Source organism: Astyanax mexicanus, chromosome 15 (genome assembly GCF_023375975.1).
Source record: "Astyanax mexicanus isolate ESR-SI-001 chromosome 15, AstMex3_surface, whole genome shotgun sequence".
Classification (NCBI taxonomy): Eukaryota; Metazoa; Chordata; class Actinopteri; order Characiformes; family Acestrorhamphidae; genus Astyanax; species Astyanax mexicanus.
Window position 1 is genome coordinate 26449627 of NC_064422.1, and position 235626 is coordinate 26685252.

The 235626-nt window shown below is 37.6% G+C and overlaps 9 protein-coding genes and 2 non-coding genes across 19 annotated transcripts in view; 6 read left to right on the plus strand and 5 right to left on the minus strand.

The window, feature by feature from the left end:
* The window catches only part of arhgap23b (Rho GTPase activating protein 23b), a 74452-nt gene extending 21853 nt beyond the window's left edge, over positions 1-52599 (minus strand). For 3 of the 7 annotated variants that reach the window (XM_049464303.1, XM_049464300.1, XM_049464305.1), the window contains exons 1-7: positions 13956-15117; positions 6655-6837; positions 4388-4412; positions 3331-3423; positions 3140-3218; positions 2473-2533; positions 708-2100 (exon numbers count right to left, since the gene is read on the minus strand). In XM_049464303.1, coding sequence (XP_049320260.1) covers positions 708-2100; positions 2473-2533; positions 3140-3218; positions 3331-3423; positions 4388-4412; positions 6655-6837; positions 13956-14186 — 2065 coding nt within the window. In that variant the 5' untranslated portion in view covers positions 14187-15117. Of the gene's footprint in view, positions 1-707; positions 2101-2472; positions 2534-3139; positions 3219-3330; positions 3424-4387; positions 4413-6654; positions 6838-13955; positions 15119-30463; positions 30771-52092 lie in introns of those variants that run through there. The other 4 variants (XM_007234077.4, XM_049464304.1, XM_049464302.1 and 1 more) reach the window with 4 other exon arrangements.
* Positions 52600-57744: 5145 nt separating this feature from the next.
* On the plus strand, positions 57745-69696 carry LOC103022594 (kelch domain-containing protein 1). The gene is made up of 13 exons (XM_007234080.4): positions 57745-58005; positions 59498-59568; positions 60004-60121; positions 61174-61286; positions 62068-62152; positions 62404-62502; positions 62628-62702; positions 63320-63378; positions 66175-66287; positions 66387-66459; positions 66572-66656; positions 67969-68048; positions 69255-69696. The coding sequence occupies exons 1-13, from the start codon at positions 57931-57933 to the stop codon at positions 69403-69405; spliced, it is 1197 nt and encodes a 398-aa protein (XP_007234142.3). The 5' UTR covers positions 57745-57930; the 3' UTR covers positions 69406-69696.
* A 961-nt stretch (positions 69697-70657) lies between these two features.
* LOC103022903 (LIM and SH3 domain protein 1) lies at positions 70658-99799 on the minus strand. The gene is made up of 7 exons (XM_007234081.3): positions 99438-99799; positions 92873-92967; positions 83516-83600; positions 76675-76782; positions 74213-74282; positions 73162-73247; positions 70658-71679 (listed from the first exon to the last, which is right to left on the minus strand). The coding sequence occupies exons 1-7, from the start codon at positions 99504-99506 to the stop codon at positions 71506-71508; spliced, it is 687 nt and encodes a 228-aa protein (XP_007234143.1). The 5' UTR covers positions 99507-99799; the 3' UTR covers positions 70658-71505.
* Positions 99800-100856: 1057 nt separating this feature from the next.
* Positions 100857-100928, plus strand: trnac-gca (transfer RNA cysteine (anticodon GCA)). The gene has a single exon. It is a non-coding gene; the product is annotated as a tRNA-Cys (tRNA).
* A 1970-nt stretch (positions 100929-102898) lies between these two features.
* Positions 102899-169205, minus strand: plxdc1 (plexin domain containing 1). Of its 3 annotated transcripts, none has more exons than XM_007234083.4 (15): positions 169100-169205; positions 148027-149765; positions 128268-128434; positions 119576-119719; positions 119281-119350; positions 118340-118462; positions 115314-115432; positions 110931-111030; positions 110729-110824; positions 110542-110623; positions 110381-110441; positions 108833-108950; positions 107692-107724; positions 106554-106714; positions 102899-103606 (listed from the first exon to the last, which is right to left on the minus strand). In XM_007234083.4, exons 2-15 carry the CDS (start codon positions 148100-148102, stop codon positions 103484-103486), a joined length of 1473 nt encoding a protein of 490 aa, XP_007234145.3. In that variant the 5' UTR covers positions 148103-149765; positions 169100-169205; the 3' UTR covers positions 102899-103483. The 3 variants fall into 3 exon arrangements, with proteins under 3 accessions (XP_007234145.3, XP_007234144.3, XP_007234146.3); XM_007234082.4 differs by having other exon boundaries at positions 110729-110827; XM_007234084.4 differs by lacking the exon at positions 107692-107724 and having other exon boundaries at positions 110729-110827.
* Positions 166667-169888, plus strand: LOC103026642 (dickkopf-related protein 3-like). Its single transcript, XM_007234094.4, has 4 exons — positions 166667-167353; positions 168696-168870; positions 169147-169348; positions 169736-169888. The coding sequence occupies exons 1-4, from the start codon at positions 167177-167179 to the stop codon at positions 169794-169796; spliced, it is 615 nt and encodes a 204-aa protein (XP_007234156.3). The 5' UTR covers positions 166667-167176; the 3' UTR covers positions 169797-169888.
* A 4450-nt stretch (positions 169889-174338) lies between these two features.
* Positions 174339-175635, minus strand: LOC125781288 (uncharacterized). Its single transcript, XM_049464902.1, has 2 exons — positions 175161-175635; positions 174339-174992 (listed from the first exon to the last, which is right to left on the minus strand). Exons 1-2 carry the CDS (start codon positions 175599-175601, stop codon positions 174357-174359), a joined length of 1077 nt encoding a protein of 358 aa, XP_049320859.1. The 5' UTR covers positions 175602-175635; the 3' UTR covers positions 174339-174356.
* Positions 175636-180164: 4529 nt separating this feature from the next.
* On the plus strand, positions 180165-182393 carry LOC103023950 (cytochrome c oxidase assembly protein COX19). The gene is made up of 3 exons (XM_007234085.4): positions 180165-180330; positions 180502-180613; positions 182204-182393. The coding sequence occupies exons 1-3, from the start codon at positions 180249-180251 to the stop codon at positions 182292-182294; spliced, it is 285 nt and encodes a 94-aa protein (XP_007234147.1). The 5' UTR covers positions 180165-180248; the 3' UTR covers positions 182295-182393.
* Positions 182394-183350: 957 nt separating this feature from the next.
* On the minus strand, positions 183351-187892 carry LOC103024569 (RNA-binding protein with serine-rich domain 1). The gene is made up of 7 exons (XM_007234088.4): positions 187812-187892; positions 186278-186427; positions 185972-186148; positions 185468-185570; positions 185186-185339; positions 184959-185100; positions 183351-184133 (listed from the first exon to the last, which is right to left on the minus strand). Coding segments are annotated over exons 1-7 (834 nt in total). The 5' UTR covers positions 187814-187892; the 3' UTR covers positions 183351-184027.
* A 1235-nt stretch (positions 187893-189127) lies between these two features.
* On the plus strand, positions 189128-189209 carry trnal-aag (transfer RNA leucine (anticodon AAG)). Its single transcript has one exon. It is a non-coding gene; the product is annotated as a tRNA-Leu (tRNA).
* Positions 189210-189434: 225 nt separating this feature from the next.
* Positions 189435-193990, plus strand: LOC103024268 (solute carrier family 2, facilitated glucose transporter member 11). Its single transcript, XM_049465070.1, has 2 exons — positions 189435-193113; positions 193250-193990. The coding sequence occupies exon 1, from the start codon at positions 189631-189633 to the stop codon at positions 191167-191169; it is 1539 nt and encodes a 512-aa protein (XP_049321027.1). The 5' UTR covers positions 189435-189630; the 3' UTR covers positions 191170-193113; positions 193250-193990.
* Positions 193991-235626: the final 41636 nt, after the last annotated feature.

Consider the following 235626-nt stretch of genomic DNA (forward strand, 5'->3'; position numbering starts at 1 on the left):
TTTGAAAGTACTTACTGCATCTTCAAAAAGACTTCACAGCACTCTTATAGTGCTTTTTTTCTCTGCACGGCACTCACCGTACACTGCTTGACTGCACTCAACTTTTTGGTTCCTGGACCTTTTAACATGCTCCATAGCCTGGCCTGTCACGATAATTATGTAAATTAATAAAATCAGACCACCAGAAACTAGCTATTTTGTTCAATTTCTTTTTAAAAGACAGTTTGCAGTAGATGATCCAGTGGATGTACCAACTGCATTTTAAAAAAAGACTCTCTTAAGGCACTTTTCCACTGCATAACATTTACACTACTTGACTTCACACAATTCTACTCCCTTTTTGGCACCAGGTTTCTGATTAGTTCTCCACTACTACGTTCCCCAACCCTCCACCCTCCAGTGATGATTCTCTCTGGCTTATCAGAACTCTGTAAGTTTTACAGGACTCTGCAGTCCCTCCTTGGCTTGAATTGGAACAACAAAAGCAAGAAAGTACCCGGTTCCAGGTACCAAGTACCAAATTTGTCTAAGGAAAGCTAGAAAAGCTGAGTAGAATCAAGTAGTGTAGGTTCATATTAAGTATGTTCATAGCATTCAATGTATCTATGACTTGAATGCAAGCGATTATTTCAGTATTCATTTCAAGGAACTATAAAGCAAAAGACAGACTCTTTATCTATGACTTGAGGGTTTTCCCACCGACTGACCTATAAAGGGAATAGACGCCAGGGAGTCCTGCTCCACAGGCAGGGCTTGCAGACTGCCGTTGGTTCGGCTTGCGGGTTCTCCTTGCCGCGCTGCAGGGGCTGAGGCTGCAGAATGCTCGGGGGAGTCCACAGGCAGAGAGTAATTGGGGTGGCGCATTGCGTGAGGTGCGCGCCTGCCAATGGGGGGCTTTTGTCTGAGGACGACCTCTTGTGTCTGAGCTTGAACAGGCTCCTCCACTGCCCCTCCAGCTCCCGAGCTTGTTTTTGAATCTTGTGTCTCAGCGGTGGACGCCACAGACAGAGGGGATGACTCTCTGCCCGAAGCTGCTGTGCTGGAGCTGTCTGGGGGGCTGCTTTTGGGTGTGGAAGTCCAGCTCAGGTGAGGTCCTGCATAGGAAGAATCCTTAAAGGAGTGTGCCTGCTGCATGAGGTGGCCTGCTTTGCGGCAGAAAGAGGGACTATAGCTACGGTAGCCCACGGTTTGGTCATCTACTGTCTGTGTGGGCACGCGTCTAGGCTGAGATTGAGAGGCAGTCTGCTGCTGGATATGGCTGGAGCCCCGACCTGAGGGGGGCACAGTTGCGGAAACAAGTGGCCGCTGACTGCCTGAGTTAGGCCGTTCCTCTGTCCTGATAGGCTGGCTGCTCTGCTGGTGTTGAGGCAAGGCTGACCTGTCGTAGCGAGGAGAGACCAGAGCGGCTGCCTGGTCCAGGGTCTCTAATGAACGTCCATAGCTTTGTTCGTACGCAGCATAAGCAGCGAGTAGGTTTTCTGAGCAGGAGCGGTTGGAGGCGGCAGGAGGCCCCCACCTGCTCAGCCAGTATGAGTCTGAGTGGTTGGCCCCCATGGCCGCTCCGTAGTGCAGAAGCAAAGTGTCTTGAGAGGCGCTGTGAGGCCAGCCTTCACGCCCACCTAGTGCCAGTCCCAGCTCGGCCAGCCTGTCCTGGGAGACACTGCGGTGTCGGGAGGACACAGGCAGCCCAGGGCGCTCAGCAGCTTGGCTGTAGTACCAGTCGCACAAGGCCTGGTGGCACAGGTCGCTGCGTGTCTGTGGCAGGCTGTTCTTCCGTGGGTGAGGCAACGAGGCAGAGGCAATGGCCGCATTGTGGTTGGCGAAGTGGAAGTCCAATGGGTTGATACCTACTGAGGATGAGGAGCGAGCTCGGTGGTGACCTAGAACGTGACGGACTGGCGCATCCGGGCGGTGTCCTGCACCCCCAGTGCCGTTGTCCAAGGGGACGGCCGGGCCAGTTGGTCTACAGTTGAGGTTGTCAGGCTGGCCGGCAGTAGCAGGTTTGCTGCGTGTGTAGCTTATTGGAGGAGGCTCTGGAAGGTTCCTGGCCCCTCCAGTGTACGGCTCGTTCCCTTTCAGATACGCATCCTGAGAGTACGCCTGTGAGAGACACAGAAAAAAATTATAAAACATGGAAAAATTAAAAGAGGATAGTAGAGTCCAGGGCAGAAGGGCAGAAAAAGGCAGACGTGAGAAAGAAAGGAAGTCAAAGGTGTTCTAGTTAAATAGCATTATATATTTTTTAAAAGGTTGGTTTTAAAACAGGTTATTTCAGGGCACAACTGAGTGCAACTTTCTGCCAACTGTCAGCATATTATAAATATAAACTCAAGGATAAAATATCGAGCTTCAAACTTTCTGCTAATCAATAAAGCGTTGACTCCATGCTGAGTGGAATTACAAATGAACGTGGTGGAAGCTTCTGAAAAGGAAAAGGGAGAGGAGGAAAAACAGCAGAAATGTTATACTCACACTTACCAACTGGAGCACATCCTCATCCTTTGGCATGATGGACAGCTCCAACACACTCTCACTGCAAACATATGTATTAAAAAAGACACTTTTGTTCAATAAATTAGTACTGCATGCTTCTTCTCCCCATGGTCCCTGTAGCCTGCGGCAGGTGGAATCATGTACAATATCCTAATAAGGTACAAAAGCCCTGCAATATATATGTTAAATCACTTTGGGTCACTTAAAACTTTGGTGGAGGTTCTCAGCAAATCAAGCTTTTCTTCTTTTTTGAACAGGCAGAAAAAAACAGTGGTGGAACATTCAAATTATTTTTTAAACATAAGTGTAAACTATGTAAAAAATATTTTTATTGAACAATTCACAAACTGAAATAAATACAATAAAGGGACTAATTTTGCTTAAAATGTACACCGTATATCCAAACTCTAATACCTCTTCTAATAAATGCGTTCCGCTACTTTGTATTTTTCTAATTGCTGACACAGATGTGCAAATGAACATACACAGCTTGTCTAGTCCATACAGGGAAGTGTTTCCAATAGTATAGAACTTTCAGGAGCAGATAATAAAGTAACAAAGTATTGATAATGTACATAATTTGCTTAAGATGCACTCTGTATTGTAATGTGATGTAATGTAATTTATGACAGCCCAATCCTCCTACCTGTTTTGGATCAGTGCTATAACCTGAGAGTACGTTTTCCCCAGAACACTCTCCCCATTCACTTTCACCAGTCGGTCACCTACACACAAACAAAAGAACACACACACATACATACACATAAAAACTTAATACATAAAACAGACTTCATCATGTAGTGTGATGGAACATCCAACACATCTGTTTTCTCCTACCTGTGCAAAGCCCAGCTTGGTGGGCAGGACCTTTCTCCCTCACATTCTTCACAAATATAGTGTCCATGGGCTCAAGACGCCCCCTCTGATTCCCTGAGCAAAACAGCATGAACACAGTCAGCACACAGACACAGTATCATACACATTAAAAGTGGGTGATATGGCAACAATGTGACATCGCTAAACAAATCGTGAAGGCATTTGACCGACAGTAAAGTTGAACAGGGAAATGTTGATGTATGAACTGATGAAAGAGAGTTTTTTTTCTTGTTTATCAGACCTATTTATTTTGCTTTGACCTATGTTGTGATTAATAAATCATGTTTAATGTGCGATAAAAGATAAAGAAAATTGTTGTAGGGTAATATTTATAGAAAATGTTGATACTAATATTGTTCTCAATTTTTGTGACATCTCTACCATATTTGGATCTGATATTCCTTATTTTATTGCAATTAAAGGACAAAATTCTGTATTTATAAATATTGCATAATATATATATATATATATATATATATATATATATATATATATTGCATAACAAAACAATCACAAAAAAAAACCCAGAAAAGTTTGGGAAACATTCAGAAAAAAAAGATTCACAATACTGATATAGCACCTTTAAATTTCCCAAAGCTATGAAAAATAAAGATTACAGTCAGGGGTGTGTTTAGAAAATCGATTTTTCGATGTAAATCAATCTTCATTTAAATGATATGATATCGATTTATAAAAACCCAAGATCGATCGTGGGGTGATCAGTTAAGCATGGCTTGAGCAAGATCTGTGTCACTGTTTATAAATGTAAATTATAGTTTGCTATCAGCATTTCAGTCCAGTGTCAAGATTCTTATATGCATGTAACATTATACATGTATACATATATATATATATATATATATATATATATATATATATATATATATATATATATAAATATATATAAATATATATAAATATATATAAATATATATATATAGTACGTTTGGCTGCCTCCAGAACATACTGCTGAAATGTTCTTGAGTTCCTAAGAAAATGTTGAAAAAGATGACCTTACCTTTCCCATTGCCATTCTCCTCGTCCTAAAGCAAAACAGAAAAAAGGAATTAGTCGTTTTTTTATGGTAATATGGCCTGTTTGCCACCAGAGGGAGCCACTGCTCTTATGATGACAAAGTGGACAGATTGAGCACTAGTCTACTTCACTGGACACATCAACTCTTGCACAAATGCACCCCCCTCCCCCCAAACCCACCAACACAAGGTGCACAGGAAAACACCATCAAAAATACTTCATCTTCATAACACACACAAACATTTACATATACACAGTCTCCTCATCCTGAACACATGGACACACGCGCGAGAGCTGAGTGGACAGTTTGGCGGTGGCCGGCCGCATGCAGGCTTTGGGGCTTCGCTGACACGGCTCATTCCTGACACGCGCAGACAAAAGCGGGGCTTTACAGGCAGAGAGAAAGCGCCTGTCTGCCCTGACCCCTCACCACCACCTGAGCTTGGGGACAGGAGTGCACGGCAGGACAGAGGTGTGCAGGCCACAGCTCATGGGGTGATTAGGGTTAAGGTTCCAGCGCTTCATATCTTAAAATGCGCTTTTAGCAGATTGCTGCGGCCCCCTGCTTACTGATCATATAAAAGTGAAGCCTATAACTGCTGAGAGTGAGGTCAGAGGTCAGCAGATTATCACTGCAGTGAGAGGGGGCACTCTGAAGGAGACTCTCTCTGTAGAATGACGATCATAGGCTAAGAGTGTCCTTGGCTGTGTAGTGAGACCACTCTACAGTTTCTGTATCAGTTTCTCTGATTTTTCTATTTATAGATATATGTTTATGTAAAATAAACATTGTTGTTTTATTCTATAAACTTTTTGCAGAAAATGAGAAATGGCTGAAATAACAAAAAAGATGCAGGGCTATCAGACAATATAAACAATGCAAATAATGCAAAGAAAACAAGATCATATTCATAAAGATTTAGGAGTTCAGAAATCAATATTTGGTGGAATGAACCTGGATTTAAATTACAGTTTTCATGCATCTTGGCTTGTTCTCTTCCACCAGTCTTACACACTGCTTTTGGATAACTTTATGCCACTCTTGGTGCAAAATTTAAGCAGTTCAGTTTGGTTTGATGGCTTGTAATCATCTATCTTCCTCTTGATTATATTACAGAGGTTTTTAATTTTGGGAAAATCAAAGAATTTTTTTTTCCAGAGCTGTATGTATCTCTCTTAGTTTGTACACTTATCGTTCATTACTGTTTCTCTGCATATGTAATTATCCTCCTTTCACCCCACAGGACCACCAGAGTGCAGATATCATTACATATATTTGGGTGGTTGGTCATTCTCACCACTGCAGTGATGTGCAGTGACAGGGTGGTGGTGTGTTAGTGTGTAGAGTTGTGATTGTGGCACATGCGGATCAGACACAGCAGTGTTTATGGAGTTTTTAAACACTGTGTCCACACAATGTCCTCTCTATTAAATACTTCTACCTAGCTGCTGCACTTTGTAAATGTAAATCATAGACATAATGCTCATCTGTTTCTTCATAGTTAGTGTAGATCATCCTCTGGTCCTTTGTCAGTAGTCACCACACAATGCTGTCCACAGGATACAGCTGGCTGGGTATTTCTGGTTGGTGAACTACTCTTAGAGCAGCAGTGATGGTTAGGTGTTTAATAACTCCAGCAGCACTGCCGGGTCTGATTGTACCACTCGTACCAGCATAACACAAACTAAAGCCCTATCTGGGACCTGGGGTATTTTTTTTTTGTTAAGGGGGTCCTCTGTGATTTTATTCCTGTCTGAAACAAACATGTATGTGTTTTTCTCAGACATCAACTCTATTTGTCCACTGCCACACACTGTAATTACATTTTGTGCGTGCGTTTCCACGGAGATCCACTTAAACACAACAGCAAGTGGAAATGGAGGAGCTACTGAACTCTATGTCATGTGACCGAGAAAGCCTAAAAACTTACTGTTCCACCTGTTTTTTCAACTGCAGTCCGAATGCAAGAGTTTTATCACTCAAGTGAAATTTTTTTACAGACATCCCCCTGAGAAACTAATCCTGTCCGATAGGGCTTAAAATACCACCACAATGTCAGTGTTCATTGCAGTGCTGAGAATCACTTACTTCCCAAATAATACCTGATCTTCAGCATATTGTTAAAACATATTGTCCAGGTAATTTTGGTCATTTCTATTGGTTAACTTGATATATACAGTGGTTTTAAAGTAGGATCTTCCAGACAAATTTACTCTTTATGAACCTTCTGTGGATTCAGTCCAGCTTACCTTCAGAGAGGTGTGAAGGGCGGATTCTGGCGGATACACTATGAAGTGGCGCAGTGTAAAGCCAAAGCCCTGAGAGTTCTTCTGCAGGACCACAGTACGAGGACCCTTCCACGCCACGCCCTCCCCAGACAGTGGACGAGCGTTCTCGTTGGACGATGGAACTCCATCTCTCCTCCCTTTTGCCTAAAACACAACATGGAAACCATTGTGTGAGACAACAGTGGTGAGGAACTTCCACAAGATGAGTCTAAGCTTCTCTAATCTCAGTTCCCATCTGTAAGATATCCTGTCTGTGTTGATGACTCAGTTAAGGCTCGCTCGCCTTGCCCATTCACAAAACGTGGTGTCTAGATTAGGTTTCTGGTTCAATAATACACTGCGCTTATTACAATAGTCTCCACCCTATAGAGGGGGGCAAAAGACCATCCCCCACCTCCTTCACACAGGAGCGAGGAATGTCTCGGGAATGCCTATTTTAAACATGGATGCTATAATCAACCACCACATGGGACTTACCAACAATGGCAGAGGGCAAAAGTAAATACAGTGGTTCCTGATATGGAACAACAGGAGTATTAAAACACCACACACTCGCACGCACTCTCATTCACACACAGACAAAAATGCTACATGTGTGAACAAAGGTCAGTCCTGAAGTCTAGGTCAAGTTGGAAGCAAGACGAAAACACTGGAACACTAAGAGCCCATTAACAACCCCAAAATATGTTACTCAGAGCAAGACAAGGATGCATTTGACAGATGGGTTATTGATTAAGTCTATTAATAGCTTTCATAATGGGTGTCCTGACTTCCAGTAGGTCTATCTAAGGCCTATTGTTAGAGTCTCTAAAGTTATAAAAAGATGGAAACTATCATAACGCATATCAAAACAATGGGAGGTACATTCTTATAAGAACTCTGACCAAAAGTTAAGAGTCAAAAGTTTAGCTAGGTATAGATTTTTTTAAATAGTGGTACTGCTATTATGATTAGATTAACATACGTCAGCTTTTTGAATTCCTTTATTTTTGCATATTTACCACACTAAAGGGTTTCAAATCAAAATGTACATACTTGTAATATAGGACAATGAGAACAAGAGGAAACACTTTTTTTACAGTTTTAAACAGTCATTCATACCTTTACCAATCCTTAACAACCACAACAACAACAACTGCAACCAAACAGTATATATAGCTGCAATATAGTCACATAACTATAGAGAAAAACAGGGCAATTCTTTCTTTTTTGTAGAATTGCTTTAACTCATCTCCACTTAAGGGCTTTTAAGCATGAACTGTCTGGTAAATTTCTGTCACAGACTGTGACAAGACTGTCAAAACCTTTCTCTTTTTCTTTTGAGCCATTCAGAGGTAAGCTTGGTCGTTTGTGTTTCCAACAATAATGACAAAAAATTAAAGGGCCAATACTATTAATATTGGAATACTACTCATTATGGTAGCAATTCAGGGGTTACGATTCAATATATTGCAATTGCTATTGTTTGAATAAAATTTTAGAAAAACGGTCATAGTATAAAAACACACTTTCATAAAGTCTGAATGAAAGTGTGTTTTTATACAGTTTTTCTTTCTTTTGAAAAGCGATACAGTATTGCAAAATAAATACATTAATATATCAATATTTTCTTACACCCCTAACTGCAACCATGTTTGACCTCTTGATATGACTTTAATGTTAAATGCAAAAGAAATGATAACTTCCAAAAACTTTCACTTTCCATAGACTACAGAACATTATTCTAAAAAGTTAATGGGTTCAGGGGTTTGTAAAGGTGTTTTGGCAAATGTCTATGAGACAATAGATGTTCCACCTGGTTAGTAGTGGGATTTGATTTGGTTCTCTCATAATAAGGCATTTTTGTCCATTTTCTTATGAGAAGGCCTGCAGTTCCTTAGATGACGTTCATGAGGATAACTTATAATGTCTGGAATGAGATGTTACAGGGCTCTTGGAGAACTTTTGGTAGGCTGTTCACTTCTAGAAATATTCACCACATGCAAGACTCTCATTCTTTCTCCTAACTGTGGAACAGTTTGCTACCTCTGAGCCCATGTCACATTGCTGGGAAGCTTTTATTCAAGTGATGTTTATATATAAAAAAAAACAGACAGACAAAAATAAAAACAGAGCAGCTTTGACATGTTTCAGAGAAACTACAGCAGGAAGAAGCCCTGGTTACAGAATAAGCACAGAAGGAAATGGTGAGACAAAAAGTTCTGGGAAGTGTTTTCATACGGAAATCATTTAGTCATCTAGTGTCTAGCTGAAGTGGTCTTGATGTCACTATATTTAGTAACTGGTTAAACTTCCATGCCTTCTCTTTGTTGAAATAAAAAGACAATTAAATAAATTATAAATTAAAGAGTATAAGCTTTGTGTTTACTAGGCTGTCTTAAACATAATAATTATAGGAATTTAAAATCAAGATAAGGGTGATTAAATGTGATTAGCTGGGAGAACTAGAACTGAGATAACATTTTGGGCATAAAGAATAGTGATAAGTTATATCATTTTAAGACCATATAATCCCACTTATACAGCTCTGGAAAAAATAAGAGACCACTTTATTTTCTAAATCAGTTTCTCTGATGTTGCTATTTATAGGTATGTGTTTGAGTAAAATGAACATTGTTGTTTTTCTATAAACTTATTTAGAGCATTTTTTTTTTGCAGAAAATGAGAAAACCCTGTTAACCCTGGATTTTAATCAGTTTTCATGTATCTTGGCATGTTCTCCACCACCAGTCTTGCACACTGATTTTGGATAACTTTTTGCCACTCCTGGTGCAAAAATTCAAGCAGTTCAGCTTAGTTTGATGGCTTGTGATACTTTTGATTATACTCCAGATGTTTTTAATTTGGTAAATCAAAGAAACTCAATTTCAAGTGATCTCTTATTTTTTTCTAGAGCTGTATAATGATAACGGTCATCTTATAATAATATACGTACACCTTTTTAAAGAGCAAGCAACTTTAGAATATTTAAACATTGAACACATGCATTTTTAAACAGTTGACATAACAGCTCATTCCTGTTAATAGGTTTTTCTATTGGGTAAACACAATATATGTAGGTAAGCAAAAATGATTGAGGTCATATCCATAGATTGTAAATGAACTCAATAATTAATTATTGTAACAGGCCTCAGGAGAAGCACCTCTGCAAATTGCTTTGCTTTGTGTTACTGGGGCAGCTTTAAAGAACATAGGAATACTGTACATACATATCTCCAGAAACTGTTTTGTTGAAAACAATAATTGCTTGACAAAAAGAACAAGAGATCAAATGAGCTTCTTTAAAGGTTTGGAGGAATGTGCAAGTCTCACATATTTGAGTGTAGATGGTATTGTGCGCATTTTGTATTTTTAAAAGAAAAACTGTCAATGTATTTTAGTACTCGGTGACAGTAGTAGGCCCTAGTCGACCTCATGGCTGGTGTTGGCTGAACTTTTTTCCTCGTGAAGCGCACTCACTCTCATCTGTCTCCCGCACCCACCCTCTTCCTGTTCCCCTGGGCTCCTGTCCACCAGCTCACGCCAGCATTCCATCACCTCGCACCCTGCACCGCGCTGCGCCGCCGGAAAACAACAACAGGAAGTGGAAACATTGAAGCAGGAAGTGCAGTACCTCCCTTAGCCAGCCATTAAGGGAATCCTCTACTCTCTAAAAATACTCCACAACTAGTATGGGAAGGCTCGACGCTTTCTACTACACGGCCAGTGAGTCTTGTGAAAACACTTCCCAGAAGTTTTGTCTCACGGCTTCCTTAAACTCTTCTGAGCATATTCTGTCTCCAAGCCTTCTTCCTGCTCTAGTTTCTCTGAAGTGTGTCAAAGCTCCTCTGTCCATCTGTGCCCCCAACAACCCCTCCCACCTCGGCCATATGGGACTTAACATAGCAGTTTACAAACTGTGAAGAGTTTACAGTACAATAAATGGGTCAGTAAAAGGAGTCAATCTCATTACAGTTACTGAAATAAGAATACAACTTTATTACATTTGTGGTTCTATTAAAAAGGTTTCTAACTAATTAGCGAATTGTGCAACTTTGATAACAAATCTCTACAACTATGATACACAATAACTAAAACACAATGAAAAAAAAAAACTTGGTTAGTAAGAATTTTTTTGATGGCAAAATCGATAATCGTGATCGTAATCTCTTATTGTGAGAGGCCTAGACATTAGGGGTGTGCCATATCATATCGTACACAATTATATCGCCAGCATTTTTAAATATCGTGAACGAAATTATACCCTAAAAATATCTGTCCAGTATAATTAATTTTACTTTAATCCTGGATATATGGAGATATTTAAAGTGCATTATTAGTATCATGATATTGTGGATCATTAACTTCTGTTACAAATTCTGTAGTGTATTCTTTAAATATATTGTGTCATATCGCTAAGATTATCGTTAAATATCGTGATTCTGATCATATCGCCCACCCCTACTAGACATTTCTGTAATGTTTATAGAAAAGCACTGTCAATTGAACTGCCAATGGAATTGTGTATCAAATGTGTACAGATGTTGGGCAGTGGTGGATCAGTGGGCACAGCACTGGGTTATTGATCAGAGGGTTGTGAATTTAATATCTAGGTTTGGCAAACTGTCACTGCTGTAAATGTAGCCCAGACATCACAGCAATGGCTGCCCACCCCTCAGGGCACGTGTGCTCACAATAACACTGTATGTGTGTTCACAACTGTGTGTGTATGTATGTATTTAAGGCAGTGACCACATTCCAGGTACGCATTACTATTGCTGATGTAGATGAATGCATTCAAACTTTCCTTTCATCCCTTTAAACTGTCTATTAATACCCTTAATTTCAATCAAAATGTTATATAAACAACTGTCTACATACTTGTGGACATATGTTTTGTTACTGCAGCAACAACAGAACTACAAAATATTGAAAAGAATAAAAAGCTATTATTGAAGAAGATTGAAAGGATATGAGAGTAGAGGGTAGGAATGTGTGCAATGCCCGTGCACTCGGGGCATGTTCAGACACCCGATGCTGGGACAATGGATGACACAGAGGCAGAAGAATGAGGAGTGAGGAGAGGGGAATCACGGGTCGGCAGAGAGAGAGATGATGATGATGGGTAAAAGCAGAGAGAGAGTGATGTAAGCGCTGTGTTGAAATGACAGGATTCTTCTCTGAATTCCACGGCCAGGCATGTCACACTCGGGTGAGGGGTAAACGTACACACATGAGTGCAAGATTCCAGGTCACAAGCACACTTACACACAATCCCAGGGATCACATCACACACACACACATACACACACTATAGTGAACTGTGAAGGCAAAAGTACAGTCATTTTAAAACTCACAAACATTCTACATAGACCACACCTCATATTGCTTACTGACCTTTTCAGTACTGGTATTTGGTAAAGGAGGAGCTTCCTAACCATTCGTTAAGTATTTCGTCATGTGTTGGGAATGTTCAGACTAGCCTAATATGGTCCAGCTGGTCTCCTGAAATTATTACTACTTAAGGTACCCTCTCATGCAGACCTACAGTACTTCTCAGAGTTAGGGTTATATTAGCATTTCTACTTAATTGTGTGAATTGTGTTTTCTTCTTATCTGATGTTTTATCGATTTATCCTAGTCTATGCAGACAGTCTACCACTGAATAGGAGGATGTTCTAGAGCATAATCCATCACTCACAATTTCTCGCACATATGTAACAAGCACACAAATACCGTATATAGTGCATCCACGGGAGCCGCTCGGATTTTCTTCCCCTCCACTGGTCATCAGTGCCCCCCCAAGCACTCGTTACGTAATGCAGTTGAGGTGTAGACATAACCCCAATAGAGCAAAGCACCAGGACAAACCAGCATGATACCCCAAGGCTAAATAACACCCACAGAGAGCCAAGCTTAAAATATCCCCATGAGTTTACAATGAGGGCAATGCGCAACTACAACACCATTCATAAATGAAGCACTCACTTAGTACTGATTGTAATGAACTGAAATGTGCATTTTAAGGGTACAACAAAAAGAAAAAACACCATAATACTTGATATACAAGGTATTTTTCACAATACATATAAAAAATATTTATGCCATATGTGAACACGCTAAGCATAACTATGCATTACTGCTTCATGATATTTAAAAATGCATGAATTTTGACCATAATAATATGAATGATAATATAAATAATACACTCTGTTTATAGAATATTTAGTCAATTAAAACATACTGGGCAGATATAATCAGCCTCTGATAGAAATCTAAATCTTTGTGTAAACTTTTGTATCACAAAGCCAAAAAGTTCCTGCACTTCCTGTGACGTGACTATTGTGCATGTGGACATTGCCATGGCGATGCTGCAACAATATATTGTGCAGCCCTCATTTAAGGCTAATGTACAAATAAATATGTAATATTTACAAGCCTTACCTACTCAAATTGAAAAGACTGAAATATCTGACATTCAGTTAAAATAAACAGCATAATCCATAGCAGTGGTTTATGCAGTTACTATACACTGGTTGCTCACAGACTTTTCATAACTGGACTAAATGTACTCAAAAGAACTGACAATACTTATAATGTTCATGTAAATTATGTAATAATTATAAATTATATATTACAGATCTACTAGGGGAGTAGCTTTACTACAGTTATTATCTTGATACTCCTAAATCCTCTACAGTTACCATAATATCAAACAAATTAAACAGCTTTCAGCTAAAGGTTTCTGGGTGACAGACATGCATGTCAAATTACCATATTTAACCTAATAGTGCATATTATTTCTCTGTACCTTGATGGTTTGATGTAGCACATGTATTGTTACACTCCTAGCATCTATAATGAATTATGCTCCATCATAAATTTAGCACTTTAAAAATGGAACAGTGTAAAAAATGGAAAGTGAAACAAAAACTGTCTAATGCACTTTCAACATTGGATATTGGTTTATCAGCAGTAAAACTCTTTATGAAAGTAACTCTCCTGATGAGAAGCCTAAAGAGCACAAAAACTTAAACTAACAGCCAACAGCAAGGCAGGAATCATTAGTTTCTTATTGTGAGGATTTGTTTAAATATCATTGTGAAAGTTTGAGATAAAAAAATGAAAAAGCAGAGGAACAAATCTTATCAGCTCTGTAAAATGCTGCTACACACTAGGTCCTAAAAAGGGTTTCTTAAAGAATCATCCACTCTAATCAGTTTCCTTTAGGACCGCAAAATTACTTCATCAATTCCATCATCCCAACAAACCATTTATCTTACCCTACGAAGACGCCAGTGCAGCATGTCCCTCCTGGGGACCCGAGAGCGGTTGGGCCGGACTTTGACGTTCCTTAAAACCGCCAGCCATATGCAGCGTGGCTCGGGGTCACTGCAGTCCACCCCCACCGGGAACTCAAAACACCACTCCTTCCCAGCCGGGGCTGGAACCCCTGACACGTATCGCTTCACAGCCAACATCCCACCACCAGGGGACACGCAGAGGTCAGTCATCCACAGGCGTCACGCCCACAAACGCACGCATGTACCCTCACCTTTCCTCAGACATGAGCGCCTGTACCCAAATGATGCATCCAGTCAACTGATCATCAAACCCCTCCCTCATTAGATTCTTTAGCATCGAGTTTTAAAAAGTTCTATCTTTAAAACTATCCAGTGATTAGAGTCAATCTTCAAAGTCATGTTTTACGAGTTCTGCTGATCCATCCTTGTTTAAATTACTTAAAAAATAGATGCTAACAGGCCTTGCCACCAATCTTTGATCTTCCAGAGTCATTTTTATGATGCTGTTTTTGATGGAGTCCAATGTTGCCATTTAGGATTGTGGGATGGATTCTTGGCCTGGTCCTTAAGCTGTAAGTCATTTAGTCCAGACCAGGAGGACCTGGTGTTCATTTAGTGCAGATCAGGTGTTAGTTTAGTCCAATCAAACGAGATTAAGTCTACAACAGGTTCCAGATTGTGGTTTGTGAGAAGTTACCATTGACCAAGGTCCACTCACTGCCTCTTGACTGTCTGAAATATGCTCATTTTTGTCCATTCAGTGCATTTTCCATCCAATTAGAAGCCTCAGTTGTCCTCTTACAACATTTCTTGTCCTGCTTCTGGTTGCTGGTGATGTCCACAGTCCCAGTAAGCCTTAGTGTACTGAACAGTAAACATACTGCAATTGACCACAGTAAATAAAGAAATGGACAATGACCTGTCCTGTATACACCTCTTGTCTTCTTCTCTAGTGTCCAGTCTTCCAATCTTCTTTCTCCAGGGCTCAGAATGAAAAGTCTCCATACAGCAGTAGTCCTCCTACTTGTCAACCTAGTGCAAACTCTGCCATTCAGGTGACCGGAGGGGGCTTTACTCTTTTTTTCTGGAGCCCTCCCTTTATCTCCATCCCAACCTATCCCTCTCTCCGCCTCTCTCTGCCACACTATTCTCTTTCTGCTACTCTTTCCCTCTGTCCAGCCCAGTTCAGCCTGCTGGTGGTGTGATGAGCTGCTCTTTTTGTCCACTAGTGCTGCTGTCCCTCTTTCTCTCGCTCTCTCACCCCCACTCGCTCTCTCACTCGTTCACTCGCTTTTTATCTCTGTCGACTCATTTTAGACTCAACGACCTGCCTGTCGCTGCTGGCTTCCTGATATAGTAGGCAGAGCGCACTCAGTCTCTGAATTTAGGGCCGAGAGTGAAAGTGTGTGCGGGGGTCTTGCATTGTCTTGCGTGTGTGTGCTACTTAAACAACAGCGAAGAGAAACTACGTTACAGCCATGAAAGGCCGTCTCTGAGTATGTGACACCTGTGTGTCACAAATGAGGTACAGGTTACGAAGTAGAGGAGCTCTTACTGTGTCAGCATGACCCTATAAAAAACAATGTTAGGAGAAGAAAAAAAATAAATAAAAGACTAAACTAGACACTGACCTGACTTGACAGCGCAGTCGACTGCCTAATAGAACAAAACCTTTTCATCCTTAAATCTGATACCAAATCCTAAAGCTGAGTCAAGCTTAAAGCACTGCTTTTAAGACATGCTCAAAGCTGTTTAATATTTTTAAAATAAGGGTTCAACAAATAAACTAATATACAGTCATTAATGCAGTTGAAGTCTGTGATAAACACAATTTTGCATCAATTTTATTATGACATAATACAAAACCTGTATGTATAAATTAAATATTGTCCTGTGGCATCATCTGATTTTTGTATTGATAAAGTGAATTATGCATTATGCACTATGGCATATTGTACTATTAAGTTTAGTCTTCACTTTAGAATTTATCTGTATTAATGCACTAAAACAGACATTATGGCACCATCTGCACTCTGTATTAATAAAGGGAATTCCATTTAATGACATTACCTCAATATTAAAACAATAAACTGAATGCTGTATTATCTGAATTTTGTACTAATAAAATGTATTTTATACTTTATACTATGACATCACTTTAATTATGTAACTAAACAAATACATAACATATTATAAAAACATATTATGCATAAACTGAATTCTGTTCAATGATATTACATGAATTCAGAGCCAATAAAGTTAAATCTATATAATACATACACTTCAATGCTGTATTAAAGATGAATTCCTTATGATGAAATCACCTGAATTCTGCATTAATATACTTTCATATCTTTCATGGTGACATCAACTGAATACTAAATGCTGTATTAAGACACTACCTAAATGCTATATGAATTTGATCTAATAATAAAAATAACACATAAATGAACTGAATTACATTTAACTAAGGCACAATGATATCACTAGAATTCTGTTTTTATTGACTTAAGCTTTGTTTTATATCACCTAAATTCTACATGAAAATGTAATTCCATATTATGACATCACCTAATTTTTGTATTTAAATATTGATTCTGTTTGATAACAGTTTACTCAAAAAGTAAAAAGTATTATCCACTGTCCTCACACCTATTAACTGTAGTAAAAAAAGACTTGCACAACTTCTCATGGCTTATTGGCCTATTGCCTCTTGTCTGTCTCTCACTCCTGGCATTACTATTTCTGAATGAACATAAAAGATAATGCTCACATATATGGGCAGATGCTACAGCGAACTGTCAGAAAAATCAGTGTCAAGGACTCAACGTGCTTACACACACGTATATGCATTTTCCTGTCGGCTACGTTTGTACCCTAAATGCGTGGCCTATTTCTCCACTGGAACATACACAGAGAAGAGAGAGATTCGAAATTGTGAGACTGAAACTTAAAGAGATATATTATAAATAATACGTTTTAAAACTAATCTCTGTATGCTGCACATTTCAGTAGTATATTCTGAGGGAGTATCAGTTCTTGGGATATTATGTTTGTGGTAATAGATATTAGAGACATCTTGAGAATAGTTAAAAAAAACGTAAAATATTCTTTTCAAACCACTGATTAGAAGAAGAAATGAAGGAGTGTGAGATGAGTGAATGGAAGACAGATGGTGACAGAGGACACAGGCCACAACAAAAACATGACCACTGTGACAATGCAGCCGCTGACAGAGAAGAACAATGAGAAATGTGGGGCCTATCATCATCTCACACAAACACACACACACACACACACACACACACACACACACACACACACACAATTAACAATAAAGATGTACTTTATCATTCAAAGACACCAGATTTGTGTGTAATATATTATTCTGATGTACTGAAGAAAAAAAAACAATCAGCAAAAAATTCAGCATCAATCTGCTCTGAGAGCAGGCATCCAATACATAGGTATTATGTCATTCAAAAGGGCTGACCTCTAGCAAATCCTGGCTAGACAGTCGCATGTAATAACAACACATGGCCACAGGAGGACATCAGCACACAGTCATCTTACTTACTGATCACAGATTGCTCCACAGAGATGTACAAAAATATTTATATATTAACAAGTTCATCCATTATTTCGGTATTTTATTATAAATTATCATTAAAATGCATACAAAAACACATTAAAATGTTTTAAAAGCAGATTTAGGACTTGGGTGCAGACATTATTAGTGTAAAACATATACTGGAGTTACATTTCCAGCAAAATACAAAATCATTTATTGTTCTTTAGCAGCTGACTGAACATACAGACATAAAAAGCATCAGGAAACCTTTCCTTTCCAGGAAAACTATCTACTAGACTTTGCTGTAAAACATTGCTGTGATTATTTGATTGCATTAAGAGACAAGAGCTTTAGTGAGGTCAGGATGTTGGATGATCACCACTCCACTTCATCTCCAAATCCCTAATTCATACCAAAAATACTAGATAAAGCACCAGTTCTCACCCATTCCAGAGAACACAGTTACACTAGGATTTTACTCACTCCAGCACACACTTGGCATTAGGCATGGTCTCTGGAGGTTTATGTTTATTTGAGTATTATTCTATTGGCAGACTCCCCACTCTATTTTCTATTAAGGTCTAGACAAGCTCTGTGTGTGTGTGTGTGTGTGTGTAGGCATTTGCACATCTGCATCAGCAATGGCTGCAACTTAAAGCTTAAAGCTGAACACATTCATTACAAGAGGCAGCAACAAACATTTGGACATATAGTGTATATGAATGTTAGGGTGTATGAAAAGATTGATGCAATTCAGTATTGTGATATTATGATTTGCATTAAATTGAATTGTATTGAATGCATTTTGTGCTGTCCTGTTGTAATGTCCTGTAAAGTTTTTTTTTAACCCCAGAAAGGTTATCCAATGTTTATTCGTGTTACATTGATTTTTACCAAACCCTGACTGTTCAATTAATTGTCAAAACAAGCATTAAGTAACTTGTTTGCTAGTATAATCAACCTGACAGCCCTACAAAAAATGGAAACATGGCAGTGTGGATGCCAAAGGCTGAGCCTAATCTTAGCATTGCTATAGGAACAATTCACATGGTTATGTCATGTGTAGTGATAATTGTGTCCCTCTCCTGGGACCCTTCACACTCTAGTGAAAAGACAGCACACACATCCACAGAAACAGACACACACACATGCATATACACTCTCCTGAATGGCAGGAAAGACTCCTAATTGACCTATATTTAGTCAACTGTGAAATTGTTCCAGGCTAAAAATACAGATTCATATTTCCAACTCTTAACCTCCTCTCCTGTTTTCCAACCAGGTTAAATAACTATGTAGATCATCAACCGCCTCCTCCTGCTAGAAGCCCCCTATGACCTTAGGAGACCAAGGCCCTTAAGGTGACATCATATGACTTCATAGAGAAACTAGCGAAAGCCAATACTGTATTAAGGCACTACCCAAACTCTAAAGGCGATTTTTTTCATTAAATAAGCAAATTCAGTATCACCTGAAACATGTACTAATACAAGGAATTCTGTATTATGACATAATCTGAACTCTGTATTGATAAAAGGAACTCTGTATTATGACATTACTTTAATTAATAAAAGGAATTCTGTATTATAACATCATCTGAACCAAGTATTAATAAAGGGAATTTTGTATTATTACATCACATTTTCTGTAATAATTGCACAAATTCTGTATTATGACATCACATAGACTCTGTATTAATAATGAGAATTCTGTACTATGACTAGGGGTGGGAATCGTTTACTATCTCACGATTCGATTCGATTCCGATTTTGGGGGCCACGATTCGATTCAAAATCGATTTTTGATTCAAAACGATTTGAATTATAAAAATTTCTGCTTCTGGCTTATGAATCTTATTGAAAAAAAACCCTCCATAATATACACTGGTCCTGGAGCAGGTAATGTGTTACAAAAACAATAAAATGTGCAGGAATGTGGGTCCTCAGTGACAGAGGAATCACTGGGATATCACAATGACGTTAATGAACAATAAATAAATAATAAATAACACTGCTTTATTACCAGGCTACTAGCGGTGGTGTGTAGGTGACGCTGCTGGGCTGATGTGATGATAGCAGTGGAGCGCTAAAGTTCAGGAGCAGCTGCTGATTAACTAGTTAATTTAAGGTCGTTGTATTTCTTCAGAAAGGGGGCAGGAGGTGGAGAAATTAATTCATATGGTCCATTCCTTAATTCCTCTGTGATGAGGAGCTGAAATTAGCTCTGATTAGCTTATTGTATTTTTCCGTTCCGCCTTAAATGCTGCAGCCCGCTGCCACCTGTAGCGTTATTTAAGGTGGAACTGGAAAGTTAGCTAGTTAGCTAGCTAACAGTTACTGAAACTAACTACTAGCGATCTTTTTTATGCTTGTTATGAAGCATTCTGCCATAAAACATTGAAACTACACGTTAATCTAATGTAATATAGTGCTTGTTCTGCCATCTTACCGGTGATTCTCAAACACCTACGCTCTGTGTGTGTCTGGAAGATCTCCGTTTGAAAGGACAAGCGCTATCCCCAGGGTTGCCAGGTCCAACAAAAATACCCAGCCCAAAATCAGTCTAAAACCCGCCCCTCAGAATCGATTTTGGGACATTTTAAATCGATTCTGAATCGTAGTAAATGAGAATCAAGATTCTTATGTGAATCGATTTTTTGGCACACCTCTAACTATGACATCACTTAAATTGTGCACTAATAAAATTAATTTTGTATTATCATAACATCTGAACCGAGTATTAATAATAATAATTTGGGATTATTACATCACGTTTTCTGTATTAATTATGCTAATTCTGTATGATAATATCACCTGAACTCTGTGTTAATATAAGGAATGGTAGGCAAGATGTTTGCAGGGTAAAACTGTTAATAAATACTTAGAAAAGTTCACTTGGTAAAAAATTGGGCAAAAAAATCTTTCTCATGCTTAAATCGCTCTCATTCTCCAGCACCTGTTACAGTTTAAATTCTATAAAAGCACACACACACACTCCCTCTCTCTCCTGTTCTCTCTCGCCTGCTCCCTTCACTTTCAGACCAAGCTAATGCAGCAGACTATACAGAAAAGCCTGGCCACATGTCTTTCTAAACCCACACAGCCCAGTTCTGGGGATGACGACACAGCTCAGCTATTCCTCCAGAACAGAAAAGAATAAATCCACTTCTCTTCTGTCTGTCCACCAAAGCCTCCTGCCATTCCAGTCACATTCCACATTCAGGATTCAGGAGGCTGCAACTGCACTGAAAAAGCAATCCAGGCAGTTGCAGAACAGTAGCAGAAGGCAAGGCGACTAGACCAAAACAAACTATGCATCTTGTACAAATGCTAAATTCCCCAATAAAATAATACTACTACAAGCGGTGTAGCAAACTGCAGAACATCAATACCGTTACAATTGCAGACTGGAGTTCAAAACCCCAGCCCTGCAAGCACACCATGCTAGCTTAACAGGAGTCCATGGGCAAGACTCCTAACACTACATTCTTCAACTCCTGATTCAAACCCACGTGGCTGTGAAGAGGGGGGGATCCATGCAGTCGTGGGGAGAACGGTCTCCACTTACACCACGGCATTAATAACATATCTTCTCAGCCTTGTGGCCTCACGACGCTGAGAGTCTGACATTAAGCAAAGTTTTAGGGTTAACTTTACCAAGCACTGTGCTATATCTTTATAACTGAGGATGTATCTCTAAAACATTTTGACCTGTAAAATATACTGTGAGGGAAGGCAGGTAGGCATTTTCTGCTGCAGTGCTGTTAGCCAATCAGGTGATATATTTGCATGTAAGAATATTCATTAGCAAGAGCCGAAAACCTGACTTTCTTCAGAAACCAGTAATTCAGTGATCTAAAGCAGGGCTAAATATAAAAATCTGAACACTTTTTTTCCACAAAAAATAGCTCACATGGCATTCATTCATTCTAGAGATCACAACTAGACATTTTAAAATAAATGAAAAAAAAACAACAACAATGGAACGAGACCTTTAAAATAACCAGATGTAGTACTTTTTCACTTAAAATCAGCCTTTAAGATCACGCTGTTGTTTCAGTGACTCTGTCTGAGAAAAAAGTACTGCATGATGGAACTTTGTTGGAACTGCTAATAACCTTTCACGAGAGCTCATTTATGTATGTTCATTTTTGTAAATAAAAACAGTGTACATCTGACATGCTGGAACAAGTATCTATGACAATTGGGTCATAGTTATGTAAAATCCTGTACCATAACACGGCTGCCTTAGTTCACATGCAACTTTTAATTCAGATGCTGCTTCTGATCTCCCAGCCTGTAAACATATATATATATATATATATATATATATATATATATATATACACATATATATTTCATTGGACTGCCTTTAGCTTTGATTGCAGCATGCATTCACTGTGTATTGTTTCAAAAAATCTTCTGCAATGTTACAAGATTTATTTCAATCCAATTTTGCATAAATTTTCACCAAAATCTGACCATGATGGTAGAGTCTGACTGCTGCACAAAGCCCTCTCCAGCACATCCCAAAGATTCTTAATGAGGTTAAGGTCTGGACTCTGTGGTGAACAATCCGTGTGTGAAAATCATGATCTCATGTTCCCCGAATCACTCTTTCACAATTCCAGCGCCATGAATCCTGGCATTGTCATTTTGGAATATGCCCGTGTCATCAGGAAAGAAAAAATTCCATTGATGGAATAACCTGTTCTATATTTAGTATATTCAGGTAGTCAGCTGACTCTGATTCTTTCAGCACATACTGTTGCTGAACCCAGACCTGACCAACCCCACATCATTTACTTAGTTAAATCCAGGTGGAGACTTTTTTTGGCCAGACAATATATGTATGTATTTAGTGACATACAAGATCCAAAGATCCAAAGACATTTGAGAACGGCCTCTTAAAGAATTAGCAAAATGCCAGAGCACAGCAAACTTTGAAAATATTGAATTTAAAGAAACAATTTTGTAAGCAATTACCCCGCAATAGATATGACCCTAATGGAAAAACTATAAATACATTGGCCCAGCTGGATGCACTACCATGCAGGGGCTGGGTAGAGGATGGTATAGGAGGCATTAATGTCATGCAATAAAAATACCCTCTATGCACAAAGCAGCAGCTGTACATACAGACGGAAACGCTTCACTATTACAGCTCTTTAGAGGGAGATGGGCAGATATAAAGCTGCCAACCTCAAAAATCCCTTACACACACAAACACACTGGCAGCATAGAGCTGCCATTACTGCACCTGATGCCCCTAACCCCACACACTTTTCCTCTCCGTCATCTTCTTATATTACCTTTCTTTAATCTTTACTCAAGCACTAGTCTGTGTTTCAGCTGAATTAAACATCAAACGTGTTTGCTCTGTTCTTCTGATATCTTTTTTTTTTCTTGAGTTCGTCTTTCCTAGCCTTCTTTGGTGTGCTTTCTAGCTCTAATCTCTTTCTTTCTGCATCGCTCCATACAGCTCGCATTCCTATACTAGCCCCCGGCTGGGCAGAGAATGTAGGCCTAGTGTTTTTCAGGCAGTAGCATTCTCTATCTCTCTCCTTCTGTTTCTTTCTCTCTCTATTTCTTCCCTTTCTCTTTCTCCTTCCTTTAAGCTCCCGTCAGTCTTCTTTAAAGACATAACTTACTGTTCCCATTCACCTCAATTCAAAAAGAGGTCCCGAACAGTTCCCTTTGACCTTTCGCCTCTGACCCACACCGGCCCCTCCTGTGACACATGTCCCACCCCACTCTGAGCCTGGCACAGACAGAAGCTCATTGTCATCGCTGCATTTCAAAGGCCAAAGCCAGCCTGCCTTGTACTTCCCACTCCCAGATATGAGCGAAGCCCATTCAGTAGCCCACTCTTGTTCTCTAGCTACGTCTCTCCCTCTATCGTTCTCTTTCTCTCTCTCTGTTTCCCTGTCTCTAATTCACTCGCTGTTTTCCCTTGAAAAGAAAAACTGTAAACTGGGCTAGTCTGGGTCAGCTTAATTTGCTCCCTGTCACTCCATACACTCGTGATCCGGGAGTTTGTATGGATCGGTTCCCATCTGCCAGCCCTCTTCACAAAAAAGGGTCAAAGGCTATGCGCATCCAAAGCTTCATCACAGCAGTGATGGGATAAAGAGCATGACAGGTTGCTTTAGCAGAATTATGGTGAAAATCAAATCTGCACAACTGTGACAAACAGCTTCTTTAGTTGTTCTGTGGATAAGGCTAAAGTATCTATCAAGCAATGAAAGCTTATAAGGCACAAATTAACATCGTGCTAACTAGCTACATACAAATTACAAAATTGGCTACAGCATTTGGTAAAACAAGATATAAACCAACTGATCTATTTTCATGTATTATATTTTCATATAACCTAATAGCAGCATTGAAAGGACCAATCAAATCAAAGAGAAGATTTCTGTATTTCTGACTGGCGTCACAAGTAATACAATAAAGTAAAGTCTACTATATTTCAAAGAGGATGTATCCAACATTACTCAACTATTTTATTTTAAGAAAGAAGAACTTGTCTGGTGATGTCATACTTTCAACTGGGATATTCTACAAGCTGAATCATCATATTGCTATTTAGTTGAGTCTGTCGCCACTGGAAACTGGCGAGACTGCCCAAGAAGACTTTTCCTGACCATTTTCACACACTGCTGATTTTAGTATTGATCAGTTCTTACTTATTAAACCTTATCAAATATGTCATTTTAATTAAATCCCATGGCTTAAAAAAAACATGTATAAAGTACAACACAGTAATTTTACTATTGGTCCTTGGTTCCATGTACTGGCATACTGAGACAGGATTTTCCATTGTTTTACTTTTAACCATATCTATGCTTTATTTCCCCTTAGGCTATCTCCACTTGGGAATGTGTTTCTATTCTACATTTTTTTGCTTAATTGCCTGGCCTCCTTTTTTCTGGCTATACTGTAAAAGCAAGTTACCATAAATCTTACTGAGTATGGTTCAACATTTGCTGGGCAATATAAGTTTAAACCATAAGCCTTTGATAGAATGATCCAGAGTAAAAAAATAATAAGTGTGCTATTACAAGAATATTAGGTTAAATCAGCACTATATCAACAAATCTTAATATGTTGAGCTGGGAATGAGATAGACAATTAGGTTTAACCATAATCAGAAAAGACCTACTTCCTAAAAAATGTGTTGCAAGGTGCTAGTGTTATATTTATACCTTGTTTTAACCAGTATCCCACTGAAATTAAGTATATTTTGGAAAAAATACTCAGTATTAGTATTATTAATCGAAAGAAAGATAATTATAATGCCCTACTCTACAGCAAATTGGCAAATTTAAGGTTTTCGAGTCTAGGGTTAACTTTTTGAATGTTGTTATTCTGGCTAGGGCTGCAACTAATGATTATTCTGCTAGTCGACTAATCTGATGATTATTTTTTTGATTAGTCCTACATCTCTAAAAACAACAGAAAAAGCTAAACATGAGATTTAAAATGCATTTAAAAGTCTTGATGTTGTTTAAATGTGGAAAGTGCTGATATTTAGTGAGTGAATATGAAATCTGTTGTGTTTAGGCCCTTTTGGAGACACAGAATACGTTGAGTGTAAACTCACTGCGCTTCTGTTTCCAGTAATTTGTGTACTGCAGTACTGTTACAAATTAACAATTAGTTGACGATGAAATTTGTAGTCGACAATTTTAAATAATTAACATTGTTGGTTATACTGACTAATCAGCCCTAAATCTGGCCAATGCCAAGTTATATTAAGCAAGAACAAACAATATGGTCACCTGACTTAATTCTACTGGCCTAATTTTTTGTACGTTAAAAGTGTACGTCATATACAATATGCTTTTCGACTCACATTCACATTAAATATGAGAATTCTTTAGAATATAGACCATCTTTTAGTCCACTGTGGCCTGGCTCTGGAAAAAATATAAAACAATATTTAATAAAAGCATATTTAACAAAAATAAGATTATGCCCAAACAAGCCATGACAGACTGAAAACTGAAAGTCCTCGCTAGGATTTGGCTTGGATTCTGAGAAGGTCATGACTGATCACTGTCAGTAAGTCAGTGATGAGCTTTGTAAAAGATCTCTCCCTAGAGCAGAGTGTATTCCTGGGAGGCCCATAGGAACACAGCCACAGGGCAAGGGCATCCCTCACTGCCACTTGGGGAGCTCACTGGATTAGCTTAATTGCAGCAAGAGCCTCTCTTGGCAAGCTTGAAGGACTGTCTGCTGCCTCTGATAGACACACACACACATACACACACAGGCCGCCATTGGCCAAGTTAATTTTTTGAGGAAAGTGTGTAATGTACACAGAGATAACTGACATCTCAAGGCCTTAAGCCCATGGGAAAAATGGGCTTCTAAGCTTCATGTCAACAGCTTCTCACCTTTGTCGTTGTTAAACGGGCTGTAATAGATTCATGCCTTTTGGCAACTGACCCTGTAATGTAGATGTAGGAACTCAAGACATTAAAAGAGGTTGTGTAATAAACAGCTGCATATAATGGCCAGTAAATGGGGATATGGTGATCGTAGACTTAAGCTGTCAAACTGGTTTCTAGTTTTAACTAGAGTGTAAAAGCTAATAATAATAATCATTCCCATAGTCATGGGAAAGCAGCTTTTAAATTGATCAAGAAGTGAGTGAAGTCCAACTTTATTGGGGGATTTTAACATACCTTCATCCACAGTATTACATTAATACTGAGAGTGAATCATAGAAGGCTTTCCCCATATCCACAATGTACAGAGCAGTAGGTGGTAATTAGGTGGTAATGTTAAATTGGTTAAACTGTTAATTATTAACATGTTTGACATCATCATGATTGTCACCAGTAGCCAGAGAGCTGCAATTCACCAATACTGACTGATATTACTGATTAACTGATTTACTGGTCACACACTCATTTTATTATTTATAGTCCTACCAAAAACATACTACCAATAATACCAAAAACAGTACAGAAATGTATGATCATATTATATTGTCTAAGGCAGGGGAATTAATAGAAAATGTTATTGAAACTGACACTTAGAACCAATAGCCAACGTAATCTTTAAATTTATTTTAAATATATCTTTCTGACTGTGTATGTTCATGTATTGTCCATTTAAAAATATACGTCACGTAACCACACTCTGACCAATAGGACCAACAGTCCCATAGAAGAAAAGTCAATACTGAACCAAGTCACTCACACAGCTTGAACCAAAGAAAAATTATGTTCATTATTCATTACAATAATCATTCATTCATTCAAATCAAGGTAAAACATTTAATTAATTAGGATATTGATTTGGTGTCATATAGCCCCAGTACTAGTATCCTCCTATACCTATTTCTATCTTTACTAATCAAAACATCAAAACAAACCCATGCTTCCTATTAGACAAAGCATGAAAATAATGGTTATTTAAAGTTTTAAATACAAATATGTCCTCAATTTCATTTCAAATCAGTTACTTTATCTTAGTGATGACCCCCTGTGCTCTCAATTATAAATTAAAGTTTATAATTGATCTATTATAATAAAAAAAACTGTTGAAAAGGAAAATCAGTTAGGTCTGTTTAATGTAATGAAATGTATTTAACTGCCAGTCACCTTTCTACTGAAGTCATGCATGATTTCAAATTATTTTAAAGTATTTTTCAAACAGCAGACCTCCACTGTGGCTAACTGAGAGTAAAAAACTCCTTTCTCATGTGGGCTCTAAACAACTTTATAAGTCTGCATCAGGTTCCAGGCAACCAGAAGTTATTTTAGAGAACAGTCTTTCCCACACTCTTTTAACAAACCTTGGCCTAACTGGAGGTTTTCAGCACCTAGCTCATGCAGTTCTGAGCAAACGCTTGGTGTAAAATACATTTAGCTCAAATCCCAGCATAGCTGAGAAAAACAGCTGTCTAATGATGCTGGGCCAAATGGCGACAATAAGCTTTAACCACAGCCCTGCTAAAGAGAGCAGGCTAAAAAGCTGCGGCTGGGATAAACCTTCCCAAGCCTTCTGAAGTAAACTTGTGAGCAGCATGTTCCCTCCTACATGCAGTAAAAAGTATTTCTGCTCCATGGAGAGAAATATGTAATTATACAGTAACTAATCCCGCCAGCAGAAAAAAAAGTCTAACATGGAATTTTCAACATAAGACTGCAGTGTGTGCCTTGACTCACTATTATCATTAGACAAAAGACTGCACTGCTATTGAATTATGCTTTTGAAGAAATGCACTAAAAGACAACACCACACATTTATAACCCCACCTGAAATGACCTAAAAGTGAAAAAGCAACCCGCAGACAAGCCCACAGCCGCCTTTGAGTTATCGCTCAAATATTCCACAGTGCTTTACCACTCTAACTTATGCAATACACCATCCCACATCATCCCACTTAATGCAAAATATAGTACACCACTATACATGGGCCTGTAAGGGGAGTTCCAGAGCTTGTTACCCAAGTTTCAAAGTATGAGAAGGATGCAGCTGGCCACAGCAAGTGCAAGCTCCACAGTACAGTGCAGAACAATAAGCATTGACACACATATCTCCCCCCCACTTCTCTATGGGGGCTTGACCAACGGCCACAATGTCCCCTCTGTCTGCCTCTGTGGGCTGACATATGGAAATTACACTACTGGGGTGCATGTTTCTCTTCCACTCCAACTTCTGATGGAGATTATTTGTACAGCTTTCATTACTGTTTACAAGACTGGTTGACAGCCCACATTCATTAAAGTGCATCCAATAAAAGACTCAGAAAATGAAGTTTATATGAAGTTCTCTGTCAAGTTCAGGGTGTCACACATCTGTCTATTCAACAAGGTGGACCTCCAAGAAGAGGCATTTAGCTACACTAAATGTAGTTGCGTTCCAAAGCCCAGGCTGCAGTCAAAGTAGGGCGGGTCCTAGGTAGGCCCGTCGTATGCAGTGTCATTTTCAGTAGCTTTTTGGTGATGTCATCAGAAAGGTACATTTGTTCATGTACATAAATTATAGAATTCTAAAAACTTTATAAACTACATATAACATACATTTAAAAAAATATCCTTTGCTCTGGATGCTTTGTTTTCTGCTATTTTCACCCAAATTATGTAGTGCTGTTTTTTCCTCTTTGTACTGTATGTGAGCAGAAGTTATCGGTAACCGAGGGCCGTGAAGGATACATCAGTTACGTCTTCTAAATCACTTTATACACAAAAGGGTCCATCACTTTGGAACAGGTTCCTATGACACAGCGGACAAGAAATGAAGCCAACCTCAGCTGTGACCTAAGCTTTGGGAAAGAATATGGCTACTTTAAATCTATTATAAAATATACATATATATAAAACAGAACTGGGACTAGAATAAAACATTCAGCATCCTATGAAATAAGCATCCCTTCGCCAAACATCAGCTATACTCTTACAAACGGGTGTGCTTCAAATGTTTCTTTGTGTCATGAGATAGAAGAAGAAACACTTTTATTTCCAAAAATAACTGTTTGTAAAAGAGATATGAGTGGCAGGTCTGTAGCAACTTTAAAGGTCTAAATATAATCTTACCTCAATGTAATACATCTCACATATCTCTTTTACACACAAACACACAGACACTCGTTCATAAAAGCAAACATGGTACGGTACTTGTATAGCTTCCCTGAGAGGGGCATTTAAAGCACTTATAAAATGAATATTGGCTGGAAATGCAGAAAAATAAAGGGCAGAAAAATCTACTCATATCTATTTACATCCCTGATTTTAGAAAAAAACAAGCTTTAGATGAGCAAGCGCCCATAAACTTTTGGACACATAAAAAAATATATTACACAGAAACACATGAAACACTTAAAGAACTGTAAAAGTAACCTATAATTCTGGGAGAGGGCCACACTGAACCCCCCCCCCCCCCCCCCCTGCAAAATGCGTATCAGTGTGTCACAACCTGAAAGTTAAAAATGAGTTCACCGTAACTCTGTTCAATATTTCAACTAAAATTGAATGTCTTCCTTAATTAATCTTTTAATTTTCAGTAAAGCATTTGTGTGTACAGATAGTATTGATGTTTTTTTTCATTGTAAATATAGTGGTAATACCAGTAATACTGGAGATATTAAAGCTATACAGAAAATCGTTGAATTATTTTGTAAGCAAAAAATGTTAAACCAGAATATGTTTTATACTTTAGATTGATTGATTTTAGATTAGATTTTGCGTTGATAACAGATTATTACTCTTTTGGTAGGAGGTAGAATCACCTGGAATCGTTTTCCCAATGTCTTTCAGGAGTTCCAGCAGATCTCAAATCACCATCTCAGTTGGGTTTAGGTCAGAGGATTGTGGAGGCCAAACACTTTTTTGTTGGTTTACTATAATTCCATATGTGTAGTTTAAATGTGTACATGCTATTATATATAAAGTATATACAGCTCCAGATAAAAATAAGAGACCACTTACAAATGATGAGTTTCATTGATTTTACCAAATTGAAAACCTCTGGAATATAATCAAGAGGAAGATGGATGATCACAAGCCATCAAACCAAACTGAACTGCGTGAATTTTTGCACCAGGAGTGGCATAAAGTTGTCCAAAAGCAGTGTGTGAGACTGGTGGAGGAGAACATGCCAAGATGGATGAAAACTGTGACTAAAAACCAGGGTTAATCCACAGAATCTTGATTTCTGAACTCTTAAAACTTTATGAATATGAACTTGTTTTCTTTGCATTATTTCATGTCTGAAAGCTCTGCATCAGCAATGTTCATTTTACTCAAACATATATCTATAAATAGCAAAATCAGATAAACTGATTCAGAAACTGAAGTGGTCTCTTCATTTTTTCTAGAGCTGTATTACTTCATTATGGTGCCAATAAAGCTAGTCTGAAAGTTTAATCTGGACAGTAGTGTAGAAGTTAGTGGACTTACTTCAGCTGGTGTGAGAGGGGGTATTCCAACAAGGCAGAAAGCGACTCCATGCATGACATTTGGGAGGCTGTAGGACCGCTCAGCTCGAATCTGACAGAGAGCCGGTTAATCACAGAACCGAGGCGCCGCGGTACCGATAACTCTCAGCTCCACACTGAACACAGACAGCTGCTCATATCTCCCGTAGGTCTGTAGTTAGTTTTCCCGTGAGTGAACAGCAGCAGCATTAGCTCTCACTATAAACCCTTCTGTTCTTTCTCTCTCTCTCTCTCTTTCTTTCTCTCTCTCTCACTCTCTCTCTCTCACTGAACGCGAACTCCACAAACATCCCGCCCTCCGCTCGGTGGGCGTGGCCGTCAACCGCTCAACAGCTCCGCTCAGCCAATGAGCGTTCAGGTTGGTGTTTACATACGGGGACATGAGCGCTCACTACACACGAGCGCTGAAAATAGCTCTGCCCAGACACAGAGGAAAATCACACACAGATGCTGAAAGAAAGTCTTAAATACACATTTAGAGCTGCCAATGAAACCCAGAACACTACTGCCAATATAAAAGTGAGGTCCTGGTGGAGGCCAGGGGCGTCAGAAGCATTTTTAATGTATTTTTTAATTTTATCTACAAAGATGACTTAATGTAGTGACTCCCTTGTCAGCAGCTCTAACTTATGTATACTAAGCATACTGTTAACAACATTTCAATACACAAGTAGCCACACATCATACCTTAGCCCTACTGAGTTGGCTAGCATGGTTGCTAAGCATTTGTTTACATGCCATTTCGGCTAGCTTCCAACAACAGAGCCTAAAGTTGTATTATGTTGACAAAATATATATTTACACACACACACAAACACACACACACACACAAAATGTACCTTATTAAAGATGCATTAAAGTGTCACACAGGTGATTTAACTGCCTCTCTCCCTCTCTCTCTTTCTGCTCTCTGCTGCTCCCAACAAAACTGCCAGCCTTTCCAATATTCAGGCTTTTGACTGAACCAATCTGTTGCAAGACATTGCAACAGAAATAAGTGAATAAAGGTGTGTGAGCACAAATAAACCATTATACGAATAAAATGATTTTCCTCTAAAACTCTATTTAAATAACAAGGAAAATCAAAAAGGCTACATAATGTAAAATTAATACATAATATTAAATTAAATGTATGTGTGTGTGTGGGGGGAGTAATTTCCTAATTATTAAAAATGATCACATTTATTTCACTATTATTCCAAACTAATAATTATGAAATTATATTTAACGGTGGCGACACAGATGGTGGAGGCCCACTGCATTGATGTAGCCTAACACAACCAATTTAACTATAATGGGAGTGTAATAATTTGATTAGTTGAACTAGCTGTTAAATTACATTAAATTACATTAATGTAGCGGATGCTTTTATCCAAAGCAACTTACAATAATGAGGTACATTAGCAATAGTGGACCTAAAAGTCCAATGCAAAACATTTTTGGCAGGGCCTGAAGGAAGCTGAAGAAGAATAGTGGGATAGAGGAGTAAAGAAGGAGGAGCAGAAAAAGAGGATGGAATAATTAGTTTGTCAGAGATGTTAGGAGAGTAGGTGCTCTTTGAAGAGCTTTGTTTTTAGGAGTTTCTTAAAGGTCGCAAAGGATGCTCCTGTTCTGGAAGTGGAAGTTTGTCCTACCACTAAAAAGTGCAGGACAGCAGTGGGCCTCCAGGACCAGAGTAGACAGCTAAATATGTTCCAAAGTGAAGGACACTTTACATACATTTAAAATAAGTGTGTCAGTATCCACAGAAGGGGAACTCAAAAAAACAAAAGCTTGAGGGGCATACGGGGATCTGAGCTAGGCTAAAATCTAAGGCTATGTGATCGGCTTTTACCAGCTCTTCTCTTCATTATCTGTTACCTCAAAAACAAAACCTCAGTTAACTAGCTAAAGCTAAACATGTCAAAATTTAAAAAACATGTTTTGTTTTACCAGTATGGTTTATAGCTTATAGACACATGCTCTACAGCTACAACATTAAATAAACAGATAGACTACATTACTCTGATTGGAAAGAATTCCACTTGTTACTTGATCCTTGTTTTTAAAGTTTTTTTGCTTGCATAAAGACCAAGTACATTCAAACCTCACTGACTGTATCTATTTACCCTTTTTACCTAATTTAGCTTTCTTTTTTTGGACACATTTTAGGAATCCTTAAAATCATTAGCCACTTTAGTAAACCACTGACCAGTAAATAACATCTTGTCACAATAGAACCTGCCAAGAGAATATACATGTAAGACAGTGAGTTAAGTTTAAATTGTCTTAAGCTACACTCCAATTGCATACCATGCACTGATACTATAGGAATAGACTGTGTACTAACCACTAATGTGGGTATGGCATGTTAGTATGTTATTAAGTACTGCCATTACATGCACAAAAAGTTTGTTTATAGTCAACTTTAATACTATCTAACTAAATACTTTATACTCAAAAATAGTATTAATATTACGTTTTAGTACACAATTGGGGCACACACTTGTCTTTGTTATGAGACCCCTAAAAATATTTTTAAAAAGAACCCCTACAGTACAATACGCATAAAAAAACAATAATGGAAGATTTAAGCCAATCTAGCCAATGCTTCACACTGAGCATGGTGAACTTCTGCTTCATTCTATTGCTAGTACTTTTCTATGCAGTACTTTAAAGCTGTGAGTATGCAACTAAACACCTGTCTAAGAAATAAGCTCACCTTAACATAGCTGAACTCATCAATTACAGGGAGGGTCCAGATACTTTTGAACAGCCAGTACAATGCTTTTATCTCCAGCTGGACTGTCAATATTAATTCCTTGGGCCCCTCAATGACACAGAATTTACCAGTTGCTGCTGTAGCTCAACAAAGCAGCAGGTGGGCATTGTGCACCAATGAATGATACAGTGCCCGTGACTTGCTGATTAACCTCTGACACACGCAAGTGCACATGAAAACAAATACACATTAACTGGTGTAAACTGCAGTGAAATACTGCTGTGTTAGCGCAGCCAAGGCCTGACTTAAGCCACAGCAACCAAAAGGAAATATTATTTTTTTCTTCTTTTTCTAATAAAAGCTGCTTTTTCTTGCAATAATGCATTTTTGTTTCTGGGAACCAGTTAAATTCCCACTACATCATCAACATTTTTATGTTTTCCATCATGCTGGGAATATTTGACTAATAAAAAGCTAAAAGCACACACACACAACGACACAAATGCACTCATTATACAGAGTATTAAAAAGAAATGCTGCCCAGTTTCATGTAACCATGCTGAAAACATGCAGACATCCAGACACTATTGTTTCTAAGTGATAATTCTTTAGACTGTCTATAGAAATTCTATAGGCTGTATTGAATTAATGAATTAAATGAATTAAATTCAATGAATTAAACTTTTTTTTCAATATAATATATATTATGGTATTTTTACAAGCCTAATTAATCAACTTAGAATTTTGCAAATATTGGGTTTAGCTATCTTCATGGTTCACAGCAATAAATTTGAGTAAACCATATCTATCCCTGAAACAGCACGCTTATGCACATTAATTGATGCATGCTACCTTAGTTTTTTGCTCTGATGCTGGTCTTGTGTCAAATTTCAAATCCCCACCTGAATTCGACTCCCATTAATCAATTTTCTGTTTGTTGTGATGGAGTTTTTTTTTTAATTATAAGTTATTCATGAACAGAAACTGCCAGAATCGCAAATGTAATGTCAGAATTGGCAGAGAGTCGGTATTCGATACAACACTGGTACTGGCTGACGATGGTAGCATATGCATACAGAAAAAACACATTCAATCCGATATGTTAACATTCATGTTGAATGTCTATGAATCAGATAAATCAGATTGAAGGCTACATATAAAAGTGCCCTTTCAAATTGAACTTGACATGTCCACATTGTTCTAAATAAAATCTGATCTATTTCATATAAAAATCTAATTTCACTCACTTCAGACTTGGAAGGTCCACATAGCGTGTTTATGCTTAAGAGTGTATCAGCACATGGCTGTTAGTACTCAAACAGCTTTTAGTGCTTTGCAGCAGTGACACTGCGTGTCCGTGTTTGGCAAGATACTAATTCACTTTTTTTACCCTAGTACCTTAATTCTCAACACTGCACTACACATTTCTGTGCATCATCCTTTTTTATGTTTGTGTTTATTTAAGGGTGTATGAAGATGAGTGCTTACATGCATAAAAAACACAGTATGCGAAAGAGATTCAGTGTATACGTGTACGTGTGTCCGTGTATCGGCCACGTACGTTTGCCCGTCCACGGTCGCGTCACTGTGGCCTGAGGCCGGGAGTGGAGCTCAATGAAGCGAGACTCCATTTTGAAGCTGACATCATGCGACAGCCTCCCAAGGGCAAAAGACACACACACACACACACTGAACATAATCACAGATACCTATTACATAACTAACACTGCATGAAAGCACAGTGGAAAAGAAAGGGGGAAAGCATTAATAGTTACTGAGTTTTATGCATCAGCTGATGTGATTCTAGATGAGTTCACAAACTACACGCATATATACAGTATACACACATATACATACTCAAGCATTTATTATTCATAAAAATCTATTAACAAAACTATTCTCTTTTATTAAATGATTAAAAGCATTATATCCAGTACCAGCGTGTCTAAAAACACCACCTCAAGATTAGACTGCTGTAATCAAGCTAAGCAGCATCTTTTTTTGCAGTGCCGAGGTTAACCACAAGATGTCAGTAGTGAAAACAAGCTGAGAAGCAACAAACTGGCCTCACTTTTTCCTGTGACCAATTTTATCAGTTTTAAAAAGAGTTGCCAGGTTCGCGATTGGTTGCCAGGTTCCCGCCAAATTGTGCTTGTTTGAAAATCCAGTCACGTTTTTTTTAGTTGATGTAGGATTGAAAAAAAAAATCCAATTCCACAGTCTAAAAATTCATTAAAAAATGATTTACTAAAAAAGAAATGCTTTTTAGAAGGTTATTACATTGTTATTGCATTGTTTTGCTATTATGTAATATTAGTGGTATGTGGTATAGTGCATATCATAATTAGTTCTGACACAGTATATAGTCTTAATTTTTTTTATTGCGACAGTGACCTAGGGCACATGGAAATTTACTTGACAGGAAAACAAAATGTCTATGAATGAATCTACTTTTTTCTGTCAGCTTTTATTAGAAGTAAACAATTTTTGGGGATTTGATTGTTTATTACGTGTTTTTAGATTTAACTTAAAGCCATAGTAGACACTTTTTGTTTAATAATTCTGTAATACTCTGATGCGGTGTAAAGGACAGCTGAAAGGCAAACTACAACAATAGAGATATAAGGTTTTGTTTCTGTAAGCGGTTGGCAGTTTTAATGAAATACAGTTTAGAATGGAAATGCTGGGGAACTCTCCTTTATTCTACAAATATTTCACGGTTCGTCTTCATGTATTTCAGCTCAGCCACAGAGCAGCAGACAAAGGAAAGCCATCCAGACATCTCAACAGTGGTTGTAAACCACAAAATGGGTATTGGGCAGCCCCCTAAAATCTGTACGTATTATCCTAACACCCCCCTGTCCCACAAAAACAGCCATGGGGGGGCGGGTGGTTTTAGTCTAGACACAGGGTTAGAAAGTGATGAGGAGGGAGGGAGGGGTTTGGAGGGAGTGGTGTGGGGTGGGGCTGGGGAAAGGGGGTCTTTTGGGACACTGAATTCCACAAGGCCTGCTGACCTTCATTCCAGAAGTACCATGTCACATAACTCCCATTACAACCACTTAGTGTGGGATGACATTACACCTCAAGGCCTGATTTTTGACCTGAGACAAATAATCACACCACCTTAACAATGTTAACCCCCCCCCCCCCCCCCCCCCAAGCCCAAGAAGAGTCTGTCAGCAGTCTCTATTACAGGCATTTCATTAGACTTAAAACATATACAGACCTCTTAGGTATTTTATGGGATATATGATGTGAAGCCACACATTCACTAAATAGTATGTTTTCTTTTTATTTGTGAGGTACTGTTTTGCCTTACCACACCCTGTATGCATGCAATAATTGGATATTATGAAATACATTACACATTTACCTTCTCTTGAACTAAGTACAGTTGTGTTGTGTACAGTGTATAAAAGTTAAATGTATTCATATTTATATCATATTATTTCATGTAATAGATCACTGTGCACTACCAGTAAAATGCCTTAAATGACCTAATTAAAACCTCTCACTTTTTTAACTTGTAAAATGTAATAAACCAGTAAAAAAGGACATTTTTTTTAACTTTCTGTATCCATTAAAATCTGAATTTTGCTGCATTAAAAATCAGTCTGTGTTACTAGGAGTCTGAAACACTCCTAATAACTTCATAATAAAGAAATGGGGGTAAGTTTCTATAGGCTGAAAAGGTAAATGTATACAAATATGTTGGGTTTAATGGCATCACAAAAACAATACGTTCCAATACATTTAAATTGAATTGATTTTGCAATTTAGGGCCTGTTTGTAGTTTGTGTTCTATGTGTCTTGATATATTTTAATCAGATTCTGTACAGATTATTTACAGTTGTCAGTAAAATGCATCTCCAGAGTGACCAGATTAAATCAGAGTTTAATTTTCCATTTAAAAAAGTACTTAACCACACACAATTTCAGTTTTACTTACTGCAAGCAATGTTTTTACATAAAATGGTTCTGATTCGGGAGACTGTTGACAGTTTAGAGGACAAAATAATTTGAAAATGAAATGTGATGTGAAGTTGATGTATGGTGTAAAAATACTCTTGTTCCCATCACCCCAATTTTAAGTAAAAATTAATTTGTTTGTTTAAATAATTAAAATTATAAATGATTTTCTACATTATTAAATATCTGTAAAATACCTCTTTAAATAATTATGAAAAAAAAAAGGTATTACATAATGTGACCTCAGACGTCTGAAGGTGTGTGCTTTAATACGCTGCAACAACACTTTATTTACTTAGAGCTATTGTTCAGTTTAAGTGGATGCAGTCAAGTACATGCTGTCATTTTAGGAAAATAAATTACCTCTCAATTTTGGCAGCCACTGAACATGGGGTTAGAATCAGCCTTAACAAACGTGAGATAAATGATGCATTAGGAACTCCAAAGGGAAACGAGCAAAGAGGAGAAAGACACACTGCGGCGCTGGAGAAGAGGAACATCTGCCCTGTTGAGGCGTGGCGAGGACAGTGAGGGGGCGTCCATCTGTCTATTTACAGAGTGCTGGGGAGATATCCCTAAATATATAATCCACTAATCCCGTCAGCATGCCATTGGTGTAGGCATACATGCACCACACAGTAGCCACAAGGGGGCCTCAGAAAACATGCTGAGGGACTCTGATAGGTGTACACCCTCTTACATTCTCAGAGAAAGAAGTGTTATAATGTGTCATAATGCTGTGGATCAATAATGGCAGAAAACAGGTGCTTTTGTGAAAAGTGTTTGACTGAGAATTTATTGTTGTGTACAACTAAAGAAAGAAAAATGATGAGAAAATAGAACAGATGCTTGTTAAATAATCGTGTTAAGCCACAATGATGACTCTGCCTCCTAATTAAGTCCATGTTTGCGTGTGTGTGTGTGTGTGTATGTGGTGTGGCTGATTTGAGGGAGTTCTAGTTGTGCAGTCAATCATACATGTTTATAGACAGAGAATAACTGATGTATGCAGGCAGACAGCTGCAGACACAACTCATACTTGTCTTTCAAAAAGGAACTAGTATCATGTCCCATAACTTTTGTCACTTCCAAAGAATAGACATAGACCAGGGGTCACCAACCTTTTTGAACCTGAGAGCTACTTCTTGGGTACCAATTAATGCGAAGGGCTACCAGTTTGATACACACTCATGAAATTACAAATTTTCTCAATTTACCTTTAATTATATGTTATTATTAATAATTAATGACATTCATCTATGTGAAGACACAGATATCAATAGGCAACACTATTATTATAAATCTCTGCAAGTGTTTACATTTTATATTATATTTTAATATAATATTACATATTATATTACATTATATTGTATAATAATATATAAACTATAGGCTATCTCTAAGCTAATATTAATGTAATATAATCTAAAATTACATCAATGCAACTGTGATTTAAAAAAAAAAGAATAGCAACAAAAATGCTATTTTTAGACCAGGCCTGCGGGCTACTCATAAGGTCCTTGCGGGCTACCTGGTGCCCGCGGGCACCATGTTGGTGACCCCTGACATAGACAATTCTAGCCAGATGCCACCAGTCACAATCATTCCCACCCATTGCACAGTCCACTGTGGGTTGTAATGCCTTCTGTGACATATTTCTGGTACGCACATTTTCAGGCCTCACTTAAACTCCACTATTTCACCTTGCCTTGCTATGAGCACGCTGGCCAGTGTTCAGCCTCACTTACAAGATAACAGATTTATACAGATGTGGGTGTTCCCAAGCTGAGGTAGCAGTTCATTATCAATTTACATACTGCTAAACAAAATCAGGTTGTAATCACTTCCATGGTCACAAGTGTAAAAAACCAAAGCAGGCAGACTGCTTCTACAAACATTAGTGAAAGAATGGGTCACACTCAGGAGCTCAGTGCAATCTGTGCAAAAAGTCCAGTTGTGAAATATTCTCACTATTAAATATTCCACGGTCAACTGTCAGTATTATTATAACAAAGTGGAAGCGACTGGGAGTGAAAGCAACTCACTCTCTCACTGTAAAAGTCACTTACTTTCTGCAGTCAATCGCTACAGACCTCCAAACTTCATGTGGTCTTCAGATTAGCTCAAGAAAAGAGTGTAGAGAGCTCCATGGAATGGGTTTCCATGGCATTTTTGGCACTATAGGGTATGTAAAGATGCTCTAGAAGGCGAAAATATATTTTATCTTTCTCTGTATCCATCAATACTGAAATTTACTGCATTGCAGAGGCCTGGGAGGTGGCAGAAAAGGCTAAGAAAGATGAGACAATCCGGGTAAAATCTCTTCTGATAGCTAGCTGAAAGCTGCGCTGAGAGGACCTAGAGAGAATAACAACACTATCCAGTACAAATTCGGGACAAATATTTAAATAATCTGTTCTTGCTGGAGTGCTAAGCTAGGCTAGGCTAGGCAATGTGGCTGTGGGCGAGCTCAGTGACATTAACCAGCCAATAAAAGAGATTTTTTGTCCTTTTCCCAAGCCCTCTTTAAAAAGATAATGTTTAATTTGTGTCTCATTCTAAGGCAAATTACCAGGATTGTAAATAGGCTTGTTAAACTGCATGTCTGCATTTTTCTACCGAATGCCTATGGAGCCTTGGAGTTACAGGGTCAACAGGTTAACAAATTAAAAAAAATGAATGCAAACAGTCTAACGTGCATTATTTAAAAATTATAAGTGCCAAAGAAACTTGATAAACTTTATTTTCTAAAGTTTGCAGCTTGTTTGGCATATTTTGATGAGGTTTTGAAGACACCTTCAGTGGAATTTGGTGGAATAATGTTTGCAGGACAAAATGTCATATGTTTGTGTTTGTGTTTTGGGTTTCATTTAGTCAGTTTTTTAAAAATCTATTCACTTGTGCCATTTAGAAATCCAAGACCTGCATAAATAACAATAACAGTAGGCAATACTGTAAATGTGATTTGAACCCCGATTGCGGTTTAGAATAATCCTGGACCTGGTCACAGCTGTGGTCCAGTTCAGTGCTGATGAAGGCTCTGCAGAAAAGTTAATGTATAATCAATATGAACATTAACGAGTTACGGGGGTTGTGGTGTCTGATGTAGCCCTGTTGCTTTTTTCTGCTCGCTGCTCGTGGCTCAGCACAGCTCCAGCTCATCAGATGCTCCTCACATACCCTCATCTGGTGACCCCAAGGCTCCACTGCCACGCCCATCCAGCTGATAATGCCCTGTTTACGCAATCCCCCGTTCTACATCCTTGCACTTTGATGAGAGTGTGAGATTTTGGAACAAAATGCTTGCTGGCGATGTGGAGCCCCAGCTAACACTAATCCCCTCCTACAGGGTGGATAACCCAAATTCTGACAATCTAGCAACAGCAAGACCACTGTTTTCCACCAAAACACAGCAACAAACCCAGTGAATACAACATGGGAAATACCCTGTTATATTACCACCAAACAAATAACAACTAATATAATAATACTACGGTAATAACATATCACGTAGGTCACAATGAATGGACCAATAGAAAAAAATATAAAAATCCAATCCAAATTCAAAATGATTTGGAATAAAATCTTTTTACATTGACTTTATTAAAGCTTTTTTTATATGTATTTTGTCCTTTTTGTGTAAAGTTCTTATTTTTAAAATAATAAAATCTACACTCCATAGTCAAATTTGTAAAGCAACAATAAATGATCCACAGCCCCAGTACATTTGTCCATATAAAGAGAGGTGAACTCTAAAAAGTGATTTTGTGTTTTAGTCAGGAGAACTCAAGTTAAGTGAATTTACCGGCCAGTACAACTCAATAAAATGAGTTCAGAGAACTTCAAACTGAAAACTTAAAAATGCTTGTTGAACCAATGAAAAAACACGATTTCAATCGACTTTTAGTATACTACATGTGTCAATGCTCTTTCTAAAGTGTTGGCTCATACAACCGTCCTATAGACTCCTGGCAGCATATATTTGCATTTGAGTTGGCCTCTCTCTTATTTAGCATCTTTGTGTTGTCTGTTGCCCAAAGCTACCTTAACCTAACTATGCATTAGTGTAATATATGTGTTAATTGCCAGGCCTCAGTGTTGTAGGCTGTATGGAGCAAGGCTTTATCCTGTGTTCTTAGTTATCACAGTATGTTGGCTTGAAGCTATAGAGTTCACTCTTATGCTGCTGTAGTATTATGCTGTCAGTATTGGCAGTTCTTTAAAAATACTTGAAAAAACAGTAGAGTTAATTAAACTATTGTGTGAACAAAACTCAGTTAAGTTAGCTTTGACTGAGTTAAGTTGAATAAACTTAAAATTCCATATACTTACAACTTATCTGAGTCAAGGCAAAATAATAAATTGACTGAGTTAAGTTAAGCCAATACATTTTTAATGCCATTGGTTTCAGAAGAAACAATAAATAAGCTTGTATATCTATATGTATCTACATTTTCAATTTGTATGTTGGTGAATAGTGCTTTTTAAATTGTATTGGTTTGCTCTTTGCTTAAATAATACATTAGTGAAATTACTTGTGACGCAGGACATTCGTCAGTGGTATCGTCACTGTACTATCCACCAGCTTGGTCTGGTGGAAATCAAGCAGGCAGAAGAGCAACAACACCACGTGTGTTTGAAGAGATTTCGCACACACTGTAAACCTCCCCATAGACCCGCAGTTGTTACACAACAGCCTTAATCTGCCATCCTTAAGCTGCCGCCCACAACTCCCACTACCCACTATTTCCCTGCTCCTAACAAACCACCCTCCCTCCACTGCTCTGTCCTGCCCTGCCAGTAATACCCCTCTCTAATACACATACACACCCACATTCACACACGCACGCACGTGCCCACACTGAACCAACGACCCTCCAGCCTGGCCCGCCTCTCCCTATGTCTGCAAAAGGGTAAAAATAAACACAATATGGTGAGCCATGTTTACTTCCTGGAAACACTCGCTTTGTTTTCTTGGAGGCCCTGATCATTTATTTCAAGGGGCCAGGGCCAAGTGTTCCTCCGCTAAGATTAAGCTTACATATTTCATTCTCCTCAATTCTGTGAAATTCCTGAACTCTCTCTTTCTATCGCCAGGTTTCATGTCTATCACTGTGTTGCAGTCAATGCCATGCACTTCACGCAGCTCAAATGAGGCTTACACTGTACACTATATATACTTCATCCACTCCACTGCACTTTTCAGGTTCACTTCACAAACCAATATTTACCCATCACCAGTTTTACTTCATTTGACAAGAAAAAATAATACAGCCCTTGTGATGCTCGCTCAATGTAAAGCAATAACTCAAGATATCAACACTTGAGTTGAGTACATCCAGATTGTCCAGTCCAGTTTTATCCTTTTTCCCCCTATAGGATCCAATAAATGTTTATATACACACCATCTTGGGCTACGTTCTCATTACCATTCTAAAGTGACTCAAATCAGATTTTTTGCTCAATGTGGCTCAGATCGTTTTTTTCATGCCTGTGTGAACGTGCCAAATCAGATTTTTTCAAATCAGATTTGAGTCACTTTCATATGTGGTCCTAAACAAGAAACACTCCCATTTGTTTTCAACAACACCATTAAAAAGTACCTATTCAAAACACAACTGGAGGCATTCAGTAAACATCTGGTGCTCCATAGCAACCAACCCCTTTAAATATCAATCACTTAGCAACACCTTAGCAACCAACAGTTATACTATAGCCACAACTTAGCAATCACGTAGAAATCCCTTAGAAACAACATTGGCTGCCACACCATTCTGTGTTTACTTAAGGAAATCCACTTTTTTTGGACCAGATGTTTTTGTTTCTAGCCAGAACTTTGAGTAAATGGTGTATTCCAGTCCAAAATGCTAATGCTGCTAACAGTAACACACAAACCATCCAAACAGTAATACGCATATAACATCTATCTAACCTAATTGGCTGCTCCTAATTTTTTATTTATTCTCATCCAGGAAAGTAAGTGGCCCAACGTTCTCTTTAAGCACATATACACATCATGCTTCATACAGTGGTAAGGCAGTTGGGGACTTGCACAAGCTGGCGCTAGGCTCTTCCAGCCCGAGGTGACACGGCACAGATGGAGCTCCATCACTTAAACATCAACTGCCCACAGCAGAGCATGCGGATGAAGTCACCGTGATCCCCTCTATCAGCCTAAAGCTTCCATCATTATACTGGCTCTTGTTTTGCCCAGAGACATGCCTCCTGTGAAGCTTGCTTTAATGCAATTAAGAGAATAGTTAGGCAAAAAAATCTCATTTGCATAGTTTTGTAGATAATCATCCAAGTCATGTTTAGTGTCTGAAGTCTGGAGCTACGATTTGTTGCCAGGGTAGTTCTGGGTATGTAGATAAATGTATGTAGTAAATCGCAAAATTTAACATTTATTTTATACAAAAAATATAAATGGAACTAGGTGAACAATAACAAATAATTTATAGATAACTTTAAATGCTTTTAATGTGATGTGATTTAGCATTGAGCTGAGTAACCACCCAGAGAAAGGCATAATTTTGTTCTCATTTAAGGATGGATTCTAGCATTGCCAGGGTCTCCTAATGATAGGGCGAACAGTTAAGCCTATTTACAGGTTTCAGGTTTAAATCTGAAATGCAAGTGTAAACACACCCCATACATTTTTTTTATCATTTCTGGCTAAACAATAAAATTCTATACAGAACTCACAATTAAATATAACAATCTTTCTTCCCTTTTTATTTATTTATTTTTGTCTATTTTTCTCACGTTTTTCTCCCAATTTAGTTGCCACAACACAAGGAGGGTGACCACTAGCACGTGCCAACTCTGATACATATGAACTCAGCCGAGTAGCATCACAGCGTGCTCGGAGGAAAGCGCAGCAACTCAGTTTTGATACATCAGCTCACAGACGCCTTGTGCTGAGCGACATCACCCTTTGGAATGATGAGGAGTAAGTCTACCCACCCAGAGAGAGCAAGGCCAATTGTGCTCTCTCAAGGCTCCGGCACCTGATGGCAAGCTGCAAGATTGGGATTTTAACCAGTGACCTAAGACAATGCTTAAGACAGCTGGACCACCCAGAGCCTCTTTCTTCACATTTCAGAGCAGAATGTTTATTTATATGCCGACGCATCAAGTAACATAATACAGGAAGATAATAATTCCTGTACCTAACAACTGGGGTTATACATAGGGCCCATTCCCGTCCTCTATACTCTACCAACTTACTCCAAGTCCCTGAAAGTCATTTTTAACTAAGCAACACAAGAAAACACCCCCAACTAACATTTATGACCAGATCGGCAACATTTAACACAAACACAAAACACATAACCTTAACTTAACAAATATACAAATTATCCACTATGCCACAAGCTCTTCACAGAGGTCATAAGGTAAGCACCTCCCTTCGTTAGTTTCTCACTGAATTAGGCCCACAACACCTACGAAAGGCTCAGCAGTGAATTCTGGCATCCTAAAGTCCCTATATAGGGCATTACAAGATTTTGCACAAGCTTTTGACTACTATTCCACCATCACATGCACCAAACTGCCTATGTCTACATTCCCAATAAATACAAAAAATAAGACAAATGTGTAATGGAATAAAAATAGCAATTTATTTGCAAACAAATACATGAATAAAACTGATAAAAAATATTTAATGTAATAAATACTGTCCCAACTGTGACAAGTCTATTTTAAACTACTTCTTAACATGGTTTAAAGCAGAGAGCCTATGTAACAATTATTGGTCACATAGATGGCGGATGCTAATAGCTCGAGTTCAAACCTATAGAAGCTTCAGACAGTAAACATGTCTGTCAACTAAACATTTGGTATGTAAATATAAATTAAAATCATTTCCTTGTAGGTCACACAATTCCTTTAAGAGTGCACTTGAGTCTAGATGCTGGATAGTATCCAAAAAGGTCAGAAATAAATACAGAGTTAGTGATGAGTGACAGTCAGGGTAGGCCTGCTTTAGAGCCAAGAGATGCGGCCAAATGCCAATACAGATCATTAAAATCTCATTAATGCGTTGCACAGATGCCTGCTGGGCACTCTAGACACTTCCAGAGTGAGAATAAAACACTAAAACCAAACAAGACATTCCTGAAGATATAAATACGCCAGTGTACCCCACCTCACCCACTGCAAACTCGTACAGGGGCAGGTCAATTAGCACGCAGAGCCCGTATCAGTTCCTGAGAAACTCACTTCCACAGAGAGCTGTTGCAGTACACTACACACTGAACTCTACAAGCCATGACTCAAGCCATTCAAATAGCTGTTTTTAGCATTTTGTAGTGCAAACACAAGAATAGTCTTTAAACTGCAGTATTTGGATCAGTGTGTGTGTCTGGGTGTATGAAGGCCCTTCTGAGGACGAGAAAGAGAAAGTTAGATATATAGAGGGACAGCTGTGGACCAAAAAGAGCAGCAGTATTTCTCAGCTCTCACTTGCCATTTGTTGATCTGTCAATCACTCTTTAGACAGTTATTCACAGGCTTCAGTGCTGCCGCTTTCAACCGGGGATCGGCTAGCATTATGACAGGAGTTGTAGACAGAACTGGAACAGAGCGACTGACTTTTTAAACAACCTCATTACAGTTCCACAGAGACTTCAGTTACAGTCCAGCCTGCAGCCCACAGATCATTACGATGGATAAACAAACAGAGATCCCACTCCTTTGGAAAGTAGTTAGAATGGAGGAAGAAAAATGTCTGTACTGAAAATGCCTATCCACATCAATCACCGCAATCTGGAAGCAAGATACTGGGATGCTCAGTTAATGGAAGTCTGCTGCATGATGTTGTACATGGTCTATTTTAAGTAATGAAAGATTTTGGAACTTTTTAGAGCATAGTAAAAAAGCTCTTTAAAGACTTTTTAAAAAATAATACAATCTGGAAGAGAAGCTTATTACCCAGGATTCCTCCTATGCTAAATGCAAAGGTTATGTCTAAAGTTTGCTTCTTCAGTTTGGCACTAAAGTTGCATGGCAACAGAATTGGGCAAAGTACTTTACAAAATGTAATGATGGCTAAATATACAAGGACATTCCAAATGCCATAGAATAGAGGTAGGCAACTTCTGATCATGACATGTTACTTCAGGGGTCTGGCTTGAAAACGCATACACCTGTGTAAGTGGTGAGATGTTATCTTGTATTTGAGTGAGGCCTGATAGTTGGTGCCACAGGGATGGCACATTCTATTTCTGATATTGTAAGCCCTTTACCATTCCTCAATCCACAGTATGTCATGTGTGACTACATTATAAAACACTGTACACTATAAGAGGCATTACCACACACAGTGGACAGTGCAGTGGGTGGTAATGATTGCGACTTCCATGGGGAAATTAGCGAAAGTCAGTGGACACAATACTAGTTCCCGTTCCATGTGACAGATTTTTGGCATGTCAGTTTTGTATGATGTTTAAAATATATGTACTTAATTCTGATGTGTATTCTCTAAAAATGTAATTTGTAAATGTATTCTACATTTTTTAAATGTATTCCTTTAAGATATTCCTTAAATTCTGTGTAATAATTTGTTGTATGTGTGGGAAAGGAAGCAGAGATAACCTAGAAAAGCCTCTAGGGTGTGCCTACCAGTTATGAAGATACACAGGATCTCAGCATGGTGGATCCTGACCCATTAGTGTAGCTTGTGTAGCTACGCTTTTGTAAACACACACACAAACACACAGAATACATGCACACATTTTTTATGAATCAAACAGAAAAGAGGATGCTTCATTCTGTTATTTGTGGTGTAACTATGTGTTACATTGTGTAACAATGTAATTAATCACATTGTAAAATATTATGTTTGAATTGTAGTTGTGGTTAAACAAAAGAAAAACCTCAGACAGAAAAATGATTCATTTTTCTTATGTTAAAAAAAAAGAGACAGGAACTGATGTAGATAATAAAGAATAAAGGAGAGAGTGAGGCATGCAGAGAGAGAGGTAGAAAGATAAAAAGAGAAAGAGAGAGAGAGATAGAGAGAAAAAGAGAGAGCGTAAGAGAGCTATAAAGACAGAAAGAGAGAGAAAGAGACATAATTGCCACAACAGTGGATCCGAGCGGCAGGATGAGTCGTTTTGGACCCTTAAGGCAGAGAGAGTGGACCTAACTCCAACTACACAGGACGACTAAACCTCCAAAGCATGCACGCACACACACACTCACACACACACACACACACTCTCTACTCACATAATCACCCTGCACTGAAGTACATCGCTTCCGATAGAGCACCCTCAGCTCTTTCAATCTATCTCTACATCTCTTTTCTCCTCCCTACTTCCTCTCCGCTCTGATTCCTTCAGCTCATGTCTCTGTCCCGCTCCCATACCGTCATTCCTCTTCCTCTAACAGTTCTTCAGTTCTCTCAGAACACACTCAGAGCCGCTGCTGTTTCACATGTTTAGAAAGAAAAGTGAGCTTCAAGCATTACAAAGTGCTTCACAGTCAGATGGGAACGACTCTGTCAGAATCACTTATTCTGATACTGTTGCTCTTTCCATTCTTTCAATGTTTGAAAACATTCCCTCGCCTCACAGTGTCTGACAGCCTCACAGTGACGTGACCTTTGCTCTGCCCTGTCTTAAGACAAAGCAACTCACAAGTTCAGTTCAGAATAGGTCATTTTCTGGAAGTTTAAAGTATGATTGGGTATCACTGACCATTCGTTTACTTTCATTTAGATGAAGAGAATATTTTTTTTTATTGTTTCTGAAGAAAAAAAACTTAGATCTTTTAAATTTTGATGACTTAGGTCTTTTTTTTTTTACAATGAAACAGAAAAAAACTTTTGAATTGCTTATCGCACAATGACGTAATACTATGAATACCTGTGGTAAATTGTATGTAAATGTTAAAAGCTTATTGCAGCACAGTGTGAAATAACACTGCCTTCCTTTTGGAAAACAAGGGCTTGATTTTCAATACCAATAACTGTTCTTAAGGCCTCAGCACACTTCCAGCAGTGCAAAAAGCTGAAAACACCATCACACACTTACAAACTTATGCACTTTCTGAGGTTATGCAACTGCAAATTAAATTTTTTTGAGTTTTTTTTATGTGAAGTCCCATGACGTCTGGAAAATTTAAAAGCTGCTACCCCATCGAAGGCTGTTCCAAAGTGATGGGTGCTTTGTATATGTATATAAGTATATTGAAGCAATTTAAAAGATGCAACAGATGTCAATTTTCTGGCCTTAGGTCACACACGGTACACTGTGTGTTACAGTGGGGATATGAATATTACAGCAATATCTAACTTTTTTTTTCTAATTTTTACAATTTTTTTTCCCCAATTTACGCAGCCAATTACCCAACCCACTCATTAGGACTCACCCTATCACAAATGATGCCCCAACACCAGGAGGGTGAAGACTAGCACATGCCACCTCCGACACATGTGAAGTCAGCCACCGCCTCTTTTAAAACTGCTGCTGATGCAGAATTGCCGAGTAGCATCACAGCGCACTCGGAGGAAAGCGCAGCGATACATCAGCTCACAGACACCTTGTGCTGAATGACCTTTGGAGTGATGTGGGGAGAGAGTGCCATCTTCCCACCCAGAGAGAGAAGGCCAGTTGTGCTCTCTCAGGGCTCTGGTAGCCAATGGTAAAAAGTTATAACTTTGATTTAAAGACACGAAACAGGGGTCTTTTTTCTACTGCAGGGCCAAACTGATATTAGAGCCACACTGTACCTCTCTGAGCAGCTGTACATTAATTTGACCAGTTACCGTATCTTTTTCCATTTACTTTGTTGCAAAATCAGCATCTCGTAATATTTATGCGACTGTTGCCATCATTGGGTGTGTCTGGTGTTGCATTCCTATCCTTATTTTATGCCGTTAGCATGTTAGCATGTCAGCATGCTAACCTACAAAACAGAGCATACTACTTAAATTTAAATGGAGAATGGAGAGAATTTGAATGGAGAGTATTTGGGATTTTTTTGTGTGTCCTCCACAGACCAAAATATGGTCTTCATTACTACTGTACTGTAAATATAAATTCACTAAATATAAATTCTGGACTTTGCAGCAGAAAAGAGACACAAGTATGGCGCCAATCAGGGTATCCTTAGGTCATCAAGCCCTCTCACTCACTGGTTTTGTGACCACAGCTAACCCTGCTGAGAAACTTGTGCTCAAAAAAAGGAACTTCATTTTTAAGATCATTAAAAAAACACACTTGTTTTCTATTTCAAACGATGTTTCTGAAAGCACTCAACTGAACAATTCTTAAAGCAGAACTTGACTTTTGTTGTAGTAAAACATGATAAAAAGTACTTACCTTTGTTGAATAGCCCACCTCCGCTCTCCTACAGCTTCCTGAGGTACAGTAATTTTGTGCTTTTTGCCCAGTACTCTGTACAATGGCTGTGTCAGGGAATATTTTGCAACGATAAATCGCTTTTAACAACGTTATCCAGGTTCAAAGTAGCTCCACCCCTCTTTGGTAGAATCTAGAGAGCCCTGACATTTAAACTGAGACACTAAAACTTAAAAAGTGCACAAGAAGCTTATTAAAACCCACTGTTTACATCCCACAACGCTAGCTTCAGCTCTGGGAGCCGCCATCACTGTACTGATAATTATATATATATATATGTATACATAGACTCCGCAAAGTCTGCCTCCTGGCGTAAATAACAGTGTAAATAGCTATTTATCGTGGCAAAATATCTCCTGATATGAGTGCTGGGCAAAGAGCACAAAATTACTGTATCTCAGGAAGCTGTAGGAAAGCGGAGGTGGGCTATTCAACAAAGATAAAGTATCATGTTATCATGTTTTACTACACCTAAAGTGAATTTTACATGAGAGTTCTGCTTGAAATCGCTGTTTTTGGCACCTTTACTTCACAGACAGTACTTCAGTTCAATAAGATCTTTTTTTTTTTAGTTGATGGGTCAGTGTCAGAATAGGGAAAAAATGACCTTAACAAATATCAGTAAAACTAGCAAGGCTTATATTATCGGGCCTAAGCGACTCACTCCTCACACAACAATCCGACAACAGGAACACAAAAAGAGGTGGGACCAAGCTGTGTGAGCCAAGTTTCCCAAAGCATCCTTGACCCCTCGTCGTAATGAGGCTATAACAATCACTGCAGGGCTTTTTTTTCTTCTCCGGCACATTCATGGCCACTGAGGCAGTTCCTGTCCCCTTCACTCTAGAGACTCTAGAGCTTTACCTGGAAAGTCTAGTGTTACCGCCTATTAATCGATGGTGGTAATAATGATGAAATTTAAAAATTCTGCCGGGAAATGCTTTCATTCCAATGACATAACATACACACCCTTACATTAATCTTACATATACTCACACTTATACGCTTACTATGCACGTTTCTACAGAATAATAGAGATTTCCATAAATCCATTTATGGATGTTTTTGAAATTTAGGCTACAGATTGATTGGCTTAATGAGCCACTGAATTTACTTGATTTAAATGCATTCATCATTTCCATCATGCACTCACCAATTCCAGTCAAAAAAGGTTCTATAGAGAGCTGAAAAAAAACAATTCTCCATTAAAGAAAATTCTTCCCCATATACGGGCTACAGGTGTAGGTAATACAAAATTTGGGGGACATTAAGTGTTTGATTTGTATTCACGAGGGTGTCAGACACTGTGAGGCAAGGGAATGTATTCAAAAAAATAAAAAGTTCTGGAAAGGGCAATTTTATGATTTTATTCATTATATTTTAAAAGTTGCAGATTTACAGGAATATTTTTCAATGCTTTCTATTACAATTACAATTATGATTTTCAGTGACATTCCTTATCAAACATGAAAGCTTTTTATGTAATGCTTGAATAGAAATCCTTTAGGGGTTTAGAGGTGTAATGTCATGCAGAAAACTGACAAAAATCCAGGCCTGTTAAGGGGTCAATGTGAAACATTTTTTAAGTTCTTTAAGTTTTGCCTTTTTTTCCTATCGTCCTATAAAAGCTAAAGAATGCTGCCCTGGTCTGTGAGATATGTTAGATGTGTTAGGCCTCCTGCAGTAAATGTAGATGTGATTTCTGCCAGAGTACGGATACGTAAGGCTAATTCTTGTCAGATACTGCCAGTCACAATCATATCATTAACAGCCACTGTGCGGTTCACTGTGATTGATAATGGTTTCTATTTTTTAGATTTTTTTCTTAGAGCACATGTGAAATCTTAGAAATTAGATGCCTATATAACTCCGTAAATGCAATGTCCCATTTATCTGACACTCACAGTCAGGCTGTCAGGCTTGAACTCATAATAATCATTATAATTCTTATAACACTTTTCCATGAGCATGTGGGCCAGTGTTTAACATCACTCACAAGATAACACCTCACATCGTATAGTGGCCATTTCCAGGCAGCCCTATTATGTAATATTCATGATCAATTTACAGTGCATACTACTCTCCCATGACTTCTGGCTTCTTCTTTTTTTTTTTACTGAAGAACCCTTTACTACAGAATAGTTATGTAAATGAAAACGATTTGCACATTCAAAATAAGGACATTCATTCAATCAGTGCACACACCCTTCCAAACACACAAGCCATTAGAACTACAAAGGTGCTTAAAGAAGGTTCTTCTTCTATTAGAAGATAGTACCGTAAGTAGATAGCAAGATAGTATAATATAGTGTAATAATTCTCCCTCCTCTTCCTCCACCTCAGCTTCTGAACACACTGTTGCTCCAGCAGCTGCTAGCAGGGCTCACCAGGAGATACGCCCCTGGAGAGTCACGAATGTTAATGCTACACACCCTCAAGGAGGTGTACCTGCTGTGATATCCAAGTGTACATGTGTATATATGTGCATGTATGTGTGTTTGTGTTAATATATTATGTGCACTTATATAAAAGCCACATCCACCCACTTACCTGGGCCATGTCTTCATTCATTGAGCTCGGTGAGGCTTCCTAGACGTTGACATGGCAGTGATCCTGCACTGTTCTCTTCACACACACGCTCCAGGACAGTGGACACAAACTCCTCTGCCAGAACAGCATGCTCTCATCCCTTCTTCTTCTTCTTTTTCTTCTTCTTTCTGTCTTCTTGAGCTTCTATCCTTCTATCTCTCTCCTTCTGTCAGCGGAGTCACCAGCGCCCTGTGCAGATTTCCTCTTGAATTCAACTCTTGGTTTCCACCCCTTCTCACCTTCTTCTCTCTCTCTCTCTCTCTCTCTCTGTGTTTTTCTATATTTCTCTCTCTCTGTCACTCAGTCAGTCAGATGGCAGAATAGAGGGACGTGTGTAATCCTCCTCTTTTTCTGCTGAGGTCACAGGGACGTTGTACAAGCGAGCCGCTCCTCCACACACTCTCCTCCTCTCACTCGTTCGCCCGCTCCCTCTAAGCTGGTTTCATCTCCCTGCCTCGGCTCAACCCTTCTCTTCCTCCCTCCCTCCCTCCCTCCCTCCCTCCCTCTCTCTCTCGCTCCCTTCCCCTTCTACCCCCCTCCTCCTCCTCTTCAGCACCCCTCCCCCTGCATCCCTCCTTCCTTCCCTCCTTTCCTCTGATGATACAGTACACACACTCCGCATTACCGGCTAGAGAGAGAGAGAGAGGGAGAGGGGGATCAGAAGGATAGTAAGAAGTCACATGATCAGAAGATAGTGAACACACAGTGGATCCTCCAGCAGCTGCCACGCCCATGCCTCCAATAGAAAGAGAGGGAGAGAGAGAGAGAGAGAGCTGTCGCCATTGACAACCACCACACTGATCCTACAGCTGACACCCAGCCATATGGTGCCTTCTGCTGATGCCTCATTGGGCAGCGTCTGCTTCCCTGATGGCAGGCCTGGGGAACGTGGGTAATGTAGTTTTTGGAATGTTCCTTAAATAAAGGAAAAAAGGTAGAATAAATAATTTACAAAATGCACGTATAGCCGAATACGTGTTTTCTGAAAATAGACACAAAGTACACTCACACATAAACACAGGCTGAGACACACACACACACACACACACACACACATATAAAAAAAAACATACACAGTAGAGATGGCACACCACAATATCTCAATATTGATTATCGATACTGATATTGAAATTGTGAGTACAGGCTGATAAATTTGCAATAATTTTGTCCAAATAGTGTATATATATATATATATATATATATATATATATATATATATATATATATATATATATATATATATTTGTGTATGTTTGTAACTAGAGTAACTGTCTGTTCTGTCCAGGAACTAGATACACTAGATATTGAAACATTGCTATATGGATTTGATTGCATTTTGCTTCAAAAGCGATAGTTATCCAATATTCATATGTATAATTCCCTTTAAACTACATGTCTTAAAAAAATGTCTTTATCACCCCTATCACCACCATAGCCACCATAGGACCTGAAAGTCTGAGTAATGTCGGCACATGATCACATTCATACTAGTTCATATACTGGCCGTTGTTTCAATTCGGGATAAGGTAAAGTTCCAACAGCAATCTAATGCAATTTTCTGATTCGTAATTAAGAGCATTTCACAATAAAGACAGTTTATTATGTAGTGTAGGATCTTGGCTATGTGTTTTTGGAGGCTAATTATGTTAATAATTTTCTTAGGGGAGAGGGAGAAAATCACAGACATAATCAATCTATATATAATAAAATTACAGAGGATTGTAAAAGAGAAAATTATCCCTGGACTCCATGTGCATTAAGTAAAAAATATAAAGTAAAAAAAAAAAAAAGGTATTATATCTGCAGTTGCATTTGACTGGATCAGATGTGGACGTTTTCCATAAAAGCTGCTGTTTTGCTGGCTTTTTCCAGGTAACAAAATGAAATCAATACACTCTCTTTTGAAAGTATTAGAAATATTATGCATTAGCACAATTATTATATTTGAGACAGTATAAGGATATCTACATCTCCCAACTGGGATCTTGGGTACACAATTAAACACCCAGGAAGGAATACACAGCAATGCTTACATTACACGCCACATAAATCCACCAATTCTGTCTTTTTTGCTCAGATAGCTCGGATTGGTCTATATTGACAGTTCAGACTCATAAATGTAAGTGATTTGTATCTGTCTGTACCTTAAACCAATCTGTCCATAAAATGCCATGCATGTTAATATAAAAACTGATATGGTTATGCATGTTGCCACTCCAAAGACAATATAAATGAAACCTATAAGACTTTGGCCTCCATCATTAAGACAAAATGATGCATTTAATCACATCGAGGAGCACATAATAGAATTACTCAAATCTTATTTGAAAAGATTGGGTTTAAAATGTATACACACCCTGTAGGAAATCAAGGCTGGGCTCTTCGAACTAAGATGATCCTTAGATGGTCGAGTGTGCTTCACACTGAGCACACTCTCTCTCTCTCTCTCTATTCATGTTAAGATGTTCTTAAGGCTAAGATGCTTTTGGGAAACTTGGCCCAGATGTTTTACATATTCGTTTTACATGAGTCTAGATTAGTACATGAGTCAAATCAGTCTGACAGTGAGACAAGAAAAGATAGTGTGAACTAGCCTAAACAGAACAAACAGTTTGTGCAGTTTTAAACTAGATTTGAAATAAAACTTAAAGATTAAATCAGATTATTTTCTCCCTATAAAATCTGCTCAGAGACACAGACATGCACACTCACTCATTCACTTGCACACAAACACAGACACACTGGCACACACACACACACACACACACACACACACACACACACACACACACACACACACACACACACACACTCAGGCGTTCAGGACATCCTCTGGCGTTTCCCTCGAACTGTATCGGGGGAAACTCCCAGCCCTCAACAACAGGAAACTCTCCCGATGTGGCCCTCAATGTTTCCCTCAACACACATATCTTTGAAAACTCACCACCTTAAACTGGCTGACCTGCAACCCTCATGTGAAACCTGAAAAATAAGAAGACATAGTTATTTTACTTGTTGTGAATAAAAACAAATTTACATAAGTGTTCCTGGTCTTGGTAAAAGCTAAATAAGCAGCTACTAGAGTAAAAACGACCGCAATATCCATTCCTGTACAAACTAAAAATAAAAGCCAAACGACTAGTGGACTTTAGCTTGTGAAATGGCGACATCTGCTGGTGGCTTGGGTACTAGCAGGCGTGACATTGTTGTTACAAAATATACAGCTCTGGAAAAAAAATAAGAGACTGCCTCACACTGGATCAGTTTCTCTGATTTTGCTATTTATAGTAATATGTTTGTGTAAAATGAACACTGCTGTTTTATTTTATAAAATACAGACAGCATTTCTCCCAAATTCCAAGTAAAAATATTGTCATTTAGAGCATTTATTTGCAGAAAATGAGAAATGACTGAAATAACCAAAAAGATACAGAGCTTTCAGACGTCAAATAATGCAAAGTAAAAAAAAGTTTTAAGAGTTCAGAAATCAATATTTGGTGGAATAACCCTGGTTTTTAATCACAGTTTTCATGCATCTTGGTATGTTCTCCTCCAAAAGTCTTACACACGGCTTTTGGATAACTTTATGATAACTTTATGCCTGGTGCAAAAATTCAAGCAAATCAGCTTGGTTTGATGGATTGTGATCATTCATCTTACTCTTAATTGTATTCCAGAGGATTTCAGTTTGGCAAAATCAAAGAAACTTATTATTTTTAAGTAGACTCTTATTTTCAGCATTTTTGATTCTCTCTATTCTAGCTCTCTATTTGTTCCAGCTAGTGCTGCAACTCTTTAACACAGGCCAGATCTGGATCTAGACTATTAGATCTAGCATAACTGCCTAAAACTTCTATACAGATGAAGTATAATAAAGGATATATTTTAATGCAAGTGTGTGATTTCACGATAACCTGCTCATGTGGGACCTACATGGGCAGCCTAACAGAGAACCATAAAGTTTTTTCCACTGGTTTTATGTTGGCCGTATATATATGGATATTAGTGATGGGATTAGTAAGTGTACTATGCACATTATGAGGCCCTTGTGGGATTAAGGTGGGCTGTCATTAATGAGCTCATTTGGGAAGCCCAACTTGGATTTATAACAACATACATATTTACTCAGAGACCATGTCCACCTCAAACCCACCTAGCCCACATTCCATGTTGGCTCGGTTGTGTACTTTGTCCACCATTGTGAAATAGTAGTACCTTGTAATTCTAATAACTTTAACTCTCCATGTGTTTGTACTAAAGACTCAAATTATTTCATAGCAGCCAATGCTGCACTTCTTTGCACTACTTTACCATGGCTTGAACCTTTATTGTTGTTACACACCTCATCTAAAACCAAACACTGTCAATATTTAAAGCTTGTAGATTGTATTTCTTCCGATCTTTAGCTTGGCTCTGACTTGTACTTGTCTGCTAGCTAACTGGCTACATAGCTAGTTACATGTTTAGACATTTCTTGACATGCTATCATACTGTTTTAAGTGAATGGGACAACCAATAACACAATAACAATATTTTTAAGCAATAAAATAAACCTGTGTGGATTTGGATTTAGAATATCTATATCTCTGGGGAAAATATGAGACCACTTAAAAATGACGACTTTCTTTGATTTTACCAAATTAAAAACCTCTGGAATATAATCAAGAGGAAGATGGATAATCAGCCAAGCAGAACTGCTTAATTTATTGCACCAGGAGTGGCATAAGTTTATCCAAAAGCACTGTGTAAGACTGGTGGAGAAGAACATATTAAGATGCATGAAAACTGTGATTAAAAACCAGTGTTATTGCTCCAAATATTGATTTTTGATCTTTTAAGACTTTATGAATATGAACTTGTTTTCTCTGCATTATTTGAGGCATTGAAGCTGTTCATTTTACTCAAAAATATGCCTATAAATAGCAAAATCAGAAAGACTAAAGTGGTCTCTTCATATATAATCTGTATATTTTGTTTGGCTTGGGGAACTATTTTAAAAATAAGTGTTGTTGAATATGCCTGAAATGTGTATTCATTTATATTCATTTATGTAGAATTGCTAAATTAAACCCTGTGGAAAAAAAAGTTCTATTTAATTGACTTAATATGCAGGTGTACATTTAGGTATGTAGATTAGCTTATTACTTTGGGGAAAATGTGGACAATACTTATAGACACTTGCTTTTGAAAACCTTCGAAAACAAGTGTTACTAAATGTTACTTTTATTATATAAATATTTACATTTACTTACAGTATGTGGCTATTTTGAAACCTCTGGAAAACCAGTGTTATTGAGAGTTTTTTTTAGCTAGCTTGGCTCTGACCTATGTTTTTATGTAACTACATAGTTATGGTTGTATGTGCTAGTTAGCTAACGTTACATGTTTAGTTACATATTTCCTGTCAGGCTGCTGCTGTCATCCTTTTTTTGAAGCAAATGATACAAAAAGAGCTTTCAGTAACAGTTTAAATAAACTATTAAATGCGTTGGCACCTTTTCAGATAAAATAACCCCGTGTGGATTTGGATTTAGGCTATTTACATTCCTCACGAGGACAAAGGTTGAGAAAAATCCTCATTAAAGCGCACGTTTCAGCATATTAGCCTGCCCTCTCTCTGCACTCGCTCTCAGTCCCAGCTGAGTCTGTCCCTCAGAGTTTCCTGTTAGCATACCCATCCTCACACTGTAAACACTCTCGGCTAATTCCTGTTCCTGCCCCGCCGCCTCTTCACCCAGCGACGCCGCCGAGCCGCATCACTGACCGGCAGCAGCAGCGCTGAGGACCGCGGCCGGGCTGATGGAGGTTCCGGCTCGGAGTGACCACACGGCGGTCCTGTCTGGAGACGTGCTGTATGTGTGGGGAGGCTGCCAGGTAAGACTCGCATCACTGCAGTCAAGTTTTTTTCCTTTGGGAACCACTGTGCTGTGGTGAATTTACCTGATATGTGCCCTGTCATACAGCTATGTAGACTTTTTTTATTTAGACTTTTTACGTATATTTTTATAATTTTTTTTATAAATAAGTGATACTAAATTGACTTTATATGAATGTGTACATTCACTTATGCACCCTTGCTTTGGTGAACACTTGCTTTGAAATATAAGTGCTGTTATATTGACTTGATATTTGTAACTACGTTCATTTATGTACACTTGCTTTGAGAAAACTTTGTAAACTAGTGTTACTGACATTTAATATATGAATATGTGGACTGGAAAACAGCTGTTACTGAATTTACTTAATATACAGCTCTGGAAAAAAAATTAAGAGATCAATTCAGTTTCTGAATCAGTTTCTCTGATTTTGCTATTTATAGGACTTTGTTTAGGTAAAATTAACATTGTTTTTTTATTCTATAAACTATGGACAACATTTCTCCCAAATTCCAAATAAAAATATTGTCATTTAGAACATTTATGTGCAGAAAATGAAAAATGAGCTGAAATAACAAAAAAAGATGCAGAGCATTTAGACCTCAAATTTTGGAAAGAAAACAAGTTCATATTCATACAGTTTTATAAGTTCAAAAATCAATATTTGGTGGAATAACCCTGTTTTTTAATCACAGTTTTTAGGCATCTCGGCATGTTCTCCTCCACCAGTCTTACACACTGCTTTTGGATAAGCCACTCTTGGTGCAAAAATATAAGCAGTTCAGCTTGGTTTGATGGCTTGTGATCATCCATCATCCAGAGCTATAAATATGTACATTCACTTACAGTATGCACACTTGCAGAACCTACTGGAAAACAAGTGTTATTGAATTTACTTGATATAAATGTGTACATTTACTTATCCACAGTTGCTGAACCCTAAGCAAATAACACTCTTTTAGGGATGCATGAATACCGATACCTAGTGCACATTTTTGTGCTTACGTCATCACCCAAGTCTGAATTATTCATAATGCTCCTGACTGCTTCATTCTACATAAATATTGGTATCGATGAGTACAAAAATACATGTACTCGGTAGGAAAAAATGGTAGTGATGCAACCCTAAAAGAGTGTTATTGAATTGACTTGATATAAACTGTATATTTTCATATGCACACTTGCTGAACCCTTACTAAAAGAGTGTTATCGAACTGACTTAATATGAATGCGTACATTCAGGTTAGTTCAGTGGTGTCACTAATGTAGCAAATCTGGCCTGTCTGGTTTTATACCAATCCAACCAAACTTATCTCTACCGTACTTCTGTTTAGTGATCTTAAAAATAACTTCCATGTCAACACAATGCAATTCAGTGCAATCCACATCAATTCAGTGCAAAGCTTTGTTGCTTTTGTTTGCTTTGTTTTCACAAACCAGGCTATTGTGAACTCACAGTACTAGTTTGCCTCGCCTCTGCTCTTTTTCAGTATGTGGATGGAGAAGATGTCGCTTTTCCCAGTGATGAGATCTGGCTCTATGATATGGAAAGTGGAAAGTGGTGAGGCAAAAAACACACCTTTCTGGTTTTTCTCTGGGGGCTGAATTCCAGTCTTATTACTTGGGTTGAACCACTGGTATTGCTGAGGCTCATGTAACACGTTGACACTAAATACACACACACATTCACATACACAGGTCTGTTTAATAAGTGTGCAATTTACAAAAATAACCTTGGCCTGTATTCTACAGATCCAGATCCTAGGCACATTGGGATAATAAATTCTTTTGAAAAGTCTTTTATTGAATGTTTTAACAGCCTCTTGGCCTGGTGCATAGTTTTATTCTGTTGCATGCTGTCATAACAAAGTGTACTGGATCTCGGTGAGCTTCAGTTTGTGCCATTAGTGGCAACAACACAAGCAACCATTTCTCCCCTTAGGTTTTACTTCTCTTTGTGTATTTGTGTGTTTGCGCATGTGTGTGTGTGCGTCAGGTCTCGTAGGGAAATGGGCGGGGAGGTTCCTCCTCTGCTCTCTCAGGCATGTGGCTCATTTCTCCAGGGTATACTGTATGTTTTCGGGGGCTGTGACAGCAATGGCCACACCAACCAGGTGAGCTATCTTTGGCAGGTATGCATGGAATGAAAATCACATACAGCGATTTGCAGTGAAGCCAGTACGCACACACACACACCACGGGTTGTTGCATGTTCATGTAACAGTGTCTAGTCTGTCAAAAAAATATATACAACATTTTTTTTTATCCTTTTTTACTTTTTTCCAGCACTTATGTGGCTTTAAACATGAAACTTCACTTGGTATCAGTGATCTTGATCCTTTTTTGATTGCATACCAGCATTCACTGTACCCACCATCTAGCAGAGCAGCTGGGACAAACATGCCTTTATAAAAGAAGCAGTCTGACATGTTTGTCGAGGCCTGTTCTCTTAAAGATAAAACTAAAAAACAATGCAACTATTCCATGTGGCCTGTTTTGAGCTTTGCACAGATTTTAGTTTAAAAAATTTCTCAAACCTAGTCTCCAAATGCAGACAGAACACCATATAGCATTTCTATATCTACATATTGCTGCTGTAGTATGCTTCACAACATATTAATGCCCACAGTTGTGTCGCCCTTGATGCAGCATGATTAAAGATCAGCCTGCCTTATTTTCTACCCAAATTATTTACATTCATTACATCTCATGATTCATCTAACCAAAAGCAGACGCTCACCTGGAACAGCAGGGGTTGGTCAGAACACAGATCACAGCACAGCTATAATTTGTTACAGGCTCATTTGCTTGCTGCAGACATCCACAATATCTCTATTGCAAAAGCCAGTATCACTATTAACGATTACCAAACCATAACTGGTGCAGCCCTGCCTCTAAGACATGATGCGGCGTGAGAAAAAATGCAATGTTATGAAAGAATGAAAGTATGTAGTCATACCTCTTCCATTATAGAAACACACAAAAGCCACTGTAAACACATACTAACCACATTCAGTGTGTGTACTCAGTTTTGCAGAAGTTGAGCTGTGTAAAATCTTGACAAAAACCTGTAGAGGCCTATAGGCCTACAGTAATGTGATGCAGGCAGGTTGTGCGGTTTGTGCTTTTGTTTTTAACATGGTTTAATTCTCTGTTGTTTCGATAGATGTACTGTGTAGACTTGCAGGATGGAAAATACACCTGGAGGAAAATAAAAAGCTGTGTTGGAGCACCTCCCTCCCCCAGAGACAGGCACTCCTGCTGGGTCTTCAAGGACAGGTATTAGAAAGACTCTATCCAATTCCTTGATATTTTTCTACTATATAACAAATTGAACAATATATTTTATTTGAAAGTTATTAACAATATACTGTGATTTATTTATTTTTATTATGCTGCATTTATTTGCAGAAAATGAGAAATGGCTGAAATAACAAAACAGATGCAGAGCTTTCAGACCTCAAATAATGCAAAGAAAACAAGTTCATATTCATAAAGTTCAGAAATCAATATTTGGTGGAATAACCCTGTTTTTTAATCACATGTTCTCCTCCACCAGTCTTACACACTGCTTTTGCATAACTTTATGCCACTCCTGGTGCAAAAATTCAAGCAGTTCAGCTTGGTTTGATGGCTTCATAATAATTCATCTTCCTCTTGATTATATTCCAGAGGTTTTCAATTTGGTAAAATCAAAGAAAAAAAGTCAACATTCTGTGTAGTCCAAGTAGTGCTTCTGTCCTCTGTTCTCTTGTTTTCTTTTCTTCCCTATGTGCTATGTTTGCTGTGTTCACTTCATGTTCCTTGTCAGCAGTTTGTTCTCATGTCAGGTTTGTTTGGTTTTAGATCCTAGTTTTTTTGTTTCTTGTTTTTTTGGTTTTATTTTATCTTTGTTCTGGTCTGTGTAATTTAGTTATTCCTAGTTATTAGTTACTTTGTTCTATCCCTACCTGTGATTTCTTTCTGTTTTGTTTGGGTTTAAGTCCATCTGCCTCATTCTAACATTAGTTTTAGTCTTGTAAGAAAATACAGATTGTAAAAGATGTGTTTTATTTTTCAGGCTCATCTACTTTGGAGGATATAGCTGCAAATCAGTGCGAGAGGTCAGCAACTTCAAGAGTTTCACTGTAGATGAGACATCATGGGTAAGGAAGGCTGCTAGCAGATCTGATTGAGCATACGGATATAAATGTGAATGGTTTATTAAAAAATACATTTAAAGAAATAACAACAGCTTTGACTTTTGTGAATCCTAAATGTTCACTTTAATTGTGTTGTCATACTTTATTATTTGAAAAGGTTGTACACAGTTTTTATTATAGTTCCGAAATCAAATTTCTTTTTTTGTACGTCTTTTTTAAAGTTTGTAGTTTGTAAGTCATGTTGTTCTCTGTAGGCGATGATTGGTAGTGAGTTTTTCCGCTTCTGGGGTTGGAATAATGAAGTTCACATGTTTGAACCCGGCTCTGCCACCTGGACTGAACCACACACCCAGGTAAGTCACACATGCTGTCAAATACAATATAAAAGAACAGATTAATAGAATAACTATATTGGATATTATAAGCAGACTGGGGTGTGTTTTTTTCTCTCATGCTATTACTGTTGTCTTTATGGCAGGGTCAGCCTCCTGAGCCAAGATGTTCCCATGCTAATGCCACCCTGGGCACCAAGGGCTACGTCTGTGGGGGACTGGTGAGTTACTGCTGTAAAAAAACAAACAAAAAAAACAAAGAACAAAAAATTCTACAGCACTACAGTTTTGGTCAAAAAAATTGTTCTAATTAAAATCTGGTATCTGAGGAACAGATGATAAATTATGTTGTAATAAAAGGAGATATCCCTGGTTCAGCAGTTATTCATCCAGTTGAAATAGAATTTCTGCTATTTATGGTGTCAAAATGGGGTCAAATATTTTGAGAACCAAATGTATAATTCATAACCAAGAAATTTAAATTTGAAAATGAGGACTATTATTATAATATCAAGAATTTTAAAATCATGTTTGTTCCGTTTTGTTTTACCTTCATAAGAAATCTGTTTGCACGTTCAGTCTTTATTTTTTTATTTATTAAATTATTTAATTTAATTAAATTTAATTAATAGCTATTCGCCTGAATAAAAAAATCATGGTGTGATTATCAGTTTTATTTTTTTTTATTTATTCCAAGTTTAACCATAACCTGTACCATCTACACTTATGTTAGTAGTTGCATGCCACATAGTTTGCATTGGATGTTTAATTACGGTCGACAAAGCCCGTCCATACATTTCGCCATGAGAAATATTTACATAAACTCTTCTCATTACAGGAAACAGAGACCATAGACATTCACTGTTTAGACCTGCTCACATGGACTTGGAGCCAAATGTGAGTAACGCCCCTGCCTTTTCCTGAGATGGCATAATCAGCATGCTTGCAGTATAGACAGGGTTTTGTTATGTCTAGACTAGGCTGTAGCTGATGAAAGATTAGAGACATACATCAACATTATGGAGACAAGTGTTTAACTAAAACCAGTGATAAATTTGACATAGCACTGCTACCATAGAGAAATATGTATGTGCTGTATGTGTGGTGCAGAATGCTGAACAGTATAACAGTCTTTATATTGTGAATCCCAGTCCTGGATATTATCTGACAATCTGATTACATCCTTTACATTAAAAATAAGTATGAACTCCTGAAATGAAAATAAAGCAGTAAAATACAGTTGTGTTACTGTAGAGTTGCAGAGCTGCTGGTTATGCAGCAGTAGGATTGTGCATGTTTGCAAATATGGAAGCCACAGTTACTATTTGCATACTGCCTTGTCTTGTACAGCCTAACGTGAAAGTTTCAGTTAATGATTCACATGTGAATACACTGTCAATACACTGCTCATAAAGTTGACACACACAAGATAATAAAACTGGTGTCAAATCACAAAACAAATTATAAAAAAAAGAACAGTAGCTATATTGTAGCGGTGGGCATTATAACATTTTTTTCATCCTATTGTGATATTTTTTTATATAATTCTACACAATCTACTTTTTAAGTTGATATGTAATAACAATAATGCAAGTATATTGGAAAAAAAAAAAATTGTGATAAAACATTTTTACCATAGTACCATAATACTATTAAGGATTTAAATATTACATGACTTGGCTTAAATAGTACAGGTTTTACCAATAACATATTAGTTACAAAAGAAATTAGTAGAAATTTAAAATCAATTATATAAATTACATATTTGTATTGAGATGAACAGGTAATTAACATACATGTGTTGTATAATTTGTTATTTTTATTATTTGCTACATTCTCCCCAATTTCCTGCATTAGCTTAATATGCTTAATGCTTTTAGGTTAATAGCATAAAAAGCAAATATAATACATATATTAAAAAATAAATAAAACATGGACGATATTGCTTTAGCTGCTTCCTAAGTGTGATTAAAATAACTTTGGAGCTTATATCACTTAGTCTAAGGTCATATTATTTCCCATTTTTTCCAAAGTGGGATAACACTGGGCCCAAATATATGTTTTATTTGATCCTGTAAGCAAATGCTTAGTCTACAATTATGATGATTTGTTTATGTGTAAATATTTATCATATTTAATGTATGTTGATTAGTATAATATTAAATATTTTCTAATATTCTTCTTGTGATAAATCTTTAAATGCAAAGATAGGGCACATCATCAGTTTTTTTAAGTTATTTTCTAATATTCTATATAATAGATATTGGATATTTGGATATTTGGTCATATAACTTATTATTATGGTCTGCTAAGCAAAGATAAATCATAAGAATAGTACTGCAAATTAACTGTAGCATGCAGTAGAAGCTTTGTGAAAATATTTATAAATAGCAAAATGATGTTATTGGATTAAAAACAGATTTTCTAATATCAACACAGCACTTGTTTTGTTGGAAAATCTATTTGCTTTAAGTGCATTTAGTCACATTAAAAGACAGCAGTAGGTTGCAGTGTGTCGTGACACTGGTTATCGAGTGATGGCTCTGTTGAACATTGATCTAGATCTCTGGATTGTCTGGATAATAAGTTATTGTGGTCTCAATTTTTGTCTGAATTGAAGGACTTTGATCTCTATCCGATTGTACTGGTTATATAACTTGCACTAATTGTGCTCTACCCTAGTTATAAAAAAAACGCAAATTTCAGATTAGATGTCTAATATTGGTTAATAAATATATAAACCAAGCCTAACCATTAGTTTTCTTAAAATACTGAAGGTACAAAGGTTATTCTGCACAGATACTCATACACTCTCATTTTAACAGGCAAATACATATAATATAAATTGAGATATATTAGGTGCATATATTAATATGAATGATAAAGTCTTGTCACAAAGTACAGTATATACAATATACAGCTCTGGGAAGAAATATGAGACCACTTAAAAATTAGGAGTTTCTTTGATTTTGGATGATCACAAGGCATCAAACCAAGCTGAACTGCTTGAAGTTGTGCACCAGGAGTTGCATAAAGGTATCCAAAAGCAGTGTGTAAGACTGGTGGATGAGAACATGCCAAGATATGTGAAAACTGTGAATAAAAACCAGGGTTATTCCACCAAATGTTGATTTCTAAACTCTTAAAACTTTGTGAAGTGCTCTCTTATTTTTTGCAAGAGCTGTATATTCCCTTCTAGACAAATACAAAAGCCAGTTCCAGGTTTATGAAGTGTATTATGACTTGATTATAAGTATTTATTTACTAAGCTTTTAGTAGGTGTGATTATACAGTCTATATTATACATTTAAAATTGATACAATGTATGGAAAGTCATTGAAAATACATTGATGTAGCTTTGATCTATCTCTATTTATTAAGCATTTTTCATGTATAAATATAAATAATGTTGTTTGGGGTCATATATGCTTATGTGATTTTACTAGCCTATTTACGGTACTCTAAATTGTATGTACAGTTTTTTTTATGGAGGGATTGTGAAATATGCCCCTTTCCATGTTCTGCAATCTAATTTTACCTCTCATTCATTGCAAGATAAATACAATTTTACATTCTAGAGATGTGTAAATGCTGTAAGATTATTTTTAATACTGGTACCACTGTAAATTATTTTAAAAACTACCATGAACCTACTATACAGGTGTGTTTCTGTGTTTGTGTGTGTGGTTTTAGGGAGCCTGTGGCCACTCCCGTGCCCAAGGGCCGCATTCTACACACCCTCACACCCACCTCACACAACACGCTGTTCCTATTTGGAGGCCTCAGCACCTCTGGACAGGTTCTCAGTGAGTACAAAGCCCCTAGGCTTTACTGGACACATATATATATATGTTGTATATATGTGGCCATAACACCTTAATGCTGTTAAAATCACCCCTGTTCAGATGATGGCTGGGAGTTTGACACTACAGCGAGAGAATGGAGAGAGAGGGAGCATCCTCACAAAGACAAGCCCAGGTAGGTTTAATACAATACAGGTGGATATTTGGTGACCTTAGCAAGGTGCTTTATGGAGAATTATTAGAAAATTATTGTTCTAATTTTTTTGAATGACTGTGTTCACTATTAGATTGAGGCACTCCGCTGTACAGGGGAAGGATAATGATGTGGTGGTTTTTGGAGGAAGTCATGACTATGTCCTGATGATGGATTCGGTATGTATTATTTCCAGTGAAACAAAAAAGAAAGGCTGGTAAACAAGAAACCTTTGGAAACAGCAAGATGATTCATACACACTTTTAGCAATAGCACATCTTAAATTGCATATTATGATAAAAAAAAAAAAAACATTATCAGCTATGAACTAGGGGTGTGTGTACCTGCCAAAAATTTTTACATGATAAAATAAAAATCCATATCGTGATCATAGCGAGATTCTTGTAAGCAGGTTGTTTTGTATTTGTGTTCCTATTTACTGTATTTTGCTACATTATTATTGTATATAAAATCTTAAGTTATTATTCATGAAATAGACAAACATTTAACATTTATAGAACATTTATAGATTTACAGATAGAGCATTTATTTGCAGAAAATGAGTAATGGCTGGAATAAAAAAAAAGATGCAGAGCTTTAAGAACTCAAGTAATAAATTCACATTAATAATGATTTAAGAGTTCAGAAATTAATATTTGGTGGAATAACCCTGGTTTTTAGTCACAGTTTTCATGCATTTTGGCATGTTCTCCTCCACCAGTCTTACACATTGCTTTTGGATAACTTTACGCCACTCCTGCAAATAATCGCAAATAATATTGTTTTTGCCAAAGTTGTATTGAGTGCAAACCTATTGTTACAGGACATAAATTGAATGTAAATGTAAATTTCTGAGATCTCATGATTTCTAGGGTTAATTACTGTTAGATCTGAAAAGGAGTGAAATATGTTGTTCCATGTTGTGAAAGACAGCTTTAGAGTGGGGAATGTTAAGTATGTCAAAAACAGGATTTAGGCTCTAAGCCATAGAGCAGGGAAACATAATTAGATAGTAGCCCAAAGCATTGTTGGAGATGAAAGCTGTAATGTCTATATTGCAGGGAAGAGGAGAACAAATACTAGTATTATTCTACAAAACCAAAGAAAAGCATGTGATTCTCACACCTGTAAAACAACACAATTCACAATATGTTATGTTTTCACTGTAAACTTTTACATAAACTTCCACTACCGACTATAAATTGTGATTGTGTTGATGATTATGTTCTATAAATAATGGGTTGTGAATAATGTCCATTATTGGTGTCTTAAGGACACCAGAGGGCATGCTAAACACAAGAACTGGAACTGGATTATGATTAAAATAGATCTGTAGACAGATCTCTAATCTGCGATAAAGTTGCAATTAGTGATAATTTCTGATCTGCATTAACAAATAAATACAATTTTATCACTACTTTATTCACTAACATCATACATTGCGTTCAGCTTTTTTTTGTTTTTTTGATTTTCACTGATTTCTTCATTTAGGTCACGGTGCTCAGGTGTCCATCTCAGACCCACTGCAGAGATGTTCTGGTGTTTCAGACTCAGCCCCTCTCCCTCTCCAGGTAAATGCTACCAGAGAGTTCAGTGGCAGCAAGGCTAGATTATATTTCACTGGCATAACTTCTGCTGTCATTTTGTTTTCAACATGTACTTTCTATGATGAATCTAGCCAGCTTACTGTGCAAGACCTTCCTTTGCTTTCAAAACAACCTCAATTTGTCACAGTAAGGATTTCACAAGATGTTAAAAACATTCCTTTGGCCCATGTTTAAATGGTTGCTTCACACAGTTTCTGAAGATATTTTCTAAAAAGCATTTAAATGCTACAGATCTCCTGTTCTTCCACATCCAAAAAGTTTTTGCAGATGGTAGACTGTACAGCTCTGGAAAAAAATAAGAGACCACTTCAATTTAAAATGAGTTTCTCTGATTTTGCTATTTATAGGTATATGTTTGAGTAAAATGAACATTGTTCTTTTATTCTTTTAACTACGGACAACATTTCTTTTAAATTCCAAATAAGAATATTGTCATTTAGAGCATTTATTTGCAGAAAGTGAGAAATGGCTGAAATAACAAAAAGGATGCAGAGCTTTCAGACCTCAAATTATGCAAAGAAAACACGTTCATATTCATAAAGTTTTAAAAGTTCAGAAATCAATATTTGGTGGAATAATCCTCTTTTTATTCAGTTTTTTTCATTCCTGCATCTTGGCATGTTCTCCTCCACCAGTCTTACACACTGCTTTTGGATAACTTTATTCCACTCCTGGTGCACTAATTCAAGCAGTTCAGCTTGGTTTGATGGCTTGTGATCATCCATTATCCTCTTGATTATATTTCAGAGGTTATCAATGTGGTAAAATAAAAAAACTCATCATTTTTAAGTGCTGAATTTAAATGTATTTTTATATTCATAGCTGTAGATGGTAGTCCATAGATTGGATTCAAAGATGGGGACTGGAAAGAACACTAAAGAACACTGAACTCACAAAGTGCTGGAAGTAGCTATTAGTGTAGTGTTTCTCAAACCTAGTCCTGGAGGCCCCAGGCTTTGCACATTTTAGAGCAGAAATAATAATATGCTGTTTACATAACTAATAATCAGATAACTGCCTTACTTAGATTAAAATCACATGTAAACACCCACTGTAGCTTTTCTGTTAGTTCAGTCCTGTCTGGCCATTCAACTTTGACCTTTTTTCTTAACAAGGGATGTGTTTCTATACAGGTATGTCTGTCCGATGAATTTGTTTTGCTTTTTATAGATTATGTGAGGACTGCGTAGGAAAACATGCTTCAACTCTGCAGGAACAAGCATCATGTTTACCACCCAGAGTACAGGAAACTCTTCATAAGAGGATGTCTTACTTCAGAACACTAACAGAACTGCAGGAGCGTGCCACTTTAACACACTGACTTTACAGCCTCATTATAATGCCTTGGTTTGGTCTGCTGCTCTGAGGGCATGTCCATTTAAACAGGAGTGCTGGAATGTATATGATCTGTTTTGGAATTTAAAGGCACCAATAGAATAATAGTGGGCCAGTTCCAATATCCAATATTTTTGCATACTTTTCTGCCAATACTTAAAAATGTATAAAATAGACTTGGGGTTGACTACATCTACCTGGAGTCTAACATGTAGTGTTTGTTAGGGGTAAATATGATTAAATATTGCTTTAAGAATAATAATAATAATAATAATAATAATATAATATAATAATAATATAATATATTTATATATATATATACTTGTAATTATATATTTGTAATCATATATTTGTAATTAAAATATTTGCTAATATTTGATTTACATGTTATTGTACGATTATTGTTTCTTGGTATAACATTGAGACTTCTGTATAATGATGTACATACAATGATAGTATCAGTCTGTTTGCTTCATTCAAATGTTTGAGTAAAATGAACATAAAATAAAATTGTTTTGTTAAAATAAAAACAAATTTTGTCATTTAGAGCATTTATTTGCAGAAAATGGGAAATGGCTGCAATAAAAAAGATGCAGAGCTTTCAGACCTCAAATAATGCAAAAAAAAAAGGTAATATTCATAAAGTTTTAAGAAAGAGTTCAGAAATTAATATCTGATGGAATAACCCTGGTTTTAATCACAGTTTTTGTGCATCTTGGCATGTTTTTGGATAACTTTATGCCACCCCTCTGGCAAACATTCAAGCAGTTCAGTTTGGTTTAATGGCTTGTGATTATCCATCTTCCTTTTGATTATATCCCAGAGTTTTTCAGAGGCTTAATCTTAACAAATTAACATCTAAACATTTTTTTTACCTGATTAAAGTTTTATAACTTCAATGTCAGACAGAAGTATTACAAAAAGTAAATGTTTAAACTGAGTTTCTTCCATTCTCATTACTGTGCTGAGATTGGTGCAAATTGGATTCTGGGACATTTGGATATTCCAAGTTCACTCACTGTCTAATGGAAGTAGATCCTAGACAAGGAAAATTAGTTTGTCACTGATATCTATGATGATAAGTGGATGTCATACTGCACTCAGCCAGCAGAGGCACTAGACCTGTGGTGGCTACAGCTTTGAGAAATGTTGCACTGACCAATAACTATAAGAAAACATAGACATCACAGAAGTTATCACAGAAATAATAATAATAGAATACGAGGAAAACAAACTGGTTCTGTGCTTTGATAATCAGTTTATTATTTAATATAATCATGGATTGGAATGCTTCCTTACAAAATAATGGAATGATAAGTCACTGATTACACTTATATACTCAGAATTCTATAAAACCTTTTCTTTTTAAATTCAGGATGACATTTTCAGTAGATTACTGTACCATAACTGTTTTTCATATAAAACCCTTAGTTTTTTTTTGGTATTTTTTTCCCTCAAAGTGCATAAAAGGAATTCTAAAGGGCTTTCCCTACCCGTCTGCAGTGCTTGCCATAAACAAGCTTGTGATTAAGACTTTGCCAATTAAGACATTGGTTAAGCGACAAGTGCTGGCCGCTCATCATCTGGACATTTAGATAAGCGACTGCCTGAAACTGCACTTACCATGCTTTACACTGCAGCCCTAACTTTCCTACAGTCATACCAACCCAAAACTCATCGCACTTCAATGTTTTCTGCTGCAACAGAGGTTTGTTTCCACGTACGTAGAACAAACTGAGCCATACTTTTCAACACAAGGGCAAAGCAATGCACAAACCCAACAAGCACCAACTGCATAGGAAAAGGGAGAGTAAAAGAAATAAAAGAGAAAAAATATAAACGTTCGCTCAGCTGACAGGAGCAGCTTTTCCTCTAGGAAAAGCGTATTAGCACTGTTTCTAGCTAGCTAAAGCTTAGACGCCTGATCAAGTTTCTCTCATTTAATTAAGACCAAGTTAAACAAATAGTGAAATGAACTGGGGGGAAAAATAATCTTAAGTGGAGATGGCAACCAGGCTGTTCCTCTGTGTATCCCTCCCTCCTGTATCCTTCTCCTCTTCACTCTCTGCAATTCTACCTTTCTTGTTCATATAGCCTCCACATAGTTGGAGGGAAGCATGCCCTGCTTGCCAGTGCGCTCCACGCGGCCAAACATCCAGCCCTCGTCTATCTGCTGCACATCCAGGATCACATCTCCATCAGCGAACGACACCTCATCCTCATCAGCTGCAGCGTAGTCATAGATGGCTTTGTAGCGTTTCTGAAAAACACAAACATACACATCCGTTAACATTTCTGTTAATGTGAGGGAAATAATCAATAACAGTCAGTCTAGACATGTTTTAAGCCATATGTTTTAGCACTAGACAAGATTTACATTTACACTTTAACATTAGATAAATGCTCTTACAATAAGTGTCTTCCATTTGAATCACTATAAACAGGTAGGTGAATGTGGTGTTAGGAGTCATTCCCAGACTGCCTCACCCCTCCATTTTCACCAAAGAAACCTATGAATGTAGTATTTCCTTTGTTAAAAATTATAATAACCATTGCATTGGCTTAGTTCAAAGTTAAACAAGGATAAATTAGCTCAAACTTCTTGTTCTACCTTAAATGGTGCAGCACTTACATTCTGTCACCTAAGGGTTTTGGATGATTTAGGGTGGAACAGGAAATTTAAATAAATGTTACAGAAAAGCTGACTTAATCTCCCCATCATAGAGGAATTAGGGCTGGATGATAATAAATAAAATGCCATTAGGCACTGTGATTCTGTGATGGAATAGGCAGTGTTGTTATCCACTCTGCTTTCCCATGTTTCCCAGAACTTGTTCATTTTTTTTTCTCATTCCAACATACAACACAATAAGTGTATTAAAAGACCTTCACTATGAACAGGTTTTACACACATGGTTACTGGATGTACTATTCAACACCCACTACTATATGCAAATCATGTCTGTACAATGCAAATCCCATCTGTAAACCCCTTGTTGGTTTTAAATATGAGGCCTAATGACTTCAGAGCTGCTTTTGAAGATGGACAGGTTAGTGTAATTTTGGTAGAGTTAAATATTGACTGTTTTGCTATTTTGACCGCTTGGCAGCTCTTTGTACAAACAAGGTGGGGTGAAGGTGGGTGCATGAAGGTGAAGTTACAGGAAGGTAAATAACTTTAAGAACGAGGTGTAATAAGCCCATGCTTCATGGAAAGATTAAGCCTTTAGGCAGGATAAGCTTCTATTTAATGCCTTTAATTTAATTTAATTTAATTAATCATACAGTCCTCTAAATCAAGGAGGACTCATAGCTCAGATTTTAGGTTCAACTGCAACATGACATGAGCTTTGTGCTAAAGAAGGGAAAGGCTATGTTTTTCCTGACCACCATGCATGAGGACAAAGCTTGGGATCTATAAAGTGTGAAGAGGAACCCAGAAAGAATCCAGTACTATAAACACATGCTGTCCAGCTCTAGTTCCAATTTATTTAAATACTGACCAAATAGTGTTGTTTGTTATACGTGTGATGTCTACACTCATGTATGCTTATCACTCATGTATACATTTGTTGAATACCTTGTATCTCAAATGCAAATCTAGTGATTTAAGGCACTTAACTACTACACTGGGGTAAAGTGAAGATTGTGTAAATATTGCTTTTCTCTAAAGTACTTCTTTTAGTGCATTACAAGTGTGAGCTGCAAACTGAAGAGGAATAAAAAGGGTGATGTTTCGTACCCCGCCACTAGGAGGAGGAGGAGCTGCAGCAGAGCGCACAGGCTGGGGATCATAGTTGTAGCTCTGAGGGCTGGAAGGCTGATAGGCTGAACACAGAACACAAAGAAATAAAGAGAAAGGTGTGAGAACACGGCTAGTGTTTATAAGAAATGCCACAAAACAAGAACATGGTACAATACAAAATCATGCCATTTCCAGTATATACATTTTAATTAGGTAATTGTTAAAATATCAACTCACTCACTTTACCAGAAAATACATTTTTTATCATCAAGGAAAAAAAAATGTAATCATAAGGGATTCACAGAATATTTCGCAACCAAAATATATATAAAAGAATCATTTATACCGAACTATGACACATTTATTTTAAGTAATGTTTTGCAGCGTTTCTTCCACTGTTAAGATGTTTACATGAAATGACATAAAGCATTCAGCATCCCTTATGCTTGGCATGCTATGGTTTAATACTGCTGCACAAACTGACTTATATTCAGCTGAAAGATAAGAGCCTAAGATTAAAGTATTGTTAGGTAGCTGTGCTACTATTAGGTTTAGCATTTGTTTACCAAAAGACTGAGACTGTATTACGCTAGCTATACAACATGACTTGTGTAGCACTCCTGTGATTTATGTGGTTTATGATAAGAATAACACTCCTGATGTAGGTAGCTAGCTAAATGTGTGACTTAAATAGAACAGCTGAAGTAAATTTAGAACTAAGGTAAATAGATTGCTAAAATTGCATTACTGAGGTAGGATTTATGATAAAAACAGCAATACTTAAGTAAATTTATGACTAAAATTGCACTGTCAAAGTACATTTATGATGAACACGGCACTGCTAAAATAAGTTTATAGTTAGAATGTATTGTGCTTTGTTGGTAAGTCTGCTGGTAAATTAAAATGTTAAGTGTTCAATAAATATATTTTAAATAGTAGATCTGCAATTGAAAAAAAAAATCCTCGTGATCATCCACTTTGGTGCATAGCAAAAACATCAGATGTTGGAAATGAAGAACATTCTTAATAGATTAATTCATTATCCTACCAGCGTTGGTCTCAGCAGGTGGGGCATCTCCTGCCATTCGACTCTTGTCAAATTCTTCATGATACTTTATCTGTTGGAAAAAAACATCATTAAACATTCTGTATAAATGCTTACATTTCAAGGGATATGACAGAGCAGCAACATATGTACTGCTTATAAACACAAGGGGGCAGTGTATGCTTGAGTCTGCTGGTTTAATATAGTCTGCATGTGGAGTTAAAGGCACTACCCTTTAAGGAAGAATACAGGCACATTCAGAGGAAATGACACCTAAACACTAGTCATGTGATCTGAGGGTTGCTTGGCAACACGCCATGACACAGATGATGATGATGGCAAGGGAGGAAAAGAAGAGGTGGGAGTGGATGTGAGCATGAAAGAGAGAGAGAAGGGGGTGTGGAGTATCTTGGCCAGTGAAAGATATTAGAATTTCATACTAAACAGATTTGAAAAAATCTAACTTTTGGAACAACTTGTGGAGACAAGGGGGGAAAGGAAATGGAGAAAGAGAGAGAGAGAGAGAGAGAGAGAGAGAGAGAGAGAGAGAGAGAGAGAAAGAGTGTGAGTGGGTGAATGCATGTTTTGACACGTCTCAGTCTCTCACTTAAATAACTGTGTGTAAGAGTGACTACAGACTAGGGGTGTGCAAAATCGTACAAGATAACTTCTTTATCATTTTTAAAATGATGAAAATTTATACAAAATCAGAGTCTTCATAAGTTACTGTTGTTTACAAAATCAAATGTAAAATTTTTTTATCTCCATTAATGTTTGAAATGGTTTTAATTTTTCACTGTTTTTTTTACATCGGCAAGATTTTGTTATCGGCAAGATATTGTTATCGCAACAATGGCCTGAAATACTGTGACATTAATTTAGAGCCATGTCACTCACCGTTAATACAGACTACAGAAGAATGCAATGGGTTGAGGCTAGGGCTGGACAAAAAAATGTATATATACTGTGATATAAAATGTTTTATTAGCTGTGATACGATTTTTCTAAATCATCTATATTTATTGGGTTTAACATTATTTTCAAAAATACTAAAATATACCAAGGTCTGGGGTTACAGAATAAGCTGTGTACGTACAGATGATAAAAAAATGTGGGTCTCTTTATGTAGTAAGTATAAGAATGCCTTTTCTTCAGTGCCAAATCCAAACACAGATAGGACATGACATAATAGGATGTCCACATGTAGAGATGTATCTGGGCAAGGCCAAATGAAATTCCTTCTAGATCTTCAACTGTACAGGAGACCTAATCTTTCTTCTTTCTGATGCAACTCATAGCTTTTATATAAGTATTTAGTATTTATATAAGTATTTAGTATTTTATATAAGTATTAAGTATTTATGAAAGTATTTCTTCTTTCTGATGCAACTCATAGCTTTTATATAAGTAACCATTTGGCAATCTGGTTCAACCACATACTTTTGGAAGAAATATCTGTTTTTTTTTTTTTTTCAAAATAACTAAATACGCTTTCTAGCGAGATAAGATAAATTATGTAAAAGATTAATGGTATCTTTGTCTATTAAGGGATCTACAGCATTTAAGAGATACACTTCTGGAGACATAACAAATTGTATGCTAATTATTTCTTTGTATGGCAAATTAAGTTTCTTCCAGTAATTCTATAATTTGACACTTGACTAAAAAACTTGTAGAACTCTGCCCACTACAACAAAACATTTAAAACACACCCTTACGGTATTAGGAAATATCCTGTGCAGGTGAACTGGTGTAAAATACATTTTATGAAAAGGTTTGAAGTTTTGTTCATGGACATTAATAAGTACATGAACAAAGTACATCTGTAGGAGCCAAATGCCTCCAAAATGGCTTTAGGCAAGGCCATACATATTTATTTAAATGCTTTATTTTTAATGTGTATTAAATTTATGTTCACAGCAATAGATTTATTTTAATGCTTTAGCTTTGAATTATAGGTAAAGTCAGGTGATATAGCACAGCATAAGTGTGTAATAGGAGTAGTTTTCTGTTAAGCGCATGGTGTTCTGACCGCATTGTCGTGCTGTGAACTGAATTAGAATATACAGATGGAGAAAAAGTGGACATAAGATGTAAGTCTGTTGGATTTCTTTGTTTTATTTTGTTTACGACAAATAAAAATAAAGAGTTAAAATGTGGATTTGTGTGGATTAGGTAGACAGGCTACCAGTTGGAAACACGAGTCAGTTACGTAGCTCTTTTAACTTTTGCTTCTGGAAACCCACCACAACATTTAAGGAAGATCTAATTACTGTATATATCTGTCCTGACTACATCATCAATCCTAGATCCTTTTCCAGTGATATAATTTATAAATAATATTCATCATTTACAGTGTCTTTTACTGACTGATGTTCATGCAGAGCACACTAGCACACTACTACTACTTTTTAGCAGAAAAATAAGCTCATAGTTATTAAGGGATTGGTTAACGTTGTTCTCACGTTGCTGATTTGGTCCTGGGTCTTCTTGATTCTCTGCAGCTCCGGTGTGTCGGCCACCACGCTGAATCCTTTCCCTTTGTTTTTCTCAAACTCCTCTTTGTACAGCACCTACAGAAGACAACAAAACAGACAGAATCATTATACCATTCATCTACTGAGGCAGCTTCTGCTGTGGACACTGAAAATAAGTAAATGTCTATGAGTACCAAACATTACAACAGGCTATTTAAAATTATTTACAGCCATTTAGAGCATAGCTAACTAGCTTTCAAACACAACCCGACACCATATAGCTTATGTCTACTGCCTTCTAAATAAAAAGAGCTGCATCTATGAGTGAAGCTTTTAATTTTTAAACATCCTCTCAAGCATCCAAACATCTGCTCTTACAACTGTGTGGAGGGGAAACTTAATTTTATGAAGTTCCAGTGTAGTGGTTTACCCTCCACAAAATGGTAAGAGCAGACGGATGGATATTTGGGTGGAAGTTATATGTTTTTTTTCTACACATAGTTTTTTGAGTTGCGTTTAAAATACTGTTGTATTGTAAGCAAAATCCTCCCATTCTTCCAAATACTGTGACACTCTGCAACTGAGCATACTATGCTCCTCATTTTTTATCCATCCTTTTCCATTTATCACGAAACATTGAAACATGAACCAACCAGTAAAAAATTCATTCTTATTAGACTAATAAAAACCTTTATTATTACAAAGCAAGGGACAAAATCTTAAAATATAATTAAATAATTGTGCATGATTTTATCAATATAATATTATGTGTACATTTCAGAAATGTTTTAGCAAAAGGAATTAAAGGAGCTTTAGACCAGCAGATCATTCAGGATGACCTCTTTTAAAGGTGAGCTATGAATAGGTGAATAGGAGTCTGTGGTCTACCAGTGGCAGTGTTGTGGTCAAAATGTGCTTTTTGATATGTGCATACACACAAAGACCATCTTTCGCTTTGCTTCTTGTCTCTTCACTCAGGCACTGCAACTATGTGTGCACACACACAAAAACACACACACACAGGATGTGCACCCAGTGGTAGGCCTGTATAAAGAAAGGATTGTGTCATTGAAAGTTTGTGTGCAAGAAAGTACACAAGTGTGTGCACGTCCTTTAGTGTTGCACAGGCACTGAAACACAGATCGTGTTTAACTCCACATCTCCCATGCACACACACACACACACACACACACACACACACAGGTACAAGCATACACACACAACAACTTAAAAACAGAAGCAACATTGTGTTTCTGAAGAACTTAATAGTTCCACCTTTCGCGCAGTTCCTTCATTTGTGAAAGCCGACATTGAGTCAAACAAAAGTGGCAGTGTCCTGCAGTGTCGTTAGCTGTTAGCTGTGGTGTTAAAAACGGGGGCCTCTAAAGCCTGGCGGTTTCACATCTTCTGCGGTCGCAGTTTACTGCTGTACAAACAGGAGATCATTTCCAGACTCGTTTAATGGACTGATGGTGCACGGCTGCTCTTACAGTGTTTTTACAGCAAGTGTTAAAGACTGGACTGGAGCTTTCTGGCGAACAGCACCAGCATTCTTTAGCCTCCAGCCACAAGCACCATATTGTGGGTCATGGATGAATTATTAATAACAGTGTGCGACCTTGCTGGGTTACCGCGGGCTGCCTATATGACGATTAGCATGTACTGAGATGTGAGCAGGAAAAGAAAGAAGAGTGAGAAGAAAGGGGACAGCGGGCAGCTAGTAGTGACTTTTAGACGGGTCAGTCAGTGCAGTGCAGTGCAGAGCATTAGGGGGGAGGTCTGACCAACATTTAAACACAATGCTGCCCACCCCTTCCCAAAACACATTTACCACCCCCACTATACGGGCCCTGTGTGTGTCTCCTGGCCCAAATCGAAACACCCCATTGCACACAAACACACACCACACACATGGTTGACCGAGTTGAAAAAGGAGGAGGGGGCAGGGTTTGAACACTTATTGGCCTTTCTGAACAAATATCTGAACACCCAGGTCAGCGTCAGAATAAAAATGATGGGTGTATGAAAAAACATTAATATTATAAAGGATGTCATTAGTAATGCAATTTTTAACAACTCAGGTGATCATGCTAAAATCGTGCCGTCTAATAGGTAATACAGCACTAGTGTACTACAGCACTAGCGCAGTGCTGTATCATTCACTAAGTATATGTGTACATCAAAAGCAGAAGAAAGCACACCCCATCCTATTCGGCGACTACGGCATTGCCTGGTAGATGCTAGATCACCAGATGATTTTTCCCAATTTCTTTCAAGTTATTTTAACAATGTGATCTACAGCTCTGGAAAAAATAAGAGACCACTTAATGATGTTGTTTTAACTTGATTTGACCAAATTAAAAACCTCTGGAATATAATCAAGAGGAAGATGGAGGATCACAAGCCATCAAACCAAGCTGAACTGCTTAGGTTTTTGCACCAGGAGTGGCATAAAGTTATCCAAAAGCAGTGTGTAAGACTGGTGGAGGAGAACATGCTGAGATGCATGAAAGCTGTGATTACAAATCAGGGTTATTCCACCAAATATTCTTAAAATGTTATGAATGAAAACTTATTTGAGGTCTGAAAGCTCTGCATCTTTTTTATTATTTCAGCAATTTTTCTTTTTCTGCAAATTAATGCTCTAAATTACAATATATCAATTTGGGATTTGGGAGAAATGTTGTCTGTAGTTTATAGAATAAAACAACAATGTTCATTTTACTCAAACATATACCTATAAACAGCAAAATCAGAGAAACTGATTCAGAAATTGAAGTCGCTTTATTTTTCCAAAGCTGTATGTACACTGCATTATCAACAAAATGCAGGTATTTTCCAGATTTCTTCAAAGTCAATAACCCAACCATAAAATTAATAATGTATTTTAAATTGTGTACCAAGTATGACTTTTGTGGAAATGTTGTGGAAAACAATGCAAATCCTGTGCATGTCCTGTGATGTGACTATTGTACACGTGTACATTTTGATGATTATGCAGACTCTGTACTTTAGCTGATCACACCTCTGACCTCTATTTGAGCATCATTTTTTTTAAACCAAACCAATGCCTGACTAGAGCATAACAAATATTATTTACTATGGTAATAGATTCTAGGTGTACTAGGAGGTTCTACAAGTTACGCAGTCATTTTCAGATTAGTTTCTTTTGTATTTCGCGCTGAAGTTGTTTTCTTGGAAAGGTGATTTTACCCTCTGTACTTCCCTAAAATATCAACACTTTTAGTTTTACTTTTACTAGGTTAGTATACACACATTGCTTTTGATTTGACTGGAGAATTATGTTATTCATCTCTTAAAATTAAAGGCAATCAAACTAAATAGATACATTCTCAGAAAGTGTGAATGTTTTATTCTTTTTTTTTAAAAAACAGTTTAACAAATGAATTCAACTTTAGAACAGGGATGGGGTGATGATATCAATCCAGTTCATTGGCATAGATGAAACATACCCTAGCACTACACACACACAAGCCCCCTTCTCTTCCCATGACGTTCTCCAGACTGACATCTCCCCATCCCCCCTCGTCCCGGAAATTCCCCATAAAGTGGCCGAGCAGAGCTGACCCAGGGGTGCGCTCTCACAGCCTGTAAACAAAGCCCCTAAATAGAAGAGAGAGGGGAAAGACCCCCCTCTGCCACACAACTATGCCAAAAATGATGAGTAACACCAATGCTATGAGTGTAATGGGCCTCTGCAACACCACTGACCATCTCTCTGCTCTTGAGCTTTTATGGGCTTGTGCTGTCGCTGAATATCTGTGTTCACAAGACATGAAAGGGCATACAAGTATGAATGTGTGTGCGCGCACGCGTGTGTATGTGCATAAATCGAGCATGCGTATGTTCATGGGTATTTCCAGAAATTCGAAATTAATGATTTTTTTAGCACTGTGATTCTGAGGTAAATGCCTAGTAATGCAATGTTTACATTTCCTGTGAAAATAAACAGCGATTCTCCTCCTACTGTTGTAATCTAATCTGGATTGGCAGTGTTAATTAGTGCAGGGGTGGTCTACTGTCCTTAATCCACTGTCACTGCAGGGCTCTGCTAAACCTACCCAGTCTAAAAGTGTGCATTATGGTAAAGATTGGAGGATATTGGAGGATGATGCAACAAGACACTTTTACAATATGCCATGTGGTATTTGCTGCTCTTTAATTTGTTATTATGGTAAATTAGGGCTCCATAATCATTTTGTCCCCCCCCCCCCCAAATTTTCCCCCAAGTTCTCTTTTTCATTCAGATTTTTGTGTGTTTTGTTTCATATTTTAAATCTATTTTACATCCAAGTTCCATTACTTTATCACAAAAAAATTTGAGACATTTTAATTCTACATTAAGTCCAGGAGGAAAAAAGATGCACAGCATAAACTTTTGGGCCGAAAATTACGGTTTTACCAAATAAATAAAAAGACCACAACAGTATAATGCTTTGTTGGTATGTCTGCTAAGTTATTTCGTAGATAAAAAAAAAATAATCATACCTTTTCTTTAAAAGACTTTTCATGCAATAGTGAAAAAGGTGGCAAAATTAACACAAAAAAAGAGTTTATTTGGTATTTGGCCTTCAGCTAAATGTTTCATTTGGTTCAGTTTCAGCCAAAAATGTAGTCTGGTGCAACCCTAAAGAAACACTATTAAAACAGTGTATAAAATAGCAAATAATAATAAAACATATTCATAACTGACTGACATCATATCAGATACTATAGTTTGGGTGGTATATTTTTTTTATACACCAGTATTGTGATATGTCTGCTGGGAACATAAATAGGTTGCATTCAATAAAGGTTTTTACATCATACTTTTGCAATAGCTTTTTCTTTGAATGGATATTTATTTATGCAACTGAGAAAAAACGTAGAAAACATAAGAAAAAATATTTGCATGTTATTCAGTGTTTCTTATTTGTTTATTTTCTGCCAAATATTTTTATTTCAGTGCATCCCTAGAAAAACATTAAAATTCATTCAAAACATCAATCAGCATCAGTGACATGTTTCTATATAATGTCTGAAATATAGTGGTAAAATTAAGGCTGTAAAGGTTTCTTTATAAATAGATGTAAATGCTAAGCTGTTTCAACTTTCACTTTTAATAGGGCAAAGAACAAAGAGAAACTAAGGTGGATAAAGGTCACTGGCAAGCAGAAAAAATGAAAAGCGAAGGATGGGTGGGGTGGGGTGGGGTTGAGCGAGAGAAAGTCTGGAGAAAGGAGGACGAGCGGAAGGAACATGGCACACAGAGAAAGAGAGAACAGATGGCGCTTACAGAAGCTACATAGGGAGCATGACCTTACAGGAACTTTACTAGATGTGATACCTTTAATGCTAGGGTCATTTAAGGATCTAACACACACACAGTCAGTAGGACTGGAACGTTTTATTGAAAGAGAATCTCTTTGTGAACCTACTTCAGGTCGGCAGACAGTAATAGAAGTCGACTTTACTGTGCTAATTGGCTGTGGTCAGTCACCGCTTATTAGAGGCACTGACTGGTGTGGTGTGTGTGTGTCAGTAGGGGGTATGGATGGCAATGGCAATGTGTTTTGGAGGGTATGGTGAATCCGTCTGTTGGAATCTGTTGCCAAGGCAATCCAATTGTCATGACAGCAGGATCCATAGAGTCAAAGAGGTGAGGATGATTGTGACTAGGCTATGTCCTAACCTATGCCCTCTTTACTATATACAGCCCTAAAACGTATTTTTTTTTTCAGTACTATATAGAACATTTATCTAGTTCTGTTTAGAGTTTAGTGCACATTTTGGTTAGTAAGCTGTATTGTAGTGTTGCATTTTGAAGTTTAATATAAATAATAGACAGCAAACACCCACAATGCATAATGTACCATAACTATTTGGGCAAAGTAACGCAATACCAGTGTACAAAATTGTTGAATAGGTTGTTGATTATAATAAAACTAAATATACTGACATGCCAAAAACCATAAGGCAGGAAACAGTATTGTATCCCATGACCTTTACCATTTCTTCAGTTTGTAGCCAGAAACTGCCTTTCACGATTATTACAACCCACTGCACTGTCAACTGTGGATAGTAATGTGCTTCTATGATGTATTTCCAGTACACATATGACACTATAGTTTGAGGAAAGATAAATGCCCCCTATTTAGCACCCACTTTCAGGCCTCGCCCAAACTGCAATAATAATACATGCCCCCTTGCTGCAAGCACGCTGGCAAGTGTACAATCTCACCACACAAGATAACACCTCACAACTTATACAGGTGTGGGCGTTTCCAAGCAGTCCTCTGAGAAAACACTTCATTGTATATTTTCATACCACTGCTCCATGACATCTGGCATGCCAGTGTAAAAATAAAAATAACAACAACTCTGTACTATCTAAATAAAGCTAACTAGCAAACAGTCATGTCTGAAAAACAAAGACATCTTCGCTTGAATCACAAATTCTGTTCAATGTTAAAAATACTCTTTAAGGAAGTACCTCTTGTTTCTCTAATACCACAAAAAGCTCTTAGAGTGCTTCCGGTGTAGGCACTCAAAATAAGTGGACCATTTTAAAACACAGTCTAAGTTACTGCACTCACTAGAAAGTATAGTATCAGTTACAAAGAGTCTAAACAGCATTGTTTCACACACAGACCCTGTAAATCATCAACCAGTCCAAGGTAAATAATAAATGTCATCAGACCAGTTTGGCTTTCCCACTGGATTTATGGGAACGGATGCCAGGGGGCGGACAGGAAGTGGACACCGGGGTGGAGCAGGAAGGGTGAGAAGGATCAGGAGGAAAAGGGGGATAAAGGCGAAGGCTACATACCTGGCTTTGCACCTTGCTCTGCTGCATGAGCCGGAGATTCTCTGGAGTATCAGCCACACTGGTGAAGGAAGTCTTGGGGTAGTGTCTGAAAAACACAAGTCAAAGAAACAACAGATCAGCATATTGAATCAAATCAATCTGGCACGCTTCCACAATTCATCTGAGTAAACAAGTTTAATATACTTATTACCGGTATTGCTGTTACGTTATTGATATGTCACCAATTAAAAAAAATAAATAAATAAAAATGCACTTTCAGAGCCAGAAAATGGGCTCAACTGGAAAAAAACACACCATGCACAGATATATTTAGATTCCAAAACAGAGCTGGAAATTATTGAAATAAAATTGTAATTAATATAACAAATTAATATTTTTACCATATGGCACAGCCCCCTACCAAAGCGGGGTTTTGAGTTGAAAAACTTTAATATATTCATTAAACACTGTAAGTATTGGATTATAGATTAGATTATGCAGAACTTTTAAGGGCCAAAAAGAAAAAAAATATTATTGACTTGTAAATGTTCTAAACAATTTAAAAAACATACCCAAAGAGACAATATAACAAAACAAAACATCTAATAGAGCCAACCATCAGGCTATGTTTCCTACTTTATAAGTAAGAAACATGAAAAATATATATATTAGATATTAAAAATATAAAACAGCACATTATCAACGCTCGAACAAATGTCAGACAGCACATTTACAAAAAAGATTTTTTATAGATGGTAGGGTTTATGCAAATCAAAAAAACAAAAAAAACCAAACAAACGTGACATTAGCTCTTCTCTTGGATAAAGACAGCCTTAGGATGTGAACAGTATTAAATGTCTTTTGCCAATTGTCAGTTATTATAATAAAATATTAACTAATATGGGTAGGCGGGACAAGCCCCAGACATTATACAAATATCTACACATCTGTGACCACACACACACACACGGTGGTTTGCAATACGGTGGTGATGTGCTAGTGTGGGTTAAGCTGTATTAAGTGGGTCAGGCACAGCAGTGCTGCTGGAGTTTTTAAACACAGTCACTCTACTCAGTGTCCACTCTATTAGACACTTTTACCAAGCTGGTCCACCTTGTAGATGTAAAGTTTAGTTTGTCATTAGCGGTCACAGGATGCTGCTCACAGGACCCTGTCTGCAGGTTAGACGCTGCTGGCTGGATATTTCTGGTTGGTAGACTATTCTCAGTTCAGCAGTGACAGTGCTACAGTCTGGTCTACTCGTACCAGGACAACACACTCTAGAACACCACTACCATGTCAGGGTCACTGCAGTGCTGAGGATGACCCACCACTCAAATAATACTAGCTGATACTACCAGGTGATCCTGTTTTGAGCTGACCATTGTAGAACGAGCTAAAACGAGGCTAACAGAGTACACTTTAAAAAGTGATTTTGTGTTTTAGTCAGAAGAACTAATATTATTAAGTTAAGTGAACTTATCAGCCAGTACAACTCATTAAAATAAGTTCAGAGAACTTCAACCTGAACCCATAGGCTCCTGGCACCATATATTTGCATACTGGGTGTGGCCTGTTCCTTACTTACCATCTTTGTGTTGTCTGTTGCCCAAAGCTCTCTTATCCTAGGCATGGCTTAGTGTGATATATGAATTGATTGTCAGGCCTCGGTGTTGTAGGTTGTAAGACAAAATTAGCTTTATTCTGTGTTCCTGTTTGTCACAGTATGTTTGCTTGGACCTACACTGATCATTCTCGTGCTGCTGCCGTATTATACTGTCAGTATTGGCAGTTCTTTAAAAATATTTTAAATGTGTTGAGAATGTCTATCTATCCAATTCCTTAATCATTAAAAAACTGTTGAGTTAAACTAATGTATTGTTGTGTGAACAAAACTCAGTTATGTTAAATAAACCTAAAATTGCATATATTTACAACTTTAATGAGTCAAAGCAAAATGATGACTTGACTGAGTTGAGTGGAGCCAACACATTTTTTTTCAATGTATGCATAGAAACAAGCAGAGATGGATTACAATCGGTCATTATAAAACTGCAAAGCTCTCTTTTATACTATCAGATAATCTGATAAAAAGAACAGTGAGTAAAGAAACAATTGCATGTAGCAGAACTAGTAGTGGTGTGAAAAAAACATGCTTGAGTGCTAGCATGATCCCTGCAGCGGAAAACCTGCTTCGACACGTTGCTCCCTGCATTCTAAGCATCCTTCTCCACTGGAATTTGGGAGCAGAGCTTAAGATAAGCTTTCTTTCAGTATGCAGTTCTTAGACACTCTTTAGTCCACTGCAGAGTTTCCCTACAGAGAGACACATGTTCACTTTCACACAACTCACTCTCTCACTCACTCCCTCTTCCCTCCCAAATGCCTGTAACGACTGAACTCAATTCAGGATGTAGAGCAGGTGTGTGCGTGTCTGTATGAATGTGTGTGTATGCATATGTGTATCTGTGTGTGCGCAAACAGAGCAACTAAACACTAACTACTGAGTCTCAAATAGAAAGTTCACGTCCACAACCTCTTATAAAGGTTCAGTGCTTACGTCATTTTTTTTAGCTGTTGTTAAGACAGTGGGGATAAAACACGTCACTGAGGCTGAAAGCTGTGACAGGATTGTGCACGATAAAGCAAGAGCTCACACCTCAGCTTCTCCTTAATTTAGCACCTTGTCCCTCGGGTGTGGCTGAGTGTTTAAACAGTATATAGTAACATTCTTGTTTTTGTGTCCAGCTGGGAAGCAGAGTTTGGCCTTAAAGCCCAGTGAATCCCCAGATATTCGCCAGTGAATCAGGAGAAAAGGAATTCATTCATTCATTCATTCAGTGCTGTTTTCGGCTTGTAGATGCCTTGTAGATCCACACAATCCACAGGCTGTAGAATTCACCACAGCGGCCTGAGAAACTGCGAGAGTCATTCCAGAACCTGAAACCTACATTTGCTGATTCTGTTTGTGTGTTGGTGCGTGCATGAACGTGTCTCTGTTCCACTGCTGACCTTACCTGACCTCAAGGCAACTTCACACTGCCGTGGGGAATCGAGTGTGGGTCGGAAAGCAAACTGCACATGCACAAAGGTCTTATTCACAAAACAAATAGAGAAAGTAACAGAAAATGAAAACTGAAGGTGGGGGATATGTCATAAGTATACATTTAAAGTGCACACAAAAGACAGTCACAATATGCATTATTACATTATCACCATCACTCAAGAAAATTATCTTCATTTTTTTTTTTTTTTTACATAATCTGAATCAATAGTTCTTTACACTGTATAATGATTTCACAATGAATGGAGCAACAGAAATGCTGCAATATGACTCTGAACTAAATCATTATAGCCTGACCACTCGTACTGACTTTTATTAAAGGCTAAGAACATTTTATTTTTTCTTCTCCTGCATGATGACGACTATAGTTACAGTTAAAACTAGTTGTAGTCAAATTCATTTGCATACTGTATAGTAATTAGCTCTCAAAAACTACACTACCACTAGTGTAGTACTACTACAACCCCTGGCAAAAAGTATGGAATCACCAGTCTTGGATGAGCACTCCTTCAGACATTTCATTCTGTAAAACAAACTCTGATCAAAAACATGATACAATAATAAGGTCATTCCAAAGTGCAACTTGTTGGCTTTCAGGAACACTCAAAGAAATGAAGAAAAAACATTGTGGAAGTCAGTGAATGTTACTTTTATTGACCAACCACAGGGAAAAAAATATGGAATCACTCAATTCTGAGGAAAAAAGTATGGAATCATGAAAAACAGATAAACAAAAGATGATTCAAAATACATCACTAGTATTTAGTTGCACCACCTTTGGCTTTTATAACGGCTTTCAGTCTCTGAGGCATGGACTTGATGAGTGACAAACAGTATTCTGCATCAATTTGGTGCCAACTCTCTTTGATAGCAGTTGCCAGATCAGCTTTGCAGGTCGGAGCCTTCTTGTGGACCATTTTTTTCAATTTCCACCACAGGTTTTCAATTGGGTTGAGATCTGGACTATTTGCAGGCCATGACATCGACTGAATGTGTCTTTCTCCAAGGAATGCCTTCACTGTTTTTGCCCTATGGCACGATGCATTGTCATCTTGGAAAATTATTTCATTATCTCCAAACATCTGTTCAATTGAAGGGATGAGAAAACTGTCCAAAATGTCAATGTAAACTTGTGCATTGATAGAAGAATTAACCACAGTCATCTCCCCAGTGCCTTTGCCTGACATGCAGCCCCATATCATCAAGGACTGTGGAAATTTGGTTGTTTTCTTCAGGCAGGCCTCTTCATAAATCTCACTGGAACGGCACCAAACAAAAGTTCCAGCATCATCACCTTGTCCAATGCAGATTCTTGACTCATCACTGAAGATAACTTTCATCCAGTCATCCACAGTCCATGATTGCCTCTCCTTAGCCCACTGCAGTCTTGTTCTTTTATGTTTAGGTGTCAATGATGGTTTTCTTTTAGCTTTCCTGTATTGAAATCCCATTTCCTTTAGGCGATTTCTTACGGTTCGGTCACATACATTGGCTCCAGCTTCTTCCCATTTATGCTTCATCTGTTTAGTTGTACTTTTTCGGTTTTCAAGACAAATGGCCTTAAGTTGCTTGTCTTGACGCTTTGATGTCTTTCTCGGTCTACCAGTACGCTTGGCTTTAACAACCATTCCATGCTGTTTGTATTTGGTCCATATCTTGGATACAGCTGACTGTGAACAGCCCACATCTTTAGCAACCATGCGTGAAGAGTTACCTTCTTCAAAAAGTTTCACAATCCTCTCTTTTGTTTCAAGAGACATTTCTCTTGTTGGAGCCATGGTTCTAGCCACTCTAATTCGTCCAGCAGCCCTCCAAGGTGTCATGACTGCAGGTGTTTTTAACTGCAGACTAACGAGCAGATCTAATCTGAGGCAGGTGTCCATTTAGGGAAAGGAAATTGACTGGGTGTGTCCTTATTTTCTACCTTCAATTTGAGTGATTCCATACTTTTTTCCTCAGAATTGAGTGATTCCATATTTTTTTCCCTGTGGTTGGTTAATAAAAGTAACATTCACTGACTTCCACAATGTTTTTTCTTCATTTCTTTGAGTGTTCCTGAAAGCCAACAAGTTGCACTTTGGAATGACCTTATTATTGTATCATGTTTTTGATCAGAGTTTGTTTTACAGAATGAAATGTCTGAAGGAGTGCTCATCCAAGACTGGTGATTCCATACTTTTTGCCAGGGGTTGTATATAATGGTTTAATTATAAGGATACTGTATAATGGTTCATTCAGGAAATTGAAGAGATTTTTATTTAAAGAATAAACAATTCCAGAAGAAACAGGTTGTAAAATTCGAACAATTTCTAATAAAACATTAAATAAAAAAAAAAAAGCTATTTGTTACTTGTAAGATGTTAATAGTTTTTTTTGCAGGTCTTATAACTTGTCAACATAAATGTAAATGTTATGTTATTTACTTTTTTATTTTTATTTTAAAAGGTGCAAAAATAAAATTCTAATTCAAATTCAAAGCTATTCAGTATAGTAGGAATACTGACAATACTCATAATGGACTTACAATAACGATGATAACATTTTCTAAGGGAATTACTGAAGCCAATGAGGATATGATAAGCAAAAATTGGATTAGGATTACAAAGAAAACATTTATTTACAGAGTATTAGAATGAGAGAGAATATATATAACCACAAATATTTTACATCACCCAAACATTATGTTCTTCTGGATCAAAAATAGGTTGCTGTAGTGTAGGCTCCTTTTCCTTTGGAGCACATTAAACTACACCAATAAAATTATTTTGGCAAAACTCCTAATACTTCATTCGCCAACCTGTATAACAGGTTGTATAAAACCGACAGCCAAATGTTGTACAAGTACAAATACCAGTGTGTAATAACAGTCAAATCTAAACATCTGTCCAATGGCAATAATTTTTTAGTCCCAGGAAATTTAATAGAGCCCTGAACGACAATTCCAATGTCATTTTGCAATTCTTTATACACAGTCTAGTCCTGAATATTGTGACTGTATAGGAGCAATTTCTAGGTTTATGTATCTGTATCTGTTTCTCTGTGTGCTTTATTATCCTACTTTCTCACCTTTGTTCAATGGTCAGGTATTATCTGGTTGTTGGAACATCTTTAGCACTGCAGTGACACTAACATGGTGGAGATATGTTAGACACAGCTGTGCCGCTGGAGTTTTTAAACATATCAGTGTCCACTAACCAGAAATCTACAGCAAACAGTGTCCTGTAATGGGCAGTTTACTGTGTACATGGACAATACATTTAAAAACATTTAGTTTGATTTGTTCATAATATTCTAACTTGATTGTGTATTATCATATTGCCCACCCCTAATCAGAATCCTACAATGGAGTAACGTTGCCATGTTGCACACCCTCCAAGAAAGAGTTTCACTCCAAAGGCAAAACAGCTGGGCTCTAGAGAGATCACACTCCACACACAACACAAGTGGAAAATAAAGCGTGCATGAACATCCCCTTCTTATAGGTGTAGAGGAACAAACACGAGGGTGCAGAAATAACTCATCGCCTGCTCACTGTCTCGTCTCTTTCTTTTGACACTGTGGAGAAATATCCTGATTCTAAAATGGATCAGACAGAAATTAGGCCAGATTAAATCTTCTACGCCTGTCTAAATAAAGCCAGCTGAACTTTAGCTCCTCTGAGTAAAATCAAGGATAAAATCTCAGGACAAAACCTTTTTTTTAGGCTACCTCCTTAAGACGGTAAACAAATAAAGGCCACATGACTCATACTTGGAGAGACATGTCAAAGAGGATTCGGCACTCTAGCATTAAGGCCCCAGTCTGCTGGGATGACTTACTCTCTCAAAGGTGAATGGACTCTACAGTACTGTAAATACTAAAACACAGAGCTATGATTGAGGCTTTAACCCTTTAAGACCTGTATATAAACCTATTGGCACTTTGGCACTCTCATAAGAGCTTCATACTAGGCCTTAATATAGAACACTGTTGGACTTCATAAGATATAACTCACAACAGCTTCTGCATTACGATTAATAATGCAGTAATAAACATAGACTTCAAGGGTTTAAAGAAGCCCACACTTATCTGCATGCTCTTGCATGTGAATCATGTACCAGGATGTCAGTAACATACACAGCGCTTTGTTGTCCTCCTGGAAGCTTAGCTGTCGAAAAAAAAAAAATCAACCACTGAGGAAATATCAACTTTGCATCAAGCTTCCCAGCTGCCTGTGACATTTGCCTATGCTGCAACTGTAGCATGGAAGGATTGAACCTCTGCGACAAAAGGCCACCTTAGTTGGCACAGAATGGGCATCAGTGCATTGTACAGTTTGGTGCAGAAGTGAGACTGGGGCTTGTAGAAGCACCTTTGTGAAAGGCAGCTCTTGACACTTCCATATGAAAGTAGTGTTCTGATGCTTTAGTCAAACACAGTCTACAAAGGGCTTGTTTGTGCATTCAAGCATGGGCTGAATATAGTCTTGTGATTATGTTCAGCTGCTAATTGCTATTGATGTGTTACTACTATACACAAAACCTTTCTATCAAAAAAGAGTCAGAGGATCACCACAGAGCAGGTATTATTTGGTTGGTGGATCATTCTCAGCCTTGACAAAACTCTGACTTGGCTGTGTATTATCATATTTCCCACCCCTAACCAGATTCCTAGGGAATTCTTGTTTGTGTTTTCAAACTAAGATCATTCACAAAAGAACAAAAAATATGTTAAATTTTTGTACACAAATCTGTATCAAAATAAAGACTGTAATACTGTTCAACATTAAAATTTTAGATTAAATTTCTTTACTTAGCCCTACTATACTCATATTTTTATTGTTATGTTTTCTAAATTTGTCTCAATGAAATCGCAGTGCCACACATTCTTCACTGCGGTCTTCAGACCTCCTACATATTTCTCAACACAGTCCCACAAGTTCTCAATTGTATTTAAATCTGGTGGTTGTGTTTGTCGTGACATTATCATCCAAACTTCCTTGCTCCTTAACCCACTCAATGATCTGATATGGCATCTGCCATTGCCTGGTTGGCATACCAAGTTGTTTATTTGTGGTTTCCATAAAAAAAGGAACAGAAGCTTTTAGTCTTCACATTCAGTGTAAGATCCAGTGTAATCTTTTGTTCACTGCCCTATATATTTGCATCTGTTGAATTCATGTTTATGCCTTGATAACTTATCAGAAACTCAACTGGAAATGTGACTGGTCAGATGTATGCTCATCTGTAGATACCTTATTCCTGTATTTCTGAGAGTGCAAAATTTAATTCTACACAGTCTGGGCAGATTATTATGGCCACATATTTGTTTTTTACACTCAAAGAACATTATTATCATTATTATTATTTTACTGTCCCCTGATGAAGAACTAGAAGAAGATGACCACCACAAACTTTGCAGCAACAGATGAACTTCTGCCTCTACATTTGTATCTAGAAGGTGGAGCAGCTAGATAGGAGTGGCTCTGCAGGGCTGAAAATTACCCACCAAACCAAATAATACCTGCTCTGTGGTGGTCCTCTGGGGTCCAGACCATTGTAGAACAGGGTGAAAAGAGGGTAATAAAGTGTACAGAACACAGAAGGACTACAGTCTGTAGTTATAAAGTACAAAGTGCTCTTATATGGTCAGTGGAGCTTATTATTATATTATATTATATTATATTATATATTATATTTTTGATTGTTCTGTATGTGATATCTGCTCTGTGAATGCTTTATGTCCATAATAAGTAATGCACAGAGTGAAACTAAGTGTTTTGTACAGGGAAAAAAAGTAACAGGAAAAACAGTTTGGCATGAATCCACTGAATCCCCTAAACAGAAATAAATCACTTAATCACGACAGACACCTCCCTAACGCAAAGCATTTTTGCAGCCTGAGAAAATGAATGCGGTCCAAGTGAACAGAGGCCTGAGTGTTTATCACAGGCATAGTGATGCAATAGTGAAATAAAACGAGCGCATGTTTGCATGTCGTTGAGAACTTGTTTTAGGATTTAACAACCTCCACAGCTACAAAACAGGCAAGTGCTTAATGTCCCAAACACATCACCCAGGGTGAGAATGACACCAAGCACAAAAAAATGACCTCAGTCACATTTGCTGGTTCGTATTCTGCCACATCAGATGCTGGCTCAGGCTGAGATTCACACGCTGGAGATTAAACCGAAAGCATTCGTGTGCAAAGCTTGCCAAAGTCCCAAACTCTGGCTGCACTTTCAGGATGGGAAGACAGTTCTAGAACTTGAGAGACACAAGGAACAGATGGAAGGATGGACAGAAAGACAGAAGAAGATGGTGAGAAAGGCTTACTGGCTGCAGTAGGGTTTCTTGTCAAAGCCTTTGTAGTTCTTCATGTTTAGAGTCATTTTGCAGACCTCGCAGCTGAAACATCCTTTGTGCCAGTACTGTAAGAGATTAAACAGGAAAGAGAGACAGAGAACACTTATTAGGAACCATACTGAGAATGCTGACATCAACACACATCTTAGAAAAGACACGTGAATCTTATTATGTTACACATAATCTTATTTTGATAGAAACATTTGTAAGAAAGTCCAACAATACTTATCAAATGCAATCATACTTTATGTAGGTGCTGGGAGGTTAATCAAATTAACTGTTTTTTATGCTATTTCCAACATGGGATAATAGAGATGCAGGAAGATCTTTACATATATAGCATGCCAGAGGGCATCTCGGTAGACATGCTTGTGCTTCTCTTAATAAACCATCATATATCTAAAGAATACTGAGATTTTCTGCTACTAAATAGTATAAAATGGGCCCAAGTTATACATATCCTTGTTTTATCTGTACCTGCCAAAATACTGTCAATAATGTGATTTTGCAGTCCTTAAATCTTAATACTATAATTACTGTATTATTGCATTTATTTTTTACAATTTTCAGTTCCCACCCACTAGCAAAGACTCCAACCCACTACTGCCCTACATGCATTAAGAAGCTAAAACGTTTTGCTAATGATGCTAGCTGAATGCGGAAGGAGAGGAATGCTAACTGCCATTTGATTGGGGTCAAGAAAGGGCCAACCTACTCACCCAAAGAAATTGAGGAGGCCAGTTGTGCTAACTAGAATTCCCAGCCACAGAGGAGATCAAACCTTTGGTCAGGATGTTCACTGAACACAGCAAAACAAGCACTGATTTGCATATTGCAAACCTGCCTCTCTGAGGGCATTACTGTAATGTGGGAATTAAAAAAAAATATAGCACAAAAAAACATTTTAAAGTGCAAATATTTTGGGTAGAAGGCCCAACAATACATTCATACTCGTAAGGAGATAAAAACATTTTTACAGTATATATCAGATATACTGTCACAATTTATGCTGGGTGATTATAGTTTAGACATACAGTGTACCCACAAAGAAAATGCAGTTTCTTTTTTATTATAAGGTTTTGCCAAATATACACATGTACAACACCAACATGCATTTATATTGTACTTTTATAGTGTATTTTGACTACATAAATGGCATTTCCTGTTTCACCTTCACACCACATTGAGGGTCTTTAATCTAAGGCTGGGGGACATGACAAAAAAGCAGCAAAATAAATTTGTCTGAGTGTTATATACTATACACTGTGAGAAATTACGTCACAAACTCATCACAAATTAACTGGACACAATAATGTTTTTTGGCTTAATTGATAATTGCAATATATGCATCATTTTAAGAAAATTGTATCCACTGATATCATGCTAATATAATAACATAATAATGTTTTTACACATTTTTAAAAATCAATTAACTTTTTTTTATACTGAGGCACTGGAATTAGAATAGAAAAGGGTTTAAATTCCCTAAACAAATAAAACATCAATAAAAAATAAACCTTTCCTTTTAAACAAAGTCAACATACTGATTGTTAATTCACATTAATAAATCTTCCAGGGGTGTGCCATATCGTATTATACACAATAATATTGTCAATATTTTTTTAATATCGTGAACGATATTATATCCTGAAATACCATTTCATATCACTCATCTTTAATTATCTCAGTTAGGGGTGTGCCATATCATATCGAACCCAGTGATAAAAAAAAAAAATTCATGTGTATTCTTGAAATCATTTTTGTGTCATTTCATTGTGTTTTGTCGTATCGCCAAGAATATCATAACTGTAAAATATAATTATTTTAAAAGTCTTGATATAATTTCAGGGCCTTTTTGCCCATCCCTAGGCTCTTCTCACATAAATACAATAAGAAAACACACATTTTTTTAAATTTTCTACACAGTTTTGAAAAAATAAAAATAAAAAATATTAATATGTGATGTTATATTTATGCCTTGTTGCCCGCCCCTGTTGTTAAATATTGTCACACTGCCCAGTCCTATTAGTATCTAAGTGACGTTATTTGAAGTGGCTCTCCACAGCCTCCCTGAATCCAGGCCACTGCAGAGAAGGTAGCCCTAAAGTGAGATGCACAACTCTGATCTGTGGGGACTCGAGAGTACGGGCAGCAGATTTGCCTGTTTAGCAACTTTACGTCCGCACCAGTAGCTGCATTAGTCACTGCCCTAAACACACTTTGAGCTGTAAAGGAGTGTACACAAGCTTGGGAAGTCCCTGTAATGAGAAACAATGAGTGTTTGGTTTGACTAATGAATTAGTGCCTACTCCTTTTTTATTTTGGGAACTGGGCTGCTGAGCGTACAAATTCTTCCAAGGAAGAATGACATACACGGCCTTCATTACGTCTATTCTCTGAATTCCTATGACAAAAGACTGACCAGCAGGCCTGCCTAAGATAGAAATAAGCATGGGCTGTTATTGTACTGTTAAATACCATCATTGCAATGTGCATTCAAGTATATTAAAACAGAAAGTACATGTATTAAAATGACTAGAAAAAAACTGTATTCCAAAGTTTTATAGAAATAAAGCCACCTCTTTCTCCCAGACCAAGTAACTCAAAGTGCCTTTAGGTTTAACCAGTTGGGAAGTCATGTATTTTATTATGAAACAATTTACGTTTCAATCAAATTACAGTACTGGAGCTCAGCTCTGTTCGCCACTGAGACAAACCAAAGCTACTGTGATCTAGTTTAACACACACGCTGCTGCAAAAAGGTCAGCATGAACTGGTGATGATTAAACAACAACAAAAAAAAACATAGGGGCGGTTTCGCAGAAAGGGATTTAGCCTAGCCTTTGACTGCAAATAATTTTTAATAGATTTTACATTTAAAAAATAGGAAAATACATCTAAAAAGAAAAAGAATCGCTAATTAAGACAGTAGTAGAGAGTGATTAGAAGTATTATTAAGAGATAAATAAGAAGTCGAATACAGAGGAAGAACAGAGTGAAGGCAGGGAGAGAGGACATTTTGGATGTGGATTGTATGTAATAGCTGTGTATGTATGTAATAGACTGTATGTAGAATATTGTGTTGTTGTATTCCACTGTTCGTGAGCCTGATGGCATGTGGGAAAAAGCTTTGCTGTAGTCTGGCGATCTTTATCCTCAATTGGCTGAAACGAATTACTACCTAGATGTCGGGAAGCTGAACAACAGCTCAGCTATTTCATAAATTCTAGATTTTTCCCTCTGGGATCAATAAAGTATCTATCTTTGTCTGTCTGTCTATCTATCTATCTGTCTGTCTATCTATCTAAATCAGATGCTCTGCAATATCAGGATTGTAAAAGCCATATTGAGTAGCCATCACTCTGTAATCTCTCTCGGCAACATTTGCTCATCATTATCACTCAAATGATATGTGTATCCATTACTCTGATGTGATGTGCAAGTCCATTATCTAGCAGGCTTTCAGAGAGGCCATAAAAGCAACACTTTTGGTGGGGCCTTCTAGCTCTTCCAGCTGTAGAGGTTCAGGATACCAGCTCATTCCATCTCCCCACCCTCCTCCTAATCAACCCTGCTGATCTGGTCACACTGACCACCTAAAAAAGGGGCCAAATAGGGAGAAACTGAATTGGCCATAGATAGCCACTGCAATGTGGTGCAAATCTGCGACAACAGCAGGAGAACATCCCAGCAGTTGGAAGAGGAAAAGGGTCTGCTCAGCTGTTCACAAATCATAGCTTATGCCAAGTGAAACTAAAGAGACTCTTGTTTTAATGTTCATCTTTCTCCTGAATGACAGAGTTCTATCCAGCACTTATGGGGTTAGTTGGGGTGTTGATCTTTCTACATCACAAAAGCTCTTATCTCTAAATGTAATCAAATGCTCACAGCAATGCTCCATTTTAGTAGAAAACCATCCATATACAATAGACACAGTTTTTTTTTATTTCTAGTGTAATGTGTGTTCTGGCAATACATTATAGAAGCCATTACCACCTACAGTGGACAGCATGGTGGGTGGTTATGATTGTAACTGGCAAAATATGTCTTGAATTTTCCAACCTAGCAAACAAATAAGTGACACTGACCAAAATTACATCCACATTTATAGGTCAGTGCAGTCCATATTAAATGACAAAAGTAATAGAACATGATAATACTTTCATGCCCCATGACATCTAGCATGTCAGCATTAGTAAGTAATTACTTTTTTACCCTGAATTACACAGAAACTCTGACAAAGGTCTGCCCTTTAACATGGCGCGTTCAGGCCAATCACACTATATTGCACAATCTCACACTATGCTCTCAAAGACGCTGAGGAGTTCCTCTTTGTTAGATGTGTGCATTAAGACAGCAGTTTGGAAAGAGCTGCCTTACCAAGTTGTTCCGGAAAACCAGTGACTTTCAACATGGCTCCTCTGTGAATCTTTTATATTTTATCTGTGACAGAAACCATCCTTTCGCATCTTTGCATGTGTCTACGATTTCCCAGCCAGTAAAGCCACAATGCACCCCCACAATGCCTTTGTTAAACCTTTGCACAGAAATGTACTTAAGTCGAAAAGCAGCGAACCCGGAAAGGGATGTGAGGTCTTACACCACAAGCTAATAATACAAACCTGAGGTCACCAACATTTCAGGTGCAACCTACAGACTCCTTCTACAAGAGGCCTAAACTGAAATATGATCTCATATTCAGAGAAATTGTTTAAGGAGACATTAAAAATCAAGCACGGTTCTGTTATTCTAAAACTAAAAGCTGAAGCTCTAAAGCAACAGACTGAACCACAAGCTAAATCACAAGCTAGTAATACAAATCTGATGTCACTGACTTCAGGTACACTATATAGACCTCAGATTTTAGCTAAAAGACTTACATTGCCACTTAAAGCAATGTGAAGCAATGCTCTACAGTTTTAAAGTATTGCAGATTAAGAATTGGCAAACCAGTTGGCAAACACAAGCAAGACAAAAACCCTCTGCTACAAAGATATTGCTGAACTTAATGCACTAGCAAATACAATAAACCAGAGATCATAGATAGTTTAGGCACACACTACCCAAGGTCTTCTACAACTGGCCTACGTTAGAGGTTTGATGTAATACATTTTGATCATATTGTAAGACATTTTGTTATTGTGACACATAATATGCTTTGCTTTCTGGGTGTATCGTGGATATTGCCAGTGTTCAAACATTTCATTACAGAGAGTGTAATAAGTGCTGTTTAAATGGATGAATTTTATGGATGTATTTTATAGTTTAATACAAATCACTGCACAAAGTGTTTTTTAAGAATTTAACAATGGTGCATTTTGTTTGTGTGTCAAAATATTGCTATAAACATTGCGTAGTGAGAAAATGCCTTTCAATATCATGGTAGAAATGTATTTTACTACTTTTATTTATCACCCATCTCTAGCCTGCACTGTAAGCTGTAGTTTTAAAAGAGCATGATCATGAAGGTTATAGGTACAGACAACTAGATAACAACACACACAGCACTAAAATGCAATAATAAATACAGTATCACAGATCGGGGTCTGCATGAACCACGTTAACTTGCACGATGTCATTCTGAGCACTAACATACGGATCTAGGCCTAGAACATTACCCTCGCTCGCGAGCATTAAACATTGCTGCACAATTGGCAACGCCCACATTCTTCTCAAACACACACTCGCACTCAAGGGAAGATGGATCTGCATAGCAGAGGCATGAGTAAAGTGATAGCACCACAATAGCTGCCCTGTGGTATTGTGCCATCAGTGCAGTTCAGTGGTGCGGTGGAAAGAGTGCCAAATGCAATCTAGGCAAAATAAAAAATCAACGTCGCGGAGAGGGAGAGAGAAAGAGAGGCTAGTGCAGAGCTTGCAGTGTGGCAGGGCAGAAATGCTTGTTTCAACAGGAAGCGGTCGTTCAAGTTACAAAGTGGAGCCAAGTCAGTCTGAAACGGACGCTGACTCTCTTTTCCTGTGTTCTTAGTGAAGTTGCAATGTTTATATTATCTAAGTAGTTAGGTAACTAAATACTTGAAAAAGAGAAAGGATATGGGTAGCTAGTTAAATAGGGGTATTATAGTTAGTATTTAGTATTAACTTACCTCGGATAACCTAATACAGAAATGAATACAACTTAGCTATGAATATTAAACTATTTTAGTTAGCTAAGCTATTTACCTGCTGTTCTCCTGAATAAGGACTCAAACATATAACGCTAGTTAGCTAAATTAGAGTATTGACTGTAGTAGTTAAGTTAGCTAAGCACATACAGACATCAGTGTAGGCTTATAACTATTTAAATTAACTAACCTACAATGTATGAATATGAAACTATGTTAACTAACGTTAGCTACTTAACTAACTACCCGCTGTTCTCAATAACGACTAAAATATCTCACCTAGGTAAAATAGCTAGTTAGGTTAGGTTCTCTGGTTACAGGTTGTTCCCTAGCTACAGGTCCACTCCCTGTTACCCCACTAACACTATAGGTTAGCTAGTTACCTGTGTGTGTATGTATGTATGACTCACCTTGTCCAGGCAGTTGACTTTCTCCGTGGGATACACGACCTTGTTACATCTGCTACACTGAGGATTCATGTTGCTCGGCTCTTCTCGCTGCCTCTTCTTCCCGTCTGTGTTCGTCCCTGAGCCGCCGGAGGATCACTGCATACGGCTGTGGTGGAGGTGTGAGGGTGAGGATGGCAGCTAGCGAACTACACACTCCCACTCTCTCTGCCTGTCTCTCTCTCTTTCTGTCTGTCTGTCTGTCTGTCTCTCTTCCTCTCGCTCTGTCTCTCTCTCCCTGTCTGTGTGAGCCAACGCTGACTAGAGCCTAGTGGGTGTGAATGAGTGAGTGCGCGAGCGGACTGGGCGCGGGCACGGTTCGACCAACCCTGTGTGCACGCGCGAGTGGGCGTGGCTCACCGCCTCAACGCACAGTGGTGGGCGGAGCACGTGAAACGCGCTCACAGCACCATAAAAGGAGTTGAACAGGCAGGGCGGGGCCGGTGGATGCGTGGAGCAGAGTTGCCAGGTTCGCTGTTTTACCTCCAAATTAGCCTTGTTTGAAAATCTTGTCGCGGGTGAAATTTCAGGGTTGACGGGTGCGTTTTTTTGGGCTACTTTTAAAAATGACCGCGGTTGCCAAAAAAATAACAAGATGAGTGCGTGTTACACAGTGGGCAAACGTGTAAAAGCCAACACTGTGTTCCTTGGAATATTTATTACAACAATAAAAAACAGGAGGCAGAGAGAGAGAAAAATCACAGTGTAACCAGAAATAAAAAGGAGAGAAGCGAGTTCAGAAGACTTTGGACTGACTTTGGGCTGGATATTTCTGTTGGACCTGGCAACCCGGGTGTGGAGCCCACCATTTAAACACGCAGAGTTTAAAAATAAGAGTTAAACGGCTATAAATTATTATGTTATTATAAATTAATATGAACCATTATTTGAACTAAAATTATTACTAAAGTTTATTTTTTTATAATTATTTTAGATTTTGGCTCTGCAGAGTTTTGTTATGTTGACTGCCCCCTTTCGGCATGTGAAAATGACACGTCGTAGTGCAAAGTCAGACATAGCTAAAGCGGATGTGTAAAGCTTAACTGGAGCGTTTGTTTCCTTATTTATAATTTATAAGACTGTAACTGTAGCTAACTGACTGACTGGCTTTATTTAGCCAGGTTATGTGTCTAGCAACACTTAGCAACGTTAGCTGGCTAAGTTTAATGTTACACAAGGCTCTCTTCAAACACACGGTTTGATTCATTTGATAGCTAGCTTTACGTCGCAAAGATTAGACCGCTCAAAAATTTCTAGCGTTAATTACCAGAGAGGTTTCAGAAAGTAAATAGCGATAAAAATAACAATAAATTAGTAATATAATCTTAAGACGTTGTTAATACGTTCTTTATAGACACAGATTTCACGCCTGTGTTCGTGGACGGGGGTATAGCTCAGTGGTAGAGCATTTGACTGCAGATCAAGAGGTCCCCGGTTCAAATCCGGGTGCCCCCTACCTGATATTTATTTATGAATTTGAAACCGTACAGTATTAATTTAACACATTATGACATATTATTGCATCTCAGAAAATTTGAATATAATTGAGTTAAGTTACTTTATTTCAGTAATTCAATTCAGAATGTGATACTCGTACATTATATAGATGTTTTACACACATAGTAATCTGTTAGAAGCGCTTATATATATTATTGTTAATGATTATGGCTTACAGCCAATGAAAACGCAAAAATCTGTTTCTCAGAAAATTCTATAATATTATATAAGACCAATTGGTACTTTTGTTAGTGTGGGCAGTGTGCCAAATCCCATTTTTCCTCCAGACTCTGGTCTCTTAATTTCCAAATGAAATGTAAAATTTACTGATGGTCAATGATTGGTTTGGAGAGACATGTGATCATGTTGGTCCACTGTGTTATATCAAGTCCAAAGACAGTGCAGTGTTTCCAAGACTTCCAAAAGGTCTTATATAATAATCAAATTTTCTGAAGCTTACAAGTGGGTCATAAATAAAAGTATGTAACTTTATATATGCAAGAATATGGTATTATGGTATATAAGTATATTTGACTGTTTATATTCTTATCATATTCTTACATTTTTGTTGTAAACTTACTAAAACAGATACCTTCTCCTATCTTGCATGTTTTGTTTGATTCCTTGCTCTAAATCATCTGATTTAAATTTCAATTTAGGTTCGCTACATCCACAGGGACTCCCAAGCTTCCAAAAATGATTTTTTTCCTCCTGAGAAATATAATTAATGGCCTAGAGGGTTCATGTAACTTTATAAAGAAAGCAAAGATTGCATGTAATGCAATTAAAAATATAAGATCTATTCAATTTAATCAAATTTCTTTGCTATCAAGGTGGCTAATTAGGTGGATTCCAGGTGGATTCGGGCTCTGAATGGCTTTGTACATGTGTTGCATTTTGCTGAAACTCTGGTGGTCTTCCCAAACAGGCCCTATTTTATAACACATGGGTCCCATCTAGGCTTCAGGTGTAATGCACAACCTAGATGGGGCCCATGCCTATGGATAAATCCTTTTGTTTCCCAGTTGCAATATTGAGTTATTTGGGAAATGTAGCTACATGCCAACAGTAAATTCAAATGATGTGTGTAGCTAAATGTTAATGCAGTTATTGTAAAGCTAAATGTCCTTATGATCATTTACATGGTTTCTACTAAAATCTGAGTAAACAGTACTTAATAAAAATGTCACAAAATGTAGGAATGTACTATAAATATTTAGGAATGTATAATAAATATATGTAGGAATGTATAATAAATATTTATTATAAATGTAATAAATTAAAGCACGGATGCTGTTTGGGATCAATGTGGTTTGCTTTGCTGTAACTGCTTTATCATTGACTGCATTACCTGTACTGGTCTGTAGATGATGCTGTTGACCAAGTTTTACCAAGTGTGAAAACTCACTATTTTTTTCAGTATAAAGTTGCTTTTACAGTAAAAAAAAAAAGGACACAGTTTACAAAAATGACACGACTATTTTTCAAAACAGCATTTTCACTTTATTGTTTCACTATTAGCACACTGTATGTTTAAAATGTGACACTGTAATGACATTTGAAAAGCAACCTTCAACAATAATGTACTCGTGTTGTTCCTGTAGTTTTATATATTTACCCATCTGAGCTCATTGTATGTGTAACTGTAATTTGATCATCCCAAACTGTAACAATCACAGAGTTATGTCAGGACAGTGTAATACTTTAGACAGTAAATTAAAACCATGTTCATGTGAATGGAATTATTGCCTGGAGAAGATATTTTCTCATTATTGAGTGCACAAACAGTTCTTTTTTATTTAAAAATAACAACTGCGAAGGCACCCATTTGTTCGCAATATGTTGTTTTCTGATTGATTTGTCAGTCTGTGTGGGCAAGAGGCTTTAATTCAGGTTCCTTGCAACACTTTGATCATTCTGATGAAGCCTTTTCATTTTGTAAAGGGCTAAATACAAAAAGAAGTCATGAGATCAGATCACATTATTCCACTACTACTAATGAGATTGTTCAATTAAAGTGCAGTCCAGTCCATGTAGCTAACTGAGTCTTAGGCATCATAGACCTATTTTCTTCGTTTCATTGAACACGACACATTAGAAAACACAAAATATCTTTTCTCAAAATGAAAATTCTAGAAAGTCATATTGTACTGTACATAAACTGCAGGGTTTCATCATGGCTAATTCAAATCCCGTTCTCATCAAAAGAGTGTATTCAGTGAACTTGCCAGTATCATCCACAGTTCCTTATTTTTAAAAAAAGAAGGAAAAAAAGAAATTCCTCGGTCCTAAACGGATAGCATAAGAGGTGTTGCAGGATGGAACTGTAAAATCTAGGGAGGCAGAGAAAGCTTGTGAAGTAACTATGGTCAGTCTCTTGTGTCCCCTCAGCGGTAGTTGATAGCTCAGCATAGTCCCTTTGTCTTTGAGCTCTCCCACCAAAAAAAAAAAAAAAAAAAAAGATAAAACAAAAAGGTTGGAGATGGCTCCTTGGTGCCGGAAGACCTGCCTCCTCAGCACTGCTCTGCCTCGATGAATCCCTCTTTTTCATGGACTCCAAGTTCAACCTCAGCGTAGCTGGAGTGGCACCCCTGATTCCGAAACTTCATGGAGGGCCAGTAATTATTGGTGCGGCGCTGTAGAGCCAAAGAAAAAATCAGTTTGGTCAATTTTTTCCAATGTGCACCACCATTTAGCAGCTTGTTACCACGTATTTCTACCTTTTTTTTAGCTAAATTCCTTTAAACCCTACTATAGACTTCAGTCAATATTATCACCACATGTGTGCACAATAATTTTCTTGTGTGGTGAACGTGAATTTATACCATTTATTAGTCTTTAATAAGTCTTAGTTTTAAGTGGTTTGTCCAGAGGAGAATGGGTCCCCATTGTAACCCTTGATCTCATCCAAGGTTTCTTACTCCAAGTCCCTGACTCGCGGTCACACAGTAGAGAGTAAACACAACAAATATTGTTTTCCTTGCAACTGTTGGCTTTGGCTTGCTTACTGGGAGTTAAGAGTTTTCTTTATTTAGCTTCTTTTTATGGTCTTATTTCTGGATTTCTGCAAAGCATTACAACATGTTATAAAAAGCTCTGTACAAATACATTTGACTTGATATTTTAATAATTTAAAAGAAGAACTCCTGCCTCTTTTCTATAGTATAGTGTGCATTTTACTGTGCTTTTATTGCATGAAACCAATTTCTAACAGGAGACATATACAGGTGCTGGTCAACGAATTAGAATAATTTGAAATAGTGCAATCATGAAATTCTTTGAATGCATTTTTTGTGCAGAAAGCAAATCAGGTGTTCACCGCACCTGTCCTACTCGTTAGACTAATCACAGAACTCGTTACCTGGAAAAAAATTTGCTCATCTGAGCTTTCCAAAAGGCCCATTTAGGCCATTTAACTGTGACACTGTTGTTTTATTGAATTAGAATAATGGAGAAACCGTTTCATTGAATTAGAATAAATGCTCGAATTTTTGTTTTCTGTGAAGAGTGTTCACTGTGCAGTATAAAGTCAGGGTTGAGTAGAATTTCTAAGTTGTAAAATCAATCATGGGTAAGCAGCGCGACCTCTCAACCGGAATAGTGGCTCAAATTCAAGCCCTTCGCCAACAAGGCTTGACCCAAACTAAAATTGCTGAGCAGCTCGGCATCAGCCAGTCTGCAAAGCTCTCAAGAAAAACTGCAGCAAGCGCACCAACTGTTCCGGCGTCCGAAAAACTTCTGCTCGCGACAACAAGCAGCTGAGAAAGATCGCAGTCAGCAACCGGTTCAAGTCCACTTCCGAGCTCACCGACTTGTGGAACAAGCAGACCGGCGCTGACGTCTCCAGATCAACCACTTACCGTCGTCTGCGCGAACTCTGCTTCAAATCTCGCGTTCCAGCAGTAAAACCGATGCTGAACAAGAAACAAATGGAGAAACTGCTGAAGTGGGCCAAAGAACACGGCGAGTGGACTGCTGAAGACTGGCAGAAAGTGGTCTTCAGTGACGAATCACGCTTCTGCATCTCCTTCGGTGACCAAGGTCCTCGTGTCTGGCGTCGTGGTGGCGAAACCTACAACCACGAGTGCGTGAAAAGATCCGTCAAGTTTCCCCAGAGCGTTATGGTCTGGGGATGCATGTCCGCTCGAAGTGTAGGGAAACTCTACTTCCTCAAGAAGACTGTCAATGCTGCCGTATATCAAGATGTTCTGGAAACGTTCCTGATTCCGACTGTTGAGGAACAGTTCGGCGAAGAAGACCTCATATTTCAACAGGATCTTGCACCGGCTCATGCGGCAAAGTCGACCAAAGATTGGTTCACTAAAAAACAGCTTGAAGTTTTGGCATGGCCGGCCAACTCGCCTGACCTCAATGTCATTGAAAACCTTTGGGCCATCGTCAAGCGGAAAATTCGCGACAGAAAGCCTACTACGCTGGACCAAATGAAACAGAACATCGCCACTGCCTGGGAAGCTGTGAGTGCGGAAACTTGCGACAAGCTGGTCAAATCAATGCCGCGGAGACTTCAGGCAGTCATACAAGCCAAGGGGGCAGCCACAAAATACTGAGAAAGTGATGATTGTAATTATAATAAAAATTATTCTAATTCAATGAAACGGTTTCTCCATTATTCTAATTCAATAAAACAACAGTGTCACAGTTAAATGGCCTAAATGGGCCTTTTGGAAAGCTCAGCTGAGCAAATTTTTTTCCAGGTAACGAGTTCTGTGATTAGTCTAACGAGTAGGACAGGTGCGGTGAACACCTGATTTGCTTTCTGCACAAAAAATGCATTTAAAGAATTTCATGATTGCACTATTTCAAATTATTCTAATTCGTTGACCAGCACCTGTATACAGCTCTGGAAATAATTGAGAGACCACTTCAGTTTCTGAATCAGTTTTTTTCGGATTTTGCTATTTATAGGTAAATGCTTGAGTTAAATGAACATTGTTATTTTATTCTATTAACTACGGACAACAATTTTCCTAAATTTCAAATAAAAATATTGTCATTAAGATCATTTATTTGCAGAAAATGAGAAATGGCTGAAATAACAAAAAAAGATGTAGAGCTGTAGAGTAAAACAAGTTCATATTCATAAAGTTTTATGAGTACAGAAATCAATATTTGGTGGAATAACCCTGGTTTTCATGCATCTTGTCATGTTCTCCTCCACCAGTCTTACACACTGCTTTTGGATAACTTTAAGCCACTCCAGGTGCAAACATTCTAGCAGTTCAGCTTGGTTTGATGGCTTGTGATCATCCATCTTGCTCTTGATTATATTACAGAGGTTTTTACTTTGGTAAAATTAAAGAAACTCATAATTTATAAGTGGTCTCTTATTTTTTTTCCAGAGCTGTATATATGAAATATATGTTGCAGACAAATTAGTTTAAAATGCTGGAATAGACTGATTTATGCTTAATTTTAGTTAAGGATACCAATATAGATATGAACTGAGACTATGAACTGTCTGTTCTCTGCATTAATTTTTCCAATCCATGCTTTGTCCACCTCTTACAGATACAGACATAATGGATCAGTGGAGATACGAATGGAACCTGCTGAAGTTTTTACCTGCATGAGGTAGAATGGAGGGGCGACAGTGGGATGTGTGTTGATGTAGTAGACAGCCAACAGGGTCAGGAACACCAGCAGGACCAGGGCCGCAACTACACCTGCGATGATCGCTGTGTGCTCTGGAGCTTCCTCCTCATCTGCTGGGACTGTCGGGGAATCTGGCAATCAAAGGAAAAAGGAGAGGAAAGGCTGCAGCTGTTAGATGGCACTGTTTTGATTTCTGAAAAGAAAAAGAAAAATAATGCAAAATGTTGCTTGTCTGTAAAGTTGAGAAGAACTGAGCCACTTCTGAATGGACATCAACACAAGACGCACTAGACACACAGCATTAGTAGTGGACAGCAAGTCAGCAAAACTAGACTTATACTGTTTAAATAAAAGTGCCAAACTGGTTCTTCAGACCGACGCCACACTGTTCCTACAGAACATTTTAATGGATGTTTTTTGATAGGAGAGTTTTGATAGCAGTTTTTTCTGCTTTATCTACTGTTTACAAGCAAAGACCATGCAGAATATGTTCCACATACTAAGTAAAAGAACAAAAAAGCTACTGTTTCTCTCAGTTGGCTTCTATTATGTGTGTTTTAAGCGAAAACGTTTTGTTTACTAAATATAGAGATACACGTCTCTTATTTAAAGAAGTATTCCTTCAAAAACCATCCATTGAAATGTTGCTTGTGGAACCAAATAAAGAAAAATTAATGGCATCACTGTTTTTTAGAGGCAAATATTGCTTTAGCTAAATGATAAGCTACAGCAAAGTGCATAATGAAATGTAAAATACGCTCAGGGCAGTGGCTGCCTTCAAGTTCACTCACTCATTGTCTAACCAAGGTGGCTATTTGCAAGTGAATGTTTGCTTAAACGAAGTTTAAAGAGAGTGAAAAAAAGAACTTGCAAAAGCAAGCACTGAACTGAGATTACTACAGGCCGCAAATAAACCAATGATCTCAGCCGGCAGAGAATGTTTTACAAGGGGTCAGGCAAGGTCAGGTAATCAAGATCGTATCACAATCTGTGCATATTTACACAAGTATAACATGTCCTCTGCCAAATATCATGCTTTTAAATCACCCGTGTCCACTTAACTGCCATTAAAAAAAGATTAGGAGCACCAATGCAGCGGCAAACTCACCATTGCCATGGTGGTGAAGGAGTTTGGTGTCGTCTGCAGAGAGAGAGTGTTGTTGTACATGGAGAGATGGCAGAGCACAGACGGAGGCAGGAACAGCACGAGAGCAAGTTTAGCAAAAGCGCCCATGCAGAGTGCATTCACCACACACACAAGACAAGCACAGGTAACATAGGAGTTAATGTACAGCTTATAAGACTCCGTAGAGAAAGTGACAAAGTGCAAAGTGTTATTTCATGCCCTCTGTGCTTGACACAAGGATTAACATGACTGATATACCATATATTGTTCCCTAATAAGGATTAATTATGTACAATTATAATGGCACTTACAATATTAATAACTTTACATAACACCTAGTACAGTTACAGTGGCATGCAAAAGTTTGGGAACCCCAGGTAAAAATATCCACATTTGTTTTATATTTAGGAAAGGGGATTGTGAAGGACAAAGCAACTATGAGTTTGATCATTGTGGCTAGATAGCTGTTACTGAACCTTCCAAAATGCTTCAGGCACATTTATATGATTTTTAATATCTAACACTGAATTATGTGACGTAAATACAGGAAATGTTTCCTTGTAATGATTTTTCCATTAAGGTCTAACAGTAGAACAGTGGACCACTGCTTCAGAGTCTGCTAAATATTCCTAAATATCATTTTTAATCAAATAGGAGAGTTTAAAAATGCATTTCTAGGCATTTCCTTTTCCCGGTGTCATCCACTTTTCATACTAACATCTCTTAAATACATTAGTTAGTCTTCACTTTGTAGGGATGAGTTATTAAAATGTTCTAAAAGCTGAGCAGCTGACCTTTTCAAACGATGACTGTTGACAAGCCAAAACAAAGCTAATTAGGGTATGAAACTTTTGCATGCTTTCTTTTTTATTACAAAACTGAACAAAACAAAACAAAAATGATAAACTGGTCTTGCTCATAATATTGAAACTATGGTTTATATTTATTTGTTTTTTTGGAGATCAGGTCATCTTCAATTTACTTACCTATTGAAAGTAATTGAGATTTCAATTTGAGTTCCCAAACTTTTGCATGACACTGCCCGTTATCTAACTTATAAATTATATAGTCTTTCTTTAATACTGTACAGAATATGAGAAGTAAAAGTGAGGTTAAAAATTACCCTCAGTGCCACCTGGCCTGGCTGCAGGAGAGGGGGTGGCTGCGGGAGCAGAGGAGCTGTAGGGGCTAATGGAGCTGTCACCTCCCGGAGGATAATCTTCACATGTGCCCTCCTTTGCCTGTGAATGATTATGGAGCATTAAAGTGACAGTTTAGGAAATTATTTAAAGTACAAAAATAATAATAATAATAATAATAATAATAATTGTGAAAAAAACAATAATCAATATGTTATTGCAAATCGTCTGTTATGATGCTTTATATGCTTTAAGGCAACAAATATTTATGAGCATAGAATTGTTTACAGCTCTGCTCTGTGTGTATAATTACTGTATTTTTCAGACTATAATATTCACATATATATGATATTTATATAATATAATTAGAATCCGGTGGACCTTATGTATGAATTCTACCAGTCAGGTATAAAGGCCCGGTAAAGCCACTCTGTTAAAGATCAGCATTATATGGATGAGTTTTTTTAGTAAAGTTTCTCCATCACTAAGGCTGGGTTCAGCAGCATTAGCATTAGTCGCTAAATGCAGTTTTGTTTATTTAGGCACTTCCCACAGCTTTTCTATTAGAAGGGAAACATGGTGACACCCTTGCTCACTTCAATGCAGACAATATGCCTTATAGTCCAGTGCACCTTATGTATGAAAATCAACCAAAAAATGGCGTTCATTGATTGATTGCCTTACAGTTCAAAAAATACAGTACGTCCTCATATTTATTTTCTTTTGTCCTCTATATATTAACTATTGTCCTTGTAAACAGGAAAACATTGTGGAAATAATAAAATCCTTCTTTAGAAAGATTTGGTGAATGAGGCCTATTATCTAGAGCAGAAATGTGTAATATTTTAGAAGCTTTTTATACAACTGCAGCTGCCAAGTAGGCAAAAGCCTATAACTATAACCACACAAACTACAGATAAGATAGGAAATAAGATTGGACACTACAGATTTAAACAGGTAGACGTGATTTATGGTAGCTGTGTTTTAAAGCCTAGGTTGAAGTTAGGGTAGGGTGGGTCCTTTGTAGAACTGTCCTGTAAAAAGACTCCTTCTCAGGAGCCATTGGTCACCCATATGAAACAAGGCTCCATGGCCAACTGTGGTGTAAAACTTCAAGCAAACAAACAGTGGACAGTGCAAAGAGTGTAATGATTGTAGCTGGAATTATCTGTGTGACTAGATAAACAAATTTATATTTAATTTAATTTAATTTATATTTAAATCACATTAATATTCAATGCAGAAAGCCTTCCTCACACATATCTCGCAAGTCATGGAATACAATACTAGTTCCTGTACCATGACATGTGGCATGTCAGTGTATGGATATGAAGAGCCTTTACAGCAGCATAATGGATAAGTTGTATTACTTGCTCCACTTTTAGTTAATTTCAGTATCACTCTTAGATCGTTGCATTTTAAGCATGTGTATGTGCATAATCAGTTATATTAATTATTTAACATATATTTGTTTTGTGTGTCATTTGCAGAGTAGAGACGTGTTCATGCACAGTAGTTTAACGTTGTTCTACCTCCTCTGAGCAGCTGTAGTCAAGCCATTCTTGTCGGTGTCTGTCTATCCCATCTGAACACCTAAAAAAAGCCCAACAACATATATGTGTACTTCAACAGAGTCCATTAAAAAGACAATTCAGAACCTGTACAACGTGATTAACTGTAGCAAACATGTTACCTCTGCAGGACATTGCACCAGCCACAACCTGAAGTGAGGTTAGCGCGCAGGCACTGGTCACACGTGGTGTGCTGGAGACAGGCTGAGTGCACCAACATGGAAGGAAGAGAGATAATATTATTAAAACTCATCTCAGCAGAAGAGTAGAGCTAAATCTAGAGCTCTAGATGGGACACTACAGACTCACTAGGTAATGGGCTGAACTCAAAAGCAGAGCGGTTTACAATCTTAGTAGTGTCCACTTCAACACGGTGGTACTCGTAGATCGTCCTCCTTCGGGCATCTGCTGATGTAAGGAAGTAAGGAACACTGTTAGTCATTTTAGGAAGAACATGATGAGAACAAAGACTTTTGAAAGTTTGTTAAACAAAATCTTGAATAGAAATTACCTGGGGTTTGTGGGGAAGAGAGGAGGGCCATGAAGGCATCAGACAAGCCCACCTTCACCGGGTGCTCAGTAGAGTTAATCTTCTCCACAGGTAAAGGCACCTAATGACAGAGGACACCACAGGTAGGTTACTTGATTTATACCTATAGTTAATTGATTTGCAAAAAGTGAGACAGCATCCTATTATAAGTCATATTATATTATAAGTAATATTAATAGTGAACAAACATTAAGGGTTTCAAGTTCCCAAGTTCTCAAATGCCTATGCAATGTTCGACCGATTCATTTGAGTAGCGGCTGCTGCAATAAAAAAATGGTATCACTTTGTTCTACATTTATTAGCTCAAATCTTCATCAAGACAGCCGGAATCCAAAGAGTACTGTGACCTAAAATTGACTAAGGGAGTTTTTCCTTGCCACTGTGTCTCCACAATAATTGGCATCTCTGTGGTGCTGCTCATAAGAGACGTGGACCTGTTTTTGTCTGGAAAGCTGCTTTGTGACAACTTCAATAAAATTTAATTGAATTGAAATTTACCTAAATTAAACCTAAAATCGAGTCAATTCACCAATTTATCACTGGTTTAGTCAATACAAAAATTAGATATAGCTTCAATATTAGATTTAAAAATAAATTTTGAATCCATAACTCTCCCATGATATTTGTAAGAAAGCACATTTTAGTCCCGTCCAGATGCACATCTCTGAGTTTCGTCTCCTCGCGTATTAAAAAATAGCTATTTGTCCTCTGCTACGCATCGTAATTACACACGCGTGTTTCCACCGAGATCCATGTAAACACAACGAGTGGAAATGGAGGAGCTACTGAACATGATTTCATGCGACCAAGTTAGCTTAAAAATTCACTGGTCCTCCTAAATTCAGTTTTCTTACCAAATCTGATGTTTATTTTAGTTTTTTCACACTTTCTTTTTACCTCACAATTTAATTAAAAACACTGAGTGGTTACAATCCAAGGCTGATAATATTACTGGAACAGAGACATCAGTCCAAATATTTATGAGGTATAATATTTATGATCTTATTATCCTACTCACTGTTGTCATCCATTTTTCCTTCTCCTCAACATAAAAGTGAATTCTGATCTGGCTGTTCACACTGAGTCGCACTTCTGCGAATCAAATATGAATCGGACTTTAATAACATATTGCAAAAGCCCAAATCAGATTCGGAAATGTCCGATTCTATAAGATTTGTGCCATTCACCCTGCCACACAAATCAGACATCTGTGTCACATATGAGCAGAGGAATGGATTTAGGCAACATTTACCTGCTGTTTGAACATAGACTTAGATATGTTTACACCACTGTTCAAAGTTTTGGCTGTGTCCCCTCTTTCTGCAGCTGACTGTGACATCTGCCTATGCCTAGGATCTGCCTGTTTATTTCTTCTGTTCTGACATTAATTTGTATAAAGGATAAATAATAACACATCCCTGTGGGAAACACAATCAGACAAAGTTCTGTTTACACTCACTGTGTGTGTTCTATTAGCTAAAACTTCAAGAATCCAGCCCAGATTACATCCAAATTAAACGGTTCAAGAAACACTGTAATAAGAAAATGTGGTTGAATTGTATTAAAAGCCAAGGAAAATGTGAATCTCTGTGCCTTAATATTATAGCTCTCTGAATACCTTTGCCCCAGTAAGTAAAGTAACTGTTGGTCATTTAATTAATTCATTTACTACATGCATGGTAGAACCCAGTAAGATGTCTCATGCCTTTTTCTCAAAGTGAGGTCATGTTACTGCCCCAGGGCTACATGGTGTACGTGGTGTTTTGCTCAAGGAGACTTGTTTTCTGCTTTAGACTGTCTTTGTTCCTGCTCAGGGTGGGGGTTGTCTTTCTGTGTAAGAATGCAAGTCAGAAAATCTGGGTTAACCTGATATTGGAATAGTTTTCTAATAGTTTTACTTTCTAATAGATGTAATAGATCTCAGTCTTCATTCTCTTGCTAGTTATTAGTTCTATTAAAAAATGTGCAAGAAATTTCACTTTGATGATCACTGTCTGAACCTGTCAAATCTGCAGCACTTTATATTTGAGTACAGTATCAGTTTTTCTTTATTTTCTTTAAATATTGACAATTAATAGAATGGCCTTGCTCTAATAACCATTTCTACTCTGTATAAATGAAAGAGTACACAGTATTGGTTTGGACACATCTTTTTATTAATTTCTGCACTATTGAAATATGTTGTAAATTAAAATGATGTTAAACCAGAATATGTTTTATAGAGTCTTCAAAGTACACTCTTAGCTTTGTTTCAGGTAGCTTCATGAGGTAGAGTCACCTAAAATGGTTCTCCTACAGTCTTGTAGGAGTTCCCAGAGGTGCTGAGCACTTGCTAACTGCTTTTCTTTTACTCAGTGATCCAACTCATCCCAAACCATCTCACTCTCAGTTATGATTAGGTAACTGTGGAGGCTGAACATTTTGGGTCAGTTTCCCAGACTGAAAGCCTAGTTCTGGACTACCCATCATTTGTATGAAGATTTTCCACTGAAAGAAAAATATAGTCTACTATAAAAATATAATCCCTGTGTAGAAAACCGAACCTTTTTGTTTACTAAACAATTCTATATGAGTTTCTTCTATTCAATTTAATTCAATTTTATTTTATTCATACAGCACTTTTTCACAACAACAGTTGTCACAAAGCAGCTTTACAGAGAAAAACAGGTTCACGCCTCTTGTGAGCAGCACCACAGAGATGCCAATTTTTGTGGTAACAACAGTGGCAAAGAAAAACTCAATTACATTCAGAGGAAAAAAACCTTAGGAGGAATCAAGTCCAAGACACAGTTTTGATGTCTTCAATAATAAACTACAATATAGAGAATGTAGAGAGTAGAGAATGCTTTTAAATAAAGGCATTAAAAATGGTTCTTGGAGAGATGCCATAGAAGAACGACTACTGGTTTCCTAATTGACCAATTTTTAAAAATCTTTCCAGTATTTAAAGGTTCTGTTAACCTTTAATAGGTTGTCCACACTTACTTATCTCTATTAAAAACATGTTTCTTTCTGGAACAAATGGTGATTCGTCTATGGTATTGCTTAAAATACATTTATAGTGCCCATATTTTAATAGTGCATAAAAAAAATTGAATAGTTTATGTGACTCAAGTTAGATAAGTAAGCATATAATATTTCTTGCTGCCAGAAGGTGACTATGCTAGTCTTGGAAATGAACGGCACGATTGCATGGAAATGGATCATTTAGCAGAAATCAGTATTGCTCACTTCTGGTCTTGGAGACCCACTGCCCGGTATTTTTAGTGTTTTTCCTGCTCCCAACCACCTGATCCAATGAATCAGCTGATTCCCAGCCTATTTATGAAGTAAAGTGTGCGTGGGGAAGCTGGAACAGCATTAAAATGTACAAGGAAGTGGGCCTCCAGGACCAGCGTTAAGAAACAAAGGCCTAAACCAGGGGATTACTCTAAATCAATCTGAGTTCCTATGGGGCAACTGCCCGGTTTTTATATCTGGGTCTGTTCTGTAGATTTGTTCTGTTTTCAAGTCAACTCAGCTTAATTTATAAGGCACATTTAAAATACATCAAGTATCAACCACACTAAATAACTGTAGTTGATGGGCTAGTTTGAATATTATATATCAAGCCATGAAAACCTAAAGCATTAATGAAAACTTCTGTAGGAAAAACTGAATTCAACCCTGGCTCTAAAAGCTGATGAATGAATAGAAAGCTTCAAAGCTTTAAAAAAGTAATGTGCCAACTTAATTGTCTATGATAATGGCTCTTTAACTGATTAATAACATTACTATTAATAATTATGTAACAAGCCTGTAGTTTCAGGAACAGCTCAGTCCAGCTAATGTTGCTAACAGTAGTTCTTTAAGAAATATGTCCTGTTTATTACACAATGTACTGCTTGCCAGATATATTATATAGTATATATTGGTTTCTACAAAATTCCATTTATCACAAATCATAATAAAACGGTTATTCATGCTATTTATAATAGGTGTACTTCAGAGGAACAGGCGGGAAATGGTGGGTTAAGCTGCAAAAAAATAATACGGTAAACTGTACTTGCCAATTTGATCTCTGGGGTATTGTTGCTGCTAATGTTAAAAGTATTACAGTGTTATCACAAGCAAGTAGACAAGCTGAGAGGAAAGGCTAGGTCACTATTGTTGCTGCTCACACTGGGAATGATCCTGGAACTTTGCAGCTCCAGCATATTAGAATTTCGGTCTAGAGTCCAAACACACTGTGGCCAAGTGTTTTTCTAAGGGTTTTTTTTTTCACGTTTCTTGGCTCAGTCAGACACTTGTATCATTATTTTGGCTTCAGCCGAGCTGATACCGTGCACCAATAGATAGACTTACATCCCTGTAGCCAAAGACAATGGTGCCGTTGCGATGAAGGCTGGCCTGGAAGGTAAAGGCTCCCTCTGCCTCCCTGCCCTGAAGCCGTACCTTGTCCCACTGCACCACAAAGACCTCACCTAGAGAAGCAGAGGTCAACAGTCAGTTCAAGCTCCTACAGTCTAAAGTCAGAAGTCATTTTTATTTAACAAAATATCATCATTTAACAGAATCAAAGTGCTTGTGGCAATAGCATAAAAAAAAACAAGTGCTACAAAAAATACTGAATTTTTCATTCACAGAATAAACCCAAGATGCTGGATGTTTTGTATGGTATTTCATCTGTTACTTTGTCTCCTTCTTCCTACAAACACACATTAAACTGTGCCACAGTACAGGAGCATTGTGCTTGCATTAAAAGTTTCAAAATATACAGGGGTTGGACAATGAAACTGAAACACCTGGTTTTAGAGCACAATAATTTATTGTCTCGACGGACAGTTCTGATGGAAACAGGAGAGTTGAGGTGCACATTGAATTCTGCCGTGATTTGAGCAGCCGTCGTTTTATGTTTTTTGGATACAATCCGGATTAGCACCCAAACATCCCTTTCAGACAGCTTCCTCTTACAGCGTCCACAGTTAATCCTGTTGGATGTGGTTCGTCCTTCTTGGTGGTATGCTGACGTTCACAAAGACTCGCTGTCTTGGTCACAGATGCGCCAGCAAGACGCGCACCAACAATTTGTCCTCTTTTGAACTCTGGTATGTCACCCATAATGTTGTGTGCATTGCAATATTTTGAGCAGAACTGTGCTCTTACCCTGCTAACTGAACCTTCACACTCTGCTCTTACTGGTGCAATGTGCAAATAATGAAGATTGGCCAACAGGCTGCTCCAATTTAGCCATGAAACCTCCCACACTAAAATGATGGTGTTTCAGTTTTATTGTCCAACCCCTGTATATAGTCACATTAACTCACCTCAACATGCCTTTTGCAATCATTTAGTCCCCCGTGGGCAATGCTAAAATCACTATTACACACTGTACAGCGGGCAAGACTTTCACAGTTTTTTACTTTTACCAGACATGGATATACTTTACAGTAGTCAGAGGTGAAATGAGTTTTGACGGGAATCATGATGCTCCTTCTAAACACTAAAAACTGATTGGCTGACTCACAGACTCTTTGTAGAGAACCGGCCAATCAGAACCCTCTGTGTTTTGCATGCACTTCATGAATATGCACACGAGGGGAGCGCTCTTCTCTTCCTCTCTTTCACACATGCGATTGGCGGGAAAAATCTGTGCTGCCTCGTTCTAGATTCCAGGAGAATCTAGAATCTGAGAGCCGTTATTGATATTCGCTAGACTCCCGCAACTTCCAGGAGGCTTGGGATGTCTGTGTTTGTAATGTGTGCAGTTTGTGGTTTTACATCGCTTTGTTGAAAAATATATGGACGTCAATTTCCTTTTTGTCTTTGGTCTGGAGCATACAGTGTCCATTTCTACCAAAAATAAGACTTTGTATAATGATTTGTCTGACCACAGTACATATTCCCTCTATGTTTTGCACAGTAATGTTTTAAGTGGCATATTTAAATGTAACTCCATACTGTACAAAGGTTCTTCAAAGTAATCCCTTGCCAAGTTGGCTCAATTAGTTATTTTTACTAAAATTCCTCTATATTATTTTAGTGTCACTGTAGTAGTTTTACACTGTAGAGGTAAAAAACTCCCAAATTCCAAAATTTCTTTGAAGAACATGGTTTTAAACATTTCACAAATTTTCTTATTTATTTGTTAGAAATTGAAGATGCTTAGCCGCTTACTGCTTCTGAAAGACATAGGGCCCTATCTTACTGTCACATCCTGGTCTTGTCTCGTGCCTCTGTGTGTCTTCCCCACGTGACCTGTGCTCCCCTGTGTCTCCCGTCTCAGTACTTTTCCACCTGTGTCTATTGTAGCTCCGCCCCTAGCCCCAGGTGTTTCCACTTCCCTTGTGTGCTATAAAGCCTTCCTTTGTCTCTTGTCCTTCGTCGGTCTTTGCACCTTCCACTGTTGTCTGTCTCTCCGCGTTTCTGTGTTGCTAAAGCCCTAGTTCCGTGTTTATTCCTTGTTTGTTTCCCTTGCCCTGCTTAGTTTAGTTTTACCTTGTCTAGTTTAGCTTCTTGTTTATTTCCTTGTTTATTTCTAGTCCTTCTCTTGTATATATTCCCTGTTTATTATTTTAATCTCTAGTTGGTTTAGTTTAGGTTCTCTGATTAGTTTTGGTTATTGGTTATTTGTGTATTTATCCCTGCCCAGTTTTGTTTTGTATTTATTAAGTCTCTCGCTTGCTTCTTTGTTTATTTACTCACGGTTTGTTTGTTAGTTATTATTTTATCAAGTTTAGTTCCTTGTTGTTATTCCCTGTTTGTTTATTCTTATTATCTCTTGTTTGTTTATGTTCTCTAGTCTCCCTCTTTTATTTTGGTTTATTATCCTTGTTACGTGTTTACTTGTTTCTTTGTGTTTCTTTGTTATTTATTTAATAAATTATTTATTTATTTCGCCCTACCTGCACTTGTGTCCGTCTCCTCGTCTACCTGCCTGGGTATCCGTGACACTTACACCTTGAGCTTGGTGCGTTCTGATGCTCATTGCTACCTTACACCCCACCAACAATATGTCGTTAAAATAGCAACATTGCTTGTAAATATATATACAGCTGATGGTCATGGTGGTCTGTAAGTGAGGTGTGTTCAGGTAAATTTCCGGCGTATTGCTATTTAGGCAATAGAAACACAGATGCGCCACTGACTGAATACAACCTAGACACATGTCAACAGCCAGACGTTCATTGCTATCTTGGCAGTGAATTGTCAACAAGGGGATGCCCAACACGCATACACCCCTGCATGTTACAGAAGCATTGGAATAGCAAACCAATAGCAAAATTCAGAGTAAATGTAAGAAATACTGCATTTGTTTTGTTTGCATTTTCCTAATTGCCCTAACCTTTCTCATTTGACTTTGTCTAAGATCTCTATCAAGTCTCACTTACCATTGTCCAGATAGCGCACAGTGGAGTTCTTGGAGAAGCTGGGGTCAAAGTTGGCCATGAGTGGAGCAATATATTGGGTAGCCGTCAGCATGCGGTGTGTAATCTCACCCGTGAAGATGAACCCTGTGAAAGGTCAAGAGTTCAAAAGTGAAGGCCTCTGATGAACAGAACAGTTTCTCCCTGTGTCTGACTATCATGATTAACCAAAATTAAACAAAGTGAACGGAGTAAATGGCTGAACAGAGCAGAGCATGACAGCAGAGACAGTTTTGGTATGTAGAAAATCTTTCAAGCATTAAAGATCATTCCATTATATTCCACTGTGGTACAAATCCATTTCCTCTCTATGATATGAAAATAATTATGAAAATTAATTAGCGCGGCAGACTGGTGGATCTGGGATGCAACGGGCCACAGCCAGACAGATTCATGGTCACTTTTCCCATCAGTGAACAAGAGGCGAGAATGAATCTTTAATTAAGAAAGCCTTCCTCATTAGTCTTCCATTTCTCTCATGCTAATTTAAGAAGCAGCCTATGTGGGGGTGAAGTTGAGGGAGGGGCATTATAAAGTTTCATTAGATAAAGTATAGCTGGTAAAAAGACAAAAAGGAAGAAATGACCTGTTATTACAATAGGATAATCTGATCTGCTGTTAACAAATCATGAATAAAGTCTGTGCAGTATAATACATAGCCCTATTATTCAGTTATAAATCTTGGTATTCAGTAACTGCTATTCAATTTGCTTAAAAGATACTGGCAACAGTTGCCAATGCATCATTTTGCAAAGTGTGGACCCTCATACAGGCCTTGACACATTTTGTTGATGGATAATTTGATGTCTTTCTGTGTATGCATTTATGAGACTTGCCCAAACCATATTAATCTGCAAAGTTAAAACAGAAGCTAGAAGCTGACAGTGTGTGAGTGTGTGCACTACCTCCAGTTGCTATGGTGATTTGCCTCACTTGGTGTCCATAGAAGGGGAAGTCAAAGGACAGAGCCACTCGCTGGAGAAAGAGAGAGAGAGAGAAACAGGGAGAATGAAAGAAAGAGAGCGAGATTTAAGGAGAAAAACAGGAAAAGTGGGCATGGACGTACAATTGAAAGCTTAATTATAAAGTAAAACAAGATGTTTGTCCGTTTTCGTAACCACATCTGAGTGCATATAAATGCTTTCGCAGTTTTTTAGGGGTGTGTGTGCGTGCTCATGCCTATTTATGCGTATGTCTCACCGCTGCCTGTCGGTGTGTGTTGGACAGAATGCCGTGCACTCGGACGTGACCCTGCTGGACCGAGTTCAAGTCCACCCAGAGCTCCGGAGTCCGCCTGTCGCCTGGACCAAAACTGCGCCATGAATAATACCTCTGAGAGTCCTCCTGAGAGAGAGAGAGAGAGGGAGAAAACAGAATGATGAATAAAGTCTGAAGGGCAGATGTAGTCAAGTGCGTCAAGTTCCACGCACAACTAGGACACGTTCTGCATGTGTGTTTTGTACAAAATTGGCGCACAATTCTGAATTCGCAATTTATAAAATTTGTACTGGGCAAAAAAAACATGATTTATACTCATTTTTAGTTGTAATGGTATTGACAGATGAATCACACTTTCTGTGGTGTGTATTGTGATTCAGACTAGATTTAATGAATAGGTGAAATACAAAAACAAGATTTCTAAAAGATTTCATAAGACAAAATATAACCAGAACAGTTTTTGGCAAATAGAAGAAGATATAAGACCTACAGTACAGGCCAAAAGTGTGGACACACCTTCTCATTCAATGCGTTTTCTTTATTTTCATGACTATTTACATTGTAGATTCTCACTGAAGGCATCAACACTATGAATGAACACATAGAGTTTTATGTACTTAACAAAAAATGACCTGGCCTCCACAGTCACCAGACCTGAACCCAATCCAGATGGTTTGGGGTGAGCTGGAGCACAGAGTGAAGGCAAAGAGCCAACAAGGGCTAAACACCTCTGGGAACTCCTTCAAGACTGTTGGAAAACCATTTCAGGTGAGCAACTCTTGAAGCTAAAGAAACTAGAATATAAAACATGTTTTCAGTTATTTCACCTTTTTTTTGTTAAGTACATAACTCCACATGTGTTCATTCATAGTTTTGATGCCTTCAGTGAGAATCTACAATGTAAATAGTCATGAAAATAAAGAAAACGCATTGAAAAAGAGAAGGTGTGTTCAAACTTTTGGCCTGTACTGTAGCTTTCTATATAAATCATCTTGTTTAAAAACACATGCAGATCAAGTGAGCAGCTGTTCTGTTAATGAGAGAGGTCAGTAAACAGGCTGGTTGGAGCTGAAATAAAGGATACTGTAACCCAGAAAACCACTCTGTATAGATGTGCTATGAACAAAGCATCTCAGAATGTACAATACATTTAGTCTGGACTACAACAGCAGAAGGTAGGTGTTTCATACTAGTGTGGGGTGTTATCAAGCCTACATTGTTTAAAATTGGTTTAAGGAGGCCTGACCTGAACCTAATCAAGTATTAATGGGATGTGGTGGGGAGTTACTTTTCGTACACAAACTAATTGCAACATTGAGTTGCTGCATTTCACTAGACTAGAGGGTTTCTACATGATAACATTGTTTGTAATGGTGTATTTTTACTTCGTATGGAGCAGTTTAACTGTGTCTCTTTCAGAGTTGCAGTACAAAGCTGCTGCCACTCTTTCCCAAGTCACAGTGATATATGCAAAACTTCCAATAGGCCAACAATATAATAAAAATGAACTAAAATCATTAGCCCTTTTCTGGAGGCCCGGAAAATACTGAGGGTCAATGAGGGTTGAGCAAAAAATAGAAGAAAGGGATATTGGAAGAGTGGAAGGTTACATCTGCCATTCTGTTTACTTGGGCAGCTAGAGCTGGAAAAACAGGGAATCTCCACCTTTCAAAGCCAGGCAGAAATTGGCAGCAGTGTCTCAGAGGCATATGTTTGGGACTATTTCTATATCTTTCTTATAACAGAATAACACTATTTCAACTCTCAGAGAAGTCCTTTAGCAGTCCCCAAGTGTCTACTATGGCTCGTCTCCAATGGCTGTTTTCTACATGCCTTTCCAGGTAGAATGCATTGTGCATATGCACCTGAAATTCACCCAAAGGGTTTAGTAAGTCTGGTCCTGAGACAGGGCTGCTTGACTATGACTAATGACTATTTTGAAAATTATTCATTTTTAACATTTTTATTTCTTTACTTCATACATCAATTTTAGCCAGTATCACTGGCTTTAAAAATGTCACTATCAACATGCTACTCATTATGTTCTACCCGCCCCCACGTTTTTTTTTGCAGAGTTTCTTTAAAGCTTGTACCAGACACACCAGTTCATTATTTGTACACTAGCAGTACATAAGTTGATCATGAAAGGTTTTGCCCACATCTGTAAACATTGCAAGGTGTTGTGAGTAAGACTGACCACTGAACAGCATTATCATGGCTTGGCAAATAGAGCTGGAAAAACAGGGAATCACCACCTTTTAAAGCCAGACAGAAATTGGCAGCAGTCTCACATAAGCATATGGTTGGGACTCTTCCTTTCTCAATGGCGGCACTTACGCATTATGGATAGTTATGGCTAGACAAAAACACTCAACTCGAACATGTGCTGAAAGATTATTTACAAACAGAATAACACCCTTTCAACTCCCACAAGTGCTTTATCTGCTCCCAAATGACTTCTATAACATATCCACCAGTTTACCGTAATACATGCCTTTCCAGGCAGAATGCAGCCCAAATGGTTCAGTAAATCAGTTCTTGAGAAAAGCTGGAGTTAAAGAAACAGGCTGCACTGAGACACATGGAGAAATAAGGACTGAGAAATAGAGGAGGAAAGCACGGAGGACAAAAGTGAAGGCCCTGGAGCCAGATAACACCATCAAGGTTGGTTTTCCAAAAACAAGGTCAAAACGAGAGAGTAATACAGGCATCGGGAAAACATATTGTACAAGGATAAACCGTCAATACTCAGCAAAGCACAAGTAGAATGTCAGTATCTGTTGCATTTTGGGCAAAGTAGTCTCGAGACTGGAGATCGCAGGCAGCCACTATGGCTGGGTGCAGCAGCATTTAAAGCTAACAGTAAATGCCCCCCAACGGTGCTACACTGAGGAACCCTGAGTGTTGCAGTAATCCAGGGTGATATTACCTAGCGGTTTGTCACAGATAGCTAGATTTAACAGTCCAATATACTCATCTCTCAACAGCGAAAGAGATAGCGCTTAGTGTGGTTAGCGGCTAATACTAATGCTGCTCCTGTAGTGCTAGCCATGGTTAGCAGCATGCTACAGGCTGATAATACTCACCTCTGAACGGTGTGGAGGACATTGAACACTGAGTTGCGATGAAAATAATCGAGTCGAGTCGAGCCAACCAGTCAACCAGTCAATAAGAAAATACATTTATTGGAAAACATGACAAACATGGAGTGTTAGGACATACAGTTTACAAGACAATTTCTGCTTAACCATGCAAAATGTGACAAAAAGGTTGAGGTAATCTTCTACATTTTTGGGTGTCTTGTTCTCTTGAAAGAGGAAGTAAAACAAACATAGGGAATAACACTGGAACAGAGAAGTGAAATTTATGATTACGCAGTATCTAAAAATCTTTTTGCCAGGCTTACATTTGGTTTGAGCACAGTAATATATGTGAATCTTACAAAACAGTGTTCAATTAAATGTATTATTTTAAATGGGGTTAATAGTTTCAATTTCCCTCACAATGGCAAAAGAGCTAATGTTTAGCGAGGCTAATGCTAATACTGCTCCAACCTTAGTGCTGGAGAACTAAACCTTAAGTGGCTTTACCGTTCCTTACAACCCGTATGGTAAAATGAATACATAAGTCACACTGGATTTTTTTTAAAGAAAAAACAAAATGGATTTTAATTGGGCCTTATAGTGCAAAAATACGGTATATACATTGCTTTGCACAATAGCATTGTGAGTTTACAATGTGTGAAGGAAGTATAAAGTTAGATCCTGTGCAGTTGTATCACTTTGCGCATGTAGACTATTTATTACCCCAAAGTAGACTAGTTGACTATTTTTAAATAAATAATCTAGTAAAAATGACTAATCAGGCAACCCCATAGTGCTGAGACAAAAAAGAGAAAAACAGAAACTGAGAGATTACATGGGTACCACTGCATTGGTGTGTTAAGTGTGTTCATGGTAAGAATCTCCACTGTATTATTAATGCATTCTCTGGCTGAAGGTGACAGAGAAGGATGGACACGCTATGGTGAAGAGGTATGGAGAGGAGTGGAAAGTGGAACACCTAAAAGCATCTCTCTCCCTCCCTCTTTCACACACACACAGAACTGCAGCAGTGCTCTATATACCAGGCTGCGACCCAGATTCTGTGATAGGAGCCTGAGTTTCTGGGGGAAACCTCCAGCTCCAGCTCCATGCAGCTCCAGCAGAGGTGCCATCCTCCGCTCTCCCACAGCACTCAACATCTCTCTGCTCAGGGATAACGCCTGAGGCCAAAAATGCCCACTAAAAGTTTAACAGCTGCCCAGAGACCATTTAAACAAAACCAAACAGTACCCACAAAGCATCACAGAAATGATAATCGTAGGGTTGGGCATGAGAGGAGGTTCTAAAAACGGTTTGTGTACAAAGGCACGCACAGAGTTACGTACAAAATACGCACACAGACACAAAAGTGCAGCATGAAAAAAGTCTGGGTACTCCTGGTCAAAAGTTCTATTAATGTGAACAGTAAAAAGTAAGCTGAAAATGAACTGATCTCCAAAAGGAACAAAGTTAAAAATAAATGATGCATTATTGCTGTATTATTTTCATCTTTTTCAATAATTAAATTATATTTCTTCAGTCTCATAATATCATAATAAGCTTGTTAGTGGACCGGCTTGCTCACAATCATTGTTCAAAATGGACATTTGATACAAATTCTAATGCTTTAGATATACACTTGACCGCTTCTCTAAGCAGCCAAACCAAAAAAAGGCTTAAATTAATTTAATTATTTATTTTCAAAGGAACAGTTAGTAATGGTGCATTCACACTACAGCAAAACGACAAGGAGGGGAATCTCTCCCGTCATCATCTGCTGAGCCTTTTAAGATGTGCCATTTAAAAGCATCATTTGCATGTTTGTATGCCTCAAATAAGTAGGTCTAGGCTACAGCAGAGAAAAAGTCACTAGAAAAGTTACCCTCTGTGTACAGAACTGTTGAGTCCTGCAATAAAAAGAGAAAGAGAACTAACACATCACCGCTAACAGAACAAACAGGTCAAATCGTCAAAATGGACTGTTCTACCATCATAAAGATTTAGCAGGAGAGGCGGTGCACTGTTCTACTGTGCAGCAAAACCTGCAGAAATATGTCCATGAAGCTGAGGATCACAACATCTTGCAAGATGACAGCTTCTACAAAACAAAAATAAAACACAAGTCCACAATGAACTACCTCAAGATGAGCAGGCTGAAGATTTGACCCTTTCTCTTAAAATCTTCTGACCTAAGCCACATGCTATAAGATCAGTGGAAATCATTGAATATAACCTCAAAAGTTCAGAGCATGCAGGACAACCCAATAAAATCTCACAGAACAGAAAGACTCTTGGGTGACTACAGGCAGCATTTACAAGCTGTTACACTAGCCAAAGCGGATGTGCTGACAGTGCAAGATGCCCAAACAGTGGCTTTGGGGCCCTTTTCCTTCTGTGTTACTTTTAAAATCCTGGCCTAAAACATTAAAGAAATGTTTCATCTTTAATTTCATGCCTTTGAAAATCAGGTCAGTTTATGCTCACATCACAATTTACAATAATAACAAACATATGTATGACACTATGTATACAGTAATTATCTACAGTCTAAGTATTTATAGTTCACTGACATGCCAAAAGTCATGGAATAGCAGTATGTAAACTGACAATGAAATGTTACCTCAGGTGACAGCTTGAAAGAGCCCCCACCTGTATAAGATTTGAGTTGTTATCTTGTATGTGAGGCTGAAAACTGATCAGCATGCTCATGGCAAGACAACGTGAATTATTAGAAATCGAGCATGAGCGGCATGAGAGTGGGTGCCAGATGGACGGAACATTACATGCCCAAAGTTATGCAAGCCTTTTACGATTCACAGTGGTCCAGAAAGTAAAAATACATACCAGAATTTTGTTCAAAAATGTATCTGTCTGTATATAAATGTGTATAAATAAGCTGCAGGGGAGGAATCCAGGAAGTTGGAATGAAAACCTGGAATGTATTTTTAGCTTCTGGACCTGGATCACACACCTCTGTTTGCTGTTGTGTATCAGGAACGCATCACATTCAATGCAGGAAACCCCACACACACATATCCCACGGATCACTATAGCTTTCTATAGCTTCCGTGGGACGAGGCAAAAGACAGTACTGTACATAGATTTAATTCTATTGGTCCATACATCTTAAAATCCTGCTGTCTTCAAAGGATGTAACAGAAAAATAAGAAATGTATTTAAGGAATTTAGCATGATTTTTATATTTTTTGGAAAAATCTCTATTTTTGAGACCCTGTTGACATATCCATCAAAAAATAAGAACCACTGCTTGCCATAATTGCATTGTTATGTAACTGAATAATGTTGCCCTGAGGCAAATACTTTAAAAACACTGTTTTAGTAAGAAAATGTAGCCACAATAGTAATAGACACATTGAAAGATCAATGCAATAATTTAAAAAGCTGAAGCTGTGTTACCTGAAAGCAACGCTACGCCATAGAGGGTTAAAACTAACCTAATGGTTTTTAGTTAAATAAAAAATTAAATAAATAAACACTTAGAAATGTCAATAAAGAACAATTTGATCCTTCTGAAAAGATATATTAGGCTCACAAAGGTATAGGAGATTTATCTTATATCACCACAGATTTATTTGTAAGTCCCAAAACTGTTCAAAAACAAGCACACACAGAAATACACACACTAACATGTTCAGCTTCACCCGAGGAAGCTAAAAAAAAACCTCTGCTGGCACAGCTAGCAGCAAATCTGCTTTTAATTTGTTTTGAAGAGCAGAAAGCATAACACAATTTATGGAAATGATCCTTATGTGGCTGTTAGAGAGGTAAAAAAAAAAACACAGATGAAGACTTAAATAAACCCACACACCGGAGGTTGCTGTGAGATGTCTTCGTCCTCCTCCCACCGGGATATTTAAAGAGCGAACACTACACACTCTTTCATCTTTTTCATTTTTCAACACTCCCCCCGCATAAAGCAACAATCTCTCAAAGACTTGTTTGAACCATCCCGCAGACCATCGCGAGGCTTTCCACACCTCATTAATGCAAACTGTGGATGTATACAGTGATGATCAGCCTGATAATGCAGAAATCCCCGTCCCTGTCTGATTTCATCTGAACCTCTTAGAGATGAATCACTGGTAAAAAAAAAAAACAGCATGTCCTGTATAACAATCATGTTATAAATGGATTAGAATAGACTACTGCAGGTTACACACGTGCAGCAGCAGCAGAATAAAGACAGGAAACTGAAAAAGAAGAGATAAATAGAGAAGAGAAGAGACATAGATAGAAGAACACAAAATTAAAATTTATAGAAACAGAGAGAAGAGTAAGATGGAGGAGAACATAGAAGAGAAATAGAAAGAAAAATGCAGAAGAGAATAGAGCATAAGAGAAAACGAGACAAAAAAAAGTAGAGAAGAGAAGAGAAATAGAGAATAGAAAATGGGAGGGGTGAAGAAAAGAGATGAGAAATATAGATCAGAGAAGAGAAATAGAAGAAGAAAATAGGGAAGGAGGAAAGAGAAGAGGAGAGAAGAGGGATGGAGTGAAAAAAGTGAAGAGAATATAAAAGATAGGATAAAAGGAGAAGAGAAGAGAAGAGAAGAGGGAAGGAGTGAAAAGAAGAGATGAGAAATAGAGAACAGAAGATTGAAGGTGTAAAGAAAAGATAGGAGAAATAGAGAGCAGAGAAGATACATAGAGAGAAGAAGAGAATAGGAAAGGAGTGAAGAGAAGAGGAGAGATGAGGAATAGAAAGCAGGAAAGAATAGGGAAGGAGTGAAGAGAAGAAGGGAAGAGAGATGGAGTGAAAAAAGAGAAGAGAATGCAGAATATAAGATAAAAAGGAAGGAGTGAAGAGAAGAGGAGAGATGATAAATAGAGAGCAGAGAAGAGAAATAGAAAGAAGAAGAGAATAGGGAAGGAGTGAGGAGAAAAGGAGAGAAAAAAAGGGATGGAGTGAAAAAAGAGAAGAGAATGCAGAAGATAAGATAAGTAGGAAGGAAAGAAGAGAAGAAAATAAAAGAGAAGAGAACAAAATTAAAATTATATAGAAACAGAGAGAAGAGTATAATAGAAAATGGGAGGGGTGAAGAGAAGAGATGAGAAATATAGATCAGAGAAGAGAAATAGAAGAAGAACATAGGGAAGGAGGGAAGAGAAGAGGAGAAAAGAGAAGAGGGATGAAGTGAAAAAAGTGGAGAGAATATAAAAGATAGGATAAGAGGAGAAGAGAAGAGAGAAGGAGTGAAAAGAAGAGATGAGAAATAGAGAACAGAAGATTGAAGGTGTAAAGAGAAGGTATGATAAATAGAGAGCAGAGAAGATACATAGAGAGAAGAAGAGAATAGGAAAGGAGTGAAGAGAAGAGGAGAGATGAGAAATAGAGAGCAGAAAAGAATAAGGAAGGAGTGAAGAGAAGAAGAGAGATGATAAATAGAGAGCAGAGAAGAGAAATAGAAAGGAGAAGAGAATAGGGAAGGAGTGAGGAGAAAAGGAGGGAAAAAAGAGGGATGGAGTGAAAAAAGAAAAGAGAATGCAGAAGATAAGATAAGAAGGAAGGAAAGAAGAGAAGAGAAGAGAAGAGAAGAGAAGAGAAGAGGTGTAGTTTGACAGTAACTCACCACTATTTTGGTCATGTTGTCAGGCAGTGTATCTATGGCCAGGCCTGTTGACGCCTCCTGAGTCGTCCTGTTCTGTGAGGGTCTGCTGGACTCCTGCTGGTCTCTCCTGACTCTCTGTACATCTGAGGGATCTCCATCTGACCGTGATGATCGGCCATGGAGCGGACCTGAGAAAAACCCAAACCATTTTAATGTGGCACACATCCAAAAAAAACATTTACACACACTTACCGACCCACACTGAATACCAACACTGATGTAATAGCAACAGCACTGATATATGTATGTAAGCAATAGAACTGGAATTGGGGAGTGTGTTATTGCAAATAATATCACATTTGTGATGATCTACAATGACAAAAACACAGCTGTGATGTAGCGATAAGAAAACCTCTTAGGATTGTTCTATTGCAAAGAAGCCCTGGATGTTCTTTTAGTTCAACCATATGGTTTTGATATTGATAAAAAAGTACAACTAATAATAAAATAAAATATAGAGCAACTATTTTAGTTACTTAGCAACTGTTGGCCTGTGGAGTGATATAAGCATAGTACAAAAACATACTGATATGTATCGGGGGAGTCGCTATAAATCTATGACAGAGAAATGATTATATCATTCCATACTTGTAAAGAATGACCATTCGTCATACTTTTATGTGCAAAAGTATAATACATAAAATATCAGAAAATTTCCCCTGAAAAAAGCTGTCAAGACAGATAAGGGCAGCTTTTTTAAAAGAGGCATACATTACTGACAGTTTACCTACACACGGACATGTCACTGCATTGGGGCCCATTATTTTTGTCCCTTGTCCCTTTAAAACACTGCACTGAATGTGAATGTGTGAGTCACTAAAAGTTTATTCAAAAGTTGGCATGGGCAAATCTAGCTAGAGACAATCGTTACCATCTACTGCGCTGTCCACCATGAGTGGTAATGTGAAATATTTCTGTACACACATGAAACTATGGATTGAGAAATGTTAAAAGCTTGCACAGCTTCAGAAATGGAACGGAATCCATCCATCAGTCACCCACCATCAGACCACATCTAAACACACTGGCATTGCCAAGTGGACGAACAAACAAATTAACGAATGGATAAAAAGTGGCTTTCATACATATTTTATGATTTAAACTATATGCCATATCCACCGATGGAGCTGTTCTTATTAATATGCACAACCTGTCTGCCATGTACTCGAAGAAGAGTTGAGAAAAGCCTAGGCTAAAGCTGAGGTCAGCTTTCTTTCTCAGTCACTAAATCATAGCAGGCTGTTCTGTGAAATAGGACACAAGTTTTGTGTCACAAAACTGAAAGCTTAAGTTTTAGTTGAGGTATACGTTAGGATTAAAATTAGGTTTAGGTTCAGGTAATAAAATGACAGTGGTTGATTTGTAATAATAATTTGTATTTGTATATTTGTTTAATTTGTGCTCGTCTGGATTGCGTCAGTCCACTTTGGTTTCTGAATCACTTTCTCTGATTTTGTTATTTATAGGTATATGTTAGAGGAAAATGAACATTGTTGTTTTAATCTCTAAACTACTGGAAACATTTCTCCCAAATTCCAAATAAAAATATTGTCATTTAGAGCATTTATTTGCAGAAAATGAGAAATACCTGAAATAACAAAAAAGATGCAGAGCTTTCAGACCTCAAATAACGCAAAGCAAACAAGTTCATATTCATAAAGTTTTAAGAGCTTAGAAATCAATATTTGATGGAATAATCCTGTTTTTTAGTCACAGTTTTCATGCATCTTGCCATGTTCTCCTCCACCAGTCTTACACACTGCTTTTGAATAACTTTATGTCACTCCTGGTAAAAAATTCAAGCAGTTCAGCTTGGTTTGATGGCTTGTGATCATCCATCTTCCTTTTGATTATATTCTAGAGATTTTCAATTTGGTAAAATCAAAGAAACGCATAATTTTTTACAGAGCTGTATATTTAGTATAATTCAGCAGAACTACTAGTAAATGTTTTTCATCTGTGGAGGCTGAGTGAAGGTCGATGTGTTTGTGTATTTGAGAGATGTGCTGGGACGGGGAGATTGATAGACAAATAAAACTGTGCAGACCTGGCCTGGAAATAAGACACTTATCTGCTCCAAAAAAAAAAGCCTTCAAACACAAGACACGGGAGATTTCAGTACAGCAGGAGAGTGAAGTAGAACCACAAATAAAGACACAAATAAACACACACACAGATCTCCCTCTGACATCTACGTCTTGTGCTGACAGTGACGGCAGCCGCCGCAGAACAACACAGCCCTGCAGAAAACAGAAACTCACACATGCATGCACACAAACCCACCCAGCACAATCCGAGATCCAGCTCGGCTGTTTTTCTGGCAGGTAAAGGCGAGTTTATCAAAGGAATTTCAAAACTGAGCTGAAGAACAGGGCCTTGAGGTAATCTGTCACTCTGCCAAGTCATTCTTTCCAGCGATGTGAAAGATATTGCAAGGCCTCGCTGGAATCATTTCCAAGGCATCTCATCATGAGACCTGAAGAAGTGCTGTTGTCCACTCAATCTCAATATGTAATGCTGACCAGCAAAACATATTCTTGCTGTGAGGGCTGCTCAGCATCTTCTATCTGTCTGTCTGTCTGTCTGTCTGTCTGTCTATCTATCTATCTATCTATCTATCTATCACAGGAGAGAAAAAACAAGGGCTTCTACTGGATGACATGCTGCATGATTAATTTCATCCCTGATTAGGATTGCATTATTATCCATGTTTTTATGCTTGCAATCAGCAGCCAGAGTCAGAGAGAGAACCACTGGCCTTGCTCTCTCTGCGTGGGGAGATGGCATTCTCTAGCCACATCACTGATATTGGTCAGCACTAATGTCTGTTAGCTGATGTATCAGAGTCGGGTCACTGCCTTATCCATTGATTCTGCATCAGCGGCAGTTTGATAAGAGGTGGCTTTACATGTATTGAAGGAGGCACGTACTAGCCCTCACACTCTTAGTATTGGGGTATCCTTACTGACAAGGCAGTCCTAATGGGTGGGTAGGATAAGTGACATTCTAAATTGGGGAGAAAATGGGAAAAATGTATTTTTTAAATTAATGACTTTACTAGGGTAAACTATATCACTACAGGATTCTATAACTACCCACACACTGCAGTAGGATGACAGGGTTACAACTCAGATTGTATTAAGCCCTGGCATTGGAACACCCTAGAGCAGGGGTCACTAATAGGTGGATCGCAGTCCGGGTCCGGACCCAGATGTTGTCCAATGCGGACCCAAACCCATAAGCTACAGAGAAGGATTTAATTCTGACAGTGTTTATTTAAAGCGGCAGAACTTTTCTTGTCCTTACGGTTTACGTGCTTTGCAATGCAGTAAACTCACAGACCAATCACGTGTGTTGTAAGATCACCAATCGCTCTCCTCTGCCAATCAGATCTGTGCAGATGCGGGACAGGCAAAGTACAAACAGGCGAAGTACACAGTGAGAAGCAGCAGTCGGAGAATAAAACGGAAAAAGTCTAATTCAGATGGTGCGCACCAGAAAAAGAAATTAAAATAATACATTTATAAAACATAATAACAGTAATAATATTAAATAAAATAAAACTGTTTCTAAACAAAGCTGATATTCTAAGTTAAGTAAACATTTCTCCATATAGCTACAGTTTGTCATTCATGAAAGGCAGCTTAATCTAATATAAAAAAAATCAAATAGAATTAGTATAGCATTTTAAAATAAAGTTGACATACAGTTGGTCTACAAGACTTTAACCTTGCCATCTCACTCAGCTGTAACCCAGCACACTGTCCTTTAGGGTTGCACGATTTTGGAAAAAAATGTACATTGCACAAATGTTCTTCTTTAAGAACCAAAAACTGCAACATAACGTGTTTGATTTTATTGCCTTAGGTGACATTCCACGTCTTGCGATGTGACTATTGTGCATGCACACATTGCGATGAAGATGCTTAAACGATATATCATGCAGCCCAACTGTTCTTACAGCCCAGACTATTTTGCAAGACTGACCCATTAAGCGATGCCCACCTCTTTACACTGTTCATACTAAAAAAAATCTTCTGGTCAATTTTTCGCAGCTTGTAAACACTGCCTACAAATTGGTCTCATAAGTAAGTCAATCCTAAGAAAGATTTAAAAAATCATAAAATTTTAGTGTGTCTGCTTCTGTATACTGTTATGTCAAAACATATGTTGACCACAAACATTAATCTAACAATAATCTTATTATGGCTTAAAAACCCCAGCCTTATGAAGTTCCCTTCAAAATCCATTAGTCTGGAACAAAATAAGGGTTAGACGTCACATGGCTGGTGCTGAGACATAAACACATCTGGCTGCATGCCTGCACAATAACACAGACCTCTGTTGCGCATGTTTCTGCTGATTTATTGATGGCCAGTGTCCAATAAACACTTTCTAGGACTCCAGTGGCTCTGTGAATGTGGACAGAGCGTTATTAACGTTATTAATAAGGAGACAGGTCACTGACTCCTGTATGAATGGGATTTCTCATAAAGCTAATCATGGGGCCTGTTCAAGGATAAAGACCCGCCCTTAAGCTAAAACAGACAACCAGCTTCTTCAGCTGCTTGTGTGGAAAGCGGTGGATAGTCAGTGTGCCGGTGAGGAAGATAATTTGCCATACTCTGTCTGGGTGTGTATTGTGATGCTGGCTGATGTATCAGATCTGGGGCCCTACTTTGCAGAAAACTGTCCGGGTTTTTAACTGTCCCCAAAAAACATTCAAAAGTTTCAGAAAATGTTGCAATTTCCCATTTTTATATATTTTATTTCTAATTTTTATCCCATTTTCTCCCCAATGTACAAGTCCAATTACCAAACCCACTCATTAGGACTCCCCCTATCACTAGTGATTCCCCAACACCAGGATTTTGAAGACTAACACATGCCTTCTCCGATACATGTGATGTCATCCACGGCTCTTTTTGAACATTGCAGAGTAGCATCACAGCACACTCGGAGGAAAGCGCAGTGACTCGTTTACGATACATCAGCTCACAGACGCCTTGTGATGAGCGACATCACCCTTTGGAGTGATGTGGGGAGAGAAGGCCATCTACCCACCCAGAAAGAAGAGCAAGGCCATTTGTGCTCTCTCAGGGCTCCGGTAGCTGATGGCAACTATATGAACAGGATTTAAAGTGGCAGAGCTTTAGCCCACGATTTCCTCTTTAAACACAATTGCAAAGTGTGAAACAGGGGACAAACACTACAGGGTTTCTTACATTTGCCACAATGCCTTAAAGGGTTAATGGGATAAAATGAATTGGGGTGAAAAATGGTAACAAAGGAATTCTGTACTAAAGAGTTCAACTGCCTTATATTACATTGGTTTCAGCACTTTTATTTATTTATTTTAGACCAAGAGCTCTAAAAGACATCTAATAAGCGTCAGTGTGTTTTCTAATATCTGCTGAATGCACTAAGATGGTTCATTGCGGCATTATAAGTTCTTCTATTACTCTGCTTAAGTGCTTAAGTAGTTTCATGACCTGATACATTTTTCACTTGAGTTGTTTTTAACTTTTCACTTTTACTTATGTGTGGGTTGCGGCTCCTCTGCCCACCTTAGGTCATAACACGGTTAGATTTGTGGTTCTACTCACATTTACACCCACACACACACACACACACACACACACACACATATCCATGCACAGATGTGTTCTCTGTACTCTGTGAAAGAGATCAGGGGCTGCTGCTTATGCTCTCGCTGGCATGTGTGGCTTGGCCCACGCTTAAAGCTGCGTTAAATGCACAGTCCTTTTACAGCTGTCGCATTTGAGTAGGCATGATTTTTTTCTTTGCATACACTCAGAATAGCATCTAACTAAAGAGAAAAAAGGCCTTGTGCACTCTGTAAAGGAGAACATGTTTAACACAGAGGGAAGGAGAAAATAAAAGAAGGCACATGACCAAAAAAGGGTTATAGCTTTTAGCTCAATTTGTTCTGAACATGAAGCCCCAATTCCAAGGTCTTCACGACCATGTCTTCAGCCAGAGGGCTCTTGTTTTTACTGCCTTATTAAAAGCAGACAACTTTTAGGGGAAAAGACCCGTAAGAGAGCTTTTCTGTCAAAGTAGGGAATGAGTGAGAAGGAGATAACCCAGTGTTCTCTGATTGTGGGACAATGGGGAGAAATAAAGCCAAATCTCAGTGAACTGATCCCTATTTCTACCAGAACCGAGTCACATTGATTAACTAACAGCATGTACAGCCAAACTATCAGCAGAGATAAGTACATTTGTACACATTCAAATCACGACCCATCATGACGTGAGGAACAATTAGCTTATCAGTTCTGCATTGGTCAGGAAATATGTGAAATTTGGTAGAAAAAAAATTTAAAAGGGCACTTATTAAAGAAAGAACACATTTTCAGTTAGGCAGTTCACACCCCAGGTTTTTTATCTGCATTATATAAAGTAAATGTTCACGTTCAAGACGTTTAGCAAGCATTTAAAAAAATTTAAACCTCAATCACTTCTGGAAACAAGAGAACGTGTTGATGGCGGGCTGCTACAAACATTCCAAATGTTACATAAAACTAATAGATCAAGGCTGCTCAAAGTGGGGCCCATGGGCAATAGTTGGCTGGACACTGGATTCGGCCTGCCAGAAAGCTGTCTTCATCCAATGAGTGAACTGATATATTTTTATAATATATATTGTTTTTAAGGGCTTTTTGTAACTAAATATGTGGTCATAGTGTGTGTGTGCGTGAGCGTATGTGTGTGAATGTATAGCACATTTTACAACACAAAGCAGCTTTACCAATGCTAACGTGGAAAGGAACATCTCCCTTAGTGAAGAACCCTTCAGAGGAAACCATCATCCACAACTGTCTTACCCATGCACTTGTATTAGTACTGTATTAGTGCAATTTCACACCCATCCAAGCATAGTAACAACAAATAACATAATGAAAGGCCTAATGAAAGGGCATTAGTCTTCATTAGAGCACTTCAATTTACTGTTTTTTTTCTATAGAAAGGTTTTTGTAATTTAATTAATTTAGTTATTAATGTAAATGCAATTTTCTTTCAAAGAGAAAAAATAGGACAGACCCACATTTATTACCACTGCCTAAAGTGCCTAAAAGTAGTTTCATCATGGTTAGCAAAAATTTTGGAGGAGCCTGTCTTATTTAAATCAAAGGCTGCCAGCCCAAATCTGACTTTTGGATTGCAAAAAAAAAATCACACACACAAGTTTAAAAAAACAGATTCAAACCACATTTTGAGGAAGCCTGAAACTTCACCCTCACAACACAACAATCAATGATGTCATCAAATCCAGTGTGATGAAAGTGTGGGGATCCATAGATACAAAGTTATGCCTCTGTCCTAACCACAGACTTTACACAGTCTTTACAAAGTCACTATAGACAAATTTAGTTTGCTCTTGATTGTGGAAGTGAGTGGGAAGATGAGATTTAAAGAACAAAACAATTAGTAATCAGCTCTTCCAATATCCAGAAAATTATTCATAAGTAGAGAACATGTAAAACAATTGCCATCATGTCAGAGACCGGAGATTGAGAGACTGTTATAGAAAAAAAAAATGTTATTTTAGATTAGATTAGATTATATATCAGTTATTTGGGCATATGGTGTCCTGTCTTTTTCCTCAGTAAGAATTGACACCTTTTATTCATTTATTTATTTTTTGTCAAATAAATTTTTGGGGATTCTGAGTTGTCCATATTTGCTGGTTTGAATGCTGGATCATGGAATATCAGCACCTGGAGCACAACTGGCTACGTTCTCTCTGTCACACGGGCCAGACGTGAGGTAGACACACGCAGATACTTTACAAAAAGTTTATTAACCAAGTGGTTAAGCTTACAAGAGTTATGAAGGACGGGCATGGTCATTATCAATAGGGTAGTGAGAAGAAAAAAACATACCAGGGAGAGTTGTTGAAGCAAGCCAGGGTCATACACGGAAAATCCAACACAGCAAAATGGAAAGGTAAAAATACAAAAATAGGTCGGCAAATAAACAAACAATAAACTGGGTGAGGCAATTACACGATAGTCGGTAATACAGAAAAGGGTCAATAAAAAATAGGGCAGAAATACGAATGAAACAGTTGTAGAAGAGCTAGAAAATTAGATTTAATACTCGGCAATGAGGAGAGCAAACAGAAGGGTATATATACACAGAAGGACAGGTGGGAACAATCAGAAAGTCAAAGAGCGAGGACGCCGTAGCATTATGTGATCAGTGGAGTCAGATCACGTTCGGTATGAGTGCATGCTGGGAAATGGAGTTTTTTGTAGCAAGCTCAGGCACACTGACAGCATTAGTACTGACACTCTCTGGGTGGGCACTCGGAACGCCCTGCTCAACGGCCTAAAACTGGCAGGGAGCCAAACCTGTTATTGAATCCACAACCCTGTCATCGATACCACGGTGCTTCAATGGCTGAGCCACCACTTATTGCAACTCCATAGACATTGTTTAAAACATATGTCTAAAGCCCTATCCAGACGAGATTAGTTTCTCAGTTCCTTGGGTAATTTTTCACTGAACTCTGGTCATTTTAGTCCCGCCCGGACGCACATCTCTGAATTTTGTCACCTTGCATTTAGTAAAATAGCTATTTGTCCACTGGAATCCACATTAAAAAAAACAGTGAGTGAAAATGGAGGAGCTACTGAACGCCATGTCACATGACAGAGAGAGCCAAAAAACTCACTGGTCCTCCATTTTTTTCAATTGCCGTCTGGATGCAAGAATTTTATCACTAAGTAGAAGTGTGAAATAATGTTTCACAGACGTCCCCCTGAGAAACGAATCCCGTCTGGATAGGGCTTGTGTTTGTTAATAAATAAATAATTATTTAACATGACCTTTTCAGGTCAGACCTCTTCAAATAATGATACCTCATCAATTAACACTGTGTCAAAAGCTAGATAGTATCTTTCAGAAGTACAATAGCTCACTACGGCCTACAGTTTCTTTTTGCTCTGCTATTACTCTAAAGTGAGGATCGGTTTTGAGTTGAAGGTCACTGTAACATAGATCAGACTCAACAGCCCCAGTTTCCAGGCTGCATCCTCCTCACTGTGAGACAGTAATGCATGGCTAAAAAAACGAGTTAGAGGTAAAGGAAACAGTAGGATAGATAAAGTGAAGGTGGGTGGTGGTGATGGTGTGGGGGGGTGTTGGGATGTGTGCCGCTGGGGAACTGCTGTTCTAATAATGAATCTTGTTTGATTTCATAGTCGGAAAAGCTCAGCTATTTCTGCTGCCATACAATCAAAGCCTGTTAATTGGGTCATGGGAGAGTTTCCTAAAATCAGGGTAAAAATGATAAAAATAGTTTTAAAAAACTATACACACACCCACTTATGGGGCATTAACTCAACAAAACAAAAGAGAAGCAATTTAAAAAAAAATCTGCAAACATGAGTTCTGCTTGACAGTAGCCAATAAGTGACAAGATAGAAGGAATTCATCAAGACACAAGCTACAACCACAAGTTAAACCAGAGACATTCTTAATAAGTAGACCAGCCACTGTGAATATGAATATGAATGGGATTCCCTGTTAGTGGTCAGCTGGGTACCAGATTAAAATTGGTTGTTGCATAGAACTCATTGGACTGACCAACACGCGGTGCAGTTCAAGAAGTTCTGGAGTTCAAGAAGCTCAGTGCTCAAAAACGATCATAGTCAGCTGAACTCAGGAACAACCAAAGAACCACGGAGACACAGGCCTGCCATGCACTGGAAACTGCTGAAACACCAGTCCCACTGTGCACAGTCCAGTGGGTTTTACATGGCCATGGTCTGAGAGATCGCCATCCAAGAAAGAAGCCCTTGCTCCAAAATCAACCTTCAAGCTCGACTAAAGTTTGCAGATGACCACATGGACCAACAAAAAGCTGCCTGTAGGAAAGTTTTAGGGTCAGATGAGACAAGGATGTTTAAAGACGTAAAGATGAGGCATTTAACCCCAAGAACACTGTACCTGTAACTGTTAAGCATGGTGGTGGTAGCAACATGCTCTGGAGGACTTTTTCTGCTAGTGGAACTGGTCAACTGCAGGAGGACAACCTCAGAATTCTTCAAAATAACGTTAAATAATTGGGTGTGGCAACAATTTAATGACCTCTAACACAAAAGAATGTTGGATGTGTTCCATCAGAAGAGTTTTTATGATTTTTTATAAAAGAAAATGTCTGCAATCATGTGTTGCACTAAAAATCTGAAACAAAAAAAAAGATCAGTCTAAAGTAAAACAAGAAAAAGCTTGAGACTAGGTAGTATCAGTTAGACCAATCAAACAGGCCCATAAAGAAAATCTAAATAAGAATCAATCAGATTCTAAAACAGAATAAGAATAAATCATGTTAAACTTAGAACCTGTTATGGAATTTTTAATGACGTGACTTCTAAAGTTAGTGAAACCAAAAAACAAAGTAAGCAAAGACAAAAGCAAAAGCAAAAGTAAGATATTTATAGAATCAAGATCAGTATTAATATAAATCAGAATTAGAATCAGTTCATATCTAGGACAAAAAATCAAACTGAATCAGCATCAATCCAAAAATGTTCCTGAATCATTTAGAAGCAAAATAAGTATCAAAATAAATCAGAATTAGAATCAGTTCCAATTCAGGACCAGCAACAAAACCAGAATCGGACGTGAACTCGAAATCAATCAGGATCAATTAGAAAAAAAGAATCAAGATCAAATGACATGAAACACAATTAGAATCATAAATCAGACAAACGACAGCTCAGTGATAAAAATACACACAGGAGAGGAAAATAGGGCATGGGCAGAAGGCACACTGCACAGGACACGTGCGGGAATGCACACTTACATATGCGCACGCAGTTATTTTCTCTTACTCCAACAAATTCTAATTGAATCAAATCAACAAGGATTACTGAGCTTTCCACCCACACCAAAATCCCCTCTTTGTTTAGCAGCAGAAGAATGGTCACATTTTCCAGTGGGGACTTCAGGGCCTGTAGCATAGGCCTGCAGTTTCAGTCGCTGCACACTGCCTGTTCTCTGTGTGCATGTGTGTGTGTGTGTGTGTTTGTGTGTCTCAGGGATCCCCTTTGCCAAACAACACTGTCTGAGTCCACTGATGGTTCATGAGCTACACTATCTGTCCATCTGCCTGAGCTGCCTCTCTCCAACAGAACGCTGTCTCTTTTGTTTTTACCTTAGAGATCTTTGCTGCATGGTGAGAGTGAGGGAGAGAGAGAGAGACAGAGAGAAAGACAGTTTCTTAGCAAAGCAAAAGCACTCCATGTAAAGACATCAGGATTAAAAATCAGCCCGTCAGAGAAAGGGGTCTTTTGTTGTCTCCTTGAATGGCACTCGCAGTGTGAGTGGGTAGCGCTGTACTGTACTCTTGAGAATAACTCAGACGCTGTGAAAGAGAAACTGTGTTCTATCTAGACATGAACTTCCTGGATAACTTCCTGTGAAACAGTCGAGCCTGGGTGGTTCTCTGTGGGAGCAGCATGGGAAAGGTGATGTCTTTCACTGGCAATATGTCATTAAGTGGCTGACTTGGCTGGGAAGGTGCCTCCGAGCAGCAACAGGAAGAAGGGGACTGTAAACGCTCACCCTGAAGAAATTAGTTCATTTTCAAGGTTTTAAAATCTCATTTCCATGTTGAACAGACAATTCCTGAACTAGGTTTGAAATTAAGCCTAAACCAACACTAACCAACTGTTAAATATGGTGGTGGTAGAAAGATGCTGTGGAGTTGTCTTGTTGCCAGTGGTATGTAGATGGAATAACGAAGAATGAGAATAACCTCAAAATCTAATTCGAAAATTTGGTTAAAACTTGAACACAAGTGGGTGTTGGAAAGGACTTGGAAAGGCAGGTGACTCCAAGCATCTGGGATGAGGAGACTCTCAGCCCTCATAACAATTCTATATCAGATAGACAAATCCTAAATTAAGCTTGAATTAAGCCTGACTAGCCAGAAAGGTGCATTCATGAGGAGACTATCAACACTTACCAGGAGAAAGTAGGTCATTTTTGATGTTTATTCATGTTCATACCAGATAGGCAAGTCCTGAATTAAGCTTGCATTAAGCCTGAATTAAGTCTGACTTTGTCAGGAAGGTGTCTCCAAGCAGCAAAGCACAGTGCACACTGTAAGGACATTTGTACATTTTTGAGATTGATAAGTAAATCCTCAGTTAAGCTCAAATCAAATCCTTAACCCTGTGAAGCATGACTTTTCCAAAATAGTATCACCAAACAGTGGGATCAGATACGGATAAAGTGTGTAATAAGTATGAATTAAGCCTGAGTTGGCCAAGATGGTGCCAAGCAACTGTGAATTAAATTTGTGAATTTTATTCATCATTCATCCCTTTTCTATTTTAGGTTTCAGGCAAATCCTGAATTAAGTCTGAATTAAGCCTACACTAAGACTGTCATGGCCAGGAAGGTGCCTCCAAGCAGCAGAAGAAACTATTAGCACTTAATGTGAGGAAATGAGTTCATTTTTCTGAGATTGATTCAACACATTTCCATATCAGATAGGTAAATTCCAAATTAAGCCTCAAGGCTCGACCCTGAATCTATAAATCAGTCTGCCTGTCGCTTTGTACTCGACAGTCTGAGATCTGAGAACATGTATGGGAGCCGATAGCCTGAGTTATAAGTTCCACATGAGCACTTCATGGCACATGCGAAGGCTTTCGACTCTCGAGGGGAAGAGTTCGATCTGGCACAAAGTTCGAGACTGTAACCATAGCACCCAATCACAAATAGAGTCAGCTGCACTGATAGCTGCAAAAAACAGGAGACAGAAAGAGAGGAAAAGGGAGAGAACGAAAGTGAGAGAGAAAGAGAGAGAGAGAGAAAGAGATCATGGCTGAGGTACATGCCTGAACTATCCATCTCAGACGATGTCTAGAATTCAAACCATATGAGGACGGCCAGTGTCAGCACGGTTTTATCAAAGTCTTTAAAGTGTGATGTCCAGAGTGACCTAAAACGAAAACACGTGGTGAGCCTCGGTTTGTTATCATTAATTTCCGTATATCAAAGGTTTGGATTCAGGTTATATTTATGCGTGTTAAGTCTGCTCTCTCTGTTCCTGAACCTTGATATGTGTTCAAGTTCAACAGCCAGTGTTACAGTGTTTATTCTGACACCACAATGTCATGGCAACAGTGTTGTAACACGCTGTATTTTTCTTTTTTGTCACAAAGTAAAGCTTTCTGTGTCTCTGATGTTTTCAGGTATGCAATTAATCCCCACATTAACTGTCCAACAAGTGAGAAATGCTGAAGAGAGCGGAATAAGATGTAAAACCTTAAGCAAAAGCTCCGAGTGGTCCAATAGACTAAGAGTTGCCACTATGATCAGGAGATCGCCGGTTCGAATCCTGTCCATGTAGCTTGCCATTGGCTACCGGAGCCCCGAGAGAGCACAAATGGAATTGCTCCCACAAAATCCCACTTACTACCTTGTTAACCTTAGGTGTGCTAACAGCCTGTCTCAGAATGATGACATCAAACTCGGCTAGCAAATCTTTGCCTATAACTGGTGTCAGATAGTCCAAACTACTGCTTGAGGGTCAAGCTGGTCATCTAGGCATACTTAGGCAAAACAGATTCAATGGTAGTAAGCAAGCTGGTTTGGAACAAAAGGTTTAAAATAATTTGCTTTCTGAATTAGATTCTAAATAATTAGGACTAAAATGTCCTAAAAATGAGTAGACACAAAACAATTTATACTTATTAATAAATATTTAGTACTGCATAATTAAGAAATATTGAATAATTAGATACTGAATAAGCAGTATGTACTATACACTGAGTGTTTGCCAACTTTAATGGTAAATAATTTGTAGCAACTGAATAGTTATTAGGTATTGAATAATGTTAAGAGACTAAAAAAAGTAGTACTTACTGAATAATTTGTGGGTGCTGAATAGGTACTATGCCCTAAATGAGTAGGTACTCAAAAGGTACTACTTGTTTAATAATTTGTAGATTCTGAATAAGTAGTCTTTATTGACGTCTTTATTCCAGTAGGTACTAAAATAAGCACAAAAATTAAGACATAAAGCTGGGTTTTAGGGGGATAAGCTGTTTAGTTTTATTTTAACTCTTAACCAGTACAGCATATGTCTGTATTTGGGTTTAATGTGCTGACAGGTCTATCTGTATCAATTTGACCTGGTTGACCACTTTGGTCATGCTGGTCAACCACATTGGTAAGTGGGTTGACAACCTTGGTCATGCTGGTTGTTGAGCATAATCATCCTTGTAAACCATTAAACAAATCAAATCAAAACCATGCGGGCCAACCAGATTGATATGCTTCAGCTGCAATGGATATATATTTTCTATTTATTTCAGCAGAGCAGTGTGTTCTCTATATCACTGTTACTCAAACCAGCCCTCAGAGAATCAATTCTACACTTTCTAGACGTTCCCAATCCAACATCTCAAAGAACAAGAACAAAAATGTGAACTGTGTTTAGATTGTGTTTTATGACGGTAGGATGTGGAACTGATTTAAACTCAAACATCTGCCAGTATCTCAAAAAGAGATATAGTGAAAGAAAAAGACAGGGAAAGACTGACTGATAGAATAACACAGCATCCATTACAGCTAAACAGTCTATATATCAAAAGAACAGGCCCTGCTTCTCATAATGGGCAGTGATCTCTACCCGCATTAACTGCATACACTTCCCTCATTCCAACTACATAACAAATTAGGCACATAATTGAGATCAAATAATTGATAGCTATAGTACATTTCATTCTTACATTTAATCACTGCATCATAAATCATAGTTGGATTTTTTTTCACCAGTCTTTGCTATGTTACTTGTGAGACATTTGACTGGCAAATCACACAAGGTGAATAACACCACTAACTGAAAGCACACAGCAATAAAAACAAGGAACATGGACATGTTTATTGGCTACTTTTGTCATTGCATTGCTGTGAAATCAATTCAAACAAGATTACTATCATTGAGGGAGCTCTTGGTTTAGCCATTTACGAAAGGTAATTTACTCAGGACTGTGCTGTCTGACTTTTAAAACCAAGGAACTTGCAGATTCATACTGGATTAAGGAAACACTTCAATACTTTTTCAACCAAGTCTTTATCTACTGCAATTGGGGAATATACAGCTCTGGAAAAAATAAGAGACCACTTAAAAATGATGAGTTTGTTTGATTTCACCAAATTGAAAACCGCTGGAATATAATGAAGAGGAAGACGCACAATCACAAGCCATCAAACCAATCTGAACTGCTTCAATTTGTGCACCAGGAGTGGCATAAAGTTATCCAAAAGCAGTGTGTAAGACTGGTGGAGGAGAACATGACAAGATGCATGGAAACTGTGATTACACCCAGGGTTAATCCACCAAATATTGATTCCTGAACTCTTAGAACTTGCATTATTTGAGGTCTGAGAGCTCTGCATCTTTTTGTTATTTCAGCCATTTCTCATTTTCTGCAAATAAATGCTCTAAATGACAATATTTTTGTTTCAATTTAGAGAAACTGAAGTATTTTTTTTCCAGAGCTGTATGTTTTCCTTTTGAATGGACCCTCTGAATTGCTTTATAAGGTCACCAAAAACAGTGGTTGGGACTATTAGCCCTTCAGTTTTGGGTTTAAAGGACAAAGCTCATGCAAAAAACACACAAGGCTATTATACACTATTATACAACATATTATGCTACATATTATACTACATATTAGTGATGCTACCCTTGAACCTGAAGCTTCGAGGCGTGTGTTGAAAAAACGACACGCATTGGTTCGAATCACTGAGCCGATGCTTGATTCGTTCTACAAAGATCACGTGACCAATGACGTCCGAAGCTTCATTTCGGCACACAACCACGTGACTGCTTCAGGGAAAGATTCAAAAGCGGCAAATCCTGGCGCGCAGTTCGAGGGTTGTTAGCGGAGATACAGAGACAGAGAGAGAGAGAGAGAGAGAGAGAGAGAGAGAGAGAGATAGATAGATAGATAGATAGATAGATAGATAGATAGATAGATAGATAGATAGATAGATAAGATAAGATAAGATATAGATAGATCATATATAGATAGATAGATAAGATATAGATAGTAGATAATAAAATATTAGAATGGAACCAGTAAGAAAAAGAGGCCGTTCTGAAGTTTGGGAACACTTTGAACTTTTGCCATCAAATAAGGTAGAAAATTATTATTTAGAAAATATAAACTTTGAAAGAATACTATGCCTTTTAGACATATGGCATTTTATTAGTTCTGTAAGAGTGTACAATAAATAAATATATATATATATATATATATATATATATATATATATATATATATATATATATATCCTCATAGTTCAATGTGTGTACTGTCATGGCATACATCCAGTAAAAGTGTTGCCTTATGACAACATATTTTGAAATAACCAACTGAACCCCAGCACTGTGGAAAATTTTTTATTCCTAAATAAAAACTAAATTACACATGTACATAACCACGTCCATTAAATATGTGCCCCCTGCCCCTTACACAAGCACCTTCACCTTTATGAGCATACATTTCTTTCATCAAATTCTTCCATATCCCCCATGCAGCATATCTACATGAGCCTTGCCTATGGAAAAATAGGCAATGGACTAGTGATACATGTAAACATGTTACAACCCCTGCTTGGAAAGATGTGAATAATAGTGAATAATATAATTTTAAAATTTGGTATATTAACAGATTAATAACATGGTGAAGGGAAAAAAGCAACAATGTGAATGCAATTAGAATTACAAGTGTAGTTTCTCCAGTGTGCCTTATCAAGGTACATTCTAAGTGTATTATATATTAATTAAAAATATATTACAGTTATGTCTTTTAATATAATGCATTAAATTATCCAGACATCAAAGTATTCTTCCATTTCCTTTTTTCAGTTTTTATTTAAACCTCAAATGTCATGTAAATGCACTGGAACAGGTTTAAAAACTGTAAAAAGACAAAAAAACGCCCCTCGTCCTTTAAATACACAAAGCACTTTCAGGTTTTGCCCACCAGGTGCCGCTGATGTCCACTGTGTTATGAAGCTCCGAGTAATGAACCTTTTTTCGATACAATTAGGAAAAAGGCTTCAGTGCTTCAGAAAGCCTCGGTTTGCCATCACTACTACATATTGTGTCTCTTAGCTGCTGCCATGTCATATGGAAGCTAAAGAATGCTCACTGACCTACAGCATATGCATGTAGGTCCTCTTGTATTGAATGTGATATCTGTCAAATTTACTTATCAGTACTTTATCTTATCTGTGTGCACTGTCCACTGTAGGTGGTAATGGCTTTTTTATGTATTCCCAGTACACGAAGCACTTCAAGGTTCAAGGAATGATAAATTCAACTTTTAAAAACGAATGTCCATTTTTAATCCATCTGGCACTTACTTAAGTTTCATGATTAATTTACATACTGCTGTTTCTTGACTTCTGTCAACTGTCTATTAGCCTCTGTAATCTGTTATCTGTAGCATCATGAGTAATCACATAAACTGCATTGCTTTTACGCACCCAGAAATGGGGGTCTGCAGTTTAACCGTGCTCCGCTTCAGGGCTTCGCACATGCTCAGTGCGTCCTCGGCTGCGCAGAACATGATGCCCAGGTGCAGAAGTGGATCATGCAGGACATGCGTTCATATAGGTCACTCACAAACACAAATCTGTTGCGCGAAAACCCTGAGAGCCCTTGTGCTCCCCTTCACGGGATGAATGGAGGATGCAAGTTGCAAAGTGTGTCACATGTGTGCATACATTTGCGCATGTATGGCCCCCTCACACACACTCACACAGTGATGTGGTGGGCCTGGTTGGCTCTCTGAGGGAGCAGCATGAGAGCCGAGAGGCACAGGAGGGACAGAGGCCAGAGAAAGTAGAGCAGCGCTGCTGCCTGGCAGAGAGGAGAAGAACCAGGACTGCTAAAAATACAGCATCTCCAAGGAGGACAGAAATACACACACACACACCCATATACATACACACACATACGCACATTTACACACTCACACACACAGGGTGTGTACCACTAAAAGGAGAACAATAACACATGTATTAACCCCATTCACACTTATTTCAATTTCAAGTGCACACTCGCATGTAATACAGGGCCATATTGTAACAGGTGGAAAAAAACTTTGTCTACATTTTTGACGCTTTTATTTGACTTCAAACTTAAGCTGTCAACGTAATTTCATAACAAATAAGAGTAAAATTACATTAACTACACTTAAAAGTTCAGAATGTTTTGGTTATCCCCTGTAAAGCTTAAAAATTATTACTATGACATAAATTAATAGATGGTTTAGCACAGATTTGTCGTTAGTAAACATACTGAAGTACAGAAATGCACTAAACTGATTTCAGTTTAATTTAATTGTTTATATTTACTCTGAATGAAAATCAGTCAAAATTCTGCCATCCCATCTGTTTTCAAAGAAATAACTTGACATTTTCAGTATGTTTTAAGCACAATTTCTATTAATTTGCTGAATTGAACATTTAAAAAACTTAAACGCATGACAGGCTGATAGAAATTGTCAAAATCAACCCACATTTTTATTATGGAGATGCAGCTAAACAGAATGTGCTAAGCAAAATGTGCAGATGTATTATCACTGTAATACTGTAATAACATATATAAAAAAAAGTCAAGCTTCCTAAAATATTGCATTTGACCATATATTAACAACAAATGCTATTTCTCTTTTTACAGGAGAGAAGCTGTCAAACTGTCAATGGAAGTGGAAAAGTGAGCAAAAATTGAGAGGTGCATGTCTTGCAGCACTCTCTTTCTCTCTCTCTCTCTGTTTTATTTGATCTTATAGGGGGTGTGTTATTGGACATTTACAACACTCATATAATCTACAGGGTAGCTGTGTTAATATGGCTTTGTGGAATTTTTAGGGCAGGTTTGCAACACATGTTCCCAAACATGTGTGCATCTGTGTGTGTGTGTGTATGTAATCTGGAACACAGACACACACACACACACACACACATAGCACCCCAGCTATGTGTGCGAGATGTTCTCTGTGTGTGCACATATATGCGTGTGCCTGCCAGGAGCCAGTCCAGTACTCTGTAAAAGAACACTCTACAAACGTGTGTATGTGTGTGTGTGTGTGTGTGTGTGTGTGTGTGTGTGTGTGTGTGTGTGTGTGTTTGTGTGTGTGTTGCCTGTTTCCTCTGACTCATGCAAATCCATTGAGTTCACTTACTTAAGTCTTAAGCACAAGGAAACCCACAAAGCAAAACACACACACACACACACACAGACGCAAAACAACAGCCCAAGTGATTCTCAGCCCACATGAACTTGCTTCTAATGAGTCAATTTCCACTGTAAAGGGACACACAGTGGGAGTTGATGGAAGCGAACAGTGATGGGAAAGCTGGTGCTGCTTTCATCATCCCAGTGAGAGTGTGTCCAAATGTTATGTTTTACATGTGAGGCACTGAATTGTGAAATGTGAATCACTTCCACAGGTACAGAACGCATTACATCAGTTGTCAAAAGTAAGTGAACTGAACAGCAACTAGTGTTTGAAGAAATATGTTACTGCACTTGTTTTCCAGAGAAGAGCAGCACCTTGCTGATCTACTTCTAGAACAAGTCTTTTACCTGTGTATGTCTGTCTCTCTTCAAGTGTGTGTGTGTGTGTGTGTGTTTCAGTGATCTTACCTGATAGCTCCTGACTCCATACCCTGGCCAGTTCAGCCTGCGATAGACAGATAAGCAGCACAGCACACAGACCCATGGCCACCTCTCTCTTCTCTCTCTTTCACTCCTTCACTCGCTCCTCTCCTCTTCTTACTCCTCCTCTCCTCTCCCTCCTCGGCGTCGCTCCGCTCTCACCTCGCTCCTCTTTTTCCTCTGTGTGCTCTGACCGACTCTGCTTTCTCCTGCACTTTAGTCCTCCCTCTCTCTCTTTCTCTCTCTCTGGTTCTTCCCTCCCTCCACTCTCTCCTCCTCTCTCACTCTTTTCCACTCAGATAAAAAAGAGAAAAAAAGAAGAAGAAATGTAACAACAACAAAAACAACAACAGATTCAGAGTTGTCTAGCCTTTTTTCTCTTCCTTCGTTCCTCCTCTCCCTAAATTCTGGGATGTGGTCGTCATGGTAATACAAGAGTTCAAGGAGGGACAGTCCGGCAAATAGTTCAGGAAAAAACTCATTGCTTCCTCTTTCTCTCTGTACATTCTACACACTATTTCTATCACTCTTGCTCTCCCTCTCTTTCTCCCTCTTTTTCTGCCCCTGTCTTTGCTTCTCTATCTCTCTCTCTCTCTTTCTCTCTTGTGTTCACTTTGTCTGTGTGTCTGTCTCTCTGTTTCTCTTTCTTAATTTCCCTCTCTCCCCCTCTTTCTTAATTTCCCTCTCTTTTTTAGTCTGTTTTTCATCTCCTTCCCCTCTTTCTCATTTTCCTATCGTTATATGTTTTCCCTATCTCCTTTCTTTCTCTCTTTCTCATTTTTAGTCTGTTTACCTAATTCTTTCTCTCTTTCACTGTTTTCTCCTCATGTTCTGTGTTTTCCTTTCTCCCACTTTATTCCACACTTCACTGGTTTGTCTTTCATTCTCTATCCATCTTTGTTTTCAGGCTGTTTGTTACCATATTTATTGTTCTTAATTTTGGCTCTCTTTTCTCTCTCTCTCTCTACTTCTCTCCTCAAGTCTGTTTGTCCTGTCTCTTTCTTTCTCTCTTTTTTAGACTGTTTTGTCTTCTCTCTCTCTCTCTCTCTTGCACACACACTGTTTTTCTCTTTTTCTTGCTCCTGCCAATGTCTCTCCCTCTCTTTCTGTGTTTCCCTTCCTCTCATTGTTGTTTCCCATATTTTCTCTTTTTTTTCTCTTCTCTTTATCTTTTTCCCAGACAGTTTCACTCATCTCTCTTTCTTTCTATCTTCTTTTCTTTTTGTGGACTGGTCTGGATCTGAAGCAAGGCTGAGTCTACTACACACACAAATATTTATATATTTCTTCTTTTCCCTTTCTTCAAAAACAAGCCTGAGCCCCCCGAAGTTGTGAATAGCTCCACCTAGTGGAAAAGATGCTGCATAACTAACACAATCAGTCAGTATCAATCCATTCATCATCAGTGTGCACAGAAATGCAATGTCGTTCTGATGAATTGATACATGGAGGCTCTGTAAACTATTAAAAAGGCCTATAGAAACACTGGTGGGCTCTTAATGTGAACACACTTTCATCAGTTTCAATCTGAAACATCTAACTGCAGTGCAACATGCCTCAGTGACATGATTTTGGACTTCTTGGACCTACATGTGACAGAAGCAAAAGGCCAAACATAATATTTACCCACGCTCACGCTGACCCGCAGCTCGTCGCCTGGCAGCGGGTGAGAACAGTGTAATTCCGCACAGCTCCACTGGCACAGTGAGGGAATCGAGTGGAACAAGCTGAAAATAAAAATCCCACACAGCTGCTGAACATGATCAGATGCCAATACACCCACACACAGATTAGCTCTCCAGAATCAAACCCATGAGGAGACACACGCACTCACACACATATGCTGTCTCTTTGAAACACAGACACACATAAAACACACACAGGCACACAGAAACAAACACACACATATGCTGTCAGAGTTAAACACACTATCAAACACACTTACACTCACACATATACTCACATACACTCAGTGTCTTCACCAGTGGGCTACTGTCAGGCTAATAAAAACTGAGGTTGGCATATGAGGTGATTCCCTGACAAGCCTCTAGGCAATACCTCGGCTCACGCCGCTAATCCGATTTACAGAAAAAGAAAATGTTTAAAGCAAAGCATTGGTAAAAATAATAAATCCAAGCTAAACGTCAAGAGCCTGTTTTAGCCGTCCTACACGAGGTTGAAATATACTGCCTGGAGGCAGTAAAGCAGTCAAATAATGAATAAAAAATGACAAAATCTTCAGCCTGGATGAGATATTGAAGGCCACTGAGCAGCTCCAGTGTCCTTGTATTGGTCTGAATGAAGTGTGATGGATAAGGCTTGTTATAAAGACGGACAGTAGATCAGTCAGTTAAGAAATGGCAGGCCAGCTTGTTTTCCCTCTAATTTTCTGAGAGGAGTGTCACTGTACACATCTCAATTACACAGCAGCTACACAAGCGGCCACATTCTTCTTTAATCCCTGGAATACTGAAGTCTGCTTTCACAAAACTCTCTCACTCGCTCTCTCACACATATAGTACAAATTCAGATTAATTATGTGTTATTTAGACTTTGCTAGCACATTTATTTGAAGAGAAGATGTACAAACACAGCGTTCACCAGCGTTCATCAGTAGAATAGACGTTTTTCATGATCGCTGTGTCATTACATGTCTACACACTGTTTAACAGTGTGCTCACCAGTTTCACTCTCATTTGATTGATTTCCTCGTTAAAATAACATGTAATAAGCAGAGCTTTTCAGCTGGAGCTGAACATTTTAATCCTGACGGAGTAGAAACTCAAACACAAAACTGCTATTAACACTTTGGCACTATTGAACACGGAAGTGTGGAAAAGATCTATTAGCTGGCTATTTAACTCAATTAACTAGACTAGCTACCTAGCCTGCAAACTATAAGATAACTGGCTGCCAGCAAATTAGCAACATTACTCCATGATAATTACTTTACAACATTACTCCATGTTAATTACATGAATGTGTTTGAAAGCATTAGTTGTGAAGTGGTGAACAGGTAGAGTTAGTGGTGTACAGTGAATAGCCATATTTGAGTAATGTTCTAATCCATATTATGGCTAAAAATACTCAACTAAGAAAGAAAAAATATATATTAAAAAAAATGAAGGTCAGTCAATCCGAAAAAAAAACAAAACATCAAGGACGTTGACAGTATTCTCAGTTGCAGTCTCAAATGCAATCAAAAATATTATGATGAAACTGGCTCTCATCAGAAATGCCCCAGAAATGGAAGACCAGGAGTTACTTCTGTTGCACAGGATAAGTTTATCAGAGTTGCCAACTTCAGAAACCACAAGTTACCCACACCCCAGAGTGCGTGACATGCTTGTTTTGGTTTGTTTAATACTTGTAAGTTTACTACATGATCCTCTATGTATTCCTTATGAAATAGGTGACTTAGTTTGGAGAGACATGTCATCTGCTGGTGTTGATCCACTGTGTTTTATTATTAAGTCTTAATTGATTTACAATGTAGTAAAAACTGGTACTGTATGACTGGTACTGTTTAAAAAAAGTAAAATAAACTTTACAAGATGTTCATTATATGAAAAGGTTGGAATCCTTGGCCAATTACAAATTTTGATTTCTAAAAAAAAAATTTCTGGATTTCTACAGTAGGTAGCTTCTACGGTTGGAAAAACGTTGCTAAAGTGCCATCTGGAGTAGCCAAAAAGATACTAATTTTCTTTTTGGCGTTCCCTAAAAAAAAAACAAATAGAAAAGAGTGCCTTCTAGACCATAGAAAGTGTCCCAAAGGTTTCCCTTTCCAGTGGAGAAAATGGCATGTGGTGAAAAAGTGAAGTAGGTGCTCTTCTAATGAACCGTTAAATGTGATGTGGTTCCCTATAGGTGCACACTGTATTTGATGGTTCAAATATGAATACAAATTAAATTGTAAATTGTCTGCATTCACACTAGCAGGTGACAGAATGCCAAGCCCCTGGTCATTTTCTATTGGAGGATGAGATTTGTAGCCATGTTTTGGTGAGAAACTGCAAGCAAAATACAAGATTGGAGCATCAAATGCAGTTGAGACTTTCTTAACTTTACTTTGTGAAGTGACATTTAAAGCTGATTGTACCAACGTGTATAAATTTGTTTGGGAGCAGAAAACATATTAAAAGAAAAATTAAGCATAAAATGAACCAACACGCTAAGCGGCCATGCTAATACACACCCATATGCGACAACGCAAGTATCCACAAACAGAACCACCAGAGACAAACTTGGAGCACCATGAGTGCCTCATGATTGACTTGTCGCCTGCCAGTATGAATTACCCAACATGTGTAAAGCAATCTAGTACAACATGCTCAGCATCCCCAGCACAATGTCTGTTCTTAAAGCATTAAAAGGGTTATTGCTGATCTAGGCCCACCACTTTTACTCTAAGCTTCAGTAAAAATCTGGGCACACTGACCCAACTTTCCACAACAAAGACCAACATTGGCAGTTACCTGTATAGTGTTACTGAATTAGAACTGACTGTCCAAATCTGAACAATGCTTCAAAACAATGGAAAACCTTCTGGACACTCCAAACTATTACACACAGCTATGCACAGTAATCCCATGTTCATGTTTGTTAGTGTTTGCTGGAGAACATTGGGTTGGTGAGTTCTGGGTTTTAAAAAAACGATGTTGTCAGATCAGCACAACAAAAACAACATTCTCTAGCACCTCATATTCACAGAGCAGACGGCCATACCATCTGCCAATGTGAGAAAATGTGGGATGCTGGATGTTGTGCAGACGAGCGCGGGTGGGAGACCCTGCTGAAAATACATTGGGTTGGGATCTGAACTGGGACACTGTGTACAGTGTTCTAAAACCATGCCTGGAAGTGGGTTATGCACTGTTTGTTTGTTTGTTTTTCTTCCACCGGATGGACGCAGGGTAATATAGCGACAGTTATAGGCACTTTTAAGGGTCTACGTGAACCGATAAAACAGCTTGAATAGCTCTGGGTGAAATCCCCACAGAAGAGAGGTCACAATCTTAGAGCTTGTTCCCATTTGCCGAAGCCAGTAAAAGTTTTTTCGGCATAAACATGCCTAAACAACAAGCAACTTGTTTGACAGGCAGAGAGACGCTGATTCAGCCTGAAAGAACTGTATTTAAAATCACTGCCTTTCGTTTAAATCCCCACGATGAGTATTTTTGTCATTTGTATGATTCACGTCTAAACCTATTTAAGTGGTAAAGTAAAGAGCTGCCATTCCCCGGTGTGTGAAAACTGGGTTCAGATGGACGCCTCGTCAGCGTGCTGCATTTGCACCACGTAATGTGTCCCAAACTGAAACAGCTGTACAGAGTCTTGTGATACGAATCAGTCCTGTCTGAGCAAGACAGATTGGACAGGTCTTTTATCTGTGTGGCCTTAGTTCAAGCCAAAATGTCAAGAATTTTTAATGTTCACTTGGGGTTGTTTACTCTGGAATAGGCCCTGAAAGTTGGTGAAAGCAGGATGAGAAACAGAGATAGTTCTCGCTGTCCAAGTTAATTCACATTCACTGGTGTTAACATCTTTTTGCAATAGGCATTGTCACAAATCACCTTTTTGGACCTTTTCGCAAATCCAAATTCCCCATAAGGATATCAAGACAACCTTTATAAGAGCATGAAGAAGAAATGGGAAAGTAGAAAAGGGGAAACTGAGGGAAATTAGGACAATCATACATTGGGCTGCACCAGAGAAATCTAAGTGAGGACCAAATTGATTTGTTTCATGCAGATGTAGACAGCCATTAATATTAGCTCAATAACAGTGTGTATAGAGTTTCATAGAGTTTCCATGGCCGAGCAGCTCCATTCAAGCTTTACTTCACCAAGCGTAGGTCAGGGAAACAGATACAATATAGTGTATGTCTCAGGCAGATTGTAGGTGTGCCCTAATTAGACACTGGTTCTTGCCACAAAGTTCTTACCCGCCTGCCCTATTTAACGGCTCTCAAAGGCTACTTTTGGGTAGAGCACCTCTTGGTGAGGGACCATTGACTGCTTTACATGCCTCTATGTGAATTTGCAGACTTTATTTTCTTAGCTGACAGACTTTGGGAGGAAACACCTTACTGGACTGAGAGTAGGAGCATCATTTTATAGAATCTAGGACATCCTACCAATGAGAAAAGTTTCAATCCAGTTACAGAGAACACTGAAAAGACAAGACAACAATATTCACTGTACTTCTGTCATACCAGCATGTGTGCAGTGAACACACATACACAATAGTGAGAACATACCAAGGGGGATGAGCTACCAGTGCTGTGGCTTCTGGAGAGCAGTGAAGGTTAATAGCCTTGCTTAAGGACCCAACAGTGGAAGTTTGCTGGTATTGTATCCACACCCCTGTGATTAATAACCTAGTGCTCTTACGACTAAACTACCACTACCCCCAAATATACCACATTCTACCAAGTTCTAAATAGACCACATATAGAAAAGTACTTCACGTCAATATTCCCCATTCAACAGTACTTCTTCATTTGGTTGCATTTGGAAAGTCAACACGAACAATTATGTAATGAAAAGGGTTGGTTTTAGGGCTAATTTTAGCATTTGTTACCATTTAGCCTAACAGACCCATATTCATTATGCTCTGTAGTTAGTAGCCATGTTTTGCTGTTTACATTTTCATTTCCTCAGTTCAGTTTCATCTGTTTCATGTGTTTGGAGAAGGTTTTTTCTCTATATATTTTGTCACACAATGGACAAGTGTGCTGCTTTACACATGCTGCTTGATCTTGGTTTTAATGGGAAATTGAAATTTTCCACCAGAAGACACCATATGAACACATCAGAAATGCAGTGAAAGGAATGTATATTTGAATAGATGCAATTAATGCACATTAATTGGATATTTCTGGTTGGTTGGAGTGATTGAAAACTCCAGCAGCACTGCTGTATCTGATCAATGCACACCTGGGCAAAACAAACTAACATACAACCACCCTGTCAGTAGGCTATCACTGCAGTGTTGAGAATGATCCACCCCCCAAACAATACCTGCTCTGTGGTGGTCCTGTGGGATAGTGACCACTGAAGAACAACAAAATATAAAATATGCCATATTATTTATATTTCTTTATTAATTCAAAGCAAATTAATGGTTGATAAGTTGTTGGCTCAATTGTGCCATAATGATAATAGAAGCAAATCAACGTGAGGTCAGATTTTCCCTTTTGCTGTCTAGAGAAGGAGTTGCTACTAGTAAGCTGCTACTAGTGTGAAGCACGAACGACCCTTGCTCTAGACCTTCCTCCCTATCTCCTCCTTTTCCTCCTTCTCCTAGTCTTCCTCTCCCTCATTCTCTCTATCCACCTGGCACCAAGTACAGCGGCATGGTCCCGATTAGATCAGGAATCCTGCTCGCCCTGCTGTTATTAGAAACAGGTTCGGTGGGGAGGAGAGGACCATGTGAGAGGGCCAACGCCAGCGTCAGAGCAGTCAAACAAAAAGAGAAACAACTGAACAGATTATGTAAGCCCTGTGAAGCCCTCTGTAATTCTAAAATATATTACTCAACATGTTTGTGTTCCATAGAGATTTCCAACATATGCTTTCATAAATGTCTCGACATTGTTTTAGAAGCAAGTGGCATATGTCTTACAGATGTTTAATGCAATATAGTGTCCCTAAATCACCATAAACTCCAGACTAATTATTCAGTTCTCAGTTATTAACCTGAAGGCTTATTTAGACAAGAATTTCCTATCACTCACTTTTGACCTCGCACCTAAGCACATTATTTAAAACCATTTATTTCAGCAATAAGAGAGTGTCTGCCTGAAAAACAGCACATATTATTATAACTGATGCAAATAAACATAATTACAGTAAAACGTAGCAAGAATTTCTCATTTCTAAAGGTCTCCTTGCGTTAAAATTCACTTTTTCTTGTTCCTTATGAAATACTATAGGTCTCTCTGAGTCGTATATGCATGCTGCTTATGAAACTGTTTCTCAGCCTCCCTTGTCTGCAGTAGCTAGTAAAAGAAAAGCCTCCGAAAAATGAGTTGATCCGGAAAGGCGCAGAAGTCTACCTCAACCAGTGAGTTCATGGGCTCGCCCACCTCGGCTTAGAACCGGCCACAGGCTGAGCTGAAACCGGGCTACAGCAGAAGGAGCTAAGCTAGTTTACTCTTTTTATAGGTGTGTTTACACAGCTTGTTGGTCTTAGCTATCTTGTATAAGTAATTTCAGGTTTAAATTGGATCTCCGGTTGATTCCACGTTTTACAGAGACCTTAAATATACACTAGGGAAGCACGGTTTGACAAGGTAGCACAACTCGACAGTTCAGTGTCCTAGTAGATGTGTTCAATTCCATCAGCAGCTCGCCTGTTTTACCATTATTAAGCAAGTATTTACCAAACACTCCAATAAGGAGAGCTTTGGAAATGTTAATGAACACAATGAGGTAAATCCACTACTTTTGGATAACTGTTTTTGTATGTATTCACATGTATTCGATTATTAGGGTTTTACAGAACTTCTTAACACATACTTTCCAGATAAAAAAGCTTTTATATAATTTCATCAGATGCCTAAAACATTTGCACAGTACTGTATGTTCTGCCTTTATTGTAACAGCTGAGAAAAACAAGCTTTTCATCACACCTTCTATCTTTCTACCAATAACAGAGGTTTCTTTATTTTAAACTGCTTCCAACCAACAAATGTAATTCATCTTGTGCTGGAACTATGTATTTATTTTTAGTAGAATAAATTGTGTTCATTGGGGCTGAATCATCAGGCTAAATTACAACTACAATAACAAATTCCCTTCCTGATCTAAGCCAATCTTAGCCAGGGTTCAATTCCTTGGCCAGACTGGCCCATCACCTTTCACAAAGAACAGTCATCGGGCAGGACTCCTGATGCTATATTTGCTTGCCGGTTCAGCATGATTCAATTTATGTCAGCCAAAAGCCATGCTGTACAAGTAAATATAAGTAGCAAAAATCAAATATAGATATCTATGAAAATGTGTGACAGGTTTGAACACAATAAAGACAGAAAACACAAGAAAACTGGTGCTAGTCATTGAATGTCTGCAATGTCCTCATTCTGTAAGGTAACACTGAAAATTGGGAAAAAATCTTTCTATATATTTTTTATTACTGAAATTCAGGTTCAGGTTTTATCTTGAAAATGATTTTTATGCAGATATCTATAAATACATGTTTAATTGTCATTTGAGGTATACATACTGTAGGTAATTTTAAATCAATGGTAATCAAAAGGTATTTGTCCCCACTTACTTTTCTGATAAGTCAATACAGCCCCCAACTCTAAGTCTGCAATCAAAACCCACATGTTTAGAATTGCCTTTTCCATCTGACTTGCATTGTCTTGCATTGTCTTTTATAAACTAGTTTTAAATCTTTGTTTAATTTTTTGGAGTATTTTATTTTTTTTACACTTTTTGTACAGTGTCTCTGAGTGACAAAAAGGCGCCTATGAAATAAAATGTATTATTTCTTATTATTATTTTAGTTGATGGTATGTATGCAAATTTAGATGCTATAAAGTTATTTATTGTCCACCCATTCCATGGTTAAACAAATCTTCCTTGGAACTGTTAACATACACACATACATTTTGTAGATGTCTACTCTAGGAGTTTAAAGGCACTATATGATTTCAGCCCAATATAATTGTAAAATGAATGAATGTTTTCTCACAGTTTTCTGCTAGATTTCAGATCTGTCTGCACACAGGAAAAAGCCTAGTATTTGCATTGGATACAAATAAAGTGTCTCCAATCGAGACACACAACACTATTCCAGCCAATCAAAGACGGGGCATTTGTGATTATGCACTCGATAGGGGAAGGGGGCAGCAAGGGCGATTACTCGTGTACATAGTGACAAGGCCTTTAGACAGTTTAGGGTCCTCTAAGTGTTTAAACACATAAAAAAATCGATGAGTCGATGTTGCTCTATTAATGCACAATAGGTGGTTAACACTGACATATTTTTGTTGTTGTGTAGATTAGGTTAGTACTGTTTTGTCTTACTACACTTCCATTATCGCTGTTTACAAAAATATTTTAAATTAAAGAGGATGAGAAAATAGCGCTTTGGTTACAGGGCATTACCGGCTGATAGCGGCACTCATAGAACGCCTCTCAGCCACTTACATTGCAGGGTCAGAACTAACTGTGGTATAATTATAACGTAAATAAAATTGGGAGACAGAACTTCTGAAGAAGCACTTACGAAGGTTGTCCATTTTTTGGCTGCAGTATAACAGACTCTCCTCTTTTGGGTACGCTTTATATTAGACTTTTAAGCATTGCTGTAAAGATTTGAACAAACAGCCACATAACTACAAGTGAGATTACGTACAGATGATGAGTCTGGTTCTCAAATACCACGTTGAGTGTAGAACTCTACAAAGAGCACAGTTCTGCAGCTCCACAATCCAATGCTGGTAGGTTTTATACCTCTCCTACTGATGTTTATCATTGGGCATGATGACCAAGGTGGATCATTTCCTGCTAACACACTGCGTAAAAATGAGACTCTGTGTGTGAGTTTCCATGTGTCTGCTCATAAGGCAGCAAGGCAGCAGATGCTCAGACAGGAAAAAGATATTAGGGCATGCTCATCTCTTTACGGAGTGTTCATCAAAGCCATACGTGTGTCAGATGAGAGAGGCCGCTAAATGACGAATGTGTAATCTCCATCCAGACAGCGGAGTAGAGGCATGGTGACCGTCCTCAAGGAGAGAAAACAAACACAGAGGGATTAGAAAAGCACTGGAAGTGATATCCAGAAGGTCATCACCTGCTCCTGAGCGAAGGAAAACAAAAGAGAACAACCCTGTCTCTATTTTTCTATAAAAGAAGAAACAAGAGAGAGATAGAACGAGAAAGATACATCTCTTAACCAAACAAGCTATTACATCACCCTCTAGTATTAACATAATTGAAACAACCCAGATGCAATAAAGGTCAATGCGAGCCAGCCGCTCGGATATTTATGATGCTGTGTCTGCAGGTTTTACTGCTATGGATGAATGTGTTTCTGATGCTGTGTGTAATTTCTGCCTGTAAATATCTCAAAACACTTAAGGCAACAGATACACCATGTGCTTTCCACCTCTTACGCTCCAGAAGAACTGTTTCCATTACAAAGCTGTTTGTTGGAGGTCACCGCAGTACAAATCTTCATAAGATGACGCCAATACTTACATTCAGTTCCCTATCGAAGCAAATAAAACCCCACATAAACAACAACAACAACCTGAGCCCAGACAATTTACCACCCATGACTACCAACAGCAACTTGTACACGTAAAAAAAAAAAACATGGCCCTCCGCGTGTTCCCTTTTAACACTAAACACACACAGCTCCAATCACTCGCCCGCTGCAGGAGTCTACGCCTGTTCCAGTGATTTCCATTTGTTTTCCAGCCAGCACTTGTCTGTGCTAAAGACCACAGAAGATGTTTTTGATAGACGAAATTAGGCAGTTGCACCAGTCGTCTCTTCAGCTTGCTTTGATTTCAAACATTCAATTATCGCTTCATGTTCCTTCATTCTTTTTTCATTCCTTTGTTTCATCACAGTCACTCACTATAGCCCAGAGAGCTATCAGGATGACAGTGTATCTAATGTTCTGTGCTAGCTTGGCACTGCTTTCCGCTGCGTTGGACAAGCTTTACAGAATCCTGGCAAAAATCCCATTCAGCCTAATGAGAGGGACGGTAGAGCACAACACAGATTTAGTCAAAATACTCCAAGAGAGCACATTATTCTTTTAAAATCATAACTCCTTTTTATGATGTTCAAAAGCGCACTCTGTCCAAAGTTTTAATCAGATATCCATCATTTGAGAGAACACAGTTACATTTCTACTCCACTGCCCAGTGGTGAGCAGCTTTAAACATTCTCAATAATAATATTTAAAAATAATATTTCTTTGAGCTATATTGTTTTTTTATGTTTGTAAATCTCTGTGGCAGAGATGTAGAGAAGAAGAGAAGAGAAGAGAAGAGAAGAAAAGACTGGAATGGTTAAGAAAATGATGAAATGGAAAAGAAAAAGGAGAAAAAGAAAGAAAGAAAGAAAGGTGCTTCAATTTGATTTTTGAGCTATGCCATGCAGTAGATAAGCGACTATTGGTTTCAGGTTTGTAAACCTCTGTAACAAAAATGAAGAGAAAAGAAAAGAAGAGAAGACTGAAAGAATGAAGAAAATTAAGAAAAGGAAAAAAGAAGAGAAGAACAAAAGATAGAGTAGATACAATTAAAAGATGAAAGAGAAAGAATAAATAAGGGAAAAGGAGAGAAGAAATAAGGAATGTCAAGAAAAGAAGAAAAAGTGGAGAGAAAAAGAAAAGTGTACAGAGAACAAGGGAGAAGATAGAAGATGAAAGGACATATGAGAAATAAGAAAACTGAAGTGAAGGGTGTGAAATGTGAAAGATAAAAATAAAGAAGCAAAAAGGAAGAAGGAAGAGAAGGAGAGACTGAAAGGCACGTGGACAGGAGAGAAGTAAGGAGAAGTAAACAGGAATGATGAAATATGCCCTCATCAAAGAGGACAGAAGAGGAAGAAAAAACAAAAATATTACAAATAAAGAATTTAAAAAGGGGGAGCTGAAGGAGTTAACTCATTCAACTCCCCTAAAGGAGAATTGAAGGGGTTAAGAGGAGCTGTAGTTTAGTAATACAGTACAGTAAATTGTTTTGGAGTGATTTTCATAATAATGATTTTATGCATGAAATTCCACACCCTTTCTAAGCATGTTTTTCACTCTTGGTTTACAGAATTTCATATCAGTTTGCTTTCCTAATGTCTAGATTTATTTTGATTGGAACAGAGTGGATATTCAGATGCCAAATGACAACAAAGATAATGTGTGAGGCCTTACCCATTAACTGAAAACACATTCACACACTCCACGACCCTCAAACAACACAATACGCACATTAGTCTCCCCATCAACACAACGGGTTCCAACTGTTTTACAACGAGGAAATCTACGATTTATTTGGAAGTTACTAAAGTAACACTTACTGCAGAGTTAACTGAGGGGCTCACCCCCTGCCAGGGCGATGAGCACCTAATTAAACATTGCGAAAGTGTGTGTGTGTATGTGTGTGTAAAGAGGAGTGCTAATACAGCGTGGCGGGCTAACAGAGAAAGTAAACAGGGTGGAGCAGATCTCCAATACGACAGACACCTCACATGAATTTATTGTCTTGTGGTGGGACACCATCGTGGGTCTATCCAAATAAACAGCCTGTGTTGGATTACGCTGTCGTTCACAGGCTGCTCCCTGATGCTTACAGAACATCTTCCCACATCTGTTTGTTCAGGAAGTCGATGTCACCTCTAAAATTCATGCATGCATTGCTCAGAGATGCACAGACTGTTAAACTTTGTTTTGGTTTTTTTTATGTGTGATAAAATCCAAGACGTGCTAAGTTGGAAAGTTTGAGCTGTGTTCAAATACTCAAATCGATTCATTTTGACTTGTAAAAAATAAAGAACACTGTCAAACCTCATACCTACATTTGTTTTTCATATTTTATGATTTGTTTAAACTGGAAACACCAGCTGCCACGAAGGTCTTATGACAAATGATCCAACAGAGATGATTCATAATTTGGAATACTTGGAACAATAGCTTTGTTACTTTAATTCACATTGTCCTTCTTCTGTCAAGATACTATTCCATGTAAGCCATGAGGTCCTTGTTGCTCAGTGTTTCTAAGCGTAGCCATTACACTCCAATACAAGACACAGCTACAAGACCTAAAAGGGTCACAAAAAGTGGTCACAACCCATTTTGTACCAAGAGCCCTTTAAGCTACAGCTGGACCTGACCTCCATTCCTTAATACTGCCCTCCCATAGGAAATGAATGGTTGCCTGTTGCCTACCAGGATGATAAAATAGTCATTTAACTACAGCTAATAGTAAAACGTGTGCAAGAAAACACTTGTTAGCAACAAGTCCAAACATTAGTCAAACATTATATTTTATTATTATATATATATTTTTTTTTTTTATATAATTTTATTTCTAATGGTTTTCCCATTTACTCCCCAATTTATTTGGCGAATTGCCCAACCCACTCATTAGGACTCCAAAACCAGGAGGGTGAAGACCAGCACATGCCTCCTCTGATTCATGTAAAGTCAGCCACCACCTCTTTTTGAACTGTTGCTGATGCAGCATTGCCGAGTAGCAAGCTACATGAACATTGCTAGTCAAACTTACCAAGTCTGGACTAGCCAAGTACGGGAGTAAATGAACTTGTGTACTCTGTATTGAGAAACGGCCAATATATTTCCCAGAGATATCTATGCAAAACCACATACTACACACATTACAGAGGCATGACTGTGGAAGAAGGGGTGTGGGTATTGGTGTAAAATGCCAGCTTTTTCCATACTGTCTGAACCTTTTCTGATTAAGGGATGTAGTTTGCAGTTCCTAGTTTTATATATCTGGTATATCTACTTCTATCCTAATTTCCTTCTTCCCCTCCTTCACTCCTATATCCCACTACTTCACTATTGTAATTCACTTTGGACAAAAGCATCTGTCAAATGTAACATAATGTAATGTAATGTAATGTCTATTCACACAAGCTATGGATATTTCAGTGGAGTTATTTTCCAACTTCCTTTTGCATTTTATGCATGGTGTGTGTGTGAGGTATAAGCCTAGTTATCTAAATCAGTGATTCCCAGTCCAGTCCCAGGAGAACTCATTGCCCTCACATATTAGTTTTCCTGTTCCCAACACACCTGACCCAACTACTCAGCTCATTAACAGGCCTTTCCTGAACAGGAAAGCAGTACAGTGTGGACAGGGGGTACAACAGGAGCAGGGCCGACAACAGCTATAACAGTCTATATTACTGGCTCTCTGAGGCAGCCAAGCAGGCAGACACACTATAGATCAGTATAGGATATCAATGGGTGTCTGAATCAGGCTGAGTCAAGCAAACAAGACTAGAGTGCATACTGAAGGGTAAAAAGAATCAATCTGATCCAAATCTGTAGCAAATGTAGTCTGAAGCAGCACAAATTATAGCAGCAGATAATTTGTAAGTACTTGGAAGGGTACTTCAAGGGTCTCTTTAGAAATACAATAGTTCTATGTAGAATCATGACACTTCAAACAACAATTTAGATCATTAAATGTTTCTTTATCTGGTTACAGAGTTCATTCTATGGGTGGAAATCCCGTTTTTGTATGTATTTACAGCTCTGGAAAAAATGAAGAGACCACAGTTTTTGAATCAGTTTCTCTGATTTTGTTATTTATAGGTATATGTTTGAGTAAAATGAACAATGATGTTTTATTCTAAAAAAACTAAAGACAACTTTTCAGTTTTCAGATCTCAAATAACGCAAAGAAAACAAGTTCATATTCATAAAGTTTTATGGTTCAGAAATCAATATTTGAAGGAATAACCCTGGTTTTTAATCACAGTTTTTATGCATCTTGTCATGTTCTCCTGCACCAGTCCTACACACTGCTTTTGAAAAACTTTATACCATGATTATATTCCAGAGGTTTTCTATTTGGTAAAATCAAAGAAAATCGTATTTTGTCAGAGGTCTCTTATTTTTTCCAGAGCTGTATGTTGAATTCTTTAACCAATTATGTTCCCTGACTGTTTTACACACTAAGGATTGCAAATTAATAAAATCAAAGAGCAAAGCAAACTTGACGAGTTGTTCCTAAGTTATAACAACAGATTAAAAACCAAGGAACCACCAGTAGTTCTGAGGAGTTTAAAGGCTAAAATAGCTTAGTATTGTACTAAATATTTTAAAGCTTGGGTTTATGAATAATCACGATTGTCATAATCAAAATGAAAAGGGGCATTATGTCACCTCCTCTGAGAGTAAGGAATCTCACAACATATTATACTGTAAATACATTTGATTCTATAACACTGCTGCCACACAAAAGCTTGTATGTCCTAAATGACAAATTTACAAGAGAAGGATTACTGTATACTGTCTTTGACAACCTATTAAAACTGTCTTTAACAACGTTATTTAAAAGAATAATAAAATATCTCCATAAGCATGATCTTTAGCTCAATTAATATAAATATATTAAATAATTTGTTAAATAAACAATCCAAAATTCAAAATATATCAGTTTTTTTTCGAACTTTAAAGTTTGACCCATAACATAACGTGAGAAGTAATACAATATAAGAAATAACTGCCAGATTCACATCAAGTCACAAAGTAAAAACGTTAGAGGGTTTTTGGATGACAGTGAAGAAAGGTATATACAGGTAAAACTATACTGTTTCTGTCACACAAGATGCTTGTAAAACATATTTAAAGGTTAAATTTGGACAATTTAACTATTTCAGTACAGTCCAACTCGAAGGATCCAAATGTTCAGTTTTAAAAGCAAAGCAACAATCGGATTTAATTCCACTGATTCATCTTTACACAACATAAAGCATCCTAAAAAACAGCAGAAATCTTCCATTATACAAGATATAGAATGTTACAGATCATTTTTTTTGTTTCTGTAATAAACATTCTATTTTGCAGATAATTGTTTTTGTTAAGACATATACATATTAACTTTCTAAGCCCAGAAAGGTTTTCCTACACTCAGGACATTTTTGTCCTGAAGATGTATGAAAATCCTGTCCCTAAAACACACAAATGCAGATTCTCTATCAGAGTACCAGAGCTCAGCAGTCCTACCTCATTATCAGTGCAGCCATCATTAATTGATAAGGGCTTTAATTGGCTGCTAATGAGACGGCAGACGATGCTCTTAGAGCAGACAGGAGCTGTGTATATGCAGAGGTTTAGACAATGTGCCTGCGTTTCCACCACAATGATCCAGACACATGGAGAGATCTTATCCACTTACTGCTGCTAACCTACATTACAACCTGAGTAAACAGTGGAAAATAGCTTGTTTGTTAACCCCTACAACTGTAAGGGCCTGTAGGTCACTCCCTCTCGTAGCTACGGTAATGAGTAGTTTTGTTTTTATTTTTAAAGAGGTTACATTTTCTTTGTTTGTATTGGTGATATGATGGGAAAAGTTTTTGCTGAGGATAGCAGAAAAAGATGAGTCAGAGTCAGCATGGAGGATTGCCATGTTTTAAACATGAGCAGTTAGTCACATCACTGGTATTCAGCAATGTGGGGCGAGTACAAAAACAGACAACAAGAGATACTAAAGACTCATCTGCTCACCATAAACAATACATATGGAGAACACACTTGCTGATGCTTTAAGAATCTGCTTTAACCCCTTGAACTCGAGGCTTTTTAAAGGTTATTATTATTTAGTAAATTATAATAATTACTTAGGAACTATTATAAACACTGTTGACAAAATTTAACCAAAAAACACAATGAATACAGAAGGATTTCTTGCATTTTAAGTTAGCCAGTATCTTGATTTGGTTAAGAGTATAGTTTGAATTAAAACTCAAAATGTTTTTGCAGCTGCATCTGAAATTGCTTACTCCTTGATTTCTTTACTGATTATTCCCCTCTATGTGTAAGAGCAACCCCTATTACATTATGTCACCAGACTGGGAGGCTTTTGGGTTAGAACGTATGATCTCCTCCCCCCTGATGAGCAGGCAGTTAGACAGTTGTGCCACTCTAGACCTTTGAAATTATACTACATTTCAATATTTATCAGTAAATATATATATATATATATATCATTATATTATATTCTTTCTTCAAAACAGAAATGTACAGGGTTTATTACCAGGGAGTGGGGCAACTGTCTAACTGCATGTTTGTGAAGAGACAAATAAACTATATAGTTAAAATATACTGTGGATCAAACTGTGATGCACAACTTTTTTATACTAAACGTATAAAAGTTGAGTTAACTAAAAAAATGTTCTGTAATCAATAGGCCTTACTTAAAGACAGCACAGGCATAAAAACAGATCCTCGTAGGGATTTATGTAGTAAAATAGACTGAGATTACAGCTCTGATAAACATCTTAATGAAAAACTTTTTTAAAAAGTTGTCTAAATTATTTTATCTTATATTTTGAGTTATACAACATTTTTTTTTATAACTATAACGTCAGTTGTTCTTTATTGATTTATCTGTTCTTTTGTGCTTTTTTATCTCTATATGTTGTAATGCTTGTTGCCATCACATAAAACGAATTTCTGTGAAGGTCAATGTAAAAAAGTTGTAAAAAATGTATTCCAAAAGTCATTGGTCTATTCCTAACTATGTTTGGATGCAATGTAAAGAACAACTGTCAGATTCTCATTATGTTGAAAACTGAAAAACAGCACAATTTTAAAGGATTTAGTTGAGAGTTATTGTTTAAAATGTATTGTTATTGTTACTAAAGGCTTTCCCTCATAACACAGGTCTGTAAGAAGAAGCAGCAGCAGCCTCCTGGCCCTTCTGGCAGTGTTATTCTGCTCGCTGGGAGCTGCTGAACGCTGATGATAATTATGTTTAATGAGGTGGCCATTGTCGTCTGTGGAACGCGCTACTGCAAATTACTCCCAGCATGAAGCTGAGGGGTCCATGGGGGGTTTTTGGCAGGGCTAGGAAAGGGAGGGGGGTGCTGTTTGTCCAGAAGCAGGGAGCCGAGGTCAACAGCAAGCAGCCCTGTGGATGGCTCTCCACGCTCCAGCTCTCCACAGGCTGTTTGTCTGCAATTCAGGCCCTCACCCTGACAACGTGTATGTGAATGGAGGTGGGGTGCTTTTCTTGCCCCTTTGTGGGAGTCTGTTATCTGTCCATTAGCCCAGACGACCTCCTCCCCTAACCCCCCCTGTCACCTATTGCAGCTGATAAATTTGCCAAACTGACCTACGTGCGATAGGGGGGGTTAAGGGGTGGGGCGAGCTATTTTACTAATCCATTAACTACTAATTGTCTCCTCCTATCTTGTGGCTTTAACAAACAGAAGAATGAGAGAAAGGATGGCTGCACCTGGCTATATAAGCTGGAGAAGACAGGGACAGTCATAAACCACAGATGCGTTGAAGAGAAAGCATCACAGACGAGACATCAGGCTTTTACTTACGATACTTTAGATTTAGATTTCTATTTCTAGCCATTTTTTGAGCCAAATTTACTCTGTCGAACTTCGGATAATCAGAGATGAGTCCAGCAATGAGATTCCTGCAAATCATGTGTGTGTGTATGTTCATGTCAGCTGTTGAAGCAAGGATCTGGGCCTGGATGCTCTCGATGCCCTACAGCCCACCAAAAGAAGGCCCTGTGGGACTGAAAGAAAGAGAGACAGAGACACAACCAGCCAGCCAGGAGGGAGATATGGTGAGTTGTTGTGATGTTTTTATATGCACTGATGCTTTTCACCTAATTTTCCACATTAATACATATATTTCAGCAATACTGTTATTGACAAAACTAAACTAAACTAAGAGACAAATGCTTTTGTGCTGGTATAGAAATAATGTACACTTTGTAATTAAATAAATTCAACAAATGCAGAAATGTTTTAGTACATTTGAGGTACATTTTAGCACAGATGAGGATAGACATGCCTAGACAAATGTCTTGTTTAGCGAAATTATGTGTACTGATAAAATTGTTATATACTGGCTTGCACAATGTTCATTTATTAAAAAAGATTATTGGAGTATGTTGTCTTATTTGTGATGACAAAAGACCTAGCTGGCCTACAAATTATGTAGCCTACAGTATAAACAACAAGTGTCAACTGCTGAATCTGAAGATAAAGTAAATACTACATCCTGATATTGTTCAAAACAATGACAGCTTGATCATGCAATAGCAGGCAGACCTTAATGTACCTCTGAGTTTTTGATTAAATAGGTCACATCAACTTATCAATTCAGACATAACCATTTACTCTTAAACATAAAGGTACTTTCTAAAGATTATTTGAGCGAAGCCAGTGAAGAACCATGTTTGGAGGTGAGGAAGGTAAAGAACTGTCACTAAATGTACCAATTTAATACCAATTTAAGGAGTCTTCACATTCATACATCTTAATGACAGCAAAAGTGGTTTCTTCTATGGCATCCATAGGTAGGCCACCTATAGATGCCATAGAAGAACCACGTTTGCTGCATCTATGGCATCTTCTGTTGCTAAGAACCATTAAAACAGCCTTTATTTTAATGAGTATAACAACAAAATACAACTCATGATTACTGCAGCTATGATAAAACTGATAAAAGAACAGACAACTGGAAAAGAAAGCAGATTGTTAATGTGTGCAGTTGTGCAGTGGAAGTGATTACGTTTACACTGACATGCCACATGTAATATGACTGTAACTAGAATTGTGTCCCATGCCAGAGTATAAAAATGCTCATATTTAAGCTTTATTGCAACACTGTATTTATTATACTGTTTTGCAACAAGGGTAACAATGCAATTCAAAGATATGGGTTGGACATTGCTTCAGTCAGAATTTTTTTATTAAAAAGTGTGTGGTAACCTTATACAGTTATTACAGGTATAGTAATGTGCATTAATATAAAGTATTAGAAAATGTAATACTTACTATACTGTAGATAAAATCTATTGCACACGTATGATATTTTTATTATGTATATACATGTATGTATTTGAAGCTTTGTGTACTGAATATACCTTTTTGATTCTAATCACCCTGTTTTTATTTCAGGTTTCGTGTGAACATGATCGTTCGTGTGGAAAGGGTTTCTCCTGTGACCGTCATTTCGGCCTGTGTGTTCCTCTGAGACAAGAAGGGAAGTACTGCCGCAGAGACGCTCAGTGTGTGCGGGGACTCAGCTGCATGTTCGGAAAATGTATCCGCAGCATCCCGGTGGGACAGGAGGGTAAGGACAACAGTATTCCCAGAGAGTTTAAAAAAAATTGGGCTACTAAAGGATGGATATGTAAAGGCTGTGTATATAGTTCACATCGTCAAATTTGTGTATTCAGTGTGCTTTAAACAACTGAATGTAATAATGGTGAAATCTGAGATTTGATGATGCACTGATTTGTTGCAAATCTAATTAAATTGAGGTATATCATGTCCACCTCTGTGAGCTAAGCATTACTTACTTTGGCTACAGTATGTAGTCTAACAGTGGCCAACCTCTTCCCCTCAGGTGCTCGCTGTAAAGTAGATAAAGACTGTGGGTCTTCGATGTGCTGCGCCCGCCATCATGGTGAGATGGTGTGTAAGCGGCGGCTGGTGCTGGGAGAGAGCTGCTTTGTTCCAGATGGAGGACTGGCGTTCAGCATCAACCAAATCTGCCCTTGTGATGAGGGTCTGCTGTGTCGAGGAAATGGACAACCACAAAAGAGAGAGTGAGTAACATTACTTTTATTACTTTTATAGATCATGAAACAATGTAGAACAATAAGTTACATCAACTCAATTCACACTTTAGAACAATCAGCATATGATAGATAGTGCTGGTTAAACATACAAATATATCAATTTGGGGCATTTGTGCCAAAATGTCATTTTGAAGCCTCTTTATAGGTCAATTCATCTTAAACACCTAGATCATTACAGCTTCATTCACATTTTGACACAATGTAAAGAATAACTTCCAAAAGACATATATGTCAAAACTGAAAATCAGAGCTAAACCTACATTTCCTATTACCATGATAATGAAGTAATGCTTATGTTGCTACAGCTACAAATATCAGGTCTGAGCTAACATTTCTTTTTTTGTTGCTACACAGGACAGACTTTGTGTACCAACCTGAAACCACCACCTGGACCTGCCAAGGTCCAAAGCTTTGAAACACAGCTTCTGTAAACCTAATTTATTACATATTTTTTGTATATATTGTTTGTAAACTGTACATATGAATTAAAAGGTTTATTCTTCTAAAGTGTGTTCAGAAAATATTTTTTTTACTAGATGAAAAAGCCCATACGGGGCAAAAATGTTTCTGGTTTAAATCATTAAACGGTTTGAAAAGTGTAAAAAGTGGTCTGGGACAGAGAAGGGAATTAAGGTGTTCTATCATGTTCACATGATTTCATGTTACCTTTCTTTTTTTCTTTCTCTATGGTTTTATTGAAACAGACAGAAGAATAAAAGTGAGCTAGAAAAATGAAGTTACCTGTATAGTTCTTCCACCAGTCATTTATATTATTAACAAATATGTGTTGAAGCCCAGGAATTATATTAATAAAGCAGTGTAAAATAATTGCAATGTGTTAAACAGTGTTAATTAATAGTTAAGATTCAACAATTATTTTCATTTTCCTCTAATGTTCACTTAAAACCATTTAAAAAATGACAGACAGGGTATGGTTTCACACGGTTTGGTTTGTTACAGCAGAGATGTGGTTATGATACAGGCCGCAGTTACAACAAATATGTGCTTTCATGTTGAAATACTTTGCTTTATGCTCTTTAACAAAGACATATGGTTTGGCATATTGATAAGTGTATAATTTTTTTTTTTTCATTATATGCATATGATAAACAGTGTATCACAAAAGTGAGTGATGCCTTTAATGAGACAACACTGACAAAATGACACTTTTAGACAATAAAAAGTAGTCTGTGTGCAGCTTATATAACAGTGTAAAATTATTTTTAATTAATAATTTTAACTCAATGTACAGCCATTAATGTCCAAATCACCGGCAACAAAAGTGAGTACACCGCTACGAGACTCTTAATGTCCAAACTGAGCATTGCTTGTCATTTTCCGTCCAAAATGTAATGTGACTTGTTAGTGTTACTAGGTCTCAGGTGTAAATAGGGAGCAGGTGTGTTCAATTTTGGAGTACAGCTCTCACAATCTCTCATACTGTTCACTCAAAGTTCCAACATGGCACCTCATGGAAAAGAATTCTCTGAGGATCCTAAAAGACCCAAGTACCCCTCGCTGCAGAACCACAAGTCCAGGGGGTGGGGCTGGATCTGATCCAAGGGGTGGAGCCTGACCTCCTGACCACCCATATCTTCTTTTCATTGGTTTTAAGTCATCGCATTTCAATTCGTCGTTAAACTTAACACGTGACGCTTACGTTTCCCGACCAGGACTTATTTTATCTTATCAAATAAATCCTGGAACCCAACCTTAAGACTTTTACCGTTTATAGATCAAAATGTTATTTGCTACGTAGCACATTTAAATCACACAATACAGATTTAAAAGAAGGAACATGTCTGTGATTACAAACATAATAAAATGCTGTACATTTCCTATATAAATATTAACTATTTCATTTTTTATCTTTATTTTATTTTTTATCTTTTCGCGCAAACAGAAGCAATCAGATTTTCAATTAAGTAAAATCACCCAACGAAACTAATTAATAGCATTAGCAAAATGAAAATGTGTCTATTATGAACTTACTTTCACGTTCGTGATTGTTTACTTGACTCCGAAAGGCGAGTGAGTAAAACCGGATGGGGAAGAGTCCGATCTGCTTCAGACCAATGAAAACACGACGTAGGAAGAGTTGGATCAGATCCAGCCCCACCCCCTGGACTTGTGGTTCTGCAGCGAGGGGTATCTCAAAAGACCACTGAAGTCGTGCGTTATTCTGTAGTCCTCTTACGGCTTCCGTGTCTAAGGGTTTTCTCCCTATGAGAAAAATGAGTTTTCAAAAACCCTCCTCTATCACATACTGTGGTAAATAAATCTGTTCTGACCCCTGTACGTTTTATTCTGTGTACATTTCACTCCTAAACATCACTGGATCCTCTGAATTTCGAGATCGTTTAAGAGTCATAATGAGAAAATTGCTAACTTTAAGCTAATGCTACAGCGGAGTGAACTGATCTCCCAGCCCAGCTGCAAAAATCAGCAGGAGACTATTTTCGGCGCAACACCAGCAAACTCCGGCCATAACTATACAGCGTATTAAATACAAATGAAACAACTTATAAACAAACTGCCCTTACTGAGGAGAGCTGAGAGTGTCACAGCAAAAAATCACTAAAACAAGACAGTGATACTCCAGAACTAGCTGTAACACGTTTTAACATTTACCGTCTTTATTTTTAAAAAATGCAGTGAAATAAATTGGTGTTTCTGGTTGGTTGTCGCCTCAGTGAGGGCAGGTAGTTAGTTGTTAGTTGATTATTTGGGTCAGGTGTTGTAATTTAAAGCTCTAACACAGACTACACTGCTCAGCATTACACTGCTCAACATTACTGAAAGAGTTTTCACCTGTTTAAATGCTTTAATGATCCTCTGTGAAGAAGCATAATAATCCAAAACACGATCTGACCGACGTTCTGTTGTTATGCAAATTCCAGTCCGGTTTCATTCCCTGCCGCTGTGCTGTGACGTCAGTTAAGCATTAGCTTAAAGTTAGCATTTTTCTCATTACTACTCTTAAACGATCTCGAAATTCAGAGGATCCAGTGATGATTAAAAAAAAGCTTAATATTTTTTAAAAAGCTTAATATTTTATACCAATGAGAAACCTTTTTTAAATAATTAGCATTAGTATTAGTATTATTAATGTGCTAAAAGGCAACAGTTTAAAAACACCAACAATAAAAATTTGTGGGGAAAAAATGAAATAAAACGTCAGGTAAAAAATTAGATTTTATACATCCATATTTTTGGTGAACAAATTACACATAATAAGTGTGAAATTATTATTTTTTTCAGTAGACTATAAACATACCACCAACATGTATGATTGTTGCCTCCCAAGTTGTCCCACTGTTCCTCTGTCTTGCCCGCTGTCCGGCCCGCGTGAGATCCACATGTTACAAGAAATTACATGTTCTTTAACTTCATTTGGAAAAATAGAATACATTTTATTTAAAAAGCTGTATTAATGAATACAGTTAGTGTGGGGGATTTAATTTTCTTGACTTTACAACTTTGAATAACACATTTAAAAATAAATGGCTAAAAATGTAGAAAAATAATCCTTCTTCTCTCTAGAATATTATTCCGAATGTTGTGTTTTCCAAAATTGGTGGACTAATATTTATCGCGTAAGTATGACCTACAAAAAACTCTAATTTCCATAAATAAATGCTTTTGGTGGTTTCTCCTTTAAAAGCATATTTTTTCTTCTCACAGACACTACATCTGTAATAGCAAAAATATCCTCTACAAAAACAAGTCAACAACTTGACTCAAATGGTAGACCATTTAGTTATATTGACCTGAGTAAAATACAAAATTGCAACAAATTGCAACTTTACTGCTGAGAGGTGTAGACTTTCCCTGGCCATTTTGTCACTTATGTTGGGAGTGTATGCTTTTCAGCTAAGATTTCAGAAAGACATTGCTACAATTCCTCATGTAATATCATATTGGAATAGTATTGTAGAGTGTATACTGTGGAGAAAAATATGGTCTTTACCTTTAAAATGTTTAATTTCCAACAAAGTCAGAGAAATTAGGCTGAAATTAATACATACAATAATTGTCTTTTAAAATATAAGTGTGATATGAAAACTGACTGCTCATTTTGTAATAGTGCTTCTGAAGATGTTACTCACTTTTTTTGGCAATGTTTCTACAGTAGCAGGTTATGGTCTGAACTATTAAATTTAATTCATCTTATTAAAGATTTTTTTTACCTGCACAGATATATTTTTTGGCATGTTTACATTTGAGAAATCTATTGATGATAAGTATTTTATGCTCGATCTGTTCTTGTTGCTTGGTTTATTTCATATCCATAAATGCAAATTCAGTGGTGCCAAACCATTATTTCTTGTTTTTTGAACACTTTGCAGTTATTAAACAAACTTAAAGCAAAAAGAACTGTGCTATTGTACTCCACATACGTGAGTTCAAAGAACTAAAAGACCTAAAAGGACCCCTTACTTTAAATTTTAGTTCGCAGATTTATTTTTTTATTTGTGTTGGCACAAAACCATTGGCACAAAATTAACTTATCCTCTATGTGAGAGGCCTGATCTTCCTCTTGGGGGCAGTTAACTTCTCCATCTTTCACCAGTTTTGCCACCACACTCACCTCAGCTTCCTCTGTCTCTGCTTGGTCAGTGTCCAGTAGCAGGTTGGGAGCTTCTGATGCCTCATCCATAATGTGAGTGGCCTGATCTTCCTCTTGGGGGCTGTTAACGTCTCCATCTTTCACCAGCAGAGTACAAGCTCCAGTATCACCTCAGCTTCAGCCTGGTTGTTATGGTTGTTTTTTATGTAAACTTTTTAAATAGTTTTTTAATATTTAATTATTTTGTGGTTGATTTTAATGAAATCTTTTTGTTGTTGTTTTTTAATATTTAATTATGTTTGTGTTTATTTTTTTTATTTTTTATGGAGTGTGCTATAAGACTTCAAAGGACTAAAAGACCTAAAAAAAAGACCCCTTACTCTAAAATTTAGATTGCAATTTTTTTTATTTTCCTTCCTCTTCTTTGTCCTTCTTATAGTTGATTTTTCGCCCCCTTCCTCGTGTTCCTCGTCTCCTCTGTTTCTTTTTGGGTTCAGCTTCAATTGAAGACTGATCCACAGAGGTGAGAGGTTGCTCATCATCAGCCTTCGCCTTGGCTTCTTTAGTCTCTGCTAGATCAGAGTCCATTAGCAGGATGGGAGCTTCTGATGCCTGATCTTCCATTTGGGGGCAGCTTGGAGCAACTTCTCCATCTCGCACCACTGTTTCCCGTGTTTTTCGTCTTGGCTGACGCTGCTCTTTGGGTTCAGCTATATATAAACACCAGTGTCTGTTGGTCAGATACACACTGGGGAGAGGTTGGGCCTTTGTCTCATCTTCTTCCTCTGGGGGTCTCAACCACTCCACCTCTACTCCTCCATTTTCCTCCACTTTTTCCATCACACTGTCACAGAGTTCAGGCTCCATAATCACCTCAGCTTCCTCTGTCTCTGCTAGGTCAGTGTCCAGTAGCAGACTGGCAGCTTCTGGTGCCTCATCCATAATAGGAGAGGCCTGATCTTCCTCTTGGGGGCCGGTAACTTCTCCATCTTCCACCAGTGTTTCCACCACACTCTCACAAATCTCAGGAAATTCGGTCACCTCAGCTTCCTCTGTCTCTGCTAGGTCAGTGTCTAGTAGCAGACTGGCAGCTTCTGATGCCTCATCCATAACGAGAGTGGCCTGATCTTCCTCTTGGGGGCTGGTAACTCCTCCATCTTCAACCAGTGTTTCCACCACACTCTCACAAATCTCAGGAAATTCAGTCACCTCAGCTTCCTCTGTCTCTGCTAGGTCAGTGACCGGTAGCAGACTGGCAGCTTCTGATGCCTCATCCATAACGAGAGGGGCCTGATCTTCCTCTTGGGGGCTGGTAACTCCTCCATCTTCAACCAGTGTTTCCACCACACTCTCACAAATCTCAGGAAATTCGGTCACCTCAGCTTCCGCTGTCTCTGCTAGGTCAGTGACCGGTAGCAGACTGGCAGCTTCTGATGCCTCATCCATAACGAGAGGGGCCATCGCCTCGGCTTCAGCCTGCGTCTCCTTCACCGTTTCAGGGTCTCCTTCCACGGGAGTGACCGCGGTCTCCTTCTCCGTCGTCGTCGGCTTCTGAGCTCTGGATCGGTACAGATAGTAAAGCGATCCACTGGCCGCTGCAGCTAAAGCTGCAACTCCGGCCGCTGTCAGTATCCCTCGTAGAGTGTCCATCTCGCTGCGAAATCCGTTGAGGAGTGAAGTTTGTGGCGCTGCTCTGCTCTTTTATACTGCGAGCCTCAACATTCGAACGGTCATGTCAGTGACGTGTCCTCACAGATCTATCCAGAGCATAAACTGGACTGTGATGTCACTGATATGAACGTTCCAATAAATTGGCAATAAGCCAACAAACAAGAGAAAAAAAACATCTCCAAAATCTGATTAAAATTATCCACCAACTTTTTTTAATGTAATCTCTTTTTTTCGTTTTTTAAAATGTTTATATTTATGTGACTGTTTTTTAAGGGGGGTCGTTTTATGGTTGTTTTTTTATGTAAACTTCTTTGGTAGTTTTTTAATAATTATTATTTTGTGGTTGTTGTTTTTTTGGACGGTAGTTTTTTGGGTTTTAAGTTTTTTTTGTGATTAATTTTTTGGAGGGATTTTATGTTTGTTTTTTAATGTAGTAGACTGACGCCAACTATGTTTTTTCGTTTTTTAATATTTAGTTATTTTTTGTGGTTGCTAAAACTATCCAGTTTATTTGTATTTTTATAATTTCACGTTTTGTTTTTTTATTTTGTTTAGATTGTTTTAGAATCTTTTTATTTTTTAATTTCAATTATTATTATTTTTTTAAAAAGCTTAAAATGTTTTAAAATAAAGAGTGTAAATCAGTTTCCAAGTAGATTAGAATAAAAAATAAATATGTAATATTTTTTGTTGTTTTTTTAATATTTAATTATTTTGGGGGTTTTTTTTATAGTTAATTATTTTGTGGATGTTATTTTTTTTAGGGTAGTTTTTTTGGTTTTTAGATGTTATGTTTGTTTTTTAATGTAGTAGACTAACGCCAACTATGTTTTTTCGTTTTTTAATATTTAATTATTTTTTTTTTGTGGTTGCTAAACCTATCTGATTTATTTGTATTTTCGAAAATTTCACGTTTTGTTTTTTTATTTTGTGTAGATTATCTTTAGAATTTTATTTTTACATTTAAATTTTTTTAAAGCTTAAAATATTTTAAATAAAGAGTGTAAATCAGTTTCCAGGTAGATTAGAATAAAAAAAATATTTATATTACATTATATATATAATATTATATTATTGAATATTTAAAAAAAGATTCAGCTGTTTAGAGGGTAGTAAAAACTAAACAACAAACTGTGCTGGATTCCCCCCTACTGCTGTAACGCATTTTACTTCACATATGACAACTAAACCGTTTTAACTAAACAAATAACATTTAGACAAAACAATAGCAATGCTATTTACAGCTAACTAAACAAGGGTCGTTAAGTTGTAGGGTCGCCAAAATGTTGCAGGGGACGTTTTTATTGAACGTTTGCAGGACCACTAATAAACATTTGTAGGACTATCATGCGACGTTGAAACAAAAATATGGTCTTACAGCGCGTTTGGAGGACTATCATGGAAGGTTTATGGGACGTCTCTAAGAATGCAAAGTTAAATTCTATAATTTAGTAGATTGTGACAATAAACATAAGTAGATGCTGCAATCATGTCTTTTTTTATATGAAAAGACTTTTCGATTTCTCGTGTATTGATGTGATTTAGGATGTGCACGTTTGTCCCAGCGCAGTTTCAGTGCTTCTCTTGGGATGAAAGAGCCTGAAAGAATGTTAACATTCAATGTGTTTACCTCCAGCGATTCAACACTTCAAGACCGGTTTTATTTGTAGATTACTTATACACGTATATGTGCTTATCTGAGATTAATACATCTCTCTACAGCGCTGTAGAAGCGCAAAACTCCCCCGAACTCCCGGAGTCCTGACTCCGGTCTAAACACCGCTGCATCTTTATGCAGGGAGGCTGTTACTAGATTGATCGCTAGATGTTCACTTTAGTTCCATAGAGCTACTGAGGGATTATATTAACTTATATAACTTTTATATAAGTAGGAATTTTACATCTCAGAAGTATGAGCTGTGCGCTAGGCCTGAAACATATTTCAGTTTTATTTCATAAACATATAATAACACAAGTATCCTATACATTTAAAATGGTAAAAATGGTGCCATGTATAAATGTGCACAAAGTAAATTTCAAATACATTTTATTATGTACAAGCATTGTGTCGTGTACATTGTCCTAATTGCAAAGGTAAGATATGTAATTAAAACATTAATAAAAACTACCTAGAATTAATAAAATCCTACAGAGATGTAATTTGTTTTTGCATTGTTGTGGGACTCCAAATATTTTTTTCCTAATAAATACATAATATTTAAGTTAAAATACACATTTTATTGGTGTCCCTGGGGTTTCACTCATTCCTGTTACCGTAACACGTTTTTCCCCACCATCTGGAAAATTCTACAAGTCACATCTACAACAGTTGGTTCTTCTGAAGATCATGAGAAGAAGGACATTAAGTTCCCTCATTAGTTTTTCTGTATATTTGATCTTATTGTACCTATGCCTGGGGAGCTCTGTCCTGTTACCTAAATTAATTCTTAGATATTTTTTGTTTATTTTTAAAATTAAACAAATTTTCTGAAAATCACTAGAATGTGCTCAGTTTCCTCATGCTATTAGCATAGCCACGATTTAGCTATTTTTATAATTCTATGCTAAAAACTCATTCATTTTTAGTCCTGTACTATGTCACCACATTAATATGTATTCATGTCCATGGAGTAGACTTTGTAAGAAGAAATTTGGGACGAATCTTTATATATGGGACTAGTCTTTTATTTATCTTTATTATAAATTTATGTATTGCAATGTATATGTTTATATTATGCAATTGTTCTTGTAAAGTGTGGGTCTGAATTATTATTATTATTTATTGTTTTATTATACTATATAATTATACAGCCTCAACCACACAGGATTGTTTTTAAAAACGTAATATTTTATACCAAAGAGAAACTTTTTTTAAATAATTAGTTGTATTTAATAATTTCAGGTATTATTTGTGTGCAGAAAGGCAACAGTTAAAAAAAACAACAAAAAAAGTTTGTGGAAAAAAATACAATAAAACTTCAGGTTAAAAATTGTGTTTTATACATCCATATTTTTGGCGAATAAATTACACATAATACGTATGAAAATATTATTTTTTCCTTAGACTATAAACACACCAACAAAATGTATGATTGTTGCCTCCCAAATTGTCCCACTGTTCCTTTGTCGTGCATCAATATATTTTTGTGAGGTGAAGGATAGAAGAGACGAAATTTCTGTCTATAACAATTTTCTATTGAAAAGCCTCTAGGCCAGACCTGGGTATTGTACGGCCTGCGGGCCACAACTGGCCCTCTGACCGGCCCGCGTGAGATCCACCTGTTACACTGAGATAGATGTACGAAATAAATCTACACAACTTTTATTTTTTAGCCAACACGTTTGTTTATGTTTTTTCTTTTTATTTGCGTCTGCCCGGTCAGTGCACTTCATTTAGATGTTTGAGAAAGCTCAAAGATTCAAGGTATCTCTGAGCACCGCGCTCACGCCATCTGCACTTAAACGCTCTGTCGCGTGAGCAGCAAAGATGCGCCTCTAAACGGTGTATTACGCCAGCCGCGTGCACAGCGGAGCCGGAGGAGCAGAGGCTTGCGCTTCTCGTGCAGAGACTGAAAATAGAACAGAAAATATTTTTACAGCTGAATAAACATGATTTACCAGGTATGATCAACAAATATACACCAGAAATATTACTGCATCTTTAAAATAGTGTACCATTTTAGAAATGTTTGAAGTGCTATAAAATAAGCTAATTGTAATCATATGATAGCACAAAAGTTTTGAAGAACACTGTTAATTGCATTCGTTATGTTCGTTTCCAGTATTAATACTGAAAAATAAGACAAGAGTTTGGAATTCTATAAAACATGAAAATCAAAGGGTTATCATATATCACACATTAATGCACTTTTCCAAGCCCCAAACAGGCTAGATTTCTCTCACACACAAAAAACTGAGGTAGACCAAACCTACAAATGAATTTATTGCATTTTCTTGTGTAAGGTTAAGTGATGCTTGTCTTTTGGAAAAAAATCTTGTTTTTGTATAAAGTTTTGTAGCTGAGAGTAAACTCTGTTAATGTTGCACGTCTACATTTTTTTATTCATAAATGTTCATTAAATATAATTACGTGCTCAACATTTCCACCGCATCACTGAAATGTCTCCTTTACTGTTCTTTATTAAGTTAAAGCGATGCTGGTCATGCTACTTTATGACAGGTTGTGGTGTTAGTCAAAACAATGCAAAATGTTTACAGTTTTCTAAACTGAACCATCACATGTTTATTTAATAATTAATATTGTATCATAGTAATGTTTCGTTTAATGTTTTTATATAAAATGGTTTATTATGAATGTTGTATAAGCTTACAGTATATATGTATTGGGCAGAACCGAGCTAAGTGTTTTAGTCTGGCCCTCTAAAACCGTTCCCATTTCTCATGTGTCCCCTTGTGAAAATTAATTGCCCACCCCTGTTCTAGGCTGTTGTTTTCTACATATTACTTATCATAGCCCCAACAATCGTGTATGGGTTTTGAGAAACCCACGTGCTGGCGGAGTGGACTTTTATTTTGAAGTCTGGGAGACCGGCAGTGGCTAGCTTCACAAAGTTAGGTTAGCTCATTAGCTAGCAAGCTAGGTCACAAACCTCAAATACAGCAGTCATGTCGACGGCGATGAACTTTGGAAACAAGACTTTTAAACCTCGGCCGCCTGATAAAGGCTCTTTCCCCTTAGATCATTTCGGTAATGACCTGCTTCTGCTTCAGATTCAGCTTCAGCTCACTGTTTGTTAGTAACATCAGCACTAGCTGTGTTCTGATAAACGCTGTCAGCGCTGCGCAGAAACAGCATTTATCAGTTACATTAATGTTCATATTCTCCTGAAATTAACGCGTGTTATCGTTGTGTCTGCAGGTGATTGTAAATCGTTTAAAGAGAAGTTCATGCGCTGCCTCAGCGACAACAACTTCGACAACTCGCTGTGTCGCATTCAGTCTAAAGAGTACCTGGAGTGTAGAATGGAGAGGTGAGTGAAGGTGGCTGGACAGATGTTCAATGGAAAAAAAAAAGAAAAAAACATTCATCTATAGGGCTGCAACTAATGATTATTTAGTTAGTTGATTAACCTATTGATAGTTTTCCGATTAATCGATTATTGCTATCGAATTGTTTTTACAAATAAGGAACAAAAAGCCTAAGATTATTAAACATATTAGTTTTAACATAATTAATCTGACAGTTACATTGATTTAATAATAATAATAATAATAATAATAATAATAATAATAATAATTATAATTATTATTATTATTAGTTAATAATAACAGTGTACATAATTATACACATGGCTGTGAATCTTGAACCCTTTCATGCAATGTTATGATTTTGAAAGTTGCAGATTTACTTACATTTTTAAAAGTAACATGGTAGTAACGTTTATTATCAAACATTAAAACCTGTTTATGTAATGCTTGAATAGAAATCTTCAAGATTTAGGTGTGTAATACTGACAACTGCTGGCCTGTTCTGAGGTTAATTACGAATTTACCGTAAATCTTCTTCACCCATAAGTCCAGCGTGATTCCATCTTAATAGTGCTTAACTGCTATACATTAGGAATTACCAACAGTACCTATGTGTATAATGATTTAGACCCAACTAGGGCTGCAACTAATGACTAATTTTAGTAGTTGACTAATCTGCTGATTATTTGTTCAATTAGTCGATCAGTCACTATTATTTTTTGTCACGCCCTCCACTGGTACTTCCTACTGGTGAAGATAGCTAAAGATTAAGCCAAGACCAATTTTACAGTACATTTGGATAGTTTGACCTATCTATATTAAACCAAAAATGATAAAATATAGAAAACATTCACATAGACTGGATGATATTTTCAGGAGATTGTAGGATACTTGTATGTATTTTTTTCCTAAATGTTTTTCCTATGAGATACCTTCCTGAAATGATGATTTTATTGAAGTCTGTAGCATAACTATAACATATACCCTAATTTAAATAGAGTGTACAGAGTACAGCAGTGACTCCGTAACACTTATCCAGCTATGGTTATTTTAACTAATGTTAGTAATGTTAATGAAGGAGTGAATTATTTTTAAACTGACCTCAGCAGCTCTCTGCAGTAACTTAACTCACCACAGGTAATATAGAAGTCCGTGTTTAAACTGTAAAGACAGACAGACAGACTGTAGAGTTTATATTGTAAAGTTTAATGAGTTTGTGTTTATAGACACAGGGCTGCTATTCCACTGTATGCGCGTCTTTCTCTTCCACTCTCTTATGCCCTCTCAAGTCCCACCCACACTGAAACCTCATTGGCCAGCTAAGTATGAGGAGAGGCCAATCAGGATGCTCAGGAGTTGTCACTCTCTCACTGTGTGTTTTCCTTTCTCTCTCTTTTTTCTCCCTTCTCTTTCTCTCGCTCCATCACACATTAACGCGTCCACAGGTTTTTACAGTTGACGTTGTCAATTATGTCAAGTATTATTTTACAGCCCAACTATTTTAATAATCGCTTTTGACCAATTCATTCAATTAGTTGTTGCAGCCCTACTCATCTACAATTTTACAGCACTGTGTTCCCCTCTTTCTTCAGGCAGCTGATGGCCAAGGAGCCTTTGGAAAAGCTGGGCTTCAAGGATTTGATGGACCAGCCCCAGGCACAAAACAAGGAAGCAAACCCTTAGAAAAAGCTAATTAAAAAGATCATTGTCTTTCCACTGCATTAGGTTATTTAAATTGTAAACTTTATGTAAATGATGTACATATAAAAGTGTTTGATATAATATTGTCATCCTGTGTTTGTTTTTATATTTCCATGGATACATATGCATCTGCAAAAGACAATCTAGATCTAAAAAAATGTAATTCCAGCATATTTTCTTTACCCTATAAGTATTGCTTCCTATAGGATTCCACATCAGGCTGGGCAATATGACTAAATATCTCAATGTGATTAGTGAGATATGAGAAAATTACTATATACTATATGATGAAAAATATATACATATTAGTATTTAAAACGCAGCATGCATTATGTTTAATGTTTGTTTTATTAATAATCATAACAGTTCCATACTTTAGTATTTGACTGACTCGGTAAACTGCTCTGGATAATGTTTGTCAAGATGAAACAATATCATCATGCCTCTTTAATATAAATTATATATTTCAACAGCATAATTTGCACAAGACTGTACTAAGTTGAGTGCCCTCCTTTTGTCAAGCCAAACCATTTCCATAAAAAAAACAATGCATGCATTATTTTCTTTAGAACTAAATCTTTTTAACTGATAGTAATCTTAAAGCAGGAGCAATACATTTGTACTGATTGTGTGAAATAGATTGGAATATATAAATAATTATTTATTGTCCAATCTTAGTTCCACATATCAAAGTTACTGTTGTACATACTAATATACTACCGAGGTAGAAACTCACTGCTGTCTATCGTGTTATATTATGATACATCATGTCATGTATTTTAAGAAAACACAATGAAGGTTGTCTGAAAGTTATACACTGATACAATATATCAAACTAACAGTTTTCACCTAATGTCAATATCTATTTATTGGTATTATTATTTTTTTAACAAAATGTTTTTGTTCTCTGGAAAACAGTGGAAACTACTGATTTACTTCCCCAATCAGCCCCAAGCCCAGTATTCATTCCTCTTTTCTGATCATTTATGTGCTGTACTTTATTTTAGTATGCATCACAAAAACACTGAAAATGGGAAATTTTAAAATGGAATTTCTTTATTATGCTTATTCCATTTACAAGAATATTTCACAGTATTTATGGTGAGATACAGCGACTCAGTTAATCATTACTGTTACTGTTAATCTGTAAATCAGCAAAAAATCAAAGTCAGGTTAATGAAATGTATGAACTGCTACATAGAAAGGCTGAAAAAATGCTGAATATTTTGTCTGGTATCATTTAGTGATCAAATCAAAGGGTGATTATACACATTAATTATGCAAAGTTTAATTATGTGGACTTCCAGAGCTGCAACAAAGAAACAAAACTCTATTCTCAAACTAATCGTCTAGGCCGGTTTCAATATTCAATGTACCGTTTTCACAGTAAGCACAACAAAGAATTCTGACACTTAAAATAATGTAACAAAAAAAAACTGTCAGGATAAAATGAATCACTGACTATAGGTCATGTCTATACTTCAAACACATCGTTTGAAACAATACTTCAGTTACCATCCAACAGTCACCAAATATTTACAATGCAAACTTTAACATTTCAAATAATTTAAAATATTTACAATAAATGGGTGACTATAAGGAGACAGCATTATTTAGGAACAAATATGGCACAGTGTCCAAAAACCACCAAGAGGACTCTTCATTTGAAATTATGGCAGAGTCGCTTATCAGAAGGGGGAGAGACGTGCTGCCCTCTATCGTGAGGAGTTTGAGCTGGAGCGGGAGCGATGGCGACGGCGCCCTGGTGACCTGGATCTGGACCTGCGGCGCGGTGGAGAACGCCTTCGCGGAGATCGTGATCTACAACAGAAAGTGTTGAAAAAAGAAATTAAAACAATCTGAATTAATCAACAAAATGCTATTTTTGGGATATTAGAAAGAAGGCTGTTTTCTTTAAGGCTTTTATATATGGCAGGGGACACTCAAACACCATGAGCTAATTTTTAAGCCGACAGACCAATTAATGCAACGAGTGTAAACCACAGGGTAGACTTGTAGTTTCCATTAAAAAATTCCCATAAACTTATGTAACCCATACACAGGAGGAAACATGTGGCTGCTAATAGCATCTGTATGGTAAGTAAATTGATAAGTCCTGGGCCTCTGGACAAAAACATCTGTAGGGTATACTATTTATTACATCAAATTCAGTAATCTTCCAAGGCCATCTGCAAATCCTTTTTTTTTTTTTGTTTGTTTTCTGCTCCATGATGTAATTGACTCTGGTTCGCCCCTAGTTTTATTTACATCATTCCATTTTAATTCTGTACTTTTTGTGGCTTGTGTTATATTAGTTTGATGATGTCTTCTTGGGTATTGTGCCTTACCCAAGGACCGTGCCCAGAGGTTGCCAACTAAAGACTAACTGTTTAGAGAGTTTGCACAAAGCTTCACTGTTTGATAACAGCCTTAGGTTAAGGCTGTGGTACGATCTATCAGAACACAAATATGGCATGCCTTTTAACACTATATATATGTATATATATATGTGTATATATATATACACACAGTATAAATGTGTAATTCATACATATCCTTGCCATCTTTAACTTACAAATCATTCATCTGTGCACGAGAAATTCTAAGTTACACAACCAGTGCTAGTACATTAGGTGCCTTTCTTACCTGCGCCTCATTCGGGGAGGAGTTCGTCGCCACATGGGCGGTGGGGGTGGCATCCTGCGTGGAGGCGTGAGTCTGCGGGGGGCAGGGCGCACCCTTGGGGTCAGAACAGCTGTAGCAGTGATCTCTTGCCCATCGATTTGACCTGTGTACACAATTCAATATATAATCTTGTTCTCTCTGCCAGAGGTTCATTAAGATCAGATAAAATGATTTTAGTGTCTATCAACCTCCATCCATGTGTCTGAGAGCCTTTTCTGCTTCATCCGCAGTTTCAAACTCCACATAAGCATAGCCCTTAGAGAGGTGAGGGTGCAATCGGTCCACTGGCATATCAATCATCTTGATCTTTCCGTAGGTTGAGAAGATCTCTTGAATGTGTTCCTTCATTAGAAAACATTAGCAATAAATCAGCTCTGGTTATAATCTCTTCATAAAAGAACCTTTAGGCCAAAAGATCAGAATTCAGATCAGAGTTCAGAATTACACAGACCAGACAAGCTTTTACTTACTTTAATGACGTTTCTGGTCAGACGTCCCAAGTAAACCTTAGTGGGACGTGGACTCGGGCTCCTCCTGCGACGATCCTTGTCATCCTTCTTAACAGACTTGGATCTATTAAAGATTTATAATAAAGATTGTGACCCCGCATGTAAAAACATCGGAATTAGACAATTAAATGAAGTAACAATAACGTAATAGACCACCAGGTCAACTTAATTATCCATTATCCTTTTAATTAACTAAATGAACTTTAAAGCATGGCAGTGTGGGTGTTAACAAGCTTTGCCTGAGGGTTCTTTTAAAATATAATAATGTACAAGTATATGTCAAATAAAAATGAAAGCTGAATAAGTACAGATGTTTTCTGCCAGATGTGCTGTATAACACAATGTTGCAATTAATATCCTACCCTTGCCTGTAGCATATATACAAAATAATCAGACTCTGTTTACCTCAGGTTGCAAGAGTAAAAGATCAAAGTGATTTTAATATAAAAAGAAATCATAACATACTTAGATCGGGAGTGTCGCCGGTTGTCATGTCGACGCCGGCTGGGACTGGGAGAGCCAGATGAGCTTGAGGAACTAGAGGAGCGTGAGCTGGAGGAGCCAGAGCGGCTGGAAGCAGAGGATGAACTGGAGCCACTCGATGAGCCAGAGCTGGAACCAGAACTGCTGCTGGAGCTGGAGCTAGTAACAAAACAGTAGAAAAAAGGCATGAAAATTTATGGTAAAAAAGTGTTGAAGCTACTGTCAAAGTCTTTGACATCAATTTCTAACAATCCATAGCAAACTAAGAAATATGAGCAGATAACCCACCTACTGCTGCCACTAGATGCGTTCCGTCGTTTGCGGGCCTTCTCTCTGCCCCTCTCCTTTTCAGCATTCTCTTTAACTCCTGCTTTGTCCTTCCCTCGTTCTTTTGGTTTTTCCTCAGAGCGGTCCTTTCTCTTGGTTGGAGATGGAGCCCTGTAACAGAAGGACATATTGAGAGAGTTCAATTAAAATTCAGCTGCCAATACAGCTCCATCTGTTCATGCACAAACAAATGATTTGTTATATATTAGACAAACCAAAGAAGTAATAATTATTTGGAGGAACCGCAGTAACAGTAACAGTAAGGATAGTATCAAGCTTTTGGAACAGCCTTCTCAAAGTGAACTCCAGTAAAAAAGAAATAACACAAAGCTTAAATGGATGAGGGTCAATACAATTTTGAGTACATTTATACTATTACCTAGTCACCTAATCTGTCTGATCTATATTCACCTAGATGCATTTATATAATCATATGATTAATTCATACTAAGAGTTAGGGGTGTGCCATATCGTATTGTCAAAAATTTAACATTTTAAATACCGTGAACGATATTATACTCTGAAATATCGTGCCATATGACCCACCCCTAAGTACTACTTTTTTGCCGTTTTTAGCAAAGGAAAAATTCACACATTTCTCATTTCCCATTATATATCTAATATAGACAGATTTTATAACTTTAATCCTGGATATATGGAGATATTTAAAGTGCATTGCTAGTATCATGACATTCTGAATCATTGACTTCTGTTACCAATCTCATAAAATTCTTTTTTTTTTAAATATCTCAGATAGCCATATAATATTGCATGCAATAATAAAATTCTAAATATTTTTTTCTAATTCAGTGTTTTGTCATATCACCAAAAGTATTGTTATCGTGAAAATACCATGAAATATCGTGATATTATTTTAGAGCCATATTGCCCACCCCTACTAAGAGTACTTTCAATATCAACATTTATACTTCTAGTTATTTTAAATAGTTCTCGTTGTGTATCTTTACTAAAGAGAACATCAGGGTGTTTAAAAAAAAACAAAGCAAATGCCAGGGTAACATAAGGCTATGACTAAAAGTAGGGGAGGATAAGCAAAAAAACTGCTGTTTAATCGGAAACATTAATAGATTTTCTACTTGTAATTGACCAGAATATACAGAATTTCACTGTAAAACCGGAATACTCTAGGAGGGAATCCAGTAAATTATTATAGAAGCATCACAAATAGCACTACTACATACAGCTATTTAACTACACTGACTATACTCTAAACCTGTAACACAGTGCCCAATTTAAACACGATGACCTAAAAACAATATAAATACAGCTAGTTAACCAGCCGCGCATCTACTCCAAACACGCAGTTAGTGAGACGGGAGTGTTTGACACACAGCTTCCCGAAAAATTCCGGTTTATTATCACTAACTATCCGACTGCAGTAAAACCCGGAGTATAAAACTAAACCGGTTCACACTGTTTATACCCGCACAACCGCGCGGTTCTGAGGATTACGGCAGATTTAATAAGCGCTTACATTTTTACCCGTTTTTATCGCTCGTCGCACTTTACATGACGTATCACAACACGGCCCCCCCAACCTACGTCATGGCAGAAGAGGTATCGGTCCCCAAAGATAAAAGTCCCCTGATTTTCACGTGTTTAATATATATATATATATATATATATATATATATATATATATATATATATATATATATATATATATATATATATATATATATATATATATATTAATTAATCAATTAATATCAGCTGTTTACTTTATTACTGTATTATACAAAATAAGCAAAAATATAAATTTAGCAAAAAGGGTATTTTAAACAGCAAGTACTATGAATACTTTCTGTACTGTGTATTTTATCTAGAGTTGTTGGATTTTTTTATTTCCTAACGATACTTGTTGATAGCAAAAAAGGCACGCAAAAAATGTATTGCTTTTTGTTGCATTGTGTAATTTCAGGACAGTGTGTTAATATGTTTGTTCATTTGGCCTTAACTTACAGAGTATATAAGTGCTGGGTTAGTGCTGGAGATGAAACTCATTAAAACTCAAGTGTATTTTCTGCTTCTACAGGTATGTTCCAACTATTTCAACAATTTAAAAGCTTTATGTTATTTATAGAAACAAAAAATAAAATCCAAGGTTTGAAATTATTGATGTGTAACGTTACATCAGGATTTTAACCTAAAATATTTACAGTCTTCTGCTGCTGATCAAATGTTTCAGTACCACATACAGCTCCCAAAAAATAAGGAACCACTGCTTAATGATCCGTTTCTCTGATTTTAATATCAATAGGTATTTGTTTGAGTTAAGTTAACATTTTTGTTTTACTCTAAAAATACTGACATTTCTTCCAAATTCCAAATAAAAATATTGTCGTTTAGAGCCTTTATGTGCAGAAATGGAAAATGGTCAAAACAAAAGTTTTCAATAATCAAGAGGAAGATTGTCACAAGCCATAAAACAAAGCTGAACTGCTTGAATGTTTGCAACAGTTGAGGAATAAGTTTACCCAAAAGCAGTGTGAAAGACTGGTGGAGGGCATGCTAATTACAAATTAAAGTTTTTTTTATCTTTTTATATTGATTTACACTAAAAGTTAATTCCATGACAACAATACAATCACGTTAGATGTGCAAGATTAGCCCAAATAGGTTATATTAAATATGTGATTTCTTCTTTACCCCAGAAAAGTTAATCTGCTGTAAAAAGTATAAAGAAAAAACAAAAGTCTAGGACAAATTTACTTTCTATCATCTGTAACATTAGCAGTGCTGTGTTTTTTTCTGAAAGATTATCCTATTAGAAAAGCACAGGATTTTACCGGTAGCGTGGCCGAGCGGTCTAAGGCGCTGGATTAAGGCTCCAGTCTCTTCGGGGGCGTGGGTTCGAATCCCACCGCTGCCAACACGTTTTGAACGTGTGTGTGTTTTCAAGTTGCGCTGGTATTATGTAACTATTTCAGGGCTAAATATGATTAGAAACGTCAGCCCTATACGACTTACAATTTAAAAAATGCATGTATAGCGAGGAAAGTTCAAAACGTGCTAAAAACTCTTATAAATGTTGGGACTTTTATTTTGAAAATAACACATAGGGCAGTACTTGTGTCTGGCTTCGCAGCACTACAGGAAGATTGTTAACAGCGTGTGAGCTGCCAGTGCCGGTCTTTGCCCTGTGCAGCCAGTCATTCTGATTCATTCTGACCTACAGGTCGCTATAGGGCACCATTGTCAGTATGTGTCAGCATGGCACGCTGTGTGTTTTTAAGTATTTAAGCCACTGCCAGCTCTGTAATGCAGTTTAAACTCAGGATACATAAGGAAAGATGAGTAGAACTAGTGAGGGACAGGACAGCAAGGGCTGTTCTTTAACTCTGGTGCTGACTGTGTGCTCTGCTGCTATTGGAGGGACTCTTCAGTATGGCTACAACCTCGCCATCATCAATGCTCCCACTACCTACATCCAGAAGTTCATCAATGACACCTGTGTTGAAAGGTGGGGTACAGCTCTGGAGGCCAACCAGATCATCCTGATATGGACCTTCATCGTTTCTGCGTTCTCGCTTGGTGGACTGTTGGGATCGCTGCTGGCCGGGCCAATGGCTATTAGATTTGGAAGGAAGCAGACCCTGCTGATGAATAACTGCTTCCTTTTGATTAGCGCATCCATGGCCTTAAGCAGTCGCTCAGCAAAGTCATTTGAAATGTTGATCCCTGCTCGTCTGCTTGTTGGAGTTAATGCAGGGATTAGCATGAATGTTCAGCCTATGTATTTTGGGGAGAGCGCTCCCAAGGCCTTAAGAGGTGCTGTGGCCTTTTCCTCTGCTGTTTTCACTGCGATGGGCATCTTCCTGGGTCAGGTTACTGGCTTGACAGAGCTTCTAGGAAGTGAGGCCCTCTGGCCCTATCTTCTAGCCAGCAATGCTGTTCCTGGGATGCTTCAACTGCTCACTCTGCCTTGGTTTCCAGAAAGCCCCCGATACCTGCTTATCGACAGGGGGGACAGGGAGGCCTGTAGCCACGCTCTTACTCGCCTGCGAGGCTGTACTGTTTCTGATGCTGAGATGGAAGAGATCCTGGAGGAGCAGAAAGCAGCTGGACAGGCTCGTGCCAAGACGCTCTGGGAACTGTTGACTGACCGAAGCCTTCGGCGACAGCTGTGCATTGTAATGACGGCCAGTTCTGCCATGATGCTCTGTGGGAATGATTCCATCTACTTCTACGCTTCTTACATCTTTCAGCAGGCAGGGATCCCAATGAACAAGATCCAGTATGCTACTATCGGCACAGGTGCTTGTGAATTCACGGCATCCATAGTGTCCAACCTCCTGGTTGAGCGACTAGGCCGCCGCCTGCTTCTCATAGGTGGCTATGTGTTCATGGCTGTCTGGGCAGTGGTCTTCACCGTGGCCCTTTCTCTTCAGGGCAAAGTGGCCGGCATGCCCTACCTCAGCATGGCGTGCGTCTTCGCCTACATCCTTAGCTTTGGCATGGGTCCTGCTGGAGTGACTGGAATACTGCCCACCGAAATCTTTGACCAGAAGTCACGACCTGCTGCGTACATGATCGCAGGCTCCATGATGTGGATCAACCTCTTCCTGGTGGGAATGAGCTTTCCCTTTGTGGTCAACGGTCTGGGTCAGTTCTGCTTTGTGCCCTTCTGTGTGGTCTGTGTGGTCTCTGCCATCTTTATCAAGTTTGCCCTGCCTGAGACCAAAGGGAAGACTCTGGCTGAAATTACTGCAGAATTTGATGAGCGCAGTATAAACGGCTTATCCAAAACAACACAGAACCATTTACCAGTACAGGAGACGCAACACATCAATGACCTGAAGTTGGAACATGTGGAGACTGAGACAATTTGACCAAAGAGACAAAAATGTGTGTTTTTTACACATTAGTGTCCAACACGTACTTACCTGGGACTGAAATATCATATTGTTGCCAGTATTTCTGAAATTAAAACAGGGAAATTGGTGGATGGAAATACCACAAAAAAAATATTTTTTGTGGTATTTCCATCTTACTGACACCTAGAAATTATGCTGGATGACATCAGGCAGCTGTAAGTATATAAAGTCATATGTAAAAGTTTAGACATCCTTTTTCATATTACACGTTTTGTCAGTTTTGTGTGAAAATACTTTTGAGGAAGCAAAGAGAGGTATGACATATTTCTGCATGTTTTACAAGACATTATGTTACTTGTTTAATGATAAAACTACTATAAAAAAAAATATTATGTTTAATTTAACCGTACTTTCCAGACAAATTATAGCATAAAAGATAGTGAAATAAGAACTATTTCTATACAGAAAACCAAGTTTAACCTTGACTTTTATAACTTTGCAATATGATAAGAAAATGATAATGAACTGTTTAATCTGGAACCTAGATATAGATTGTTCCAAGTAGTGTCCTCATGGCAATCATTCGATCTGCATTAACCATTGTCACATTTTGCCCCCTCCCCCATGTTAAATGATCCAAATTAGAAATAAGCATGCATAAAATTGTGCAGAGAATTTGTACATATATATTTTTAGATGCAAAATCAGTAATACATGTAATGGGACCAGGGTACACAAACTTTTGCATATGACTACCACCAACCGAAAAAAAAAAAGCAAACCAAAAACGTTAGTTTAATTCTAATTTATTCACGAGCATATTTATTGGTCTGTTTATCATTAAAAAAAGAACAGATCTCAAAATTAAATTATTTGCTGAAGTAAAAAATGGAGATACATGTTGCCTAGCAGCAACAATATAAGTAAGTTTGTTGGTGCTACTTTTAGTAAACCAGCACTACTGTAAGTATAGCCTTACATAGTTTTAGAGGCATGTTTTATTTATGCATAAACAGGATGTAATATGTAAGACTTGCAATTTTATATTTTGTTGCACTTAAAAGGGACAGATCTCTATATATATATATTATGCTATTTATATTCTTAGACTCTGTTCAGATAATCTTGTGACAATCCTGCTGGAACAGATATGTACATGAATGCACCTTAAGTAGATCTGCTGGCTACTCAGCCTGAGCTCCTGTATGTGGGAATGCTTTCAGTAATGATGAAAAGAGATTTGGATGTGCTGGAAACACTTGAACTGAATGTGTGTGTCTGCTTGGTGGAGTTAATGAAGGGACTAGCATGAAGGTCCAGTCTATGTATTTCAGCCTTAAGAGGTGCTGTGTCTTTTTCCTCTGCTGTTTTCACTGCGATGGGCATCTTCCTGGATCAGGTCACTGGCATGAGAGCAGTGCCTTTAAGCCTATTGCACCTATAACTATTCAGGCAATACAGGTTATTATTTATTGTAAAACTAACTGCACTGGATTGTTGTTGTCTGTATTTTAGTATAGAACTCGTCTGTGTTAAAACAAACCACTATAATTTTCTGAAGTGTGCTTTCCTGTGTATATTGTGAATGCTTCAGTTTTTACTGTATTGTATCATGAACACAATCATTTCAGACTGTACCTCTACACTGTCAGAGAAAAAGGTACTCCAGACATAGTGTGTGAAAGTGTAAAAGCGTCCACAAAGGGGTCATTATCAAAATAATGTGCATTTTTGCCCCAAAAACAGAACGGAACGGAACGGAACAGAAATCATATTTTTACAGCTTAATTAATTTATGTTTTCACTTGCATGCATTTGTCACAATGACAAATTTTCGCACAAAAAGACAATTTTCGCACAAATTTCCCACCCTGTCATGATGCTTTCCATTATAGGGTGAGAAATCTGTACGAAAATTGTCTTCTTGTGTGAAAATTTGTCATTTTTCCCTTGAAAATGGTAAAACTGTCTGAAGGTTGCGATATCACTGATGTCAAAGGTTACTTTCTGAAAGTGGCGTTTATTAAAATAATTATATAACTTGATTAAGAAAACTGTATAAAATGTGCAAAATGTACTTTAAAGTGAAGCTTAGCATTTCTCTACACTATATTTATAATAATGTATTAAATAGTGATATAATAATGCAGTAAATCTTGAAAAAAGTTATCATTGCACATTGTTTAAATGAAATGTTAATATATAAATGCTCGTTATACTGATATTGACCCAAAATATATGATACAGCTATGTTCCCTACTAGCCTAAAGGTACTGAAGATGTACCAATGGATGGGGAACTAAGGGCCAAAGTCCAGCACACGTTCCCAGCTCCTGCATCCCAGCCATACCTCAAAATGATCTGATGTGTGTTCTCGAGCAGGAAAATCATTCTATCAAACTGTGTGGGAATCTGGACCATTTCTCTGGCAGTGTTACTATCAAACTACCAAAGATATACAATTCAATCTCATGTACTGTTATGTTTTTGTCCAGTAGGTGGCATTGTGTCCTAAATAAACTCTTTACCATGCTTGTAATCTCCTGAGCACTTTACCAGTGCATATGATCACTGTAGTCTCATGTGAACAGGGTCACCCTCAGCATGCCAGTTCACTGCCAGCAGATGACGTGATAGCAGGAGCTACCAAGGGTCGACCAGAAGCTCCAATTATACAGCCTGTTCTGCTCTTCCTCTTCCAACCTGATGATAAAGCCTGTTCTGCTGCTCCTCTTGCATCTTGTATGTAATATGTAAATTTCCATCCTGTTCTCTGTATACAAAAGCATATATTTACACTAAAATTATTCAATTATAAAAGTATAAAGCCAATAAAGCTTTAATGGTGTTCTAAACCACAGTGTTAAGTTGCTCTTCCTTTTAACATACACTATGGTGCAGTTTCCCAGACAGGGATTAAGCCTAATCTTGGACTACACAGCATTTTGAATAAATAATTTCAGTTGAAGGGAATATATAATCTATTGGGATTAATTCCTGTCACATAAACTGTCCTTATATCTTCATTTAGAGCATTGTATTTGCAGAAAATGAGAAATAGCTGAAATAACAAAAAATGATACAAAGCTTTCAGACCTCAAATAATGCTAAGAAAAACAAGTTCATATTTATAAAGTTTAAAGAGTTCGGAAATCCATATTTGGTGGAGTAGTCCTGTTTTTTATTAACAGTTTTCATGCATCTTGACATATTCTCCTCCACCAGTCTTACACACTGATTTTGGATAACTTTATGCCACTCCTGGTGCAAAAATTCAAGCAGTTCAGCTTGGTTTGATGGCTTGTGATCATCCATCTTCCTCTTGATTATGTTCCAGAGGTTTTCAATTTGGTAAAATCAAAGAAACTCATTATTTTTTTTGAGAGTTGTATGTGCAAATGCACACACCCAGCTTGACTACTTCCTGTACAGAGGTATTGCCAATAGAATAGTATTCTCTGGGGCACATTAAGTACCAATCCTAATGCCTCAGCATAAACTAGAGGGGTATAGCAATGGCCCAGCAGTGAGCTATAGAGCAGTGGAACTGCTTTGTCTAAATTGCTGCTGAAACCAAATGCTCACAACAGAGCTCCAAATCTAATAGAAAGTATTGCCCTGACAGTAGAGGCAGTAACCCCAACAAAAGCAGTATATAAAATACTAGATATTGGAAGCAGACACCCTGGTACCTGCTAGTTTATACATCATATTATTACCCATTCATACAATTCTTCTTGTTTCTACTGGGTTTTCTGTAATCCAAATTGTAGTTACTCTCAGGGTCCTGTAGTTATTTTATGATTGCACCAAAACTAACCACACAACTACTTAAAAACAGACTTTTACAAAACACACTTGCAACCTGGTTCATTAAAATGTTTTTTTTCTTTTAAAACTCTTTTTTTAACATTTACTTTTTTAAATGTGATGTTTATGTGTTAAAAAAAGGCGTCTGTATCGTTAGCCAACTGCAGTGATGCCCCACCCACTGAAGTTATAAGCAGTGTTTCAGCCTGGACTATTTTCTTGGCACGTTAGAACAGAGGTGACTTATAAACAGTATATTGGTCTTAATGGTATAGCAAACAGTCTGATTGCAAAATGGCCATGAATATGTTTGCTATAATCAATTAAATTTACATTTATTTCTGTAGCTTTTTTGAGCAAGCCAATTGTAACAAGGGAAGAAAAACATCCTCAGAAAAGAGGAAGAAACCTTAAATCCAGGCATTTTTGTAAAATTTTGTTCTTGGATTATAACACACACACACACACACACACACACACTAAATCGTTCATCGTGTACAGACAAAGCCTGCGATTTTTGTGCTCACGCTGTGTGAAAGAAGCTAGTCTGACTGACATGTTCTGATGTAGGCACACCCACTGCATGTGAAATGCAGCCTCTATCACAAGAATACAGCACAAAATGGTGCCGTACATATAATACATTTTGACAAAGTGCATAGAGTTTCCAACTCGCTCTGTGAATTATAGACAGGTTTAACATGGTAATAACACAATTGTCTTAACTGTTACTATGTTGTCATACATTGGCACCTCCTAGCCAATTGTGCTCTTGGGGCTCCGGTAAACAGGATAAACAGGATTCGAACCGCTGATCTCTCGATCATAGTGGTAGTGCTTAGCCCGCTTTTCATTTTATTTAAAATGAAATGCCACATCTATCCTTGTTTGAGCAGTTAATTGTGCTTCACTTACCATTTCACACTGCAAAACCTCAAACCAATTCTAAAGTTCAGTCAGCTACAATCCACTTGAGCTTAAGAACAGTCTGTCATCACACAGTGTGTGCCAGAAACTAGGACTCAAATGGGAACTCATCCTCCTCTGGGTGACACCTGGAAACAAAAGAAGCAATTGTAGAAGAAAGCAAGACAAAAGAAGAAAAAGGAATGATGGCCAGATAAAGTGTAAAATAAGAATGTGAGTGAGAGTGCAGGACATGAGATCAGTGTTACTGTAGAGGAAGAGGGGTTAAAACTAATCCATACAAGCTAAAGTGTTACATGAACATTTATGCACCTTCATCCTGCTGTGAATTTAATCCACACAAGTATCTGATGCAGCACAGCATTTATGTGGGCAACTGGTAAGATGATAGCCGGAGTGAAAATAACAAGATAAAAAAAGTGTTTTTTCCTTTTAAATCAGTTAAATCTGACAGTTAACCCCTAACCCTGCACCTTGTGGCACCATGCCCTGCTCATTTATTACTTTCCCTTCTGCATCACACCTCAATCAACTGATCAGCTCATTAACAATCCCTCCAGAGTTCCAGTGGATGTGTTAAAGCAGGGAATCCAATATTTGTGCAGAGCAGGGTGCCTCCAGTACCAGGATTGAGAAACACTGCTTTAAATGACTCCCAATTAAGATGTATAGTAAGGGAATACTTATGTATATTGCTTTTATATTATTAGGATTTGAGTGTGTGATCTGAATTCAGTTACTTTTGCCCTCATTTGTAAATGTGAATTATAGTGCTTGTGAAGCAAAGAATTATGTTGTTTTCAGGTGGATTTCTCTTCTTCTTCTTCTTCTTCTTCTTCTTCTTCTTCTTCTTCTTCTTCTTCTTCTTCTTGTAATTTTGTTTTGTCTACATTGTAAAATGACACAATAGTAATAACATTGGTCTATCCTCTTACTTTTTATTTATTTAGTCTGTATTAAATTTCTTTCTAATGTTTAACTTTAACTTTTTATTTTTGGGCATATTTAGTTTTACATTAAGCTGCATTCTAATGCACTTTTACAGATCTTAGGGACTACTGCTTTTTACACTGTGTTTCAGAGTCAGTTCTTTACAGTCAGACTGATACTACTGAAGCGCTACAACCAGTGACAAGCGACTGAGCAGGTCGTACCATTTCAGGCTGTTAATAGTAAATAAATGTACTGTATGTGCTATAGAGTCAAAGAGCCTTAAACACGGCCGCATCATGCGTCAGGGCAGAATTTGGAGAAATCAAGTTAATGTACTGAGATTATGCATTTAATAAAGAATACAAAGAATTTGAAGCATGCAGAAATGTTTAAGCATCTTGACATCAAATTAATTACAAACTGTTATACATATGTAAAATGATGGACTACATATTCGCTTTGATCTAATTTATCTGTCAACTCATCAAAAAATTTTCAAAAGATGTTAATGTCAGTGCTTCCCTTGTCATACAGTAGATGTATACAGAGAGATACAGTGTATGAAAGGAGGGCAACATGACACCAGAAGGAGAATGAGGTGGCCTGACACTGTGTGATAGGAGTAATTTTCCAGCATCTTCAGACATATCAAAACTCCACTGGTCCATCCAGGAGAAAAAATGCTAGAAATGAAACAGGTTTGTATGATGTGTAAGTGAGAAGACTGTTTGATGTGAAAATACAGTCAGTTCTTTACAGTCAGACTGATGCTACTAAAACACTCAAAGAGGTTCTTATAAGTAGTGACACGCGACTGAGCAGGTGTCACCAGGTGTCATTTCAGGCTATTAGTAGTAAAGAAATGTATGTGCTGTAGAGTCAAAGAGCTGTAAACACGACCATTTTATGCGCCAGGGCAGAGGTTGGAAAAATCCAGTTAATGTAGTGATATTATGCAGTTTATAAAAATAAATTAAGCATGCCGTATGCAGAAAAGATGAAACATCTTGATATTAAATAATCAAATTACAAACAACTGTTATACATATGTAAAATGATGGACTACAGATTCACTTTGATCTAATTCATCTGTCAACTCATCAAACGATGATCAATAATGTCAGGGCCTCCCCGGTCATGCAAAATATGAAGTAAAAGTAAAATTCACAGTTGATGATGCCACACTATACACAGAGCAAGAGAAACACTAGAGAGAGGCTATAGCTGTCACGAGGCAGAGAGGTACAGAGAGATACAGCATATGCAAGGAGGGCAACATGACACCAGAAGCAGAACGAGGTGGCCTGACACTGTGTGATAGGAGTAATTTTCGAGCATCTTCAGGCATATTATAACTCCAGCGGTCCATCCACAAGAAATGCTGTAAATGAAACGGGTTTGTATGACGTGTAAATGAGAAGGCTGTTTGATATGAAACCGCTGTGGGCCCTGTGGACTCAAAACTAACTAGACGAGAGCAAAACTGGGCTGCACTACGGCACTGACTCATACTTGGTAACCTCATTACATCATCTCATGAGCCTCATGCCACTTTCTCGTAAGAACTTTCAGCAGCGAGCTGTAAAATAAGCGTCAGTGAGAAGTGCCATGCTCCACCAACCCTGCTAAAGGCATTTTAATGAAGGATACTTCTTCCAGGAATGCTTTCTGCACAATTTGGAATTCGATTTTGTGGACGAGGCATGAACCACTGCTTAGATTCTCACACCAGTAATCCCTCTGAGGCAAGAACAGACTGGAAAATATGAATCACAGTTTGGCCTGACCTGCTGAACTGTCCAGAAATTTAACGGCTGGCAGCTTAAGTCATTACAATAACAGGGATTTACGGTAAGACCTGGACACAGGAGTCCAAACACTGGAAACAGTAAAGTAATCCACAGAGTAATCCAGAGCTGCCCCTAGACTTGGTTTAGACAGTTTTCACTGTGAACATTCTTTAAGAAGTGTACTCCCAGTTATGTTCAACAGTTGGGAGAACGTGGGCTGAAAGCTTCCCGTTGCTTATCTGTTGTCCAGACGTAGAAAAAAGATCCAAAAGATGAGTCATTGGGCGACGATCCAATTTCCCACTCCGTCATTTTTAGGACAAAGTGAAGTGGATTATTATGATATGAGTGTTAAAATTACTGTTATGGTTATGACCTGCCAGTGTGTGAGAAATATAAAATCCAATTAGGACTTAATTCATCTTCTTCTAATGTTTTTTTAGAAAAAAGGCAAAGACACTTTTATGCCCAAGCAAGCAAAATTATCACATATATATCTATATAGCTTTTTTAGCCTTAGGCCCAATCCCATTTCACCCTAGCCTACTATCTTCTTGGAACAGAGTTACAAGGGAAAGGGGTGAAATCCTCCCCCTAAAAATTTGAGACAACCCTTCACGCACCCGATACGTCCTCAGGAGCACTCAGAAGCACAAGTTCAGTAACCTAGCTACCTGCTGGTTAACTAGTTAACTGTAGGCATTGTATGTCTTCAGAAAGGGGGGAGCTTGTGTAGAAACTAATTATTATTGTCCATTCCTTAATTCCTCTGAGATAGGGAGATGGATTTAATTTTCTGTTCTGCCTTAAATGCTGCAGCTTCTGCCATCTGTTTCACTATTTAAGGTGGAACAGGAAAGTTAGCTAGCTCGCTAGCTACTGAGACAAACTACTAGCGATCTTTTTTTATGCTTGTTATGAAGAATTTGACCATGAAATATTGAAATTACACATTAAACTATGGTAAAATAGCGCTAAGTATCACTTTGTTCTGCCATCTTACCAGTGATTCTCACACCCCTTCGTTTGAAGTGTGCCTCTAAAAAATCTCACTTTGAAGGGCAATCAAGCCTCATCCCTTTTCCCTACCCCTTCAGCCTAACAAGAATCGGGACACCCCTACCCCTTGGCGTGCAAAACAGAAGGGTAAGAGTAAGTGGTAGGGCCAAGGGGTGCAATGGAATTGGGCCTTAGTCATACTAGAGACCACTGCAAAATGAATGATAAAACAATAAAATGACTAATGAGTAATTAAATGAGTGATTACAGTTATTAACCTATTTTATTTCTATATTTATTGTAAATCAGGAACACATTATTTACACTTTCCAGATTTTAGAAATATAAGATATTAAGAAATGTTTTGTAGTATAAAAAATATTCATACCTTTATGAGTGCAGTTTTGTTGGACATTAATATTGTATATTGGTAATGGATCTATAGAAAAGCTTAAACAAGCTTAATGAGTACTTGAGAAATCTCTAAAACAAATGTACTTATCTCTTTTTGAAAATATGACATGTTAGGTTTCCTATTTACTGTAATATTCCAGCAACCCTGGTTTAGTTCACCCTCATGAAAGTTACAAATACATTTAAATCAATTTAATTCATTGTAATTGTACAGGGCTATTCTCAGTGTGTATTGTCATATTCTCCTCTGCTCAACACCAGAAAACACCACACTGGATAAAAAGTAGACTAATGGTAAAATGAAGTAAGTTCTGGTAGAACTATTACTAATGTGAGAGCGATTTTGAGATATAAAAATGTGATTTAGTGCAGGACACATGCTCGGTGTTACTGTAGAGGAAGAGAGGGAATGAAACTGGGAGAGAGTTCGTACAGGCTAAACAGTCACATGCACAATTAGGCAGTTTCATCCTGCTGTGAACTTAATCCACACAAGCATCCGGAGGAGGACAGCAACAAATCAGGCAGGAAGTGGAGAGTTTAGGGCAGCACTGAGGCAGACAGTAGGAAATAGTGTGATTCGGTGCTCCGGTGAAGTGGCTACACTGGTGCTGTGAGGCTGTCAGAGACAAATCTAGGTTAAGAGCTTATCTACAGGTACAGGAGTACACCCAACGTGCTCACTTTACCGTAGCTTTAGTGCCAATCCGTTACCACACTGGTAAAACATTGAGTCTTGAGACTTCAAATTCTCATTGCATTTAAAAGGTCCCAGGTACCAGAAGACTAGCACATCATTTATTAAATCAGAACATAGTCGCAATAGTAACACAAAAAAATCACAAAAAAAAAACCCACAAAAAAAGTACTTTTTACAACAGAAGTTGTCACAAAGCAGCTTTACAGAGAAAAACAGGCAGAACATAAGAGAACAAAACAACAGTACAGAGAGATAATGTGGTGCTATAACTAATGTAATCGGTACTATTTAGATGGAGAGCCAGGCTGGGCAACATCAGGAACAGGGCATCTCAGAAAGGCAGAGAGGTGAAATTAGTTTTGACTAAATTTATGTAAAACAGAGAACATAAAACATTATCAGAGTTTGGCTAATGACTACGGCAGATCGGAACAGCCAAACTAAAGGGAAAGAGCCAGAAGGTAACATAGACACAGAGGCTCCCTAAAACACCGGTGTCCACCCACACCGTCCAAACCTGAGTGATTGTGTGCAGTGGGCAAACAACAGCACCAGCATGTGTCCATGAACCCCTGGATCTGCAGCCTTATCTAAAGGGAAAACATTAATTACCAAAAGTTAAACTGAACAAGTACGTTTTTACTCTAGACTTAAAGATTGAGACTCTGTCTAAGTCCCGAACATATTCAGGGAGATTATAGCAGAGTTGGGGAGCTTTATAAGAGAAATCTCTTCCTCCTGCAGAGCTCCTATGAATTCTGGGAACTACTAAGAAACCAGCACCCTGAGATCTAAGTAATCGTTGTGGTTCATAATAGTAGATAAGGTCTCACAAATACTCAGGAGTGAGCCTGTGTAGGGCTTTATACGTTAACAGGAGGATTTTTGAGCTCTCTAAAACTTTTAAACTTAAAGTTTGCTGAGAAGAGTCTGGAGAATTGCCATGCACGTGTCTCAGAGCTGGTAAAAAGTGTGGCAAGCCAAACTGCAGTGACTGTCTCATCACACACAGCAAGACACATCCTGCACAGAAGTGGGATACATGATTATCGTCCACGCAGGAAGCCACTGCTGAAGCCAAAGCACAAATATGTCTGTTTAGCTTTTGCCAAGACTCATACTGAAAAAGGTCAAGACTTGTGGGACTCTGCGTTCTGATCTGATGAGACCGTAATCAGCCTTTTCGGATTTGGCAGCATTTTAAATGCAGAATGTTGCAAAGAGGAGGACAACAGTGAGCAGTGCTTGATCCCCACAGTAATATACTATGGTGGTAATGTTCTGTGGTGGTGATTTATGAGTGTAAAAGGTGCTGTACTTGATGTACATTGATGTCATCACAGATTCTTACACAGCAAATGTATGAAGTTTGAAAATTTGGAGTTGTGAGAGTTTATTCTCCAATTTAAAAGTTGAGCAGGGCTACCCTCCATTGGGTTTTCCATTTAATTTTATTCCTAGCCAACGTGTTATTGGCTATAAGAGCAAGTTACCATCTTCTACACTGTAAAGTGTGATAAAAATAGTGCTGGCATTGCACTGAGAACTGCAATGCAGGATTAAAGTACAAAGGAAAAGGAAAAATACACTGGCATACACTTTTTGAGCATGAAGTTATTGCAATCAATAATTATGCCTTTTGTTGTCATTTTCTCCTAAATGTTCCAGGGTTTTGAAATATTGCAATGTTTTTTAATAATATTAGTTTAATAACACACATTTTTGCATTATTTGCTTACACTGTGAAGGAGTTTTTGTTAAAATTAACTCCAACTGAGAGCTGTATTTTACTCTAGATGGGATACATATTTTAACTCCCACAACAGTTCAGATTTAACTAAGGAACAGAGTTAAACTCCCAGAAAAGAGTTTCTTTAACTCCGTCATAAAGTGTAACTTCTGCAAACTTCTAAGAAATGCTGGGTAAGATTATTTTTAAACACGACAACAACCACAAACATTCTTCTAAGGCTACTTCTGTGTTCTTAAAGAGGAACAAGGTTAAAGAATAATGAAAGCTTCCCATTGCATATCTGTCATCCAGATATGAAAAAAAGATCCAAATGATGAGTCATTGGGCGACAGTCCAATTTTCTGTTCCATCATTTAAGGACAGAGTGAAGTGGATTATTATGAGATGAGTATTAAAATTACTTTTATGGTTATGGTGATTTATAAGTGTTAAATGTGCTGTACATCTTCAATGACATATTTCTAGATGTACAGCAAACTTCTAAGAAATCCTGGTTAAGATTTATTTTTAACACGACAATAACCACAAACATTCTTCCAAGGCTACTGCTGCGTTTTTAAGGATTAACAAGGTTAAAGAATAATGATAAAGAAACACATGTAAGTAGCAGCACTCCAGACAATGCATCAAGTCCTCATGTCCTTCAGAAGCAGAAGAGCAAAGAACAGCAGACTAGAAGTTATGAACACTCCATGCAAAAATGCATTAAAGTATTAAAAATAAAGGGTGGCCTACACCAACTGACCATACCATTATGATCTGTTTCTACACACATTACTCATTTTTCAGCTTCACTGAGCATTTGGTAGAGTTTCATAGTTCTATAATCTTTCTGTTTCACAGAGCAGGTATCATTTGGGTGGTGGGTCATTATCAGCACATCAGTGGCTCAGACACAGCAGTGCTGCTGGAGTTTTTAAACATCTAAAAAATAGTAAAAAACAGTTAACTTGTTGACTGGAGGATTTCTGATTTATTAGAGGTACAAAAATAACAAACAAGCCTTTATTAGGATTAATAGACAAAAGTTAATATTACTATTTCAGCTTTTAAAACACACATGACTATAAAACAACCAGTGAGAACACTCCAAGTATTGAAGGTCACATGATCAGCCAATGAGAGTGTGAAAGCTCAATTCCACAGGGGAACCACTTTCACCTAAAACTTCATAAAAGTCTTTCTGAAATTCACAAACACAGTTAGTCATCCATTTAATAAAAAAAGAGAGCCCAAAGTTCCCTAAAGAAATTCTTATATAGTAAAATCCTCATTCATACCTTCAGGAAATACAATTTTAAGACAAAAAATCCAAAAGGCTTCCATCTTTTTTTTACCTTCTCTTTGTGTATTTTGTATTTGTTCAATACCCAAAAAAGAAAGCGGAGGTAACACAGAGTTAAAAGAAAAGCAAAAAAGAAAAAAGTGGAAAGCCTTTTGGATTTTTTATCTTAAAAGTTTATTTCCAAAGTAAATGTCACAGTGATATTTAAAAAAATATATACATATATATTTTTTTACGAAATAAACAAATTATTATTTAAATTGTTTATGGTTGTTTGGCAGTTTACAAGTCTAAACGTATTTTATACAGAAATCTAAAATGTTGGATGTTGCCACCTTTGCCTGGAGTGCCTTTTTAAACAAATTAACACAGAATGCTCGTTCTCCAAATCTTCCACCTGTGCAGAAGCCATGAGCCATAAACAAGTAAGCTAAGAAAAGCTATTCAGATGTTACACAAGCACACTAAAAAAAGAAATAACAAGAACACTTCAGAAAGTCAGGTGAGAGACAAGTTCATATATCTCCTTTTATGGATAAATAACAGCTTTAAGGACTTTGTCTATAAAAAGCAAGGCTTTTCTGTTACGAAGCGGCAGCACTTCAGTCGCCATGGAACAAGACTGAAGGAACAGGCAATGATGCAAACGCAGGCAAACACAAAACACATTAACATGATAAAGTGCTCTGCATGAAAACAGCCTCTAGTTAACATATGACCAACAGTCACAGTGATTTTTACTGTATTAACTAATTAATAAAGTAAATGATTACATAGATTTAACTAAAAACTTAATCCCAATGTTTTAGTTCTGCATCTAATTTTGGTGAACAGTACAATTTAAGCTCAACCATATTAATAAGACGTTATGAGGTGTTATCTTGTGAGAGAGGTCGAACACTGGCCAGTTTTCTAATGGCAAGGGAACATAAATTAGCAGAGTTTAAGCAAAGCCTGAGGGTGCCAGATGAATGGATTCTGTTTTTGAAGTTGGATTTGGATAGAATTATTTTCTTTTTTACTTGAAATTGCCTAAAAAATATTAATAAACTGAAGATACCACTCTTTATATGTTACACATGCATCACTATAATTTCTCACACTCACTCACATAAGATAAATACCAAATAAAATGAATTTTTTACCAGTTAGATGAATATGCCCCTGATGACTGTTGGACGCTATGTGAATGTGTGGCTATAGTTAACTTTCCAAAACTTCACTAAGAGAGTTTATTAGTAGAGATGGTTAACTCACAAATTGGGCTGTTTTTACAAATAAAAGATTGCTTTCACTTAAAACAATTACTGACACTTTTTAGTACAATACAGTTTATACTAAAGCGGCCCAGATAAAAGATGAGATATGATTGGTCCTGGAGGCACACAAGTTTTAGGTGCTATCATAATTGCTCAATTGTCTAAAAATCTGGTGACCAGCCAGAGATGGCAGGCAATTTATTTGATTATAAATTATAATTTTTTTTCTCCCCAATGAGGGTAAAGACTAGCACATGCTTCCTCTGACACATGTGAAGTGAGCCTCCGCCTTTTTTGGAACTGCTGCTGATGCAGCATTTCCAAGTAGCTACTAGCCAGCGCCATCTACCCACCCAGAGAGAGCAAGGCCAATTGTACTCTCTTAGGGTTCTGGCAGCTGATGGCAAGCTGCATGACCAGGATTTGAACCAGCGATCTCCCGATCATAGCGGCAGCGTTTAAGCCCAATGGACCACTCCAAGCCCCCAGACGGTAGGCAATTTGTTGAAAAGATTATCAAGCATCTTTCCTCCAATAATTCGTCCCCTCCCTAAATCAGACATTAAATCAGTGCTTACCCATCAGTTATTATAGAACACATTATAGAAGGCTGGAAGGCTGTGAATAAAGCAGACGTGGAGAGAACAGTGAGCTCTTCTACATTATCATTAACATTTACTGGAACTAGAAAGGCAAACAAGAGAGATCAGTGATGCTACACTTAGTCAGAATGACACTGACAATCATCTGTACAGGGAAATGATGTGATACACACTCGTAACACACGCAACTCTTTTACTTCAGCCACTGCTATTTCCTGCTTTTGAGTATCTATTCTAATCTATAGTTAAAGCATGATATGGTATCTCTTCAGGGTGCTGGACTCTATTGAACTCACTTTCTCATTAGAAAACTGAGTGGGCTTTGTCACACTGAGAGCACCTATAAGAGCACTATCGAGTGCTGTGACCTTGTACTGTCAAAACAGCATTGGCACTAACAGCGCACAGCACAGACACCCTCAGTGTTAAAGCCATCTGGTCTTTATCAGCCCATATTTAAAAAGTGATGCATTAAATAAAATGAAATCAAGTGTAGTTGGAATACACACTCAAAAAAAACAAACAAAAAAAACAATAATGCACCAAGAAGGAGTTGGTGGAATCGAATGAAACTTGTATTATTGTATGATGAAAATAATACTTAATGCATTAATGATATATATAGTAATACGTCATAGATATAAATGTTTACAACATCAGAGAAAAAAGATCTAAGTCTATTGGGAAAACTGCACAATTATAAAGAGACAGGAACCATGTTGGGCCGCCTCTAGTCTGGATAAAGGATGAGATATGGTTGAGCATGGAGGCACACAAGTCCCAGCTGCTATCATAATTGCTCGATAATCTAAAAAGCATAAAACACTCACAAAAAAAATTGTCTCTGGGTGTATTTTATTATGCAGAAACTACTTTACCATATGTCCAAATATTTGTGGGCACCCAATTAATGAATGCAATCAGCTACTTTAAGTTGTATGCATTGCTGACACAGATGCAAATGTGCGCACACAGCTTGTCTAGTCCATGCAGAGTATTTTGGCCAATACACTAAATCATGTCTGATGCCAATATTGAATCTTCATCCAAAGCATTTGGAATGATATTAATAATGATCTTGTCATTGAATGCAATCAAATCACCACAGCAATGCACAGCAAAATCTAACAAAATTCCATGCCTGGACAGTAGACACAGTTTCAAAGGAAACAAAGAATGGGCACGTATCCCATCAGTTTTGCCCACATAGTGTATATTTTTGCTGTGTTTATATAAAAAAACATGAATCTTCATACCAGCAACTTCATGTATTAAGTACTTTTTTTCCCCATTTTCCTTAAATTTACACAGCCAATTACCCAACCCACTCATTAGGACTACCCCTATCACTACTGATGCCCCAACACCTGAAGGGTGAAGATTAGCACATGCCTCCTCCGATACATGTGATGTTAGCCACCGCCTCTTTTTCAAAGTGCTGCTGATGCAGCATTGTCGAGTAGCATCACAGAGCGCTCGGAGGAAAGTGCAGTGAATCGGTTCTGATACACCAGCTCACAGACGCCTTGTGCTGATCGACATCACCCTCTGGCGTGATGCTCACTCAGAGAGAGCAAAGCCAGTTGTGCTCTCTGCCTCCGGAGACCAATGGCAAGCTACATAAACAGGATTCGAATCATAGTGGCAACCCGCTAAGTATTAAATGTCACAATCATCCTTGTTTGAGCAGTTAATTGTGCCTGATCATAGTGGCAGCGCTTAGCCCACTGGACCACTCAGAGCCCACCCAGCAACTTTATAGAAGAAAGATAAAAAACGTTTACTTTCAGTCTAAAAAGAGTTTATTTCAGATAATTTTGGAGAATTTCTATTTGTCCATTCCTCAGCAAATGTTGACAAAAGTGTCAAATTATGTAGTAAACTACAAATCATCAAAAATGAAGATACTTGGATACTTTTTTCATTCAACAGCACTAGTTTAAACATTTGAATTTAACATGTTCAATGCTGCACTATTTTTAGTGTATCTGAGCTCATTCTGTAGATATAGAAACAGTATGTCTCATTTAGAGATATTTCATAGAAAAATTAAACATTAGATGAAATATACTGTGGTAGCAAAACTATGGCACTAAGACACAAACGAGGGCTGCACTCTAACAGACAAATTTTACCTTAAACCTGAAATTAAGGCATCAAGCTCAATCACATTTGTCCCTCGCGATATCCTTGTCTTTATTACATTTTCAAGATGACTCTGTTAGGAAAGTAAGGGGGCCAATATACATAACAATGCATCTCTTTCACGTTTTAAATGTTAAGCCTCAAGGGACCCGTTCCTTTTCTAAGAGGCATAATTATATCTTGCTCAGGAACTGATAAAGCTCATTTTCTCTCCATGACCAGTGACCTGCTGTAGAGTTCTGTACTGTAGGTTTAGCACCATCCTAATTTCCATGAATTGGAAATGTGCAGACAGCTTCTCGGCCTAATTAGATTCGCAAGTAGCTAGCAGTGTCATTTCAGATTCAGCGCTGCTGAGGGGGTAAATAGCGCTTTAACCAGAAACGAGACTTATATGGCTTGTTTTTGCCCTGGTTGGCTGGTCCTGTTTTTGATGTTGTTGTGAAGGGGCTTCAGAAAGAGTGAGAGGAACAGGAATACTTCAAAGTGTGTGCCTGTAAAGAGTGAGGGAACTGGTCTGCAGCTATATAATGATCTTCAGCAGGGAAACCGGATAGTGGTTCAGGAAGCGGTACAAAGATTGATAGAAAGATGGCATGAAGTTGTATGCTTGGAACCAGTTTTGTGTGGGGGGTGCCAAGTGGCCGCTGGAGAGTGCCGGTTGGAATCCCAGTCATGCAGCTTGCCATCATCTGCTGGAGTCCTAAGAGAGCACAATTGGCCTTGCTCTCCCTGGGTTAGTAGATGGCGCTCTTTCTCCTCATCACTCCAAATGGTGATGTCGAACAGCACAAGGTATCTGTGTGCTGATGTATCGGAAGCGAGTCGCTGTGCTTTTCTTCCGAGTGCGCTGTGATGCTACACAGCAATGCTGCATCAGCAGCAGTTTGAAAAGAGGCAGTGGCTGACATTACATGTGTCGGAGGAGGCATATGCTGTTCTTCACCTTCCTTGTGTTGCGGCATCACCAAGCGATGGGGTAATAAAGCTGAGTACCAGCTGAATGGGTGGGACAGTTGGCCTAGCTAAATTGCGGAGAAATTAAAATAAAAGTGTGTTAACCTTTTCAAAAGTTGCCATTTCAGGAAATTTTAGTTTGAAATGAGGGATGCAGACACAGCAGTCAGCCTCCTTTTGGCTGGAACAGTTCAGATGTGAGGCTAGCTAATTGTTTTTCTGAGCTGGATTTCTCCCTTACATTCCGTTATCAACCATAGCTCATTTTTGTGCCTTGGAATCCAGTAAAATGCCATAGCTGCTGAAAGAGCAAATAAATTATTTTATGTTCTAATATAAATGATTCACAAATGGGCTAAATAAGGTGCCTAAAACATCTGCAAAGTACGGAACAGTATGTTAAATATGTTTTCTGCCCCTCTGAGACAAAAGTACAAGAGAACAGTGTGAAACTACTTTACTGTCCAGTGTATTAGTCATAGTATTACAATTTCTACTGTGTAAAACGTCACAATATGCATTTTAATACTTAATACAGGGTCTTGTTGTTTAACATTAAAATTCTACATCTCCTCCGACACCTTGGTTATGTTGATGGTTCTCAATGAAAAATCACAGGTGCACGGCTTGTGAATCATGATGATGGTAAATGTGATTTATGCCAAGAATAATGCAGAAGATGTGTTGGTATAGCAACTGTGACATCTACTGTCAACAGCATCTTCATTTTATGTTTTTATTATGCATCCACCACATGAACATAATTGCCCAATATTTGGGATTTATTGATCCAGCAATGCAAACACTTACATTTGCTCCAGACATTCTTACCTTACAAGGGAGGCTGTGGCGCAAGGCGCAGAGTAGAGTGCTTTACAATCATTAATAATGAACTCATTTCCATCATGACTGATCTCGTAATTCCATCTTGAAACTTGTAGTTTTTCAGCCTCCCTGAGGCAAAACCAATGCAAATACAACTCTATCTCCGGATGAATTTTTAAATTCGACCTTTTCATCCTCACACTGGGCTGGTTTGCAGTCTCGTCTGAGCAGGGCTTGAGGGACTTAACAGATGGGTGAATCCCTGTTTAAAGGTCAAAAAACTCAGATGCCTGAGGCTCCAAAGTATGGACACTGTTCATGATCTGCTTAAGGAGTGTTAAATCATGTCAAAAATTATGCTGGAGGCAAATTGATTACAAACACACCGATCATTATTAAATGTTAGAAATTGCTAAATTGTCAAAGAAAATACATGAAGACAATGCTTTTCTGTGCTGTTTTTGTAATATCTTTGTTTTATATCCCAACTTTACACATATGTTTACCTATATTATTCTCATTAATAATATTTCAACTCAATGTCCAATTATGTGCTTTTATGAACAAGCAACATTCATTTAACATCATACATTTCCAACCTTTCTTCTTTTAGACCTAAATAGACTGGTATTATACAGTATTTGGGTGATTCTTCAATTCTTTTTTTATCATACCTTTTGAAAATAAAAATTTACAGCAATTCTAAATTAAGGACAATATTTACATTAAGCTCAAATTAAATTTAAGACTTGATGGAAATGATGGTCAACACTGAGCTTTCATGGATTAATTTTTTGATTATAATTTGCCAAAGCAGCACACTGCTGAAATCCTTTAAAGAGTTCACATTTTATTTGATTAGTTTCTAGTTCTATTTTATCAACTTTATCTTTATTTTCTCTGGAGTTCTGCTGATGTCTTACTGCCATTCAGACTTAGAAACAGTTAAAACCCTTTTTTAAAATAAAAATAGAATTTTAGAAGATTTTAATGTATGTTTTTAGTGGTGCAATAATATTTATTTTTTATGGTATTTATTTTTTACTATTTTAAAATGAATTCATAACCTCAGAACTTAAACGTTCCCATAAATCACCCATTTATGTTTTTTTCAATTGCTTTAGTTTGTCTTTTGATTATTTACCACTGCTATAACCACACCTGACAAAATATAGCTCCGTTACTTATCATTTATTTTCTACATATTTTCCTTATTCTATACATACTTATTATTTAATATATGATCATTTATTTACTGATACAGAAACGGAAATGTCAGTCCTGTCAGGTAAGGAATAAACCAGCCTCTTAAGATTTACTGTCCTGTTTTTAGTCCACTTTTCTATGAACTGGGTGCACTTTTGCTAGAGTCTGTGTGTGCCTCTCAAAATGTCACAGTGTTCCAGACTGAGAGTTGGGATTAGAGTCTAATAAAAGTACTCCAGTGTTCCATCAGTCCAGCACTCAAACAGAGATTTAAACCAAGGACTGTAGTGGATTTCATAACTTCACCAGAACTTTATTGGTATTTTTTCTAACAGGGGTCTAGAATGTCAAACTATTTTCTGTGACATAGTTAAATAGTAAAATTTTGGTAAATGGAATTGACACACCATTTCCCTTTCCCTTTCAAATTCACTTCCCCAAAATCTACACTCCTAACTAACGGGGGTTGTAAATACGCTTGTGAATCTGTGTTTGAGCTTTGTTTATCCTAAAAGTAAATGTTTCCTATATATTCTTTTTATTCATCAAAGGAGTTCAATACTTCAAGAGCTCAATAAATTCATTATGGTATCTTTAAATTATCAAATAATAACCACCATAATTTGACTAACACTTGAACTAAATATGTTATTAGTCAATTGTCCAGTTACTAAGATGCTCCTTGCTATCTTACACCCTGTGAACATTCTATTTTAACACCTTCTTGATTTAAACCCTAACAACAATCAACCGTCAGGCGTTCATTGCTATCTTGGCAACACAGGTGCGATGAGTGCACTCAGTGGACCCCTGCTTGCAGCAGTGCAGAGAACCAACTTTTACATCAATAATAAACAGAACACAAAGTAAAATAACATTGCTGTTCCTGTAAATGACCTGCTCATGCACCTTCACAGCATGAACGCGAATGCACAGGTAATTTTCCTCTGCTGGGAAGTGCAGAAGCGCTGCTCCGTTAAAATAGAAAGTCAGAGTGCTCCTGGCTCTTAAAGATAATGGCAAGTAACACGCTGACTGGTTTATTTCATGTTACCCCCAAAACACCCCCATGAATAATTAAGAAAATTAGTATGTGCCTTTTGTGTGTTTTAAGTCATACAAGGTGTATTTTTTTGGGTCCTCAAGATACCAAGACCTATACCAACGCCTATAGATCACTATAAAATAGGGCCCCTAGAGTTTAATTACATCTTGACTTATTAATTGCAAATTCACGTAGATTTTACAGATTTTACAAATGTTTACATATGAAAAAATACTAAATTGTGTTCATGTGTAAGAATGTATAGCCCTGGGCTTATCTGTTTGTTGTAATTACAGGAAGGTGCTCAAGGATTTTAAACGTATTATTACGAGAGAAAATAGAAAAAGGAGGTTTTGTTGGAGTAGTTTGGAGTCATTCTAGTTATTGCCTTGAGATTTTTGTTGTCTGATTAGCATAGTGTCTGGACTTATATGATCAATAGCACGCTGTAGATAGTCTACTTATTCACCACCCACAGTTCATCTCCCCCATTCATCTGCACTCAGTGACACTTATAAGAATGTGCTCTCCACCACCATCCATCTTCTTCTGACACACAGGGGGAAGTTATGCAATTCTATTGGACTGCTTGGACGAAACCTACCAGGTATGTTGAAAGAACAGCACTAAGAGGACCATTAATGGAATAGCTGAATCATAACGTTGCCTACTAATTACATTGCTTCTCTGGCTGATGTGAGGTAGAGTTGCTGAAGGCATAATAAATTAGCAGAAGCCTTGCGTTAGCCTTGACGTTGTGCGTGGCTCCAATCCGTGGAAATTGGTGACTTGCATTAAAACGGAACGTGGCTGACACTGTTTATAGACCGAGCTGACTTTAACAGGTCCTTTCGAGGATACGTGTTTAGCTTTCTAGCATAGCACAAGCTTTCTGCTCACCTCTGTGAAATGCAGGATGAGCTAAACACAGATTCTGCTGAGTTATCCCATTATCCAACTGTTTATAAAGGTCTGTCTCTTTAAATCGCTTTCATGCTCTGCAGAGCATCAGCTCTTATCAAGGCCCTGAGAACGTCACAGACTGCTTGGACAGGCCGTGAAGTGTTTGTTGGGGAAATGATGAATGTATGAGGCTTCTCTCTCTCTCTCTCTCTCTCTCTCTTTTAAAGCCATGCTGTAGCCAAGGGAGGTTTGCCCATTTTTGCTTTTTCTTTTGGCTAATACCGCTACACCTCTGCTACAGGCTGTACTTTTCATTATCTATCTGCAGCAGATTTATGTTGTGTAAGAGAATGTTTATCGTAAGTCATTGTGTGAGATATTTTATATTGGAGCTAATAAATATAATCTCAACTGCAGAATGTCAGGATTTAGTTTGTAGAAAGTAGTGAATAAAGAATTTAGAAATAGGGTTTGGCATCACCTTTTATGATGATGTATTCAAGTACAGATGACCAATAACTAATAAAACTAATGCATATGTGCATAAGAGAAGTGGAATGCCTTTATTCAGTTGCTTTAGTTTGTCTTTTGATGATATATTTTAATAAATGCAAGAAACAAATTTCAGTAAGTCAGCATGAAAAGTAAAACTCTAAACTGTATTAATTCAATATGTCTTTACATCTATATACCTTGTATAGATTATATATATATATATATATATATATATATATATATATATATATATATATATATATATATATATATGTATATACATATACATGTATAATATTATAGATATAACATTCAGATCCACACGATTTATAAAATGTCTTAATTTTAGAATTTGCACAACACATCCATGAGTTTAATGAATCAGTGAAGATAAAAAAAGTTAAATAATGTGTAGTCTTACAGCATTTTTTACACTGAACCACCCTTTCTTGCTGTCAATGACTGCCTAATGTCCTAAACATTTTTTTAAATATTGGTTTCTTCTTCCAGTACTTATCAGGCTAAATGTCTAACCTGATCTTACTGTTATTAAATGTGTTACCGATAATTTACATAATGAGATAAACCTTCTGTATTTACTTTTATTAAGGTGACACTTAACTGCTGCCAGATTTCTGCTTTGGGAGAACATCAGTTATATAAAGCCCTTTACTGCATAAATACTGTACATTTTATTTAAACTTGTCATTACTTCTACAATGACAGCCCTACCTTCTAAATAATGTTTTTTTTCACCAAGGAAATAATTCTGCAAGTACTGACTCATATTTTTATTAAACTGTTTGGTTGTTTTCGCATTTAATAAAGTATTTTTGAGTAATTGCTTTGTTAAGAATCAAAGTGTCAAAGTGCCATTGTATCTGTAACAGAATCTAAAAATCTGAACAACACCCAACCCTTCTGAGAAATGATCTCTCAGTTTAAAAAGAATAAATGTAAATGTAGATTGTAATTTGTCTATAAACCAATTTCATTCTGTCTTGTCTGTTATTTCTATAATTAAATGGTAAGAAATTAAGCTTTAAAGGTCATTTTTAAGGCCACTGATCTCTGCAGTTCTTCTGTAATTGAGACTGCTGGCTAAATGACATTAAGACAGAAAAGTACAATAAAAATGAGTGTTTTAAGGAAAGTAGAAGATAGATACAAACAGAACTGTGCGACATACTTAATAAAAGGAGCCACACAAAAGGCCGGACCTGAAACATGTTCAACGAATCTGGAAACGAGCCAAGGAAAAGGGCAGAAAGGAAATAAAGGAAGAGTCATGCAGCTGTTTATAGTTTCTAAATAGCAGGCTTTTGTGGGGAACTATACACAGCCATCACATTCTGACAGCTGTAATTTGTCGTTTTGTAGAAGAAAATGTGATTAAACCAACAACAATAGTCAGGAAATGCAAATGCCATTTCCACACAATTTGCATCTCAGAATGCACAATAATGAGCATAATAGTCGTTATGTAGTTACATCTGAAAGGCTCAGTTGTGTGTTGTGATGTAATCTACAGTATTCAGGCTTCTCAGGTGCATTGTGGAGTATTGATTGAGTGGAGGTGGAAATAATGTAGCACCTCTGGCATGAAGGGTACAGAAGTCATCTCTAATCAGTATCGCATTGCTTTTTCTGATTTGCTCTTGTGCTCGTGACGAAAATACAGATATAGATTGAGAAAATTATGAGCTGTATATCACAATGCTTTAATTATGCACATATACATCACATACAATGTGATATGTGATATTGGATTTCCAATCCAAGCGTATTATTATGACGTAGTAAAGAATTTTTCTTTTATTAATGAGCAGGTTGGTGCAGAGTCAGATACATTACTTTTTGGTAAAAAAACATTAAGTATTAATGTTTTCATTAATTAATGTTTGTAATTAATGTTTTTAATTTATCAAGTCAAATGTTAGAATATGGAGTCTTTTCTGCTTTTTTACTATCCAAATAATCCCAAACACATTCAAAGATGTCAAGGTCTAGATTCTGGAATTGACATAAACACCTGTATTTTGTTTACATAAAATATGAAGAAAGAGTGCAACTTGATTATATCCTGGTGCTGTTTATATGATGGGTATGTTTAATGTTCTGCCAGGTCTTGCAGGGATGTAAAGCTAGCTCTCACACACAAAAAATAATATAGCATATTTTGTTAGTCACTCTGAATAAGACATAAAGCTATTTATTTAATTTTTTTATTGATGTTTACAGCCTGGATAAATGACATAATGTACTGTATACAGCACATTAATGTATATTTCAGGTATATGATCATAATTCAGTTTTCGGTACAATATAGAAATACCCGGTTACATGTGCTTAGGTACAATTTGTCTGATGTATTCTTTTCAGAGTGATAGCAATGCAATAATTGACAATATTTAAGTACATTTCTGCAATCTTCTTTTTATGTCACTCAGATTACATTAAGTTTCTGAAGTGTACTGTTTTCTTTAAGGTGTTTTTAGTACTAGATTTACTTCAACTTCAGTCATTTCAAAAAGCTAATAAAGCTATAAGCCATGAGAAGCAATGGGTTACTCTGATTTATTCACAGAACACAATCTTTATGTGATGTATTGCTTTTATAAAGTAGCAACAACATACAACTATATTAAGTACACAATAACTCATTTATGTTTTTACTAATAATAAATGGAGTAAACAATTCCGGTGCCAAGAAATGTCATTTACAAAGTGGCCCTTAAAAAAGACTGTTCCCACAGTAAATATTCTAAATGTAATATTTGAGATTCAGCCATGTTTTAACATTTCCCTTGTTTGAGTTCAGAAGCCACCATTTAATATAAAACGTATATATTGCAGTAGTGCACTATAGGTAGTTCTATAGGGAGTATGAAGCCTTTTTTATGATTCATATTTTAATACTAGTCCAGAGAGATCTAATCAAATCACAAACATTTGAAACTGATAAGATAAAGTCAATGTCGCACAAAACCTTGTGTCTTTATTTGTGCCATTTCAGATTTCTTGGCCTAATTTAAATCTGAGTGAAGCTCTTCACATTGTGTCAGATTTGGATGTTAAATGAACCAATAGAAATGTATGAAAGACAATTATTTTGCATGCCATTTTAGTACAAGATCTTATTTAATAATTAGGAGAATGTATCTTGTTATTATGGGACATAAGACTGTGATCACAAAATAATGTATTTTTATCACATAATATTGCATGAATACAATATGTTTGTTTCAAAATGACAACATATGTTGTTTTAATTACATAAGACCTTATAAGAACAAGATACTTTCTCATAATTATATAAGGTTTATTTCATAGTTATTGACTAAGATCTAATAATAATGATATTCTGAATTGTTTTTATTTACATATTTTTTAAAGAAATGTCTTTAAGGAATTTAAACCCTAACCCTAGTAATTTTGCAATTTTTCTAATTAGCGTAACCTAACAAATTATCTGCTTCTCAGTTTAAAAGAAACTAAGTTCTTATTTAATCTGAACAAAACATTATACAGCCCATGAGCACTAAAACAGCTATCAACACAATGGTGTTAGTCACTCATGCATTAATATATAATTCATTAGCTGTAAAGCTGTGTGTGTATATTGATTGTTTTATAATGGGTTCAGATGCAGCTCAGCAATTAAATCCATAACTGTAACTATATAATGTTTTCTGTATGGGTCTAGGCTAATCTCTGACTACACTCTATGCCTATGGGGAATTCTATAGAACATATATTTTTATACATTTTGGAATATGTTACACAGTTTTAAGTGTTGACTGAAACTTTGTCTGAACAGAATTTTTACCCTCATCTAAAGACACAGGCTGCTAAATAAACCTCAGATAACAGGGATCAGTGCTCCCAGACATACACTGCAAACTCTGTTCCCGTGCTAATCCTTTAAACTCCTACAAGCTCAGACGCCTCCGTGTGAAAACATAGCTACCAGTAAAAGCTTGTAAAAGACTGAAACACATGCCTTTGCCTTTGCCTGGGATCAATACATGTCTGGAGGCATATTGTCTTGGCAGCGCGTGCTTGAGCAAGGAGAATTTATTACAGCAGTTTGGAAGGAACACATGATAATAAAGGCTAAATGGGGAAGATCATGAGATATTAATGAAATATAAATGGGGCCACTGGCATCCAAAGTACTGCACATTTAGGGCACAAAACAGGAAGCAATTGAAATGATACTGTGGTAGTTTTCAATTTATTCTCCACTCCGTGTGAAGCATATGGTTGATTATGATATTTAATCTTTTTGATGCTTTTCTCTACTGAGCACAAGGACATACTATAACAATCAGGCTGTATATTCTGCCCACAGAGCTCACTGATAGCTCTTAAGAACAGACAGACACTCTAATCAGGATGTAAACCTCACCCACATAGCACCCTGATACATAAGAAGAGAAAAATCAGCATGCTATCTGTGTTACACTTTCACTGCATCTGAGCCTGTTATAAAAAAATCCTGATTTCCATCAGGATTTGCATCAGGAAGTTGCTATCAATATGCGTGAAAATCATGGAAGTCACAGGAGAAGTGAGATGTCTGTAGTGCCGATCCTAAGATGAGAAAATATCTTATAGAAACATTGGTATGTTGGTTTCAATTTTTAAGTGTAAAATGTTACTAAGTGTCAAGAATGAACAAGATGCATTGCTTTTAGACCATAACATGCAGAATATCTTCCAAAATTAAATACCAAACCCTTATTACATTGGTTTTACTGCACCTGATCTCTTTATTCCACATAATGAAATAAAATGCTGTTGAGCAGATTACATTTTAAGGTGGCTTGTGTACAGTTCTGCCACAAAAATAATACAATACAAATTTTATTTTTTTTGTATTATCAGACCATTTGATTTATTGATAGCTGTTGGGATGTAAAGTGCTTTTCAAGGAAAAAAACATACCTACCTTATTGTACTAGTTAACAGTTTCTAATAATATTATCAATTTTATGGACTCAAACGGTATCCTGTGGGATTCCACAAGATATGCTTGATTTTTAAAAGCTTAATCAACTAAATAATATGTTAAAGAATGTATGTTACAAATAAACAATGTTTGTCCCTGGGCATCTAGAGATCTGCTTAAAAGCCTTTCAGACTAATTACAGATATATGCTTTGTGGTTAGGGGGCAAACTGGCTTCAGTTCAGCTCACTACATCTAAAGAGATCTGAAGAGAGATATAAAAAGGAGAGGAGAAAATCCAATCCAGCAGTATCTTCATCACACTCATGTCCAAAGGCTTTCAGAGACACAGGGAGAGTTGCCTTATTGAGATGCTTGAAATCTTGAACAATTGATTGAATTCACAGGTATGATGTGTATGTGTGAGTGTATGCCGTGTGTGTGTGTGTGTGTGCTGTTGCATTGCAGTGTATAACGCAGACATGAAATGGCATGTAGGAGGTTTTATAGATTCTTTTTGGTGAGGAACAGGGCAGTGGAATCTATATTTACACTTTCTGATTGCGCCCGCTACACTTTCTGTACATCTCAGTGAAAATATGATTGAGATAACTGCTCTATTGTTATTTGGTTAATAGTATATTGTTACAGCACTGAGATTTTGGGTGCTTGGGTGGTTTAATGGCTAATGAGAGGGAGCTCCCTGCTTGACGGCTGTCCTTTTTTCTTTGTTGGGGTAATTTAGGTGCATTTCATGTTGTTTGTGTGTGTGTGTGTGTGTGTGTGTGTGTGTGTGGTGTGTGTGTATGTGTTTTTAATTTATATGTTCTGGTTTCCCTGGTGGGCCATAATTTACCTTCCTGATGTTAGAGAAGAAGGTGGATGAGGGCTCTCCATTTGAAAAAAAAAAAAACACTGCTCCTTTTGTAGTCATGCATGCTCTCTCCCCAGCTGACACACAACTGACCTTCAACGTTGCAATGTGGTTGAAATATAATTGAAGTGATGTCTGTTGTTGTTTCAACGTTGAAACAACGTTGAATTAACATTTAATGTTAATTGGCTGTGCTCAATCGTTTAATCAACATAATGTCCACAACCTTCTGCCTTTTGAATCAGCATTTTACATTTCATCATCATATAATTTCTAAAAATGGTTACATGGAGGAATGAAAAAGTGTTTTATTTCTATTTGCAGTAACTGCTTTTTAATTTAACTCCATGTTCGTGTTCTATTTTTGTTACACTTTTAGTGTTTTTGGGATCAGATGTTGAATCAGATTGATAACTTTCTTTATATTCAGATTTATTACAGTGATGTTTAGTACATTGAAGTTTATTGATAACGCTCTGTTAACCATAGGATTTTATTTTATTTTATTTTATTTTATTTTTGAGCTATGGTTTGTAAAAGGTTAAACGTATGACGCTGAAACAAAAATGCTATATCAACGTTGATTCACTTTTCAAATTTAACGTTGATTCAACCATAACATCAACGCTGATCAACGTTGATTTAACGTTTATTCAATGTTGAAATGCCAGCTGGGTCCTGTTCTAAATCAAGTTTGCCCAATGTAACTATTGCCTGATCTTGTTATTTCACCCCGGTGATGCTATAATATAATAAAAAAATATATCTTTCAGAAAATTGGAAACACATAACAACACATAAAACACAGAAACATCCCCCCCACCCCCAATGAAAGAAAGAAGCTCCCCTTCAAAACCCCCAGTTCTACCGCAATATAATATATAACAGATAATGTACAATGTAATCAGTTCATATTTTAAATGCAATCTTAACAGTTCTAAAAAAACAAACTCTTGCAGTTTAACAGGTTTTGGGTCCCTGAAGAACCTTTTCATGAATCAATCATCAACATTTTTTATTAAATACATAAATGTCAATAATCTCAAAGTATAAACAACCTCCACATAAGATAAAGCTTCTTTATCCATGAAATACTTCTTTTATTACCAGAACCATACATTTATACATTCAAGGCAGGAACCATTTAGCATCCCTTTTTTAAAGATTTGTTTCTGACAACATACAGATTTACATTTCAATTTCAAATTTGCTGCAGTAGTTATTGCATAAATAAAGTTAACAGTTGAACAAAATGAACATCTGTACAACATTGTTCAAAAAGTGACACACAAACAGCACGTCACAACTGACATTCAAAGGTCGTGACATGCAAAGTCATTATAGTACACTGAATCTTGAGATATATCGTTTTCATTATCATCTCCCAATATTGCCTCCTAATGGCGGAGGACCGTGACCTTCTCATTTGATTGGAGCTGGGGAATGTCAATAACGACGTTACTCGCTTTCCTATCTCTCTCATCTGTGACATTTTTGCCGAACACCCCCGACACATCCGCCCACCGGTGCTGCCAGCCACCCGTGCGAAAGCAGCATCTTAGCATTACAAATCTGCGAGTGTGTGGGAGAGAAAGAGAGAGCGGAATTAGAGAGTAATTAGAGCTGATGTGTAGGCTACGCTAGATTGATTGTTCTAGTTAACTCGAGAGGCAGAGGAACAAGCGGAACGTCGGAGTCTGAGGAGAACGTTCTGCAGAATTTATCACCAGACGGTTGGATCGCAGTTTGCTTTCACTGACACGGTTTTACGCATCCAGATTCCTTCTGCTTGAGACAAAGCTGCAAATCAATACAAAGTTATTAAGAAAGCATATTAAAAAATATCACGTTTGAACCAAAGTGCTGTGCGACAAATTAAAAATAAATAAATAAATAAAAAACAGAGGAATTAATATGCCAGTTCTGCAAAGAAGAGTGGGCAGAAAAGTCCCTTCAGTGCTGTGAGACACTAATTAACTACTTCTGAATGTGTGCAGTTGCAGTTATTGCTGCTAGGGGGTCTATAACCAGCTATTGAAAAGAAAGGGACCATCGATTTTCACACCTGGGAATTGGTTGTTTAATGTATTTTCTTAATAAATACATAATGTATTATATGACAGTGGTGTGTTTTATGTTCCCTTAGAGTGCCTTATATGCATTATTAGGATTTTGTACAGGATGTGCAGAAACTCAGAAATACAGACATTGGAACACATTTATAACTTGGATTTAAAAAAGTTGATCCAGGATCAGTTAAGGTTTACTGAATTCTATTAGACAGCTGATGAAAGGTGATCTTGATCAGCACTTTTACCCTGAGATTTTAATGCATAATGCACATGATTCCCCATGAAAACTTATAAGAGGCCACTTAAAATTATGAGTTTCTTTGATTTTACCAAATTGAAAACCTCTGGAATACAATTAAGAGGAAGACGAATGATCACAAGCCACCAAACCGCGCTGAACTGCTTGATTTTTTGCACCAGAAGTGGCATAAAGTTATCCAAAAGCAGTGTGAAAGACTGGTGGAGGAGAAGCCAAGCCAAGATGCATTAAAACTGTGATTAAAAATGGTCTCTTCATTTTTTCCAGAGCTGTTTCTTATTTTCAGTGCCTAGTGAACCTGTTGGTTGTTTTATTTAGCAGTTATAACACTGTGTCGCTACTGTTGTAAGGTCAGTTACCTTTTATTCATGTTGAAATATGGATTAAATCTTACAACTAACTCTCACTTTATTGAACCTACCCCCTCTTTGCATCTCTCTCTCTCTCTCTCTCTCTCTCCCTCTTTCTTTTTCTGTCTGGTGCTCACAATCAAACACACAATCACCACTGCTGCTCTGGGAAGTATAATTTTGCCACATTTCTTCTCCTACCTGCCTTAACCCACACTTCTATCTGTTAAAATCACGTTTAACAATAGAAGTTTTACAGTTTGATTTGTGTTGATGTCACATTGATTCTTTTATTTTGCATTTAAATATCCATTATTAAAGGTTTCTGTGTTAAGAATGGAAATGTGATTAGTTGCAATTAATAACAGCAAATTGTGCGATTATTTAGTTACATTTTAAAATCTATCGACAGCTCTAGTTTTGTTGCTAAAATTCTCCATTTTTTTTGTGACAAATATCTTTAAGGGTCTGCAGGTCATGCTGTGGTAGACTGCAGGAGAGCTGTGGTAGTTTCTGCTTGGGAAGCAAAAAACCTTTATAGATTAATCAGAACAGCCACAGGATGCGGACCTTCTGGAAGCAGCGATAAAGAAGAAAAGGATGGAGGTGAAATTGGAAAACGTATGGAACAATTCTGTCCATCTCCTCCATGGTGTAATACACACATGCATCTTCCATTACTGGCTCATTCATTCCATGTTGCTCTAGGAAATCTTAGCTGCCAGCAGGCGACACAATACCGTCTCACAACAGACAATAAAGAGATTTAACAGATCATGCCACACATCTACAGCTCTGAAAACAAATTAGAGACCATTTCAGTTTCTCTGATTTTGCTGTTTATAGGTATATGTATGAGTAAAATGAACATTGTTATTTCATTCTGTAAACTGCGGACAACATTTCTCCCAAATTCCAAATAAAAATATTGCCATTTAGAGCATTTATTGCAGAAAATGAGAAAAGTTCATATACATAAAGTTTTAAGAGTTTAGAAATCAATTTTTGGTGGAATAACCCTGGTATTTAATCACAGCTTTCATGCATCTTGGCATGTTCTCCTTCACCAGTCTTACACACTGCTTTTGTATAACTTTATGCCACTCCTGGTGCAAAAATTCAAGCAGTTCAGCTTGGTTTGGTGGCTGTAATCATCTACCTTCCTCCTGATTATATTCCAGAGGTTTTCAATTTGGTCAAATCAAAGACACTTATCCTTTTTAGGTGGTCTCTTTTTTTTTCCAGAGCTGTATATATCCATCCATCAATTCATTCATCCATCTAAATTATAAAGGGAAAACATTACATATATTGGGATCATACTGTCTGCAATTGAATAAAACCCAAAGTAATACATGGTCTCCTATATATAGCCCTCAGTTTGTATTATTTTAATGATCTTATGATATTACTGTTGCATTTTTGTTGTTCTCACAGTTCAGTATCTAGTTTTAGGTCTTTGATTTATATTTGGTTGTTGGTATTTGAGCCTTGTGTTTAGAGCCTTGTGTTTTGTATAGCTTTCCTGCTGTGATGACTACAATTGTTGGATTGTCCACAATAAAGCAATTCTCCACATGTACCCTGCCTCAACTCTGTGTGTGCCTCTCTTTCTGCTACAGTGTTAATGGGTTTTGCACATATTTATGTTTTCACACTTACCATAATGCTCCACATCCCACGCAGCACCAAATGTGAATGTTTGAGGTGAAGTTGCCTTTTTGCACCTTTCCTTTCGAGCACTGACGTCTTTGCGTGGGGCGCAAATGTGTATCGTAATTTAAATATCATGTTTACATGATATTAATGGCACTTGGGTGACGCTCTTATTCAGAGTGACTTACATATGAATCATGTTACACAGGTATGTTAGACTGTTATTAGTGTAGCGTGGTGTGCTTGTCTGTCCGTGGAATCAGACCCCAGTCTGTGAAGGGGAGGGCGGTGTTGTTACCCACTATGCTACACCACCTGTAATTCTCTGCAGCTTTAGTAAATCCATCCATCCATCCATCTCTTTTGCCACATTGATGGTTAAGAGCAATAATGTGCCATTGCTAGTTTAGTGCTTTTTTTTAAATAACTGTGTTTAGATTTGTACCAAATTCAAAATTGTACCCTATTGATGTAAAAAAGCGTAAAAAATCATGCATTTTTAACTTAATTACTCAGGAATGTTCAATGCACCAACGTAATTCATACAGTGTGACAAATAGCACTGACCTCCTGCTGAACTGAAGTGTTTTTGAGAAATCTAGAGGTGGATGTTGCTCATGTATTCTGTCACAGTAATAAGTTATGTAATAAACCATCATCAAAATCCTCATACATATACAAATTAATATACACTCTAATCTAACTATTTCTGAAAAGAAAACTTTTTTTATGAATTGACTTAAAGTCTTTACATTCAAAAATAAGTTTAAACAAAAACGTTGGGTAAAACATGATCATTTCCTTGAAGATTTACAAATTCTGGAAGCATGTACATATCAAATGATGCCATATTTGAGCAGATCAATGTCTTCTGGTATGAAAAAATAATAGCATGTAGCTGCCTGTGTCTCCTAACATAACTGTGGTATAACAAGTGAAAGGGGAACTGTGAAAAAAAAAAAACAGAGAAAAACACACCAAAATAGGCTGGGGTTCAAAGGGTTGCTGGGTCTTTTAAAATGTTACAGCAAATAAACAAAGCAACGTTCTAGTTAATGTTTAGGATGTATTTGTGCATTGTTTTAGTTTAGAACATGTCATCAGCCTGTGATTATTTGGGGGAAAATTGAAGAGAGGGGAGGTAACTCAGAACCAACTTTTTTGGTTTAGTTAATGCGGCTTCTACTTATCATATGAATTTGGTTAAAAAGGAGGAGACGGGTGAATAAGGGTTGTGAAAAAAAGGTACAGATCATATTTATAAGATGGTAGATTAAGAGGAGGGCATGAATAAATAAATAGTATTCTGGTTAACCTCTAACAGCACAATACCCTGTAAGTCTAGCATTTGCTGGTAGCTGTTTTTGGGTGGTCTAAGCACGTTCTTGTTGGTCAACGTGGCTGAAAAGCTGATGATTCAAGCAAAAACAAAATCATAATACTGGTAATTTATCTGGTTAATAGAAAATAGACCACTGTAGTCATGTCGTCATTTTGTAATCAGCTCCATGTTTTTTTATGCCCATATTTGGAGTTTTGTGTCTAAGCTGAATTTCTATATGACATGGAATGAATTGGCTTTTTGAAAAACTCACCTCTATCACGATCTGTTGTAAATAAATATTTTTTTCATTTTCAGAACCCGGTACATTTTATTCTGTTTACATTTTTCACCTGAATGTCACTGGATTCTCTGAATTACGAGATCTTTTAAGAGTCGTAATGAGAATAATGCTAATTATTTTAGCTAATGCTACAGCGCACTAATCTGATGTCACAGCACAGCGGCACATTATGGGAGCAAGATGCAGAGATATGACCCCAGCTGTGGAGCTCCGGGCGTACCCTTATTCAGCGGTAGCGTTAGCTAAAAGCTAGCAATATTCTCATTACGACTTTTAAACGATCTCCTAATTCAGAGAATCCAGTGATGTTCAGGAGAATAATGTACACAAAATATAGTGCACAGGGTTCTGAACATATTTATTTACCACATAATGTGATAGAGGCCAGTTTTTGAAAAGTTCATTCATTCAGGGCATAAAGAAATTCAGCTTAGACACAGAACTCCAAATATGGGCATATGAGAACTACAGGATGACAGTGGTACATATCAACATATGATCACGCGGGTCAACCTGTGTGTTCATGTTGTTCAGCCATCATGGTCAAGCTTGGCTATACTGATTGTAATAGTAACTTGGTAAAGTTGATTATGAGCAGCTAAAACATCAAATAATAAAAAAAAACATATCTTATGCTGGTCAAGAGCTAAACTTGTGAACCACTTCAACCAGTTTGACTGTTTTAAGCTGGCCAGGCTGTTTTTGTTAGTATTATAGTTAAATAAAATATTAGAGAGCTGAAATACTGTAATAAAATGCCCTAAAATAAATTGAAAATAGGATAAAATTCTATTTAATTCTTAAATAGAAAAAGTTATAGGTGTCTACAAGAAACGAGCAAAAGAGATGAAGTGTCAGTGGCAATTGTAAACAACAAAATACTGAGAGGTAAAAAAAAAAAAAGAAAAATTAGATGCACGTATTGCTTTCTCCCGCTCTATAGAGACACATCTTCCTTTATTCATGTCCAATAAGCTTGATCTGATAAGCTTATGAAAAACCGGCCTTCCTCTCACTGATTCTAAAGCGTGAGCAAACATTTATGTGTGCAAACTGCAGTGCCTGCCACCTCTCTCAACGCTGTAGATAACGCTGGGGCAATATTGAGGTCATGTGTTTTTTATTTATCTTCAAAGAGAATCTAAGGATTGATAAATCAAATGATGACCTATAATTAGAGTCAGCTCATGCTTAGCAAAATTAGAAAGCACCAACTTGAACTCCTTATAGAGCAAATAGTGTAGGAATATTATTGTTTTTCCCAGTTTAGTCACACCACCAGACACACTGCTAAAAATAAAGGTCGCAGAATCAGTCCTGACCTGCATGATCAGTTCTATATTTCTATAAAAGACAGTTAAACACTTTTAAAAACCTGAATCTATATTTGTGCTTTTCAAACACTGTGAACTCCAAGACCCTTGACAATATTAAGTGTGTCAGAAACCAGTTTACATTTATTATTCTCTGTTAGTTCAGCCCTTGGGATTGTTTTAATGATGCATATATTTTTTTAAACCACAAGAATTCTGAAAAGGAAATACCAGCACCTAATTATGTTGGATTCATACTAAGACTGCGCAATATTCTGGGAAAAAACAGACATTGCAATATCTTTTTTTTAAAGGAATGCATATTCTTAAAAAAATACAAGATACAAGAAGGAGTTGATGGAATTAAAAGAAACTATGTGTGCATTAATAAAATTATGTTATATGTAAGTGATTACAATTTTAGAGTGAAAGGCTAGGTTTATTAATGAAAACTGTATAACTAGGTTCTGGGAGCCTGTATACAATATCAGATATGGTTGGACATGGAGGTATACATATATACAGGTTCTGAATAGCATTGTGGCTGGTTGGAGGATTGCCTGGAGGACAAAGCAATTCATCAATATGAACATAGTGCTCCTCTTACTCCAATGACGCAGTCCAATGACCCCCTCAAAGTCTACAAACTGTGCAAAATGTTTTTAAATGCATTTTATAGGCAAATCTAACCAATCTAACAATCTCTCACAAAAAGGTTATGTCTAAGAGCTTTTTTTATAGGGCAGTGAGGGAAGCACTTTCACAACCACACTTCTAATAAATTTAGATATCTGCCTGAGACACATAACTGCATGCCAACTTTTGTAGCAATGCTGGGTGGGTTTCGCGTGAGTCTGTATTGCATATAAATAAAAATAGAAATTTCACAAGAAGTCATCATAAATCAATATAAATAATGCACTCAGTGTAGCTAATATTGATATAGTAAAATAAATTATATTTGGCAGAAGTGTGATTTTAGTTTCTAGTCATGGAAAATGAAAATATTGTGAATTTGTGTTTGATTTAATCTGGTTCATGTGACACTTCTGCTTCACTGCACTTGTGATTATTACACAAGCTAACACTGCAACAATCATGCGGAAATAATCTTGTGCAGCCGTAGTTTCTGAGCAGAACATGGGTGTACTAAGAAGCTCCTCATTACTGCAGATCAGTGATCACTAAATAAATTAGTTTTTTTTTATATATATATTTTTGTCTTTTTTATTTTTAGGTCATATAAGCTTTGTTAAATATTATAATACTTTTAAAGTAAGTACAGTTTTTGTTTACAGACCCACTTTTGATTAAGATAAATCCTTTCTCTCTCTCTCTCTCCCTATCTCTCTCTGTAAGCTGGTGACAAATAACCACCAATCTCTATTAGAACAAACAGTGCCAGACTGAAGAGCATAATCAGTCTTTATCAGTCCAAACAGAGGAGAGGAAATTGGTCCTCATTCAGTACAACACAATACATTAAACACAATAAACCAGGCAGTGCTGAGGGTTGTAGTAACAGGTACAAAGCACTGGTAGGCCGAATGTAACAGGATACTAATATGAAAATTACTGAAATATTGGTGTTGCCTTATGGGGATGGATAAGGATCATCCACTTAATGATTATAATGATCAGCATGATGCTTGTGACTGGCAGTGTCTGGTTAGAACTGCTTGTGAAAACACGGGTGACTTTGATTGTCAAATCTTATCCTCTAAAGACACCACAGGAGAAGGCAGTCCTCAGTATTTAAGACTGAATCAGCTGATTATGTGTGCTGTTCTTTGCAGGCTTTGGCCCATTCATAGGCTCCTGCCCCTTCTCAGTCTTCTGCCCGTTCACAGGCTTCTGCCCGTTCACAAGCTTCTGCCCATTCACAGGCTTCTGCCCATTCACATAGGCTTCTGCCCATTCACAGGCTTCTGTCCATTCACATAGGCTTCTGTCCATTCACATAGGCTTCTGTCCATTCACATAGGCTTCTGCCCAGCCACAGGCTTCTGTCCATTCACATAGGCTTCTGTCCATTCACATAGGCTTCTGCCCATTCACAGGCTTCTGCCCATTCACAGGTTTTTGCCAAGCCACATGCTTCTGCCCACTCACAGGCTTCTGCCCATTCACAGTCTTATGTCCATTCACAGGTTTTTGCCCAGCCACAGGCTTCTGCCCACTCACAGGGTTCTGCCCATTCACAGGCTGCTGCCCAGCCACAGGCTTCAGCCCTGCCACAGGCTTCTGCCCATTCACAGACTTCTGCCATTCACAGGCTTATATCTATTCACAGGTTTTTGCCCAGCCACAGGCTTCTGCCTATTCACCGGCTTCTGCCCAGCCACAGGCTTCTGCTCATTCACATAGGCTTCTGCCCAGCCACAGGCTTCTGCCCACTCACAGGTTTCTGCCCATTCACAGGCTTCTGCCCATTCACAGGCTTCTGTCCATTCACATAGGATTCTGCCCATTCACAGGCTTCTGCAGCTGTAATTAAACCTCTAATCAAGAAACCAAATCTTGATCCTAGTGTACTGTCTAACTATAGACCTATTTCAAACTTACCGTTTATTTCTAAGATTTTAGAAAAAGCTGTAGCCCAACAACTTTGCTCTTACCTGCAAAGAAACCAGATCTATGAAAAATTTCAATCTGGATTTAGGCCTTATCATAGCACTGAGACAGCTTTAGTTAGAATAACAAACGATCTACTTATAGCCGCCGACCAAGGCTGTGTTTCCTTACTCGTACTTCTCGATCTGAGCGCAGCCTTTGATACAATAGATCATACTATCCTTTTAGAAAGACTAGAGAACATGGTCGGTGTAACCGGAACTGCCTTAGCATGGTTTAAATCGTACTTAACCGATCGCTATCAGTTTGTGAGGATAAATGATATGTCTTCCAGTTATACCAAGGTAAGATATGGAATTCCACAAGGCTCTATATTAGGACCGTTATTATTTACATTATATATGCTCCCACTGGGCAAAGTTATTAGAAAACACAATGTGAATTTTCATTGTTATGCGGATGACACGCAGCTCTTCATATCAGCCAAACCTGATGACAGAGTGAGATTAAAGAAAATCGAGGATTGTGTAGAAGATGTAAAATCATGGATGTCGCACAACTTCCTCCTATTAAATAGTGATAAAACAGAAGTTCTCCTATTAGGCCCCAAAGCTGCTAGAAATAAATTATCAGACTTAATGCTAAATCTGGCTGACTTCTCAGCCACCCCTGGTTCAGCAGCTAAAAACCTTGGAGTTACCATAGATTCAGATCTAGCATTCGATAAACACATATCTAATGTTACTAGAACAGCTTTTCTACACCTCCGTAATATTGCCAAGCTAAGAAATGCCCTATCACTGCATGACGCAGAAAAATTAGTACATGCCTTTATTACCTCAAGGCTAGATTATTGTAATGCGCTACTGTCTGGATGTTCCGGCAGTAACTTAAATAAACTTCAGCTAGTTCAAAATGCTGCAGCCAGGGTCCTTACTAAAACTAGAAAATTTGACCATATTAGTCCAGTACTATCAGCACTGCACTGGCTTCCAGTCAAATTCCGCATAGACTATAAAATTCTCCTGTTAACGTATAAAGCCCTACACGGACTCGCTCCTGAGTATTTACAAGACCTCATCTCCTGTTATGAACCACCGCGATTACTCAGATCTCAGGGTGCTGGTTTATTAGTAGTGCCTAAAATTCAGAGGAGCTCTGCAGGAGGAAGAGCTTTCTCTTATAAAGCGCCTCAACTCTGGAATAATCTCCCCGAATATGTTCGGGACTCAGACACAGTCTCAATCTTTAAGTCTAGACTGAAAACTTACTTGTTTAGTTTAGCTTTTGGTAATTAATGTTTTTCCCTTTAGATAAGGCTGCAGATTCAGGGGTTCATGGACAGAGGAAATTGTGGTAAACTGAGATGCTGGTGCTGTTGTTCTCCCACTGCACACGGTCACTCAGGTTTGTGGACGGTGGAGTGGGTGGATGCTGGTGTTTCAGGGTGCCTCCATGTCTATGTTACCTTCTGGCTCTCTGCCTTTAGTTAGGCTGTTTTATTCAGTTCTGCCGGAGTCACTTGCCACACTCTGATAATGTTTTAATATTCTCAGTTTTGCATAAATCCAGTCAAAACTAATTCCATCTCTCTGCCTTCCTCCGAGTTACTGACTGCCCACCTGTCTGACCCGATACCGATGTTGGACCCTCAGGCTCTCGCGTCTCCTTTCCGGCCAGACTGATGGAAGTTTCTGAAGTCAGCTCTTCTCCACCACCACCACAGATCAGCTGCTCATCGACCATCTTACTCTCCACTACAGATTACATCCAAGCCATTAGTGGCGCTATTACACTCCTGAGTACATAAAACCTATATAGATGTATAAAAGACTTTTTAAATTTCTATTTAAAAGCCGTTTGACCAGTGGTAGGATGGTCCCCCCTTTAATGTGAGTCTTGGTCCTCCCAAGGTTTCTTCCTCCTCCTGCAGCTCTGAGGGAGTTTTTCCTTGCCTCCGCGCTCACTGGGGGTTCTGTATTCTGTATTTTCTATGTGTAATGTTTTGCCTGATTCTTTGTCCTGTAATCATGTTTCTGTAAAGCTGCTTTGTGCCAACACCTGTTGTAAAAAGCGCTATACAAATAAATTTGATTTGATTTGATTTGATTCTGCCCATTCACAGGTTTTTGCCAAGCCACATGCTTCTGCCCATTCACCGGCTTCTTCCCCTTCACAAGCTTCTGCCCACTCACAGGTTTTTGCCCAGCCACAGGCTTCTGCCCACTCACAGGGTTCTGCCCATTCACAGGCTCCTGCCATTCACAGGCTTATATCTATTCACAGGTTTTTGCCCAGCCACAGTCTTCCTCCTATTCACCGGCTTCTGCCCAGCCACAGGCTTCTGCCTATTCACAGGCTTCTGCCCATTTAAAGGCTTCTGCCCATTAACAGGCTTCTGTCCATTCACATAGGCTTCTGCCCAGCCACAGGCTTCTGCCCATTCACAGGCTTCTGCCCATTCACAGGTTTTTGCCCAGCCACAGGCTTCAGCCCACTCACAGGCTTCTGCCTATTCACAGGCTTCTGTCCATTCACATAGGCTTCTGCCCAGCCACAGGCTTCTGTAAATTCACATAGGCTTCTGCCCAGCCACAGGTTTTTGCCCAGCCACAGGCTTCTGCCCACTCGCAATACTGAACATTAAAATAAAAAAGAACAGTAAACTTACTGTAAATAGTGAACAGTGAGGTGTGATCTCTGTGAAAGAGGAAGAGACTTGGGGGGTGCTTGCCTTGTCATGCATTTACATAACAAACGTTCACTGATAGCCATCTGTAGGTTGCCAAGCAGAAGAAGATTTATTCAAGATGTCCCCAAAATTACAGTCACCCTAGTGTTAGGATGGGTGGGACTGCAATGGTAGATTGGAAGGCATGCATCCTGGGAGATCTGATCACAAATAATGGCCAAAACACATTCACACCTCCAGTTGCTGCTTATGATTAGATTTTTGCACCTCAGAGAAACCTGATTGTTTAAAAGATTGTAATACATTGCGTCCTCGAGACACATTTTACCTCATTCACACCTGTACTTTGGGCTGCCCACACCTGATTGGATCACCCAGGATATATGTTAATGCCAGGTATGAACAGGGTCAAACATTTAGGATTAGATATCACCGGTTTTCATAGAATTTTACTCCTCGTTTTAATACTTTGTTTTGATTTTTTTAGAACTGCCTTTGGTTAATGATTACCTGGTCAAATCTACTTAGGATTAATGAGTTTATTATTTGTAATCGAGTTGACAGCCCCTGACTCTTATGTTTTTGCATCCTAACATTGTGTTTTAAAGGTACTTCCATCAGGCCCAATTTCCTGGTAACACCATTGCTTCCACCAGTGGGTGTGTTTGTAATACAAGCCAATCAGTTTACCCATGATTCAATAGCAAATACATATAATAAGGAATGATTTTCTGCTTTCTTTATATGTGTGTGTGGTACAATCAGTCTGATTTTGGCCATTCAATTCCATAATCAGTGCCATTATCAGTATCTTTATTTAAATTTTTGTAAATTTTCAGCTGTAGCAGAGCTTATGTGCTTCTTAGAGCAGGTCATTTACGTAAACAATGTTACATGAAAAAAGCAATGTTATTTTATTGTGTATTCTGCTAATTGTTGATGTAAAAGTTGGGTTTGTGTGATAGACGTCTTACTTTTGTCAGCGTTCAAATCGGTCAGTGGCTCGTGTGTTTTCTGCCACTAAGATAGCAATAAGCCAGAAATTTACCACACTTCCAGACATCCATGCCCATCGGCACAGATATATTCCTAAACTCTGATGCTATTTTAACAGCCTAAAGGGGTTACAACCTTTTTATAAGCTCAAAAGTAACTAGACAAATAACGAATAAGCAGTTTCAATGACATATGTTTCAATGACATATGTTGTTGAACTTGCATTTACTGACTTGTCACTGGAATTCTCAAAATGATGTCCAAATGAAAAAAAAGGCCTGCACTGGTAAGCTCAGAAACACCCAAAGCCTGAAATACCAGTAAAATAGATGGATGCAGAATTATTCCCTTGGTAAAGAAAAAGCTCTTCACAACACCTAATCAAGTCAAGATCACTCTAGAGGAGGAAGGTGTATCAATTTCAAAGTCTGCAATCAAGAGATGCCTTCATAAATTTAATAAATGCAAATTTATGGTGGTTTGTAGTGCTTTACTTCAAAATGCAAAACCACTGGTAACATTTTCAAAAAGAGAAAGGTTCTTAATAAATAATGCCTGCTCAATTCTGGAACAAGATTTGTTAAACAGTAGAACCAAGACCTAAAGTGACCCAAGAGATTCTAATGACAAAAAAGCATGAGAGTTCCTGACTGACCAGGTCATCTGACCTCAACCCAATGGAATGTTCTTTCAACTTACTGAAAACAAAGCTGAATGCAGGTTCAAGATTCAAGAAAAAGAAACAACTGATGCAGCAATGCTTCTTAAGAAAAGAAAATCCAATTGATGCTCATGGCTTCCATTCTTCATTTTATTCTAGATGTTTTTTATCTGAATGAATATCAATTTCCAAAGAATATTATCAAGAGTTATGTTATGTGTTATGCACATTTCTTTTTAGAAAAAAATATACAGCTCTGGAAAAAAATAAGAGACAACTTAATTTTCTGAATCAGTTTCTCTGATTTTGCTATTTATAGGTATATGTTTGAGCAAAATAAACATTGTTGTTTTATTCTATAAACTACGGACAACATTTCTCCCAAATTCCAAATATAAGTATTGTCATTTAGAACATTTATTTGCAGAAAATGAGAATGCCTGAAATAACAAAAAAATATGCAGAGCTTTAATACCTCAAATACTTAAAAAAAAAATCTAGTTCATATTTATAAAGTTTTAGGAGCTCAGAAATCAATATTTGGTGGAATAACCCTGGTTTTTATGCATCTTGACATGTTCTCCTCCACCAGTCTTACACACTGCTTTTGGATAACTTTATACCACTCCTGCTGCAAACATGCAAGCAGTTCAGTTTGGTTTAATGGCTTGTGATCATTTATCTTCCTCTAGATTATATTACAGAAGTTTTCAATTTGGTAACATAAAAGAAATTTATCATTTTTAAGTGGTCTCTTATTTTTTTCCAAAGCTGTACATGTAAAACAGCAGGTTAAACACCATGTTGGTTAAGGGTCACACAGATAAATGTATAAATGGTGTGCAATATCTTGCGTTACATGATTCAGTTCAATAACGAGCAAAGTACCGAAGCTTTGCCACATATACAAGAGAGAAATACAATATATGAATAAAAATAATAAAGAATACATATAGGGCTTAAAAGGAGCATAGCAAAAGACAGACAGAGAGAGAAAGCCTGGGTGCTTCAAAAAGCCCAACTCTCACTGGGGTGCAGCTCCCAATCCTTCTGGATTTATACACCTGTCTGATGAAAGACCAGGGCATTGATAAAGGACCCCACCTACCCAACCAATGCCTCAGATCTGCCACGGAGCAGGAGGTACAGAAGCAAGAAACCTCAGAACCAGTGGGTTCTTAGAGAGCTTCTTCCCCCAAGCCAGTGTATCAGTCCACAGTCCACTCCAACTCTTCTCACCTCTCACCCCCATATGAACCTACATTGTACTTCAATTTACTTACAGATACACTGAACCAATGGACCAAGACTCTCTCCTCTGAACTTTTATATATTAGATTTACATCTTCTGTAAGTGTGAATAGCATTGTAAAGATCTGGATATTCATGGGCTTTATATTAATACATTGCAAATTTAAACAGTGTCATAATGTGTATATAGTGTAAGTTAAAGGAGAACTAAAACATGATAAAAAAAAAGTACCTACCTTTGAAGAAGAGCACCTCCATTCTCCCACAGCGTTCAAAGATCCAGAAATTTTAACAGTTTGTGCGAAAACTCTTCAGACTGGGGACACGGGGCATAATTTGCTCAGATAAATCGCCTTTCCACTGTTATCCAGGCTCAAAGTAGCTCCACACATCCTTGCTTGAATCCGGAGAGCCCTGACATTTAAAATGAGGCATTAATAACTTAAAAAGTGCACAAGAAGCTTATTAAAAACCACTGTCTACATCCCATAACTCTAGCTTTCATCTCCGTGCGCCGCCATTACTGAACTGAAAATAACATAGACATTTATATACATAGACTCTGCATAGCCTGCCTCCAGGCGTAGCAGCCGGCATCAGGAGGCAGGCTATTCGGAATCATGTTTTACTACACCAAAATTCCATTTTACACTGGTGTTCTCCTTTAAGTGTATGTTGTCTTTATTATATATGTGCATATGATGTTGGATAGAACAACTTGATTTAAGCTCTATCTCCTTTTTAATTTAATACAACATTGCTGTACAAATATTTACTGTCCAAATACTTTTGAACATGCCAATTTCTATTGTTACATGTATTTCCATAGTTGGGTTAGTTATCTATCCCTAGACTACTTATTATGGAGGACAAAGCATTTTAAAATCAAGGCCAGTTTCTTATGAATGATATTGTTTGTAATTAATGAGTTAGAAATTGGTATGCAGAGTGCAAACAATCTCCCAGCGTCTGTGACCTCGGTGTTGTGCTGTCATCAACAGCAGAGGAGAAAGGCAAAGAGGTGAAGCGGGAGAGCGCAGAGGCCAAGGAGCTCTGTGGCTCTTGACTGCTCTGACAGCTTACACACACACACACATACGCACACACACACACACACACATATTGAAACCACAGAAGTAACTATTCCT

Bases quoted from the DNA above. Each gene is read 5' to 3' on its own strand.
- LOC103022594 (XM_007234080.4), top strand. From the start codon at position 57,931: ATGGAGGTTCCGGCTCGGAGTGACCACACGGCGGTCCTGTCTGGAGAC. The intron at 61,287-62,067 runs GTATTAGAAAGA...TTTATTTTTCAG, and splicing joins TGCTGGGTCTTCAAGGACAG to GCTCATCTACTTTGGAGGAT. The intron at 68,049-69,254 runs GTAAATGCTACC...TGCTTTTTATAG, and splicing joins CAGCCCCTCTCCCTCTCCAG to ATTATGTGAGGACTGCGTAG.
- LOC103022903 (XM_007234081.3), bottom strand. From the start codon at position 99,506: ATGAATCCTCAGTGTAGCAGATGTAACAAGGTCGTGTATCCCACGGAG. The intron at 92,968-99,437 runs GTGAGTCATACA...AATCTCTTACAG, and splicing joins AAGTCAACTGCCTGGACAAG to TACTGGCACAAAGGATGTTT. The intron at 74,283-76,674 runs GTGAGAACAACG...TTTTTCCAACAG, and splicing joins CCCAGGACCAAATCAGCAAC to ATAAAGTATCATGAAGAATT.
- plxdc1 (XM_007234082.4), bottom strand. From the start codon at position 148,102: ATGGGTCTGTGTGCTGTGCTGCTTATCTGTCTATCGCAGGCTGAACTG. The intron at 118,463-119,280 runs GTAGTGCACACA...GACCTTTCACAG, and splicing joins AATCACCATAGCAACTGGAG to GGTTCATCTTCACGGGTGAG. The intron at 111,031-115,313 runs GTAAGTCTATCT...CTCTGTCATTAG, and splicing joins TTGTCTTTGGCTACAGGGAT to GTGCCTTTACCTGTGGAGAA.
- LOC103026642 (XM_007234094.4), top strand. From the start codon at position 167,177: ATGAGTCCAGCAATGAGATTCCTGCAAATCATGTGTGTGTGTATGTTC. The intron at 167,354-168,695 runs GTGAGTTGTTGT...TTTTTATTTCAG, and splicing joins CCAGCCAGGAGGGAGATATG to GTTTCGTGTGAACATGATCG. The intron at 168,871-169,146 runs GTAAGGACAACA...TCTTCCCCTCAG, and splicing joins CATCCCGGTGGGACAGGAGG to GTGCTCGCTGTAAAGTAGAT.
- LOC125781288 (XM_049464902.1), bottom strand. From the start codon at position 175,601: ATGGACACTCTACGAGGGATACTGACAGCGGCCGGAGTTGCAGCTTTA. The intron at 174,993-175,160 runs GTGACTGAATTT...GAGGAAGCTGAG, and splicing joins CAGAGACAGAGGAAGCTGAG to GTGACCGAATTTCCTGAGAT.
- LOC103023950 (XM_007234085.4), top strand. From the start codon at position 180,249: ATGTCGACGGCGATGAACTTTGGAAACAAGACTTTTAAACCTCGGCCG. The intron at 180,331-180,501 runs GTAATGACCTGC...TTGTGTCTGCAG, and splicing joins TTTCCCCTTAGATCATTTCG to GTGATTGTAAATCGTTTAAA. The intron at 180,614-182,203 runs GTGAGTGAAGGT...CTCTTTCTTCAG, and splicing joins CTGGAGTGTAGAATGGAGAG to GCAGCTGATGGCCAAGGAGC.
- LOC103024569 (XM_007234088.4), bottom strand. The intron at 186,149-186,277 runs GTGGGTTATCTG...TTTTGTTACTAG, and splicing joins GCATCTAGTGGCAGCAGTAG to CTCCAGCTCCAGCAGCAGTT. The intron at 184,134-184,958 runs GTAAGAAAGGCA...TTTCTGTTGTAG, and splicing joins CCTCCCCGAATGAGGCGCAG to ATCACGATCTCCGCGAAGGC.
- LOC103024268 (XM_049465070.1), top strand. From the start codon at position 189,631: ATGAGTAGAACTAGTGAGGGACAGGACAGCAAGGGCTGTTCTTTAACT.